This window comes from Carcharodon carcharias, chromosome 8, assembly GCF_017639515.1.
Source record: "Carcharodon carcharias isolate sCarCar2 chromosome 8, sCarCar2.pri, whole genome shotgun sequence".
In the NCBI taxonomy this organism is placed as follows: Eukaryota; Metazoa; Chordata; class Chondrichthyes; order Lamniformes; family Lamnidae; genus Carcharodon; species Carcharodon carcharias.
This window is the reverse complement of record NC_054474.1, coordinates 138,535,333-138,823,690: the sequence shown is the minus strand read 5'-3', so window position 1 is coordinate 138,823,690 and position 288,358 is coordinate 138,535,333. Positions and strand designations below refer to the sequence as shown.

Below are 288,358 nucleotides of genomic sequence, written 5' to 3'. Positions count from 1 at the left end.
AGTTATGGGCTTCACAGTGACAATTTGGGAAACTCAGATAAAAGCTCTCAGACAATAGGATTTCGCTCCTGTCAGTTGCAGAACAGTCTACATACTCTCCCAATGGCTCAGGAAATTTATTTAATGATTAGATGAACCATATCAATCAGATATGTCCGAGGGTCATTACGCACTTATTGTTCTGTTAACTGCTCTCGGCTGAGGCAGTGGTTATACTTGGCCTTAGCGAGCTTGGGCGAGGAGGGAGAGATGGATCAGAGTTCCTTTGCAACAGCCTTTGCTGGAAAAAAGAGACTGTGTGCCTGTGTAAGTGATAATTCAGTCAGGAATAGGACTGGATTTGGTTGTGGTATCTTTAAGCCTGTTATTGCTCACTATCAAGGCTCACCTAAGAGTGACTTGTAAGTGTTGAACCATACTCCAGTGAGGAACGAATAAGCTGTTTTTTTTTTTGTCTTCACCGCTGGCCAGGAATGGGGTGATACTGCAAAGAAAACATTTACTGCACCTGATTTTGCCTCAGGGTGAAGCCTTCTCTTTTGCTGAGGTCCTTGAAATGGGCAACACAGGTGCTCACTGGAAACAGACAAGTGCCTCTATAGGCGCTTGATGGAATTTTGAAATACCATGGGCGCTGGCCATACTTTGCCCATTGGTACTTGGCATTGAGTGATCTAACCAACAGTTTTTAAAGGGACCACTGAAAGTCATTTGAAACATCTCAGGCGAGTTTTTAAATAACTTTTGTCAGGCAAGGATGGCCCACCTGCTCAATCATGGGATTGCCTCCATTGTTCTTCTTTTGTTTTACTGTGACTAGCTCCAGTCCACGGTGAAGCTCCAAAATTTCCTACCCTACAGATAGGACAGCTGCCTATAAACACTTGTTTGTTGCAGACAACTTGTCAGTTAGGACCAGCTATGGAAATGGGTCAGGTCTCAGACCATTTCCATTGGGCAGGCGGTCTCCTCCTCCCGATGGATACAGTCATATGAAAATCTATACCACCGTGTTTAAGGCGAGAGAATTACCAGAGAAAATTGGCAAATAAAAAGGTGTTGGTGTGGGAAGTGTTGGGGGTGGGGTATTGAGGGTGGGAAACCAATGCACAAACCAAGCACTTACTATTAGTTAAAAAGTTTAACCTGATCTTTGATGGCTGCTCAAAATTTAGCATCTCACTATGTATTACATTATGACATTGTACTGTTACAATAGTCGTACATATACTTATCAATAATAAATAGAACCCTTAGCAAGATAACAAAAATTGATTAACATTGTCAATGGTTCTCAGGGGCTTAAAGGACTTCCAGGAATGCCAGGGACAAAAGGCATTGCAGGACCACCAGTAAGTAAGAACTTTGGTTTGTGTATATAGATCCATATTTACACTTCCACATAAGCCTAACTTATCTCCCTCATTGCTTTTTTAATCAATGTAAGCTTTGCCATAATTGTGCTTATAACACATTGTTTGCTCCAGAAAGGAGGAGGGTGGGTGGGTATGATTGAGAATGGGAGTGTTGATGATGGAATGGGGGCCCCTCTTACTATTTTTAGTGGCCACCAATGGCCACCTCTTTCAGCTCGGAGGAGGTATTTGAAATCAGTAGCATTACACGGGAACAATTGGCACATCTTTCCTTAAGTGGCACAATCAAGAGGCTTAAAGGCAATGAGTTCCAGTCTGGGCAGTCTTTTTCAGAGCCACATATTTGAATAAGTAATAGAGGCAATACTTTGAGTAAAAAATGCTCCCCTAACAATTCCCTTTTAGCATATCTTTACTGCATATGGATATAGTATAGTCTGTTCATACTAAATAGGAAATAAATGCTGCAATCAGTTGCCATGGACTAAAACCAGGACTTGCAGGACGGTGAGTAGGTGTCAAGAGAAGAGATAGATAAAGCTTTCAAGAAATAACTTCAGTCAAAACTGCAAGATCAGCAAGCGTTTTAAGAAGATTTGGAGAATGGAGGTTCCCAAAGAACCAACATATTGTCCAAGCAGAGAGAAGAAATCAATGGATTGAGTGACCTGCAGTCTTCTGAAAAGAAAAAGCAGGAAATTGATCAATGATAATCAGTACAACATTGCTAATGTAGTCTGAGGATGTGTAAACAGGGTAAGATGACATGGAAATTGCAAGCAATTAGCATTTGATACCTGACTTTGCTGTGGATCGAAGTGTGTCCTTGAAACTATGCTGTACAGTGATAAAATTTTGACTTCTACATGTAGTTAACACTTTGTGAATAGAAGTGCACTGTTGGACATGACTTATGAATGGACGTGTTAAGTTGGTAGAATGTTTATGAGGAAACTCAAGCCCAAGTTGTACAGCATGTCAAACAGTACAATTATGCAACCAATAAAATCCTTTTTGAACTGTAGTAACAATTGTAATATATCTTTGGGCAGGAAGCAAGGTCATGGGACTATCACTTGCTACAACGTTGCTCATCCTCATCATCAGCTGAACCAATGAGAAATCCTGATATTGGTTGTTAATATAGAATTAGGAGAGAGGCAGGCATTCAAATCACTCATTCTGGACTCAGGGCAAGAATCAGATGGCAGATAGGTGATTTGATGGTGTAACAAGAATCTTTCCTTTTCTTTTAGGGTCTCCCTGGTCCTCCTGGCCTACCAGGGCCTTCACTGAAGATTTCTGAAGAAGAATTCCAGGTATGTAGTGTATTAGGTCTGTACATTGCTTGCCTCGCACAACATACACATTTGCACTTGAAGGTGTTAGCTTATACTGGAGAATGGTTCCATTGGCATCAACTTTGCCTCCTCATTTTGATTTGAGAGCTGAAACAATGACCGGAATTTTCCAGCGTCCCTGCGACGGGTTCCCCCGCAGCAGGGCCGGCAAGGCGTTGAAATCTCCGTTCACATCGGCGGGAAAATTCCGGTCAATATTTCAATGGGCACTGCTATCACAGAGTCATCACTGCTGACCCAACTGTCATCCATGCGTATGCCTTTAGAATAGTAAATTGCACTGGGAGGATGATTTTTTCACACTTCCTTCAGCTGATGCACTGAGGCTAATTGTAAAATTTCTGCTGTCACTCTTACTGAGCAGCTGACTCAGTGTAAGTGGTGTTGAAGCCTTCCCAATCTGTGTGGCTCAGTTGGACACTTGGCAGTGCCTCTACCGGCTGATCCTAGTAACATGTAAATTGCCCACATCACAAATTATGCAAAACTTTTCATTTCTTTTTACTGTCCCATTTTATTCAGGATGTCCCAGCTTTTATGTAGCAGAGCTAAAAGGAAATGTGACAGCAAGTCCACAAAACCTCCAAGCTGGAGAATGCACTTGAGTTCCGAAGAAGAGTCATGTTGGGCTCGAAACGTTGACTCTGTTTCTGTCTCCACAGATGCTGCCAGAGCTGCTGAAATTTTTCAGCACTTCCTATTTTTATTCCACATCTCCAAAATCTGCAGTATTTTGCTTTTATTAAGTAGTTGAGTGACTAGTTCTGTAGAAAACTAGCACTCACCCAAGATCTCTGTTTCAACACATTGAAGGTTGAAAGGTTGTCAGCTCAGTATTGTCACTTTAGTAGTCCAGTCAAAAAATACTGAACATCAATAACTGTTATACTCAGTGCCCAAATGTACACAGTCAACTCTGTCACGAAAAGCAGGCACTGCACACTCCTGTTAAACATACAGCTGATATTTTTTTCACATTTCTATCAATAATAAGAGTTTAAATTGAACAGGAGTCTCCATAATGGATACTAAACAACACATTAATGTGAAGAAGAGGTGTTATTCTTAAATGTTGGTAAAGAAGACAGGTTAGAATTGCTTTAAAAAGATCAGAGCATGATTATTACAGGACATGCACTAAGCTGAGTAAATTATTCTCAGGATGTGGCTGACGCTGCTGTGGCTGCATTTTTTATTCCCCATTCCTAGCTGCCTCTTAAATGTGCTGATGATACATCACCATGAACTACTAGCAGATGGTATGTTACGAGTAAATACTCACATGTTGTCCAGACTGCATAGGGGTGGCAGAATCCCACGCTTGTTAAATTTACAGCACTCCCAACTGCTTGTTCTGATGTCACTGGATTCAGTTTCACAGCTTGCAATAGTGGAATTGGAACTCACTACACTATCGAACACAATCATTTGGAAGGGGAAGACTCTAAGTTTATAAACCTAATACAAATAATGTACTATGTTGAAAAAGAACGCATGAAGGCTTTTTAAAGTTATGTGCTTGGGGGTGGGGACAACAGTTGTGTGCACAGTTGAAATGAATGGCAAGTGAATTGTTATTATGCCACTCTCTGCTGGAGGCATACCTAGCACAAAGGAAGATGGTTGAGGTTGTTGGAGGTCAGTCATCTCAGCTCCAGGACATCACTGCAGGAGTTCCTCAGGGTAGTGTCCTCCGCCCAACCATCTTCAGCTGCTTCATCAATGACCATCCTTCCATCATAAGGTCAGAAGTGGGGATGTTCACTGAAGATTGCACAATGTTCAGCACCGTTCGTAACTCCTCAAATGCTGAAACAGTCCATGTCCAAATGCAGCAAGACCTGGACAACATCCAGGCTAGAGCTGACAAGTGGTAAGTAACATTCACAACACACAAGTGCCAGGTAATGACCATCTCCAAGAAGAGAGAATCTAACCATCGTCCTTGACATTCAATGTTATCACCATCGTTGAAATCCCCACTTTCAACACCCTGGGGGTTACCATTGACCAGAAACTGAACTGGACTAGCCATATAAAAAAATCTGGAATTAAGTCTAATGATGACCATGAAACCATTGTCAATTATTGTAAAAATCCCATCTGGTTCACTAATGTCCTTTAGGGAAGGAAATCTGCTGTCCTTACCTGGTCTGGTCTACATGTGACTCCAGACTCAGCAATGTGGTTGGCTCTTGAATACCCTCTAAACAAGGGCAGTTAGGGATGGGCAATAAATGCTGGCCTAGCCAGCGACATCCACATCCCAAGAATGAATAAAAAAATGCATAAATACTGTGGCAACAAGAGCAGGTCAGAAGCTAGGAATCCTGCGACAAGTAACTCACCTCCTGATTCCCCAAAGCCTGTCCACCATCTACAAGGTACAAGTCAGGAGTGTGATGAAATACGCCCTACTTGCCTGAATGAGTGCAGCACCTACAACACTCAAGAAGCTTGACACCATCCAGGACAAAGCAGCCCATTTGATTAGCACCCCATCTGCAAACTTTCACTCCCTTCACCACTGACACAAAGTGGCAGCAGTGTGTACCATCTACAAGATGCACTGCAGGAACTCACCAAGGTTCCTTAGACAGCACCTTCCAAACCCACAACCTCTACCATCTGGAAAAACAAGGGCAGCAGATACATGGGAACACCTATAAGTTCCCCTCTGTTATTAAGTTGATTTTCCAGGCAACTTTTCTTGGTGGAAACATTGAACTTTATTTACAAGGCAGCAACAGCAACTACATGTGTGTCTGTAACTCTATAACTAAAGAACTCCCTCCTAGAGGATCCCCGCGCTGCAATCTGATTGGTTTACACTGATCATGTGATTTTACAACACAGGACTATTCTTAAAGCCACAGCCCTAAAAACTGTAATTACTACACCCTCCAAGCCACTCACCATCCTGACTTGGAAATATATCGCCGTTACTTCATTGTCACTGGGTCAAAGTCCTGCAACTCCTTCCCTAACAGCACTATGGGTATACCTACACCACATGGACTGCAGCGGTTCAAGAAGGCAGCTCACCACCATCTTCTCAAGGGCAACTAGGGATGGGCAATAAATGTTGGCCTAGCCAGTGACACCCACATCCCATGAATAAATAGAAAACCTTCTCAGTGGTGTTTCCTGATCTGTTCTCCCATTATTTCCTTGAAAATTGCAAACATGATTTGTTGTAAGTCTTCCAGTCTATGGAGAAGGATCTCAGTTCACTTGGCTTTGAGTCATTCTAAACAAGTGCCCAGTTTTAAACCAGTTCCTTTGGTTTAAAAATCTCATTCCCACATGGCCATTTCAACTAGTTTAAATTTCTGTGTCCCTGACTTTTTGATACTTTCTTAGCTATATCACTAAATGTGGAGCCAGTTTACAGCAGCTCACTGTGCAGTAAAATATAACCATTAGACAAACTTACATGTGAGTGTCACTGTGTGGCTTTACCAGAAAGCACTGGCAGTGAGTGGCTCATTCATTTCCCAATGATGGTGGAATATTACAGCAGCGAGGTTTTACAGTCCCACCCAAAACAATGGACTTTTGAATGGCTTGCCACATTTTATGGGTGGAATTTTCTGTGCCCGCTGGCATCGGGAAACATGGCAGGCATGAGCAGACAATATGATGGGCAGGCCAAAAATCGGTTTCACAATGTCGTGAAACCAGTTTGCGATCGTCCGCTCTGCCCATCAATGGCAAACCGTGTTTCCCACCATCGGACGTCGGGAACCTCATTGTAATACATCTGCTCATCATTGTAAGCCCGGCTCACCGGAATTATCCCCGCAGCTGGATCATCCGACAGGCTGACGTGTTTCACAACAGCATATAAAAGGCATGCACCTGGCGAGCTGCACTTTGAGGGGAACTCTGAGGTGAGTGCACAGTATCGTTATGCAGTGCTTGCGAGGGTCGCCTGTTGGACCTCAAACTTGAGGTGCCATGCATTCAGGCAAGGGCACAGGCAAGTTGCCTTTTACTGGCTGCCTGACAGTGCGGTGCCGGGGCACGGGTTGCCCTGCAGTTGAGGTGAGTTGGGGGAGGTGGCAAGGGCTACCCTGTGGTTGAAGCAAGTTGGCATGGGGTCTGGAGTTGGGTGGGAGTACAGGACCTGCACTATGGTTGAGGTGAGTTGGTGGGGGTGGCAAGGGTTACCGTGCGGTTGAAGCAAGTCCAGTAGGGGTTAGGAGAATGCATGCGCCTGAGCTGAGGGTGCAGCATGCAATCCAGCGGGCAAAACTGCCACCAATTGGTCAGGTGGAGTTGGGTAGGGTCTGAGGCAGCCATGCAGCGCACTAAACTCTGGCCATCCAAGTGGTGGCCAGCACTCTCTGGGATGCATTAAGGGGCTTTCAGATTTAACCAAGAGAGGTTCTTAGAACACCCAAGCTAACCCACGCGTCTCTCTCTTTCATCCTGCAGGAGGAGTACATCAGTACACCATGGAGCCTGGTGATTTAGTTGTATGCCTCATGACTTACAGAGAGCAGAGACGAAGGAGAAGAGAGTGATGGAGGTGCCTGGCTGGGCAGAGGGAGGAGCAGCGCCCTCAGAAAGAAGTGGTGACTGGGGCTCCCACACATGCCACTGAAGAGCCGTTGCTGGCTGACGCCAAGCTAGACGCAGGGTCTATAGAAGCCGCCTTTCATTCCTGCAGATGACCAAGAACCGTGTCGCCAAAGACTGCGCATGTCCAGGGAACTGGTCAGTCAGATCCACCAGCTGCTGCAGGATTTGGTGCTACGGGACATGGAGGGCATCCACTGCCAGTGGTTGTGAAAGTGACTGCGGCACTCAATTATTACGCCAGAGGCTCCTTTCAGGGCTGCACAGGTTGTCATGATAATAGTTGATTCTGTTGGTTGACTCCAGTTTTAGATACTATATGGTACTCTATACTAGATAGAGGATCACCTAACCTTGGGGTTGAAGGTCAAGTAGCACATGTTGGAGCCTGTCTTGATAGAATTCAGTTACTGCAGTAATGTGTTTATAGTAGGAAAATGTGTTATCAATAAAGTTAGTTCAGCTCCAATGTCGACAGACTGTGTGCATCATTGAAACAAAAAACAAGACATGGTGTCAGAAGCAAACTAAGTGCAACAATGGAGGTTCTGAAACTATTGACAGAGCTCAGTTTGGAGGGAAATGCCACTGAAAACTGGAGGAGGTTCCGGCAGCGATTTGAGCTGTACTTCACAGCGACGGGCAGTGATAAAAAAAGACCCTCAGGTACAGTCTGCCATCTTTCTTCACATAGCAGGGGGAGCAGCCATAGAATTCTATAACACATTCACGTTTGAAAGTGATGAGAAACAAAATGACTTGAAAGAAATAATAGGAAAATTCGAAGCCTACTGCGGCCCTAAGAAAAAGATTACGTGAAAGATATTGATTTTTTTATGTGCACACAAGGCAGTGACAACATTAGTCAGTATGTAACTGAGCTGAGGAAACAAGCTAATTGTGTGAATTTGGAGAGCTTGAAGAATCACTCATCTAAGATAGAATAAATTACACAATCGCAAATAACACTCTGAGAGAACGGCTTTTGAGAGACGTTGCTCTCCTGCTGAAGAAAGCAATAAATGTCTGCAGAGCGACAGAGACGACAAAATGCCAGATTAGCAGATGGCAGAATACGATTAGCTGCACACGGTCAAGCAGTTAGATGCAATTAAACAGAAACAGCTCCGAGAAAGAAAAAGTAGACAGTCTGAATGTAGAAAGAACAAAACTGCTATTAAAACATTTAAATGCAGCCGATGCGGAGCAAAGCATTTACCACATAGTTGTCCAGCCTATGGAAAGCAGTGTAAGAACTGAGATAAACTAAATCACTTCGTTAAGATGTGTAAATTGAAGAAAGTGCGCACGATTGACACAGACACTAAAACTGAACTTTTCGTTCAGTTTTGTGCAGTAACAACAAATTCCAAAGAAGACAAATGGAAGGTTCATTTAAAAATTGCCAACATGATGGTGAATTTCAAGCTTGACACAGGCGCACAAGCAAATGTCATTCCCCATAAGCCTGTATCATAAGATAAGCAAAGAAAAACAGCTAACTAAAACAAAAGTGAAGCTGTCTACTCTTACAGGTGAAAAAATTGCTGTAGGAGGCGAGTTCACACTTAAAGTGAAATACAAAAAATAGTCTCAAGCACTTCGATGAAAACTGGTGCAAAACAATTCTTGGAATCAATGCTTGTGAAAATCTGAAGCTGATCAGGAGAATAATGACTGTCACCACTGATGACATCCTGAGTATAAAGATGTCTTCCAGGAGATTGGTTGCCTAAAAGGAGAACACACCATCAAGATCGATGAAACCGTGACACCCAAATACACCTGTCCAGGCAAATACCAGTAATGCTGAGAGACCAACTGAAAGCAGAGTTGGACAGAATGGAGAAACTTCACATCATCAAGAAAATTGAAGAACTGACAAAATTGGTTAATACAATTGTAAATGTAGAAAAATCAGATGGGAATCTGCAAGTCTGTCTGGATCCCCGAGTCCTAAACCAGGCTATACAAAGCGCATTACCAGCAGCTCACAATGGAAGAGATCACGTGTAAGCTACCAGATGCTAAATACAATTCAGTCTTGGATGCGAGTTCAGGCTTCTAGCAGGTCAAGCTGGATGAAAGCAGCTCATATCTCTCTGTACCTTCAACAGCAGCATACGGGCGAGACAGGTTTCTACGCTTACCTTTTGGTGTTAATTCAGCTCCATAGGTGTTACACAGAACAGTGAAGCAGCTGTTTGAAGGGTTAGAGGGCATGGAAAGCTATATCAACGATATACTGGTCTGGGGAGCCTCACGAGAAGAACACAACCACAGACTAAGGCAGGTGATGGCCGGAGCTACAGACAGGAACCTCAAGTCGAAGAAGGAAAAGTGCAAAATAGGCCTTCATGAAATTAAGTACTTGGGACATGTGCTAACAAGTGAGGGACTGAAGCTGGACTCGAGTAAAATCGAAGCAGTCATGAACCTGTGACCCCCAAGATGTAAGAAAGACTTGGAGAGTTTTTTTGGGAATGGTGACCTATCTTGGGAAATTCATTCTGAACATGTCAGACCTGACAGCACATCTCAGAGAACTTCTACAAAATTCTTCTACAAAGTCCACCAGGAAGCTTTGACCAGCCTGAAGAGAACACAGACCCAGGCACCAGTAATAAAGTACTACGATGTCAGTCAGCCAGTCAAGATCTCAGTGGACGCTTCAAAGACTGGCCTGGGAGCTGTCCTCTTGCAAAATGAGGTGCCAGTGGCTTACGTTTCATAGGCAATGACTGAAACACAGCAGAGGTATTTGCCCAAAGAGAAAGAAATGCTAGCAATTGTATTTGGCCTAGAACGCTTCCATCAGTTTGTCTATGCCAAAGATGTGGAGGTAGATTCTGGTCAAAAGCCTTTGGAAGCTATACTTTAAAGCCCCTGAACTGTGCACCACTAATAATCCAAAAATTACTAATGCGTCTGCAGAAGTACCAGAGGATAAAAAAAACAGAAGCACAGGTTCAGATGCTGACAAAGGACTTACCTGTGGCTGTAACCAAACTGGATGAGATCAGGGGAGCGACCAAGAATGACGCCACCCTGGGAAAACTGCAGCAGATTGTGCAAACTGGCCGGCCCACACATCGGAGTGGAGCCCCTTCTGCTGTACAAGAGCACTGGAACTTTCGTGAGGAGCTTCATGTAGCAGAAGGAAGGCTTTTCAAGGGAGGAAAGATCATAATTCCTGCAACACTGAGGAAGGAAATGCTGTGGCGTATACATAAAAGTCACCTCGGCATAGAAACATGCAGGAGAAGAGCTTGAGATGTAATGTATTGGCCTGGAATGGGAGCACAATCCAGTGAAATGGTGGATGTGTGCAGTGTGCCAAAAGCACAGTAAATCAAAACAAAAAGAACCACTTCAACCATACACTGTTCCAGAGAGGCCCTGGCAGAAAATTGGAGTAGACATTTGATAACAGTGAGTAACTCAGTAGATTGTTATTCAAAGCTTTTTGAGTCTGTGCTGCTGAGAAATAATAGTAGGACCGTCACTCTAATTAATCATTTAAAATCAATTTTTGCTCACCACTATATACCTGAAGTGCCTCAGCTCAGAAACAGTTCACAATTCTCGGATACTGAGTTTCACAAATTTATACAGGACTGGGAGTTTTGCCACATTACGTCATGTCCCAAATATCCACAATCCAACAGAATGGTGGAACGTACCATGCAGACCTTAAAACGCCTGTTGAAGAAGGCAAAGGCAGACGGAAGAAACCCCTCGCTGGTTCTGCCAGATTTCAGGAATCTCCATTAGAGGGCATTGGATCATCTCCAGCACAGCTCCTGATGGGGAGAAGACTAAGAACTAAGCTTCCACAGCCAGTAAGCTACAGCATGCAGGACCTGCTCAAACCAAGACAGCAGAAGCAGAAACAGTACTTTGATTGAGGCGCCTGACCTCTGCCTGACCTAAACATGGGAGGAACAGTGAGGATTCAGCATGAAGGGATCTGGCATCCTGCTGTTGTCACCGAAATCACAGGAGAACCAAGGTCTTACATAGTGCAGACTCCTAATGGACAACAGTACAGGAGAAAGCAGAAATTCTTATGGAAAACAAATGAAACGCAACCCTGCACTGAACCAGAAAGTGCTGCTGAAGATCAAAAACCAGAATACACCAGTGAAGTATCAGATAACCAAAGCCTGAGAGTCCTAAAAACTATCCAAGGGGTGATAGTGGCACAGAGCTGGAGAAGGCCCCTTGTCCTTCAAAATCACCTCTGTCACCATTCAGAACATCCAGTGGAAGAATTGCAAAAAAACCACAGAGGTAAAGAGATGAGTAAAAGACAAAACAGAGTGAGAAAGAATAAACCAGAGGTTTTGTGTATTTGAGTTGTAAAAAAGTTTTTTTTAAAAAAAGGGAAATGTCATGATAATAGTTGATTGTGGTAGTGGATTCCAGTATTAGATACTGTATGGTACTCTGTACTAGATAAGGGGTCACCTGACCTGGGGGTTGAAGGTCAGATAGCACATGTTGGAGCCTGTCTTGATAGAATTCAGTTACTGCAGATATGTGTTCATGTTAGGAAAATGTGTTATTAATAAAGTTAGCTCGCTACAATGTCGATGGCCTGTGTGCATCATTGAAACAGAAAACATGACACAGGTGACCTCTAGGATATAACAATCCTCCACCCACAAATGCATCCATGATATCACGGATGCCTTCTTCACGAAGGCACACATATTTGTGCATTTTGCCCACGATCAGGAAGCAAGAGCACTGGGATTTGTGCAGACCTCACGTTTTTCATAGGTGCTGGGTTCCATTGACTGCATTCATGTGGCACCCACGTCTCCATGGCAACAAACAGTCAACAATGTCAACCGCAAGGGCTTCCATTTGCTGAATGTGCTGCTGGTGTGTGACCACAACAAATGCATCCTGCAGGTCTGCGCACGGTTCCCAGGGAGTGTCCATGGCTTCTACGTTTTCAGTCGGTCTCAGATCCCTGCTGGGATGGCTCCTTAGGGTCAAGGGCTACCCGCAAAGGCCGTGGCTGATGACACCTATGCGGCAGCCTCAGACTGCAGCAGAGCGAAGGTACAAATAGGCTCATGCTGCAACTCGTACCTTGGTGGAGCAAACCATCGGGATGCTGAAAATGAGGTTCTGGTGCCTGGACTGGTCCAGTGGAGCCCTGCAATATAGTCCACAGAGGGTGTCATGCATCATCATCATCTGCTGCATCATTTACAACCTGGTGAATAAACCTGCAACGGGGAGAGGAGCTGGCTGAGGAGGAGATGGAGGAACTACATGTCTGCTCAGGTGAGGAGGACGTCAACAGGAATGAGGGTGAGGAGGCACTCAAAGTGAGGATGACAGCAATGAGGCCACCGCACTGGCCAGACAAGGCAGATGTACTCGGGAGGCCCACGCAGCTGCTAGATTCATGGAGGATGATGACGACATGCAGTGAAGAGACACCATAGATCCTCAGATTTATCTATGAATGTTTGGCTCCAGTCTGGCTTCTGACAACGCACATATCCTTAGTGCTCAAGCTCATGTCATGGGGTTGCAGTGGAGGCCCTAATAGCCACTCGATTCCAGGAAGATGATGACGACATGCAGTGAGGACACTCCAACATTCCAAAGATTTTCACATTGCCTCTGTGAAAGTCTGACTCCTGTCTGGCTGAGGGCATCTGTGATGACCCTGATGGGCATCCCCTGGCTTGCTTTTGGGGTCCTGCTGTGTGGCAGTGGCACCCTCCTTGGCCTGTGGAGCTGCAGTAGCTGGGGTCACAGGAAGAGGGGATTCAGGTGGGCCGGTCACACCCAGAGTCACCTGGGTGGATGGTCCCGTGGTGTGCACCTGCAGATCCTCCTCCCTATGAGCGCCTGAGGGCCTCTGGCTGACTCCTTGAGGAGAAGAAGAAGCTGGAATGAGATGAAGCTGCCCCGCACCCCTCTCATGTTGACACTGTTGGAGGCCAACTATGGCGTCAACGATGGAGTTCAACTGACGCAGCAGTGCAGGACTAATGTCCTGGACCAAGGTCTCCATGGCAGTTGCCATCGTGCCAGTGTTGACCTTGGTGCATTGCAATGCCATCGCTGTCACCTCAGACTGAAGGCTGACGGACTCCTCCATCATGCCTTGCAATCTGAGGAGTGCAGCAGACATCCTTTCCTGATGTTCCCAAGCTTGTTTTTGCAGCTGCAGCAACTGAGGGTATGACCAAGTCCAGAGGCTCATCATCTGACTCGGACTCAGCAGACTTCTGGCTTCCAGCAGTCCCCCAAATACCAGAGACCTGGGAGGTCCCTGCCGCCGCCTGCTGTGCAATGCAATGTGCTCACCAGATTGTGATCCCGAGGCTGCTCGAGAACTAGGTCTCACCGAGGTGTGTGTCTCTGCGTTGATGGAGGGTGTGGGTGAGCACTGTGATGGGCCTTCAATGAGGGTGCATTCAGATTCTTCTTCCGAGGTGTCTTTGGAACTTGATTTGCAGCCTTCGGTCGTGGACCCTCTCGGCTGCTTCCCAGATGTGCCTGCAAAAGCAAGGAGAGATAATTAGTGCATGGCAGTGGCCTGTGAAACAGGACACATCACTCACAGCATGGTTGTCTGATGGATGTTGCACTGCTGGATCCTCCCTTGATAGAGCAGCGCCGACCTCACCATGAGCACAGGAACGGTCCAGATCTTCGCTGGCCAGCTACATGGCTCTGTTTTCAAAGTCTGTTAGGATCTCGATTTCAGGCATTCCTCCATCAGTCTGCGACCTCTCCCTCTTTTTATGTGCTAGCTTGTCCTGCATGAATAGAGGTGGAGAGAGTATAAGCAGGATGCTTGCCAGGCCAGATGATAAGCATGTCTGGCATGTGTGAGTGATGAGTGGTCCCCTGGATGGGATGAAGACAATGAAGGTGTGTGTGTGAGAGAGTGAATGGTGATGTCCCTTGCACTGGCAGTGAGTGAGATCCCTGTGGATGTGTGATGGGTTTATGAGTGTGTGAGTTGAGAGTGATGACAAGAGTGACTTACCCTGGCGGAACGGAGGAGATCATTCATCCTCTTGCAGCACTGGATGGCTGTCCTCTTTTGCAGGGCATTGGCGCTGACCACCACTGCCACGGCCTCCCAAGCTGGATTGGTGATGCTGCTGCCCATCCTATGGCCCGACTGGGGTAGAGAACATCACAGCGAGCCTCCACAGTACCCAAAAGGCTCTCGAAGGATGCGTCACTAACCCTGGGGACGGAGGGAGCTGCAGTCTTGTCTTTTGAGGCCAGGTCACCTGTGCAACAGCCCTGGGTTAGAAGCACTGAGAGTTGTGTGCACAGCTGCACTTTAAATATAGTGCCCAGTTTGAGGAAGTGGCAAGCTGATAGAGTGGTGGTTGAATGAGACCCCACACATCATCAAAACAGTATGTTTCCCTGGAATGCATGATTACTGAGGTCAGCTTGGGACGATACAGCATAAAAAGCCGCCATTGCAGCTGGTGGGTAAAACATCCTTCTTCCCACCCGTTACCACGCTTAGTGCAAATCTGGGATAATTCTGCCCTTTGGCCCTGCTCACTCCCCCATGACAGGGCTGTAAAATTCCACCCAATGTTTCCGAGCTGTAGATTTTTAAATACTGTGCCAGTGGCTTACAAAAGTAAGAGTATAAACACCGACTGAAGAAAATTAGTATCTCATTAATAGGCTGCATTAGTGACACCACCTTAGGGAATTAGCAAAATTTATAGATGTCAATAAACACTCAACAATAAACAATAAAGAGTCAACATACTCCCTCACAGAATGACCCAACACTGGACTCCTACATTACAATTCTGTGGGAAATTAACCATACCCAATACTTAAAAATGCTTGAGAACAGTGCCGGGGTTACAGTTAATGTCTTGGAGTTACTGTTGACTGCATTTTATCAGAAAGTCCAAGCAAAGTTTTGGGTGATTGTTGTCCCCATCTCCCCTCCACTCCCAATTTTTGGTGGTCCAACTTCAAACCTTGTTAATTAACACCAAGGTGTGTCATGGCGGCCTTTGTCTTCAGCTTTGAATAAATTATACGAGAGATTTATTTCAACTTTTACACCTCCAAACTAATAGCAAAGTATGCAATAAATGTTAACACTTCTGAGGAAACACAAGCCTGCAATTTTTTGCTTTGTGATTTTTCTTTTTCCTTTATTGGCAGCTACTTTTGAACAAAGCACGGATTGCAGATTCACGGAATATCTGGAAGGCCCTAGAAACTTTAAACATGGAGATACGGTATATTGTTGCCCCACCCACTGGAACCAAGGACAACCCTGCCTCAACCTGTAAAGAACTGAAGCTGTGTCAGCCACAGCTCCATGATGGTAAGGACCCCGGCAAACCATGTTACCACAAAGCTGGTATTCTTCAGTCTATGTGTCTATCCACTTCTGGCTGAAACTGAGTCACTTGACATAGTTAGCATGTAAGATATGAAATTGACAAATCTTCAAATGCTTTAGAAATCTGGGGAAAATTCATAAACCCATAATTATTTTGTGGGAATACAAAGTCATTCACACATGAAGCTGTTGGAATCCTTCTCAGGAAACCGATAAAATAAATGGTGGTGGGTTTGGTAAGAGCCACATGCTGCATTGGTATTTATTATTTGCCGGTATTTTGTCCAACCTCCCTTAATTATAATAAGGTGGTGTGTGTGTGTGTGTGTGTGTGTGTGTGTGTGTTCCAGCAGGACACAGGCAACCATACTGACTCGATACGTCAACTGTATTCCTCTCCGCGGATGCTGTCAGACCTGCTGAGTTTTCCCAGGTCTTTTTTGTTTTTGTTCTAGATTTCCAGCATCCACAGTATTTTGCTTTTAACCACAGGAGAACATGGATTTGAAATAACACAGTTCCAACACTGAGTTTCTAAGTGTTCAGCACATTTACAGTGAATTCATTAGTCTACTATTTTGGTGGAAGGTTTGATCAATTTAAAATTAATGAAGGCTAATACAAACATGATAAGCCTTTGTGTGCTCACCCTCCCTCAGTATAATTTCAGGATCTGTATCACAGCATAGGAGCATATTTCAGCCTATCCATTATAAGATAATTCATGGAAATAAAGACTTGCACCTTTCACTGCTTCAGGACATCCTAAAACACTTTATAGCCAATGAAGAACTTTTGAAATGCAATCATTGTTGTAATGCAGGAAGGAAGGGATCAACACTGTAGCATCAACATAAAGGTGTGACTGCAAACTTTGGCACTTGTGTCGCTAAGAAAATGTTCTGGAAATTAAATGCAATTTATATCAGAAAATTAAAGTTTTTCTTTGCTGAAGAACAACTGGAAATAACTGCAACAATGAGGCTAATGTGTGGTCTCCACAGCAACTTCAGGCCAGGTTATATACAAGGACCCTACTGAACATTGTTGTCCACTATTATGCATTTGCTGCCTATATAAAGATTCACACCAACACAAGCTAACATTTTCTGTTTTTGGTACGTCAAATGGTAATTGCAAAGTAAGCTTGAAATTATTTAAATCTTAATGGATGATTATCAATGGTAGACAGCCAACATCAAAATTGTATGATTTTATTTGATTTATTTCTTCCTCACCAGGTTTCTATTATATCGATCCCAATCAGGGCTGCCCCAATGATGCACTTCTTGTTTACTGCAACTTCACAGCCGATGGAGCAACTTGTTTGCCAACTTTGGAAAATGAGGTACTACAGGCAAAGAAAGTGAATGAGAAGATCCCATCATAAATTGGGACATTATTCCATCCCAGAACTGGAACTATCATCTATCAACACACCTGCCCATTGTTGATGGCATGGTGTCGTTCGTTGATTGCGGATATCACAATTTTGTGCTAGATTTTCTTCTTCACCTGGGTAATCAGTGGAGGAAAGCTGAGTTGGGCGATTTTTCACTGAAAGTGATGTCCGGCATATAAGAACATAAGAAAATAAGTAATAGGAGCAGGAGTAGGCCATTCGGCCCCTCAAGCCTGCCCTGCCATTCAATAAGATCATGGATGATCTGCCCCAGGCCTCAACTCCTCTTTCGTGCCAGCTCCTCAGAGCCCTTAACTCCCTGCTATTTCAAAAATTTATCTCTTCTTTAAATACTTTCAGTGATCTAGCCTCTAGGGTGGAGAATTCCAGACATTTACTACCCTCTGAGAGAAGAAATTCCTTTGCATCTCAGTTTTAAATGGCTGTCCCCTTATTCTGTACTACGTCTCCTAGTTCGAGACTCCCCCACTAGTGGAAACATCTTCTCAACATCTAGCCTGTCAAGCCCCCTCAGAATCTTGTACGTTTCAATAAGATCATCCCTCATTTTTCTAAACTCAAATGAATAAAGGTCTAACCTGTTTAGCCATACTTGATAAGTCAACTCCTTCATCCCAGGAATCAGCCTAATGAATCTCTTTTGAACTGTATCCAATGCTAATATATCCTTTCTTAAATAAGGGGACCAAAACTATACACAGTATAAGCTATAGGTGTCTAAATTTGGGCAACAATATAAGACAAGTATCCAGATTACATCATACAGTGTGCTTCCAATTAGGCTTTTAACAACTGTGGGCACAAGGAACACCAGTGTTATGGGTATCCCAGACTGACATTCTACATTTTGAATAAAACATTCGAGGAGAAAGGGAAAGTAATGTACTAGGAGGAAAAAACTGGATAATGGATAAATGTTCACCAGTTGAACATGGATAGTTATGCAGTGACACTAGAGAAGCTGTGATTATTCTCCTTAGAGCAGAAAAAGTTGAGGAGAGATTTAATGGAGGAGTTCAAAATTGTGAGGCACTTTATTTTTAAACATATATAATTGGAGTAGGAGGAGGCCATAGGGCCCATCATGTATGCTCCGTTATTCAGTGATCATGGCTAAACTTTTACATCAACTCCACAGCCTGAATTTCACTCTTCCCCATTGGCAGGTTTTTAGGTGGGGGCGGGAAGTGTGAATTTGAAGGAACGGGAAACCCTCTGAGTTCCCACCCGCCCCAACCTCGCAGTGATTTTTACACTGGGGCAGGGTAGGCCTCAGATGGGACAACCTCCCTTTGCCCTAATTGAGGCCCTTAAGTGGCCAATTCCCAATCCCAATTGATGCTCATTCGAGCGTGAAATGGTTGCAGGGCACTTGGAGTCAGTGGGGATGTGTTCCTCGCCAACTCTTCGGATGGCAGGAAGGGAACCCCCACCATCTGAAAAATTCAGGCCCACTTTCTTGCCCTAATCCACCATCATCCCCCCAACCTTTACCCTTGATTCCCTTCATGTCCAATGGATTTCTGAGTAAGAGAAACTGTTTCCAATGCCAGGCAGGTCAGTGAGCAGAAGGGACCAGGAAGATACCTGGCCAAAGAATGAGAGAACTGATGAAGAGAATTAGTTTTTTACACTGTCAGTTGTGATGATCTAGAATGCACTGCTTAAAGAGATGATGAAATCAGTTTCAAGAGTAACTTTCAAAAGGGAATTAGATATGTACTTGAAAAGGGAAAAAAAAGCAAGACTGGAGAAAGAGCTGGGAAGTCAGGTTAACTGGATCAATCTTTTAAAGAGCTGACAGAGTAAAGATGGGCTACAATGCTGTAGCACTCTGATTTAAGAAGCTTATTGCAGAAAAACTGTTTTATTCATTCATTTAATTTTTTTAAGAGGAAGAACTTTATTATTGGAAATTGAACTCCTTGACTAATAGCCTTTTTCAAAATATTATCCAGGTACCTACAAAAGGCTGGTTCAAAGTCCATTCAAAGGAAAGTGCACCTCAGTGGTTCAGCTCTACAGAGGGAGGATTTTTGGTGAGATAAGTAGAATCTGGGATCTAAAATGTTATTTAAAAAAGAACCACAGTGTATCCTACGATTTAATTTCAAGCTTCATATTTTCCACACCTTGTTTTAATTTTGTATTTATAGTTTGAATATCCTGGAGTGAACATTGTGCAGCTTCGTTTTTTAAAACTTCACAGTACGTACGGCACCCAGAAAGTAACCTACAAGTGTAAGCCGGGTCTTAATTCCTTCAAGATGAATATGAGTGATCACAGAACAATTCAATTCATGGGTGACAACCAAAAGAAAATATATAATGGACACAAAGGCTTCTCAGTCAATTTTGATGGATGCTCAGTAAGTTTTCAGTAATTTATTTGATAATGTTGTAGACTTTTATGTGTCATGCACGGTATTAATATGCAAGAATATTGTATTCCGAAACAAGGTATTCGAACAATTAGGCCATAAAAAGCCCTAAATAAATGTGTGCTCTTGTTTTTCTTTTATAAATAAGATGCTGGCAAGTTGGGAACAAACTTCAGAAACTTGCGCTAAATGAGTAGAGTCTGCAGCTGCATTGTTAAAAGCAACTGTTATAGGGGGTGAAATTTTCTGTTTTTGAAACTAAGTGCTGTGGCGGGTGAGCTCCGTGGCACATTTCCCGCTGGTCGGAGTGGTGGGAAATCGTGCCCAATTTTGTACTCAGAAGTTCATTAATTATGCACAGACGAGTAGCTTTCTGAATCACATGGTGGGTCTGGAACTGATTCATCCACCGCACCATCACCTAAGGGGGTCAAAGTTCTGAACGCTATATTTAAACATCATCCACGCAGACACATTTCACTCTCTACAGCCCAGCTGCCTTTCAAGAGACCTTTAGCGATGACTGCACAACAGAAGAAGAAAGCTGTCCTGAGGTTTAGCCATGACTCCCTCAGGAGTATACCAACACCGGGATGTGCTTTACCTGAAAGATGGCTCCAGAAAGCACAGCAGCCTCACCTCTCCAGCCTGGGAGGCCATAGTAAGCCAGGTCAGTGTGGCTGCCAACCGCTCTGCAAAGCCATTCAGTGCAGGAAGAGGATAAATGAACTTATTTGCTCTGCCAGGGTAAGTCAACCTTCAGCTCACTCCAATCTCACACTCTCATCATGGCATCATGCACTGAAAGGGCTACACTCTTCAGGGATCGCACACAACATTAGCGGGGGACACATATCAGCACTGATTGTCTCACAGATACTTTCACATCACCACCATCTCATCCATCATGCTGCACAAACTCCAACCTCAGCCCTTTCTGGAGAGGGCTCACCATACCCAGGAGGCCTGCATGTTTCCCAACCTCTGCTCCATTCCTTCTCATCACATTCCTTCCTTTTGCCTTCACGCAGTCCAAGCTTACTCACATCAGAAGAGAGTGATCCCAGACGGGAGGAGGGACGGCCAACTTCACAGAGCTGTTCAAAATTTGAGGAGGATGGCATCAAGCTGGCTGGGGAGGATAGGGATCACTCCTGTGGGGAAGGTGAAATTGGCTTCTCTCAGAAACCTAGTATGGATGGAACCTCCATGAGTTCATCACCTCCTGACATTCACAGTGAGTGACATGCAATCTTATATTCTGCCTGCTCATGAATTAAATCTCTCTTCTCTCTCTTACAAGCACCAGCAGTTCCACACAGAGGGGTAGGGCCAACACAGGCCTAGCCCCCAACCCACCTCAGAAGAGGATGCTGAGGACCCATCCGAGGAAGATCCATCAGTACGTTCACCTGCACCCTCCACCAGCACAGAGACACACACCGTGGTGGCTCACAGACTCGGATTAGGCTGGGGGTCACTTTCTGAAGAACACCTCACTGACATGTCCCTGTAGCAGTCTGAGTAAGTGACAGCCCAGGTCTCTGGAGGTCAGGCAACCGCTGAGTCCAAGTCAGATGATGAGCCTCCACAAGCGGCCTTCAAGACAATGCTGGAGATGCAAAGACGGGCGGTGTAGAGAAATGCAAGAGTCACTCAGAAGAATAGAGGGAAGGATGGGGGAGTCCACCTGCATTCTGTCTTATGTCATGGCTCCAATATGTCTGCACCTCGAGGTCACCATGGGAAGGGTGACGACCACCTTGGAGTGCTTGTTCCAGCAGACATTGTCGGATTTGCGCTCAGACTTTCACTCCATGATGACAGGCTATGGTGGGATCCATCAGTGACTAGGCGAGAGGGAGGCAGGGCATCTTGTCCTCCCTCCAGATGCCCCTTCTCCTCAAGAAGTCAGAGAGGGGCCCATGGGCACCCACAGGGAGGATAGGCATCAGCCAGACACCTTGGTGGCTTCCACACGGGGCACCAAGGGTGTCCAGCCACTGATGGCCCGCTCTGCCTGTGACCCTCATCAATACAAGCTGGTTAGGCCAAGGAGGGTGCATCTGCCCCTGAGCAGGAGACCCTCATCAGGCCGGAGCCCGCCTGGCCTCAGGCCACCAGTAGTCGTCCTCCAAGGTCATCACAGACATCAGGCCCTAACAGTTAGCAGGCTGCCTCCACCTCTGCTGCGGATGTTGGAGCTGCACCCAGGCCTAGCGTTAGGTTTAGGAAAATTAAGAAATATTAACATCACTTCTGGGTCACCGGTGTTCAATCACTGTATAAATGTGGCACTTGTGTAAATATATTTAGTATCAATGAGAACAGTTTGTTCATTGGAAGGCATCATGCATGTTGATTTACGTGCCCTCCTATTGCGAGGGTGAGCCATCCTCCCACTCAGTCATTGCCTCCATTTGTGAGCCTCACATTCATCTGATGTGAAGCCCGCTCAAGATAGTTACCAGACCCTTGTGTGATGTCAGGGAGATGTGTCAAAATCTTTATTGGAAGTGTGAGCTCGATGAACTTGTAACCCTCATTGCTGGCGAGACAACATTGTGTGAGGGCTGCTCAGCAGCTGGAAGGGATAGCTGCTGCTGTGTCTCCTCAGTGGTGGTGGAAAAGCACAAGGCCTGTTGGGATGATGATATCTCCAAACATGCGCTCATCTCACTATCCGCTGTAGGTTCTCACTAAGGTGGTCACGACTGCATCAAGTTCTAGCGCTGTGTCAATTTTCACTTCCTACAGCACAAGCTTACAGTGTTCACCACTGACCTTTCCATAGATCATGGCCTGATGAATCACGAGGGTTGAATGTACAAATGCGGAACTTGCTGTCGATGAGACTGGTTGTAAATCCCTTTCAGTACAATGGCAAGGCATTAAGGGGCAGGATGAATGTGGCCTTCTCCCATTAGCTACACCTTACTCCTCCTGGAGTCCAGTGGCTATCAAAGTGTCTCGTGCACATCTTCTATGTCATGCTTCTTCAATGGTATCATCACGTGGAAGCTGACCCTCATTTCCCTCTTCAGGTTCCTGGCCTTCCTGTTCTTCATCATCCAAAGAGCTCTCAGCCTCCTCCATTTCTCCCTCTGACAAGGGATCCTCCCTTTGAAGCGCCAGCTTGTGATGGGCGCAACAGACCACGATTATGCAGGAGACCCTCTCAGGAGAGTACTGCAGAGCCCCACCTGAGCGATCCAGACATCGGAAAAGTGTCTTCAGGATGCCAATGGTCTGCTTGATTGTGGATTGTGTGGAGCTATGCACTTCGTTGTACCTCTCCTCTGAGGACAAAACATGGGTGACATGAGCCATTGTTTGAGCGGGTGCCCCTTATCCCCAAACAGCTATCCCTGTACTCGCTGAGGCCCTTCGAATATGTGAGGCACCTAGGAGTGACTCAGGATATATGAGCCATGGCAACTCCCAGCGTATGTGGCACAAACGTGTATTCGGTGCTTCTGATGATCACACACTAGTTGAACATTGACGGAGTGGAACCCTCTCCAATTAATGAAAGGGCTGATGCCATGGAGCTCTAAGTGCCACATGTGGCACTTAGTCAATTGCACCCTACACTTTTGGGAAGCCTGAGATAGCTGCAAAACCATTAAATCTAGTATCTTCATCAAGTATGAACCTCACATAATGAGCCTTGCTGTAGAGGGCATCTGTCACCTCCTTGATGCATTTATATGCGGTGGCCTGCAAGATACCACACAGGTCACCTGTGGATCCCTGGAATGAGCCACGGGCAAAGACATTGAGTGTGGTGGTAACCTTCAGGACCACAGGCAGGGGATGTCCTCCCATTCTACTGGGCAATAGATCCTCCCGTAAAATGTGGCAGGTGCAATTCGCCATATCTGTGGACAAGTGCAGATGAGCACAGCATTGTGTCTCACTCATCTGCAGATAGGAGAGCCTTCGTTGATGGACCCTTGGCTGAGCGAGTTGCCTACGTGGGAGGGGTCTAACCTCCTCATCCTCTGGCTCTTCCTGGGGCTCCCCTGGATCCTGGACCACAGGTGGGGCCTCCTCCTCTCTGTTGGGCTGGTCCTTCTTTTCCTCCTCCATGCCATGAGTACCATCAAGAAGGTAGCATTGGGCCCAGGCTCCATTCTGATTTGCTCCTTCTCTCTGTGGAATGATCAATATAACGGAATAATGAATCACGGGGAAAGATGGCTAAGCTCCCACTCGCAAACATCATGCCAGAGAGACAGAGTGTGTGGAAGACAGCTTGAATGCATCTGATGACGCAGAGAAGAGGAACATCACAAGGAGAGTTCGAAACCCGGGAAGTGAACCCTTGCGGAAGGTGTCTGAGAGAAAGCGTCGGTTTGGGGGAAGATTCCAAGGTGAGGTCTTGGAGAGCGGAGAATGGAAACCCTCGCATGAAAGATGGTCTGAGCACAACCCCAGGAATCCCTGATTCTGTTCCTGGAGCTGCATCTCCATGAGAGTCACCATGTGCTCTGCACAACGTTGTGGCTTCTGACCTGTGCTGCCACCTCCTCCCAAGCTCTTCTTGTTAGGTGCGGTGGCCTCCTCCTTCCATCTCTGCAGACAAGGTTGTCCCCCCGGCAGCCACACCCTCCAGGAGGACCGTGAGGCACTCATCCGAAAACGGGGTGAGCCGAGTGCCCACCCAACCTGCCCTTCTGCCTGAAGTCTCCAGCTGCACTTGAGGCCATAACATCGGTGTTCAGAACACTGCAAATATGTTCTTCCCTGGCAGCCTTCAAGGAACTGCCTGTGCCATTTTTACAATGGCCGCTGGTCACCATTAGACCTGGCGGCCAACAGGTGCCCACCCGCGCCCGGCCCTTTCCAATCATTCGGAAGACGCATTTCACACTAGGCAGGCCTTATTTGGCCAGCCAGCCTGAAGTCACGCTTGGGGGCCAATTGCGGGCAGCGGCCCGCTTCCTGACCGGTCGCAGGCCTGCTGATCACGCCCACCAAGGATAAAATTCAGGCCATAGATTTTAGGCTTTAAACAGATCCAGCAAATTAACACAATACCTCTGGGCAGTGGAATTCAAGTTAGCTTTCTCCAGCTTCGGTTTCTGTAGACAGCAGGCTTATGCACAAATGCTGGAGGCTTCATTAAGGCTACTTCATACACTTCTGTTAGATCTCACAGTACCTCCTCCTGACACATAGCCTCATTCTCCTTTATATATGTTTCTCCCTTTTTAATATGTAAATTCCATTGTTTCCATATGTCTTTGGAACTTTATCTTTCTCATAATATAAGTCTTTTCATGTTGCCAATATTCTCATAAACCTCTTTGAAATGCAAACCTCCCTTTATCTATCTAAAAATGCAAATTCCTGTCACACCTTACATGCTAAGACCCCAACCATGTTTATCTACTTAGCATTTTAAAGACACTTCTACACCTTACTTCTTTTGATAGCTGCAAATTGCAGTCTGCTTGGCTACTGAATGTAACTAAATCACACACACGGACAGACCCAATTACTGACCCCCATAAACCTACTTTATAATAAACCAGAAAAATATTATGAAAAATATTACATGCTCATGACACTTGGCCCCAGACCAGGGACTATGGCCAGGATTTTCCTGTTGTCAGGTGGGCTCAGTGGGAGCGAGCGGGAGCAGAACCAGACCACCGCCTGGGATCAAGTCCTGACTGTGGTTTAATTGGCCAGCCAGCGTGAATCACACACTGCAGCGCTGCCGGGGTGGAAGGCAGGAGGAGGGCTAGCAGGCACTGTAAAACATTCAGTAAAAGAAGATTTATAAACTCAAAAATTAAAAACTTAGCAATATTATAAACTTATCCCCTCATATGACTGTCACATGAGCAGGGATATGTTAGAAATTAGTTTGAAAATTTTGTTTTTTTTTTTGCTCACTGATCGAAACCTCATCCTGCCCATGGATGAGGTTTTGGAAAAACTCTAAAGGCTGCCTTGCCGATTTGCCTGCCTGGCAACCGTAAGGTTGTCCAGGCAGCGAAAAATTTCTTTTAACTATGACTTTAATGGCCTTAATCAGCCGTTTGATTGTCAGTGGGCTCGCTGCCGACTCCTGCTTGGGCCCGCCGCCCGAAATATCACGCAAGTGCGCGATGACCTCTGGACCCTCACCCAACATCATCGCGCATCATTTTACACTTGTTCAGGTCGGATGCACGCCTGCCCGACAAGCAAAATATATTATGCCCTATGACTGCCTTTATGTTTGTTGGCCCATTCCTTCCTGACTACTGATAACACAGTGTGGCTCCTCCCTCCCCCACCTTCCACGAATCTCTAAGCAACCTCTCCCTCATGTGAACTCCTTTCCCCTCCCCCACCTCCATGAGTCTTTGTTCCAGCCTTCCCCTCTTATGCCAAATTAACACCACCACCCTCGTATTCCTGAGTCTGCATGCTTCCCCTTCAATTCGTGTAGGTCTGTTCCCATTCCACCCACTACTATGTCAGCGTTCCAGTCTTTGATGTTGGGCCAGCTTCCCCACCCTCATTCTCCCCTCTGCCTGCTATCATTTCTCCGCCCCCCACCCTCCCCCGACCCCTCTGCCTGTAATTGTTCGCCCCATCCCTCATCTCCTTTCCCCACCTTTTCCCATTGTTTCCTGTGTCACCTTCCCTCATTCCCCCATCCCCCACTCTGGTCGCAGTGCTGGTCTCTGTCTGCGCCCCTGTTCTACATGAGTCCCCCTCATAACACCCGCCTGAACAACAGAGGAAGCCAATGAGGGGAGCAAGCCTACACCCCACCCCCGCCAGTGTAGTGTCTTGCTGGCCTTGCTGAGAACCTGGAGCGGTGCTGCTGTAGGTAGGCTCTGAGCGATGCACTTACCTCAAAGTAATGAGCGAAGCGAGGGCTGTCAGCTGCATGCCACTTATATCCAAACGTGTTTCAGACCGATCTATTTTCCTGCTGTCGTTGCACATAATTGGGAGTGGCTTCACGATTCCGGCAAGTAGAATTCTTATTGAATATTCATGAGATGGTAATGCATGCAAATGGGGCTGTCACCATGGATCAGCATGAAGGTGGTGAGCAGAAAATTACAAACTGGTTTCTCAAAGGCGGGCTTCCCATATTTGGCCTTACTCCAAATTTTCTGGCTCTGCCCCCGCAACAAGACCTGCCGTGGATGAGACGGGAAAATTCCACCCAGGATTTCAGTTAAGTGTTGACATAAAAGTGCAACCAAATATGATGATAACTGCTGCAAATGCAGTATAATATTTTTGATTTGTATAAATAATAAACGTAAATGCTTTGAACCTTTTCAGTACAGCGTAGGTGTTAGTACCGAGAATGTTTTTGTTACCTGAGTATATGATTGATAGAATTCCCTGTATTTCCACTCATTTGTTATATATGCTGTGTATATGTAAATAGTACATGCATCCTGACACTGCCAAATGGTGTCCCTAATGTAATAACATCAGTTACGAAGCATCAGTGATGAGCAAAGTTTTCATCTTTTTTTGTCTTGTTTCAGTTGAATGATTCCGGGCCTCATGAAATTGAGTTTGAAGTCACCACTGATGAAGTGGATCTACTACCTCTCAGAGATTTGGCAGTCTTCAATAATGGTGATGGCACTCAGGAGTTTGGCTTTTCAGTTGGTCAAGTGTGTTTTTATTAATCATGCAAACCAGCAAAACCAATGGACAATATAAATACCTGTTTTGCACCAGCCAAATAAACCAACAATTGAAGACAGGACAAACTTTTATTTTTCACATGACTTATTGCAAGACAAGTGCTTTTACAGAAGCTGCATCTTTTTTTTTTGTTTTGCAAGGCATTATTTACAGAGGCCTCCATTAACCTTTGGACTAAGGCCCTACTGAAGGGCCATATATTGTTTACACTGATGGCGCAACTTTAAAAGATTAGCTGCCAACTTCTGCAGCATTTGCCTGCCACCTTACCCATACTGGATGATACTGATGCAGGGTCAACGCTGGATTTTGCTGTATTTTCATATTCAAGGAAGTACCTAAATTTAAGCTCTCAAAACCTTATTAATGAGCACTGATTTCACAGTTTACAAAATTATTACTGTTATTATTAAGAGACTATGAGCATATCCATGGCCAATTACAAACAATGGCATTGCCAGTCAAAATTTCACTATATTATCAACACGTAGCCCAGATCTTATCCTTCAAAGTATGATACAAAACAGAGTCCTGACTGCAATAATACACGTGAACATCTTTTCCATGCTTTCTTCTGAGAGGCACAATTGATGTTTATATCCAGCAGTTGTGATACAAACCAGACATTTCACGTCAGTACTGATCAGCAGCAGAACCTCAATTACAATTGCTGTCAGTGGATTTTGACTTGAAGTCAGTAACATAGAACACTGTCACCATGAGTTAGCCAAGATTCGGCATAAATTACTGAAATTATTCTTGCATTCCTAAGAAAACTGCAGTTCCAGAATACATTTGGTTCTTTGTATTTGTTACACATTAGTAATAATTCATTTTTTTTACCAATACTACCAAAAAGACATTTTATTGAAACGATGTCTGCTATTGACTACACTATACAGCTGAAGTAAACCAGAATAATCTGCCAGCACGTAATTGTTTTGTTTGTAATCTCCAGCAGAAAATTTGACCAATCCTATTTGCCCATCTTGTGGATAACTTTGGCATGTTAAATACCGCATAATAATAATAAAGTGTCTCCTTTGTCAGTATATAAGAAAAGGAGACAACTTCAGGGACTAGCTGAATGAATCAATGCTCAAATGTGTATGTGGGAGAGAGACAATTTTGTCCACAAAGCCTTTTCTGGTTTTGCATTTCTTGCACATTTGCAACTTTGCCTTAATTAAGAAGGTTTCTATTTTAACCGCTTTTTGGCTTTGAGACCTGCAGGTTTTATACCATGGGTCAGTTCATTTTACATTAAATACTTTTAGATCTCTCTCTGTAATGCTAATTATGTACAAGGTGCAAAGGTTTAATAGAGTTAAAATAAGAAGGCATATGTCTAGAATGTTGTATTTATGTACCTTACCTGGCAGTGAGGAGGCTTTTTGTACTTTCCAGTAGTACTTTATCATAGCTCTTATTTTTGTCAATAATTTTGTGTAATATGCATCCTCACGGTTATAACATGATCCTGAATGAAAGTGATATGCTGGTCATTTTTGCTGATTAAAATTCCTAATGTTTTGTGAATAAATAAAGGTATTTTAAATTTACAAACAGTGCAATATCCTTGTATTTCACTGATGTAAGAGATCGATGTACTTCAATTTTTTTTTTTTGCAAAACTTAAATAATTTCTGATAAAGTGCTCACTTGGCTCTAATGAGCTTGATAGCCTCCTGTGCAAAAGAATAAATTTCTATGATCAGTAATGAACAATAGACAGAACAGGAAACACGCAAGTATTGATTTCAGGATCTTTGTAATTGGGTTTACTTAGTTTTATTGCAAATAATTATTTTTAGAGAGCAATTCTGGTAAATAGAAACAAATCAGCCTTAGTTCTACAGGAGGTACAGTGAATGTTTTAAAAATTCCACAGATGACAGAAAGAGCTAATATTTGCATGGTATCTTATTACATCAACGGGACATCAGAAAGCACTTTACAGTTCATGCATTTTTCTTCAACGTCAGTCACTTTTGTTATTGTTGTCCATTTGAATTTAACAAAGTCCCAAAACAGCACATGGATAATCTAACTTTATGGTGCTAGCTTAGGAGGAATATTTGCCAGGCCACTGAGAGGGTACCCTGCTCCTGTTTGAATACTGTTATGGGAGCTGAACAGGTTGATGGATCTTCAGTTTAGTATTGTATCCAAAAGGCAGCACTTCAGCAATGCAGCACACACCTTCAGGTGGAGCCTCGAAATGTCAGCCTGGACTATAAGCTCAAGTCCAGGGGTTTGAATCCATAACCATCTGACTCAAAGGCAACAGTGAGAAAGCAAGTAGGCATCCTGATTTTCCATTTCATTCCTGCAGTTTTGCCAGAGCACAGAATGGTTCTGCTTGCAGTAGTACCAAGCAGTGATTTTGCTTACCAATGTATCTTGCTCCCCTCTTCTCTTCTTCCTTTGTCTTCCCCTTCCCCCACACTTTCCTCTCCACTTCAAGTAGCAGTGTTACCTGTGCAGCTTTGCAAGGGAAGGAGGAGAGACTGAGAGTGGGAAGGCTTTACTTTTTGCAAGACGTGTTCAATTTTCAGCAGCTGGGAAAAAAAAAATTTTAAAAAAAGAACATTGAATGGCATGTAACATCTTCCAGCCTCAGGAGAAAGATTTGCTGTACTTTAAAATGGTGGCTTCTCTTGAAGATAGAGAGTGAGAATGAGTGAAAAAGGTAATGGATGTGATACAGGCAGCTGACCCTAGAGATTTGGTGATTATTATTGTAACTGGAATGAGTTTTCAGCAGTGCTTAAGAAAAACTCTGCGAAACCCTGACTGAGAACCGGTGGGCAGCATTGCTCATATCAAAAATGTTTAAAGTATGACTGCTCATACTTTATTGAGCTCAATTCTATCTATTTTTCTGTGTATACTCAATTCACGGCGCATTCAAATGCTGAGAGGAACCTTAATTTACACACAAGCAACAGACTTTGTATAGCATTTTCAAAGAGTAGTAAGTAATTTTGGCGTATTTTAGGAGCAGAATTTTTGTCTGGGTGCGGAGGCACATTTTGGTGCATGAATGGCCATACTTAGTTGTTTTTTGGAGGAAATCTGACCTTTCTCCGCATTCTCGATCCCACACCATTTTCATCTGGCCCTTTTGTGGGTTGAGAATGGCTAGTGTGCAAAATACACACTCACCCCCATTAAGGTTTGGTCCTCTATTTAAATGGGGTTTAAAAACTGGATTTCCTCCCAAATACAATTTTCATCTGATGGTGCTGGGCTTTGGAAGTGCATTAAAATCACGACAGGTTTCAGAGGTTGTGAAAAAATGGAAAGACTGCTGAGGAATCTGAAACATGCTGCAAGATAAATTTAAGGTGTTTTCACATCTTGCGTATTTGTTCACGTGCATTATAGTGCTTTTCCAATGGAGAAAGTACCATAATGCAGTGAAAAATGTTACAAAATGTCCTGTTCAGCCTGTGCCGTCATCTTTTCTACTGCGATTTAAATGGCTCTAGTTGATGAAAAAAAAATTGCTTTGACACATGAAAATCTAACCACCTGCTCCTTACATTGATTGACAGGCACCCTGCTTTGAAATTGAAATAAGCATCTTCTCTTCATTCCTTCCCAGAGCCTATTGTTTGGACAGCTGCTATCAATGCCTGGCTGAGTTTCAAGTGTTAATGTGTTTCAGCACAGTAGGTGTTCCATTCATCTGACAATGAACGGCAGTTTCAAGAATTTGTAATAACAGATTGTCCCTTTTGTAATTTCTGGTTTGTTGGCACCAGCTAATAGGGTTACAAATATTATGAGGATACTTTTCACATGGCAGAATACATTTTCTCTCAGTATCAATGATACGGAGGCCTTTATTAAATGGTGAGAGATTTTTCACTCCAAGGAATGTAAAATATTTCCCATTGATATTGCATGAAATCTATGGACTATAAATAGTGACCATAAGATGTAGGAGCAGAAACAGGCCAGGGGACTTATCGACCTTTAGCCCCAATAGTTTCCTTAGTACTTTTTCTCTAGTGATAGTTATTGTATTTAGTTCCCCCCCCCCCCACCCCCCCCACCCCCCTGAACTGCTTTTGCCCCTTGGTTATTTAGTATTTTTGGAATGCTATTAGTATCTTCTACCATGAAGACTGAAGCAAAATATTTATTCAACTCCTCTGCCATTTACTGGTTCCCCATTATTATTTCCCCAGCCATTCTCCAAAGGCCTACGTTCACTTTGGCCTCTCTTTTCCTTTTTATATATTTAAAGAAGCTGGTTGGAAGGCCCAGTCCAGACCTCACAGGTGCCTCTTCCCCAGCAGTCTTCTGAGTGTCAGGGAGCTCAGCTGAACCTGCCTGCTCCTGCTGTGGACACGTGCCTGTGCAGTGAGCACCAGATTGTGAACCTGCTCTAGATTTAGGTCCCACCGAAGCATGTGTCTCTGCGCTGGTGGAGGGTGTGAGTAAGTACTGTGACAGGTCTTCCAGGCTGCTTATTTCCAGCTCTTCAATGGAGGAGGTGTCCTCTTGGCTAGAGGTGAGGATATGGGTGGAGCTGAGGGATTGGCTGGTTGAGGGTGCCTGTCACTTGGCAGAGCTCCCTGTGAACCAAAGTAAAGATAATTAGTGCATGGCAGCACAGTCAAAAGCAGGAGAGAGAGAGCACTCACATTTGCGTTGAGAGAGGGATGATGTGGTGCATGATCCTCATGATGGTGTTTGCCACCGACCGCACCGTTGCTGCAGGCACAAGTCAGTGCAATGGCACGCTCCTCAAAGTGAGTGAGGGGTCTAATGTGGCCACTCCGCCCCTAGTCTTGGACCTCTCCCTGCTGCTATCAACCAGCTTCTCCTGCATGAAAACAGATGGAGAGAGTGTGAGCAGGACATATGCCACTGCGTGGAATGTTTGTGTGGTGAGCGGAGACATGAATGGGATGAGGATGTGGGCACCAGATGATATGAGCCTGTTGGAGATGGGAGGGTGTGTGTGAGAGTCAGTGGTGTTGTCCCTTGAGTTGTGAGATCCCTGTGGATGTATGATGGGTTTGTGAATGTGTGAGTTGAGAGTGATGAGAAGAGTTACTTACCCTGGCAGAACATGTGAGACCACTCATCCTGCTGTGGTACTGGATGGCTGTTCTCTTTTGCAGGGCATTGGCACTCACCACCGCTGCCATTGCCTCCCATGCTGGATTGGTGAACTTGTTTGTTGGTCTTCACCCAGAGCGAGTGTAGAGGACATCACAGAGGGCCTCCACTGTTTCCAAAAGGCGCTCGAGGGACACATCATTAACTGGGGAGCTGTTGTCTTCTTGCCTTTCGAAGCCATGTCTCCTTTGCGGCAGTCTTTGTCTGGAAGCACTGAGAGGTGTTTGCACAGTTACACTTTAAATATGGTGGTGAGGTGATGGCTTGGTGGGGAGGTGGGGGGGGGTGCGGTGAATGAGACCCCGCCCGCCATCAAAACTGCGTATTTCCCAGGAATGCATTATTAATGGGGCGGGATTGCAACGATACAGCATGAAAAGTCACCTTTGCAGCCAACGGGTGTAATGTCCTTCTTCTCGCCCACTACTGCCCTTAGTGGGAATCTGGGATGATTCCACCCCTCGAGCCAGATCTACCATTCAATCAGATCATGGCTGATCTGATTGCATCCTCAACGCCTACCTCCCTACCCCTGATAACCCCCTTGTTAAGAATCTATCTAGCTCTGCCTGAGCTCCACCTTTAAAATATTCAAAGACTCTGCTTCTCCTACCTTTTGAAGATGAGTTCCAAAGACTCATGGCCCTCTGGGAGTAAAAAATTCTCCTCATCTCTGTCTCAAATAGATGACCCCTTATTTTTAAACAATGACTAGATTCTCCCACAAGGGGGAACATTTTTTCCACATTCGTCCTATCAGGATCTTACATGTTTCCATCAATTCACCCCTTTTTCTTCTAAAGTCCAGTGGATAACAAGCATTGCTTGTCCAGCCATTTTTTTTCTTGCATTAAGCCTTGTTTCTTGGAATTTAACTTAACTATCCAGTCCTACTATGGGGTATGTGGAACATTCCTTGTTCCAGTCCTACTATGGGGTATGTGGAACATTCCTTGTTCCAGTCCTACTATGGGGTATGTGGAACATTCCTTGTTCCAGTCCTACGATGGGGTATGTGGAACATTCCTTGTTCCAGTCCTACTATGGGGTATGTGGAACATTCCTTGTTCCAGTCCTACTATGGGGTATGTGGAACATTCCTTGTTCCAGTCCTACTATGGGGTATGTGGAACATTCCTTGTTCCAGTCCTATTCCGGCCCCCTTCCACAACTCTTTCTCCGGTACATCGATGATTACTTCGGTGCCGCTTCATGCTCTCGTCGGGACTTGGAAAAATTTATTAATTTTGCTTCCAATCTCCACCCCTCCATCATTTTCACGTGGTCCATCTCTGACACTTCCCTTCCCTTCCTTGACCTCTCTGTCTCAATCTCTGGTGATAGACTGTCCACCAATATCCATTACAAACCCACCGACTCCCACAGCTATCTCGACTACAGCTCCTCACACCTCGCTTCCTGTAAGGACTCCATCCCATTCTCTCAGTTCCTTCGCCTCCGTCGCATCTGTTCCGATGATGCTACCTTCAAAAATAGTTCCTCTGACATGTCCTCCTTCTTCCTTAACCGAGGTTTTCCACCCACGGTCGTTGACAGGGCCCTCAACCGTGTCCGGCCCATCTCCCGCGCATCCGCCCTCACGCCTTCTCCTCCCTCCCAGAAACATGATAGGGTCCCCCTTGTCCTCACTTATCACCCCACCAGCCTCCGCATTCAAAGGATCATCCTCCGCCATTTCCGCCAACTCCAGCATGATGCCACCACCAAACACATCTTCCCTTCACCCCCCTATCGGCATTCCGTAGGGATTGCTCCCTCCGGGACACCCTGGTCCACTCCTCCATCACCCCCTGCTCCTCAACCCCCTCCAATGGCACCACCCCATGCCCACGCAAAAGATGCAATACCTGCCCCTTCACTTCCTCTCTCCTCACCGTCCAAGGACCCAAACACTCCTTTCAAGTGAAGCAGCATTTCACTTGCATTTCCCCCAACTTAGTCTACTGCATTCGTTGCTCCCAATGTGGTCTCCTCTACATTGGAGAGACCAAACGTAAACTGGGCGACCGCTTTGCAGACCACCTGCGGTCTGTCCGCAAGAATGACCCAAACCTCCCTGTCACTTGCCATTTTAACACTCCACCCTGCTCTCTTGCCCACATGTCTGTCCTCGGCTTGCTGCATTGTTCCAGTGAAGCCCAACGCAAACTGGAGGAACAGCACCTCATCTTCCGACTAGGCACTTTACAGCCATCCGGACTGAATATTGAATTCAGCAACTTTAGGTCGTGAGCTCCCTCCCCCATCCCCACCCCCTTTCTGTTTCCCCCTTCCTTTTCTTTTTTTCCAATAAATTATATAGATTTTCCTTTTCCCACCTATTTCCATTATAAAAAGAGAAAAAGAAAAAAAAAATTATTTATTTATTTTTTACATCTTTTATGCTCTCCCCACCCCCACTAGAGCTATACCTTGAGTGCCCTACCATCCATTCTTAATTAGCACATTCATTTAGATAATATCACCAACTTTAACTTTAACACCTATGTGTTCTATTGTACTATTGTCGTTGACATCTTTTGATGATCTGCTTCTATCACTGCTTGTTTGTCCCTACAACCACACCCCCACTCCACCTCTCTCTCTCTGCCCCCCACACACACACACCTTAAACCAGCTTATATTTCAACTCTTTCTTGGATTCGAACTCAAGTTCTGTCGAAGGGTCATGAGGACTCGAAACTTCAACTCTTTTCTTCTCTGCCGATGCTGCCAGACCTGCTGAGTTTTTCCAGGTAATTCTGTTTTTGTTTTTGTTATAAATAACTACATTATTTAGAGAATAATTAAAGTAAATAAAAACTTTCTGTTCCCATAAAACTGAGAAAGAACATTTAATGAGAAAATAAACTACAATAAGAAACACAACAAATGTTATAATTCAAAATTCAAAGAAAAAATTGTACGACTAAATGAGAGTTAACTGAGAAGAGAATTGAAACAGAAGCTGAGTTTAACAGGGATAAACTTTACAGCAAGTTTTGAAGATCTTGAAGAGGGCTCAGTACTTATAGTGATCAACAATGGCAGAATTATTCATTCATTCAAAAGCTCTCTGCCCAAATGTTCATCAATAAATGTGCAAGTTCAACAAGGGTATTATTTCAAGATTTAAGGCACAAATTTCAACAGAAATCTGGTACCATGTGCGCAAAGATTTTAATTAGAATTGCACAGCAGTACTATTGAAAATAATCTGTTTATAAGGCTATAAATACCTTAAGTTGTATAAGGATAACTGTTCTGTTAAATTATCCCTGCTAACTGTACTTAAATTCCCTATTTCCATCTTTTACAATTGGCAGGTAACTCTTTCGAGTACAAACACATTTCCATCTGTTCCTCTTCAGATGAAGTTACATTGTTTGCTATTGTGAGATTTGAACTCTTGATCTTGGGGTTACAAGCCCAGTACCATAACCACTTGGCTATTTAGGTAAAGGATTGATAATGATTTTCAGCAGGTTGCCAAGATGACAGCTTGTAAACTCAGTTAAACAAACAATTAGCATGCAATTCATTTTTCAGATGGAGGTATATTATAATAGGTCATATTTTCAAACCAAATTAAAATTTGATTGGGCCATGTGGGTACTGCTTTTTAAAGAGTAATATTGTCCAAAACAGGCAACGGGTATAAACTAAAATTTCACTCCAGTTCCATATAAGTGCATACACAATGTGTGATGTAACAGCATTGTAATAAATGCCTCCCAACAAAAATGTTCTCTGATCTTAATCCTGGGTTGAGAGAACTGTATCAAACAGCCTACTCAGAGGCTGAATCAGGACTAATACCTGAGTTATTATTTAAAAGACAAAGTGCGAATGAGGAAATGAAGACCACCTCAAATAACAGCAGATGAGGAGTGGGCAGAAGTTCACCAAGTGGTAGTTCCATCTGAGTACCGTGATGAAATTTTACGAGTGGTTCATGAAATTTCAATGGCAGGTCACTGAGGAAAACACAGGCTAAAATAATGAAACATTTTTATTGGCCAGGATTACATAAAGATGTAGTTAAATCCTGCCAGATAATATCATACATGTCAGGTAGTGGGGAAATCCCAATCATCAATTAAACCTGCACTTTTACTTCCAATACCAGCTTTTGAAGAACCATTTAGCAGGGTCTTAATAGATTGTGTAGGACCCTTACCAAAAACCAGAAGTGGGAATCAGTATCTTTTAACAATTATGGATGTTTCAACAAGATTTCCTGAGGCATTGTCTTTGGGGAAAATTAGGGCAGAAGTAATAAAGGAAAATTAGTTAAATTTTTTACAAAATATGGGTCACCAAAGGAAATACAATCAAATCAAGGCTCAAATTTTATGTCACAAATATTCAAAAATATAATGAATAGTTTGGGAATAAAACAATTGAAGTCTTCAGCTCATCATCTGCAGTCACAAGGAGCATTAGAAAGATGGCATCAAATTTTAAAGACCATGATTAAAGCCTATTGCCAGGAACATCCTAATGATTGGGATAAAGGAATTCCATTTTTGCTGTTTGCCATTAGGGATGCCCCAAATGAATCACAGGATTTGGTCCTTTTGAACTGATATATGGGCGTGAGGTGAGAGGAACTTTTAAATTAATTAAGGAAAAATTTATAAACCAAAGCTAAGAGAATACACTTTTGACCTCTGCATTAAATTTCTGGGAGAGATTAACCAAAGCGTGTGAGTTGGCCTGGGAGCATTTGAAAATCACACAACAAACAATGAAAGTTAGAGCAGATAAAAATGCCAAAGCTTGAAATGTTGTCGTTGGGGACAAGGTGTTAGCATTGTTACCTGTCTCTGGTGAACCATTAAAAGTGAGGTTCATTGACTTTATCAAATCAAGAAGAAACTCAATGATGTAAATTATTTAGTGAGTACTCCAGAGACGAGGAAGAGTCAGCGAGTGCGTCACATTAATACGTTAAAGCAATATTATGACAGGGAAGATAGTCAACATAGGAATGTATTTCCAGTGGTAAAGTAAGTGGGGAGTGAAATAAAAATATCAGAACACTCTGAGAATGAATCCAAAGTTGAAAATTCTAAAGTCGATCCCCCAGTAATTAGATTGGATAATAAGGAGGTGCTTAAAAAGTTAGATGTAATATTCAGCTATCTTCCAGAAAACTATCGAGGTAACTTTTTTTTATCATTCATTCACGGGATGTGGGCTTCTCAGGCTGGGCCAGCATTTATTGCCCATCCTTAGTTGCCCTTGAGAACGTGGTGAGCTGCCTTCTTGAACCACTACAGTCCATGTGGTGTAGGTACACCCACAGTGCTGTTAAGGAGGGAGTTCCAGGATTTTGACCCGGCGACAGTGAAGGAATGGCGATATATTTCCAAGTCAGGATGGTGAGTGACTTGGACAGGAACTTCCAGGTGGCGGTGTTCTTATTTATCTACGGCCCTTGTCCTTCTAGATGGTAGCGGTTGTGGGTTTGGAAGGTCCTGTCTGAGGAGCCTTGGTGAATCCTGTAGTGCATCTTGTAGATGGTACACACTGCTGCTACTGTGCATCGGTGGTGGAGGGAATGAATGGTTGTAGATGTGGTACATATCAAGTGGACTGCTTTGTCCTGGATGATGTCAAGCTTCTTGAGTGTTGTGGGAGCTACACTCATCCAGGCAAGTGGAGAGTATTTCATCACACTCCTGACCTGTGCCTTGTAGATGATGGACAGGCTTTGGGGAATCAGGAGTTGACCTACTTGTCGCAGGATTCCTAGCCTCTGACCTGCTCTTGTAGCCACGGTATCTATATGGCTAGTCCAGTTCAGTTTATGGTTAATGCTAGCCCCCAGGATGTTGATAGTGGGGGATTCAGTGATGGTATTGCCATTGAATGTCAAGGGGCAATGGTTAGATCCTCTCTTGTTGGAGGTGGTCATTTGGTTAGCACTTGTGTGGCGTGAATGTTACTTGCCACTTGTCAGCCCAAGCCTGGATATTGTCCAGGTCTTGTTGCATTTGGACTGCTTCAGTATCTGAGGAGTTGTGAATGGTGCTGAATATTGTGCAATCATCAGCGAACATCCCCACTTCTGACCTTATGATGGAAGGAAGGTCATTGATGAAGCAGCTGAAGATGGCTGGGCTGAGGACACTACCCTGAGGAACTCCTGCAGTGATGTCCTGGAGTTGAGATGACTGACCTCCAACCATGTTCCTTTGTGCTAGGTATGACTCCAACCAGTGGAGAGTTTTTCCCCGATTCCCATTGAGTCCAGATTGGCTAGGGCTCCTTGATGTCACACTCAGTCAAATGCGGCCTTGAGGTCAAAGGCAGTCACTCTCACCTCACCTCGGGAGTTCAGCTCTTTTGTCCATGTTTGAACCAAGGTCATAATGACGTCAGGAGCTGAGTGGCCCTGGCAAAACCCAAACTCGGCATCAGTGAGCAGGTTATTGCTAAACAAGTGTTGCTTGATAGCACTGTTGATGACCCCTTCCATCACCTTACTGATGATAGAGAGTAGTCTGATAGGACAGTAATTGGCTGGGTTGAGTCTGTCCTGCTTTTTATGTACAGGACATACCTGGGCAATTTTCCACACAGCCAGATAGATGCCAGTATTGTAGCTGTACTGGAACAGTTTGGCTAGGGGCGCAGCAAGTTCTGGAGCACAAGTCTTCAGTGCTATTGCCGGAATATTGTCACAGCCCAAAGCCTTTGCAGTATCCAATGCCTCCAGCCGTTTCTTGATATCACATGGAGTGAATCGAATTGACTGAAGACTGGTATCTGTGACGCTGGGGAGCTCTGGAAGAGGATGAGATGGATCATCCACTCAGCACTTCTGGCTGAAGATTGTAGCAAATGCTTCAGCCTTATCTTTTGCACTGACGTGCTGGGCTCCCCATCATTGAGGATGGGGATATTTGTGGAGCATCCTCCTCCAGTGAGTTGTTTAATTGTCCACCATCATTCACGACTGGATGTGGCAGGACTGTAGAGCTTAGATCTGATCTGTTGGTTGTGGGATTGCTTGGCTCTGCCTATCACTTGCTGCTTGTGCTGTTTGGCATGCAAGTAGTCCTTGTTATATCTTCATCAGGCTGACGCCTCATTTTTAGGTATGCCTGGTGCTGCTCCTGGAATGCCCTCCTGCACTCTTCATTGAAACAGGGTTGATCACCTGGCTTGATGGTAATGGTAGAGTGGGGGATGTAGGCCATTTCAGAGGGCATTTAAGAGTCAACTACATTGCTGTGGGTCTGGCGTTACATGTAGACCAGACCAGGTAAGGACAGCAGATTTCCTCCCCTAAAGGACATTAGTGAACCAGATGAACAGCAATCAACAACAGTTTCATGGTCATCATTAGACTTTTAATTCCATAAGACTTGCACGTGGCGAGCTGCACTTCAAGGGGATCTCAGAGCTGAGTGCACAGTAACACTGCACAGCACTTGCAAGGGTCAACTGTTGGACTTCAAGGTCAAGGCAATTTTTTGGTGGAGGGTGCAAGGACTGCCCTGCAGTTGAGGCAAGTTGTGGGGTAGGGGGCCAAGGGCTGCCGTGTGGTTGAGGCAAGTTGTGGGGTAGGGGGTCAAGGGCTGCCCTGCGGTTGATGGTAGAGCACAATCACATCCAGGATGGAGGGAAGCAGCCAAGCATCAGGGAAACCTTGTATAAAGTGATGATTCCTCCACTGAGACAGTTCAGACGCAGCCACATTGACAAGCTTGGAGTCAGGCCTCTAGCTTATCTGCCCACCCAAGCAACATAGAGGTATGAAAGTACCATCAAGTGCTCCAGAGCTTTTCACTCCTCAGGCACAGACTGCAAATTAATCAGCATTTTAGTGGACTGCAGAACAATTGGACAACTGCATGCATTGTACAATCCCCTTGCTAAAGCTCACAGCCCTTTGCAATGTTATCATCCTGGTTTGGACCAGTCACCCCCATGGTTTAAGCTAATAGTGCAGCCTTGCAGTGCGGATTAGGAGAATGCCCGCGCCTGAGCTGAGAGCACAGCATGCAGTCCAGTGGCGAAGCTGCCACCAATCAGTCAGGTGGTGTGGGGCAGAGGCAGGTGGGGTGGAGTTTTGGGCAGCCATGCAGTGCACTAAACTCTGGCCACCCAAGCATTAAAGGGCCTTCAGACTTAACCAAGAGACGGTCTTAGAACATCCAAGCTAACCCACACATCTCTCTCTTTCATTCTGCAGGAGGAATGTATCAGGAGCATGGAGCCTGGTGAACTAGCTGTGTACATCATGGCGTACAGAGAGCGGAGACGACGGAGTAGAGAGAGATGGAGGTGCCTGGCTGCACAGAGGGAGGAGCAGCACCCTCAGAAAGTAGGGGCAGCTGGGGGTCCTGTCCCGCTGCTGAAGAGCCACAGTGAGCCATCATTGGTTGGCACCTTGCTGGACCCAGAGTCTATAGATGCTGCCTTTCATTCCTGCAGATGACCAAGAACCAGTGTCACTGAAGACTGAACATGTCTAGGGAACTGGTTGGTCACATCTGCCAGTTACTGCAGGATTTGGCAACACAAGGACATGGAGGGTATCCACCGCCAGTTGTCATGAAAGTGACAATTTTTATGCTGGGGCTCCACAGGTGACCTCTGTGGGATCTCACAAGCCTCCACCCAGAAATGTATCCAAAAGGTCATGAACTTCACCTTTGCGAAGGCACACAACTTTGTGCAATTCACCTGGAACCAGGAAAACCAGGACACAAGAGCAATTGGGTTTGCCCAGATGTCAGGTTTCCCACAGGTGCAGGGCACCTACTGCACTTACTGCTCAGATCTCTGTCACAACAAGTGCTCAACTATGTCAACTGCAAGGGCTTCCATTTATTGAATGTGCTGCTGGTGTGCGGTCACCACAAACGCATCCTGCAGGTCTGTGCACGGTTTCAAGGAAATGTCCACGACTCCTACGTTCTCAGTGGGTCGCAGATCCTTGACATATTCCTGGGTCTACCGAGTCTGCAGGGATGGCTCCTTGGGGACAAGGGCTACCCGCAGAGGATGTGGCTGATGACACCCGTGTAGTAGCTTCAGACTGCAGCAGGGAGAATTTACTGTGAGGCTCATGCTGCAAATTGCACATTGTTGGAGCAAACCATCGGGATGCTGAAAAAGAGGTTTTGGTGCCTGGACCGGTCTGGTGGAGCCCTGCAATATAGTCCACAGAGGGTGTCACACATCATCGTCGTCTGCTGCACCCTTTACAACCTGGCACTACAACAGGGAAAGGAGCTGGCTGAGGAGGAGATGGAGGAGATGAGGAGGACGTGAACAGGAATGAGGGTGAGGAGGTCCTTGAAGGCGATGATATGAAGGTGATGAGGCCATTGTCCTGGCCAAATGAGGCAGATGCGCTTGGGAGGGACTCATAGCTGCTAGATTCGTGGAAGATGATGATGATGACATGCAGTGAAGAGACACCACAGAACCTCAAATTGCATCTCGGACGTTTGACTCCAGTCTGGCTGATGACAGCGCACATACACTGTGATAATGCTCCTGTCACGGAGATGCAGCAGAGGCCCTAATAGTCACTCGATTCCAGGAGGATGATGACGACATGTAGTGAGGACACTTTATAGATCTTCACATAGCCTCTGTGAATGTCTGACTCTTGTCTGGCTGAGGGCAGCTCACTTGTGCTTTGTGATCAAGGTCATATCATAGAGACGCAGCCATGAAACTTTAAAAGCACCTGATCCTTTGTCCACCTTCAGCACCTGACCCCTTCAGGAGTCCAGCATCACTGGTCACACATGCTGACAAGATTGGGGGCCAGCCCCACATTAAAGGTGCTGAGAGCACACAGAGAGAATGACGGAACCTTGTGATGCCTGCCCACGACATTCTGACAGCAATGACCAGCACCATCGAAGTGCAGATATCACTAATGTGTCCAGGGAGTGAGAGGCTGGACCATCACTTTGGTCTAAAGGCTGTATAAAGCACAGGGAAGAGGCCCTGGACTGAGACACCTGCCTTTATCTTGTGCAGAAAGGTTTCACATCTGAGTGACATGAACACTGCTCATCAGAATAAGAAACCATAGGCAGGGAGACATTCTCGGGAATTTATTTACAATAGTGAACATTATCTGCAAGTGATTAACACCCATAACCAGGCTGTGCAACTACATTTTCTTAACTTTTCTAACCCTGCTGCTATGTCTTGGTGTTCCCCGACCATCAACAGCGGAGGTGGAGGCAGCCTGCTGACTGCTACGCCATGCCTGTGATGACCTTGGCAGGCATGCTCAGGAGGGCTGATGCCTGGAGGGCCCTGGCCTGCCTTTGGGATCCTGCTGTGTGGCAGTGGCACCCTCCTCGACCTGTGGGGCTGGAGCTGCTGGAGTCACAGGAAGAAGATGGACCGAACTCTCCAGGAGTCAACTGGGCGAATGGCCCCGGGGCATGCACCTGCTGAGCTTCCTCCTGTTTGGTGCCTGAGGGCCCCTGGCCAACTCCTTGAGGAGAAAGGGTAGCTGGAGTGAGATCGAGCTGCCCCGCATCCCTCTTGTATTGACACTGTTGGAGGCCAATTTTGGTGTCAGTGATGGAGTTCATTTCGCGCAGCAGTGCAGGAGCAATTTCCTGGACCAAGGTCTCTATGGCAGCCGCCATTCTACCAGTGTTGGCCTCGATGTGTTGGCATGCTGGCAATATCGCCTCAGAGTGAAGATGGACGGACTCCTCCATTGTGCCTTGCAAACTGAGGCGTACAGCGGACATCCCTTCCTGATGTTCCTGAGCTCCCCCTTGCAGCTGCAGCAACTGAGGTATGACTGAGTCCAGAGACTCATCATCTGACTTGGACTCAGCAGATTTCTGGCCTCCGGCAGTCGTCCAAGTGCCAGAGACCTGGGAAGTCCATGCCACTGCTTGCTGTGGATCAGGCAGTGTGACGTGCTCGCCAGATTGTGATCACGAGGCTATTCTAAAGCTAGGTCTCACTGAGGTGTGTGTCTCTGCAATGGTGGAGGGTGTGGGAGAGCACTGAGATTGGTTTTCGATGAAGGTGCCTTCAATTCCTCTTCAGAGGTTTCTTCAGGGCTTAAGGCCCTGGGTCATGGACCCACTCAACAGTTTCCCAGATGAGCCTGTGAAAGCAAGGAGAGATAGTTAGTGCATGGCAGTGGCCTGTGAAAGAGGACACATCACTCAGGGCATGGTTGTCTGATGGATGTTGCACTGCTGGATCCCCACTTGGTAGAGCGGCTAGACCTCACCATCAGCACAGAACAGTGCAGATCCTCGCCAGCCAGCTGGATGACTCCATTTTCAAATTCCATGAGGATCTTGATTTCAGGTATTCCTCCACTAGCCTGTGACGTCTCCATCTTATTGTATGCTAACTTGTCCTGCATAAATAGAGATGGAGAGAGTGTAAGCAGGATGCCTAGCAGGGCAGATGATAAGTATGCCTGGCATGTGTGGGTGGTGAGTGGTCCCATTGACGGGATGAGGACAATGAAGATGTGTATGAGAGACTGAATGGTGATGTCCCTTAAACTGGCGGTGGGTGAGATCCCTGTGGATGTGTGATGAGTTTGTGAGTGTGTGAGTTGAGAGTGATGAGAATAATGACTTACCCTGGCAGAACAGAAATCATCACTCATCCTTTCTCGGCACTGGGTGGTTGTCTTCTTTTGTAGGGCATCGGTGTTGATCACCACTGCCACTGCCCCCTTTGCCCAATTGGTGCTTTTGCTGTCCATCCTATGGCCAGAGTGGGGGTAGAGGACATCACGGTGAGCCTCCACTGCATCCAAAAGGTGCTGAGGGATGTGCCATTGCATCTGGGGGCTGCAGCCTTCTTGCCTTGTAGGGCCATGTTTTCTTTGCAGCAGTTGTGAGCTGGAAGCACTGAGAGGTGTGTGCATGGATGCAATTTAAATATGGCGCCCAGCTTGAGGAAGCAGTGAGGTGATGGTGTGGCGGGCAAATGAGAGCCCGCCCGCCATCGAAACGGCGTGCTTCCCAGGAATGTATTATTAATGTAGCTAGATTGGGACGATATGGCGGGAGAAGCCGCCATTTCGGCCGGTGGGTAAAACATCGTTTTTCCCACCTGTTACTGCACTTAGTGCAAATCTGGGATGATCCCACCCTTTGAGTTTGATGTTGGGTCTACAACAGTTTGAAACCTTCATCTCTAACAACCCTGCAGAGATTATTACTTATACAGACCATAAACCTTTAACCTCATTGACAAAATTTCATACCAAGAACCTGAGACTATTTCATTGAAACTTAATGCTACAACCATTACATTTGAAAATTATTCATATAGCAGGAAGAGACAATATCCTAGCAGATGCTTTATCAAGAGTTTAAATGTGGAGGAACATGGATGTCCTAATCAGAAGGACCTTGTGTGAAATATAATTTTTATTGACAAGTGAGCTATCCTTATATATTTGATGTCAATAGATTGTTCTGTGTAATTAAGATAGAGATAGTAATAAAAGGGGATTGTTTAATCAAAAATGAAAACTCCTCTTAAAGATGCCTTTCTTCTTTTTTCTACGGGGAGGTATTATGAACAATGTATCATTTTAGGTTGAATTTATATATATATTTTTGTGTGTTAAGGAAGATAAAATGGTTTCAGTTTCACTTAGATTTTTTAATGAACCTAGGCCCCTGGGTGTCTGGATAGACTTGTGACAGATGGGTCAAGTCTTTAGGGTTTGTTTATATATATATATATATATATATATATATATATATACATATACACATTTTAATGAGGTCTTACAACCCCTGAAGTAAAAGAGATGGGTTAAAAGGGGTTAAATGTTCAATGATTTTGAAAAATAAACACAAAATAGAGGAGCTTTACTGATGCTGAGTAACAGTGATCCAAAGACAAAGACACAGAAAAGACAGGTGTTGAGAGAGGGGAGTTGAGTATGTGTGTCAGGCAGAGAAGGTTTGAAGCTCTCTGAGAATAAAAACTGCAAGGCTAATGGAACAGCAGTTAACTGAATAATCAGTTTTGGGACTCAGTAAAGTGATCAGTTTAGCAGAGGATCTACTGGAAGACTGGATTTAGGGAACTCATTTGTTTGATCTGAAGTTGAAGAAGCAATGAGTTTAGAGTGTAGTTTTTGGGTGACTCATGGAGAGATATGAGTTGGGTGAGAAGCATCAAGTGAATGCTCAGGAATTCACCCAAGGAAAACTATTTGCAACTGTGCCAGTCCCAAGTGAGAAGCTATTGTGTCGTGCTAGTCATAACTCTTCACTGGTTTATGTGTCTGTAAAGATATTGCTGGGGTAAAGTAATAGTGGGAATTTGAATTGTCTTCTTGTGCTTGAGATACTTCCAACCTTTTTGTCTGGTGAAAACTAGTTTATTTTTCTCATTTTAATAAATATTTTATTACTTGTATTAAAATCTCATTAACAGACTCCTGCGAATTTGTTTAGTAACTTTCCTCTGTGTTCTCTAAAAAAAAAGTTAGGGTCTATTAAGCCAGGTTTCACTCTGGGATCTGACTTGTCTACTATTAACAGCAGCTGGGATCGTAACACAGTGCTAGTCCAACAACAATAACTGTCAGGTTTATGTCAAACAACAGCTATTAAAATTGCTAGCACCAATTCTTTCAACTGAAGGCTGCTTTTTTCCCAAATTTGAAGGCCATGGGGATTTAAATGACTTGACAGCTTAACAGTTCCAAAGAGCTTATCCATCTTTTTACGCACATTAACATCTACTGTTGACAATCCCAAAGGTGTATCTAGAGCTCTCCAAAAGGGTACCTGATTTTAAAGAACTCCAGTAGGTTTGGATCTTTTCCTCAAATGTCTAAAGACCATAAACCTTGTTTCAGAAACTTGAGTGTCAAAAATTGCTTCTGAGTCAAGACAACTGCACTTTTAAATGTGTCGCTGCCTCCATGGACCACAGGCGTGTGAAATACCTCCTGCCCCTGACGAAAATGGTGGATCTGGGTTCAGGGGCGGGACTTCCTGAATTGGGGCTCTGGAACCAGTTTGACTAAGCCCTTCCATCCCTGTGCAAATTCGAGCCTCAATGTCCAACTTGTACAAGAGCAGTAATCAACAAAAGAATATTTATGGGGTTAGCCATGGCTCAGTTGGTAGCACTTTGCCTCTGAGTCACAAGCGTGTGGGTTCAAGTCCCACTACAGAGACTTGAGCACAAAACCTAGGCTGACATGTCAATGAAGTATTGCGGTTGTACTGCACTGGCAGAGTTGCCCTGTTTTGGATGCAATGTTAAACAATGGCCCCATCTCTCAGGTGGAAATGAAACATCAATGGCAGTATTCTAAAGAAGAGCAGGGCAGTTATCCCCAGTTTTCTGGCCAATACTTACGTCTCAAAAAACATTATTAAAAAATATTATATGGTCATTATCAGAAAGCTTTTTGCGGGACCTTGCTGTGCACAATTTGGCTACCGCATTTCCTACATTGCAACGGTGACTACTTTTCGAAAGGACTTCATTGGCTGTAAAGCACTTTGTGATGTCCCGAGGTTGTTAAAAGGGCTATATAAATGCAAGTCTTTCATTGTACAAAGCTGTAAAAATACAAGTCAAAAGAAGTCATGATCAAACAATACACTGCTCAAGACAGGCAGTACCTTAATTATTCTGTCCAGTTCTAATTAGAGTATAAGTGAGGTATTCAAATAATTTAGGATGTGCAGAAAAGAGCTACAAGGATGGTCCCCGTCTTAGAGCTTTTAGCTAATAGGAAACACTGGAGAAAATTTGGCTTTGCAGCATTGAAAGGATGTGTCTAAGGCGACGTAGAGAATTGCAACATTAGATAGTATACAAAAAGGCCAATCAAAAAGTGACCTTCATCTGTAATTATCTTGTGATCTTCTGCACATTTGTGTCTATTGTAAACTCTCATCCCTATCCCTCCACATCTGGTTCTTAAACCTGTATCTCCGCATCTTTTGTGCTGTTTCTTTTTCTCCATCTCTGTCCTTAGCCTTCCTGACTGCATCTCTTGTTTCCTCACACCTAGCCTTGAAACCTAAAATAGAAACCATTAATGAGCAGGTTGAAAATCCTGCTGAGCGATAAATGCAAAGTTGAAAATTATTGAAATTGAAATAGCTGGTATAACTGAAATAAAAAGTCAAATGTGTGAGAGTGGAAGGCCAGAGTTAGGACAGGGCAAGCCAACAAACATTTAAATTGCTGAAGAGTACAAGTGAGAGGCCAGGGCGAAATGTGACTTGGGATAGGCAGCAATTTGTGGAACAAGGGCAATATTTGAGGTATCGGTAGAGGGTAAGCTGCAAGGTCACCAAATACAAGTAGGTCAAGGTCAGCTGGGTAAGGGATATAAAAGACACAGCAGTGCCATTTACTGTTGGCAGATCTATACTGAAAAATAATTGATTTTTAAATCTAAACTCAAGGTACTTAGCCAATGTATTGCATCTCAGGTGTTCCTTCAGGCATTATTGTCATCCGGTATGACAAAATCAGGACAACTACCAACCAGAAGTTCATGCAGTCACAAGATTTTGGGCAGGATTTTCCCCATACGCTCCGGGACCATAACATCAGAATCAAGTGGTGGTCAGCTGCCCACACTGTATGGTAAACAGCCACCCAGCAGTGAGTTTCCTCCAATTGGCCAATTACTGGCTAGATGGCAGGCTTGCCATCCAATTAAGGAGGGCATCCAACACTGAAGAAGAAACAGGCTGCCGTTTGGTGAGAAAGAGAGAGAGAGAGAGAGAAGATGCCTCGAGACAGAGACACCCTCTCTCCAGCTTTTTTAACTTTTCAATAAAAGCAAGGCCATTGTTGACCTCTGATAATATACCTTAAGTGGCCATTTAATCCCCTTAATTGGCTACATGCCACTTGCGAGTGGGTAGTTGTACTGACCCCCATCACTCCTCTGGGAAAATAGCCTGGTACAGCAAGGAGCTGGAAAACAGATATGTTGGCCAACAATGCAAATTTCCATGCCCACTTGCTTTCACACTTGTCTGCCCACCCTATCAGAGCTAAACATCCTTCCCTTTAAATATGTTACTAGTTCATGTCTAATGACTTAGTTCATGAGGAGTTGAAACAGAGTGCAGGCTTAAAGCAAAGAAGCATTCAAGAGCTTGGGATAATTGGATCAGTGCACATGAGTAATTGAAAGGTAACTTTAAAGTCATGCATCTATACAGCACTTTGGCCCAGATATTTGCTGTCAAGGCTAATAGCTTGAGTTGGGAAATTCATAGGCTTGCCACACGCAGTTTGATAGAAAGGCCCTTGAATGATGGAATCTTCGCTCCCAGTGTGTTTGTGTGGGGGAGGGGGTGGTGTGGAGGATGGAGTTAGGCCCGTTGTCCCCAGAAGCAGATCAGAGATGGCCCCAGGGACAGCTGAGTGCCATGGCAGGCTGTTTAAAAGGCCTGCCTCGGTTCTCTGGGACTTTGTCCCAGTTGTTTGGTTACATTTTAGACCTTGTGGCCCTCAATCTTCGCAGCCCATCACTTTTCCCAATCCACTTCCCTTGCCACCTGTTATCTTAAAGGTTGCTAGTATAGTTTGTCTTTTGCTATTATTGCAATAGTTATCAGTGTTATTTCAATAGCTGTCATTGTTATTGTAATGTTATCACTACTAGCATTATGATTACTGCTATTATTACAACAACGTGTATTTATAATGCTCCTTCACAGGAGCATTATAAAACAAAGTGTGATACCAAGCTACATAAGGAGATATTAGATCAGATGACCAAATCTTGGTCAAAGAGGTAGATTATAAGTAGTGTCTTAAGGGAGGAAAGAAACGGTAGCGAGGCAGAGAGGTTTGGGGAGAGAATTCCAGAGATTCGGATCTTGGCAGCTGAAGATGCAGCCACCAATGGTACAGTGACTAAAATTGGAGATTCATGAGAGGCCAGAATTAGAGGAACGCAGGTATCTTGGAGGGTCGCAGGGCCAGAGGAAATTACAGAGATAGGGAGAGGTTAGGACATGGAAGGATGAGAATTTTAAAATCAAGATATTGCTTGACTAGGAGCCAATGTCGGTCAGTGATCACAGGGGCCATAGGGGAATGGGACATAGTGCGAGTTAAGATGTAGGCAGCATAGATTTTTGGATGACCTCAAGATTATGGAGGGTAGAATGTCAGAGACTGGTCAGGAGTGTGTTAGAATAGTCAAGTCTAAAGGTAACAGAGGTACAAGTGAGGGCTTGGCAGCAGATGAACTGAGATGGGAGTGAAGTTGGGCGATGTTGCAGAGGTGGAATTAGAATGTCTTAGTGATGGCATGAATATAAGGGTGGAAACTCATCTTGGGATCAAATGTGACACCAGGATTGTGAACATGTTCGACTAATCTCAGAAGCTGCTTGGGCGAGAGATAGGTTTAGTACCTAGGGAATTGAGTTTGGAGCAGGGACGAAAACAATGGCTGTAGTCTTCCCAATATTTAGTTTGGAGGACTTTTATGTTCATCTAGTCTGAGATAGCACTGGTTATTGCTGTTATTGCAATTCTTATTTTAATTATAATGCTTATTGTTACTCTAATGCTTATTGTTATAATCCTTATTGTTATTGTAATGCTTATTGTTTTTGCAATCCTTATTGTTACTGTAATGCTTATTCTTACAATTCTTATTGTTATTGCAATGATCATTGTTATTGCGATCCTTATTGTTATTACAGTGCTTATTATTATAATCCTTGTTATTACAATGCTTATCGTTATTACAATTTTTTATTATACTTGTTATTACAATCCTTATTGTTATTTTAATTCGTATTGTTATTACAAGTATTATTGAAATCCTTATTGATATTACAATGCTTATTGTTATTATGATTCCCGTTATTATAATGCTTATTGTGATTACAATGCTTGTTATTACAATTCTTATTGTTATTACAATGCTTATTGTTATTACAATGCTTATTGTTATTTCAGTGCTGATTGTCATTGCACTGCTTGTTGTTACAATGTTTTTAATACAGTCCTTGTTATTATACTTGCTGTTATTACAAATCTTATTGTTATTGTAATACGTATTGCTATTAAAAGCCTTAAGGTTATTATACTTGGTGTCATTTCAATCCTTATGTTGCTGCAATGTTTATTGTTATTACAATCCCGGCTGATATTGCAATGCTTGTTGCTGATCTGCTGCTTGTGAGAGGTCAGGCTGCTGTTCAGTGGGAGGTGTCTTGTTCTAGCGGCAGTGACGCTGTGGCGGAGTTGGGGACAGGAGCAAGTGGCTGAAGCTGGAAGGTGAGGATCTGGGGACGGGGGGGAAAGGAGGGCGGGCAGATGGTGGGAGACCAACGCTCCGGACAGGGGCAGCCCTGACCCCGGGGCTGTGGCAGTGCGACACCCCCGGAGTGGGACTCGGGACTCGGGACTCGGTCCTCGGTCGCTAGGCCGCGGCTCTGACCGGCTGCTCGAGTAGAGAGCGGCCCCGGCGTAGCGGCTGGGGTGGCGGGGTTTGCTGCCCCCCCCCCCCCCCCCCCCCATTGGGCAGGTCACTCAGACCACTCCTGACTTTAACCTAGTTTTCATTCAAACTAAATTACATAATCAATGCATTAAATTCCTGAAACACAATCCTTGCTGTGTTTAAATTGGATTTTAATGCTGCTTCTGCCTTCAAACCCAAATCTCACTCCTAATGTTGGCAGTTTCATTTCAGGGAAATGCTACTTGTAATCTAACTGGGTTTAATCTTCACCCTGCCCCATTCGATGGACCTGCCAGGAGGACATATATTAAACCTAACCATTTTAAATGTCATCCCTGAAAATGGACATTATTTCATTTGCTTGTGTTTGGGTTTTATGAGTAAGATTATCCCCAGTGCAGTGCGCAACAGAGAAAGATTGAGTTACTAAATAAAGTGTTACTTTCCTATGTTTCTCAGTTTGTTTTCCACTTTTAGTTTGCAAAGTGTATTATTTCCTCCCCCGTTTCACTTTCTTCCCCCATTCTGTCACATTACAGGCTATATCTCCATTGATGCTTATTGGAAGTGACCGATGCCCATTTTGATTCAAAAATTGTGATGTCTTTTAAAAAGATTGACAAATTTTCATGTACCATTCTTGGCTGATTTTTACTACCCTTTCCAGTGTTTTGCTCGTGTGAACATTGTGCAGGTGGCATATTCCCAGCCTTCTGACTGTGCAGCTGAACAACAGCCACAGGAAATATGGTTGCTTGTGTAGTGTAGATAAGATTAGTGAGCACGGAAGGGGGATAGCTCCTTCGTATCACTGCTTGCTGCAGATGTTACTTTCTAAATGATAAAAACAAAAAAACTGCGGATGCTGGAAATCCAAAACAAAAACAAAAACAGAATTATCTGGAAAAACTCACCAGGTCTGGCAGCATCGGCGGAGAAGAAAAGAGTTGACGTTTCGAGTCCTCATAACCCTTCGACAGAACTTGAGTTCGAGTCCAAGAAAGAGTTGAAATATTAGCTGGTTTAAGGTGTGTGTGTGGGGGGCGGAGAGAGAGAGAGAGTGGGAGGTGGAGTGAGGGTGTGGTTGTAGGGACAAACAAGCAGTGATAGAAGCAGATCATCAAAAGATGTCAACAATAATAATACAAAAGAACACATAGGTGTTAAAGTTAAAGTTGGTGATATTATCTAAACAAATGTGCTAATTAAGAATGGATGGTAGGGCACTCAAGGTATAGCTCTAGTGGGGGTGGGGAGAGCATAAAAGATGTAAATAAATAAATAAATATTTTTCTCTTTTTATAATGGAAATAGGTGGGAAAAGGAAAATCTATATAATTTATTGGAAAAAAAAGAGAAAAGGAAGGGGGAAACAGAAAGGGGGTGGGGATGGGGGAGGGAGTTCACGACCTAAAGTTGTTGAATTCAATATTCAGTCCGGATGGCTGTAAAGTGCCTAGTCGGAAGATGAGGTGTTGTTCCTCCAGTTTGCGTTGGGCTTCACTGGAACAATGCAGCAAGCCAAGGACAGACATGTGGGCAAAAGAGCAGGGTGGAGTGTTAAAATGGCAAGCGACAGGGAGGTTTGGGTCATTCTTGTGGACAGACCGCAGGTGTTCTGCAAAGCGGTCGCCCAGTTTACGTTTGGTCTCTCCAATGTAGAGGAGACCACATTGGGAGCAACGAATGCAGTAGACTAAGTTGGGGGAAATGCAAGTGAAATGCTGCTTCACTTGAAAGGAGTGTTTGGGTCCTTGGACGGTGAGGAGAGAGGAAGTGAAGGGGCAGGTATTGCATCTTTTGCATGGGCATGGGGTGGTGCCATAGGAGGGGGTTGAGGAGTAGGGGGTGATGGAGGAGTGGACCAGGGTGTCCCGGAGGGAGCGATCCCTACGGAATGCCGATAGGGGGGGTGAAGGGAAGATGTGTTTGGTGGTGGCATCATGCTGGAGTTGGCGGAAATGGCGGAGGATGATCCTTTGAATGCGGAGGCTGGTGGGGTGATAAGTGAGGACAAGGGGGACCCTATCATGTTTCTGGGAGGGAGGAGAAGGCGTGAGGGCGGATGCGCGGGAGATGGGCCGGACACGGTTGAGGGCCCTGTCAACGACCGTGGGTGGAAAACCTCGGTTAAGGAAGAAGGAGGACATGTCAGAGGAACTGTTTTTGAAGGTAGCATCATTGGAACAGATGCGATGGAGGCGAAGGAACTGAGAGAATGGGATGGAGTCCTTACAGGAAGCGGGGTGTGAGGAGCTGTAGTCGAGATAGCTGTGGGAGTCGATGGGTTTGTAATGGATATTGGTGGACAGTCTATCACCAGAGATTGAGACAGAGAGGTCAAGGAAGGGAAGGGAAGTGTCAGAGATGGACCACGTGAAAATGATGGAGGGGTGGAGATTGGAAGCAAAATTAATAAATTTTTCCAAGTCCCGACGAGAGCATGAAGCGGCACCGAAGTAATCATCGATGTACTGGAGAAAGAGTTGTGGAAGGGGGCCGGAGTAGGACTGGAACAAGGAATGTTCCACATACCCCATAAAGAGACAGGCATAGCTGGGGCCCATGCGGGTACCCATAGCCACACCTTTTATTTGGAGGAAGTGAGAGGAGTTGAAGGAGAAATTGTTCAGCGTGAGAACAAATTCAGCCAGACGGAGGAGAGTAGTGGTGGATGGGGATTGTTCGGGCCTCTGTTCGAGGAAGAAGCTAAGGGCCCTCAGACCATCCTGGTGGGGGATGGAGGTGTAGAGGGATTGGACATCCATGGTGAAGAGGAAGCGGTTGGGGCCAGGGAACTGGAAATTGTTGATGTGACGTAAGGTGTCAGAGGAATCACTGATGTAGGTTGGAAGGGACTGGACAAGGGGAGAGAGAAGGGAGTCAAGATAACGAGAAATGAGTTCTGTGGGGCAGGAGCAAGCTGAGACGATCGGTCTACCGGGGCAGTTCTGTTTGTGGATTTTGGGTAGGAGATAGAAGCGGGCCGTCCGAGGTTGGGCGACTATCAGGTTGGAAGCTGTGGGAGGGAGATCCCCAGAGGAGATGAGGTCAGTGGCAGTCCTGGAAACAATGGCTTGATGTTCAGTGGCGGGGTCATGGTCCAAGGAGAGGTAGGAGGAAGTGTCTGCAAGTTGACGCTCAGCCTCCGCGAGGTAGTTGACAGGGCCCTCAACCGTGTCCGGCCCATCTCCCGCGCATCTGCCCTCACGCCTTCTCCTCCCTCCCAGACACATGATAGGGTCCCCCTTGTCCTCACTTATCACCCCACCAGCCTCCGCATTCAAAGGATCATCCTCCGCCATTTCCGCCAACTCCAGCATGATGCCACCACCAAACACATCTTCCCTTCACCCCCCCATCGGCATTCCGTAGGGATTGCTCCCTCCGGGACACCCTGGTCCACTCCTCCATCACCCCCTACTCCTCAACCCCCTCCTATGGCACCACCCCATGCCCACGCAAAAGATGCAATACCTGCCCCTTCACTTCCTCTCCCTCACCGTCCAAGGACCCAAACACTCCTTTCAAGTGAAGCAGCATTTCACTTGCATTTCCCCCAACTTAGTCTATTGCATTCGTTGCTCCCAATGTGGTCTCCTCTACATTGGAGAGACCAAACGTAAACTGGGCGACCGCTTTGCAGAACACCTGCGGTCTGTCCGCAAGAATGACCCAAACCTCCCTGTCGCTTGCCATTTTAACACTCCACCCTGCTCTTTTGCCCACATGTCTGTCCTTGGCTTGCTGCATTGTTCCAGTGAAGCCCAACGCAAACTGGAGGAACAACACCTCATCTTCCGACTAGGCACTTTACAGCCATCCGGACTGAATATTGAATTCAACAACTTTAGGTCGTGAGCTCCCTCCCCCATCCCCACCCCTTTTCTGTTTCCCCCTTCCTTTTCTCTTTTTTTTTCCAATAAATTATATAGATTTTCCTTTTCCCACCTATTTCCATTATAAAAAGAGAATTTTTTTATTTATTTATTTATTTTATTTTATTTTTACATATTTTATGCTCTCCCCACCCCCACTAGAGCTATACCTTGAGTGCCCTACCATCCATTCTTAATTAGCACATTCGTTTAGATAATATCACCAACTTTAACTTTAACACCTATGTGTTCTTTTGTATTATTGTTGTTGACATCTTTTGATGATCTGCTTCTATCACTGCTTGTTTGTCCCTACAACCACACCCCCACTCCACCTCTCTCTCTCTCTCTCTCTCTCTCTCCGCCCCCCACACACACACCTTAAACCAGCTTATATTTCAACTCTTTCTTGGACTCGAACTCAAGTTCTGTCGAAGGGTCATGAGGACTCGAAACGTCAACTCTTTTCTTCTCCGCCAATGCTGCCAGACCTGCTGAGTTTTTCCAGGTAATTCTGACTTTCTAAATGGTCAGCCCTCCTCAGAAACAAATCGTTTGTCATTTGGACAAAATTGGTTCCTTCATGTCAAGTTCAGGAATTCACCCCACCCCACATTGGTTAGTGACTTGATACAACTAAATTCCTGAAACTCATGACTATCAATAACATAAGATTTAAGTTGCAGCTTTTTACTTTAACTTTCTATTTTTTGTTTGTTTAGGTAGGTTGTTTATAGTTCCATTGTTAATGAAAGTAAGCATTATTTACAGGGATCTGTTTTAATTTTTTTTACAAATTATATTGTTTCCGAGCTTTGATGATGCGAGCATCTGAGGAAACTTTACCTCCTGTAATGCATTTAAAGCACCCTGGTTAACTAACCATCTGTTGAAGAAACTGCCAAGAAGCTGGTATTTAACTAGGGAAATGTCTCAACAAAGATATGTATTTTAGCTTAAACTAATTTATTTAAAAGTAACCTTTCATTTTTCACCATCTTGTGTGGAATAATGGTTTCCAACAGAACAATTATAAATCAGATTTATTTGTATTTAATCATCTCCTGTTAAATTATTTAAGATAGTGTTTTGGGTTGTTTTTCAATGGTAAAGGTGTGAAAAAACAAGTTATTGCTGCATTTAATGAAAACCATATGGATTTAAATATTTTAAAATGACTTGTCTCATTGCGCATTGGGTTTAATTTAAGGTTTGGCATTGCATGAATTTTCCACTTGGGTGTTAATAATCACTAACTCGTCCCCTAGACATCACAGTACATTTGTGCTATACTGAAATGCTCAACACAATTCCAGAAAGCAGTTTTGAAAATCAGTGTGCTGCATAAGTTATACCTGGACAAAAGGCTGTGCAGAAGAGCAATAATTCTGAAAGTTGAATCTAGCTTGCATCTTGTGTATTTTTCATGGCATCTTGGCTATTTTATGATATATTTCTGTAACTTCTATCAATGTGTCTTTGGTTAGAAGTGAAAATTGTGAATGTGACTAATAACACCTGAAAATAATTTCTTCTTGCATTTGTCCTTGTGGTACAGCAAGTAGGCATTTGGTGACTAAGTGAAGAATAGGGAGGTTGTAGCTTCACGCTTCACTCTCCAATTGTATTTTTTAATAACTGCCCGTCTCGCTCCACATCTTTACCAGATAAACATTTCTGCTGATGTTTAAAATGCTCCTCTTCCTAATGTACTTTTACAAAGTTCTATTACCTTCCTTCCTCTTGTCAGATAGTGGTTGGGAAGAAAAATTTACCGCTTCATACATCAGGGTGCAGTGAAAATTGCTGCTGATGATGATTTACCGCAGTTTTATTTTACTGTGGTGAAGTTATTTGTGCATATGTAAATATGTATTATATTTTATGGAAGTATAAATTATTTCAGAATTGGTGTACAATTTCAAAATTTGGGGGTGACATCAGGATTGTGGTTAATATTGAGCAATAAATGTGAGGGATACATTTTGTTGGGAAGATTAGAGGCACATATTACTCCTTGGAAAATAAATATCTTAAGTGGGATAGAGGAGCAAAGAGATCTAGGGGTACAGACATGCACATCACTCAAAAGTATTGACACAGGTTAATAATGCCATAAAATAAGCCAAAGAAAGCAGCTGGGTTCATTTTTCAAAGGATAAAATTGAAAGTAGAAAGATTATGCTAAACTTGTATAGAACCTTGGTTTGACCACAGTTGGATGACTGCACATTCCTGGTCTCCAAATCACTAAAAAATTATAGAGGTATTGGCGAAGGTGCAAAACAATTTACTAGAAAGGTGTGAGAATTGAGAGTTTATAGCTATCAAGGAAGGTTAAATAGGCTGGGGCTCTTTTCTCTAAAAGCAAGAAAGGTGAGGAGTGACCTAATGAAGGTCGATAGCTTTATTAAAAGGATAGGGTAGACATAACGAAAATGTTTCTGTTCAGAGACTAAAATTAGAGACTGTAAATATCAAACAGTCGCTAATAAATGCAGTTGGGAATTCAGAGAAATTTCTTTACCCAAAGGATGATTTAAACGTGGAACTCGGCAATACAAAGAGCAGATGAGTTAAATAGTATAAATGCATCGAAGGGGTTGCTAGATAAACACATGAAGGAGAATGGAGTAGGAAATTGTATGATTATTTTGCCAGATGTAAAGTCTCACCAGTTGTTCTTTGTCAAAGTACTTTATGGGCAAATCTCTCAACAGGTGAGATTTTATGAAACTCATGTCTAATCAAATCTGCTTAGTGTGGATGCTGGCTTTGAGTGTTTGGCCATCATTTCTCTACAAAATGTTATTTTTTTCAAAATGACCCAGGTGTGAAGCTTTCAGCTATCTTAAGTTCGCCGCTCTTAGCTAATGAACAACTTTTAATGTTTTGGATTTATATAACTGGTGGAATGATTATTAATATGCATTGGTATGAACATTGCAAAACTTCTGGGTTGTAAACCAGAAATTCAAGTGTTAAGGTAATTTTTGTTTGTTTGTTCATGAATTGTGGACATTGCTGGCAAGGCCAGCATTTATTGCCCACCCTTAATTGCCCTTAACTGAGTGGCTTGCTAGGCCATTGCAGAGGGCAGTTGAGAGTCAGTCACATTCCGGCCAGACCAGGTAAGGACGTTAGTGATCCAGATGGGCTGTTACACAATCCAGCAGTAACATGATTCCACATTTTTTATAAATTGAATGTAAATTCCCCAGCTGCCATGGTGGCATTCAAACTCATGTCTCTCTGGGCTGTTAGTCCAGGCCTCTGGATTACTAGCCTAATATCATAACCACTGTTCTGCTGCTACCTGTGTTTGCTATGTGCTACCCGAGGTGCTTTCAATTTCAACTTCTAGAACACAGCCCAAGAGAAATGGGGGTGGTGAAGGAAGAGCATCCCTGTGAATGAGCAAAATTATGACTTGAATAGTCTTAGAAAAAATGCAAACTATAATTTTGATGGTCCAAGCCTCCCTAATTACTTTGTGCTATCCAAGGGACATCATTGGATTGTGTCCTTTTTAAAAAGAATGTAGCAAATCATGATGTTCCTTGGTTACCCTAAAGAAACCAGGCAGACAGGGACCATATATGAATCACTTTAAGATTCACATTGGCTATTGAAGAATTGTGGAAAGGTACACATCAGAGGTTGAAGCTTCTGCCCCTACTTTCCTGTAGTTGGAACTGGAGGGCATAACCTTTACATTAGTATTAGGCTGTTTTGGGATGATGTCAGGAAGCACTTCTTCACTCGATGGGGTCATTTAAATCTGGAACTCTTTTCCCTCAAAAAAGCTGTTGAGGCTAGATCAATTTTAAAACAGATTTTTTTTTAAAGGTTACGGAACCAAGATGGGTAGATAGAGTTTAAGGTACAAATCAGCCATTATCTAATTAATAAAAGAACAGGTGTGAGAGGCTGAATGGCTACCTGCTGTATTCCTCCTACTACCTTCTGCCTACTCGATTCCAACTCCAAGCACATTTATGAAGATTGCTACATCATACATTATACAAAGTTTTTTTTGTGAACAGTTGTAACCTTGAAAACTATAATCTCATTCTGTATTGAGAAAGACAAATGTGATTGTTGCCATGGAGCTCTTGTAAGTTAAAAATAAGGCAAGTATCAATGTTTTTTTCATTGAATCAATTTGCAGTGCACTGGAAAGTGTCACCCTCCCAAAAGATTTGAAGGATGTATTCACCGCAACGGAGGGACTTTATATCAGTGACGCTGGGTAGTCAGGCTGGAAGGACCTATGACAACAGTAAGACGTGGAGGAGGCAATCCTGCTGGCGGGTAAGACAAATCAGGCAGTATCCTTCCTCAATAGCCTCGGGAGACAGTGACTTTAGTCCAATATAAGGACAAAACAGCTTCATTGTTTTGTAACTAGTTTGTTTTAAGAGCCCTGTGTCTCAATGCATTATTGGTCTCTTGAATAGGGGTTTGGGGGGGCGGGGGGGATGAATTCTTGGTCTTCAGTGTTAGTTTGCATTGTCCATGCAATAGTTATCTAAATCTGGGCACTGGACAGATATTGTGACTGGATCTCACTTAGCAGTGTTACTTTGTGATTGGGAACAGGGGGAGTTTGTAGAATTAGTGTATGTCACTGACCTGAGCTTTCTTAAAACTGCCTTTGTTAATAAGAGTATATATGTTGTTGCTCTGGGAGGGAATGTTCTATTCAGGAGCTACTGCATTGCTGTTTCCTTCAAGTTGTCCCACTGACCTAGTTCAGGGTGTCCAAGCTTTTGTTTTTGTGGACTACACGTGCATGCCTTAGAGCTTGGTGACCATGTATACAGGGTAAGGACACATTCCCACTAATTGGCACCTATTGCTGATGCAAACAAACGTGGTGACCTTTTGTAGGATTCATCCACCAATGAGACAACAATGTTAAAATAACTCCTTTCCAAATCTTCACCCTCACACATTTTGAACAGGACAAACCAAATAAGAAAGGTAAATGCTGATGAGGTCGCAATATCTGGTCTTCAGGGACTAGTTGTCAGAGCTGAAATCTTTTGACAGCTCAATGTAAAGGTCTGGTACAGTGATCAGCAGGGCACTGTTTCAATCCCTGATCTATCCTGGCCACAGGAAACCTGGCCTGGGGAAAGGGAAAAAGTCGGCCAAGGTTCAGTAGTAAAAATTTGCATTCAAACACAGCATGGAGGTTAAAATCCTATTGAATTCTGAGAGTCCAAAGTTAATTGAGCTGCTTTGCAATCTCTCGCCCTCCACCCAAAACAAGTTTTCCAAACACAATAACATAGCAGTACTTCTCAGATGTTGTGTTTATGGGCTTGTGCTTTAGTCAATATTCCAATGCTAACCTTCATGTGATCTTGCTGAATAGAGGATAGTGCTTTTCCACCAGCAAGGAGAGAGAATCATGCTAACCTTGCACATCTCCTGATGGATGACTAAAGTATGCCTTTGATGGACTTTGGGTCAGTCTCAGCCTGTTTTCTTGGGCAGGGGAAGGGATGTGGTGTAAGAATACTTATCAGTGCAAAAGAAAATACATTCACCTGGAGAAAATATGCCCCTGAAACTTGGAATGAATGATGATTTTTTTAAAAAAAATGTTTACTGTTAAGAATTTGCCACCATTAGCTGTCAAGTAATTACGTTCATTTCCACCTCTATATCTCTTTAAATACAATTCACTTTTCAAATTAGAAATGGAAACAACTGTCAAGATTGCAGCGGAGCCTAATTGCATTCTTGTTTGTCTTCATGGTGGTTTGTGGTATTGCGGCATACCCTAACCTGTCTGAACGCTGGCAAGGTAGGAATCATCCCAGCTTTTTGGAATGGAGTTTTTCTTAAGCTGTCAATTGGAACACAGTTCCATAGTAATATGTTAGTTTTGTTTAAAAATGATGAGCATTTTGACAGTGGTACAGTTTGAAGTTACTTTATATCACATTTGTGATGATATATCTTTTTATGTTAGTAATATGTCTAAGGTAAATGTACTTAATAGAAGTAAAACTGAAAATTCTGTAAACACTTAGCAAGTTAGGCAGCATCCATAGAGAGAGAAACAGTTAATGTTTCTGGTTAAGATCTTTTGTGAGACCTTAAATATTGATCAGGATTTTGTGTTAAAGTGGAACAGTAACGCTAACAGTGCTTACCGTTATTACAGAGTAAATCAAACAGCAACTTCCGGAGTCTGCACATGCATGTTTAAAAATGGAAATCTAACAGTTGCAGTCCGAGTTGCCCTACCTCTCCACAAGGTATGCTGTATCAGTCCTCGCTGATGGACACAGCATTGAAGTCGATGTGATGAGGTGAAATTGGGGTACTCATCAAGTAGTTATCCGCTAAACAGGTCAGAAAAAGATGTGGTTAGTGTAGGTGAATGTTGAATCGCATGATAGTAGTAAATACAGACAACAACCCCTCTGGCCTCGAAAGTTTTATTTTACAAGTTGGCATTCTCAATCCTTCAGAACTTAATTAGTGTTGAAGATTTTATTTTTACTATTCCTGTCTGTCTTTTATATATCTCTCTTTTAATTCCATTTTTTTTGCCAATCTTTATTTTGTTTTCTGTGCATGTTTTTAAATTGAATTCAATCTAATTTATCCTTCCTCATTTTGACTCTGCATGGCTCAGTGAGGAATTTTTAGTCTAATTGGTTGAAGAGCCTTGCTGTTACTTGTCCTACTCTCAGAAGCCACATATCCCCTGAAGAGGGTGCACTGTCAGAAATGATCTCCAGATAGTGCAACTTTCCATTCGAAAGCTCGCCAAAGGTTTGTGGGCAGCTGTCAGCATGATAAATGGTGAGTCCTGCTCCTTCACTGCCCATAAACTGTGGGCCCTTCACTCTGTTTCTTGCTTCACAGATGCTGCTTGACCTGCTGAGCATTTCCAGCATATTCTGTTTTTATTTCAGATTTCCAGCATCAATGGTATTTTTCTTTTATGTTAATGTATAATCGAAGTTTTGGTCCTGTGTGACATGATGGTGCATTGCCCTGGAAAATTTTTGTATTCTGGAAATATTTGTTCTGCTTGGGTCATTCATAAATGACCTTTACTTAGTGTTATTCAATAACTATGTTACAGTGTAAAATGATTTGCTATATTGTAACCTGGAGCACTATTTCTGTGTAGCCTGCTAAATTGCTTATGCTGCATGCCAATTCTAATACCCAGCCTTCTCCTTGCCAGGTCTATCACTACCTGTAACTTTTGTGATTGTTGCATTTCTTTTCTCTCCATTGTCTGTGCTGCACCTCATGAGCTAGTTTTAATGTTTGCAACGCATACTTTTGCTGTAAGTTTAGTTTACTGCTATAGACTCCCTTGGCACCATATTTTACTTTAGCTTGGTCCTGAAAGGTTAGACAAGCTGACAAGGCAAGTGACCCAGAAGGTGGTTGTACGGTGGCTCAATAATAGCAAAAGTTAATGCAGCCTACACTTAGGGGAGGTAAAGGTGTAGTGGTATTGCCGCTGGGCTGGTAATCCAGATACCCAGGGTAATGCTCTGGGGACCTGGGTTTGAATCCCACAGTGGCCATTGGTAGAATTTGAATTCAATAAAAATCTGGAATTAAAAGTCTTACTGATGACCATGAAACCATTGTTGGTTGTTATAAAAACCCATCTAGTTCACTAATGTCCTTTTAAGGAAAGAAATCTGCTGCCCTTACATGGTCTGGCCTACAGCAATGTGGTTGGCTCATTGAACAAGAGCAATTCGGGATGGGCAATAAATGCTTGCCACATCACATGAACGAATAAAAAAAACAATTGTTTACTTGAAACCATTTGTTAAATTCGGATCGAACTTGCGCAGAAAAAGCCTTCCTTATACGTTTTGTTAAAATGTGATTTTGTGAAAATCACTAGAAAATTTTGAATTCTTTTCAGCAAAACATACAAACTTCAAATTTTGAATGATAATATATTTCCCATCCTTCCTTCTGGGAGGTTGGCTGGAGGTTTTTGTTCTTGATTTTTTTTCGCCCTTTGGCGAATCGTTCTGTTTGGCAACTCTATCTAATTTGACTGAATGGAATCATGGACAGCATCTGCATCTTTGATTTCACAAATTAAGTTATAAGCCTCATTTTCTGACCTAAAAAAATACTGATTTATAAATACAAATGTAAAAACACATTTCTTGAGAGCAAAGCCCCAGGAAGCTGCAAATATCAAACCTTAACTGTTTCCCACAGTATTCTGGAGGTAGGACTGTGTTTTATCATACTGTGTACCTCTCTGAAAGAAAGGCACTCCTGGAAGCTATTGACAGAATGAAGTAAAAAAACAACAGTATGGAAGTGTCACGGATGGTGTGCGTCAACATCGCCCACATTGTTTTAACGCATTACAAGTTGCTAATTTCATCAGGGCTATATGGAAATGCCTAAATGGTACATTGTGGGGAGATTCATTTGAAGAAGGAAAATATTAGAGATTGCGGTCTACTGATCTCCTCAGCAGCCAAGTCTGAAAAATTGGTAGAGAGCTGAGCGTAGGCCACATGCCCCAACTCCCTGTCAAGATGCATCAAGTATACAAGGCCGACCTGATCCAAACAACCCACAGCGATCATGAGGACCTGATGCATAGACCCAGCTCACACTGATACAAGTTTTGTACAGAACGAATCTTTATAATGCCAAGCAAGTGTGATATTTATAAAGCCCATGTGCAGTTTTTATAAGCTAATCTTATTTTGTTTCCTCCCTATTTTCCTCTCCTGTAGTCTCCCTGCAACGCACACCTTGCCCGGCCAAGGGGACGGGTTGGAGACCTATTCCCGTGCCTTTGATAAAGCAGTGTAGGAACATCGCCTGACAGTGAAAGGGTACCATAGAAACTTTTACCTCACAGCACTTTGTGAATGCAGGCTTTGATGGTTTCAAATGAAGTCTGATGCTTTGCCACCAACAACAGATGTTAGCAAATAAATCCCCAAGTGCTCTTAATTTTTATGTGACTTGGTGGAAATGAATGATGGATGTGAAATGGTGGGTGGGAGCTTTACACTCTGTTCATTTAGCTAAATTGCTCTCAACTGATGGTAAAGTGAAATGGAATTTCATATCTGTATCTTTGATTTCGCAAATTGAGTTATAAGCCTCATTTTCTGATCTAAAAAGTACGGATTTATAAGTACAAATGTAAAACACATTTCTTGAGAGCAAAGCCCCAAGAAGTTATCAAAGATCTAATTTGCAATCCCAAACTGATGATATGGTCAGCTTTGCAAAAGTATGGATGTAGATGCAAATTGCAGCTTTACCCTTGTAACTGGGGGATGCAGTCACTGGAGATAAAATTTGCCTAGTAGTGGATTGACTTGATTGACTTCAATGGAACAAAGAATCTGGCAGAATATATAACGGATGCTGACCCACTACCACCAGTTCTGCACCTCTGTATTTGGATATTAACCCCCTCTGCTCAGCCTCCAGCGAATGTGTGTTCAAACACAGACTATGAAAGGAGTGCTTCTGGGAAAAAGTGAGCTGCTGGGTTCAAGGAGAGTCAAAATGACCATTCTGCTCAATAGAAGTTATAGCATATGAAGGCAGACATATTATCATGCGAGCACTCCTTCACTACCTTGGCACCAGTAAGTTAGAAAATTACAGTGCAATTTGTGTACTATGCAGCCTTAAAGAAGGAAATTTTCTTTAACAACAAAGTACTCCCCCATGGGTTTAATTTTGAACATAATTGCCTCCCTTATGTCTTAGCAGCATTACAAGAATTAAGAACAGAAGTAGCTTTTCAGCCCCTCAAGCCTTCCTGCCATTCGATAAAATAATGGTTGATCTGACTGTGGCTTCAACTCCACTTTCCTGTCTGCCCCTCAGAATCCTTTACTCCCTTGTCAATCAAATAGCTATCTAACTCTGCCTTGAATATATTCAGTTAACCGGCATTGTTCCCCCCTTGCAATTTTTTGATCTCCAGGTGCCTTGTGTGTTTCCCACAATGACACCATTCACTGATCTGAACAGCAGCTGGAGAGATTCTTGGCATTTCATGTGAATAGTGAACGTTTGGGTCAGGAGCATGTTCTCTGTTCATGGCCAATTTATCATGCCTTTTAATGTTGCTTTTTATTTTTCAACTAGAATGCTGGAGAAACTTGTCAGCACTTCCTACTCCTAGGCCAAACATGGATCTGTCATACTATTATGCTACTTTAAACATCAGTCCCTTAAAACATGTATCACCCAATTGAAGATGTGTTGTACTAAGGCTTACATATGTCAGGCTGCATATTACATACTGATGAAAGCATTTTGAGTTCTGGGTTGCTGATGGTTAGAATCCTTTAACTGAAGTGCGCACTGATGTAGTTGGTTAAATATTGCTAACTTTGTGCAGAATAAAATCCTTTAATTACAATTTCAGATTTTTCAGTTTTATCCAGCATTACAAATTCTATAACAGCGCCTGTGATTGCAGAAACTTAAGCCTTGTAGCAGGATTCTAAAATCTTAGAGCAGTCACTTTATCTGCAGCATGATTGAGTACATCTATGACCTTTGCAATTATTTGTTTGTTTTATAATATCGAACTACAGCAGTCAATCTTGCCATTTTACACTAACCTGATTCCCATTGGTCTACAACTGAATAGCTCTACAAATAAAATATTTTCAGTTTGGCAGCAGATGCAGCTCATTAGATTGATGTTTATAGCATCATAACATGTAGCCGAACCCATAGCCATCTAATGGGCCAAGCTTATTTATTTTCTTTCTGTTCTATTCTCTTCCTTCCCAAAAGGAAAACAAAATAACTTTTCTTCAGCTGACCATATAAGATCATTGCATTCAGTTTTAAAACGCATCTCCAGAAGGATACATTGGCTTTGTATCAGATGTAGTACACACTTAACCGGAATTATACTGGAGCATCACGATGGAATAGATTTCATAAACTTGAGTTCTATCTCCTTCAGTTTAGAAGGTCGAATATGATCTAATTGAGGTGTTGAAAATGATGAGGGTATGGACTAGGTCCCGAGAAACTAATTCCTCTGGTTGTGGAATTAAGAACGAGGAAGCACAACCTTTAAATTAGAGGTATGCCATTCAGGAGTTAAATCATGAAATATATTTTCACACAACGTAAAACAGAAATGTGGAATTCTCTCTCCAAAAGGATGTGAGTACTTGGCCAATTGAAATTTCCAAGACTAATCAATAGATCTGTGTAAGGTAAGGGAATCGAGGGATATGGATCAAAAACGTAAATAGAGCTGAGGTACAGATCAGCCAAGGTCAAATTGAATGATAGGACAGATTTAAGGGACCAAATGGCCTCCTGTTCCTATGTTCCAAGGAAAGGTGCCACATTCAAGCTCTTTTGCTTTCTTCATGTGCTTTTAGTTAACTGCTTAAACTTTGGCGTGGTTACAAATTAGGAGCTGCACTTTGTTAAAGGAAGTGTTCTAAATTTAATCTGTTGAAATTATAAGGAGCAGTTCTTAGTGCAATGTTATTAAAGTCTCCTGTTTAATAACAAAATTATATAGTAAACCAAAGAAATTGAAGCCCTGGTGCCATCATATTGATATATGCTGCCCAGTGAATGAATATTATACTTTTGTGCATGTCATCTCCAGTTTTAATATGACAGGGTTAATGGAACTGGATTAGATTTTTTTTATTTGAAGTATTCTTTTTCTATCCCATTCAATTTAGCATTCACAGTAAATAGTTCCTTGATGTGTATAAATCAATATGGATATTGCTTCTGGGATCATACCACATGATTATCATGGAATTTAAATCAAGAAGATATGGATTAGGGATAAACATGTATTTGTATTCTATCTTGCCTGAATTTTCCCATAATGGCCAAATTTTTATGTTTTACTCACACATATCCTTAATGCACTTGGATTTCCCCAGATTATATGACTAATTGAAGTAAAGCTGAATGTCATGAAGCTATTAATGTATACGATATTTTGGAAAGTATTTTTCTTTTAAAACAGAGGTTTAGTCTGCAGGTGTGACTTTAATTAGATTAAAGTCAGCTAGTCTGGGTGCTTTGATATGTACTTGTTTGAGACGTAAACAGAGAGGGTAGAGTGCATTTGCATTTTTTGAATAGAGCATTCAAGAAATGAGGTGAAAACTTGATGCCTTTCTAGCAGCTACCAGACAATTTGTTTATATTACTAATAAAATTGGTACTATGAAAGGGGCTTCATTGTTAAAAGGTAAAGTTCAAAGAGGTTGGTGAGACAATGAGCATTTGAATTCAATCAGCTGTGGTAGGTATAATTTCAGTAGTTTTTGGGTGTGCAGAGCAGAGGCAATGTGAGATCAAAAGGCAGGTGCAAACCTCCAACTGGCTGTACAGTGAAAAGAACCTCATTTTGAATTTGTAAGCTGAAAATGCTTTGCCTGGTGTTTGGTTAAGTCTATGGGTTGCTGTTGCCTTAATGGAGATTAGTTTGGGAATTTGTTACACGTTATGATAGTAATTCATAGCCATGTATATATTTTAACCTGTGTAAATTAATAAAATGTTTCAATTAGTTTAACATAAAACCTCAAGAACTGATGGTCTGATTCCTGAATTTAGAGTTGCATCTCAAACATAACACTTAAAATCATATGTTATGACAGTTGTTTAAAGTTTCCCTCTGGGATTTTTGAATAACTGCTTTACCAAATAAATCGGTCATAACATGAATGAAATAGCTACAACATGTAGAATGGCGATTTTGCAATTAGGATATAAGTACTACATGCTAAAGTTGAATAGCACTCTTCACTTGCTAACGGCTAATTGCACCTGTGTTACTTATCCACTTCTGCATTGGAGAATGGTATGGTATTTGAAGAAGTGAGGGCGTAGGGAAGGACTTCATTTTGCTTCTGCCACTTCAATTTCACTGAGCGCCACTAGGGGTCCTGGCAGGACCAGCCTTTTTTAATAAAGGTGTATCAGTATTAAAATTAGGCTCAACCCTTTCCATGCCTTTGTAACTTATATCATGGCATTCTTTAAAAAGCATTTGCAATTTCCTTCCAATTAAAACAATATAAGGCATTTACTATTTGCCATTTTAAAGACTGACAGTGGACTTGAAAACAAATAACTGGACATGAAATATTTGTTTGTCGAAACATGGTTGCAGCTTTGGTGGGATTTTTATTGGCATGATTTCTGAAAGACTTCATTTTGAGAAATATTACTGTAGTATAACAACTTGGAAATGGTTGTTTTATGGGTAGTTTTAAATTTTGTGGTAAGGGACCATTAACTATTGCAATATTTGCTTAATGATGGCCACCCCTTGGTGCTGATAATTGTTGCAAATACTGGCTAAAATCCCAAAGCAAAGTAGTCATCTTTGAAAACCAGCTGTCACCCTCCTGTGTTTGTTGCAGTTTTCCTCTTCCCCGAGTTTCTTTCCTTCTCTGGCAGTAATTATCAAGTCATGTCAGAACTAGGTGATTTGCTGATGATTTCAGGAGCTGTTAGTTTGAATTAATTATAAAATCAACATTGCTCTGTTGACCAACTTGAGAAAGCAAGCAAGTTTCAAAAGCAATTCTTTGTGCAGAGACTAATTTTTGAGCAATATCAAGTTCATATGTTGAGAGTGAGATTATGCCTTATATTTTTCCAGGGCCACACAAACTAGATTGTACTGAAGTTTGTTAAAATGTTAAAAAGTATGTTTCTTTGTGTTTAACAGATGAAAGTTATCATGATGGAGAGTTGAAGCAAGCCAAGCCAGCAGTTGGACCAGGAGTAGCTGTGCTATTCCCCAGGGCACCGCCTTTCACACAACCACAGGTAACTGAACAATCAGTTAGAACTGACTGTAATTAAATTTGATAGTAAGTTTATTTTGGCCGCCTTGAGTATCACAGGATCATTGAATGTTGGACACAGGAAGGCTGTTAGTAAGTTTGAACAGTAAGTACCGATGGCAACAAAAATTTGACCTGGAGAAGATAGGAAACTAATCAGTTAGAGGAACCTAGATCTTCAGTTCAATCTGATGAACACAAGATGCTACTCATTAATTGGCACATGCCACACATTTGTGAAAAGGTTTATTTCAAAATATTGGCTAAGAAACAAAAACAGCATGCAGCTAGCTTTACTTGAAAGAGTTCAGTGTTTTGCTATCATTAATCTTTAACATTTAATTTTTCCTTGTATTATTTAATGTCTTTTTGGGCTGAGAATGTAGCTAGGTGGGGGACTTCAATGTTTATCACCAAGAGTAGCTTGGCAATAGTGGTGGACAAGTTAACAGCTAGCAAGAGGAAGAGGCTTTATGAACATGTCTGGCCTCAATGCTGGCAGAGCCAGCAGGTGAGTGCAAAAGACAAGCCTGAAGCATTTGCAGCCATCTTCAGCCAGAAGTGGCAAGTGGATGATCTATCTCAACCTCCCCTGAGTTCTCCACTATTACAGAAACCGGTCTTCAGCAAATTTGATTCACTTTGTGGTATCAAGAAATAGTATTCCAGGCTTCATTAATAGGGACATGGAGTATAAAAGCAGGGAGGTTTTGATGAACTTATATAAGACACTGGTTAGACCTCAGCTGGAGTGTTGTGTACAGTTCTGGGCACCCACATTATAGGAAGGATGTGAATGCAGAGGAGAGAGTGCAGATGAGGTTTCTGAGAATGGTTCCAAGGATGAGCCACTTGAGTTATGAGGAAAGATTGGAGAATTTGGGATTCTTTTCCTTGGAGAGGAGAAGGCAAAGAGGAGACTTGATAGAAGTTTTCAAAATCATGAGGGGTCTGGACAGACTGACTGTCCCCGCTCATAAACAGATTGAGAACCAGAGGGCACAATTTTAAAGTGTTTGCAAAAGAAGCAGATACAAGGTAAGAAAATACTTTTTCACACAGCGAGTAGTTAGGGTTTAGAATGTACTGCCTTTATGTGTGGTGGAGGCAGGTTCGATTGAGGCATTCAAGAGGGCATTGGATTATTATTTAAATAGAAACAATGTGCAGAATTACGGGGAAAAGGCAGGAGAATGGCACTAAGTTAAAATGCTCAGAGCAGGTGCAGACACAATGGGCTGAATGGCCTCCTGTACCGTGACAATTCTGTGATTCTGCTGATTGCTCTGGATACAGCAAAGTCTTGACTGCTCCCCAGCTGCAGTGCTAAAGACTTGTGTTCCAGAACAAACCGTACCTCTAATTAAGCTGTTCCAGTACAGCTCCAACACTGGCATCTACCCAACAAAGTGGAAAACTGTCCTAGTGTGTCTCGACTACAAAAGCTGGGACAAATCCAAACTGTCAATAGCTGCCCTGTCAGTCTACTCTCAATCACTAGCAAACTAATGGTGTTGTCAATAGTGCTGTCAGGCAAACTTACTCAGCAATAGCTAGCTCACTGAAACTCAGTTTAGGTCCTGCCAGGACCTCTCAGTCCCAGACCTCTTTATAGCCTTGGCCCAAACATGGACAAAACAGCTGAATGTCAGAGGTGTGGTCAGAGTTACTACTCTTGACATCAAGGCAGCATTTGACTCAATGTGGCATTAAAGAATCCTTGATGTTCGCTAATGATTGCACAGTGTTAAGTGACATTTGTGTTTCATCAGATACTGCATGCAGTAAGATCCGGGCGATATTCAGGCCCAAGCCTGAACATCGCCCAATACAAGTGCCAGGACATGATCATGTCCAGCAAGAGAAAATCTAACCACCTCACCTTGACAGAGGTTAACAGACATAAAACAGAGTAGGGATAAATGGATCATTCTTGGGTTGGCAGGCTGTGACTGATGGAATACCACAAGGATCAGCACTTGGGCCCCAGCTACTCACAATTTATATCAATACTTGCATGTGGGAACCAAACGTAATATTTCCAAGTTTGCTGATGTACAAAGCTTGATGGGAACGTGGGTTGCAAGAAGGCTGCAAAGAGGCTTCAAGATGATTTAGACAGGCTAAGTGAGTGGGCAAGAAAATGGCAGACAGAACTTAATGTAGAAAAATGTGAAGTTATCCACTTTGGTAGGAAAAACAGAAATGCAGAGTATTTCTTAAGTGGGGAAGGATTGGGAATTGTTGATGTCCAAAGGGACCTGGGTGTTCTTGTTCATAAGTCACTGAAAGCTAACGTGCTGGTGCAACAAGCAATTAGGAAGGCAAATAGTATGTTAGTCTTTGCAATGCAAGGGGATTTGAGTACAGGAATAAGAAAGTATTTCTGCAGTTGTATAGAGCCTAGACAAGATCACATCTGGAGTATTGTGTGCAGTTTTGGCCTCCTTACCTAAGGAAGGCCGTAGAGGGAGTGCAACAAATGTTCACCAGACTAATCCCTGGGATGGTGGGATTGTCCTATGAGGAGAGATTGAGGAGACTGGGCCTAGATTCTCTAGAGTTCAGAAGAATGAGAGGTGACCTCACTGAAGTGTACAAAATTCTTACAGGGCTCAATGGGGTAGATGCAAGAGGGATGTGTCCCCTGCTTTGGGAATCTAGAACCAGGGTGAACAGTCTCCGGATAAGAGACCGAGATGAGGAGGAATTTCTTCAGTCAGAAGATGGTGAATCTTTGGAATTCTATACCCCAAGGGCTGTGAAAGCTCAATCATTGCATATGTTCAAAGCAGAGGTCGATAGATTTCCAGATACTAATGACATCAGGGATATTGCAAAACTGTGGAAAGATGGCGTTGAGCTGGAAGATTGGCCACGATCCAGAGCAGGCTTGAAAGGCCGAATGGCCGTGTCCTGCTCCTGTGTTCATATTCAATAGCATTGCCATTGTTGATTCCCCCATTGCCAGCATCCTGGGAGTTGCCATTGACCAGAAACTTAACTGAACCAGCCACATGACTTAATATGGCTGCAAGAGCAGGTCCAAGTATTCTGTAACTAGTGTCTCACCACCTGTCTCCCCAAAGCCTGTCTAGTCTTTGCAAGGCACAAGTCACGGGCGTGATGCAACTCATCAACGCTCCTTCAACAGCACCTTCCAAACCTGTGACCTCTACCACCTAGGAGGACAAGGGCAAACAGATGCACCACCTGCGATTTCCTCTCTGAGTCTCACACCATCCTGACTTGGAATCATATCGCCGTTCCTTCACTGTCGCTGGGTTAAAAGCCTTAACAGTATTGTAGGGGTTCCTACAACGCATGGACTGCAGCGGTTCAAGAAGACAGCTCATGACCACCTTCTCAAGGACGATTAGGGATGGGCAACAAATGCTGGCCCAGCCCGTGATACCCACATCCCATGAGCAAATCTCCACTTGCTTGAATGAGTGCGGCTCCAACAACATCGGAGCTCAACACCATCCAGGACAAAGTAGTCTGCTTGATCAGCACCCCATCCACCACCTTAAACCTTCACTCCCTCCACTACTACTGCACAGTGGCAGCAGTGTGTACCATCTACAAGATGCACTGTAGCAACTTGCAAAGGCTTATTTGACAGCACCTGCCCAACCTGTGATCTCTACAACCAAAAAGAATAAGGGCAGCAGATGGGAACACTACCACCTGTAAGTTTGCCTCCAAGTCACACACCATCCTGACTTGCGAATATATCACTGTTCTTTCAATGTCTCTGGGTCAAAACCCTGAAACTCCCTGATAACAGAACTGTGCAAGTACTTTTATCACATGGGCTGCAATGGTTCAAAAGGGTGGCTCACAACCACCTTCTCAAGGATAATAAGAAATGGACAATAAATGCAAGCCTAGCCAGTCACACCCACATGCCAGAATAGAATATATAAAAACAGATATTCTTCTTAGTTATTGTTTGCTTTCAGCAACTTCCCTGTTGCTTAATATTCTGCCAAAGATTTGGGAAAACAGACATTACTTTATTATGATTATTCTAAATGAGAAATATATTTGTATGACAATTTATCTGTTGTTGGAGTGTTAAATAACTTAAAACTTTTCCTATATCTTTAGCAACATAAAATACTATTGTAATCATGAAACTAGTGTGATTTGACCAGTGAAAGGTATACTGTTTCATGGACTGAACAGGGCTGGTACGGCTGCAGAGTACTTTCCTTATTTGTTACAAATAAAATGCTATAGGTTATTTTAGCCTATGTTTAACTAACATGTATATTTTAATCCAGAAACCTAGAAGACCAAATCTGAATAAGCGAGGGCCACCATTTTTACAGAAGAGATTGTCGAAGAAAGAAAATGCAGAGGAACCTAAAATCAATAAGAAAGAAAATGAAGCTGAAGCAATACCCAATGACAAGGAAGAGGAGAAAGATAAAATGATCAGGTACTCGATGAATGATACCCTATCATCACTTGTGGTTTTATTACTATCCTCCGAGGTGCATGTTCTCCATATTCACAACTATGAGTTCGATCACGGTGAATTGGCTGGATTGCTGTATCTTGACACAAGTGCCATTCACTGAAGCGTTTTGGAAATATTATTCCTTGTTTCCTCAAAACTCGTTTTCCTTTCACGCCTTCGGCAAGCAGAAGCGATCGCTGCTATCTCTTACTATTAATAGCTTTATCTTTTTACCTTGATCTATTTTCAGGACTTTACTATCGCCTCTATCTCAAATGGAATCCTTTCAGCTCTGCTATTGCTAAAGTTGCATTCTGGGGTTTAGACTTTCCTCTTTTATGCAAAATATTTATTTTCCACTTAACAACACTCAGCTGAACATCTGAGGAAGCCCTTCTACACTTCCCTCCTGGACCCACCCCATTTAGTTTTTGAAAAATTCTTGAAGCTGTGGTGCAAAATTATATTTTATAAACTTGCCTGTGTGAGCAACTTTCTTGGATCAGATATTGATCCTGGATAATTGTTGATCACCTCTCCTCTCCCCAGCCTGTGTGTACCTGTACTTTTCCTCTCGGCAATCATTTATAATCTGTTTTCCCTTATTTTCTGTCAGTGTATTTTCTCTCTCTCTCACTCCCTATCTGCCCCCCACCCCCCCACCACCCCCTGCATTCCCTTCTCCTCTTCTCAACCACCACCCCCACCCTATGCTTGCTCTCCCTTTCCCAATGTATCTAAAGCTCCATCTTAGTCACAGGCTAAGCTGTAATTTGCAGGATATCTAGGTTTTAGACACAGATGGATATTCCTCTTGTTTACAACCATTAGTAATGCAATAGTCATTTTGTTGTCTTTACAGGTGACAAAAGAAATGACTGAACTTGGTTGTGATAAGAATTGAGTAGACCTGCTGCAAAAAGTTTATCAGGATTGTTATATCACTAGATACAGGGCCTATTTATTTCACCAGATGCATGCTTTGAATTATTATTGAATTGGGACATAGTGCCATTAATACATAATACAGGGAGATCAGTTCAGTTTTATTATTATCTTTGATTTTTACCTTGTGCAGGGGAATACTAAGTTTTCAGCACCCACGCTTGACATCTTAATTGTACAATTTGCTCATGACAAAATAAGTAACCAGCTATTGTACTTTGCTGTCAGGCAAAGGTTAGGCTGACATTGAATATCATGCTTGCTGGACCATGTGATATTTTACTGTTCACTAGTTTGATTTGCTTTGTGCCTAATAGGCCTCAGATTTTGAAAAGTCCTCCAACCACTCTGTGTTTTATATATCTATTTTTAAGATATTAAATGAAGTAACTAATTGGTGGCCTTTTCAAGGCTAACCAATGGCATTTGTAGCATGTTCAGATGTAATTTTTATTAACAGAAAATTGGCAACAACATACAGGTACAAATCAATTCAAGGTGGATGAACTTGACTCCACTGTCCTTTCCACGCTGTGAAGGTACACTCCTGGATCCCCACTGACTATACAATCTCCTCCTGAATACCTGCAATATTCCATCCTGATACCTCACACTGTGGAAATCCTCATGTTCCTGTGCCTTGTTCTACAATCCTAAGACTTTTAAAATCCAATTGTAGTTTCTCACATATTCTCTGATTTATGTTGTTCTTTTTCTTTACTTTTTTTTCAACATTGGTAGTGTCCTACAGTCTAGGTCTGACCTTTCAGTTGAAAAGAAAACGTAATGATTGGAACTATTTTGGGAATATGGTGGTTATGTAATTATGCAATTATATTTATGAAGTGCACCCACCATCATTGCATCTGTTTCTGGAAACTGAAGTATATTGTCAATTTAGGATTACAATCTGTTCTTTGTCCATATCGAATGGGGCTTTGTGATGTTTTATTTCCTTCTGAACATTCCACCTTATGTGATTTCTTTGTGGTTGAGAAAACTGTGGACTATTTTTAAAAATTGTCATCAACTTCAGTGAAAATATCTGAGTATAACTGAATTTCATACCTGAAGCAATTTTTAAAAATAAAAAGTAAATGGAAGAAAATGCAACTCTTGGTGTTTAAACAGCCTTTAATAAAAGTTTAGTTGAATTAAGGTTTCAATTAGGAGAAAATATGCTAGTTATGGACAGGTAATTCCCAATAATCTTTACTTCCTTATTTTAAATGTATATTTTAGCTTTTCTTCGTTGGCCTTCATTACTGTTGGCTCCTAATTAACTAAATTGGCTCTAAGGACATTGTGGGACATGAACATTTAGACCTTGTCATATCATTAAAGCAATCAGTTTAAACTAAAGGCATGATTTTGAGAGAGAACTTGGGAACCCTGAAGACTAAAATCAGAGGCCTACTAAGGCTTGCACTGCCAAAACACGTTAACTGGTTGACAACAGTATGCAAATTAATGAGCTATTAAATCAAAGTTCTTATCCAGATAATACAGTCTATTAATTCAGTCATTTGTTGTGCAAAACAAATTGAGGGACCCAATTTGAATTACGCAACATAAGTAGCATCGCAGAATGACAATTTAGTGACCAAAAACTTAATTATCACAATTTAAATTAAAGAATTAATGAAGAACAAGATTGTCATCTTTATAAATGGGCCTCTCTGGAAATGACTGCTGCCTTTCTCACTGCACTGAAATTTGTTCAGGATACAGTTTAGTGTTCTGCTTCATAATTTCCTAACATGTTTTTCCAGCTGTTGTATTTCCTTTGTCATCTTCCCCCAACCCCACCCACCCCCATTGGCTGTATCTTAGAATTTGTGCCCAGATCTATCTTGGCATTGCTCAGGAAAGATCAAGTATGATCCAGTTTATCTTGTCTGCTTCAGTACATTTGTATACATCCACATCGTGCTTGTGGAATCAACAGTGAAAGATTTGTGTTGGTGATCAGGCTCTCTTGTAAACTATAAAAGATGTAAAAATGGCAACCAGTTACAGAAACAAAAACTGATTTTATGAATATTTTGGCTAAGGGATCCTGAAATCATCAACTTTGAATCATAGAAACTTACAGCACTGAAGGAGGCTATTTGGCTAGTCATGTCTGTGCTGACTTTTTGAAAGATCAATTGTGCTTAGTTCAATACCCCTGCTTTTTGTCCATATCCTTACAGCTCCTGCATCCTTAAGTACCTTGTCCAACTCCTTTTTAAAATTGGTTATAGAATCAGCTTCCATAACCTTTTAATAAATTGTCCCAGATCCTGACATCTGAATGAAAACATATCTCTTCATCTCTCCACTAAATCTTTTGCCAATGATTTTTAAACCTGTGATCTCTGGTTATTTACTCACTCAGCATGGAAACAGTTCTTCTCTTTCATACTCTATCCAAAGCTTTCATCACCTTGAAAACCTTTTCCATGTCACTTCTTAACCTCCCCTGTTCCAAAGGAAAAAAATGCTATATTTTCAAACTTCTCCTCACAACTGAAGCCCCTTATCCCTGGTAACATACATATGAACATTCTAGTAAACCTCCTCTTTACCCTTTCTAAAGCTTTTACGTCTTTCCTGAACTGTGATGCCTGGAATTGTCCAATAGTCCAGCTGAGGCTTAGACAGTAATTTACACAATTTTGACATGATTGCTTGACTTTTATGTCCTATATCACTATTCATTGATGCAAGTAACCCATGTGCTATTTCATGCACCTTTATCATCTTGCCCTGCCACTTTTTAGGATTTGTGTTTATGGACACTTCTCTCTGTGCATGTACACTTTTCAAAATTATGCTATTTATGATATACTTTATTCCGATATTAGTCCTCTCAAAGTGCATCACTTCACTCTTTGCATTGGACTCCTTCTGCTATGCTTCTCTCTATTTCAAAATTATGGATCAGATTTTCATCATTGAAGTGGGAATGGAGAGTCAGAAATGTTCCTGACATTGCAATCCCACCTCCATGCTGGCAGTGCCAGCAGGCAGGATTTTCATCCGGTGGAAGCATGGGAAGTCTGAAGTCAGGGCTGCCCTATCATGTCTGCTGACTCTTTGACAAATCAATTGTGCTTGGTCCAATAGCCCTGCTTCAATACCTGGGCATAGCCCGAGGTAGTGGAGTTGGAGGTGGCCGATGCCAAGGCGACCAGGTTAAAAGGCCCAACCCTGTTCACTGAGACATAGACCCAGTTTTGCAGATCAGTGGAAATCCCCCATCACCTTCGTCCCCCCCCCCACCCCCCCACCACCCTCCATCCAATCACCCTGTATCTACTTTACATACAGACCTCAAGGCCCTATAATAACATTTGGATATCTTTGAAAGGCTCATAAATTTGTCAATATAAACTCTCACTCCACTAGACACCTGGGTAAATAAACCCTATAATGCAGAATCCATTTGTGGTTTAGAAGGAAGCCAAGCCATCAAACTGACATTCCCCAACACATCTGTGTAAATATACTCTGCAGAACAGAATCTTTTAGTGGCTTTGAAGACAGCTATCTGTCAAAGCTTTGAAACAGCCAAACAGATAGCTAAGCTGACCTTTAAGTAATTAATGAAAGCACCGACATCTGCCAAAGCTTTGAAATAGCCAAACAGATGGCTGAACTGTTTTTAAAACAATGTATGAAAGCTCAGATGCATGTCAAAGCTTTGAAACAGATGGCTGAGATATTTTTAAACAATGCATGAAAAGCTGTGGGAAAATTTTAAACAATTGGCTTTTGATCTCACATTGAGCTACTCTTTCAATGCAGTACAATTCAGAATAGTATGGATGCCCTATTCTAATGCATCCAAAGAATCATAGAGGTCTACAGCACAGAAAAAGGCCCTTGTAATTCTGTTCTTTCACTTGGCAGTTTCAGTTGACAGAAATAACAACGTGGCAAACAACACTATTTAATGGTCACTTACCTTTTCCAATCATAGCATTGTCATGACTCACTTGAGTAAACATAAATAGAACACAGGTTATGAAATTTCATGATGAACTCAAAAGGAGGCAACAGCGTTTTTACTGATCTTTTAGACTATTCTCACCTCCAACCCATGATTCACATCTCCACTCACCAGGTGTGATTTACAGAGGCTTCCAAAATGTGACTAATGAAAACTGAAGAAGTTCTGAAATGCTCACTTCTAGAAAGATGCTGACAACCTCCCACCGTTTTTTTCTCCAGCCCGACTCCACGCAGTCCCAATTTGGGACCACAAAATTCAGCCCTTTGTCTCTGCTCCTTTCTGCTATTTCCAGCTCCCTGTTCGCAATCCCCACCCCCCCCACCCCCTGCTCAATTAGTTTAAGCCCCCTCCATCAAGGCTACTTAACTTCTTAGCAGGAACATTAGCCTTTGATCTGTATATTTGCAACCCGTCCATCTTATATGGTTGCCCCTTCCCCAGAACCTGCCCAGTGCCCCAGGAATTTGAAACCTTGCCACTTGCACCATTTCTCCAATCATGCATTTGCCTGTACTGTCTTCCTGTTTCTATACTCACTAGTATATGGCATTGGGAATAACTCTGGGATAACTACCTTTGCAGTCTTGTTGTTTAATCTCTTCCCAGCACCTGAAACCGTGCCTTTTTCTACCTGAGTAATTGTTTTTAACAGGGATCACCGCTTCTTGCCATTTCACTTGCCCTTGCAGAATACTCTGCACCCGTTCAGTGATATATTGACCTCACCAGAGAGGCAGTATGCTTGTGGGTGCAGAAATGGCTATGCTCCTAACTAGCAAACTCCCTATGACTTTTCTACACTTCGTCTCCTGTATGCAGTCAAATCTCTCAGGCTACAGGTGGTTTGATTCTTGCTGCAATCTTCAAATGACTGATTGTTATTCAAAACTGAAAATTGGTTAGAGAGTGCCGCTGACTTGGGGATTCCTGCATTACCTGTGTCTTCCTCCTACTCTGTCTGATAGACACCCAGCCCCTCATCTGTTAGAAGGATGACTACTTCTTGGAACATGTGATCCCGGAAGCTCCCAGATGAATTGCAATGCTGCCAGCTGCTCGTCAAGCTTCAAAACTTGGATTATGAACTCGAGCAACTTGCAGCACTTGCTGCATATGTGGTTATCCAGGAAACGTGTAGTGTGCTGAGTTCCCATATAGAACAGGATTCAGTGGGATCTTGCTGGACTGCCATGGCAGTCAATCCATTGTTCTCTAAATCACCGAGATCCTGACCCCTAAAACATTTAACATTGAACTCAAAATCTCAGAAACTAATCTCTAATAGACTGAGATAGTCAAATGGTTAACTAAAAACACTGGGATTAGAACACTGGTATTTTAGCAATCTAAAGCCCAATGAAAATTACCATCAGATGAATAACCAACGGTGAAAAAACAATTAAGCGAAGAAACAAACAAATAACACTTAATTACTCACCAATCACTTTCTCTGCAACTGTGGCATCACTTTTGAGCTTCTTTCTCTGCTTTCCCTGTTCAACTCGCCCTCTGATTCCAACTCTGGTTCTGGCACCATTTCACCCCAACCTTGCTCTCCACTCTCACATGGAAGCAATCTATCCATAACTATCATTTCTTTGCTTGCAGTTGGCGTGGAATGAAGATTGAATCTGAACAGGTTACTCCAGCTTTACCTGACACTAAAAAAGAGGAGCCAGTGCCTAATGAAAATTCAAACATCAAAGAACCAGGTAGCATGCCCATATAAGGTATACTTGTACTGGTGGTCAAAGCTTTTCACTCTAATGTGGTTAGAGTCAACAGTTTAATGAGCAGCAGTAGACAACTGAGGAATTGAGGACAGGTAGGTCATTCTCCAGGATAGTACTGAGTTCTAAGCTTTCGGTTAGTCTTCATTGATCACCGCTACTCATATATTTTTTGCTGAGTAGATTTCAATGTCTCCTAGATAAATTTGGAATCCTAGCAAGTTGGATTGGCAAAAAATAAACTATCTCACTACTGAGACATTCACCAGCTAATGACTGGTGACAGATTCTTCATCTGAATTAATCTTCTTGGAGTCTGGCTGTTAAGGAGGTTTGAAAGCAGTATTCTGCTGTGTGGCATGCATTTGTTTATTTATATAACTGTGGCTAAGGAGAACACTTGTTTCTAGGAACAAATAAAAAAAAAACAATTTTTTCTGAGCTTATCTCTTTCCAATTCCTCTCACTCAAGATGTTCACCACCCCTCATGTATCTCTAGCACCCTAGCCCTCAACTCACTGTGGGTAATGCCACAGATCTGCTAGCGATTTCGTTGGTTAAACTAACTGATATTTTTAGTATGTTTTTGTTCTTTTGTCATCTCATTTTGTAGAAAATCAACACTTGATTTTCCCTTCTAGCTGTTGTATATCAGTACTGTGTAGACTGTGCTTGTACCATCTCTGGTAGATAGTCCTTTTTTGCTGTGTCATCTGTGTCCAGGTGACATAGCAGGCGGTAGGTAATTATTCAATTGCTCATTTGAACATTAATAACATTGTTAATTTTACAACACTAGATTTCATAAATTGCATTACTGAAAGTTAGCTACCTGAGCCATGCAGCTGCCGATTACCTGCAGTCCCACAATGTCACTGGCTACTTGGAAAAGCTAATTCCCTTGATATTCATCTGCAGAGACATTGAGCTAATTGGTTCTCTCCAAAAGCAGCACGTACTTTCAGCATTAACAAATGGCAGTCAACCATGAACTAATCAACATCCACTCTTTGGCCAAAGCTTGATTTTGTTCAAGTAATGATTGATTTTTTATGGCACTGCATGTGGAGAGTCAAGACCAGGGCACTTTTCAGGTCTAGCAACGTTATAAGGCAGGAAATTAATTCAAGCAGGTGAGGAGAGGAAGCAATGATGGGGAGGATTGGATTGAAGTTAGGGACTGAGTGAAGTTTTTGGGGGGTGGGGGTGGGTAGAGGAGGGAACCACAAAGGGCATAGAGAAAATGAATGGGTGGAAAAGGGAGATGGGCTGAGGTGATAGGAGGTTGAGGACAGGGGTGAGCATAGGCAATGTTAACTGAGTACGGGTTGATAGAGGAGTGATGGGAAAGAGTTGGAAGGTAAGAGTGGAGTGAGTGGTCAGGAGAAAGAAGCAACGCAGTAGTCCTGGTGAGAGAAGGAGGGAAGCAAAATGATGGAGTGAAAGACAGAAGGAGAGAGGGAAGATTAGAAGTAGAATGGGAAAGAAAGAGAGGTGAGATGGAGGCGGAGGAGTGTGAATGTTGCCTGTGATGGGGTGAGGAAGTCATCAGATGACATTAGCATTGAGGAGGTGGAATTTGTTTAAAGCAGAATTTTTTGACTTGGCCACTTTGCTGGTTCTGAAATGAGTTGATGAGTTCACAATACATTTTGCAGGTTGTGTTGCTGTTTGCAAATGCTTTTAAGTTTAATCATTAATTTAATTACTCTACAGGGATTAAGCATTTTCTGTTTTAAAATCTCTAACACATTTTTAATTACTCTTGCGTGTTTCCAAAGATGGGTTCCTTGTTACCTAACTTTGTCACATAATGTTATGTTTACAGCACCACCTAATTGCCCAATACCTTTGAAATGTTGCACCAGGCACCATTTTTATTGTATAATGCATGAAGCCATGCTTGGTACCACCAAAGTTGAGAAGAGCTGAGGTGAATCAGGCAATAGATGACTAGGAAAGGGACGAAGGGCACTGTAGACAGCAATTTATTTGGTAAGTTGTGTTCTATCCATTATCTCCCCTAAATCAAAAAAAAATGCTAACCCAATTTGCAGACTTCCAAGTTAACATGCCACCCTTAAAGTCTCCCATTTCAGCATTCAGTTGCTTCTTAAAAGATTTTAGGAATTTTGCTTGCAGCACTTTACCTGCATGCCTATTTCGTACATTGATCACTCTTGTGTGTAAATATGAAATGCCTGACGTCAGTCCTAAATTAAACTTTACTAGTCTGATTTTATGCCCACTTAACCAATGAATATGCTCCGTTTCCATTTTCCATTCTCTTATATAAATATGCATTAGGTGCCTCTTTTCCAGTTTGGAAAAACACAAGTACCTTCATTCTTTCATCTTTGGCACTAGGGATCAACATTTATTGCTCTTCTTTTCAATATTTTCCCTCAGTATGTTTTCCCTCTGTGATTGGAGCTGAACAGAATGCTCTTAAGTGACGTCTGATCGGAGCACTGTACAGTTTGGTAACAACTTCTGACTTGTATTCTGCTGTTTTCTCTATTTAAGGGAAGGACTTCCATTTATATAGCGTTTTTCACGACCTCAGGGCATCCCAGGTGCTTTACAGCCAATGAAGTACTTTTGAAGTGTGGTTACTATTTTAAGGTAGGGAAACACAGCAGCTTATTTAAGTACAGTAAGATCCCACAAACATCATGATGAAACTATGACAACAATCATAGTTTTAGTGGTATTGGTTGCAGGATAAATTTTAGCCAGGAGAAGGGGGAGAACTCTCCAGCTCTTTTTTGAGCCATGAGAGCTTTTGCATCCACCTGAGAGAGCAGATATTTAACTTTTGGTATCACTGCTGAAAAATGGCACCTCCAACAGTTCAGCATTCCCGTGGCACTGCACTGAAAAAAAAAGTGCTTGGATTTCTAAAGTGGGACTTGAACCCACAACTTTCTGATTCGGGCAGGAAAGCTACCCACTGAGCCAAGGCTGACTTCTTGTTTAAAGTTCTATTGGTTTTGTTTCCTGCTTGTTTGGACATGTTGAGTGTTTGGATCGACTAAAACTCCCAGGAATCTTTTGGCTTTATTCTTTGCTATTCCAATACAATTCAGGGAGTACACATAGTACTTAATTTTTCTTTCTAAGTGGCATATTTTGCCTTTGCGATAAATTCCTGCCCACTAAATATTCCAACAATTTGAGTTGCCACTTCCAATTTCACTGACACTTTTACATTAGACTACACTTCAAAAGTATTTAACTGGCTGTCAAGTGTTTTGAGATGGCCTGAGATTATGAAGAGTGCTATTTAAATGCAAGTTCCTTATTTAGTCTGGCATCATCTGCAAACTTGACCACTTGACTAGGAAAAGGGGGGAAAAAATCGAGATTCCTACTTCTAATTACTGCTTGGTTACTTCTGCTCGGAAGGGGTTGTATGTGGTCACTACAAGAAGAACGTGATTGAATTTTGTCTATATAGCCTGCTTGTCTTTAAACTTGAGGTATTCGAAAATTGCCAGCACAAGCCGAACCCATTCCTAACAAGAACCAGGAGAGGTGGGGAGCAAAAGAGACAAACTAGGCAGGGGATCAGGCAGGAGCATGAACTGCGCTATTTTGAAGCTATGCTTTTTGACGGGTAATGCTAAGTAGTTTTTTTAATCTTCAATCTGCAGATAAACTGTAGCACATCAGAAATAAATAATGACTGCAGCAGCCTTCTTAATTCAGTCCTGTTCTCTTACAGGAGCTCTGAATGAACGACAGATGGCAGTGATAGAAGCATTCCAGCACGCATGGAAGGGATACAAACAGTATGCCTGGGGTCACGACGAACTGAAGCCCATTTCTAAGACTTACAGTGAATGGTTTGGCTTAGGACTGACTCTGGTTGATGCCTTGGACACGATGTGGATCCTGGGACAGCACAAAGGTTTCTTCATTGAATTATGTAACAGAAATGTCATGGTTTTCTATAGGTGTTTAGTTGTTTATTGCAGTAAACTTTGGAAAAGTTGAGAAAATTCAAAATCTTTCACATTTATAAGCAGCGGTTCTTTATTGCATTTGTGCTTTTTACATTTAGAAAATGGGGTTGACAGGTCTGTACTGTTCTCTCATTTCAGGGAACTCTCAGAACAGTTCAGGGATGTCCTTCTTAGATTGAAGGTTAGATACAGTGCTGAGGCACAGTAAAAGGAATTTACTTTTGCACCTGGCTGTTATATACCTACACATCTTGGAACATTTGGTGATGTATCTGCTAAATGTCCCTTTTCCTCAGCACCGATGTGCCTCGTTTCATCAGGGAAATAGCCTTTTAATTGAGTACACTTGTGTTTTAGGTCAAAGAGAACACATTTGACAGTTGTTTAAAAAAAAATGTTAAATTGAACGTCCTGTACTGCAGAAAGTCACCCATGATACCAAGTCACTTTGTAACTTCTAAATTCTCTTTAAATTCTTCCTCCATAAATAAGTAAATGTGTACGTAACTATCTTATTATTTTGTAATTTTAGAATTTGAGGAAGCCAAGAAGTGGGTGGTTAATGAACTGAATCTTGCTAAAAATGTGGATGTGAATTTGTTCGAGACCACAATTCGTATTCTAGGTGGATTACTTAGTGTATACAATCTGACTGGAGACCAGGTCTTCCTCGACAAAGCAGTAAGGATTTTTCTTTTCACTGTAATTGCACTCATTTGAAGCTATTTAATGTTTGATGTTAAAGAAACTGATGATACAAAATAGTTATAGTCTGATCCAATGCAGTTCCTATCTCCTTACTTTTCTGAATAAACACAGCGGTTACCATGTTAAAGCTGCAGATTTATTACACTGCATTTTATTTTAAAGCAATTCAGCACAATGTGGTGAAAATGGCCTCAATAATCTGCCCGTCAAAGAACCTGACGTTTAGGTTAGGGTTGCCCTCCAATGTTGACCATCAGTTGGGCACGTAATTTACATGGGTTAGCAGATGCTCATGCCTGTGCCACATAAAGCAGACACCAGATTTTCTAGCTGTCTTTAAGAGAAGTTTGTGTCTGGTATATCAGCACAATTACAGTCAGTATTAATTACTGGATTGGATCCAAATCAGCTAAGTAATGTGCTTTGAAAATCATTAAAATGTCTATGATTCTTAACAGTAAGTCAATAGAGTGAAATGTTTCCACTGGCTGCTTAGTAACTTGTGTGCTACCATCTGGAACAGAAGGGTCCAGTGTTGATTTTCATTTTGTACTGAGTTAGTTAATCCTCTTGTAAGTCATTGTTGAAGTGTTGCATTTTGATTAGTTGGACAGCGTAGGATTAGTTGCCTACTAACATCTCCTGAAAAGCACATCAGGGTGAGAACTTCTGGGGGCTTGAAATACTGGGTCTATTTCTATTGGAGCAGAAAAGGCTCAATAGAGATTTAATTGAGAATTTCTCTATATAATGAAGGACTTTGATGGGCAAGGATTATTTTCTCTCATTGAGGGTCAGTAATGAGAGATCATTAGTAGAAATTCGTAACTAAGAGGATTGGGGGGTGGGGGGGGGGGGAAATCTTGAACAAAATATCTTAGCATGGAATGTTTTGCCATTGGGAAAATTGGCCAAGTAGTTGAAGCAGAAGAAAGAGCTTGGGCAGTGGAATTAGTTTAGGGAGCTCCCACAAAGAGCCAGCAGAGAGAGGATGGGCCAAAAAGCTCCTATCTAAGCTGTAGGCTTTTATGGTTCTATCAGGTGAAAGGAGTATCCAGCTTTGCTGGAATGGCTTCCACAGTGAGATTACTTCTTGACACAGTCTCCAGGTTCATGCATGAGGAATAACCACTCGGACAAGATGGCAAAAGGCTGTAAGAGACTGTGGAACAATATTCCAGCAAAAACGAATGCCTTTATGAGGGGAGGGAAAAGAAAGAAAACAGCCTGAACATATCACTCTAGCATTATCTTCAAGTTTAAATGGTCACTGATTTTCCTGTTTTGGATTCTTTTATACCTAAGAAGTGACTTGCTTTGGAACCAGTGTTTGTTTGTGTGCAATTACCATTGTCACTCTCCGCCAATATCTTTTAGTTTCAACAGTGAGATTGTATAAAATAATGTATTTTTGTGATTCCAGAAGTCAACAGAATTAATTCATAAGAGGCCCGTCTCTGTGTCTATTACAAACAACCATCTAATATGAACCCAAAGCCAGCTGGATGCCTATTTCAATTTTAGTCAACTTAGTTTTGTACTTCGTAATTAGGGTATTTGGCATAAAGTACTGTCCTATAGTTTTTATGGCAGTTACTTGCATGGGATCATTTTCACCTCAGTAAATTCACCTAAGTCACCTTGAGAGTTGGTGAAAATGCCCATCCCTGTTTTTATTGGCACAGTACAATGTTGTTGTTGAGTCTGTTCCCATAATAGTTACAAAGTCCATGAGATCTAAACATCATGGCCAGAATTTTACGTCCCGGAGGCGGGCATGTGCCCAACTGGAATGGCCGCGAAATAATGCGAAATGGCATTGGGCTGGTGACTTGACATTATTGCTCACTTGCGAAATATTTCACTGGGCGGGTGCGGGAGCCAACAATTAAGCGGGTAGTTAAGCCCATTAACGATGCAGTTAGCAGCGATTTTTCATGGCCCGTGGACAGGCTGTTCTCCCAGGCAGCATTCACATTTTTGCCCAAACCTCGAACCAGGGCGGAATGAAACCTCCACAGGGAAATACAATGAAAAGAGATATCTGGGGACTGGTTTTTTTTATAAGATATGCTTGATTGTGCTGCATGGACATATTTTGCAGCATTTTTTGCCGTTTCCTCTGTTCTGTGAAGGTCTGCAGCTCCCTGGGCAGCTCACTAGAAATGCTCACCCCCCACCCTCAGTTAAGTCGGCACCTGCCCCCACCCCAGCAGCGCTGAACGTTTCTCAGCGTGTGTCTCACAGCGTGAAATCGCGGTGGGGGACTGATCGCAGCCAGAGGCCCATTTCCCGTCTGCTTCCATGACCACCACGTGCCCGGCGAACGAAATATTCAGGCCCACAGATGGAAAAACAGAATTACCTGGAAAAACTCAGCAGGTCTGGCAGCATCGGCGGAGAAGAAAAGAGTTGACGTTTCGAGTCCTCATGACCCTTCGACAGAACTTGAGTTCGAGTCCAGGAAAGAGCTGAAATATAAGCTGGTTTAAGGTGTGTGTGTGGGGGGCGGAGAGATAGAGAGACAGAGAGGTGGAGGGGGTTGGTGTGGTTGTAGCGACAAACAAGCAGTGATAGAAGCAGATCATCAAAAGATGTCAACAACAATAGTACAATAGAACACATAGGTGTTAAAGTTAAAGTTGGTGATATTATCGTTAAAGTTAAAGTTGGTGATATTATCTAAACGAATGTGCTAATTAAGAATGGATGGTAGGGCACTCAAGGTATAGCTCTAGTGGGTTTTTTTTTTTATATTTTATATAATGGAAATAGGTGGGAAAAGGAAAATCTTTATAATTTATTGGGAAAAAAAAAGAAGGGGGTAACAGAAAGGGGGTGGGGATGGGGGAGGGGACTCACGACCTAAAGTTGTTGAATTCAATATTCAGTCCGGAAGGCTGTAAAGTCCCTAGTCAGAAGATGAGGTGTTGTTCCTCCAGTTTGCGTTGGGCTTCACTGGAACAATGCAGCAAGCCAAGGACAGACATGTGGGCAAGAGAGCAGGGTGGAGTGTTAAAATGGCAAGCGACAGGGAGGTTTGGGTCATTCTTGCGGACAGACCGCAAGAATGACCCAAACCTCCCTGTCGCTTGCCATTTTAACACTCCACCCTGCTCTCTTGCCCACATGTCTGTCCTTGGCTTGCTGCATTGTTCCAGTGAAGCCCAACGCAAACTGGAGGAACAACACCTCATCTTCCGACTAGGGACTTTACAGCCTTCCGGACTGAATATTGAATTCAACAACTTTAGGTCGTGAGTCCCCTCCTCCATCCCCACCCCCTTTCTGTTACCCCCCTTTTTTTTTCCCAATAAATTATAAAGATTTTCCTTTTCCCACCTATTTCCATTATATAAAATATAAAAAAAAAACCCACTAGAGCTATACCTTGAGTGCCCTACCATCCATTCTTAATTAGCACATTCGTTTAGATAATATCACCAACTTTAACTTTAACACCTATGTGTTCTATTGTACTATTGTTGTTGACATCTTTTGATGATCTGCTTCTATCACTGCTTGTTTGTCGCTACAACCACACCAACCCCCTCCACCTCTCTGTCTCTCTATCTCTCCGCCCCCCACACACACACCTTAAACCAGCTTATATTTCAGCTCTTTCCTGGACTCGAACTCAAGTTCTGTCGAAGGGTCATGAGGACTCGAAACGTCAACTCTTTTCTTCTCCGCCGATGCTGCCAGACCTGCTGAGTTTTTCCAGGTAATTCTGTTTTTGTTTTGGATTTCCAGCATCCGCAGTTTTTTTGTTTTTACCACAGATGGAAAGCTCTTCTACTTGAAATTGCATTCACCAGTGCTTCTGCTGCCATCTACCTGCCCAGTGATGCTGGAGCAAGTTAGCATTAAATATTTTCAGTCAGATGTGATTTCCTATGCCTGAATTTTACAGCCCTGTTGCAGTGGGGACGAGCCTGTAAAATGTGGCGAGGCATTCTAAAATCCATTGACTTCAGCAGGACTGTAAAATACTGTAGGTGTAAAATTCTGCCCCTAGTTTTTTTTATACCTGCCTTCTGATTTTCTGAGGGTTTTTCTTTAGTATTTACCTTCTTGCACACAAATGCTTGGCTGCTCACGCCCTTGTTAGATTAAGGGAGGAGCATATTTGTTTTAACCTTTAAGAAGTAAATCTTAATTTTAAAAGAAGTAAAGTGTCGTAGTTTTAATCAAGATTGGCCTTCTTGATAAAGTTCAGCCTCTAACATGGGATAAAGGAATGGAGTGTTAATGTTCAGAAATTTATCAACAGCCCTTCAATTTTTGCTTCTTCTCTAGACTGTTTAACACTATATTTTATGTATATTTCCTTAGTTTTGGTTTTGTTACTCGCTATATCTACCTATTGTGATTTTTTTTTTCACACAGGAGGTTATTCGGCCAGTTGTGCTTGTGTTGGCCCTTTGGAAGAGCTATCCAATTAGCCCTATACCTCCTGCTTTTTCTCTTTAGCCCTGCAAATTTCCCCTCTTCAATTCCCTTTCGACATTGTCCGTTTTAAAAAATAAGGAAGAGAGAAGGTATTTATACAAGAGGATAAATTTGTTTATATTAATGTCTCTTTTACTTTGTCCTTTGTCCCTTGTCCCTATCCAGAATTGGTTTCAGTTTGACCATGTCAGTAACCAATTCCTTAATGTTGGAGCTAATTAATATTCTACAACACAAAGGTAGGTTGGAAAGTATATTGTGAAGAGGACATAAGGTTGCAGATGGAGTACAATGTGGGAAAATGTGAAGTTGTTCACTTTGGCAGGAAGAATAAAAAAGCAGAGTATTACTTAAATGGAGAGCGACTGTAGAATTCTGAGGTGCAGAGGGATCTAGGTGTTCTTGTGCACAGGTCATGAGAAGTTAGTATGCAGGTACAACAAGTAATTAAGAAGGCTAATGGAATGCTATCTTTTATTACAAGAGGAATTTAACATAAAAATTAAGGATGTTATGCTTCAGTTATACATGGCATTGATGAGACCACATCTCAAATATTGTGTGCAGTTTTGGTCTCCTTATTTAAGGAAGGATGTAAATGCGTTGGAGGTGGTTCGGAGGAGATTTACTAGATTGATATCTGGAATGAGTGGATTGTCTTGTGAGGAAAGGCTAGACAGACTGGGCTTGTTTCCACCGGAATTTAGAAGAGTGAGGGGTGACTTGATTGAAGTACATAAGATCCTGAATGGTCTTGACAAGGTGGACACAAAAATGATGTTTCCTTTTGTTGGTGAGTCCAGAACTAGAGGGCACTATTTTAAAATTAGGGGGCACCCTTCTAGGACAGAGGTGAGGAGAAATCTTTTCTGAGGGTTGTGGGACACTGGGACACTCTACTTTAGAAGGCAGTGGCGGCGGAGTCATTGAATATTTTTAAGGCAGACTAGATAAATTCTTCTCATGCAAGGGAATCAAAGGTTATTGGGGGTAGATGGAAATGTGGAATTTGAAACACAAACACGATCAGCCACGATCTTATTGAGTGGCAGAGCAGGCTCGAGGGACCGATGGGCCTACTTCTGCTCCTATTTGGTATGTTCGTCTAAAATCCAAGATTTGTTCGATCCTTTATAAGTTCCACACAACTCTACTGGTGAGCAAAACCATGAAAATAATGTGGGGAAGTTGTTTTTTAATCAATCAAATGTTTTGATTTCCTGTAACACTAGAGTGAGCTGGGGAATCGTCTTATGCCAGCTTTCAACACTCCGTCCAAAATTCCATATTCTGATGTAAATGTTGGTCGTGGAACTGCCCATCCTCCACGTTGGACCTCCGACAGCACAGTTGCAGAAGTGACCAGCATTCAGCTGGAATTTCGAGAGCTCAGCCGCCTGACTAAAGAAGAGAAGTACCAGGTAAGGTAGATTGTGAATCTCTGCTGGTTTATCATGCCTTGAATTTAATCTTTATGATTTAACACTAATTGTGGTTTTGTGATTTATCAACTGAGAAGATCTACAATGTGGCATTAGGCTGACCTATTTCATGATATTTGATCTCTAATTCTCTGTCAATGCTGAGACTTCTAGTGGGGTTTATATTTTCTGAACAGTATTCAGTATACTTAATAGCAACCTTACTGCAAATAGCTAATAAAGGAGTACAAAAGCTATCATATAACTATCATGCAGGTCTTCATAATTTCCCTGTTTCATATCTATGTTTTTAATTCTAAGCTACATTTATTGTTCTTTTGAATTCTAATTGTTTATATCAATGTCAAGAAAGTTTAGTTTTCTCTATACTTAACATTCTAGACTGTTCGAACACACATCACCGTAAATTTCACATGTACCCACGGAAAAAGTGGGTTAGGTAATCTTACTTTTTAGATGAAAGTAGGCTATTTTCAGAGAATTTTAAATTGTACTCTAGCTCTGGTTCACTGCTGTAAATCAAGATCTTTAGGAGCAAAAAGGCACTTACTGAGCAGCTGGTCTCTTAGCTGTACCAGTCCATTGTTTGTTTATTCAGTGTGTGCATAGTTACAGAGCCAAACAATAGCCTTGTCAGATGGAGCTCTTTAATCCTGGCTTCAAGGTTAATCAACGGACACTCCTCGACAATTGAGACAATACATCACAGCTGCAGTCTGGCTGGTCTTGGAGACCCAACTGATGTTGGGTGGCTGCATAGAGGCCTTGGTCAGTCTGGGAATGGTTTAAAAGGGCCCTCTGTTGCCATGGGAGATCAAAGCTATGTGGACAAGCAGTGGGGTCTAAACGATGCCAGATTTACGCTGCTGTAAATCAACACCCATAGTAACATAAAGAAACTACTGAGCAGTTGACCTTTGCTGTATCAGTCCATTACCATTACCTTTGACCCTTTACACATGCCTGAAGTGAATCACGATTGGTTCAAACTTCATGTTAATTAAAGCCAGTAAATGACAGTCAATATCTACACTTAAAAATGACCAAGTTGAAGAAGGGAGAAAGGGACCAGGTGCTTGCAAGATGGATTGAATACATACGAGACATATTTGAGGGCAATAGACAAGAAGAAAAGCCAAGGATTAAGAAAAACATCGATAGTCCAAAAATCATGAAAGATGAAGTAAGAGCAGCAATAAATAAAATGAAAAACAATGAAGCCAAAGGCACAGATGAAATAGTCGCTGAACAAATTAAAAGATTAGAAGACTTTGGAATAGACAAAGATGAGCCATCTCATTTTTAATGAAATTTATGACATGGGAGAAATCCCAGAAGGCTTAATCGATATGTGTTGCGCTCCCTAAAAAGCCAGGAGCAATTAAACGTGAACTCCATCGCACCATCAGTCAGATGAGTCACGTTACTAAGATCTTTGAGTACTGGTGAATAGGGCCAGGAGCAAGAGAAAGCAAGAAATTTCAGCCTTTCAGTGTGGTTTTGTAGAAGATAGAAGAGCAAGAAATGTTATCTTTATGGTGCGCATGCTATCAGAAAGAGCCACAGAGATGAAAAAAAGATGTATTTGTGTGTTTTATTAATTATAGTAAGACATTTGATAACATGAAACATGAAGAACTGATGAGCATGTTAGAGTCTCTTGATCTTAATGGCAAAGATGCTGGAGTGATAAAAAAAATCTTTATTGGGAACAAACTGCAGCTGTAAAAGTTGAGAACAATCTGAGTGATTTTGTGAAGATTAAAAGAGGGTGTCAGACAGGGATGTGTTTTCTCCCTAGATTTATTAAATTTGTATCGTGAAAGTATTCTTAGAGAGATTGAAGACCTTCCTCCTGGATTATTAGTTGGAGGCTACAACTTTCTCATATCTCGTTCTTACTGTTGATTCTGAAGAGGGAATGCAAAAGATTTTGGATAAAGCAGTGAGTGAAAGTGAAAAGAAGGGGCTGAGCGTAAATTGTAAGAAAACAAAATCTCTGGTAATGTCCAAAAGAAAATCATAGCAGAATGTAAGATCACAGTGAAGAATGAAAAGCTCAAACAGGTAGACAAATTTAGTTACCCATGAAGTATGTCAACATCAGACAGAAAGTGTGACCAAGAAATAAGACGAAGAATTGGAATGGCCAAAGATGCATTTGAAAAAATGAAAAAGATTATGAATCAACTCAAAATTAGCCATGAAAACAAAGCTGAGATTCCTGGAATGCTGCCTCACCAATTTTGACATATGGAAGCAATCAGTGAAGCAGTGCAGAGAAGAATTGAGGTGAATAATGAAGATATCTTGGAGACGTCACAGTACCAATGGAGAGGTGCTAGTAAAATATGAGACCAAAAGAATTCTGCTGACCAAGATCAGGAAGAGACAGTTGGAATTTCTTGGGCATGAACTAAATCATGACTTAGAAAGTCTAATGCTGATGGGAAAGATTGATGGTAAAAGAGATTGAGGTAGACAAAGAACGATCTTTATAAAGAGCCTCGCAAATGAATGTACCGCTAACGAAGCTGAGCCACACCTCTAGAGCAAGATTAACGTGGAGCTGCATGGTCACCAATGCCCTCTTAGGATATGGTACCTGGGGAGAGACAGCAAGAGGAGAAAACTGCAGTCAACAAGGACCAAAACTCCAAAAGCAGTTTTGCAGAATTTCCAGTTACACCCCCTACACCCACATTTCAACAGTTGTAATGGCTTGTAATGTAGTGACATTTTTTTTTGCCCTGAATATTTGTCGTTTCAATCATATTTGATATCTGTTAGCCTAGATTTGTTTACGGTTATGATCTGTCAGCTTTTTAAGATGAGCTATATGCAATTTTGAATGCAGAATATTTAAATATTGGGAAGACTGAAACCATTGCTCTTGGTCCCTATCATAAATATGGTTACATACTGCTGATGTTCAGTAGGTCTCATGAAGAGATTCTGCATCTTTTATGCATGAACATTTAACATGAACATGCTTGCTTCTGCACAGGTCTCGATCCAGTTCAGAACTGACCCTAGTCTTGGGTCTGCTTCTCTTTACATCACACTGTGGGTGGTACTGTTTCCCAGTTCCACGTTAACCCTTGTTGTGCTAGGTACCCTTGTACTACAGCTACCAATTCTATTCCTCCCCGGCAACTGTTTTAAGATGGAACCTGACTATTCTCAGCCGTAGGTCCATAATTGACCCTAAGGCGAGCTTCTGAACTGTGTCAACACTAAGGCCGCCTATTTCCACCTCATTAACACCTCCCGACTTCTACCTTGTCTCAGCTCATCTGCTGCTGAAAGTCTTTGCTCCCTCTGAACTTGGCTATTCCAACGCATTCCTGGTTGGTCTCCCAGATCTACCCCATGTAAACTTGAGATTATCAAAAAAATCTGCTGCTCGGGTTTGAACTCGTACAAAATCCTGTTCGTTTATCAGCCCTGTGTTCGCTGACCTACGTTGGCTCCCGATCAAGCAACGCCTTGATTTTAAAACTTTTCTCCTCGTTTTCAAATCCCTCCATAGCCTTGTTTCTCCCTAACACTATAATTTCCTCCAGCCCCACAGTCCTCCGAGATATCTGTGCACTTCTAATTCTGGCCCCTGGAGCAGCCCCGATTTTAATTGCTCCACCATTGGTGCCTGCACCTTCAGTTGCCTAGGCCCTAAGCTGTGGACTTGTTTCCTGTGTGAACCGCACTGTTCTCCTTAAAACCTGCATGTTTGACTAAGCTTAATCTTTTAAAATGTATTCATTCATGGGGTGTGGGCTTTGCTGGCTGGGTCAGCATTTATTATTTATCCCTAATTGCCCTTGAGAAGGTGGTGGTGAGCTGCCTTCCTGAGTCCATGTGATATAGGTACACCCATAGTGCTGTTAAGTAAGGAGTTCCAGGATTTTGACCAGTGGCAGTGAGGGAAGAGTGATATATTTCCAAGTCAGGATGGTGACTGGATTGGAGGGGAATTTCCGGGTGGTGGTGTTCCCATCTTTTTGTTGCACTTGTCCATCTACATGGTAATGCTCATGGGTTTGGAAGGTGCTGTCTAAGGAGCCTTGATGAATTCCTGGACTGCATCTTGTAGACAGTACACACTGCTGCCACTGTGCATCGGTGGTGGAGGGAGTGAATGTTTGTGGATGTGGTGCCAATCAAGCGGGCTGCTTGGTCCTGGATGGTGTTGAGCTTCTTGAGTGTTGTTGGAGCTACACTCATTCAGGCAAGTGGCGAGTATTCCATCATATTCCTGATTTGTGCTTTATAGATAGTGGACAGGCTTTGGAGAGTCAGGAGGTGAGTTACTCATCACAGGATTCCTAGCCTCTGACCTGCTCTTGTAGCCACAGAATTTATATGGCTAGTCCAGTTCAATTTCTGGTCAATGGTAAGCCCCAGGATGTTGATAGTGGGGGATTCAGTGATGGTAATGCCATTGAATGTCACGGAACGATGGTTATATTCTCTCTTGTTGGGGATGGTCATTGCCGGACACTTATATGGTGCGAATGCTATTTGCCACTTGTCAGCCCAAGCCTGGATATTGTCCAGGTCTTGCTGCATGTCGACATGGATTGCTTCATTATCTGAGGAGTCGCGAATGGTGCTGAACACTGTGCAATCGTCAGCGAACATCCCCACTTCTGACCTTATGATCGAAAGAAGGTCATCGAAGCAGCTGAAGATGGCTGGGCCGAGGACACTACCCTGAGGAGCTCCTGCAGTGATATCCCGGAGCTGAGATGGCTGACCTCCAACAACCACAATCATTTTCCTTTGTGCTAGGTGTGACTCCAACCAGTGGAGAGTTTTCCCCCTGATTCCTATTGACTCCAATTTTGCCAGGGCTCCTTGATGCCACACTCAGTCAAATGCTGCCTTGATGTCCAGGGCAGTCACTCTCACCTCACCTCGGGAGTTCAGCTCTTTTGTCCATGTTTGAACCAAGGCTGTAATCAGGTCAGGAGCTGAGTGATCTTGGTGGAACCCAAACTGAGTGTCAGTGCACAGGTTATTGGTAAAGCAAGTGCTGTTTGATAGCACTGTTGATGATCCCTTGCATTACTTTACTGATGATTGAGATTAGACTGATGGGGCAGTAATTGGCTACATTGGTTTTGCCCTGCTTTTTGTGTATAGGTCATACCTGGACAATTTTCCACATAGCCAGATAGATGCCAGTGTTGTAGCTGTACCGGAACGGCTTGCCTAGGGACGCGGCAAATTCTGGAGCACAAGTCTTCAGTGCTGTTGCTGGCATATTGTCAGGACCCATAGCCTTTGCAGTTTCCAATGCCTTCAGCTGCTTCTTGATATCATGTGGAGTAAATTGCATTGGCTGGAGACTGACATCTGTGATGCTGGGGATCTCAGGAGGAGGCCGAGATGGATCATCCACTCGGCACTTCTGGCTGAAGATTGTAGCAAATGCTTCAGTCTTATCTTTTGCACTGATGTTCTGGGCTCCCTCATCACTGAGGATGGGGATACTTGTGGAGCCTCCTCCTCCAGTGAGTTGTTTAATTGTCCACGACCATTCATGACTAGGTATGGCAGGACTGCAGAGCTTAGATCTGATCTGTTGGTTGTGGGATCTCTTTGCTCTGTCTATCACTTGCTGCTTATGCTGCTTGACACAAAAGTAGTCCTGTGTTATAGCTTCACCAGGTTGCCACCTCATTTTTAGGTATGCCTGGTGCTGCTCATGGCATGCCATCCTACACTGTCCATTGAACCAGGGTTGATCGCCTGGCATGATGGTAATGGTAGAGTGGGGTATGTAACAGGCCATGAGGTTACAGATGGTGTTCGAGTACAATTCTGCTGCTGCTGATGGCCCACCGTGCCTCATGGGTACCCTGTCTTGTGTTGCTAGATCTGTTCGAAATCTATCCCATTTAGCATGGTGGTAGTGCCACACAACACTATGGAGGTTATCCTCAATGTGAAGCTGGGACTTCGCCTCCACAACGACTGTGCGGTGGTCACTCCTACCAATGCCCTAGTTATGTGGTTAGAGGTACCATATTTTTTTTTATATTGTTCCTATGAAGCACCTTGGGACCTTTTATTACCTTAAAGGCGCTGTATAAATATAAATGGTTGGTGTTGTAGAGGGAGTACCAAATTATTTTCTTGCTCTTGTTGTTGGATAAGGAAAGTTTAGTATTTAAAACAAAAATGGTGATTCAAATTTTCAAGTCACTGGCCTAGATAGAAGCATGGACCTGAATCAACAATCAATTGTTTTTTTTTACCTCGGCCATTATTATCTTTTGCTTTATTTTAACTTTTGCTGTTTGACTTTTTATCTGTTATATTTTATTCAAGCCTTTGACTCCACATTTGCTCTTCACCACATTATGGTTGCAGGGCAGGCTCTGTGATTGGACAGTGTGTGTTCAGCTCCTCCTTCTTTCCTCCTCCATAAGTATTTGAGTATCAAGCGGATCTCTTGATATTCTGATTCTTTAAAGAATCAGAACTTGTAGGGACAAAGTGAGTCCCCGTCAGATGGGATTTTCAAGATCTTTCGGATGATGCATTAAACCCCCAAGGTCTCGTCTGCCCTCTTGGGTGAATGTAAAAGATCCCACAGCACTATTTCAAAGAAGAACAGGAGGATTATCTCTAGTATTCTGGAAGCCAATATTTATCCATCAATCAACATCACAAAAACAGATTATCTGGCCATTATCACGTTGCTGTTTGTGGGAGTTCACTGAGCCCAAATTGACTGTCATGGTTCCTACATTACAACAGTGACTATGCTTCGAAAGTACTTCACTGACTAAAGCACTCTAAGACGTCCTGTGGTTGGGAAAGAGATTATATAAATGCAAGCCTTTGTGTTAATTTTCAAATAAATAATCTGATTTTTCTTTCCTCCAAAACAGGTAGCAGTAAATGAAGTAATGAAACACATTCACAAACTTGGAGGGAAAAAGGATGGATTAGTTCCAATGTTCATAAACACCAACACTGGACAATTTAGCCACCTTGGTGTCTATACACTCGGTGCCAGGGCTGACAGCTACTATGAGTATCTGCTTAAACAGTGGATCCAGGGAGGAAGGAAAGAAGCAGAGTAAGTGATACATAATTCAAATTAATGCAACCAGAGTGGCTTCTACCATTCATTTTTCAATTTCTTTATTTTATTTTATCTGTCTATTGAAATAAATGAATTTTTTAAAAAAATCTGTAAAATGTGACAACTTAATTTTTGTGTACCAGTTGAGCTAGTAGCTGGTGCTAAGCAGAAGTAGTGTGACGTCGCTCCTAATCATGCTGTCATCTATCCCGCAAGAATTTGACCTAGCTAGCTTCAGTCATGTTATGCTTCACAGCTTGCACTGATAAAAAGCTGAAATGTCTTCACAAGAATACAAGTAGTGCAGTGTAACTGGTTTATAACAGAGTTTCTGATTTCCTTGCTAATTTTGTGCAATGTGAGAAATACTACTAAACTTTGTTTTAAGTAGCTAATTAACTTTGTGATTATTTTGTAAAAATTATCACTAAAAGCAAAATTGTAACATTTCATAGTTAATGATAAGTTCTCACTGCATTCCCAGTTCATCCTAGGTGCTTTTATTATTTTGAATTGTGTGACCATGCTGAGCAGACACCGGACATCTTAGTCAGCAATCCTATCTAACCACATATTGTACTAGGAAGATGATTTATGGTGAAGCAATAATCCAATTATTATGCTAAATATTATATCAATATCTCTCACTGTTAGGGTGTCATTTAACCCATTTTCCTATTAATATCTAGGATAGCACATGTTGAAGGCTTATGCTGATTTGCATTTTTGCGTTTAATTGTCAGTTTGTTAAATGATTACATGGATGCCATCGAAGGTGTCAAGAAGAACTTGATTCAGAAGTCAGAACCAAGGAAACTGACCTTTGTGGGTGAATTGTCTCATAATCAGTTCAGTCCAAAGATGGTAAGTAGCCATTACTAGTTGAACCAATGAATACATTGTTAATGAAACTGGCTTGTTCTTTGCCACTTACTGTGCTGTAAAGCTTTTCTGATGGTAAATGTCACCTGAAGGACTGAATTAATAATTTCATCCAGATCAACATGTGCTACTTTTGGATAATTTTTATAGCTGGGATTTTCACCATATATTTAAGAACCAATCCAGTGCTGAGAGAGAATATCAACAACAGTTTATTCCAAGAATAGGTAGCCACAGTTAAACTGCCTTGAACAGGGCCACGAAACATACGAGCCAGATTGATATGGAATAACCATCTATTTGAGTAGAGTACTTAGTACTGCCATTTGTTTCAAAACATGTCTGTCTTTCAGTTGGATTTTTTGCATCTCACTTGACTCAATAATAAGAAAGAATCTATTTGCCTTCAAAGGTTGTGCTTCTTTGCTTTGTTTTCAGGAAACCTATGTGTTAAAATGCTAATTTCAAAAAGCATTCTGTGCACTTTGGATTTGGGTCACCCTGGTGACAGAATAAAAGTCTTTATATGTAGTCTTATTCCTGCAAGCTATTTGATCTTGGCTTGAGTAACTTGTTTTCTGCTAAGGTATTTAGAAAGTTTTGGTTGCACTGTTTGTTGAGCTGGGATGACCGAGCAAAGCTTGGCTACCACAATCAAAAAATGTTTTTCTTTATTCAGTAAGGAAAGATGTTCTTGTATAATTAATATTGCAGCAAGCTCTGATTAATTGTTGTTCATGGACTTTTTCTGCATATAACTGTTATCTGCTACTATGACAAATCTTGAGCTTTGTAAATAGAGGTATTGAATTCAAAAGTGGGGAAGCTATGCTAAATCTTTATAAAACTCTAGTTAGGCACAACTAGAGTATTACATTCAGTCCTGGTCACCACACTTTAGGAAGGATGAGGGGGTCCTTGAGAGGGTGCAAAGGAGATTTACCAGAATGGCTCTAAAAATGGGGGATTTTTGCTACAAGGTTAAGTTGGAGAAGTTAGGGCTGTTCTCCATGTAACTAAGGAGACTGAGGGGAGATTTGATAGGGTTGTAAAAGATCATGGAAGGTTTAGGTAAGGTACTCAAAGGAAAAGTGTTCCCTTTAGCAAATGGCATAAGGATGAGGGGACTTGGATTTAAAGTTTTGAGCAAGAGCTGTGGGGGGATGTGAGGAAGAACTTTTCCACTTGTTGGTAATGACCTGGAACTCACTGCTCTTGAGGAAGAGGACATGAAGAATGATTTCAAAAGGAAATTGAATGGAAGGAAATAAATTTGCAAGACTACAGGGGTAGAGTGGGGGAGGGGGTGGGGGAGGGAATGGGACTGACTCAAATGCCTGAGAGCTGGCATGGATTTGATATGCCAAATGGCCTCCTCCTGTTCTATGATGACTCTGCGACTCTACGACTCTATTATAGATATATGCAGAACAGAATATCCACAGGTTTCTGATGTTCACTCAGTTGATGTATTTACGAAGCAGAATGTGATAATCTGTGCTCAGATTATTTATCTTAGGGGTTTTAATGGGGCTGGTTTATGGATGTGCCAGTTATTACTTGATTAATATTTTTTTAAAAATAAATAAGCTGAAGGTCACCTGTTCTTTACTGCAGGTTCTGTCCTAAGCTGATGTACTGCAATGAGAAGTTAGATTTCATAACTTTGCAGAGACTGTCAACTTTAGTGTTTATGCATTTTTAAAAAATATATAATCTTCATTATCTAAATTAATTACTAGATGAGATAATGGGATAAGTGACTCGTGTGATCAGAGCACCAAGATGGTTTGCGCTGAAAGAAAGTTGCCTCGAAACGCACTTTAACCCTGCTACAGATTCGGAACTAAAATGTTTCCGTTAGTGTAAAGTGGATTATTATTTCAAGTCAAACCTGGCCCTCCTGGTTTTCCATTAAAAGAAAAACTTTAGAGTCATGTATGCACCCAGAAGAGCTTAGTGTATTGCCAGTATAGATTTTGTTGATCCGAGTTATTTCTTCCTTGTTTTTAAAGGATCATTTGGTGTGTTTCCTCCCTGGGACCCTAGCTTTAGGAGCTCACCATGGGCTTAATGCAGATCACATGGAACTGGCAAAGGAGCTGATGGAAACCTGCTATCAAATGTACGCACAAATAGAAACTGGACTAAGCCCAGAGATTGTACACTTCAATCTGAGTCCACACAATAGTAAGGATGTAGAAGTTAAGGTAGGTGCAATGGGATAAAAGCAAAATACTACAGATGCTGGAAATCTGAAATAAAAACAGAAAATGCTGGAAGTTGGTCTTTTTTTTAAACTTTGTTAGTATTGCAGGGCGCTTGATGGCAAGGCAAATCATAGCGAGAGGATTCGAGTACAAGAGCAGGGATGTCTTGCTGCAATTATACAGGGCCTTGGTGAGACCACACCTGGAATATTGTGTACAGTTTTGGTCTCCTTATCTAAGGATGGATGTCCTTGTTATAGAGGGAGTGCAGCGAAGGCTTACCAGACTGATTCCTGGGATGGTCGTTCTAACATATGAGGAGAGATTGAGTCGGTTAGGATTATATTCGTTGGAGTTCAGAAGAATGAGGGGGGATCTCGTAGAAACCTTTAAAATTCTGACAGGACTAGACAGGGTGGATGCAGCGAGGATGTTCGAGTCCAGAACCAGGGATCACAGTCTGAGGATACGGGGTAGACCATTTAGGACTGAGATGAGGAGAAATTTCTTCACCGAGAGTGGTGAGCCTGTGGAATTCACTACCACAGAAAGTAGTTGAGGCCAAAACATTGTATGTTTTCAAGAAGGAGTTCGATATAACTCTTGGGGCGAAAGGGATCAAAGGATATGGGGAGAAAGTGGGAGCAGGCTGTTGAGTTGGATGATCAGCCATGATCATGACGAATGGCGGAGCAGGCTCAAAGGGCTGAATGGCCTACTCCTGCTCCTATTTCCTATGTTTCTAAACCTTCCAGAAATGTACATTTTTATAAAAGATGTTCTTGCACTGTACTCGTTCCCATTTGAATCAGTAGTGGGTTCAAATGTCGCATCAAACAAGTGTTTGTCTAAAATCTTAAAGTTGCATGCTAAAACCAGAACTATACGTAAATCTCAATCAGCTCAATACACAATGGAGAAATAATGAAGTGACAGTGCATTCAACATTGCAGTGCTGTAGTTGTTGAACATTGTTTTCTTAACTGGTGAATCTTCCCACTTAGGTTGACAAATAGAATGAATTTTAATTCAGTGTTAAGTTTTATTTAATGTTGAGGCCGTTAACCGTTGTGCATAATATAGGCTGCAGTTTTGGAATGCTGAAGTCCTGTTTTCGGAACTACAGAATTACAGGCCCCCATGCAAGAATGATATACCAAAATGAATATCATGGTGTTATAAACAATCAGTTAATGAAGCTGAAACTGTAGCATACAATTTGATTAGAACAAGCATGCCAGTTCAGTGTAAACATTAATTGTTGCTAGTTCAGTGAAGTCCTTACTTTCCATATGTGTGTATCTAAAGATGTATGTAATTTTAATGGCTTTTCAAAGTGTTGTTTCAGGTAATTCTCAATCTTTTTGACAGCCTGCAGACAGACACAACCTTCTCAGGCCTGAGACAGTAGAAAGCCTTTTCTACATGTATAGATTCACACGTGATAAAAAATACCAGGACTGGGGCTGGAAAATTCTCCAAAACTTTAACAAGTTTACCAGAGTGAGTAAAATGTGCTGATTTTTGGTTCTTCAGCTGTCGAATTGCTTATAGGATACCAAATAATTTGGGGTGACACAATGAATCTGTCAACAATTCTTTTTTTAAGAGTTCAAATAATGAGCTTAACAGTTCCAGCACTATCTTGTTTTCTGGTCCAGCTATGCTGTTGCATATAAATAACAAATAGATAAATTAAATTGCGTTAAAATGATGAATATTACTTCTAAAACTCATCATTTTAATGTCAAAAGTCATTAAGAAGTTTCTAAATACCCGTTACTTTTGGGATGAGAAAGTTGTGAAGGAGACAAGAGATGAGATGAGAAGGCAAAGAGATGCAAGTCTGTGGAAACCTCTACAGTGTTATAAGGCTGATTTAGTCTTATGGCTTTCCAATGAGACGTGAAACCAAAGCACCCTCTATCCTCTCAGGTGGACATAAAGATCCATAGCACTTTTTAAAGAGCAGCAGGGGAGTTCAGACCAATATTTATTCCTGAACTGATCACTAAAAGAGATTATCTGGTGTTATTTCATTATTATTACAGCAGTGGCTGCACTTCATTTTGGGATGTCTTGAAATCATAAAAGATGCTATATATAAGACTTATTAATTTATTGTAGAGCTTTTTACAGCCACCTTCAATTTGGTTGCTTGTAACTTTACACAGGTAGATACTGGAGGATACACTTCTATCAATAATGTGAGGAGTTCTGAGAACCCTGAACCCAGGGATAAAATGGAGAGCTTCTTCCTTGGAGAGACACTGAAGTATTTCTTCCTTCTATTTTCTGATGATTTCAACTTAATCAGCTTGGACAAATATATTTTTAATACTGAAGCACATGTTCTTCCAATATGGACAACCTGATGAATGTTGGAATGATTTGAATGTTGTCCTAATACATGGCACATCTTGGTTGTGAGATCTATGATATCAGCTGGAGATGACCACAATGTGGAGGAGGTTTTGTTCTACTTTGTATCGATCACTGTGAAAGTCCGTACAAACACAGATGTGTAAAAAAAAATGTGAACATAACAAAAACGATAAACCAGGGAACAAATATTTACGTGAACTGTTGCACTCAAAATGGCCTGTTTCTACATTACAAAACTCGCTTACCACACGTTGCCTCCTGTCCATTCATTGATTCCTTCCTGCTTGCCCAATTCAGTCCAACAGATGAGTATGTATGGGTTTGTATACTACAAAGGTCTTTGCAAAGGAAAATGGCATTTGTGTATTTAATGTCTTCTACAAAATTAATGGGTCTTAAGATTTGATGTCAGTCGAGATTTAACATCCATTTTTTTTATATTAAAAGATTTATTAAGTGGTCTGAATACAAATAGGAGAACAATTTTTGTAGACAGACTAGTTTGACAAGGGTGGAATTCTCAATTGCCATGGTCAGTGATATATTTAATATTCTCCTTGGGTAAAATACAGACCAATCAAATTGGATTCACACATGACCATTATAGTCTAAAATACTGGTAAGTTTATGTAAATATATTAATAACAATTTTAAGTAACTATATTTGCAATGGATAGGAGTGTGAAATATGACAAAAGATAAAATGCGGGTCCCACCTTTATTTATGTAGGCTGGTTTACTTATGAAGGGTAGTTAGTCTAATCCATTGGACTAAGTTTATTCTGTTACCACAGCTGTTTGTTTAGAATTTATTTTATTTCCCATCATATCCTCTAACCCAATAGCACTCTTTTCAGGGTTGTTTTTCTGTAAATAAAATACTTATTGTGCTTTTCTCTGCCATGCTTCAGGTGTGGAGCTACAGCTTTATTTGAAATATGTGAATGGAAATGTATTGCCAAATGATATTCAAAGTGTTTTGCCATAGGAGCTGTTGTCTAAAAGGGTTTATTTTTTCAGTGGTAGATGATTCTTTTTCTCTACATCATATAAATGAAAGATTCAGGCAGCTTTTACAGAAAGTTGGTCTTTGCTGATAGAGGAAGGATTCAAATAGGATGCAATATGAGAATATTTTAGTCTATTGTAAACACAGTTATAACTTAGGAAATGAGCCATAATATTTCAGTTGTGCAATTTGTCTGAGGATCAGTAACCTAATTCAATCTTTGAAGTTGTTGTAAAACTTGATGGCCTTTTAGATCACAAGCATTTTGTGTGTAAGATTTTGTGCAACCAGTAGCAAATGATGATCTGATCCAGTTTCTTAATGCATGGATGATTGTGTCCAGAAATCCTTTACTTTTTAATGATTTGATTCACAATGCACTTAAAGAAACTGGGCAGTAATTACAGATTAGTTTAGAAGATCACTGGTAGTGCTATGTGCCAGTAAATAATTTAAATGGCTACAACTTGAGACCCATCCAGTTAAGGAATAACAAAAGTGTGCTTTTGAAATGCAGATACATTGAATTCTTCAGTGAACTAAGGAGGATATCGGGGCATTTTGCTGAATGCTGTCCTGCTCCCCTGAAATAGGGGATGCAGATCTATTATGTACTTCCTTGTGAACTCCATGTTAAATGCTGAAATACGTATCAACAAAAACCATGGTGGAAAGGTTAAGTATATGAAGTAGCCCAATTTAGATTCCTTGCATCAGCACTTACAACACAGGAAACCATTTAAAACATGTGCCTGCACTTGCTCCCTAGTAGAGCTATCCAATTAACGTCCATCCCTTTCTGTAAAACTATTTTCTTTAAATAGTTCCAGAATGGTTTTTAATTATATGGCTTTTTAATATAGATACTTATCTATCATTCCTTTCAGTGAATGTACTGTTATAAAATGTTGGACAGAGTTTTTAGATGTAATTTTGATCAGTTAGCAGACCTTTGCTTATTTTTTTCCTTTCTCAAAAACATTGTAAATAAAATTGTTATGTAAATTGTTTATTTCATTTAAAACATGACAACTGTATAAAAATTTTTTCAGTATCAGTGCAAATACAAAATTATTTGTCTCTCCAACATTAGTTTGTTTCAAACGTTAACACAGCCAACAAAAAACATCCTTTGCTTGTACACATCTTTGATTCAACATTATCAGATGTTACATCTGATTAGTGTTAAACAAAACGAAGCTGATGATTTTTCACCCAGTCTCTGATGATGCTTGATTCCATTTTACGAACTATAGTAACTGATGGTGGATCAGCAGCATTTGAAGCTCTGAAAGAGGAAAAATTGAAAAAAGCCTAATGTTGGCAATGTGCCTAAACAACAAATGCTAGCAGCTTTAAAAAAAATGTTCAAGCTCTAGGAGCTGTAAACAAGTTGCTCCATGTTATATAATTAACATGGAACAACTAACTGCAGCAACTCCTATCACTCACCTCAGATCTAGATGATGTGCAGCTCCCTCTATAATGAAAGAAATCACTGAAGGATTCACAGTTTTGAGGATCTGTTTCACACAGGGAAAAATAATTACTGGTTTTGCACCATACTCATCTCTATTTTAGTCATCAGCACTGTAGATACTTACACCACCATTTGCCCAGGGATCCAAGTCACCATTGGAAAATATTATATTGCTTGCAGCTTTGTAATCTACAATATCGACAACATCATGGTTAGATTAAAACTCATTACACCCAAAGTAACAGTAAAGAAAAATAAAATGTGCTATTACCATCTCCCCAGTATTGGATTTTTAGCCATTCTGGACTTGGGTATACACCCCATTTACTGTGACAATAACTCTTCCTCATTGCTTCAGTAAACGGAATGGCAGGGAACATATCTGTGTCATTGTTGCTTTCATATAGCAGATTGATCTCTGTACAAGCCTATACAAAATGTCAAATAGGATAAGAAAAAGTTGTTAGACTTTAACTGCTTAAACCCTTTTCTCCATCTTAAAATGTAGGATGATAAAATAGAGAATAGGCAAGGATTATTGGCAGGATGAAATGAGTAGGTTACGGTTGACATGTTAATGAGCTGAAAATTCTAAAGCAGGAAAGGTATTGTCTTCACGTATTAAAGGCCGCATTTATTTATACTGCAACACCAGAGGAGCACATCCTGTTCACACACAGATAGTCACTCACAGTGAATCAGTCTGTGACTCTTATCACTTGCAATCAGACAGATATCCTAAATTAAGTTGAGTTACAAACTGAAACCTGGTACTAGACAGTAAATTAAAACAATGTTAGGATTTACTACTCCACAAACTGTTTAGTTCATTTGTTGGTCATTATTATATCAGAGTATTGCTTTTTTTTAATAGGACTTTTTGCACATGCCATCAAAAGGACTCAGAAGCATCATAATATATAGGCATGCTCCATATTCCATATTAACGTTCAATATTTTCTACAAATTAATGTATTCTTCACGATATAAATAAACATTAAATAAAGTCATTGCCCAATGTGACTCTGGGGTTAAGAGCCCCATTAACTACCAACTGGGAATTGCCTTCACAAAGCCTAATACTTATACCATCAATGAATGCAATGCAAAAGCAACAAGTTTATGATGAATAATAAAGCAGGAATCTGAGTGTGGGGGCAGGGGAGAGGTGGTGTTTGTTTCCTTTTTCTATCTTTCTCACCTTGTAGGAATTGGTTTTTGCTCTACATGGAAACTCATTGGTGAGTTAAGGTCTAAAGTCAATTCTATTTTCAAGGTTTAAAGTAGGATACAACTGGTGGCAAAGTTAATAAAATATATAAAAAAGCAGCATAAATAAGTGAATAATTAATTATTTAAAACACATTAAGGATGGCAGGAGAAGTGATGTGTCAAGGCTGCAGCTCGTGGGAACTCCTGGATAACGTGGTCATCCAGGACACAAACATCTGCAGTAAGTGTTTGCACTCGAGGAACTTTGGCTCAGAGTTATTGAGCTGGAGATCTAGCTGTAGACTCTGTGACACATCAGGGAGGGGGAAAGTTACCTGGATGCTTTGTACCAGGAGGCAGTCATGCCACTTAGGTTTTCTGATTTGATCAGTGGTCAGGGACAGGAGGGTATGACTGTGAGTGAGGCAGGTAAGGGGCCCCAGATGGCAGGAGTGCGAGCCTCTGCAATTGTTCAACAGGTTGGAGGTGTTCTCAGTTTGTTTCGACGAAAGCGGGGCACGCTGGATGAGCAAAGTGACCATGGCACTGTGGTATAGGGAGCCATTCAAGTGAATGGGGGAGCAATAAGAAATGTAGTGGTAGTAGGGGTCCATATAGAGATAGGGATTGACATACTGCAGCAATGAGTGAAAGTCCAGAAGGCTGTGTTGCCTGCCTTAGTACAAGGGTTTGGGACATCTGCTTTGGGCTGGAGGGAACTTGCAGTGGGAAGGAGAGGATCTGGTTTTTGTGGTCCATGTAGGTATCAATGACATAGAACTAGGATGTGGTTGTGTATAAAGAGAATGAGGAACTAGGTATAAAATTGAATAGCAGAACCTCAAAGGTTATAATATAAACTCTAGATTATTATTGATAGCGCACATTGAAGTGAATAAATATGATCTGATAGCCATTACAGAGATGTGGCTGCTAGATGACAAGGATTCGGTCCTGAATATTGAGGGGTGTATGACCTCCAAGAGGAGGAGGACGTTAGGTGAAGGGGTAGCACTGTTAACCAAAGATGACATTGGTGCAATAGTTAGAGATGACATTGGTTCAGGAGATCAGGATGAATTGGTTTGTATGGAGATGAGAAATAATAGGGGAAGGAAGTCACTAGTATGATTGGTCTACAGGCCCCCCCAAACAGTAACAAAAAGGTAGGACAAAGTATACAAGAAGAAATATTGGGTGCTCGTGATAAATGGTCAGTGATAATCATGGGTGACTTTAATCTACATATAAACTGGAAAAATCAGATTTGCAGCAGTAGCCTGAATGAGGAGTTCATAGAATGCATTCAAGATAGTTTTTCAGAGCGGCACGTTCTGGAACCAACCAAAGAGCAGGTTATTTTAGACTTGGTATTGTGCAAATTGACAGGATTAATTAAGGACCTCAGGGTAAAGGCATCCAAGGTAGCAGCGACCACAATATGAATTTTATATCAGTATGAAAGGGAGAATAGTGGGTCAAAGGCTAATAGCTTTAACTTAAATAAGGACAACTATGTAGGCATGAAAGTTGAGCTAGCTTCTTGTTAGGTAAGGGAATTTGCAGCCATGTACGCACCTCTGATGCTCCTGCCACCAAATAGAGGGGCATCAGGATCAGTCATGCATGCAACTGCAGCCGCACTGTGGACTAAGTGCACATGCTTAAGCCTGAGCAACCAAGTCTATGATGCTTTGAGACATTTGAGAGCAGCAGCTCTGATAGGAAACTGCTTACTTTTCTTAGAACTGCTGAACTGTGAGAACTCTTTTGAGAAGTAAATTGTTCCCATATAGAGCTAGACAGTCAAAATCAAGACTAAGACAAAGGCGGCTTATTAAAAGATCTTCAAAATAGGCTTTATCTGAAAAGGCAAATGTGTGCATGCGTACCTCAATGTCCCTGAGACTTGATAAGCGCTACTAGCTAACAACTAAGAACTTCAGACAGCTGCCAACTTAGTCGAACTGAAACAAGTGCTGCCGAAGATCATCAGAATGTGAGGATCCACTCCCAAATTAGCACACTTCTATCACCTGAACACCTTCTCTGTAATCATCCGGTTAAAGAGAAAAACCCTAATTTTTCTAGTCTCTGAAGTCCATCATCTCTGGTACCATTCTGGTAAACTTTCTCTGCAACCCACTCTAAGGACTTGACAACCTTCCCATTGTTTTGTGTCTAGAATATTCTAACTGGGACCTAACAAGTGTTTTAAAGGTTTTGCATAATGTCCTTGCTTTTTTTTGTTTACTCAAAGCCAAGGATCCCATGCACCTTTTAAAACAGTTTTCTCAACTTGTCCAGGCACCTTCAAAGACTTGTGTATGTACACCTCATATCTCCGTTTCTGCATCCTCTTTAAAATTGCAACATTTTTATATTGCCTCTTTTTCAGTTCAAAGTGAATAAAGAAAAGGGCTCAAAGAAAGGTTAATACACATTTTTGTGCAGCAGGAGTGAACCTCCTAGTTCCATAAGAATTATCATGGCCGCTGCTGCCTCGGGCTCTTGCCATTGCAATCACCTGAATCAGAAACTCTGCCAGCTGGCCAACGTCCGAGCTACAAAATATTGCACTAGCCCAAAGACAGTAAGTTGCACAGGGACACCTATTTGGGCTATACAGTAGGGTTGGGTAGGTAGCCCAGTGCACTGCCCCAGACAGCCACCGAGTTAAAATCTACCCTCAAATTCACCCATTGTGACAACATCATGAAAAATTCCAACTGTTCAATCTCCACTTCTACATGACTAATATTTCACACTGTACATTGCACAATATGCTACATTAAATTGGGAAGAGCTCTCAAAAATTGTTTTAAGAAAAATTGCACAGTAAGTTTCATAAATACATAAACAATGCTGGTACCTGAAAATCCCATGCTTGACTTGCAGCACCCAAACCACATCCTGTCGGATCGGAACAATGTATATACTCAGTATAGATATCAAAGCATTTTTTGTTCCCGGTTGAATTATAAAACATACCTGTTAAATAATCAAACATTGAAAAAGTGTATAATTGGTAACATTTGCTTCACTTAATAACTTCTTCAACTGACCATTTTATTTGTAATTGACAGCTCTGTCAATTTGCAAATCACCAGCATCTCAAATGCCAGTGACAGTTAACCACACAACTGGGTTTCATTCAGTCTTACAGCCATTTACAAACAACGTTGATTATACTGTACAACAAACTTGAGAAGCTTCAATCATTAGTCGAACTAAGTAAATCTTCCTTTTCTAACTAATCTATCAGAAGTTTGCCTTGGTGATAAAAATATAAGCTTAAGTACAGTGTTCTATGATGCAATTAAGATATGAACCTCCTGAAAACCAATAAGCTCCCAGAATTTCACATAACAGTAAAAATCATGGAGTCTTATATAATTTGACAGATTTGATCACCACAAATACAGCATATTTATATTAACAATGAACAATGCATGTTATATCAACTTTATTCTATACGGTAGGAACTTCATTATTGCAAATACATTGTATTGCTAAAATGCTGATTCCTTACACATGTTAAAGTTTCAGATATCCAAGTTCTGAGCTGTACAATTCTCAACATAAAGATTACACAATTCATAGCAAAGCTGGCAGTTATTTGAAAAGGCCAAGTCTCAAACCAGCAGGTAGGAAGGGGGTGGAACTAGGAAAAACTTTAAAAACAGCATTAAGTCTATTACTGAACTTCATTTTCACTTTAGAACATAATGTTTTTGAAGGCACTGGAATAGCTCAAGTAGCCTAGTTTTGATATTTTATTGTGAATCCTGTACCAATATAAAATAAAAAAATGCCAAAAATTGGACAAACGGAAACAAAAACTGATTGTTTCCGATGAAAGATCACAGACCAGAAATGTTAGCTCTGTTCCTCTATGCACAGATGTTGCCAGAATTGCTGGGTATTTCCAGCATTTCATTTTTTATGAATGATTTTTAGGGTTCCTCTTACATTAATAGTCTGCTCAAAAAACCCAGAAGTTTGCAAATTATCAAAATAGATATGTAAATCCAAATATATACCTGGGCAAAAGGTTGAGAGAAATCTAAAGAGATCTGTAAACCAGAATAATTTTGCATTCAGCCAGAGATTAAATTAAACCATTTAGGTTTACTGCAGCCCCTTTCTGGCAGCACTTCAAATAATAAACACTGCTCTTTAACAAGTAGCAAGGATTCTTTTCACATGATTCAAACTCCTTTTATTTGTAAAAACATTAAACAGGTATTTTTGACATCCATAAACAAACTTATGGAATGCTGAAAACAAATTGCGTTGGTCATATGATGTACACCTGAACTCTTGATAGCATTTCATTTGTAGAGTTAAAACATTTGGACATGTCCAGGCAAGTCCAGCTAACATTTTTATAACTGTCTGAGATAAAGCACTATTGGAACCAAGCAGCAAGTTAGAAAACATTCCACTCTGGTCACTATACCAAAAAGGTCAGTATGAAGAAGTAAGCAGTGAGCCCATGTTGTCATAGATAACCTAAGGGAATTTAGTGTTGTAATGCCGGACCACTGGCTATTAACAACCAACTGGGAACAAAGCAACTCAGTTCTTGTATAATGGTGCACTTTCAACACCTTTACTAGCTGAACATCTCCATAACTACAGATTAATGAAGCAGAAAGGAAACACAATGTAAGCAACAAAGAAAAGCTTCTAAGGATTACAGAACTTCAAGAGCCAGCAGCAGGATTGTTGTGAGTTAAGCACCATAGTTAAATTGCAGTTTAACATATACTTTAACAAAATGATTCAACATATCAAAATGTAAAAGTAAACTGAAAATAATTGAACATTTACTTTTGAAAGACTTCAGGGCTACTTAACATTTACTGAACGTTGTTTGTAACTGGCACCCTCATGGTCAATAATCAAACAATCTTTGCAAAAGTATGCAGTCTGACGAGATCTTCACTATTATGACTAAAGTTAGTGAGCACTACAGACATTTTGTTTTTAAGACATTGGAACTTATAAAGGATCAGTACACTACAGCATGATATACGGTGTTTGCTTTCTACCAAGTTGGAGCTTGTAACAAAAGAAACAATTGGAAGCAAACTTACAAACCAGAACTCTACAGAAGGAATCTGTATTTACCTTAGAAACATGGCGGCCAGTTTCCACAACAGTGTGGAGCACCAACCACTTGTTTCAGACACCTATCCTTGTCGGTTACTTGAGGAGCTCCTCAATTTACGGTTAAGGAACATTCTGTGCGACATTATGTTGGAGGCTGAAGGAGTCACCTTTCCTGCACACAAAGTCATTCTAGCCTCTGTGAGTAGTTATTGCAAATTATTATTAGAGAGCCAACATACTAAAGTTATCAAGTTGAATGTCACTGCAAGAGGACTCAAGCATGTGTTGGATTTTATTTATTCCAACAGACTAAAGCTAACTTTAGAAACCATTGAAGATGTATTAAAAGCTGCAGAGAGTTTATTGGTTCAGGATGCAATCAAACTATGCTTTAGATTCCTTGAAGACCATCTCAACCAGAGAAACTGCTTGGATATCTTTAAAATAACTCAAAAATTTGGACCCGAGGAGTTAAAACAAAAAGCATTTTTGTATTTGGATCAGCACTACAAATATATACTAGACAATCCTTGTCATCTGGTGGAACTGGACAAAGCAACTCTGTGTAAAATTCTACAGAACAATGATATACAAAAGTACAGTGAACTGGAACTATTTAAATATGCAACAAAGTGGTTATATCACGATAAGAACAGGCTGAAAGATGCAGCTTATGTCCTGAAAAGGATTCGATTCAGCCTCATTTCAGCTACAGATTTACAGAAATATGTTCAAGAAATCTCAATTATGAAAACTGATTCCCAATGTTATAAGTACCTCCAGGAAGCACTTAGTTATCATTCTCGGTTATATGCTCAGCCCATAATGCCGTCCGAGCATACGCAGATTCGGTCAAACTCTGAAAATATGTTGATCCTTGGAGGCCGCACAACAAATAACAATGTTTGCAGTGATATTTGGGTTGCTGATGAGACTGGCAGCTGTTGGAGAAAACTGGGAGAAATGCCTGTTCCTTTATACAATCATGGGGTAGTGGTTGTGAATAATTTTGTATTTGTTATAGGTGGACAAAACAGATTCGATGCCACTGGAAACCACCCATCAAATGAGGTATATTCTTCAACTTGCATTAATAGTGAATTTTTAAAAATCATCACCAGAAATTTGCAAGGGTTACATCTGAAAGTCTGTCTGCACTTTGGTTTTATGCTCTGGATGTTTAACCACCTGGTGTGGAGGCGGTGGCACTAGAAGCCAAGTGAAAGGACTTCCTTTTGAGTCTGCTTCTGGATCTTGCGGTGACCACCCACATATCCAAGGTGGACACAGCTCATTGGAATGGTCAATCTGGCTGCCTACCTCTGTTGCCTGCACCCAGGTGGCCTTGAAGAAGAAGCAGTATCCACTGGCAGACCTGAGGTTTTCCATGACCAGTGAGCTGTCAGGGACTAGAGGGTATAATGGATAATAGTTATAACATTTAATTTGATACATTTACCTTTTTTGTGATTTGGGATTTTATTAGTTGTGCCCTTCTTAAAAGGGGGTATCTTTGGTAAAGTATGATGCTAGGATAACTGAATGTCTCATTATGAGCTGATTACAAGAGGCATGCTTTCAGGACGCTTTTCACAAGGCTTAAGACAAAGATCAAGGTACATGCAGTCAAGGGCTAGGTGGCAGAACGGATTGAAAGATGGCTGCAAAACAGTTTGATTTCAGGGAAGATCTCAGACTGGTGTCCTGGAGTCAGTGCCCACTGGTGCGTCTTGTGTTGTACATTCAATGTAACTTACACTGATTTGTTTCACTTCAGTTGCAACTAATTTTGAGTGAAAACAATTAATAATTAATTATTGACTGAGATTTCAACACTTGCAATGCTTGCCACAACTATTTTGATACATATGGATACTAAAGACATTTAAGTGTCACCTTTCTGTAACCATATTTGATTGTTATCCTCCTGCCAAAAACAAACAGAAAATATGAGTACGTCATTCAGCCCTTGTAGCCTGCTCCGCCATTCAATATCATAACTGAGCCTCTATCAGAACTCTGTCGAAGGGTCATGAGGACTCGAAACGTCAACTCTTTTCTTCTCCGCCAATGCTGCCAGACCTGCTGAGTTTTTCCAGGTAATTCTGTTTTTGTTTTGTACCTCTGCACACCTCACTCTGACACAATGGCCCAAAACTTACATTCCCCCAGGGGTGGTATCCAGGAGGTACCCAAGAAGGTGTGCTTGGGGACCCCCCCCCAGATATTCTCATGCGTGGACTGTGCAGGAATTGCCCGGGAAATTCAGCATTCCACGGGCAATTAACCTGCACTGGGAATCATTTGAAACTCCAATTTAAATCAGAGACTTTGGATAGTTCTGAGTCTCTTAGCAGAACAGTTACCCCAGAAAAGTTATAAGGATTAAAATCACTTCTAACTGCTGGGTAACTATAATAGTGACGCCCCTAATCCTTCACTGGACCCTACTATCCTTCCAACCCAACTAATCACCTAAGCACCCCCCTTCCCCACCTCTCCTCAATCCATCCTACCCACTTACCTTATACACTTACATTCTCCCTGGCTTCTCAATTTGACTGGAACCTTTAAACTTACCCAGTGCCATAAAATTGGGACGGCTTCATATCCCCCAATTCTCTTGCACTGCACAGAGGAGTCCCAGGAGCCAGTATGCTGCACATTTCTTAGTAGGCCTGAGCTGGAAGGTTGGGCGAGAAGTGTGCAGCTCCCACCTAAGGTAAGTAAAAAGCAGCAGAGTGGCAATCTGACTGTGATTGCCACTCCTCAGAAGTTCTGGCCCCATATGAATCTAAGCTGTTATCTGGTTTAGCCTTGCTTATGAAGTCACTTACTGGAGCTCAGATTTGCTGATCTCCATTTGCTTCTGTATCCAAAACGTAGTATGACCAAATGTCATTGCCAGGACACACAAACTGCAGAGTTCTTTGTTTTGCCTCTATTATAACAAATATTTTTAAATTGATGCTACAAGAAACATTTAAGAACTTGGCGTCATTAGCTGCACTTTTTTAAAGAAAAAAACCATTCAATTTATAGCCATGGTCTACTGCAAGTTAAACTACAAAGACAGCTATCTGGGCAAAGCTGGGCATTTCTCAAAAATTAATTTTTAAAAATCCTTTTATTCCCCCAACTTACTTCACCCTAGTCCCACAACCCACAATTTTCTCCCCTCCCTCCCCTTAGTGCGATGATGCTTACAGGTGCTAGATATCCTCAGCTACCTCACCCGTACCTTCTTGCTTCCTCTGTGTGACGGACTTCCACACTGACAGCAGACCTGAAGCATAATGGGTATCTCAGTTCAGTAGGATCTTAAAGCACATTTGACATCCACATATGTGCATTTTCCAGTAGGAGTCATGAGGTTGCAATCAAAGACAATTGATTCACTTTGGCACTCCCTTAAATACCACCCTAACACTCAGCACAGACTGAGTAAACCCGAGTTTACTCTACGCTGAGCCAATAACTAGACCTTCCTGTGGTAAAACAAAACGTTGCCGCATGTGCAATATAGCCGAGCTGCTTACTTATAAAAATTCTGGCCAACAAATCTAGCCACCACAAATTGTAGAACATCAACTTGAGGAACCAGCTTCCCTACAGAATTTTGGAAGGTATTATCAAGAGTTCATTGCCAATGTTTGACATTGCTTTGTCCAAGTACTGATTTGGCAGTAAAATGCTACGGAAAGACATTGCAGTCCAAAGACAGAAATATTTCTACACCGGTAAAACCAAGAAGGAAAATAAAATCTGTGCAGTATTGAATTTATGTAGAATAGACAACTGTGTAGTATCAAATCAGTTTATTAATTTGAAGATGCTCCAAATTTCAGTGTTTCACTAGAAATTATTTTCAAGTTCACACTTATGTGTTGCTATGATATAATAGCAGGGAATGTATAAATATAAACTAGTTACACATGCATGCACCCAGGTACTTATTACCTCCGCCACTGAAAGTAGGAGGAGGTAATGTTTTCATCAGTTTGTTAGTATGTGTGTCCACAATACATCTTGAAAACTAATAAACCGATTTCAACAAAACGTGGTAGGTACCGTTATGATCCCTATGGGGAAACCGTAAACCAAAATAACCAAATTTACTAAATGATCCTCAAAGGAAGGAATTACGAACAAGATTTCACTTTTTGTAACTTTTTACTTTAACATGACTCAGAATGTAAATTAAACAAGGATTAAGATGTTTCAAATAAAAATAGTCAAAGCTATTTTTTAAACTTTAAATAGTTGACACAACAAAAATATGTCCTACACAATCATAAGCACTCCCCTTCAGCATGTATGTCATTACGCATTGACAGTGTTCCACAACAAATCCTCTCCCTCTCAGACCACAAAAGTCCTGATGGTGTAAATTTCTAGAGTTCCTTTTCAACCAACCAATAGCACCCTGGTTCATGGTTTGGCCACTTCCGGGAAAACACCTCAGAGCCATTCACACAGCTTTCAAGGTTTTAGACCTTTTTAGTCAACTCAGACAGTCCCTCCAAGAGCTCGTCTCCTTTTCTGCCAAACAGCACAACTGACCTCTTCCGGTCTTCTCCACAGAAGAATTTTGTGTTCCTGTTTCTGTCTGGGTCTGCTTTCACTTTATGTCTGCATTGTGCAATGATTACCTTCATCCTCAAGTTCCTCTGCTTTGTAGCATTTTGTGTCTATAACTCTCCTTTGTGTCTACCAGCTACATGGCTTCTTTCTTAACTTCCTTCTTGTTGTTACTGCCAGGTCACATGGACCAGTATTTCCTATTATCCAAGAACATTGCAATTGATTTCTTTACAATTGATGCAAACTCTTAAAAGCCCTTTTCAAACATTCTTAAAAAAGCATGAGGAAATGGAATCACCCTGACACTTCCCTAAAGATAGATCTGCAGGACAATGTTAATGAACAGATTGCCCTCTCTCAAGTTTACGAAATGATGCACAACCAAAGAGTAGTGTTAGAGGCAGGGTGTAATGGAGGAAAATAAGAAGGATGAAATCTCCCCAGATTGTTAGCAGGTTTACAGTTAGAAGCAGTGTAATACAGATCAAAGGCTCAGTCTTGATTCCTGGTCACTACTGAATCAGTTAATCTCAGCCCTTCAATGACTAACAATTGAACAGAACAACCCTGGTGAAAATCCACAATGGGTTTGTCATCTTGATTATCAGATACACTCCTGATGCAAAATGCGTGTGTGTGGATACATGATGAAATTAGGATGTGACACAGCTGTGATGCCCATTTGCATTTTTGGAAAAGAGAAAGCAAGAAAATTGGTAAACGTAAAACAAATAACATACAACCCAGGTCAAAGGGGGTTAACAAGAAAACTGTGTAAACGAAACAAAAAACGTCAAAAGCTTACTAGTAAATTGCAGACTGCTTTGATAGTGTTAATATTTATTGAAGTGATGTGGTATTAATAAGCTAATTTTCTGAATATCAGTTACTCTTCCATGGTCAGGTTCACTGTCAGCGTATACTTCAGAAAAATCAAAAAGTTCAGCTATTACAATGATCACACTTAGTTTATTTTCTTTCCCCAGGTTTATCGGTTTGATCCAAGAAATAGCTCATGGCTTCAGGTTGCTGGCATGCTGGAAAGGCGCACGCGATTTTATGTGGATGTAGTTTTAGAAAACATTATTTCTGTGGCAGGAGGGACACTTTTAGGGAACCTCACAAATACAGTGGAAGAATACAAGTCTGCAGAGAACAAGTGGCAGTTTGTAGCACCTTTCCCAGTAGTTGTAGCGGACCACGCTGGGGCTGTACATAAAGGCATTCTGTATATTTCAGGTAAGGACAGAGGAAATGAAAAAAGCGATTGTACGTAATATTTGGAAGAGTGGTATTTTGAGAACTTTCATCTTAAAATGTTGAGTTCTTATGCTGACTTTTGCCAGAAGTAATACTTCATTGCACCCCCATACCCTACTATTAAATATGCTGCATTAAAAGAAACATTGTGAGGGAGGATATTTAGTGATACTATTGATAGGAACATTTTTGTACATATTCTAGTATAACAGTAACACATCCATATGCATTGCGTAGGTTGCCTGCCAATACATGTCTGAGGTACGCTTGAGAAGGGAAGAGGAAAGAGAAGGGGGAAACAAAGGACATAATCTGCAGCAAGTTAAACTTCTAACAGCAGTGTTGCTTGGAATAGTATTTAACTAGCCAATAAATGCAATTGAGTGCACCAGCTTAAAAAAATGTCATTTCTATGAAAAGCTGAATACAAACATCAGTTATTAGAGTGATATGACCAAGCGCAAGTCTTCCAACTGCAAAAACAGAAATTTCAGTTTAGTTAATCAACCCTCAATGATTAACATTTAACAAACTGGTCACTACAGTTATGCACTGACTATGTAGAGGTACTTATATAACACACAGTAAAAAGGTTTTATATTGTTACTTACATTGGTTCCTGGTCCAGCAATACCTCAAATTGAAAACTTCCATCCTTGCATTCAAATCCCTTGCCTCTCCCCATTTCTGTAACTTCTTCTCTCCATAAAGCATTTCAAGAACTCTGATTTTAGCCTTGTACATACAAGGTTTCCTTTGCAGCACCATTGATGCTCTAACTTTAGCCGCCTAGGAAATAAACTCTGCAGTTCTCTCCCTAAAACCCTCTCTCCTCTAAGATGCATCTTAAAACCTCTCTGACCAACATTTTGGTCACCTCATCTTAATAGCTCATATGGTTCGGTGTCAAATTTTGTCTGATTATGCTCCTGTGAAGCACCATGAAATACTTTTACAAAATTAAAAAGGTACTAAATAAATAAAAAGTAGTATATTATTTGTTAATGTCTTGTGGTGTTCCACATGGTTAGCTGGAGAATACGGTCTTACCTGCTGCTATTTCTTTTTGTATCCACTCCTGCTTATGTCTCTTTCAGTGCTTTGCTCAGTCCCCATCTGCATCTCCTGCAAGCTGGAATTGATGGATGGTATGGTGTTGTATGGCAAGAAATGAGCCTCCATTGCCTGAAGGTTACACTTGATTGGAGATTGTGGGAAAATGCGACCCTCATCAGTTCATTTCCCACCCTCTGGTACAAGAAAATGGGAGCTTGATGCAAGCTTCAATAGCAGTATCTTAGCTATCTCCTGGGCACCTTATCCCCTCTAGATCTGAACAATTGCTTCAGTAACTTCAGACCGTAACGAGATCCAATTTTCACTTTTTTTTCCTGTAACCAACCCCCAGGTTTTCCATATTTCTGTTTCCTCAGGCCTCCCATGTTGTAACTTAATTTACACATTCTGTCTCTTTAGTGCCTTGGCTGTTTCTGCCTATTACTGGACTAAGGTACAGCAATCTGTTCCAACATTCAGCTCAGAATTCTGGGTTTGTCATCTATTTTTAAATTCCATCTGCCCAACCTACCCCCACCACTTTTTTCTGACTGTTTTAAGAGCTTCTCCCAGCTTTGAGTTTCTTTAAGTTTAGAAGGGCCCGCAACATTAAGATCTGTACTGTTTAAATGCTGTATCATTCCAGCATTGTGTTACAGATGATCAGCATCTGTAGTATTTTGCCTTTTGTTATCATGTCTCTGTCGCTTGACTATCATATAGAACAAAAAGCCTAATATAAATTTTACTTAAGTAATCCTTCATGTTTTTGGAAAACAAGATGACAAATTTCATAAAGAAATACTGATCAGAAATCACTAGGGGTTATATTAAAAAGTCCATCAGTAAAGCTAAATAAACAGTAATGATGTGTCCAGGGAAGTTAAATACACTAAACCTGATCAGACTACAAAAATCAAATTTAGCTCACAATCACAGCTCTGGGCAACAATATCAAGTTCAAGATCAGGTTTTTGGAAGAGATCAGAAGAACTCTGGTGAAAGTCATCAATTTATTTTTCCACAACCCTTTTCATTTTGGGACCTACTCCTTGACTTTTTCTAGTGCTGCTTTTCAGTTCATTGTTAAGATAGTCAGCCCTAGTGAATCAGTTTTCACATATATGCATGGGTACTTGGCATCTGCTTGCTACTGGCCATCAAGAGAACCCACAAATGAGAAAATGCTGCATTAGACTCTGCATTACTCCCAGTAAGGTTTTCATCCAGGACAAAGCAAGCTGCTTGATCAGCACCCCACCACCTTAAGCATTCACTCCCTCCACCGCCGATGCACAATGGCAGCCGTGTGCACCATATACAAGTTGCACTGCAGCGACTCATCGTGCTTTCTTTGACAGCACTTTCTAGAACACTGACTTCTTACTACCTAGAAGGACAAGGCAGCAGATGCATGAAAACATCACCAATTGCAAGTTCACCTCCAAGTGATACAGCACCCTGACCTGGTACTACATTGCTGTTCTTTCAGTCGATGGACCAAAATCCTGGAGCTCCTTCTGTAACAGCACTGTGGGTGTACCTGCACTAGATGTACTGCAGTGGTTCTAGAAAGCTGCTCACTACCACTTTCCCAAGGGCAATTAGGGATGGCAATAAATGCTTGCCTTGCTAGCAATGCTTACATCCCATAACAGAATAAAAAAAGTGAATTAATCCTCTTCTGTGCTGGAACATTCTATTCTAATCTGAACAATACACTAGATGACGTTCAGGCAACAGTGTATTCTGCAAGAACTATATGTAATTGTTTATTTCAAAACAAAGTATGTGAATTTTAACAGCATATATATTTAGCTATATTATCACTACTGTCAGGTGGATTCTCAGCTGGAAAAGCTGGAAAAGATCTGTACAGCTACCTCCCAAGGTTGCAACGATGGATCATTAACCAGTCCATGACATTTGCCCGTTGTGACCATGGCATGACTACTATTGGAGACAAAATATTCTGTGTAGGAGGAAGGACTTTAAACTCAGTAAGAAAAATTTTAAAACTTCATGTTGTTAACTTTAAATTTGAATATTTTTTTATAAACAGTCAATAGTGCGGTTACAGCTTTAATTACAATTCCTGTAGCAATACCAAGAAACCTTTCTAAGAGCATTTACCAATATATTAGGCAGTACCAAATTGTGAAAAGAAATTGACTGTGAAAAGAAATTGACAAGCAATTGGGCTCTGCCCATGGCTTACACAGTGAAACTGACTAAAACTGATGAAAATAGCAAATGCATAATCAAAAACTTTCGGGGAGACTTTTCTCCCCGTCCCGGGGGGGGGGGGGGGTGTTGGGTAGGACTGCGACCGATCACCACGTGCAATTGGCTGTGCACTGCCATTTTGTGTGGGCAGGCCAATTAAGGCCCGCCCAGCATGACACGCATCTGGAAGCGCTGTGTGCAGGGAGTGTAGGCTGAGGCGGAGCCTACTGCCTCAGGGAGATTACTTTTGATTTGTAAACGTTTTAATAAAGGAAAAAGACATTTAAAGACATGTCCCCTCATGTGACACACATGAGCTGGGACGAGTCTATGAATCTTATTGAAAATTTCTATTAATGTTTTAAAACCGTCGTGAACCCTCGTCCCGCCCATGGATGAGGTTTCGTGATAAATGCGAAAGCTGCCTGGGCTCTTCGCCTGCCCGCCAAACTTAAGGTTGGGCCAGCACCTCAGTTAATTATTTCAATTGGAAGTTAAATGGCCTTAATAGGCCTTTGACAGTTTGGCAGGCGTGCAGCCGACTCTAGTGCACGCCCGCCAAACTAAATATCTGAATGACGTGTGGTGACGTCGGGACTCACGTCATTTTATGCGTTGGCAAGCAGGGCCAGCCCCCGCTCACCGACCCGAAGATTTTGCCCTTGGGATTCAATCAGATCCTGCAGGCCTGCTTATATTAAATATTAACTATTTATAATAATAAGATGGAAGCACACTTCACAAACTATACTGCTGGATGGATTATGGACTGTTATTGGTGCCATCATAATGTCACTGTCACCAGATCTCATTTATATCATGTTCAAAAATACAAAATTATACAAGATGGTGTCATTATAGTGGTATTCATCCAGAGATTATTAAACTGCAGCTTCTCTTTATTTTAGTAAAAAGGATGGGCAATATTATACAAAAGCACCATGACAGAAAAAGCCAACCATTATACTTTGTTTTCAAATAAGTCAACTTATACAAAAAGCATGAGCTTTTCAGCTTACGACCACAGCATTATTTGAAGCTAACACCTAAACTACTGACTAACACCTAAACAATTATTGACGACTTGGAAGTCAGTACATTGAAGTGCAAGCTAATTATAATTAAAAGCCTTGCATCTTTAGCTGCGCACCATACCTGAGGTATGGCACCTCAAAGGCACTGGCCTCAAGTCATCAAAGCAGCTATAAAGGAAAAAAGGCTGTTAGCCCAAATAATCACATTTCGTTAAACTAACAATTCTAATATGCAAGTGACATTTAAATCATTTTTACATATTACTTGTCAGTCTTTGCCCATATAGCTTAACTGTAGGTGCCACCTTTCCCCAATTGCACTCAATCCCAAACCTTCAATACCAAAGTTAATAACTTTTTTTTAACATTTTGGGTACAAATTCTCAAAAATTGTTTTAGCATGTAGCTTTACACTGCATAAGAGGGGATTACTAAAAACACACTGCTTTAATTGAACCATAACACTGCCACATAGGTCAGCATAAAATAATAATAATGCAGTTATAGCAATTAAGTTACCCAACTGGCAGATAGCCAGGTGTGTCCAAGTATTCAAATACTGCGAATCATCATTTCCTACAATGTTAGTTCTTTGTGTCAGCTCAGCCAGCTTGGGAGATTATGTGCAGAAATGGGGACAGAGTACATTGCAATAATGGATAAACAGAAAACTACAAACATTACTAAGTTGGTAACAAATTCTAGAGATAGGAACAGAAACAAAAATAATTTAGCTATATTATCTACAGAAAAATTAAAATTCATAAGTAAATTTTAAATCAAAAAAATTCTCTTTCACACAGATAGAATCAAACTCAGGTACCAAGAAAACACGCAGAACAACTATTTTATGTACTAATGCAGCCCAGCCCAAGAATATACCTCGGTGATCTATTTGTTCAATCTAGGAACTTCTAAAGAACATTGACAAACTGCTATTTCCTGATCCAAATTCCACAGAAATAGGTGTCTCAATCTATGCGCTACTTAATACTGTGAGGGGGAGATGACATGTTAATTATAATGAAACAAATGTTGTAATGTTAACTTTTGCAATTTAACTGAAATTTATTAATTTCTTCCAGTCAGATGAGTGGTTTCACGTAAATGAGACAGAGTATTACATCCCTGCAGCTGACCAGTGGACTACACTTAAGGTATCGCCTTTCGACTGCTGTCAATTTAGCACCACTGTGCACAATTCCAAACTGTACATCACTGGTGGGGGGTCCCTCCGCCAAATGACCAAAAAGGATAGTGTTTTTATCTATGATCCAGAAGCCAGACGGTGGGGAAGAGCAGGTGCCTTACCTCTGCCTCTGATGGATCATGCTGCCTGCATGATTAAACTTTCTGGAGAGATTTTACGCAAATTAAAAAGTGAGGAGTGCACACATCCACTTCTTGGAACAAAAAAAAGTTCAACCCTCAATCTATTTGTCACCGATTAATATATACACAATACAAAAGTCAAAAATTAAACTATGCATACTAAGGATTGCAAAGCCATGTAAAAAAGCTGGTAGCTTGCCTTTTGCCTACAAACGTTTGTGCTCATGTAGAGCTGATTATATGTACAAGTTACGTTCTCAGCATGAATTTCCTGAAAATCATGCTATAAATCAAGATATTTTCCTTGTTAAAAAAATCTCTGAAATTAACTGCAGTGTGAGATTTGACTAATAACACATGACTGCTATTGTCTGTGAAGCCGCTGGTTTTACAGCATAAGGCAAGGTAAAATACATGTATACACAGTTACAAAAAGCAAGAGTACAGTATGTATGCAGTCCTGAGTAATCTGGAATTCTATAACCATTACATTTGGCAATGGATCACAAGACATTACAAAACCAATATTTGTTGGTCATGTCTCCCCTAAACAATGAATGGCAAATTACAATGAATAAAATAATTTACAAAATCTGACATCTGCAACATCTTTTACACTAGATCAGCACATTATTAAACAGATATAGAAAATGTGAACTCTGTTTAAACTCCACAGAATAAAGGCTTATTTTTCACTGTTTTAATGCCTCTGATAGTATGTATACTGTTTGCTAAGTACCTTGCTGAGTTCATCCCAAGAAATAAAAGATTTTCATTTTCATCAATTCCAACAGGGGAAGAATCAGTAATGAAATTGAGTGTTTTATCATTTTGGTCTCACCAATGTTGAGCGTCAATGATAGAACTTCATTTTCCCAATTAAAACTCTTTAAAGAATCACAGAATCTTATAGCATTCAGATCATTGCGCCTGAGCTAGCTGTTTGAAAAAGCTGTCCAATTTGGACCCACAATTCACCTTATCCCTTAAATGCTGCAAATTGGTCTTCTCAAGTACACGCCCAAATGTCTTTTAAAGTTCCTATGGATCAGATTCCACTACCCTTTCAGATAGTGTGTTCCACATGAAAAGATTTCTCCTAATTTTCCATCTAGTTCTTCTGTCAATTATTTTAAATCCATGATCTCTGGTGACTTACCCACTTACCAGGAGTGTGCCCGACTGGCTCTATCAAAACTTCTCAATTTTGCATACCTCTAATAGATCTCCACCTAAATTTCTCTGCTCTCAGGAGAACAATCCAAGCTTCTCCAATCTCTCCACATAACTGAGGTATCTCAGTCCAGGTGTCAGCCTGGTAAATGTCTTCGGTACCCTCTCCAAGACCTTGCCATCCTTCCTAAAATTGTGATGCCCAGAATTGTACACAATATTCCAACCGACCCAACCTGAGATTTGTAAAGATTCATCAGGATTTCCTTGTTTCTGTATTTAATGCCCTGTTTACAAAGCCAAATATCCCATACACTTTAACCACCATCTCAACTTGCCCTGCCACCTTTAAAGGTTTGTAAATATGCAGTCCTAAGTCATTCTACTCTGTACCCCTTCCAAAAGCTACCATTTAGATTATACTCCATCTCCATACTTTTTTTGTCAAGTGCATCACTTCACACATCCGTATTAATTTGCATCTGTTGGGTATGTGTTCTTTTCACAAGTCTGTCTATAGTCTCCTGAAGTCTGCTATGATCCTGCTTGCTAGTTATGTTGCCAAATTTTGTATCATACACAAATTTCAAAATTTCACACTCCATACCCAATCTCGGTCAAATATGAAAAAAAATGTTCCTAATACTAACCACTGCATGGCCCTACTGCATACTTCTCTCTGAAGAATGCTCAAAGGAACACTGCAATCTGATGACTTATTGCAATGAGTTTGATTTATAAACAATTACTTCTTTTAAAAGAGTTGTATATAATTGTTCTTTATTGTTTTACTTTTAATAATAAAATAAGTTCTGAGTACCACAGCTAAGTGATATTTTTTATAAAGGAAACACCAAATCTTTGAAGTCTGCATTTGACATTTATGCCATTCTGAAATGACAGTGCAGATCGCACTACACACGCATCAATAATCAACTTTTTGCAATTGTTTTAATTGTTTCATCCAAAGCTCACACAATATAACTGGCAATGCAGATGATGTGAAACATACAGTTTTGGCAAGGATGATATCCAGATATAGAAATGCTGTGCAATGGGTAGAAGCAAAAACAGTGCCTTAAAAACTCCAAAACTTAATCTACAAGAATCTCTTTAATGGCTGAGTTTATTCTTATCAAAACTAAATACAGAGTGGTGCTATAGAGTAAAGACTTGCTTCGATAACTCAATATGCTCAGTTCCAATGTCAGTCCTGTTAAGAGGAAGGACGTAGATTTTTTTTAAATGGGTACACACATTTATATGAAATGGAACCAGTGATCAAGGACATGAAACAAGAGAGACCTGTGACAATATATGTGGCATAGGAGAAATAAAGAAGCACCCCAAAACATACAATATCTCATCCAACTCCTCATTTAAGTAATTTAGTTATTACTGCAAATCAGTAATACTTCAAAGCCAGTGACAAAGAACAGTGAATACATGACCTATACCAATGTAGCGGACCTTTTCCCTAGAAGTAAGAAAGATTACTCATGGTAATTTAGATATTTCACATCTTCCTCCAGGGGAAATTGTCTTTGAAAAGATAACTCAAGGCGACTGGTGTTATACCACTGATTTTATGCACTAGCTCTATCATAATGAATGCTTATAATTGAGTTACTGGAGATACATATCCAAACTTCTCCCACTTTATAAAGAAATTGAGACCTGAACAGAGAAAAATTTAAATAACACACTTACCCAAAATATCTAGCAAGCCTTCAATATGATCACTTTTCTTCAGAATGTAACGACAGGCAACCTTGGGAAATTAGCATTAACATGAACATGTGTATTAGTGTATATATAAAATATGACTTCATTTTAAAATTGATAAATCTGAATTTTTTTCACAATTCATTCAATTAATGTAGCTAATTTTTTAAAAATGTTATATGAATAAATAGATTACTTACATCCACTGGCTTCGCAGGGAAATGTAATCCTACTTCGGTCTTGTATGGGTAGTTGAACATTGCTAAGTAAGTAAATGCATTTCGTGCCCATCCATAGAGATGATCAACTTCTTTCTTAGATTTCACCGACTTGCACAGAGACAGCTTACTGGTGATCTTACTCCATGCTGTAAAACACAGGTTTATAGGCATGGAAACCAAAGTCTGTGTTTGATTTCCTTATATTTCATTCTACTACGGAAATGAAATGACGAGCAAGACCTAGAGGCTTGATCCATTCAGGAAATTTAAGTATCAGACAAGGTGGGAAGTAAGTGCTATACAATGAACTATTCATATATATCAATGTAGAAAAAATAGATACACATAGTAGGGCCATTAAATTTACTGCACAGTAAATTTATGGCATGGAAAAAAAAATTGTTGACAGGTTTGCAAATTTAGATGCACCCCTGACCCAGGCCAATTTTCTAGTGTAGGTCAATTTGCATAACCTTGGTAGGTTCCCCTATTTCCACTAAAAATACCTGGCTGCTGCAAGATTTAGAGGGCAGTACTGCTGGCAAACCCCAACCTGATGTAAACTTTATTATTTTAAAAGTTTGAATTTGCTGCTAAAGCAGTTGATCACTCAGAGTGTTTTTGGATTTAAAATAATGAACTTTTGCTTCCACCTCTATAGCAACATTGGGCACCAGGGACAAATGTGTCTCCACTTGAGATATTTTTCTTCTTTGTATGTGTTTATAATGTGCTCACTAGTTCCTGCATATAATGATTGCACACTTCCTCTAATATTCAGTAATAAGAAGCCTGAAATTATGTACACGTCTTGTGATCCAGAAGAATATGAAATTCTTCTGAGCATGACAGATACCCCATACCTTGTTGCTGTGCCAAAGATTCAAGCTCCTGAAACCCTTTCCGGATTGTCAAAACACAGTCAGGTGAGTTACGCTCAAAATCCTAATCAAAGAATGAAAAACTATTATATAATACATGCCAGTGAGTAACAGCAAATTCAAAATTTAGTCACAAGTAAAAAGTTGCACTTGTATAGCACCTTTCACATCCCAAAACACCTCACAGCCAATGACCTAATTCTTAAGCATAGTCATGGTTATTTTGTAAGCTAACACAAGAAGGTTCCAAGAACAGCATTTGTCCAGTTAATCTGTCCAAGGGCAATGGTGAGGGATGAATGTTAGCCAAGACCAAATGAACACCCCATTCTTCTACAAACAGTGCCATGGAATCCCTGAGGGGGTAAAGGGGACATTTGTATAATGACTCATCTGAGAGAGTAAGCCTGGGTTAGATTTGAAGTTCTGGGGTGTTGCTCAAACTTGTAGCTTTCTAACTCAGATGCGAGTGCTTTACGAATGAGTCAAATGGACATTGGAAAAAATGCATAATTCATTGACACATTATTAGAACCTTCGTAGTACTAAAGATTCTGGAAAAAAGATACGATTATAATCAATGTGCTTCTTTTAGATTATAGTACAAAGCACATAGAATCAATCTAAAAACCCTAAGAAAATACTGGAGAAGTCCCTTAGGATCATCTAATGATATTAACAACTCAATTTTTATATTCTGGTGGACTTTAATTAGAAGGCTTGTTTGAGATCTAATCAAATGCTAGCTTTACAGTTCACAAATTGCCAATATCAAGGCTGATAGACTGGAAGGAGCCTCTACCATCACTATCAATAGCTCCACATGTAAAAAAGTGTATGTTACCACAGCAACTCTGGCTGGATGGCTAGAGTGGATAAGATTGGAGTCAACAGTAGGGTTCGCTCCTGTTCCTGCTGGGCTGGATCTGGGCCTACCGCCTTGCCCTACCCGTGGAGGAGATCATGGCACCGTGGGTCAGGCCTACCTTTGGGCAGAGAACTGAAGAAGACGATGATGATTGGAAAGTTGAAATTGTACATTATTTAAATCCACAGATGTCTTATATTAAGTTTATCCTCCAATTCACTAAAGACTAAAATGTGATACGTTGTAAAGTTAGTGGATTGTGGAGACAAAACAGATGAAAGTTCAAAATTAATGAAATGAAAATGTTAAGCACTGAAAGAACTCTATTTACTTTCTCTATCCTTTGGATCTGTCTGGCATTTGTACTATTTGCCGGGCTGTGCAATTTATCACCACAAGCTTTTTTTGAGCCAAGAACTATTCAGAATTAATTTCTTCTCAAATTTGAAGAAAATCCCCAAAAATTCCTATTGCTTTATCAAAAAATCAGGTCTAGACATGGTTGCCCATTACATCAGGACATACGTTAGGGAGTCTTAATAGCACTTTCAGCAATGTTAAAATAGATACATTACACATAATGATAACAGAATGTTCACAGCACCTACTTCAAAAAACTATATTCCTTGGGCAGACTTCAAGACTTTTTATAATTTATTGAATTACAAATTTTACAGCATAGAAACAGGACATAAGAAAACAGAAGCAAGAGAAGGCCATCTGACCCACTGAGTCTGCTCTGCCATTCAATATGATCATGGTTGATTTTCTACCTCAAAATCACCTTCTTGCACCATCCCCATATCCCTTTTATTATCATAGTATCCAAAAATATATCCATCTGTGTCTTGAATATGTTCAACATCCTTCTGGGTCACAGAATTCTAAGATCCACAAGAAATTTCTCCTCTCAGTCCTAAATGGCTGACCGCTTATTCCGAGACTGTAACTTAATCATGTCTTCTTAGTCTCTTGCTTATTTTCTTGAGGTTTAATGACATGTAGAACAAAGACTTTTACTGATTTACTCCCAATTAATTGTCTTGGGGGTTGTATTTTTCCCCTTGATTGTCCCATGATAGAAAAAAAACAATAAAATCCCACGATTTTAAATTAGCAGTAAAAATGGACTTGTAAAAGTCCTTAAAGGTGATGAACATTGAACAAGGATAACAAAACAAAAACAAAATTACCTGGAAAAACTCAGCAGGTCTGGCAGCATCGACGGAGAAGAAAAGAGTTGACGTTTCGAGTCCTCGGGACCCTTCGACAGAACTTGAGTTTGAGTCCAAGAAAGAGTTGAAATATAAGCTGGTTTAAGGTGTGTGTGTGTGTGTGTGTGTGTGTGTGTGTGTGTGTGTGTGTGTGTGTGTGTGTGTGTGTGTGGGGGGGGGGGGGGGGGGAGAAGTGGAGGGGGTTGGTGTGGTTGTAGGGACAAACAAGCAGTGATAGAAGCAGATCATCAAAAGATGTCACCAACAATAGAACAAAAGAACACATAGGTGTAGATATGGCTGTGAAAGCGGGTTTTAGTAAACACCTTGTCAAACACCAGGAGGGAAATGGAAAGTAATGAAGGTGAGCAAGGCAAAAGAGAGATACGGAAATCTTGTCGCAGAGAAGAACAGAACTTCTTCAAGGAGGTAGGCATTTCTTGAAGAGCAGTGGCAGTCAATTAAACACAGATAAAAACAAAAAAACTGCGGATGCTGGAAATCCAAAACAAAAACAGAATTACCTGGAAAAACTCAAGGATAGTCTGATGTAAACCTGCTTCTTGCCATTATGTGGCATGTTTAATTCCAAACTGAAATAGAATATCCAGCAGAGGGCTCTGCTTTTTTTTATTTGTTTATGAATGGGTGTCACTGGCCAGGCCAGCATTTATTACCCATCCCTAGTTGCCCTAGTTCAGAGGGCATGTAAGAGTCAACCATATTGCTATGGGTCTGGAGTCACATGTAGGCCAGACCAGGTAAGGGTGGCAGATTTCCTTCCCTAAAGGGCATTAGTGAACCAGATGGATTTTTACAACAATCAGCAATGGTTTCATGGTCATTATTAGACTTTTAATTTTTAATGAGTTCAAATTCTACCATCTACCATAGCAGGATTCGAACCCAGGACCCCAGAGCAAAACCCTGGGTCTCTGGATTACTAGTCTAGCGATAATACCACTACACCATTGCTACCAATTTATGAAGCATAAAAAAGTGACAACAAAAATTAGATGGATGGTTTAAATGCAGGAATGAAACAATCCTCAGAGTTGTTGTGACTTAATGGAGTTTTCAGAATGGCCAGGTTTCTGAAGAAACTAGGAAATCATGAAAAACGACTTCGATGTTTGCTCCATGATGGAGCGAAAATAACTGAATGCATATAGGCATAGGCACACACTCATACTCACTTTAGTTACATCATGAAAGAACTGCCGACTATCTCCAAGATTAGCTGTGGAGACCACAGGTGCACTTGAAGCTAGAGCACCATCTACAACATTCGGATACTTTATTCTCATGTAGGCACTTAACATTCCTCCATAACTGGAAAAGAGAATTAGAACAAAAAATATCAGAACTGCATTTTTTAGAATGTTGCTGACTTTTTCATTTAATCAAGGTGGAAAATATCAATGTTGCAGAGCAAAATATGTCAATCTTTTGCACTTGGTGGAAACAACAGATAAAACTCCTAAACCAGATTTACCACAGGCCAGATGCTTAATTTCCAACCTCAAAAAAAACCCTTCTGCACAAGTGTGATTTTTCATATTTCTCAACTGCAATCCTTGTTACTTTTCTGGATGAGATTGATGCTAAAGACTCACTCCTTCAGTCACGGATATTGGAAGCTTTATTACAGGAATTGCAGTTAAGATGGTTGTATGTTTGCTGTTGAGAAGGTCCTATCTGTAAAATTCCAGGTGCAAACTGCATGTTTGGAGGTAGCCCAATTGAGTGAATGCAGAATCACAGGTCTGCTGTAACTAGTATCTATTAAGTAAAGCGTTTTCTGGCCAGAGAATCCTATGAAGGTAAAAACAAAAAATTGCGGATGCTGGAAATCCAAAACAAAAACAGAATTACCTGGAAAAACTCAGCAGGTCTGACAGCATCGGTGGAGAAGAAAAGAGTTGATGTTTCGAGTCCTCATGACCCTTCAACAGAACTAGGTGAATCCAAGGAAAGGGGTGAAATATAAGCTGGTTTAAGGTGTCATCATAATCCTATGAAGGCATGTTTCAAGATGAGGCTTCACCACCCAGAAAATACCATCCGTTTATTGCAATCCTTTATATACTGACTTACTTTCCAAATTATCTGACATTACAACTGAAAATTAGCTGCATGGGCCACAAAATGTCCTAAGATCTTATCTATGTTTAAAATCAACATGTAGGGCATGCATTGTAAACATTACTCCTTTTCTCTTCCAAGAGGGTCAGAGCAAGTGCCACCATGAGCCCAGGAACCTTATAACAGATTGTATCAGCTATCACAAATACTAACACCCCAGGGACTGGCATGACTGATTTGCAAGAGGGAACAAGTGAAAGGAGAGGAAAAGATGTGGCCAAATCATTACACGTGTACTCTATAAGGCAGGGATTGGTATCTTACTGCACCTGCTCACAGGCAGCTCATGCAGGAGCAAAAGCCATTTACCATATTTTTTGAATCCACCATGAGCAGCCTGCAAACACTGGAAGATTGTGTCCAGCTATGCATTTCTCACATGAAATGTAGACCTACAAGAGGGATACGTGGAAAGAGCATTAAGTGCAAGTGACTTCACAGGAATCTGCAAGAACAGGCTAAACTATGAAAATAGCAGCTTTTTTCTGGAATACTGAGAGTTTTCTGTATTTACTTATTCATGGCACATGGGTATCACTGGCAAGGTCAGCACCACCTTCTTGAAAAGCTGCAGTGTTTTGAAGGCACTCACATAGGACTATTAGGAAGGGAGTTCTAGGATCTCATCCAGTAACAATGAAAGAGCAGTGATATATTTCCAGGTCAGGATGGTTTGTGACTTGGATGCAAATTTGGAGATGGTGGTGTTCCCATCCACCTGATGTGCCTTGCCCTTCTAGGTGGTAGGCTTGGCAGGTGCTGTTAAAGAAGCCTTGGTGAGTTACTGCAATTCATCTTGTAATCGGTACACACTGCTGCCACTGTGTGCCAGCAGTAGAGGGAGTGAACAGAGGTAGTGGATAGGTGCTGATCAAGCAGTTTGCTTTGTCCTAGACGTCTTTGAGCTTCAAGTGTTGTTGGAGCTACATTCATCCCAAACAAGTGGAGAGTATTCCATCAGACTCCTGAGTTGAGCCTTTGGAAGGGCTGCCTCTGACCTGCTGTTATAGCCACAGTACTATTGTGGCTGACTAAGTTCCTGTTCAATGGCAAGCCACGATGCTGATAGCAGGGGATTTGACATGGGTAATGTCATTGAATGTCAAAAGGTGGTGGTCAGCCCCACCTTTGTTGGAGGTAGTCACTACTTAGTACTTGTGCGACATGAATGTTACTTGTCACTTATTAGCCCAAACCTGAATGCAATTACAGGCAGCTTCATTATCTGAGGAGTTGTGAATGGAACCGAATAATCAATGAACATCCCCACTTCTGACCTTGTGATGGAGGGAAGGTCATTAATGAAGCTGAAGATGGTCAGGCCTAGGATACTACCCTGAGGACATCCTGGGGCTGAGATGATTGGCCTGCAACACCCACAACCATCTTCCTCTGTACTAGGTATGACTCCAGCCAGTGGAGAGTTTACCCCCGAATCGCACTAACTTCAATTTTAACTAGGGCTCCTTAATACCACGAGCAGTCAAATACTATGTTGATATCAAGGGAAGCCACTTAATTTATTTCTATAACTCAGTTCTTTAGTCCAGGTTTGGACCGAGATTGCAATGAGGCCTGGAGCTGAGTGGTCCCGGCAGAACTCAAACTGAGCAACAGAAAACTGTTACTGATGAGCAAGTGCTGCTTGACAGCATTGTCATTGACCCCTTTCATCACTTTGCTGATGATTCAAAGTGGGCTGAAGGAGTGGTATTTGGCCAGCTTGGATTTGTTCTGCTTTTTATGGCAGACCTGGGCAATTTTCCACTTTTTCAGGTAGATGCCAGTTTTGTAGCTGTACTGGAACAGCTTGGCTGGAGGCACAGTTAGTTCTGAAGCACAAATCTTCAGCAACACAGTGGGGATGCTGTCGGGATCTACAGTTTTTACTGTATCCAGAATGCGCAGCCACTTCTTCATTTTGACTGCATCGAATTGGGTGAAGACTGGCATCTATGGTGGGAAAAGGCCAAACTGGATCATCCACTCAGTACTTCTGGCTGAAGATAGTTGCAAATGGCAGCTTTCTCTTTTGCAGTCACATGCTGGATCTGTCAACCTTGGGTGTGGGGGCCATTCATGAAGTTTCCTCTAGTTAGTTGTTTAATTGTCCACTACCATTAAAGACTGGATATATTAGGGCCGTACAGCTTTAATCTGACCAACTGGTTGTGGGAAACACGTAGCGCTGTTTAAAGCGTGCTGCTTCCACTGCTGTAGCTTCACCTGGCACCTCATTTTTAAGTACACTTGGCGCTACTTCTGGCATGCTCTTCCAAACTTCTTAATGAACCAGGGTTGGTCACCTGGCTTGATGGTAAGGGTAAAGTGAGGGATATCCAGGTCATGAATTTAAAGAGTATGGTGAATACTTGCTGCTGATAATCCACAGTGCTGCATGGCTGTCCAGTTTTGAGCTGTTTGATCTGTTCTGAATCTATGCTATTTAACAGAGTGGTAAAGCCACACACATGATGGAAGCTGCCCTCAGTGTGTCCACCACAAACGTGTGGTGGTCACTCCTACCAACATTGTCATAGTTAGATACACCTGGAACAGATTGACGAGGATGTGGTCAAGTAGATTCTCCCCTTAGCTGGTTATCTCTCCACCTGCCACATGCCCAGTCTAGCAGCTAGGACCTTTAGGATTCAGCCAGCTTGGTCACTACTGGTGGTGCTACTGAGTCACTCTTGGTGATGGACATTGAAGTGCCCAGCTAGAGTATATTCTGTACCCTTGTCACATGTACATTGACACCACCCTCATCATCTCCTCCCTCAACCCCTCCTACTTGTCCAACTTCCAGTAAATGTGTAGAAATTTCCTCTAGCTAAATATTGGAAAAAACAAAGCCATAGTCTTCAATCACTGTACAAACTCCATTCCCTAGCCACTGTCCTTCTTCCTGGCAACTCTTTAGGACTAAATCAGATTGTTTCCAACCATTGTGCCATACTTGACCCCTAGTTGAGCTTCGGACCACATATACACACCATCACCAAAGCCACCGACTTTTATCACAACATGTTCTGACTCTGCCCTGCCTCAGCTCACATGATGCTGAAACCCTCATCTATGCCTTTGTTACTCATAGACTTGACTATTCAAAGATACTCTTTGCCAACTTCCCACATTCTATCCTTCATAAACCAGGTCATCCAAAACTCTGCTCCCCGTGTGCTAACTCACACCAAGTCCTGTTCACATATCACCCCTCTGCTTATTGACCAAAACTGACTTCCGGTTAAGCAACAGTGATTTTAAAATTCTCAATCTCGTCTTCAGATCCCTCCATGGTCTACCCACCTTCATAACACTCCAACCTGTCTACACTCCTCTAACTCTTGCGCCCTGAACATCCCAACTTTACTAGCTCCATTGTTGGAGGCCATGTCTTCAAAGTCCTTCAGTAAAATTTTCTGCCTCGCTATTTTTTTTTTCCTTTAAGGTGCTCCATAATACCTGGCTCTTTAATCAAGCTTTTGGTCCTCTGCCCCAAATCTCTGTGTGGCTTGTCAAATTTTATTTGATAATACTCCTTGGAAATTTTTCTATGCTAAAAGGTGCTGTACAAATACAAGTAGTTGTTGTTATTCAGAGGGGTATAGATGGTAATCAGCAAAAGGTTTCCTTGCCCATGTCTGATGCCATTAGACTTCATGAGTCAATGTTGAGGCTCCCAGGACCACATCCTTCCAACTGTATACCACTGCCTCTAGTGGGTCAATCCAGCCGGTGGGACAGAACATATCTAGGGATAGTGATGGAAGAGTCTGGAATGTTAGCTGAAAAGTATTATTCTGCACGTATGATGATGTCAGGCTATTGCTCGGCTAGACTGTGGGACAGATCTCCCAAATTTGATAACAGATGTTAGTGACAAGGATCTTGCAAAGTTGACTGGGTGGAATTTACCTTTGCCATGTCCAAATGAAGCACCTAGGTCAATGTTGGGTAGTCTGTCCAGTTTATTTTTAATATAGTTTTTGCAGCAGTTTGATTAAAATGAGGCACCTGTAAACCCATTTCAGAAAGCAGTTAAGAGTCAACCACATTGCTGTGGGTCTGGATTCACAGACAGGCTGGCGGGTTTCCTTCCCTAAAGGGCACTGATGAACCAAATGGGTTTTTAGTGGAAAATCAATATTTTCACAGTCACCATTACAGACACTGACTTATTTCAGATTTGTTTAATTAACGAATTTAACTTTTCCAAAAGCTGTGGTGGAATTTGAACACAAACCTCTGGATTATTAGGCCAGTAACATAACTTGTATGCTACTGTACCAAGATAGTTAACACTTTAGGCACCCAGTTACTGGATTTGAAACACTGGGTGAATATTTGGAAAGAGTCATGACAGCAGGCTTTACCTGCAGCCAGGACACCGCACGGGCTGTTCTTACACTGATTGCTGGGCAATGACATGGTAGATGCATCTGACAAGCAGCTTTCCTCTTAAGTGTCTGTACTTCCTGTCACTCCACTAAGACCCTTAGGCAGACACGAGGGTTCAGCTTGATTAGAGGGAATGCACGGTACATTCATGGGAAACAATATGACAGACAGAGCTGATCAGTGGCATGTTTCGTCAGTTATTGGATGGAATTTTACTGTTCTGTAATCTCTCTACCTGTGCACCAAGGCCCTCCCATGTCACACACTCCTTTTCTTCCTGTGCCCCATGTGACTGCTCATTGTCCTGCTGTATGCCCACTCAAAAATTGTGCAGCAGATAACAGCAATTCCTTTGCAGAATTTGGCTGGAACTTGGAGGAACACACAGCCTCAGCAGTCCAAAACGGTTGATTCAATGTGCTACACAGGAATATTGCAACTGTAGGTTAATAATTCACATGGCTGCCTTAGATTCAATATGTTTTGAAAAAGTAAAGATGAGTGTGTACAATGCATAAGGGAGCCATAAGTTCCATCAGTGTCAAAAAAGCAATATAGTATTACAAACCAGTGGCTAGTTTTGAAACAGAACATTGTCAGTTGCACTGTAGACATCCTACAATACATGAGAGATCCTCAGATATTGCTATACGTTTTGCACTCCAAGTTTTATCAGCATTCAAGTTCTGCAGGTCTTTTATGGCATATCAAAATACAAGTAGTGCTTTTGGATAATGCACCAGTTTATCTATGTAGATGAACGAATGATGGATCATATTAAAATTAGTCAAAAGTAGAACAGCACATTTATAGATACTTTAGAAGTGAGGCTACAATAATCCAAAGAAAAACTGAACTTCTTGATTATTCTAAGAGCAGCGAAACTTTAATTTCAATTAAATATATTCTCGTTATATATATTTACCTGCCACCAAATGCAATTACTGCACAATTTTTAGCATCAAGATCAACTTTCAGTTTTGTAATAAGAACCACGTAATCCGCCACGGCTTGTTCCACTGTCAAAAATTCAATATTTGACTTTTCATATGATTTCTTCCCAAAAGGGAGGGATTTGCCATAGTATCGCTGCAGAATGAAGATAGAAAATGTTAGTGAAATTCTTTTTGAAATACAAGCAATGAACTGCAAATGTTTAATTAAAACAAAACTATAAATTACAAGGTACTAATTTAGAAAACTACCAAGGAGTCTCGGGCTTCAAAATAAATAATCAGCTATTAATTAAACAAAATGCAACCCTTAACACCAGTATTTATTACACAAACATATAATGACTATGTGCTAAGTTATTGGTGCATGAAGATCAGCATTAATTGAGAGATGTTACTGCAATTAACAATGTGTAGTTTAGCCTATCATACATGTTCATATATAAGGCAACCCATTGTGTCAGTCTAGAATTAGAATTTCTTTCCCCCTCCAAAAGCAACAATCAATATATATGACCAAGTACCTGTAAACATTAATATGCAAGCAATACAGGTTAAATGTTGAAAACTTAAATGTCAACTGCTGAAGTTGTCACTGAAATAACTATTATTTTTCCATGCAAATGTTATCATCATTGCTGTTTATTTCAGTATCGTCTTAGTACAGCGAGTCCTCCCTTTAAATTATGGTTATGTTCCTGAAAATTGAGATTTTTAAGTGAAAAAACTGAAGTGAATGATAGGTTCTCACAGGAATCAATGTTAAAGCCAGAGTTAAGCTCCTTCAGACATTTGTCGCCCAGAAAAGCAATGTACAAGTTGAAATACTGTACCAAACATGTGTACTGTGTATTCCTAGCTGAAATAACTTGAAATAAGATACATCACTAAATACAGAATACAGTAATGTAAAATGTTTAGAATTACAGTACACTCATCTACAGTACTGCAGTGCTTTTAGTTTGACTTGGTTCCATCTAGTGGCAGACGTTGGTTGGTGCAAGTAACAGCTGAAGTCCAAGGACTAAATGCATTGACCAACTTCTGCACTAGATGGAGCCCACAAACTCAGTGCAAAATCAGCAGCTGAGCCAAGAGTGCACTGGAGCTAAGCCAGGAATGCAGTCTGGAGCAAAGCCAGCAGCAGCAGCAGCCAAGAACGGAGCAGCAAGAACAGACTTGAGGATTAAGCCAAGAACAGCAACAAAGAGGCAGGGCCGGCAGTGGGAGAAGGAGGACTGACAGTGAGAGCTGAAGTGCTACAGGAAAGGTCAGTGAGCAGGCAGGCCAGAGAAGAGGAAGTTTGTGGCAAATGACATTAAAATGAAACAAGCAACATTAAATTGATATATTGACACTACTTTGTTAATGACATTAAAGTAAAACAACATTAATTGAGTCAATGTTAAGTGGGGACTTAAATTATATATCATCCTATCGCAAGCACATTTTAAGAATGAACAGTGTCATATCAGCAAAAAAAACAAGCCCCACTTTTCGTTCTTGCACAGACCAAGATGGCTGTCCAGCTTCAGTATGTTGACACTCTTAGTTTGGGTACAAATACATCCATTTTACATTTTTGGATTTTGTTTAAATATTTCTTGTATGTCAAGCATCAAACAACATTCCCTTAAGCACCTTCTAATACCCTACAAAGTGAAGTGTGACCTTACATTAGGGGAGGTGGTGCTATAGTGGTATTGTCGCTGCACTAGTATTCCAGAAACCAGGGTAATCCTCTGGGTTTGAATCCCACCACAGCAAATGGCGAAATTTTAATTCAATAAAAATCTGGAATTAAAAGTCTGGTGATGACCACAAAACCATTGCCGATTATTTTAAAAACTCATCTGGTTCACTAATATCCTTTAGGAAAGGAAATCTGTTGTCCTTACCTGGTCTGGCCTATATGTGACTCTAGGCCCCCAGCAGTGTGGTTGACTCTTAAATGCCCTTTGAACAAGGGCAACTAGGGATGGGCAATAAATGCTGGCCAACAGCAACGTCCACATCTCATGAACGAATAAAAAAATACAGCCCAAGATCTTGGTACATTTACAGAAAGCTCTGCTGTATTTATCTTAAGAATATAAGAAATAGGAATAGGAGGTAGCCATTTGCCCCCTTCGAGCTTGCTTCAACATTCAATAAGATTATGGCTTAAGATTGTGCCTCAACTCCACTTTCTTGCCTGTCCCCCATAACCCTTCATTTTTTGTAGATCAAAAATCTGGTCCAACTCAGGCTTGAATATACTCAATGACCCAGCTTCTACTGATCTCGGGGGCAGAGAATGCCACAGATGAAGGACCCAGAGGACATCCTCATCATCTCTTTAAATGGGAGACCCCTTATTCTGAAACTATGCCCCTGAGTTCTATATTCTCCCATGAGAGAGAACATCCTCTCAAGTACCTTTTCTGTCAAGCTCCCTAAGAATCTTATTTGTTTCAGTAAGATCACCTCTCATTCTTCTGAACTCCAATGAGTATAGGCCCAACCGGCTCAACTTCTCCTCATAAGCCAACTCCTTCATTCCAGGAATCAACCTAGAAACTTTCTCTGAACTGTTTCCAATCCAAGCACATCTCTCCTTAAATAAAGAGACTAAAACTGCACAGTTATCTAAATGTGGTCTCACCAATGCCCTGTACAGTTGTAGCAAGACTTCCCTGCTTTTATAAAAGCAAAATACTGCAAATGCTGGAAATCTGAAATAAAAACAGCAAGTGCTGGAAATACTCAGCAGATCTGGCAGCATCTGTGAAAATAGAAACAGAATTAATGTTGAGATCAATATGACCCTTCTTCCAAAGGCCTGCTGAGTTTTTCAACATTTTGTTTTTATTCCCTACTTTTATACTCCATTCCCCTTGCAAGAAAGGCCAACATTCCATTTGCCTTCCTTATTACTTGCTATATCTGCACGCCAACATTTTGTGATTCACGTACAAGGACACCTAGATCTTTTACCCCTCATGACCTCCTAGAAAAAGCTAACATTTATTCTCCAGACCATGGTTTAACCTCTAAACCATAGAACAGTTTTCTCAACAGATAAGCATTATCCATAGACAATATTGCAGTTTACTGAATTCATCTGCAGTTCAATTCCAAAAAATCGCAATCCTTCACTAAATATCTTTCATATCCAACCAGTATTTGAGTTTTTAATAATAAATTTGTGGAGTTCTGATGGACCCACAAAATTCACATAACATGTCATTATTTTAGTGGCTACTGAAGATCTTAAGCACTGGGAGCAAACTCCTGAGATACACACCATGACCTTTTGAAATTTGGATCTGGAAAAACACCCATGAGATATCATACTTATGGGAGATGGGAAGGAAACAGCCTTTCAAAGCTATCTGCAGTATGACAATCCAATGATGTGTCCGTGTTAATAAATCAATAGTCACACAAAACTCAGGAAATATTTCCAAATCAACCTAGCCCTCCTGTCGCCCAGCTTTGATCTGCTAGTACACAGCAGATCTTGGATTAAATCTGGGACCTTCCTGTTCATACAGTCAAACTGCACATTGAACCATTGGAGGAAGCCATCAAACCTATTTTTACAAATGGGCCCATAACTTCTGAGCTCCAGGACAACATATCAGGGGTTACCCCAAAGATGTGCTGGGGAACCACCACCACCCCCCCACCCCCCCGCGCAGAAGTTCCCAAGTAAGAATTGCATGGCAATTGCCTGGGAAGTTCAAACTTCCAATGGACAATTGCCCTGCACTGGGAAACATTCGAAATGCGATTTAAAGCACAAACTTAAGAAGGTTCCAATTGTCATCCAGCAATAGTTATCCAGAACAAGGTATAAGAATTAAAATCACTTGGAGCTCCTGGGTAACTACTGTACTGACCTCCAGCAAGCCCCTATGGGACACCTGACTGCCCCACTACACCACCCACCCGCCCACAATAAACCCTGACTACCCTTCCCCCTGCTATCCATACCCCACCCTCACGTCAAGATGGTCCTAATCCTCCCTATCCCGCATGGGACACCCCAGCTGATCCCCCAACCCCAGACCCCCCAACCTCACCCCACCCTCGCACCCCCCCAACTCCTGAACCACACCCACCAAACATATCGAACCATCCACCAACACCCCCCAATAGGCCCCATCCAACCAGCCTGGACCATCTGGCCCCCGCCACCAACCACACGAACCACCTGGCCGTCCCTGGACAACCCAATCCTCCTCCTCCTCCACCACCACCACCTCTCCCCAGACCACATGACCCCCACACCACCCAACAATCACACTGGACCACCCAAACCCCACCCCGAAACCCCAACCACAACAGGCCACCCGACCCCCTCCACTGCTCCCCCCAACCACCCGTCCCCCTCTCCTTCCCCTCCAATTACCTTGGACAACTCTGCCCCCTCCCCTCACCAAAACCACTCCCGACCACCCATCCCCTTCCCCACCCCCCAACTCCCTCCAACCACCCCAGACCACCTGAACCCCTGCCCCCACCCGACCCCCTCCAATATCTCTCTTCCACCCCCCCCCCCACCCAACCATCATAGACCAGCTGACACCCACTCCTCCAACCACCCTGGACCATTCTCCCCGCTAGCCACCCGAGACCACCTCCCCCAGACCACTAGTGCCCTAAAAAAGTTACCCTCAACTGTAGGCCACGGGAATCCACTGCGCTGCAGCGATCTCGCCCAGCCTGAGTCAAAAGGCCGGGCAAGATAGCAGCGGCTGGATTTCAAGTTAAGTAATTATGAGCGGAGTGGCAATCCAACTCAATTTCCATTACACCAAAGTTACAGCCCATGATCTGCAAACGCTTAATCCAGAAACTAGATGCAAGAGAAAACAATTTTCACACAGTAATCACCATTTAATAAATTAGCAAAATCTTTACCATGGAAGAGAAAACTGCAAATTTTAAAAGATTCCATGCAGGAGTCTGGGGAACATAGCCTCGCAAAATTCACTGATTTCCTTTTCTGATTAACTTTGTTATTTTGTCAAAGATGACTAGCTTGATTGAACTGCAGTAACTGGAGACTATAAGGTTTCTTCTGCAAATCATGCTGCAGCTGAAGAAAGACAACATACTAGGAGCATAGCTTCAAAATTCACTCCAATACATAATTCTAGATAAATGCTATACAACACAGTGGCCTGGAAGAAACTGTATAATAAATATACTGAAATATTTTCAAAGTAGAAGCAGCCTTGCTTTTTTGTATTTACTGTTCAACAGTTCACTTAGATTAATTATTACAGGATTAACTCCTGTCATTTAGTGTAAGCTTGCCTGGTCAATAGCCAGCTTTTAGACTTAATACAATAATTTTTGTTAGTCTCGCCCGGTAAAAAACATTAAAAACAATCTGAGGTTAATTTCGAATCAGTAGCTAAAATTTATTAATGAAGACGACTAGGATGAAACTTACATGCTCAGCAAAGATGACCATGGCCTGTTGCTCTGACGCTAATTCAATGATGAACCTGGAGCTATTGGCAAAGTCCCATATATCACCTTCATTTCCAGTATACAGGAATATTGGTCCAAAGCTCTTGGCCCAGAATTGATCTGCAATATTAAAAAATATTGGTATGCAATTTTTTACATAATATTATGGACAGCATATAATTAAAAAAGGGAGATGCTGAATAGCCCAGTAAAGCTCTTGTGAAATAAAATGCTTAGGCATTCAATGAGGCAGCTTCTGCTTCAATAAGAAATGGAAGAAGTTGAAATAAATATTTTTCACTACAAAATATCAGTTTCAACTTCACTGTGGCTTAACATCCTCCCATCATACCCTGGTTGTACTGTGTACTATCTACAGGAGACACTGTGGCAACACCTCAAAGCTTCTTCAACACAATCTCCCAATTCAAACCTTTACAGAGGAACACCAACTCCAAGTTCCCTTCCAACTCTCACACCAACTTTCCTTGGACATATATTGCTTACTTCATGGTCACTGGGCCAAAATCCCACAATTCCCTTCCTGATAGCTGTACCCTCATCAGACTGTAGCAATTCAAGGTGGAGAAAGTGGCTCCCCATCATTTTTGAAGACAACTAGGGATGGGCAATAACCGTCTGTCTTGCTACTGATGCCCATATCCCAAGGATGAGTATTTTTAAAAGTATACTGTTTGATTAAATGTTTCACAATCTGTTCATAAATGCGGTGCACTTATACAATTGTGAAATTCTAAATGGTTTGTTTCTGAGTACAAAAGTATAAACTGAATAGATTATGGCCAGTAATAGTTTAAAATGAGCTATCATGTACAAACTAATCTACTGTTCAAAGAAAAAGATTGGTATACCTTTCAGCACATTAAAAAGATCGATTTACATTAACTTGCTCCAAGATATAATTGTTTGAGAAAGGTCTAACTCTTCTGTATTGCAATGTCAAAGTTTTGATTGAAAAACAAAATAAAATACTTCACTACTGCAGCATGTATGAATGAAATCATTGTACCTATTTATCAAAACAAAATAAACAGATTTCAAGTGCCTTTTGAAGTTGAAAGTAAACTATTGCCAAAGTATAGTTCCTAATTTTGACTTACCAGAGGAACTGCAGTAATGAATATACTTGCTAAAAATTTAGCGACCTGATCTTTGGGGTGTCTTTCGCTGAAGAATTACCTGGGTTCCACAGCTTGTCAGTTCAATGATAATACTGTGAACCCCAGGCTTGTCCATTCAGGCAGAGATCATTACCTGCACAGCCCCAGTCGACCCCAATCCACACCCCACCACTCCCCAACTTTGAATGAATAAACCAAACCGTCTCTCACAAAAACTCCCCTATAGTCCCTGATTGTTGAGTTTCAAGCACTGCTCATATAAATTCTTCCTTGGTACCAGCTGCTCCATTCTATGGTCGCAAGATGGATTTTAATCTTTTGTAAATTTGCTTCTAAGGAAAATTGCTTTTAAAAAAAAAAGCAACATAAATCATAGGAAAATAATCAAAATATTTTCACCACTAACATCCCAGGAAAGAATATTTTAAATACAGTACAGATTCTTCATACTATGGAACCAGATTTGGCATACCCGTAGAATCTCAAATCCTCATTGCAAGCAATAGAGCAAAACAGCACAATTTGGAAAAAAAGTTACTTTCACTGCTGTTTTTGGGTATTATTATGCTCCAATTAGGGACTAGGAACTTTTTGTTTGCTGTAGACAAAAAGTTTGAAATCTTAGTTATCCACTAGGAGAATAAAGCCATAACATTCCATGGTTTTACACAAAATAAACTTTACTATACAAAGTCAGAAAAGTAAAACAATCTAAAATAGCTATCTTATACTCTTAACATTCAGAATTGACACGAGATAAGAACTAACAGGAAAACTAGTCAAATACACCATACTGCACATTAAATGTCAGATACGACTAAATCAGATCCCGTGAATTCTGAGCAACCCACCCAAATGTCAGTGGCCACAGATTCATAATATCTCCTAAAATTCTCTCAGTCACGAGGGATTTCAGGTCTTGGCTTTCAAAGACCTAGTCTCCAAATTCCCTCAAAAGCAACTCTGACTCGGACTGGCTCAATGACTACTCACCTGTTGATGGTTCAATCTCTTCTCCTGAGACTCCGTCCAATGAGATTCACAAAGCTTCACTCTCATTTCTAATTATCAGCACATTTCCAACTCTTTTGCAGGCCACTAGCTTCATTAAGCTGGCACTGCCCCGGGTTTCTCTGAACTCCAGTCTACTGGCTGCACCGAGCAATAAATGAATCCCACGGCTTCTTCTGAGCTCTAACCCTCTCCAGCACGGAACCAGGTACCTCTCATCACCTTCCCATTCCCACAGGATTTCTCCTGAGCCTTAACTGCATCGAACAGCTGACATGGCTTCTCTGTGAGCTGCAAACAAAGTCTAGACTACAACTAACAGCTGCACCAATGATTCCCAGGACTTCCTTGAGCCCTAACTGCCTGGAGCCTGCTAACAGCAGCACCCTTTCAGTATCCAACCTCTTCCCCTGCTGCAGAATACTCAATCTCCCAGCAAGCACACAGATAAAATGAAACCAGAGAATTTTAAGCTCCACCCTTCTCCATGATGACATAGCCTGCTCTGGTCTATCCTCAAATTGGCCTCCAAGCCAATTATCTCTCCTTTGCAATTTCTCCAACTAAGTAAGCCCACCTGTTGTTTTTATGCCTCTTCCCTTTCTAGCTGTTAACCCCTTAAGTCAACGTGGCCCCAACCTTTTAAGTGTAATAGATCCCAAGCCGCTTTAGTTGCATTTATTCCATCTTCTATATTTAAAATTTAATCTTCCCAGAACAAAAAATCACCTCCAAAATATTAACATGTAACATTAAGGAGATATTTGTCGCAACATCCAGACAATATGGTTAATATGCTAAACTGAAGGGGCTTTTTTCTCCTCCAGAGTCTCAGCAGAAAATAATTTGTTAACGTTGCACCTGTTATGTTGGTAACCTCGTAATCCCTGTCTGTGCATCATATGGAGGATAAAAGAGAAATCAAAAAAGGTAATGTGGCTTTTCAAAACAGAATATTGTTTAGATCATCAGGCAAATAATAGGACATTATAGGGGGAAGAAGCTACTACATGGGCTGTAGGACAGAATGCAGGGAAGATAGTTTGTTTAAGCCAGCCAAGATAACAAACTGGGCGGCAGTGGAGTAACTTCATTATTTTTATGGAGAAATTCTACTACCCAATTTCTAAGCTGCTCATCCACTACTGCTATGCTCTCAGTACATTGGCTCCTGATCTACCCTGTTCAACTTCTTCCATAATCTCATCTTTCCCCATCTCTAACCTCTTTCAGCCCTATCACCCTACAAAAATTCTGCATTCCACCAACACTGACAACCTGTGCAATTTGCTTTGCCCCACCACTGATGATTCACAGTGATCAATGCCAGAAGCTTGAACTCCCCACCTCAACTTCTTCGCCTCTTTTGTTAAGATACTCTTTGAAACCTCTTAAGATTTTAATCACTGGTCCTGATATCTCCTTTGACTTTTGTGTGGTTACATTTCCGTGATGCATCTCGGGGCATTGCTTACATTAAAAGCACATTACTGTTGTTGAAAAAAAAACCTATCAATTCATAACTATTGTTCTGTATATTCACCTTACTGTGGGTTAAAGCATCTCAATTACTTTTTTTGAACTAAGCTTTTCCTCATCTAATCTCTTACTTTATTTGCCTTCAGAGAGATTGAATATATATACCTGCATTTGACACAGATACCTGGTTCAAATCAGAAAGGGAGATCCACCAATTTTTTTTTTAAACTCTTTCATGGATGTGAGTATTGCTGGCAAGGCCAGCATTTGTCGCACATCCTCTGTTGCACTTAAGGTGGTGGTGGTGAGTCGCCTTCTTAAACTGGTGCAGTCCATCTAACATAGGTACAACCACAGTGCTTTTAGGGAATTCCAAGAAGTTGACCCAACGACAGTGAAGGAATGGTGATACATTTCCGAGTCAGGATGGTGTGTGGCTTATGCTTAACTTGCAGATGGTGGTGTTCCCATGCATCTGCTGCCCTTATCCTTATTGGTGTTCGAGGTCATGGATTTAGAAGGTACTGTCAAAGAAGTCATAGCGATTTGCTGCAGCGCATCTTGTATATGGTACACACTGCTGCCACTGTGCAATGATGAAGGGAGTGAAATTTTAAGTTGGTGAATAGGAAGCTGATCAAGTGGCCTGCTTTGAGCTAGATGTTGTCAAGTTTTACAAGGGTTGTTGGCGCTACACAGATCAGGCAGGTGGAGAGTATTCCAACACACTCCAAACTTGAGCCTCGTGGACAGGCTTTGGGAAGACAGGAGATGAATTACTTGCCACATATGTCCTAGCTTGTGAACTACTGTGGTAGCCACAGTATTTATATGGCCAATCCAGTTAAATTCTGTTCAATTGTAACCCCCAGGCTGTTGATGGTGGTCGATTCAGCAATATTAATGCCACCATATGCAATGGGGAGATGGTTAAATTCTCTCTTGTGGAAATGGTCATCGCCTGGCACTTGTGTGCATGAACATTACTTGTCATTCATCAGCCCAAGCCTGAATTTTGTCCAGGTCTCGCTGCATATGCTCAGACTGCTTCAGTATCTTGACAAAAAGCCATTTGGATTGAGACCTCTGGATCCAACAAGATTTACACTAGACCTGAAATTCATAACAACTGGTGATACTGAGCTAAGACAATTCAAAATGTTTAAAGTTTTTAAAAAGTGACCAGAAATACAAGATGATCAACAAGGCAGAAATGCAAGTGATTTGTTCGAATTTTTCACCTGGGTGTGGAGGCGTGTTTCGAAGCTTGAATGGCCACACTTAAGCTTTCCTTGGGAGGAAATCTGATTTTCTTCCATATTCCCAACCCCGCACCATTTTCCTCTGGCCACCTTGCGAGTCGGAAAAACATAGCCCCCACCAAAGTCGGGTTCCCCTAAACATAGGACAAAAACTGGATCGCTTCCTGCACACCATTTTTGATGGTGAAGCGGGATTTTGGAAGCCCGTGAAAAGCATGCCAGGTTTGATGTTTATGAAAGAAAAAGGAAGCCTGCTGAGGAGTCTGGAACATTCTGAAATGTAAGTGTAAAGTATTTTCAAATGTCATTATCAGCTGCTGTATTGTAACGTAGATGTGTTTTTAATATTATGATTAATCATAGGGAAATGTCCTCTAAAAGTAAGTTGACCAGCCTTGTGTATTTGCTCACTGCATTAGTGCTTTTCCAATGGAGAAAGTATCACAATGCAGTGAAAAGTGTTACAATATGTCAGTGTCAGTCTGTGCTCATCTTTTCTACGGGGATTTAAATGGCTCTGGCTGATTAAGAGAAACTGGTTTTGACACATGAAAATCTAGCCTCCTGCTCCCTTACATTGATTGATTGGCAGGCATTCTGCTTTGAAATTAAAACGAGCTGTTCTTTCCTTCCCAGAGAGTAGTTTATTGTTTGGACAGCTGTGGCTATTATCAATGCTTGACTGAGTTTCAAGTACTAATGGTGTTTCGTACATTGGCAAATGTTCCATTCATCTGAGAACGCATGACAGTTTCAAGAAGGTGTAATAACAGAGTGTCCCTTTGATCTAGTTTCTGTTTTTTTGACACAGTATACAAGGTTTTTTTTCCACATGGGGGGGGTAGGGGGCCTTTAAATATTGGTAGAAGCTGGGACATTGTGTTAGAGAACTGAAGTGGGTCTTCTAACTGGTCCACTTCCGAACCCACACTCATTACATATTCCAGCATGGCTCACAAACTTCGCTGTGAACCTGGCCCCGATGCAAAAAGATTAAAAATGGCGTGTGAAGTCATGGATGGATCGGGTGTGCACTTTGCAAGCTGTGAAAGTGTGTAAGTCAAGTTTTACTGAGCTCAGAGGAAAATTCAGCACAATAAAAGGAGTGACAGCTTCAGTTGAGAGGCAGTAAAGAACTCAATATTACGCACAGGAAAGAGTGCCTGTTGTACTAGCTGAGCAATGATTTCAAGCCACAGATGCAATACTTCGAGCCCAACTACTGTTATTATAAATTATAAATTTTCAATGAGCAGTGGAAATATGGTTTAAAAGGTCTAAGCACAATAAAGCACACCAGTTTGAGAGTCTAAGCAGCATTGAAACTGACCTCAATCCAGGAATATTTGTATTGCTATTGATTTTAATGGTGAACATAAATAGGATAATTAATATCACTATTTTCAGCACAAATGTCCCAGGAAAATATGGCATGGAGTCAGTGAGTCACTTACTCCATAATTCCTTCTTTCATTTGATTGTGTCCTTATCCATAGAAGCACCATTATGGGGCGAGTACCCAGGAAAATCTGGTCCATGCATAATAACAATTTCATTATGGTCTTTTATAATGTTCAGCACTCATGGCCTGATAACTTAAATCAGCTTTTAAAGGAAACTGACATTAAGTTCCTGGACTGCCGAACATTTGACAAGCAACTTGATCAGAGATAAAGAGATATGATAGCCACACAATGAGCCAGATCATACAATTCTTGTTTAGGAATATGCCAACTCCTAAACTAAAAGTCAATTGTTACAAATAGTGGATGAATGTTTGATTCCCTTAGTCCTAACTGCTATTCTCAGCTAGTCTGTTGTGGGGGAGGTAACTAAACAAATATCTAACATATCACCACAGCGAGTGGCATTAAATTATTAACAGGGGTCACCTAAAGATCATCCTATAATCCTCCTCTGACTAATACAAAAGCGGAGGTCTACAAGTAGGTCAACTGTGCCCAACTCCAAGATGCATAGCAGGACCAGAGAGATGAAAAAAATCAGTGATATACTTTCATTAAACTCCATGCGCTTATACAGGGTTGTGCACTGATAGCCAGACCTCTTATTACAGATAAAGAGTCTGAAATATTACCCACCTACAGGGTTTTCAGGTGTAGAAAACTTGTCGAGGATTTCCTGTTCTTATTTTTCATTCCTTAGATTCAACAGATTTGAGAGATACAGGTTTTCAGCAGCATAAGAGGAAGATCGTTTTTTTCCCTCAAGGAAAACTGGCTCATTCTCAACAAGTACCAGCTAATGAACAAGGATGACCAAACATCACCCTCTATTTCCATTCTGATGAAGGGTCTACACGTAACAAGCTAATGTACTGTCAACTGGAGCTATCACTAATCTCAGCTATCATCTGAAGCTACCCGACCTCCTCCTAAAAAAATACTGCCAGTTGAATTTGTAGGGTTACCTGAAAGGTCAACTGGAACAATATTCAGAGACTTATTTGCTTTCTCAAGGGCAATAACCACATCTTTCTTTGACCTGGAACTGCACATACTAACCATCAAATGTACTCTCACAATCTCCTAATCTGACTTAATTTCTGTGCAGATTGGAGTCCAGAAATTAGTTCCAGTTTCCCCATTTCACTTTTCTGTAGTCAGATTGTTACCCTGAGTCGAAATCAGTCCATCAGGTGAAAATTACTAACCTGCAGCGCCGAAGAGTACATAAATTTACAGTTTCAGGGATATAAATGTGTAATGGCCGTTGACCAGCAGAAAGATCCTACAGCAGGTGTTTGGAATCCTTTCTGGTTGTGACACTGCCTCCTTTTAAGCTTAATTGAAATACAGCTCCACAATGATCAGTGTGAAAAAGGAAGATAATTCATTAAATTCTCCAGGCCCACAGTACAGCTATTTCTGCTCAAAAAAAAAAGAACACTTTGGGACACTGTCAGGCAACTTTGAAATTGATATCAATGCAATTGTTTTTTGCATTTGTGGAAAGGCCTTCATATTGGCTATAGGATCAACAGAAAAAACTATGGACAGGATTTTAATTCACTCAAAACCCAATCACTTAAATACAGTTACAATTGAAACATCGGGCTCGATTTTATCTTTGGCAAGGCTAAAGGACTGAAAATGCGAATCAGCTACTACTGTTTGAGTGAGATCAGTGACCAAGTGGCAATATCAGCAACAAAAGTATCACATATTGCTCATCCAACAAACTAAAAGGGTTTCTGGCAAGTGGTTAACTTTTCAATATCTTCCTGGTCTTTTTTTTATTGCCCCCTCCCCAAAAAGTGCTGCCTCTTTGTCCCTCATGCTCCAATATAGTCATGCATGTCATCACTTCCTTAATAGCTGTTGAAAGTTCTGCTTTGATATAACTTACTAGGAACTAGAATAGTTCCTGCATGAGTTTCAATGTGCTTCAAGGCTGAATCCAAACTTGTTTGACTTGTTCAATGGAATTACTACATTACATAGGCAAATAATTTCCAACTAGAAACTGCTGGTGGATTTCAGATCTATACAATATAAATTGTACATGTCAGACGTGGCAGTGGTTATTTGGCAGAAAGCATGAATTTTGAATTATTCCATTGCTTCAGCCATCAATTCATGGGCTCTCAATCCCAATGTATGATTTGACTTGCAGTGGTGAAACTAAAGCATTGCTATTGAGAAAATATTCAACTGAATCATTTTAGCCATCATCTACACTCTTACATTTCTATCTCCCACAACATAAAGGCAAAATATTCAGAGTGGTATAAATGACAAGCTGAAGTGCAATATCTTTGAATACTCTAGCTGCTCCCATTCTTTTCACACTAGTTTCGAATAGTATCAGCTTACGGAGCAAGTGGCCGCATCATCCCTGGTGTGTCTTCACACAGTTGATTTATCCAAATTTTCCATGGAAGGTTGGAACCTGGAACTTCACTCAGGTCAGTTACCAGGTTGTGGTTGATGGTGTTTACAGTCAACTAGGGGGTGTGCCAGAGAGGTGGGGTTTTTTGTAGGGAGAGAGGTGTGTTCCAGTAGGGACCACAGGATTTCAGACGAAATCCTACTTCAGTACGAGTACTCCATTAGCTGTCAGCTGGTGGTGTTCTTTAAAGAGAATGCTTTCCCTGCAACTATCAGGAGGTTCAATATGTATTAGCACAGGAAGCCACTCAAGCTATGTTGGTCTCAACATCCTATTATCTTGGGGCTACCTGTGCCCATGGGCATGAAGCCTGAAAGACAAGAGTGGTTGCTTGTTATGACCATTATCACCAGCCTGATAAAACACACGTGTGGGCTGAACCAACATGTAGTGTGTTCCCTGGACTACATTGCCAACATTCCAGAGAAGCTGAAACTGAGGGAGGGGATTTGGAAACTTTTGGAAGGGCGGTCTCCAATAAGGGTGAGACTGGTGAAGTCAGATAGCCAGGCTGTGACTTTTCAAGATAAGCAACAATTTTTTTCTTTAAATCGTGACTGGTAAAATTAAGTTTAACCTACAAGAAGGATGAATCATACATAACCTTATTTTGATATTACAACAAATTCACAACAACCGAATAAGTTTTGCTGTCAGAACAGTGTTCTGTTCATTCATATATGTAACGTAAATGAATTTGATTGTTTTATAATTGATCTCGTCTCACTGATCTCAGTTCATTTTCCAAATAAATAGGAAAAATGCTTGAGAAATTGAAGTATCTAGTATGAACAAACAGAAGTCTTATTATTATGTACCCAAGGCACACAATCATCTAATTAAATATCAAGCAATAAAAGTACTGACAAGATCACAATGGATGCAGGAATAAAAACAAAGTGCTGGAAAACTCAGCAGATTTGGCAGCCTCAGGAAAGAGAAAGAATTAACGTTTCGAGTCCAATATGACTCTTCTTTGCAACAGTGCACGCAGGGTCCACTTACTGAAACAATTGGCGAAGTCGAATCAGAGAAAATATCTAGTACAGGTCTAAAGTTTGTAACAGAAGTCAATCCAGGTTTCCATAGTATGAATAAAAGCAAAATACTGTGGATGCTGGAAATCTGAAATAAAAACAAAATGGTGGAAAATCTCAGCAGGTCTGACAGCAACTTTGAAGCGAGAAACAGTTAATGTTGAATCCAATATGACTCTTCTTCAGAATTGGAGAGGGGTAGGAATGTGATGGGTTTATGCTGTTGAAAAAGGAAGGGGGGCAGATGGAGCAAACCAGAAGGTCAGGGATAGGTTGGCGGGCAGGAGAGATTAAATGACAAAGATGCTATTGAACAAAAGACAAAGGGAGTAGTAATAATAGTATTAAAGTAGTAATAAAGATCAGCACTGCTTGAAAGCAAAAAGTTGTGGTCTAGAGTGGGTGTTAATAGCAGAATAAAAGTCAGCACTGCCTGAAAGCAAAATAACAATGTGTTAATGGCAGAAAAAAGTTCAACAATTTCAGACCACAAACTCTATCCTCTGTTATGAATTCCCCCCCTGCCACCGCCCCCCAGGTGCCAGTTCTGTATCTTGTTCTCATGTTTTGCTTTCAGACAGTGAACCTTATTCTGCTACTGACATCAAGACAGCATCTGACTGTGTGTCCTGAAGGAGTCCTAGCAAAACTGGAGCCGATAGGAATCTGGGGGAAAAACACTCTGCTGATTAGAGTCACACCTAACACAAAGGGAGATGTTTGTGGGTGTGGGAGGTCAATCATCTCAGTTCCAGGATATCACTGCAGGAGTTCCTCAGAGTAGTGTCTTCGGCCCAATCATTTTCAGCTGCTTCATCAATGACCTTCCTTCCATCATAAGGTCAGATGATTGCACAATGTTCAGCACCATTCATGACACCTCAGACACTGAAGTAGTCCATGTCCAAATGCAGCAAGACCTGGGCAGAATCCTGACTTGAACTAACAAGCGACAAGTAACATTTGTGACACACAAGTGCCAGACAATGACCAACTGTGGAGTTGTATAGAACCTTGGTGAGGCCACAGCTGGAGTACTGTGTGCAGTTCTGGTCGCCACATTATTGGAAGGATGTGATTGCACTGGATGGGGTGCAGAGGAGATTCACAGGATGTTGCTTGGGATGAAACATTTACGTTATTAAGAGAGGTTGGAGAGGCTTGGGTTGTTTTCATTGGAGCAGAGAAGACTGAGGGGGCGACCTGATCGGGGTGTACAAAATTATGAGGGGCACGGACATGGTGGATAGGGAGCGGTTGTTCCCCTTAGTTGAAGAGTCAGTCACAAGGGGTCATAAGTTCAAGGTGAGGGGCAGGAGGTTTAGTGGGGGATGTGAGGAAAAACTTTTTTACCCAGAGGGTGGTGATGGTCTGGAATGCGTTGCCTGGGAGGGTGGTGGAGGCAGGTTGCCTCATATCCTTTAAAAAGTACTTGAATGAGCACTTGGCACATCATAACATTCAAGGCTACGGGCCAAGTGCTGGTAAATGGGTTTAGGTAGGTAGGTCAGGTGTTTCTCACGTGTCGGTGCAGACTCGATGGGCCAAAGGGCCTCTTCTGCACTGTGATTCTGATTTTGTGAACTCCAACAAGAGAGAATCTAACCATCGCCATTGATATTCAATGGAATTATCATCACAGAATCCCAAACCAGCAACATCCTAGAGGTTACCATTGACCAGAAACTGAACTGTGTTAAATGTTGGAATTCCATACCAAATATAAGCGATTTGAGGCCCAGAGGAAAAGTAACTTTTAAGAATAGTTTAGATAGGTGAGGGAGATGAATCTACAGGGGCCGAGGGGATGGGGCATTGGCCTACCAGATGGGATTGTATCTGGTAGGGCTGAACAGCCTGTTTCTGTTTCATAATTTCTGAGACACACCATTGTGGGCATATAAGGACTCCAGTGCTTCAATAAGAATGCCCACCACTACTTTCCAAAGGCAACTAGGAACAGAGAATAAAAGCAGCCTTCTCAGGATTAAACATAGGACATAAGCAAATTAATAAAAAATTATCTTAGATTCAAATACCTAGAATTATCGCACGCCACAATGTCAAAATAAAAAGCTAACATCCATGCACTTCACACTGCTAATGAAGACTGACCTGGCAATATTTTGATGAAGTATTCCATTCTATTTTTATCAGGGTATGATTCCAACTTGCACCTTATCCTTCTAGCTATTTTCCTTTAGAGAGCCCAAGATGGTGTCAATTGGCTACTCAGCCAGAGGAAACATCACAGCAAAGCAGATTCTATTTACACTCTGTATACACACATACTAGGTAAGTGAGCAGATAGTGAGAAGAGCAAGAATTTTGCCTGAATGTATATCCCCCTTGATAATGGTTGATAATGGAGTGCTAATACCAATTCCAGTCTCCATTTTAACAAGGCAAGTGTAGGTGGTGCAAAAAGGATTGACAAAGGATGATACCAAAACTGAGAATAATCAGAATAATCAACATACCGAACAGTTAGGCTCCTTATCTGCAGAAAAGAGGCCAAGAGGTGATCTTTAAAATTAGAAAAGGGCACAATATGTTAGATGTAGAGATGCATGTGCTTGCGGGAGAATCCAATACTAGAGGCAATAAACATGATAATCACCAAACAAATCCAGTAAGGAATTCAAGAGAAACTTAATTACGCAAGGAGTGGTTAGAATGTGGAACTTGATACCAAACAAAAATTGCTGGAAAAACTCAGGTCTGACAGCATTTGTGGAGAGAGAGACATAGTTAACGTTTCGAGCTCTGATGACTTTTCTTCAGAACTCTTGATACCAAGCAACGTCGCTTGGGCACGTAGAATGGATGTGTTTAAGGGGAAGCTAGGTAAAAACTTGAGGGAGAAATAACTAGAAGGGTATGTTGAGCAAATAAGATGAAGGAACATGGAGTCTGTGTGGAGGATAAAGTTGTCAGACCAAGTGCCCTTTTTCTACACTGTAATGATTAGGTAATGTAATTGTGGCATTCTTCCTTTCTCCCACTCAAATACCTTATATGAGATCAACTAATTCAGCACCAAGCAAACTTAGCATGGTCTGTATAGTACATCACCACACTGGCTGATGCATTTACCCAGTAAAATCATTCAGAAAGCCACATAGTGCAATGGTGTAGCAATGTCAATGCCAGAATGAAAGCTTCAAAGGAAAGCCCCTCCCTTACCAGTTAGAAGGTATCTTTGACGATAGAGCTTTTGATGGGAGTTGAAACTGAAGTGGTCTACAAGCTGATCAAAATAGAGCTCCTTGAAATGTGGCTCTGGAACTGTTACTCTAGTCACAATGTCTGTGAAACTTATTCCTTTGTCACTGATGCTAATGATTGTATCATCAACTTCAGATTCATTATCGACATCAGTATTGGTGTCTTTGGTGCTGGTGACCATTTCGTTGGTGTTAATGCTTGGGGTGCTGGACACAGTGTCTATATCTGTGATACTGATGTCTGGAGCTCTGGTGACAGGGTCCGCATCCATTAAAATGATGCCTGGGGTGCTGGTGCCGATTTCTGTGATGCCGATGTGTCGTGTAGTTGCGCCAGTGACAATATCCTGGGCACTGATGTCTGGGGCTTTGGTGACAATATCCGAATCCTTCATACTGAAGCTGGTTACCATATCTTGGATGCTTGTGGTTTTCATGATGTTGCCTGTATCCATGATGCTGGTACCTGTGGCATTGCTGTTGGTGACTATACCCTGGAGGCTGGGGCCTGGGGCTTTGGTGATGGTGTCTGTTTTGATGCTGTTGCCTGAGGCACTAGTAACATTGTCTGTACTTTTGACACTAGTGCCTGGGACACTGGTGCCTGCACCCTTGGTGCTGGTGTCAATAATTTGAATAGCCACTGGAAGCTCACGCTCCTGCTGAAGGGCGGTCGAGTTGCGATCAACTTCCTTGATCACAAGGAACACTTGCGGGGCATTCGACACATTGCCACTGGAGGCTTTGGCGACAGGAGGCAACAAGGAGTGAGGTTTGGTGTCATTCCCGAACACGGGTTTGGATTTCGACTTTTTGACCGGCGGGGCGAATTTCTGCTTTCGGGAAGGGGTCTGGGGCTTGGGTTTCTCCGGCTCCCCTTCCTCCGTGTGCTGCTTCTGCCTTTTCTTCTTGGGACCGCCCTGCTCCTGAAGATGCTGCCGCTCCGGCTCGGGCTGGCTCTCCAGCATCAGCAGCACCGAGGTCGAGGCTTCGCTCGCCTGGGCAGCCGGCGGCGCGGTGCTGGGGGACAGCTCCTCGATGGTCAGCTGGGTGGACGCGGTGGCCGTGCTGCTCTCATTCTCGGAGCTGGACTCGGGCACCTTCATCACGATGGTCTCCTCCATCAGGGTGGGCAGCTGCGTGGTCGCCGGCTCCGGGGTGCCGGGCGTCGCCGTGCCCGAAGATATCTTGATGAGGTAGGGGTGCCAGGCCGGCTCTGTGGAGCCCTGCGGGGAGCCGGTGACGTTCTCCAGCGTCTCCTCCATGTCGATCTCGATTCTGAGCGGCGGCGCCGAGCTGGTGGTGAGGCCGGTCGTCGTCGTCGTCATCGTCGTCCGGCCACTTTTCTCCTCCTTCTCCTCGTCATCCAGCTCGACGAGCAGCGACCGCGTGCTGTTGTCCTCTTCGGTGGCCTGCGCGGCTGACAGCGCCTCCTCGCCAGCCGGGCTGGTCACCGCCCCGGGCGGCACGACCCGCTGACTGGACGGCGCGGTGAGCCATAACACCAAGAGCAAACTGAACGGCCCGCTCCACTTCATGGCCGCAGGCGCCATGTCCAAGCGGTCGCGCGTGACATCCCACCGCCACGTGACCAACCGTCAGCCCATTGTTGACACGCCTTTGGAACGCGCGTGCGCACCACCACCGCCGTCGTCGCGGCTCGGCTCCTGCCGGCACAGTCGCGGGCGCCGGCTGCTGGGGCTGCGCAGGAGGCTAAGCCCGAACCGGCACAACGACGGCCGGCGGCTGCTGCGCCAGAGGCTCAGCTCGAGCCGGCACAGTGACGGGCTCCGGTTGCTGCAGCTGCGCATTGGAAGCGCCTGTGTGAGGAGCAACAGGCCTAATCTTATCTTCATCTCTTCCGATAGTCAGAGACCGGACACCCCGAAAGATTCCCGCGGGACCTCTTGGAAGTCTCGAAATAAGCACATCCCCGGTATTCACGCGGCAGGTTTAACTCGGCCCAGATTGCTCTTTGGCCAGAACCACAGCGACATGGGCATTTTGGCCTTAATTACCCTGGTTTTGACACGGATTTACTTCGAGTTTTTCCTCAGCAGCCAAAAAGCCGGAGTAACTCTAAGTAAATCAGCTGCAGTGTCAAAGCACTCGAGAACCCGCCGCAATGTTCACCCTATTCCGCAATCCCGACAATGTTCACCCTATTCCGCAATCCCGACAATGTTCACCCTATACAAAAACAGAATTACCTGGAAAAACTCAGCAGGTCTGGCAGCATCGGCGGAGAAGAAAAGAGTTGACGTTTCGAGTCAACTAGTTCTGTCGAAGGGTCATGAGGACTCGAAACGTCAACTCTTTTCTTCTCCGCCGATGCTGCCAGACCTGCTGAGTTTTTCCAGGTAATTCTGTTTTTGTTTTGGATTTCCAGCATCCGCAGTTTTTTTGTTTTTATCTCAATGTTCACCCTATTCCGCAATCCCGACAGCGCTCACCCCTCCCCGCCCCCCGACAGCGCTCACCCCTCCCCCCGACAGCGCTCACCCCTCCCCGCCCCCCCGACAGCGCTCACCCCTCCCCGCCCCCCGACAGCGCTCACCCCTCCCCCCGACAGCGCTCACCCCTCCCCGCCCCCCCGACAGCGCTCACCCTCCCCCCCCCGACAGGGCTCACCCACCCAGCGCTCACCACCCCCCCCACACACCCCGACAGTGTTCATCCTTTCTCCCCCACCCCCGACAGCGCTCACCCCTTCCACCCCCCCGACAGCGCTCACCCCTTCTCCCCCCCCGACAGCGCTCACCCCTTCTCCCCCCCGACAGCGCTCACCCCTTCTCCCCTCCGACAGCGCTTACCCCTTCCCCCCACCCCGACAGCGCTCACCCCTTCTCCCCCCCCGACAGCGCTCACTCCTTCTCCACCCCCGACAGCGCTCACTCCTTCTCCACCCCCGTCAGCACTCACCCCTTCTCCCCTCCGACAGCGCTTACCCCTTCTCCCCACCCGACAGCGCTCACCCCTTCTCCCCCCCGACAGCGCTCACCCCTTCCCCCCACCCCGACAGCGCTCACCCCTTCTCCACCCCCCCGACAGCGCTCACCCCTTCTCCACCCCCCCCGACAGCGCTCACCCCTTCTCCATCCCCCCCGACAGCGCTCACCCCTTCTCCACCCCCCCGACAGCGCTCACCCCTTCTCCACCCCCCCGACAGCGCTCACCCCTTCTCCACCCCCCCGACAGCGCTCACCCCTTCTCCACCCCCCCGACAGCGCTCACCCCTTCTCCACCCCCCCGACAGCGTTCACCCCTTCTCCACCCCCCCGACAGCGCTCACCCCTTCTCCACCCCCCCGACAGCGCTCACCCCTTCTCCACCCCCCCGACAGCGCTCACCCCTTCTCCACCCCCCCCGACAGCGCTCACCCCTTCTCCACCCCCCCCGACAGCGCTCACCCCTTCTCCACCCCCCCGACAGCGCTCACCCCTTCTCCACCCCCCCGACAGCGCTCACCCCTTCTCCACCCCCCCGACAGCGCTCACCCCTTCTCCACCCCCCCGACAGCGCTCACCCCTTCTCCACCCCCCCGACAGCGCTCACCCCTTCTCCACCCCCCCGACAGCGCTCACCCCTTCTCCACCCCCCCGACAGCGCTCACCCCTTCTCCACCCCCCCGACAGCGCTCACCCCTTCTCCACCCCCCCGACAGCGCTCACCCCTTCTCCACCCCCCCGACAGCGCTCACCCCTTCTCCACCCCCCCGACAGCGCTCACCCCTTCTCCACCCCCCCGACAGCGCTCACCCCTTCTCCACCCCCCCGACAGCGCTCACCCCTTCTCCCCCCCCGACAGCGCTCACCCCTTCTCCCCCCCCGACAGCGCTCACCCCTTCTCCCCCCCCGACAGCGCTCACCCCTTCCCCCCCCCGACAGCGCTCACCCCTTCCCCCCCACCAACAGCGCTCACCCCTTTCCCTCCCCTCTGACAGTGCTCACCGCCCACCCCACATTCCTTCAACAATGCTCACCACCCCCCGACAGTGCTCACCCCCACACCCTCCCGGCTTTGATCTGCCCCCATAACCATGCTCAACGCCACTACCCCCCCCCCCCCCCAACCACCATCACCACCAAAATATACCCCAGATTCTGTGCTCCTTTGATCATTGCTTCTGCATTGAAGAGGACTGGTGATGAACAACACCGCTACAATGTTCCAGTGAAGCTCATCGCAAACTGGAGGAACAACACCCCATCTTCCGACAAGGCACTTTACAGCCTTAACATTGAGTTCAACAACTTCAGATCATGAACTCTCTCCTCCATCCCCACTCCTTTTCAGATCCCCTTTTAAAAATAATTTATAATTTTAAAAAATATATTTTTCTGTTCCCATCTATTTCTATTATTTTTAATTTTATTTCCATCCATTATTTTATCTCCACCTTTTAGCCCATTTCGATCCCTTCCCCCACCCCACCCCCACTAGGGCCATCTGTCACTTGCTCGTCCTGCTTTCTACCCTTAATGTACCCTTAGCACATTCCATAGCTAATATCACCACCGTCAACACTCCTTTGTCCTATTGTCTATGACATCTTTGGCAATCTCTTCTTTGCCTCCACCTATCACTGGCCCTCTATCCAGCTCTATCTGTCCCACCCCCCTCAACCAGCTTATATTTCACTAATTTCTATTTTTCTTTAGTACTGATGAAGAGTCATCCGGACTCGAAGCGTTAACTGTATCCTCTCCGCAGATGCTGTCGGACCTGCTGAGTTTTTCCAGCTATTTTTGTTCTTGTTTTTTTGTTTCAGATTTCCAGCATCCACAGTATTTTGCTTTTACCGTTGTCAAACTCCCCTTCCAATTACGCTCCGCTTTGTTTACTCTCACTGTTGCTGCAGGTTCCGTGTACTGATTTTTATGAGTCATCCATCTCTGGTCTACCCCAGTGTCTTTCAGCATTGTCAAAAGCTTAATCCAGTCAACCTGATTGAATGCCTTTTCAAAATGTACAAAATAAAAATATTATTCCTGTCCAATCTCTGAACTGTGTTCACTCAATAATTTCATAATGCTGATTGCTTCTCGATAAGACCATAAGACATAGGAGCAGAAATTAGGCCGTTCGGCACATCAAGTCTGCTCCGCCATTCAATCATGGCTGCTAAGTTTCTCAACCCCATTCTCTTGCTCTTCCTGGGATTCAAACTGATTATCTCCAATGCAGTTCTGTGCCCTCCCACCTTTGTTACAGCTCTCAACACAACCTTCAACGCATGGGCAATCAGAATAATTGTTCGAAAGTCAGAACATCAGCATGCCTTGCCTTCTTTCTTGGGTTGAGCATCATTGTCTGCATGAGGTCCTTTGGCCATTCTCCTGATAAGTAAATATCTTTGCACAACTTAGTTAACATTGATGTTGTTAGTTCCCATGTTGTTAGTCAATTCTGTAGGTATTTCATCTATTCCAGCTGCTTTTCCAGCTTTTACCTCATTTATTGCTGATCTTATCTCCCTCTCTAATATTCCTGGTCTAATGAAATCGATGTCAACGTTACTCTCTTCTAGCTCAATTATTTCAGGTTTTTCATTTTTTTGCAAATGGTTCTTCAGTATGCTTCTTCCATCTTTTATCTGGGTTTCTTAACACATTCCTTACTCCATATTATCGTTTTCAGTCCTTTATGCTGAGTGCCACTTATCTCCTTTGCTTTTGCATAAGGTCCGCCCTTCCTTGTCAATCCAATTCTTCGAGTATATCACACTGCTCTTTTAACAATTGTTTTTGTGCCTTTTCCATTTTTCTTAACTTACCGCCTTCACTATTGATATTCTTTCATTGTCTCCTTTCTTCTACTTTTGAAACATGGCAGTCATAACCCACGGTTTCTTGATCGTTTTTCCTCTTAAAAGTCCAAGGCTGTTTGCCATTCCTTCTTGACAGATTCTTTAGTCTGTGTCCATTACATACGAGCATGTGAATTAGGAGCGCGAGTAGGCCACTTGGCCCCTTGACCCTGCTGCACTGCCATTCAATAAAATCAAGGCAGATCTGATTGTAACCTCAACTTCACATTCCTGATGACACAAAGATAGGTAGGAAAGTAAGTTGTGAAAAGGGCATAAAGTGGCTACAAAGGGATAACCTGTCACCCCCTTGCTTATCAAGAATCGATTTAGCTCTACCTCAAAAATATTCAAAGAGTCTGCTTCCACTGCTTTTTGAGGAAGAGAGTTCCAAAGGCTCACGACCCTCAGAGTAAAAAAACTCTCCTCATCTCGATCTTAAATGGGCAATCCCTTATTTTTAAACAGTGACCCCTGGTTCTAGATGCTTTCCACATCCACCCTGTGAAGACCCCTCAGGATCTTATATGTTTCAATCAAGTCATCTTTTACTCTTCTAAACTCCAGCGGATACAAGTCTAGACTATCCAACCTTTCCTCAAGACAACCCTCCCATTCCAGGAATTAGTCTAGTAAACCTTCTCTGAACTGCTTCCAATGCATTTGCATCCTTCCTTAAACAAGGAGACCAGTACTGTGCACAATATTCCAGATGTGATTTCACCAATGCCTGGTATAACTGAAGCTTAACCTCTCTATTCTTGTATTCAATTCCCCTTGCAATAAACAATAACATTCTATTAGCTTTCCTAATTACTTGCTGTACCTGCATTCTAACTTTTTGTGATTCGTGCACTAGGAAACCCAGATCCCTCTGCACCTCAGAGCTCTGCAATCTCTCATCATTAAGATAATATACTTTTTTTTATTCTTCTTGCCAAAATGGACAATTTCACATTTTCCCACATTATACTCCATTTGCCAAATCTTAGCCCACTCACTTAACCTATCTCTATCCCTTTGTAGCCACTTTATGCCCTTTTCACAACTTACTTTCCTACCTATCTTTGTGTCATCAGCAAATTTACCAAACATTCCTTTGGTCCCTTCATCCATGTCACTTATATAAATTGTAAACATTTGAGACCGCTGCACTGACCCCTATGGCACACCACTCGTTACATCTTTCCCAGCAGAAGATGACTCATTTATGCCTACTCTGTTTCCTGTTAGTTTGCCAATCTTCTAAGCATGTCAATATGTTACCCCCTACACCATGACTTTTTATTTTCCTCAATAACCTTTGATATGACGCCTTTATCAAATGCCTTCTGGAAATCTAAGTACAGCACATCCACCTTTATTGACGGCACATGTTACTTATTATTCATGTTGGTGGTATCCTTGTCTTTTCTATCTAGTGGTTTGTTTACTTCATTTACAAATTCTTCATTTACTCGTTTCGATCTCTCTAGGTTCCACTATTTTCTGCATTTTCCACCTTGGATCTTCTTCAGCCGGAGTACCGTTCCATTTTCACAAGTTTATGATCTGAGTCTGTGTCAGCTCCCAGCTGAGCCTTCGAGTTCTTAACATTATTCCAGTATCTTTGTCTTACCATTATATAATCTAGTTGAAATCTTCCTGTATCGCCAAACATTTCCCAAATATATTGTCCACTTTTATGATGCCAATATCGTTTATTTGTTATCATGAGTCCTGCTCTTCTACGAACATCTACTGGTTTCTGGCCTTGCGCATTCCTTTTTCCAAGACCATATGGTCCTACTTCTTTGTCACCTCTTCCTTCTCCAACTATGCTATTCCATCTCCCATAACAATTACATAGCTCTCCCCACTCTCCTGTTCGATTAGTCTTTCAATTCTATTATGCATTTGTTACGACACAGTGGATGATAAATGCTAAGCTGCTCAAATCCCAGAGGGAAACTTGACACAGCTGCCACAACTGTTTTGCAATTTGTATTTTTATTTTGAGATGCGTGCCTTGAATTCAGCAGTAATAAGTCCACCGAGTCTTAGAGATTTTTCACAAAACTAAATTAAATATTTATTGATAAAAGAAAAGATGTTAAGCACATACATAGGTCTACAAATTACTTCTATGATAACTCCTAGCTCCCCTAATTAGTCTGACTCCCAGTTACACCTCTCTTAAGGCAACAGTAAAACAAAATTAGATTTTAACAGACCCAGGCAAAGCACTCAATACCCTGGGCAGTGACATTCAAAGTGAGTTTTCTTAGCTTTAGTTCCTGGAGACAGCAGATTGGTACATAGAGGCTGGAAGCTTTTCACAGTTAAATCTTAGAATTCCTTCCTCCTTACACAAAACTTCATCTCCTTTGTACATGTTTCTCCCTTTTACGTGTTTTTGCAATTTTACTTTTTCCATAATATAAATCTTTCATAGTACTTATTATCAGTAACTTTTGGGTAAAATATACACTCTGTTTGGCTTAGCGTCTTTTGGCTAGGTGTAACAGCTTACCATCTTTTTGAAATTCACGACACTGGTTTATCTAAAAATGCAAATATTCTTCACACCTCACATACTAAAACTTCAAGCGTGTTTACGTATTTAGCATTTCAAATGTAGCTCCCCTTTGATCACTCAAAAGCTCCAGGCTAGCTGTCTCTATTCAATTAAATCCCCTAATTCAATTAAATCCCCCATACACACTGAGAAACTAACCTACCTCTAAAATAAATCACACTAATATTATGAAAATTATTATAGATTCATGACAACATTTCATCAACCTCTTCAGCTGGGTGTTTGCTTGTGGGCGTGCATACTTGAATGATAATATCCACTGGTTTCCTCTTTAGTTTCACTAACATCAGTTTATCTGAATCGGATTTCACCTCACTCTCACATTTTGCAGCTTCTCTGCCTAGCATTATTGCTACTCCCTGTTCAGACATGTGAGTTCTATTACCGGTATCACTGTAGCCTAGTACCATCTGTCCAATGGTTGAGTTGTTGACGACTAAACCAACAACACAGTGGAAGGCAATAGCAAACCACCACTGAAAATAGCCAATAAAACAGCTCAAGATGGCATCAGCACAAATAAACGCCAATGGCGTAGATGAGAACCGCTGTCAAAGGACAGATGAGGTCACACTTGGCAAGTGAGGAACTGAGGCCTCCCAAGTCACCATCCAGAGAAATCCTCATATAAAAAATGCCTTACCAGGGATAAAAGAGAAGCCATCAAGGCATTAGCGTATCTATGTGCCAATGCTTCATTGACTTGGATGCCATCAGGAGTAGAAACAGGGTTGTGTAAGGTGATTGACAGCAGAGGAGCAGAACTTTTCTAATGTGTCATGCAGATAAGTCAATAAACTTGAAGAGGTTTCTTTGGAAATTAGGTATATATAAGGTGGTGTTTTTTACATTAAAGTCCTCAGCTTTCACCCCAAGGTCTTATCCTTGGTTTAATCTTTCTTCTTTATAGTTCATGTAGTAGCTTTTGTAATAAAAGAAGTGCAGAAGTTTTTATTTTGAATATATAGAAAAGGTGTCTTGTCAAAATCAGAAAGTCCATCTCTGATGTTAAAATTGCATGGTTATTCCAGCTAAATATGGGCTGATATAAAGGTGCCACTTAGATTTCCAAGTTCCTTGAAATCAATAGAGGTGTTATTTAAGTCAGCCAGCCCAGAAACAACTGCTAAAGCAGAAGTTAAGTTTACACAGGAGCAGGGAACCCAAGAGAAACTGATAGCATTTCTATGAAGTGAGGCTTATTACTGTGATATCTCAGAAGGTTAATGTCATTGTTCCAGAGGAAGGCAAAGGAACCAGTTCATCACCAGCTTCCAAGGCCAACACCATACAATTTCTGGTAACATTGCTAAATATAAGCAAATGGTCTTCAAAATATCATTAGAATGACTATATAATGATGCTAACTTACCTAAGGAGTTTAATCTTAAATTGGTCTAAAAAATTAAATCAATTTCAAACATTTATCTCAACTGTAATTTTCTAACCAGCAAGCAGTTGATTATTGTGATATAGAATTATAGAAAGTTTATGGTACAGAAAGAGGCCACTTGGCCCATCATGACTGTGCCAAATGAAAATCGAGCCACCCAACCTAATCCCACTTTCCAGCATTTAATCCGTAGTCCTGCAGGTTATGGCACTTGAGATGCATATCTAGACACCTTTTGAATGAGTTCAGAGTTTCTGCCTCAATCACCCTTTCAGGCAGAGAGTTCCAGATCCCTACTACCCTCTGGGTGAAAAGATTTTTCATCACCCCTCTAATATTTCCACGTATCTCTTTGAATCTATGCCCCCTTGTCACTGGCCTCTCTGCTAAAGTAAATGGGCCCTTCTCATCCACTCTATCCAGGCCTCTCTCAATTTTGTACATCTCAATCAAATCTTCCCTCAGCTTCCTCTGTTCCAAGGAGAACAACCCCAGCCTATCCAATTTTTTACTCATATCTAGATTTTTCAGGTCCTGGTAATATACTCGTTGATCTCCTCTGTACCCTCTCTAGTGCAATTATATCCTTTTTGTAATGAGGTGACCAGAACTGTACACAGCACTCAAGCTGTGGCCTAACTAATGATTTGTACAGTTCCAGCATAACCTCCCTGCTCTTATATTCTATACCTCAGCTAATAAAGGAAAGGGGTTCCGCAGGGCTTAATAACCACCTTATCGACCTGTCCTGCTACCTTCAGGGATCTGTGGACATTCACTCCAAGATCCCTCACTTCCTCTACACCTCTCAATATTCTTCCATTCTTTGTGTATTCCATTGTTTTATTTGACCTCCCCAGGTGCATCACCTCACACTTCTCCTGGTTGAATTCCATTTGCCACTTTTATACGCATCTGACCAGACCATTGATATCTTTCTGCAGTCTACAGCTATCCTCCTCACTATCAACCATACCGGCAATTTTTATGTCATCTGCAAACTTCTTTATCATGCCCCCTACATTTATGCCAAATCATTAACATATACCACAAAAAGCAAGGGACCTAACACTGAATTCTGCAGAACCCCACTGGAAACAGCCTTCCAGTTGCAAAAACACTTGTCAACAATTACCCTTTGTTTCCTGTTGCTGAGCCAGTTTTGTCTCCATTTTTTGCTACGTTCCCCTGGATCCTATTGGCTTTTTATTTTTTAACAAGTCTGCCATGTTGGACCTTGTCAAAAGCCTTGCTAAAATCCATATAGACCACACCAACTGCAATACCCTCATCAATCCTCCTTCCTCAAAAAAATTCATTCGAGCTAATCAGACACAATATTCCCTTAACAAATACATGCTGATTATCCTTGTTCTGATGAAGAGTCATATGGACTCAACGTTAACTGTGTTCCTCTCCGCAGATGCTGTCAGACCTGAGTTTTTCCAGCTATTTTTGTTTTTGTTTCAGATTTCTAGCATCTGCAGTATTTTGTTTTTGTTCTTGATTAATCTGTACCTTTCTAAGTGACAGTTTATCTTGTCTTTCAGAATTGATTCCAATAATCTTTCCAATACCGAACTTAGACTGACTGGCCTGTAATTATTTGGTCCATCCCTTGCTCCCTTCTAAAACAAAGTTACAACATTAGCAGTCCTTCAATCCTCAGGCACCGCACCTATATCCAGAGAGAATTGGAAAATGATGGTCAGACCTTCCACTGTTTCCTCCCTAGCTTCTTTTAACAGCCTGTGGAATGTCTGATCCAGCTCTGGTGATTTAACCACTTTCAAGGATGGTAATTCCATTAATACATCCTCTCTCCCTGTGTTTATCACATCTAATACGTCATACTCCTCCTTAACTGTAATATCTGCATCATTTTCCTCTTTTGTAAAGACAGACACAAAGTATTAATTAAGAACCAAACCAACATCCTGTGCCTCTATGTCAAGCTTACCTTTTTGCTCATTTATGGGCCCTACTCTTTCCTTAGCTATCCGCTCACTCTTAATGAATTGATAAAACATCTTTGGGTTCACCTTGATTTCGCTTGTCAATATTTTTTCATGCCCTCTCTTTGCTTTCCTAATTTCCTTTTTGATTTCGCTCCTCCACTTTCTATACTCCTCTCAGCTTTCTGTAGTATTGAGTTCTCAGTGTCGGACATAAGCTTTCCTTTTCTGACTTCTCTTACCCTGTAAGCTCCTTGTCATCCAGGCGGCTCCAATTTTAGCCATCCCACCCTTTTTCTTTCCTATTTACTCTGAACCCCCTGAATCACCCCTTTGAATGCCTTCCACTGCTCTGACACCAATTTACCTTCAAGGAGCTGTTTCCAGTCCACTTTACTAAATCACTCCTCAAGCTTGGTAAAATTGGCCTTGCCCCAATTTAGAACTCTAACTCCTGTATATTTTTCCATAATCATGTTAAAACTAACTGAATTATGATCACTACCACCAAAATGGTCTCCTACTGTCACTCCTTCCACCTGCCCAGCTTCATTTACAAAAATTTAGTCCAGAATTGCACCCTCTGTTGTTGGACTTGCTGCATACTGGCCAAAGAAGTTCTCTTGGATGCACCCTAAGAATTCTGCTCCCTCAATTCCTTTCACACTAAGACTATCCCAGTTAATATTGGGAAGGTTAAAATCCCCTACTATTACTGCCCTATTGTTTTTGCACTTCTTAGATATTTGCCTACGTATTTGCTCTTCTATTTCCCTCTGACTGTTTGGGGATCTATAGTATACTCCCAGTAGTGTGACTGCCCCTTTTCTTAGCTCAATCCATATGGCTTCATTTGATGATCCTTCTAATATATCATCCCCAATCACAGCCACGATTGTTTCTTTGACCAAAATTGCCACACCCCCCAACAACCTTTTTTATCCCCCTATCTATCTTATCTGAAGACCCTGTAACCAGGAACGTTGAGCTTCCATTCCTGTCTCTCTTTTAGCCATGTTTTTGTAATAGCTATGATATCATACTGCCATGTTTCTATCTGTGCCATCAGCTCGTCTGCTTTATTTGCGATACACCTTGCATTGAAGTATACACTCTAGAGCACTGCCAAACTCTTTTTAAAATTTCCTAACCTTTGTTTCCTTCACCTTCCAGACTCATTCATTAGTTTTCTGCCTTCCATTTTCATTTCTGATTTTGTCCTGATGCATTCTACCCTTGGGTCCCCAAACTAGTTTAAACCCCGCCAACCCAACAGCACTAGCCAAACATCCCACAAGGAACTCAGTTCCGGCTCTGTCCAGATTCCGTCTTGCCCAGAGCCAGTCCTACTGTCCCAAGAATCTAAAGCCCTCCCTCCTGCACAGCTTTCCAGCCATGCATTCATCTATCTTATCCTATTCCTATACTCACTTGCATGTGACACTGGGAGTAATCCAGAGATCACTACTTTTGAGGTCCTGCTTGCTAAATTTCTATCTAGCTCACTAAATTCTGACTGTAGGACCACATCCCTCTTTCTACCTATGTCATTGGTTCTGATGTAGACCATGACTGCTGGCTGTTCACCCTCCCCCCTCAGGGTGTTCTGCAGCTGCCCAGTGGCATCCTTGACCCTGGTACCAGGGAGGCAACACACCATCCTGAAATCACGTTTGTGGCCACAGAAACACCTATCTGCTTCCCAAACTATGGAATCGCCTATCACAATGGCTCTTCCAGTCTTCCTTGCACCCTCCTGTGCAGCTGAGCCACCCTTGGTGCCATGGATTTGGATGTGGCTGCACTCCCCAGCTGAACCATCACTCTCATCAGTATTCAAAACTGAATACTGGTTGGAGAGTGGGATGCACTCGGGGGACTCTTGTATTACCTGCCTGGTCTTTTTTGACTGCCTAGTGGTCACCTATTCCTTCTCTCCCTGCACACTCTTAATCTGTGGAGTGACCGCATTTATAAATGTGCTATCCACATAGTTCTGAGCCTCACAGATGCACCTCAGTGATGCCAGCTGCTGCTCAAAATCCAAAACCCAGAGCTCAAGCTGCTGCAACTGACGACACTTCCTGCACAAATGGTTATCCAGGACATGAGAAGCACCCTGGACATCCAGTACCCAAACTGTCCTTGTAAACTTTATTCTATATTTTGTTAATTGATCCTATCTACCAATTATCTGTAATTCTGAGGCTAATAAATAAGTGATGGTTCATGACTTTGTTGTCGACTTCTTTGATAATTGCTAAAAAAGGGTTAATTCATTCAGTCTCTTCTGTCCCACCAAGGAAATGGGTAAACATTAAGTTGCACATGTCTCTATTACTGAGCAGAACATAAGTAGTAGGGGCAGCAGTAGGCCATTCAGTGCTTTGATCTTGCTCTGCCATCCAGTAAGATCCTACCCGACCTTCTAATTCAGTTGCACTTTGCCATTCTATCCCCAAATTGTTTTATTCCCACAATATCCAAAAATCTGTTGATTTCAATGGTTGAGTATCCATAGTTCCCGTGGTACAGAATTCCAAAGGTTTTCACCCCTTTGAGTGAAGAAATTTCTCCTATCTCAGCCCTAAAAGGCTGAATTCTTATTCTGAGATTGTTCCAGAGCCACACTGGGAGCAGACAAGCACGACAACAATAGAAACAAACAAATTGCCACACCATATCTGTGCCATGGTTTTCTTAAAGGCCTATTCATTCTAAATGCAGATAGATAATCCACACTAATTCACAGCAAATTTGCTAAATGGTTGAATTCTTTTCCAATTTGGATGATTTAAATTCAAAAAATATTTTAACACTTTTCCCCAGGAACTATTTGATGACAGGAAAAGTTTGTACTAGATTTTCAGTCCATAGTTTAATTGTAGCACAAATTCAGCTTCAAGAATGTAACAAATAAAATTTGTTGTTTTACGATGCTGTGTCTAAATATATTTCTTCTGTGATGGCAATTTCAGGAAACAGAGCATTTATTATATAGTCTGCACTGTGTACTATGCTCACAGCTGCCTAATATACTTTCAAACCTATCATGCAGCTGATGACTTACACATCATACGAACCTTTTACAGTAACTCAGATGTTTCAGGGCTCTGTGCCATTGAATATTATGCCTCTGTACAATATAATCAATAATTTTCTCCACTTATCATCCAATCTTATCCATTATCTTGTTGATCAATGCATTCATCAAGATGTACATACTCACTATTCACAGGCTCCAACCCACTTATACTGGAATTGATTAATCAACGTATCATGATCTCCTCCATGGCTCCTCTGTTGGCTGCCTATTAGCCCTACTGTTTTCTTTTCCTTTCCCTTCACTTGAAGCCTTTGTCCCTTCCCCAATACTTCCAGGTCTCTCTCCCTCCCATCCTAATTTCACATGAGCACCTTGCTTCTCTCCATGCTTCATCTGATAGTGCTCTTCTGCTGACTCTTTCTCCTACTGCTATCCGAGCAAGCATGTCTTCTCGATGCAGTTGCATATTTATTCTGCTCCATCTTAAACATCTAGCTGTTATGCCCCTAACTGCCTCATAGCCCATTCCAAGCAAAAAATCCATTTGAATCACCTCCAAGGAGGTCACCTCTCTAATCTCTTCCCCATTACCCTTTTTTCCCCAATGTCTGGTGGTCATCTAGTATTGTTCTTCTAATATTGCCTACAAAAAACTTTTCTTTGTGAATGAAAGTCTTGGCACTTACAACCTGATTGTGGGTAATTATTTTGATGTCTGTTGCCTCACAGGAACCTGGGTCATAGATGCTAAGCCTAAACTACCCCAGATCTAAACCACCCCTTCCCTCATCCAGGAGGCTGCACTAATTCTGTGTCTCACATTGTTGTGTACATTCAACATCTCTCCCCACTCTTTAGGCACCTTTTCCTTGTACAAGCACATTACTTTCATCCATCTCTCCTGCCTTGTAAGATTTTCATTATCTACCACAATGGCAAGCCACACAATTCCCTTGGCTAAATCTCATTCTTTCCTCTTTCAGCAGTTGAGCAATTCATCTTCCTACCTTGATATACCTTGTTCACACTCCTTTAATTTCTCTGTGCTCCATCAACATAAATTCTCCACTCTTCACATAAACTCCCCTATTCATATCTTTTCCAGTCCATCAAGATTTCATGTGGCCTCATTAGCTCTGCGATCTTGATTACTGACAAGAAAGAAATAATTTGCATTTATATAAAATGCAAATTCACCAAGAATTACTTTTGCTGCCACTGTTGTTATGCAAATGCAGCAGTCAACTTGCATGGCAAGAACACAACATCAGCAAGTAAAGTAATCTTTTGGGAGTTTTCAGTTATCTACAATCACTCCCATATCTCCCTCAATATTCACTTCTCCAACATGACTAACTTCACCATCCCACTTTTCCCCCATGACTAGCTATTGTCTGAATCCCAATTCCCCTTGTGTGGCCCCTTACCATCACAACACCATCCCCACTGTTGATTTGATCAACAGCTGTCTTGGTTCTGCCTTCACCATGCAGGCCAAGATGGAGTGACATGGCTGATCCATGTATTTGTGAACCACTGTAACTCTGAAGCATTGGAAGTCAGATTACGACTATTGTGATGGCCCATGTGCTTGTGGGGAAAAAAACTAGTTTATGTTGGGGTGGTGATTCCTTTAAGAACTAGGTTTCTCTGGAAGATGACTTCTTCACCACCAGCGTTACACGTGCCATCAGTTTCCAAGAGGTAATCATGCAGAGAGAGAGATAACTTGCTTTTTGTGATGTTGGAAGCACAACAGACAATTTGTACACAGCAACCTCCCACAAACAGCAATGAGATAATGACCAGAAAATCTGTTTTTGTGATGTTGATTGAGGGATAAATATTGGCCAGGAAAGTGGGATAATAATTCCCGCTCTTCAAATTAGTCAGCTGTGAGATCTTTTACATCCACTGGAGTCTTCATTTTAACAGGATTGTGAATCTTTAAAGGATCAGTTTAAAGGATTGTGAATCTTTGGTATTCTCTACCCCAGAGAATAGTGGATGCTCCATCGGTGAATACATTTAAGGCCGAGATTGACAGATTTTTGGTTTCTTGGGGAAATAAGGGATATGGGGAGTGGGTGGGAAGATGGAGTTGAAGCGCAAAATCAGCCATCATTCTATTGAATAACAGCAGCCTCAATGGGCTGTGTGGTCTGCTCTTGCTCCTGTTTCTTACGTTCTGATGTGCCAGAGGACTGGAGAATTGCAAACATTATACCCTTGTTCAAAAAAGGGTGTAAAGATAAGCCCAGCAACTGTAGGCCAGTCGGGTTAACTTTGGTGATGGGGAAAGTTCTAGAAACAATAATTCAAGACAAAATTATTTTAAGAAGTAGATATAGTTTAAGTAAGTTATATTTGTACTTGTGGATGTTAGGAACAAGCTATAGCTTTAAGTTTAAGTTTTAGCTTTAGGTTTAAGTAAGTTATATGTTTTACTTGTGGCCTTAAAGGTTAAAATCTGGGTCTAGTTTCACCTTAAAGAATGTTGCCTGCAAGTTTGTGGGTTTGCTGGTATACCTGCATTTTTAATAAGATTTTATGATGCTTGAAGTGGTTTAGGGAAGTTAAAACAAAGTAGAATAATTGGGCCATTGCCTAGCAACATGAGCAGACAGATGCAGAGAAACAGAAAGCAGTTTAAGTTCAGTTGGTGATTATGCTCTAAGGTGAAGAAAACAGTTTAAGTCCTTTCTAGATGGGCATACTAGCAGAGTGCTGAGGAAATAAGTCTAAGAATCCTAGATGAGTTGCTGTAAAGTTAAAGTAACAGTAAATGTTGAGTGAGTCCTGGATCTCAAAGGAGATACTAAGTTGTCAGCAGTTGACTGGGAGAGTGAACTGCAGGGGGCAGCTCCTAAAGGAAAAAGAGAAAGATCCCAACAAGATCTTTAAGTTAAGTCAAAGGACAAGGACAGGAATCTGGAACAAGATCCTGTTCAGTGGAAGTGAAAGCAAGGAGCAGAGGGAAAAGCTCTGAGTTAAAGAGAGAAAGCTGCAAGAAGCAGACTCGAGGCAAAGTGGGCTTGCAAGAAGCCAGAGATCTGAGGAAACAGCCAAAGATTGGTGACTCCTTACTGTGGGCATGTGAAAGAGTGGTGAGTGGTGTTCTGTTGGCACATCTGAGTATCTGAGAGAAAGTATGTGGAAGCTTGAATTCACATGGTGATCCAGGGGAGAGAAACAACACAAGGAGAGTTGAAACCTTGGAGGTGGACCCTTGCAGAAGGCGTTTGAGAGACAACGTTGTTTGAGAGAAGATTCCTAGTGAATTTTCGAGCGTGGAGATTGGAAATCCTCATGTGAAAGACAGAGTTCAGACAGACCGGTTGGCTCATGGTGTGACAAGCGTCCAGGGGGAGTTGATGGGAGATCCACGGCATCAATTTGGGATGGCATCTAAACACTTCATTTCAGAGTGTGGTGTGTCTGACCACAGGTTTACATGGTCTGTGTACTTGTAACATTAGAGTATAAGATAGTTTTTGTAACTTGTGTTATCCTTATTAATCTGTATATATCTGTAAAGGTTTAGTTGTAGGTGAAGGACTATTGTAACATAGTTCATCTTTTCTTGTTTAATAGATGTTTTATTCTTTTGTTAAAAGTTCATCAGCTGACTCCTGTGACTCAGTTCAGTAGCCACTCTCCACATTTCTAAGCAACAAATAAAAGTTAGGATCTATCAAGCTGGATTCCACCCTGGGATCCAGCTTGTCCAGTAGTACATAGCTGGGATCATAACAATTAATAGTCACGTGGACAAATGTGTGTTAATTAAGGAAAGCCAGCATAGATTTCTTAAGGGAAAACTTGGTGGAGTTTTTTTGAAGAGCTAACAGAGAGGGTTCGTGAGGGCAATGCTGTTGATGTGGTGTACATGGACTTTCAAAAGGCATTTGATACAGTGCCACACAACAGACTTGTGAGCAAAGTTATAGCTCATGGAATAAAAGGAACAGTGGCAACATGGATACAAAATTAGATGAGTGGCAGTAGACAGAGGAGTAGTGGTTAAGGGATGTATTTTAGGCTGGAAGAAGGTTTGTAGTTGAGTTCCCCAGAGGTCAGTGTTGGGACCCTTGCTTTTCCTGACATATATTAATGACCTTGGTGTACAGGGCACAATTTTAAAATTTGCAGATGATATGAAACGTGGAAACATTGTGAACCACGAGGAGGATAGTTTAGAACTTCAAAAGGATGTGGACAAGTTGATGAAATGAGCAGACAGGTGGCAGATGAAGTTCAATGCAGAGAAATGTGAAGTGATTCATTTTGGTAGGAAGAACTTGGAGAGACAACATAAAATAAAGGATACAACTTTAAAAAAGGTGCAGGAACAGAGGGATCTAGGTGTTTATGTGCAAAATTCATTGAAGGTGGCAGGGTAGATTGAGAGGGCAGTTAGCAAAGCATACACTATCTTAGGTTTTATAAGAGGGGCATAGAGTACAAAAACAAAGAAGTTATGTTGAACTTGTATAAGATGCTAGATTTACCTCAGCTGGAGTATTGCATCCACTTTTGGCCACCAATCTTTATAAAGAATGTGAAGGCATTAGAGAGGATGCAGAAAAAATCATGAGAATGGTTCTAGGGGTGAGGAACTTCAGTTATGAAGATAAATTGGAAAGCTGGGCCTGTTTTCCTTGGAGAGAAGGTTGAGAGGAGATTTGACAGAGGTATTCAAAATCATGTGGGGTCTGGACAGAGTAGATAGTGAGAAACAGTTCCACTCATGAAAGGATCAAGAATGAGAGGGCACACATCTAAAGTAATTGGCAAAAAAAGCAAAAGTGGATGGAGAAAAACTTCTACATGCAGCGAGTGGTTAAGATCTGGAATGCACTGCCTGAGAGTGTGGTGGAGGCAGGTTCAACTGAAGCATTCAAAAGGAAATTAGACTGTTAACCGAAAAGGAAGAATGTGCGCAGCTACAGGAGAAGGTGGGAGAATAGCACTAAGTAAATTGTTCATTTGGAGAGCCAGTGCAGACAAGATGGGCCAAATGGCCTCCTTCTGCACTGTAAATCCGGTGCAGAGAGTCAGTCTTGATATTTGAGCTCAAGCCTTAGAAGGGGACTGGAACCTTGTAACTTAGAGGGAAGTGTGCTGCCAACTGAGCCACAGCCAGAGGAGGACTACAGAGTTTACAGAGGGTTGTGGAGAAAGAGAGGGAGCAAGCAGGGGTTATGAGGTGTTGCTGGACTGAGAGCCAATGTAGATCACTGATTCCAAGAGTGATGGATGAAGGTGACAACGCAGCTGCCAGTTAGGATAGAGAAAGGAAGAATTTTAGCCTGAGCTCAAGTTTATAGAAGGTAGAAGACAAAAGCTTGGACTCTCTTGTCCTTATAGACTTTTGCATTTTCAGTGTGGTCTCGCCTCTGTTACTTTTTATTTGTAGATTTTTTGAGACGAATACCAATAAGTGAACAACACAGGTGTGTTTTGGTTTGAGGGCGTTGCTTGATCTGTCTGTGAATGGCTCTGGCAAGTACAGCCCTGTCGCTATGTGTGTGACATGCGCTGAATACATGCGCTGATCCTGTGATCTGACCCTGTTCTTGTGAACGGCCAGAGCTCAGCCCGAGTTTCTAGGACAACCTCGGAGAGCAGCCGGGGAAATGCGGTGCTTGCATCACAATTAGCAGAGGCTGGGCAACCAGGGCAAGTTGGCGCCTGGGAATAACCGTGCGAACATCCTCGTAAATGGGATCGAATCACCTGCCGCAATGCACCCAGTCCGAGAGACCTTTGGAAAGTGGAACTGAATCGGGAGGCGATCGGGAGGAGTTTTCCATCGCGGATATTTGAAGCCGAGACTGAACTCAACTTGAAGCGAGGTGGTAGGGGCTAGAGTCACTTCCCAGCCGCTCGCCACTGTGACTGAGCCTTTCGTGTCTTACAACTTACCACCGAGGGTAGGTTGTGAATTCAGCTTTCCACTTGGGTACATTGCTCTCAAACTTGCTTTACAAGTCCTGTTTTCTTATTTGCAGGGTTTACTCCATAGCCTCAAGTCTGAGAAGGATTTCTATTTTAAACTGGGGTGGGGGATGGGAGAGGGATAAAGTTTTCATATCATTAGAACTATTATGTAGTTTTACAGTAATAGTTATAGCGAAGTTTCTCTCGACAATATTGATCAGGAATGGCCATTTTATCTCGGTGCCATGTTAACTATCGGAGCGCAGAAACAGGTCACGAAACTCATTGGAGCCAGGTCGTCAGCTAAAGTTAAAGGCGCCATATAAATGCAAGTTTGTTGTTGTGTAAAGTGCAGGAGCAAATAGGTATTTGTGTAGCCTTTGTGTAGTCTGCTCGCTCAATAAATGAGCATGAAGGCTGTGGATTGATTAGAAACACAACAGCAAATTCTTTATCTACAAATTTATGGCGAACATTTTGCCTCGATCTTTAGTGATTTTATCATTTCAACACCTTAAGAAAAATAGTCTCAGGGCATTAACATTGCCAGAGAGTGACAGCAGCATGAAGGTGCCAGTTGTAAATGTATGGGTGGCCTCTTTTTAATATTTCATTTCACAGCAGTAGCCTTTGCCATCATGCAGTAAGTAGATTTGTGTCCGAGTATGATATTGTAGAGTTGCCACCTTTTGTTCCGGTCTACAACGGGGTTTTGGCAAATCATATTTCAAATCTGTGACAGGATGTTGGAGGATCAAGAGATTCATTATCTCGCCTGCTTCCACTCATCTGCTGCTGAAACCCTCACGTCTGCCTTTTGTTAGTTCCAGACTTGCCAGCATCCGCAGTTTTTTTGTTTTTATTGCCTATTCCAGTGCCCTCCTGGTTAGATTCATAACTCCCACCCTGCTCAAACTTAAGATCACCAAAGCTCTGCCACCATAGCATAGCCTAGGCCACATCAGGTCCCATTCAGCCATCATCCCTGTGCTAGCTGACATGTATTTGGCTCCTGAATGAGCAAAGCTTTGATTTTAAAATCCTCCTCCTTGTTTTCAAATCCAATCACGGCATCACCCCTCCTTATCTTTGTAATCTCCAGTCCTACAACCCTCTGAAACATCTGGGCCCTCCAATTCTGGTCTCTTTTCTGGCTGCCAGTTTTAATCACACCACCATCGGTGGCCAGGCCTCAGCTTCTGAGGACCTAAGTTCTGGAATTCCCTCCCTAAAGCTCCCCACCATTCTCAGCAGGTCTGGCAGCATTGGCGGAGAAGAAAAGAGTTGACGTTTCAAGTCCTCATGACCCTTCGACAGAGTTCTGTCGAAGCATCATGAGGACTCGAAACGTCAACTCTTTTCTTCTCCGCCGATGCTGCCAGACCTGCTGAGTTTTTCCAGGTAATTCTGTTTTTGTTTTGGATTTCCAGCATCCGCAGTTTTTTTGTTTTTATCTCCCCACCATTCTACCTGTTTTCCCCTTGTAAAGCACACCTTTTAAACACACCCCTTTGACCAAGCTTTTGGTCATCTTCCCTAATAACATTTTATGTGGCTGGTGTCAAATTTTGTTGCACAATGCTCTTGTGAAGTGCCTCAGGATGTTTTATTATGTTAAAAGTGCTATATAAATGCAAGATGTTGTTGCTGCTAGTTTGATATCAAGGCAACATAGGAGACGTTATGACTCCACAGCTACAAAGAAACAGCATTTCTAAAACGGCACTTCCAAACACCCGTAAAACTGGATTGATGGCAACTCTGATTTTTTTTTTAAATATGCAAATGTACACAGAAAATAAACCAACACTCATTCCAAATTCCTGATGGGCATGTTTCAGATGCCACTTGGGTATGCTGCACACCAAACTATACATTAGTGTAACAATGTATTCCCAACACAATTTACAAAGAACTTCTGCTACTGCAGTGTCATTTCTATTCCCCATGTACTGTTCTAGGGAGATATTGTTGTAGTTCTAATTAGCATAGAATTCAAGACACTTTTGTGTTCTCAGCTTTTCACTATGAACTGAATGAATATGTTTCAGCCTTGGTTTCATTTTGGATCTTTATTAGCTGTCAGAGTGGAAACCAGAACCCTGTAAATCCAGAGGATGATTCAAAAGCACATCACAGAGATGAAATCATATTCACTCAATTCGTCAGATATCCTGTACTGATATCAATGACAGATGTAGGGATTAGCAAAATAATGGCAAGCTTACATTGTGCAGAGCTGCATTACCTCCTAGTACTGTGGAATCTGTCCTGTTCAAATTGTTGGCTGAATTTCAGAGCACCAGTGGCAATGCAAAATTCATTGTATAACTTGATTGAAAGTTGCAGCACTTGTGTCCTTAATGTTGTTGTCGCAGATCTTCCTTGCTGTCAAGAGATAAATCTTGATATGCCAATAACATGAAGACCACACTGCTGTCCTATCTGGGCAGAGTGAGTGCTCAGCCCACCCATGGCCAGAGAGTGCGACTTGCAGAGTCCAGGAGCAATAACAGCATTTGTTTAGGCAGGCAGCCATGACGTTGTGCCTTGAGTGTTTACAACTGCCTCTTGGTGTGGTAATCAGTGTCACAGTAGCACTAATACCACAACATTTATATTACAATACGGCTGCAAAGCAACCTAGTGACAATACTGTGATATAATATAGCATAATATTAACACTTATAAAATCAATATCGTTATGATCACATCATTAGCCATTAGAGCTGGTAGGGAGACGGACATTACTTCTTATGAAAAATCTATGGAATATTGACACTGTATCTTCACAAAATGGACTCCAAGGGAGTCAGCTGACTTATTTTGTGGTTTCTATACAGAGACAGACATGTCTGAATATACCCCTGGGAAGTTACTTAAAATGCGTAACAAAAACAAAAATACCTGGAAAAACTCAGCAGGTCTGACAGCAGCTGCGGAGAGGAACACAGTTAACGTTTCGAGTCCGTATGACTCTTCAACAGAACTAAGGAAAAGTAGAAAAGAGGTGAAATATAAGCTGGCTGGGGGGGGCGGGGTTGCGGTGGTGAGACGAGTAGAGCTGGATAGAGGGCCAGTGATAGGTGGAGATAACCAAAAGATGTCATAGACAAAAGGACAAAGGTGTTGAAGCTGGTGATATTATCTAAGGAATGTGATAATAAAGGTTCAGATAGCCCTAGTGGGGGCTACTTAAAATGCAAATAGTTTTCCCCAGGTGCTGATTAACCATTTCAATGAGATTTAAAATGACAATGGCTGCTAGACCTGCCAGCCCCATGAAGATGGAATTACAAATAAAGTCATTCAGGAGGATAACCATAGCTGAAATGTTGATGGGATAACCAACATTCTCCCATGTGTGTCAATGACATCAGTTTCAATGCATTATGTGCACAATAGAATACACAAATACTGTCATCACTTGATTGAAACTGGCTGGAGAGAGAGCCAATACGCAAGGGCAGCCCAGCAGGTCAGTCTGGGATATGAAGGCTAGAGGGAAGCCATCTCTTGCCCAGCACAAGGGAGAACCTTGCCTCAAATATCACCTTAGGCAGAGAAGAGGGGCTTATTCCTTTTACCTGCCAGAGTATAGTTCTTCACTATAGGGGCTTGACCAACTTCAACTGAAAAGCCAGGCGCTTGCTGTTGTTTGGGGTGAACCAGTGCGAATTCATCATCAGAAACATGACCATCATTTTTCTTCAGTGCACCAAGAGAGACTCTTTCAGGCCTGCAATACTTCAACTACTATCTTGAGGACTGATTTTAAGTGACCCTTTTTAATCCTTTAAGTAATTTAAGTGCATGTTATATCTTTATAAATCATCTGTTCTTGTGTGTGTCTCTAGTATATGTGAGGAGTGAGTGTTGTAGCAATTAATTTTGATCATTGTGAGAAATAAACATTTATTCTTTCTTTTGAATTACACTTACAAGAAAACCTGTTTTGCATCTGTTCTTTAAAGTCACATCATTCAGGGGGTTAAAGCACTCCTGTAAAATACATATTGTTGCAGTCAACTGAGAGGTGAGGAAAAGGGAAAATTATCCCCTATATCTCTCCCCATCCACAACAGTATTGTCAACCCACACCTAAGTTATCTGGCCTTTATTATTTCTGATACAACAATCAATTGTGCCATTTGCATATTTTAGAAATTGTATTGCCAGTAAGTTCAACATGCAGCTAATTATTTACTTTCTCCGCAAAAAATATATCTACAAATGAAAGTTCTTTAAATGTCAGAGGTTGTAAACAGATTTTTTTTTAAATGAAAATGCTTATGAAACTGCATATATGTACTTATTTCAGGTAATATTTGGTGACTGTGTATGCAACAATGAACTGAAATATTGACACTACTATGTCTGAAATAAAGCTGTAGGTGGAGCTGAAATTACTTTCTAATGGATACATATTGCAATCATCACTTATTTAGTCTCGCCAATTTAGAATTTGACAGATAGGATAGTGCATGGAGAATTGAAGGTGAATTGAGTGAGAAAAAAGTTTTTGAAATAACTTTACATGAAGGGTGTGACAAGAAACATTTTTAGCATCTTCTATGTAACATAAGCAATGAAACCTCAAAACATTGGACACTGGGTGGAAACAATATTGGCTTTTCTGAATCGCCTCATACAAGATTATTGAAGAACGAGCATCACAAATACAAAGCATTTCCTTCTTGTTAAAGTATCTGGAGAAAGATGTTGGTGATTGGGGAAAAGCGTTCTTAGAATTCTCTACTGTTGACATTGCCTAACTCCATTACAAAGACAACACTGTGTGCTGGGTAACAGGCCCTGTATTCAGCAAAACCAAACAAAAGAGATGTGAAAGCAGTAGGGTGCAAAGAAACTGCTGCAGATGAGCTCACTGATGATATTCATGGACGGTTTCAGGACAGAAATCTTGAGCTGATATAGAGCTGTGTGTTGTAGCAGGTTTTTTAAGCATGGGGCAGAAAGTTAATTACAGACTGGGCAAGAGAATAGCATGTTAATTAACTTTGTATTCCCATGCCATCATAACACATGGATCATTCACTTTAATCTTTAATACATGCTCAGGATAAGATAATGCAAGGAGTTTTAATGTCAGGTGACTTGTGCTAGAGGAAACAAAGCACACTAGTCATTGTCAGTGTGGTATTTCATTTGGAGTTTTCAGTAATACCTTAGAGATTACATTAGCTGGTGCAGTGGTGGAAATTAAACAGGTCAACCTCACATGTTTTTTTAAGTACTAAATTAGGTGGCCAGCTGAGCAGAGATTGCTTTTCTATGGCTTAATCAGTGAACAGCTTGTGGGATATGACTGACCCATGGAAACTAGAGATCAGGTTAAAACTCTGATTTGCATTGAGTTAGCTGATCTCTAAGAAGGTAGTGCAAGGACTTTAATTGGACCTAGCATCTCAGGCGACAGAGGGGAGAAAAAATAAAAGCCAGGGTTCACATCTTTATCGGAGAGTGTGTGTGTGTGTGAGATGCTAATAATGGAAAATGAACCCCCCCCCCCCCCCCCCCCCCCCCCCCCACCACCACCTTCACTGTTGTATGTTCAGCAAAAGTCACAACCTTTAAGAGTGATGGGAGAAAATTGGGAGTGGATATTATGATATTTCCTGCAGGTGGAATATTCTAGCTCATTCTGGGTGTGATGATGTTTCCAGAACTGTATTACTTTGCAGTGAATGTGGAGCTCTTTAGCAGAACTTGTGGTCAACGGTTCATGCTGTTACTGTTTCAGACTTCAGGGGGCATTTTTTTCACCTATTCCAACTATTTCTAAATATTGAAGAGCTGGTGCTAATCCTGCTGAAATGACAAATACTAATAGAACTCAAAAATTTCTGAGTCGGTCTATTAGCACAATTGTTTACAAATCCAGGTGCAAATTTTGGGAGTTGTGGGGGCATTGGGTGGCTGCTGAAGAAAATTATGTGTACGTGAAATTTAAAAGAATGAGACTGTTAAAAGGAATCATCACAATTGGGTGACAATTACAAAAAGGATCAAAATGCATCTTATCAAATGGTAACTTTTGTCAAGGTTGCAGGGACAGAGGATTAAAGGGTAAGACACAAGGTGAAAGGGAAATAAACCTCATGAGCTAGCAATGAACATGTAGGCCAGCAATGGAGCAGCCCAGAAACTGACCTATTTTTTAACTGTTAAAGTGAAGGTGGTGTTGTTTACTATGATTTATGAATAGGATTGCCCTAAGTCACATCCTATAGCATCATAATGATAAACCAGCTGTGCAGTTTTCTTTAAAGGAGGTGAATGCAGACCTGAGTAATAGCTGACTGGTACTGTCACTGGTCATTGCAGCTCTATGCTGCACTTTAGCAGCAGAAATCCTTAAGACGCTCCCTAATATCCACATCTTTGCCCATAGTTTTTGGTTACCCTTCTAATATCTTTGACTCCACATCCACGTATTTCCAACTGATGCATTGTAGATGCACTGCGGGAATTTACCAAAGCTCCTTCGACAGCACCTTCCAAACCCACGACCACTACCATCTAGAAGGACAAGGGCAGCTGATAGATGGGAATACCACCATCAGGAAGTTCCCCTCCAAGTCACTCATCATTCTGACTTGGAAAGATATCACCGTTCCTTCACTGTCATTGGGTCAAAATCCTGGAACTTCTTTCCTAACAGCACTGTGGGTGTACCTATACGACATGGACTGCAGCGGTTCAAGAAGGCAGCTCTTCACAACCTTCTCAAGGGCAAGTAGGGATGGACAATAAATGCTGGCCCAGCCAATGAAGCCCGCATCACACAAATGAATAAAAATAAAAATTACACAGTCATGATGTGATGTATTACATTAAATGTGCTGTGCATAAATGCAAACTATAATTGACGGTACACTGCTCAATGAGCAAGAACCTAGACACCCATTTATGTGAACTGTAATTACATCACTTCCATGTCGTTACCACATGATTTGCAAGCTCTTGCCAGTTTCAGGTAGGAAATTCCCAATGTTATCCACCAGAAATTCACATTATGTACAAAAGGAATGCAAACTGTAAATCTGCCTCCGCCCATTTTATCAAGCCATTATTCGTCACAAGCTGACCAGTGAGCAAATAATAACAACAGGAGAATCAGCCTCCATGTCTGAGTATTACAGAAAAAAGTTTTGAAAAGAAAATTATTTTCGTCAGATTGACTGAGTAGAAGGAGCTCAATCTCAAATAAAAGACTGGATTTTGCTGGAAAAATAATTGCATGTCAACAGCACATGATGCAAATTTCCAGAACTGGCTGGTTGATTGACACTGCTCCTTGTTTGCTTAAGGACACAATCGAATCTTACCCTTAGCCTACCTGTGATTTTTAGGAATTTTCTGGACTTGCACAATCATTGTCTGTTAAACATTCTGCAGAAAATGAAGTCTGGTGTTGAAAAGTGCAAGCACTTTTCTATGAGTATGATAATTGTTAATGCAATACCATCAACCAAGTGCAATGCCATCAACCATTCTGGCCCAATCTCCTTTGTGCATGTAATAAATTGTTGTTAAATATTTATAATTTTTAAATTTTAGCAGTCTTGTTTTTCTTTTAACTTTTGGATCTTTTCTCTGTTGTTCTTAATCCAATTGCTCTTTCTGTCGCGTTATTTCTCCTTGTGCACCTTATTTGACTCTAATTTATCTCCTTCTCTGTTGTTTCTGTTCCTTTCTCAACCCTTTAATCACATTGGTTAAAAAGGTACACTATTCCACGTTCATTAAGGTCCCAGATACCCCATTGCCCTCGTTCACATTCCAGAAAGCTACAGTGCAAAAACATGCTAACTGAAAGGTACAGAAAACAGTGAGGAGAATCATCCCAGATTTGCACTAAGTGTGATAGGAGGTGAGAAAAGGCAGCAATGGTGGCTTTTCATGCTGTATCGTCCCATTCCCGTCTCATTCGTTATGTATTCTCGGTAAACATGCTGGGTCACTAGTGGGGCAGCCTCTGATTCACCCACTCTGCATCACCTCAGGCCTTCAGAAAAGCAGATGTCATATTTAAAGGCTGCCCCTGCAAAGAGTTAGCACTCTTCAAGGGATAGGAAGCGGCTGGGAACTGATGGGTTGCCAAAGGGAGGAAACATGCTGCCCCCAGACTTAGTGACACCTCTGTCGAGCACCTACTGGATGCAGTGGAGGCCCGCCATGAGTCCTCTGGCCCCTGCTCTGGGAGAAGACCAGCAAGCAAGGTCATCAATCCTGCATGGGAACTGATGGCAGCAAAAGAGGACAGCCTCCTAGTGCCGAAAGGATGAATGATCTTCTCTGTTCCACCAGAGTAAGTCACTCTTTTCATCACACTCAACTCCCACACTCACAATCCCATCACACATCCACAGGGATCTCATTCACTGCCAGTTCAAGGGACATCACCATTCACTCTCTCACACACACCTGCATTTACCCTGCACATTGTGTCCTTATCCCATCCATGCCACCACTCACCACCCACACATGCCAGGCATCCTTGCTATCTGGCCTGGCAGGCGTCCTGCTTACACTCTCTTCATCTGTATTCATGCAGGACAAGTTGGCACACTACAAAAGGAAGAGGTTGCAGACTGGTGGAGCAATGCCTGAAATCAAGGTCCTCACGAACTTTGAAAATAGAGTCATGTAGCTGGTTGGCGACGATCTGGACTGATGGTGTAGTCAGTGGTGGTCAACCAAGTGAGGATCCAGCAGTGCAACATCCACCAGACAGTCGTGCTGTGAGACACTTCCCCTATTCCAGAGCCCATGATAGGAGCCCTTATCATGGAGGGTATGTGCACTGCCATCAGCCAGACAGGAGTCAAATGTTCACAGATGCAATATGATGATCTATGGTGTCTCACTGCATGTTGTCATCATACTCCATGAATCTAGCAGCTGTGTGGGCCTCCCGAGCGCACCTGCTTCGTCTGGCTAGTGCAATGGCCGTCCTCACCTTCGATGACATCCCCACCCTCATCCCTGTCAATGTCCTCCTCATCGGAGGAGACGTGCAGCTCCTCCATCTCCTCCTCAGCCAACTCCTCTCCCTGTTGCCGCACCAGGTTGTGAAGGGTGCAGCAGGCAACAACAATCTGTGACAAGCTCTGTGGACTGCATTGCAGGTCTCCACCAGACAGGTTCTAGTGCCTGGACCAATTTTCAGCATCCTGATGGTTTGCTCCACCAAAAGTGCAAGCAGCAGCGTGAGCCTTGTTATACCTTCTCTCTGCTTCACTCTGAGGCTACCATACGGGTGTCATCAGCCATGTCGTCTACGGATAGCCCTTGTCCCCGAGGAGCCAACCCTGCAGCCTCTCTAGATCTGGAAGATGTCAGGGACCTGAGGCCTACTAAGAATGTAGGAATCGTGGACACTCCCTGGAAACCGTGCGCAAACCTGCAGGATGCATTTGTGGTGATCGCACACCAGCTGAACATTCAGCAAGTGGAAGCCCTTGTGATTGTCCTAGTTGACCATGGGTTGCCATGGAGATCTAAACACCATGTGAGTGCAGTTGATGGCACCCTGCACCTGTGGGAAACCTGAAAATTGTGCTAATCCCAGTGCTCTTGCTTTCTAGCTTTCCTAATCCTGGGCAAAATGCACAAAGTTCCATGCTTTCGCGAATATGGCATTTGTGATCTCTTGGATGCATTTGTGTATGAAGGCTTGTGTGATCCCACAGAGCTCGCCTGTGGAGTCCTGAAAGGACCCACTGGTGTAGAAATTGACCGCCGTTTTCACTTTCACAGCCACTGGCAGTGGATGCTCTCCATGTCCCTGTGGCACCAAATCCTGCAGTAGCTGGAAATGTGACTAGTTCTCTAGACATACGCAGGCTTTGGCGACACTGGTTCTCCGTAAACTGCTGGAATGCCAGGCGCTGTCTATAGACCCTAGGCCTAGCTAGGTGCCGATCAGTGATGGCTCATTGTGGCTCTTCAGTGGCATGCACAGGAGCCCCAGCTGCCCCTTCTTCCAGAGGGTGCTGCTTCTCCCTCTGCCCAGCCAAGTGCCTCCATGGCTCACTTCTCCTTCATCTCCTCTTCCTGTAAACCATGAGGCATACAGCTGGGTCACCAGGCTCCATGCTCCTGATATACTTCTCCTGGATGAAAGAGAGAGGCGCGTGGGTTAGCTTGGGTGTACTAAGAACCTCTTCTGGCTAAGTCTGAAGGCCCCTTAACACATCCCAGTGAGTGCTGGCCACCACTTGGATGACCAAAGTTTATTGTGCTGCATGGCTGCCCGAAACCCCACCATCTCCGCCCCACTCAACCTGACCGATTGGCAGCAGCCTTGCCCATTGGACTACGTGCTGCGCTCTCAGCTCAGGCACAGGCATTCTCCTAATCCACACTGCAAGGCTGCACTGTTAGCTTGAACCATGGGGGGGACTAGTCCAAACCTAAATGATGACATTTCAAGGGGCTGTGAGCACCTCCACCAGTGACTGCTCCATGGCCAGCTTTCATAAGGAGATTGTACAACATGCCCAGTCACCCAACTGATCTGCAGTCCATTAAAATGCTCATTAGTTTGCAGTCTGTGCCCTAGGGGTGAAAAGTTCAGGAACATTTGGTGACACTTTCATGCCTCTACATTGCTTGAATGAGCAGAGAAGCTAGAGACCCAACTCCAAGCATGTCAATGTGGCTGCGCCTGAACTGTCTTGGCTGCAGAGGAACGGTCACTTTATACAAAGTTTCCCTAATGCGCAGCTGCTTCCGTCTCCGCCCCGCATGTGCTTGTGCAGTACCATCAGACCATGCTGTCTTGTCCCCTCAATTTGCATCGGGCCATGCTACCTTGCCCCCCTCCCCCACCCACCCCCAACTCACCCCCACCACAGTGCAGCCCTTGCCCCCGCACCTCACTGTCAGCCAGCTGGGAAAAAGTGACTTGCCTGTGCCCTCGCCTAAATGCCTTGAAGTCAAACAGGCGACCCTCACAAGAGCTGCACAACATTACTGTGCACTCACCTCCGAGTTCCCCTCGAATTTCAGCTCGTCAGTTGAACTGGTTTTTGGCCTTCTCGCCATATTGTTCACTCACGCCCACGATGATGCCCGACGCCAGTGGGGATGGAAAGTTCCGGCCAGTGCGCTTAATAGCGCAAGCTGCCAGTTGCTCTGCTCAAGCAAGATCTGGCCCAATTCAGGATTTGAACATGATATACTGGCAACAATTTTTAAAAATAGTCAGGGGGTAAAATTTTTTTCTGTTTTTTTTTAAAACCATATAGATGCAAGTGTAACATGTCATATTATTATTGGAATGTGTGCCCTGTGAGGCAAAGTGGAAAGTGCAATGGCATCAGAAATTGAGAAAGAATTTCTGTCATGGAATGGTGCTCGACCTTTCTATGCTATAATTCAAATGGAGTTACGTTTTTCTGTAAAACAATTGCACAGCAGTCTGCCTTTCAGCTCCACATTCTTAGGAATTGCCATTGTACTCTCAAAGGGTGATTAACTGAAGCACGATGCCCAGAGTGAATCGCTATATATACACCATAACACCTCTACTGGGAGCTATAAGAAGCAACTACTTTTGGACGGCAGCTCTAACTGTATAGGTGCAATTTTTAGAGTTTGTTGTCACTAGCCAGGCGTCTCAACCGCATCAGGTTTTGTTTAATCTTTGCACTGATTACAATTACCTCGATGCTTGGCAGGCAAAGGCACGTTCTGGTTCAAAGGAGTAGGAATTGTGTTTGGTTCTGATCTGAGGGAAAAAAAACTATCCAAGGTAAAAATATCCAAAGAAGTAAAATTGCTATTCTCGGAATGGGTCCAGATTGTCCCACTTTCAGGTATTAATAGCATAAAAACAGTGTTTGATTGTTTTGGTATTTCAACTCAGGTAGCTAGGTGGTAAAGGATAGAACTGGAGCCTCATCATTATACATGTGCAAATTTGATTTAGAGACACACATTACATGACATTCACCTCCAAATCAATGACCACACATTCAGATTGCTCCTGTATCTATAAGCAAAGATGAATCCCCAATTAATGCCCACTACCTGAATACAATTTTAACCCCCAATTGGTTTACAGTTAACAAATAGCTGAACATTGATTGGATTTCACATGCAAGGACATTAGCTTTATTAAACCTGAAAGCAGAAAACATTCTAATGTGGCGGAATATTTCAATTTCCCGTGCACAATTAACACCTTGAAGACTGAGTGGTAGAATGTGACAGAGGGAGGTCAAAACTTGCTAAATTGATTTGCAACACATGGAGACTGTGTTTACAGGTTGGAGTATCTGCAAATCAGATTTTGTTATTCCGTTTACATTGGTTGTGCAGGGTAGCAGACTGAGCTTAGCTGAGTCAATCAATCAGTGATAATGATTTTTTTAAAACGTTGTTGTTCAACATCACTTAAAGAACATGGAGCTCTAAGAAAATGCTTTCAGGCCAGCAAACAATTGAAACGATGGCTCAGTTGGCACTAAATTATACTCTATTAAATGGCTGTTATTACAGAATAAACAAAATTAATAAGGAGGCTATTTTAGTGGTCACTGTCTTTGCTCTGTACTGTTTTGCAGTCAGCACTTTGCAGTGTGAATATGAGAACTGCACCAATTATTTGCGGGGATGATTATTATAATCACATTCACATCCTGCAGCAAAAATGGCTATCAACTAAAAATAGTAATCTGGCAATGTAAAGAAACTGATAGCTTATTTGTGCTTAGAGTGGGAAAAACTGGTCCATAATTTACATGAAAGCCCACCCGACCGACTCAGCTGACAAATGTACTGCCGAGTTTGGAACTGAGCAACAGAGTTAGATTTTTTTTGCCAGTGCTTGGCATGCAGCAGGCAATATATGTAGAAATTGTACGTGCAGTGCCTGCGATTTCCAACCCTTTTATTTAATTGTCCGTTCTGTGAGGGCCCGCCATGAGACAAGGGTTTGGAAATTTTTGCCCGAGTTTAATCCCTACACTGTGCTGAGTTACCTGTTGGCTGAACTGGTACTGGGAATTCTATTCTGGCCTTAGTGTCTATAAGCTAGTGTAGGGCAATGGTTGGCCATGGTTTATGCTCTTGTTCATTGTCCAGTGACTCCTGCTAGAAAGGGCATATTGTCTTTGGATAAAGAAGGATCAAATTTGACAGTGATGCCCCTTTCCCCCACGCAGCCCAACCTTCAATCATCCTATCTCACTCACTGTCTAGATTCATGCATAAAGGATGGGTAGAGGGTGACCAGTAGCTGAGAATCCATACCTCAAAGTGCCTACAGAAAAGGAGGGAAAATGGGAAGAGGGAAAAAAACAGCAATGTCCTAAATTACTTTCTGTGCTGCAGTAGAGATTATAAATTGTACCTGTTCTTAAATCACATCGATCACTTTTTCCTGCTTCCATTTTTATCTATCTCATTGTAGCCAGTGAACCATCTGCTCCTACTCCTGACTACTACTTCTGGTGTCCCCTAAAGATTCATCCTTGTTCTCCTAAATCTCATCCACATGATGTCCCTTGCCACATCATCCGAAGCAGCATCAGTTTCCACATGTACACTGATGATGCCAGCTCTGTCTCATCACCACCTCTCTCGACCCCTCCACTTTCAATTGTCTGACATCTAGCACTGGATGAGCAGAAATTTCCTCCATTTAAATATTGGAAACACTGAAGTCATTGTCTTCCGTTTGTGCTTCAAACTCTGTTTCCTAGACACCAGCTCCATCCCTCTCTCTGGAAACTGTCTGATTCTGAATGAGACTGTTCACAACCTCAGTGTCATATCTGACACCAACATAAGCTTCCACCCACACACCATGCCATCACTATGATCACCTATTTGCAACTCTGTAACATTGCCCAACTCAGCCCCTGCCTCAGCTTATCTGATGCCGAAACCCTCATCCATGCCTTTGTTACATTTATACTTGACTATTCCAAAGCACGCCTGGCTACCCTCCTAAATTCGACCTTCCATAAACCTGAGGTCATTCAAAACTTTGCTGCCTGCTCCTTTATTTGCAATGAACTCTTCACCCGTCATCCTTGTGCTTACTGGCCATCTTTGACTAATGGTTAAGCCATGTCTCAATTTAAAACTTTTTATCCTTGCTTTCAAATCCCTCCGTGACCTCACACCCATGCCCCCTCTCTCTGCCCTCCCCTTTCCCCCAGTCTCTAAAATCACCTCCAGCTCCGTGACTCTCCAGGATATCTGCCCTTCTTTGATTCTGGCCTCTTGAGCATCCTCGATTTTATTTCAAAACAAAAACAGAATTACCTGGAAAAACTCAGCAGGTCTGGGAGCATTGGCGGAGAAGAAAAGAGTTGACGTTTCGACAGAACTTGAGTTTGAGTCCAAGAAAGAGTTGAAATATAAGCTGGTTTAAGGTGTGTGTGCGGGGGGGCGGAGAGATAGAGAGACAGAGAGGTGGAGGAGGGGGGGTGTGGTTGTAGGGACAAACAAGCAGTGATAGAAGCAAATCATCAAAAGATGTCAGCGACAATAGTACAATAGAACACATAGGTGTTAAAGTTAAAAGTTGGTGATATTATCTAAACGAATGTGCTAATTAAGAATGGATGGTAGGGCACTCAAGGTATAGCTCTAGTGGGCTTTTTATTTTTTTTTATTTTATTTGCTCTACCATTGCTCTGGAATTCCTCCAACACTCTGCCTCTCTTTCATCCTTTGAGATGCTCCTTAGATCCTGTCCCTTTGACCAAGGTTTGGGCCATGTGTCTTAATATCTTCACATATGGCTTGGTGCCAAGTTTTGCTTTCTATCTCTTCAGTGAAGTTCCTTGGAACATATTATTACATAAAAGGCATCATATAAATACATGTCATTATATTTTCAAGGTTACTGTGCTGAATTTAAAATATTGCCTCCACACAATGCAGTTCATAAATTACTCCTTGATATTTAAGAGGTATAAAAGATGGGAAAATGTACTTTTTACAAAAGACTGTAGGTAGATTACCATGGAGACAATACTAAAACATGATCTTCTTTTGATAAAATGGAATGATTATTAGCAAAACCAGCCAGTTTGACAGCTGCTTGTCCAAGAACAATTAATTCCGGTAATGTTATTTTTCCATAAGCCATTTTCCATTCAAAATAAAGAACCGGAATCTCCAAGTGATTAAATGCCAAAACTGTGCTAGAAAAGATGAAGAAGAAATACATTTAAAACATACTTCAGAGTTTTTTATTCATTCATGGGATGTGGGCATTGTTGTCTCGGCCAGCATTTATTGCCCATCCCTAATTGCCCTTGTTCAGAGGGCATTTTTTTTAAGAGTCAAACACATTGCTGTGGGTCTGGAGTCACATGTAGGCGAGACCAGGGAAAGACTGCAGATTTTCTTTTCTAAAGGACATTAGTGAACCACATCGGTTCTTACAACAGTTGGTTCATGATCATCAGTAGACTTTAAATTCTAGGCTTTTATTGAATTCAAATTTCACCACCTGCCATGACGGGATTCAAACCCATGTCCCCAGAGCATTACACTGGGTCTCTGGAACACCAGTCCAGTGACAGTACCACTGTGCCCCTGGAAGGGTAGTGAGATTCCAAATGAAGGGAGAAGTAAGCTGATGTGCTTGTTGGAGAAAACTTGAAAAATATTCTGAAGGTAAGTGACAACAAGATTTATTTTGTTATCTGAGCAAATAAAACACAACTTCACACAAAAATGATAAAAACAAAATACTGTGGATGCTGGAAATCTGAAACAAAAACAAAAATTGCTGGAAAAACACAGCAGGTCTGACAACATCTGTGGAGAGAAAGACAGTTAACGTTTTGAGTCCGTATGACTCTTCAAAACTAAAGAGAAGTAAAAATGTGGAGAAATATATACTGTTTAAGGGGGTGTGGGACAGGTGAAGCTGGATGGAAGGCCAGTGATAGGTGGAGGCAAAGAAGAGATTGCAAAAGACGTCATAAACAAAAGGTCGAAGGGGTGTTGATGGTGGTGATACTGGCTATAGGATGTGCTAACGGTGACATTAAGAGTAGAAAGCAGGATGAGCAAGGGGCAGATGGCCCTAGTGGGGGTGGGGTGGGGGGAGGGAAAGGCTTGGGAAAAAAGGTCGAAATAGGCTAATAGGTGGGGATAAAACAATAAATTTTTAAAATAATAATAAAAATTGCTGGGAAAAATATATAAAAATTCAAAAATAAATATTTGAAAAAAGGGGATCAAAGAGGGGTAAGTTCATGGTCTGAAGTTGTTGAACTCAATGTTAAGTCCAGAAGGCTGCAAAGTGCCTAGTTGAAAGATGAGGTGCTGTTCCTGCAGTTTGCATTGAGCTTCACTGGAACATTGCAGCAGGCCAAGAACGGACATGTGGGCACGAGAGCAGGGTGGTGTGTTGAAATGGCAAGCAACAGGAAGGTCTGGGTCATGCTTGCGGACAGACCGAAGGTGTTCCGCAAAGTGGTCACCCAGTCCGCATTTGATCTCTCCAATGTAGAGGAGACTGCATTGGGAGCAGCGAATGCAGTAGACCAAATTAAGGGAAATCTAAGTGAAATGCTGCTTCACTTGAAAGGAGTGTTTGGGCCCTTGGACGGTGAGGAGGTGGGAAGTAAAGGGGCAGGTGTTGCACCTTCTGGGATTGCATGAGAAGGTGCCATGGGAGGGGGTTGAAGTGTTGGAGATGTTGGGGGTGATGGAGGAGTGGACCAGAGTATACCGGAGGGAATGGTCCCTATGGAATGCCGACAGTGGAGGTGAAGGGAAGATGTGTTTGGTGGTGGCATCATGCTGGAGTTGACAGAAATGGTGGAGGATGATCCTTTGAATGTGGAGGCTGGTGGGGTGAGAAATGAGGACAAGGGGGGCTCTCTCATGTTTCTGGGAGGGAGGGGAAGGTGTGAGGGCAGAGGCGTGGTAGATGGGTTGGACATGGTTGAGGGCCCTGTCACTCACAGAGGGGTGGGGGGAGGGGGGAACCTCAGTTAAGGAAAGAGAAAGACATGTCTGCAGCGCCGTTTTGGAAAGTGGCATCATTGGAACAGATGCGATGGAGGCGAATGAACTGAGAGAATGGGATGGAGTCCTTATAGGAAGCAGGGTGAGAGGAGCTGTAGTTGAGGTAGCTGTGGGAGTCTGAGGGCTTGTAATGAATATTGGTGGACAGTCTATCACCAGAAGTAGAGACAGAGAGGTCAAGGAAGGGAAGGGAAGTGTCGGATATGGATCATGTGAAAGTGATAGAGGGGTGGAAATTGGCAGCAAAATTGATAATTTTTTCCAGATCTAGACGAGAGCACGAAGCGACATTGAAACAGTCATTGATGTACCGAAAAAAGAGTTGTGGGAGGGGGCCTGAGTAGGACTGGAACCAGGAATGTTCCACATACCCCATAAAGAGACAGGCATAACTGGGGCCCATGTGGGTCCATAGCCACGCCTTTTATTTGGAGGAAGTGAGACAAGTTTAAGGAGAAATTGTTCAGCGTGAGAACAAGTTCAGTCAGGCGGAGGAGAGTGGTGGTGGATGGGGATTGTTTGGGCCTCTGTTCTGTTGGAGATTAATCACACCAAGGCATCATTTTGTTGTAGAAACCCCATTTATTACTTGTGCACAAGGGAGAACAATACAGCAAGAGTTATTGTACCGTCTCAAAGCAGAATACACAAACACTTGCTTAAAAGCATTTTACAACAAGCAATAAATTTTGCACATCTCAATCCGCTTATTTGCAAACGTTAACTGACCAATCCATGTTTTAGTTAATTTCCATTCCCACCGCAACAGGGGTGGTGCCCAGGCATTTGGTTATCACAACTTTGATTACATTCGGCCTGCGAAAGAACAACATGGAATGTCTCAGGGCTCATCCTACAACAGTGGTCAGACAAGATGGTATTGTTCTTCAAGGTTGCAGTATTTTTCTCTTAGGCCTAGGCATTTAATTCAATTTTTCCATTAACCCTTTTAGTACTAAGTGGGTTCCCTATTTGTCTAGGCCACCACTGTTCAAGGAAGAAGCAGAGAGCCCTCAGACCATCCTGGTGGGGGACGGAGGTGTAGAGGGATTGGACATCCATGGTGAAGAGGAGGCGATTAGGGCCAGAAAACTGGAAATTGTTCATATGACAGAGGTCATCAGGGGAATCCAGGGAACTGAAAATTGCAACACCTGCCCCTTTACCTCCTCCCTCCTCATCGTCCAAGGGCCCAAACACACCTTTCAGGTGAAGCTTTGCTTCACTTGCACCTCCTTCACTTTGGTCTACTGCATTCGCTGCTCCCAATGTGGTCTCCTCTACACTGGGGAGACCAAACGCAGACTGGGTGACCGCTTTGTGGAAAGTCTCCGGTCTGTCCACAAGCATGACCCAGACCTTCCTGCGATTTCAACACACCGTCCTGCTCTCATGCCCACATGTCCGTCTTTGGCCTGCTGCAATGTTCCAGTGAAGCCCAAAGCAAACTGGGGAACAGCACCTCATCCTCTGATAAGGCACTTTACAGTCTTCCGGACTTAACATTGAGCTCAACAACTTCAGACAATGAACTCTTTCCTCTATCCTCACCGCTTTTTTAATCCCTCTTTTTTCTCCATTCATTTTTATTTTTTATCCACTTTTATTTTTATTCATTTATCGCTGGTTTTATCGCCTTTTTTATCTTCCCTTCTATCCCATTTTCTATCCTTTTTTCCCCACCACTGCACCCTCCCCCCACCCCATCCCCAAAATGGCCATCTGTTACTTGTTCCATGTTATCACACAATGCTATCCTTGTTCTGCTATTATCACATTCAGCTTTCTTACCTTTACGCCACTGTCAGTACCTTTTTTAGCCCTCACCACTACCATTAACACTCTCTTTGTCCTTTAGTTCATGACATTTTTGTCACTCTCTCCTTTGTCTCCACCTATCACTAGCCTTCTATCAATCTTCACCTGCTCCACCCCTCTTAAACAGTATAAATTTCATCACATTTCCACTTCTCTTCAGCTCTGCATTTATGCAAAAGACTTAATGTCAGAATACAGAGTATCTGGCCAAACATATTTGGGCATAGCTCTGCATTTAATTCATTTCCTGATTGTGTTACTTCATTAGTACTGCTTCTCAGTACCAATTTTCAGGTGAAAGAAAAAGTCAATGCCACAATGGGACAAACAATCCAAAAATAAACAGGTGAATTTACAGGGTAACTAAGTATTAAAGGCTAAGATAAAAGCAAAATACTGCGGATGCTGGAAATCTGAAACAAAAACAGAAAGTGCCAGAAAAATTCAGCAGGTCAAGCAGCATCTTTAGAGAGAGAAACAGTTAATGCTTCGAGTCCATTTAATCCTTCTTCAGAGCTGAACAGAAGTGGAAATGTGATAAAATGTATATTGTTTAAGGGGAGTGCATTTCTTGTCTAAATTTCTATTATGATTTTTGACCTTTATGTCAACTTTTAATTTGCCAGTGTAAACATTTATAATGGAAATTTCCAATGTAAACATTTATCTGTCACAATGTAGGGTGGAATTCACCCATGCCCCCTGCGGTGGTGTTAATGGCAGGCTGCGGCAGGTCGAAAAAAGTGGTTTCATGCTAGCGTAAAATGACAGCTGCGTCTTCTGCTCCTGCCTGCCATGGCAGCATGAAACCGATTTGCATCCCACTAGTGGAATGCAGATGAAGAACCGACTGGAGTCGCCCTCCCACGTCTGATTGTCCCTGACGTCAGTGGGAAATCACGCTAGTCCAAAACACATCTGGAATAACGTGGCATGTAAAAGTCAGGACTTACTTAAGAAGGCAGCTCGTGGAGATGAGGACAAGATGGAGGCCTCCAGTGACCGGACCCTGGAACACCATGTGCTGTACTGGGTGGCTGGAGCATCAACCATGTGGATCTTCTCTGCGCAGCAGCAGCAGGAGGTGATTGTTCTCGGTGTAGCAACTTCTCCCAGGGATCGGGCCTTCAACCAGCAACTTGTTGCAGCGGTCGGGCCTTCGAGCTGCAGGAATCCTGCAGAGGGCACTGTTGGGTGGCAAGGGCCTGTGCGATGGCAGGGGATGGCAAAAGGTGGGAAAAGAGAAATGAAGAATTGAAGTGAGGGTTCAGGCCTGGGGGGGAAGTTGGGGGTACTGGGGGAATAGAGACAATCAGAGGGTGTTTTTCAGTGGGTCAGCTGGTACAGAGCGGGAGGGTGGGAAGGGCCATGTTGACTTTTGGGTGAGGAGAGGTGCTTGTGCAGGTCTGAGTGGCATGTGGTGGGCACGCTGTAGAGGTCTGAAGGGGCATGGGGGGATGTAGAGGTGGGAAGATGTTTTCAGGATGAGTTAATGGTGGATTCCAGGGAGGCAAACAGAGGGCAACTGTGGTTGGAGGGGATGCTGAGGGTTAAAGGGGGCACTGGGAGCCAGTAGGGTGGGAGGATGAGGGTGCGATGATGTTGTGCGAAGGGGTGCCGAGGGTTGTTGGTGGAGGTGTGGAAAGTGACTCGGATTTAGGGCATCAGAAGGATGAGGGCAGGCAAGTCTATAGTTATGGAGGTGTGATTCTCGGACAGGAAGGGGACTTTACTTTAACCTGGATGTTACTGAAGGTGATGGGGGAGGGTTGAAAGGTGACGGAGGGGAGGTCGAGCGTAATTCCTGGTGCGACAATGATTATGGGGGAAAGGGTGTGGGTGACTGGGGGGAGGGGAAAAACGGTGCTAGAGCACAGATAGAATGTCACTACCACCATGACTGGGCTAGTCACAACTATGCGGAAACTCGTGATGGCGATCTCGAGATGCTGCATGGGAGTTGGGTCATTGGGGATGGGTAAAGATGCAGGTCAGCTCGACTGGACAACTGAAGGGGAATCCCAGCATGTAGTTTTCACAATGCTAGGGCCTAGGGACAGATGAGAGTGTGAAGGGCAAAGCCTCAATGTGCGTGGGAGTCTTCTTCCACATGGCTCGCAAGAGCCCTGGCAAATACCTTTGCCTCCCTGCAGATGCCTCATTCCAGGGGATGAGGTGTCCTAAGGAAGATGAAGAGGGTTGGGGAGAGTGTAAAGGCTTAAGGACCATCACAAATATGCCACATTAGACATGATTAAAGTGCAAGTGGATATATTTACAAAAGTTCGATATCTGTGACATTCATGCAACCACTTGTGAATTTAGTATTTCTCAATTTTTCTCTCCCTGCCACTTCTTCTAAGTGCTCCACTGACATCCGGAGCCTGCAGACCACTTTGCTGTGTTGTCTTGGATGAACTTGGCATCTGTCTTCTGAAGACCTGAGGCCTGGATGGCCCCTTTACTCTGCCTTTCCTGCTGTGGGGCAGCTACTCCCTCTGCGTTCACAGAGGACGAGATTGAAGGGGTCACAGGCAAAAGGGATTCGGAAGGGCTGGATAACCTCAGAGTCCTGAGTGAAGGTTCCAGGGGTGTCCAACAGCCGCTCCTCCTCCCTTTGGGTGCTTGAAAGCCCCTGCCTGACTCCTTGCACGGGAAGCAGCACCTGGAGGGAGGTTGAGGTGCCCTGTCCCCTTCTCATGGAGCCACTGCAGAAGCTCACCCATGCCTATCACGGTGGAATGTAGGTCTACCCATCTCTGGCAGAATCTGCTGGATTAAGATCTCCAAGGATTCCTCCACCCTCCCCATGGAGACCTTGCTGTGTGCACAGATTGGCACTGCTTCATCAACAAGTAGGTGGACGGCCTCCTCTGCCTTGCGTGCCACTTTGTTGAGGGCCTCCAACGCCTCTGCCTGATGTTCCCCCGCCTCTTGCTGACTCTCCACCATTAATTTGAAGGCCAATTCCAAAGGCCTGTCATTGGACACAGACCTCACAGATGCCTCTTCCCAGCACTCCAAGTGCTGGTGATCTCGGCTGATTCTGCTTCCTCCTCCTGCGGACCCTGTCCATGTGGTGACCACCAGAGTGTGCAACCCTCTCTTCAGAATTAAGTGACTTCTTTCAAGTGTGGCAGACCCCAACCCCACACCCCCCCCAATCTTCTCTCTCTCTCGGCGATTATGGCTTAACTTCTATGCAAAGAAAATAAAGAAGGTGGGGTTGAAAGGAATTGTATTTAGCATCCGATTGTATAAAGCAATTTCATGTATCTTTCTCATTTAAGACAGATATGAGGAAAAAATGTTTCTGAGGGTCATGAGTCTGTGGAACTCTCTTCCTCAAAAGGCAGGGGAAGCAGGGTCTTTGAGTATTTTTAAGGCAAAGCTAGATAGAGTCTTGATTAACAAGAGGGTGAAAGGTTATCGGGGTAGGTAGAAGATTACAGTCAGATCAGCCATGATCATGTTGAACAGCGGATCAGGCTTGAAGGGCCGACTGGCCTATGTCTTAGAAGTACCCACTAGATTGTGTGGGATGTGACTGATGCAGTTCTGGGCCAGTACCCTTCAGAGCAGTGAGTCCATGCAGATGTAAGGATAAGGCTCAGAGAGGCATGTAATTTGCAAAGCTTTCTGGTGCCCGGAACAGCTGAGCCCCTTCCCCCACCCCCCTTACAGAGAGCATTGTGAGCTCCCTGTGTGGAAGGGTGAGGGAGCCACAGTGGCCTCTCCACTTGCAGAGCGGATGGATTGCAGTGGGGCTATGAGGCACGTCTTTAGTGTATTGCCACTGAGGCCCATGTCCCCTGTACATTTCATTGAGATTAGTGTGAGCGGCTGAGGGTTCAATTACTCTGGCGGTGTGGATTATTTATTCATTCATGGGACGTGGGGGTCGTTGGCTAGGCCAACATTTATTGCCCATCCCAGAGGTCATTCACCATATTGCGGCACTGGAGGACACTCCTCTGCTGGAGGCCCTGGGTACTGACTACTTTGGAGACAGGCTCCCATGCAGGGTTGGTGTCCCTGATCTGTGGTCTCCTCCCATCAGCTGGAAACAGGACGTCCCTCCTGACCTCCACCGCTCAGGGAGGCATTGCTGAACTTTGGCGCTGGAGGTCCCTATCACCTTCTTGCCATCTCAATTGGCATGGTGAATAAGTTGCTGCCTGGGTGCCTTTTAAATTTGATGCCAGGAAATGAAGGCGGAGAGCATGCCACCTAGCCTGCCCCCAGCACGTGATACATCGGAAAACCCCCAACTGCATAATTATTGAAGCTGGGATCACACATTGTGGTGTAAATTCCCGCTGGTCTCTGTGGCGGGAAACATCCCCCATCCCCACCACGGGACATGGTTCTGGATGGAAGGATTCTGCCCATAGTTGCGGAGCTCCTACCACTTGTAATGCTAATGTGCCTCACTGTTTACATCTGTCAATTCCTCACAATTTGACCTCCACCAATGTTGTTTATTAGCCTGATTTTTTTTTTGTTTTGTTTTGTTTTATTTGCTGTTTTGTTTGCAGTCATAAGGATTACGAACCATTCTCTCACCCCTTATTGATTCCCACCATTAGACGAGATGCAGCTTACGTTAACTTTATGAAGGTTTTTCCTCCCCTTCCTCTTAAGAACTGAGCATAGGCTGTGGCAACACTGGGTTCATTGAGCAGCTACATTATTAAAGTTGTGCTGTTTCTGTAGATTTTTGAAAAAATATGTTTCTTTGAATGATATCCTTTGAATGAACTTTTAAGACTTCAGTTACTAACATTAACACTGTTTCCACTTACTTTGTTCAGTATTCAAATTGATGCAGGTAAACACTTATCAAGTTAAGAACAGTAAGGGTTATGGAGTCAAGGCGGAAGAATGAAGTTAACATACAGATCAGCCATGTTCTAATTGACTGGTAGACCAGGCTCGAGGGGCTGAGTGACCTATTCTTGTTTCTATGTTTAACATTGATATATTTGTGGAAAGGCACAAGCTTAGTGTCGTAGATGTTTAAATGAAGAAGGCTACGGGAGATAAATTATGATGGTGATAGAATTAAAAGAAGGAAATAGTGCACCTGTAATAAATTCGTTTCCATTTGTGTAAAAGGAGTTTACACTGAGTAGAACATTTTTGATTTTATTTTGAAAAGGAACACACATATACAAATGAATCAGCATGAAATTGATTAAATTAGTTCTTGAAAATAAAGAGCAGAATTATAACCAAGCTGCTGAGATATAGCTGTTTCCTCTCTCTTGTTGAGATAAAAAATGTTGCTGATATTAGGAAGTGACCTAGACTTGTAACTAACTAAATGCATGTAACCGTTAAGGGTTGAAATGACACATTTTTCAGAAATGATCAATAAAAAGAGACAAAAACAAAAAAACCGATGCTGGAAATCCAAAACAAACAAAAAAAAACCTGGAAAAACTCAACAGGTCTGGCAGCATCGGCAGAGAAAAGTACAGTGGTTGTTTCAAGTCCTCATGACCCTTCAACAGAACTAAGTAAAAATAGGAGAGGGGTGAAATATAAGCTGGTTTAAGGAAGGGTGGGGGTGGAGAGAGAAGGGGGGTGGTTGTTGGGACAAGCAAGCAGTGATAGAAGGAGATAACCAAAAGATGTCACAGACAAAAGAACAAAGAGGTGTTGAAGGTGGTGATATTATCTAAAAGAATGTGCTAATTAAGAATGGATAGCAGGACAAGCAAGGTAGCTCTAGTGGGGGGGTGGGGTGAAATAAGACTAAAAGGGCATAAAAGGTATAGATAAATGATCGGTGGAATACATTAAAAATAATGGAAATAGGTGGGAAAAGAAAAATCTATATAAATTATTCGAAAAAAACGAGGAGAGGGGAGAAACGGAAAGGGAGTGGGGATGGAGAAGGGAGTTTAAGATCTAAGATTGTTGAACTCAATATTCAGTCCAGAAGGCTGTAAAGTGCCTAGTCGGAAGATGAGGTGCTGTTCCTCCAGTTTGCGTTGAGCTTCACTGGAACAATGCAGCAAGCCAAGCACAGACATGTGGGCAAGAGAGCAGGGTGGAGTGTTAAAATGGCAAGCGACAGGGAGGTCTGGGTGATGCTTGTGGACAGACCGAAGACCGTCGCATCTGTTCTGATGATGCTACCTTCAAAAACAGTTCCTCTGACATGTCCTCCTTCTTCCTTAACCGAGGTTTTCCACCCACGGTAGTTGACAGGGCCCTCAACCGTGTCCAGCCCATCTCCTGTGCATCCGCCCTCACACCTTCTCCTCCCTCCCAGAAACATGTTAGGGTCCCCCTTGTCCTCACTTATCACGCCACCAGCCTCCGCATCAGAGGATCATCCTCCGCCATTTCCGCCAACTCCAGCATGATGCCACCACCAAACACATCTTCCCTTCACCCCAGCGCCCCCCCCCCCCCCGGCGGCATTCCGTAGGGATCGTTCCCTCTGTGACACCCTGGTCCACTCCTCCATCACCCCCTACTCCTCAACCCCCTCCTATGGCACCACCCCATGCGAACGCAAGATATGCAACACCTGCCCCTTCACTTCCTCTCTCCTCACCGTGCAAGGGCCCAAACACTCCTTTCAAGTGAAGCAGCATTTCACTTGCATTTCCTTCAGCTTAGTCTACTGCATTCGTTGCTCCCAATGCGGTTTCCTCTACATTGGAGAGACCAAACGCAGACTGGGTGACGGCTTTGCAGAACACCTTCGGTCTGTCCGCAAGCATTACCCAGACCTCCCTGTCGCTTGCCATTTTAACACTCCACCCTGCTCTCTTGCCCACATGTCTGTCCTTGGCTTGCTGCATTGTTCCAGTGAAGCTCAACGCAAACTGGAGGAACAGCACCTCATCTTCCGACTAGGCACTTTACAGCCTTCCGGACTGAATATTGAGTTCAACAATTTTAGTTCTTAAACTCCCTCCTCCATCCCCACCGTCTTGCCGTTTCTCCCCTCTCCTCCTTGTTTTTTCGAATAATTTATATAGATTTTTCTTTTCCCACCTATTTCCATTATTTTTAATGTATTCCACCGATCATTTATCGATACCTTTTATGCTCTTTTAGTCTTATTTCACCCCACCCCCATCAGAGCTACCTTGCTTGTCCTGCTATCCATTCTTAATTAGCACATTCTTTTAGATAATATCACCACCTTCAACACCTCTTTGTTCTTTTGTCTGTGACACCTTTTGGTTATCTCCTTCTATCACTGCTTGCTTGTCCCAACAACCACCACCCCTTCTCTCTCCACCACCCCCCTCCTTAAACCAGCTTATATTTCACCCCTCTCCTATTTTTACTTAGTTCTGTTGAAGGGTCATGAGGACTCGAAACGTCAACTGTACTGTTCTCCGCTGATGCTGCCAGACCTGTTGAGTTTTTCCAGGTATTTTTTATTTTTTGAATAAAAAGAGACATACTGTCGAAGTAGGACAAAATTCAGAAGGATACCAATTGTAAAGGGAACAACAATTTGTACTGTATGAGAACAGAGTGCTGATTGGTTGGCACGTAGACTCTGATTGGTCAAGGCATTGCTGTGGAGAATGCACCAAGGAGCAGTTAACTGCTGAACTTTTGTTTAAATTGAAAGCAGGCAGGTCAACTCTGGTCAAGGCATTGCCATGGGGAAAGAACAAGAGAATGGCTGTCCCCCAAGCTTTTGTTTAGTTGAAATCGGCACAATTCTTGGACATGTTCCTCTGACTGTAAAGGACAGGGCCCTGCGTGTGAATGTATGTAGCTTCTAGAATGCATAAGTGACCCACACTGAGAGTCTGATAGTCTTAAATTGGTTGTCGGTGTATTTCTTAGCACAATCAGGATTGTTTAGCAAATGTTGTCCAATTCAGAATCACATCTAATGTTGGACATTATATGAGCATAGTATACGAGTGGTATTCTCCACTAACAGAATGCTGCTGTTAGGCCAAAAATATGTTATGTCCATCACACAAATGAGTAAAGTGGTATATGAATTTTTGTGCTAGTGTGAAGCCAGGTACGTAGGCCATATGTCTCAAAGACTGGCGGATCGTATCAAATAGCACGTTCCTTTGCTTGTTCACAACAGGCAAAGTACTGACTGTCCCCAGCCAGCCCATGCTTGCAAAACTCAAAACATAATGCTCCCTGATACATTCTCCATGGCAACGCCTCCGCCGATCAGAGTTCACTTGCCAACCAATCAACATTATTTTCTCATGCAGGTTAAATTGTTGTTCCTTTTATAATTGGTGTTCTTGTGAATTCTGTGCTGATAAGGGCAAGACAAAAACCTTCGACAGCATGTCCCTTTTTCCAGCAGTACTCAAGTTCTGTACTACTGAACAACTATTTATCAATAAAAATAACGAGGAGTACGGGCTGCAACATTAGGGTTTCTAACCAGGAGACCCATGTTCAAATCTTGATATCAATGGGTATTTACACTTGTGATTCTCCAAAGAGCAAGCTTGACAATTTGAGCCAAATTGTCCTGGAAAGGAAAAACTTGCTAAGAGGAAAATAAGTTCCTACAGTAGTGTTGTTTCTGAAGATGTCTGTGGACTACTAGAACCTTCCAACAATGGAGAACATTCAAATTAGGGAAGAAAATTTTAAAAATATATATATTTTTCTGATTGAGTTTTCACTATATGAAATACAGCACAACTCTCAAAAAGAGCAGACTGGGCTCTAAGTTTATGTTGTTAGTGAGCATGGAAGATTTTTTTAATTCATTCATGGAATGCAGGTGTCGTTGGCTAGGCCAGCATTTATTGCCCATCCCTAATTGCTCTTGTTCAGGGGGCATTTTAAGAGTCAACCACATTGATGTAGGTCTGGAGTCACATCTAGGCCAGACCAGGTAAGGACAGTGGATTTCCTTCCCTAAATGATATGACAATGGGATCACAGTCATCACCAGATCTTTTAATTCCAGATTTTTATTCAATTCAAATTTTAACATCTGCTATGGTGGGATTTAAACCCAGGTCCCCAGAGCATTACCCTGAGTCACTGGAGTACTAGCCCAGTGACAATACCACTATGCCACCAGCTCCCCAGCAAGATAATAGGAGCCCAAATGCTACAATTGTTCAATTAACTGGAGCTTTTTATCACAGTCAGTGACACATGACAATGGAAGGAACAAGCATGAGACAACATAGTTCTGCATGGGAAAAGATATAATAGCTCAGTAAAAGGATGAGTTCAGCAGCCAGATCTGTAGAATATTGATTAGTTTCAGCCATCACCATTATCTTAGATGCAGTGATTGCGAACACCAAGCATTGATTGAGGCAAATTAGCAGGAAAAATAACTTGTATGTTTCAAATTAGAAATGTAAAATGACAAATTTTTCAAATGCTTAAGACTTAATCAAAATCTAAGGAACAAATGGGAATACGTAGTGCATCCATTTATTAGAATACAGTCACATGTGTGAATACTCACAAACCAGTTCAAAAAACAAACTTTTATCAGACAAACCTATAACCAGATTTTAAGACATTTTGGCATTTTGTGGGGAGCTTTAAGCCCCCATGGAGGAAAGCAGAGTTCTCGGAAGGTTGTAGGGCCGGAAGGGTTACAGAGATTTGGGGGGGTGTGTGAGGCCATAAAGGGATTTGCACATGAGGATTATAAGTTTTTAAAATTGAGGCATTGGTGGACCCAGAGCCAAGGTAAGCCAATGAGCGAAAGGTCCACACAAGCACCTCAGAGTCACTGGTACTCTAAATTTTCCATCTTTTTGCAGGATCGGGGGGCTATTTTGCCTTTATCTCTTCAGAATTTACCCCTCGTCAGGTGGGTGCGCACCTGACTCAAAAAAGAGTAAAATATTGCACGATGACGTCAGGTGAGCGTCCCAATGTCATTGCACACTCTCGCGATACTTAGCTTGGTGGGCATGTGCGGGTACCATTAATAAAGAGGCCACTTAAGGCCCTTCACAATGTAATTGTCTGTGATGTTTCATTGCCCGTGCAATTTTCTGCCCATCGCAAGGGAGAGCGGGCAGGCAGCCAGCAGACATTTCCTCAAACTTCATCCAAGGGCAGGATAAAAAGGGTCAGCAGCATCGCTGGTGTGAGTAGTGAGCAGTTTTGGAGGTAGTTTGCAGCTGGTTGCTTATTGGTATTTGGCAACTTCATCTCTGTTCAGGGCTTCATTCTTTAGCATTTCCAGACCTCATTTCAGGACTCATTGCTGTCTGCCAGACCCCTGGAGGATTCAGACTGTGTGGACCCTTCCACATATCAGACAGCCTTCCGTTACCTTGGTAATGGGATTGTGGTCCCCTCTGGAGGCATCTCCTCTGAGGAGGAAGAGAGGGGCAGAAGAGAGAGGAGGCCAGGTTCCCCTCTGCAGCTTCCAGGAGAGCGACCTGTGGGAGGAGAGGTGCAGGCACAAGGGGCACAGGGCCAGCAGCAAGTCCAAAATGGAAGGGGCCGCAGAAGACACCACTCTCCCACTGCCAGGGTTTACAGGCAGTGATGCAGCTACCTCAATATGTCCGAGGTGCAATGCCGAAGGAGGTTCCCCCTCTCAAGGGAGACCGTCACCTCCATTTGCCAGATGATTGAGCCTGAGATCAGCTGCGACTGTGTGGGTGGACACCCCATGCCAGTGGCTCTGAAGGTCAAAGTGATCCTCAACTTCTGTGCTTCCGGCTCTTTCCAGGGCTCAGTGGGGGATCTGTGTGGAGTCTCCCAATCAGCTGTCTGTAGTTGCATCAAGCTGGTGACAGATGCTCGCTCTGTTCAGGCAGGTATTGCCTTTCCTTCATTTCCATATGGACAAGGCCAGCCAGGTTAAGCGAACCAGAGGCTTTGCAGCGATTCCTGGATTCCCCCAGGTCCAGGCTGTAAATGACTGCACACATGTGGCCAATGAGGCACCAGCCAGTCAATTGGATGCCTTCGTCAACAGGAAGGGATTTCACTCCATGAACGTGCAAGTAGTGTGTGACCACAGGATACACATTCTGCAAATGTGTACAAGGTACCCTGGCAGCTCCCATGACATGTACATCCTGAGACACTCCCAGGTGTCGAGGCTCTTCAGTGCTCCAGCCCGACTGGATGGATGGCTGCTGGGCGACAAGAGCTATCCGTTGAAGAGGTGGCTCATGACACCTCCCCGCCACCCAAGAACAGAGGCGGAGGAGCGTTACAACATGAGTCATGGCTCCACAAGGCTGGTGGTAGAAAGGAACATAGGTCTTCTCAAGATGCGCTTCCAATGCCTGGACTGTTCAGTAGGAGCACTATAACACCCCCCCAGAGCGGGTGTCACTGATCATGGTTGCATGCTGCATGCTCCCCAATCAGGCAAGAGGGCACTCATTGGAGGAAGAGGATCTTGACACAGCTGCACAGGCCACAGATGATGAGTCCAGTGGTGAGTCTGAAGATGAGCACGATGAGGAAAATGCTGAGGGCATGGAGGCTGACCTCTGTAACCTTCATGGAGGCATGGATGCTGTGATCCAACGCCCCTTCAGCTAGGCTACCAAAAATCAGCTTCAATTGTATGCCAGGGCTACCTTCTCCATCCCGGATATCTGAAAGGACCCTTTCATTTGAACATAAAGAACACTCAACACGTGTGCTATAAAGTTCAGAGTCACATAGGTCCAGCATTTCAAACTGGTGGACCCTGCACCAATAAAATAAAAAGGTGAAGCATACTCAGATCATGATGACACAATTGGATTTATATCATTTTGACAAGTACAGACTAATTACATCAACCTCTCTGCTCTTAAGTCCCAGCCCAGTATACATTAACTAAACATAAATGAACAAAAAAACACCCATGACCTGTTCCTCTTGTGCTCACGGTGCCTTTAACTTAACATTTGCGAGTACTACGTCTGGTGCTTCCCCCATCACTGGCACCGGCATTGGAGACAGCCTGCTGATCATGCTGTCTTGTTGGCCTTTGTGACCTTGGCTGTTGTCCTTTGTCCAGTAGAGCCCATGCTAGTCCTGCCTGGGAGGGAGTGGCCAGTGCCATGGCTGGCATCTCCCCAGTCGCTGCAGCCTCATCAGATGCCATGGTCACTGGCTGACGGGCGGAGGAGCTGCTGCCATCATCCAGAGCACTCTGAGAGAAGCCCATAGAGACGTCAGGCAGCTTGTGCGCCAATGTAAGGTCACTGTGGACCTCCCTGCTCACCATTGATGGAGGAGTACCTAGCTGGGATACTGGGTGCCTCATCCACCTCCCACACTGACACTGACTACCTGAGGTCAGTCCCTATGTGAGGGCTTGCAGGTCTGAGCACAACTCCAGGAACCCCTGACTCAGTCCCTGGAGCTGCCTCTCCATAAGAGTTACCAGTCTCTCAATGGAGGAGGCAGTGCACTTGCCCATGACTGTCAACACAGTGCTCATGCTCCACATGGATTCCTCCATCATGGAGACCATGGCATGCATACCTCATGGATCTCTGCCAAATGTTCCCGCACATCTTGCTGGACATCCACCATCTGCCACTTAATGGATGACTCCAAAGGCTGATCGTCAGCTTTTGACTGAGCATTGTCCTGGTGCCCAGCACTCCTCTGACTGCCAGCATGCTGGCACTCTCCTCTTCTGCCTGCATCTCAAACGAGTGTGAAGTGCCCTCACCAATGTACACCAAGACACTAGCTGCTGAACTAATGCTTACGAAGATGCTTGTATCTGCGCCGGCGCCTGTTTCAGAGAGCGGGTGTGATGCAGATGACAGTGATGCCCGATGGCCCTCTTGAATCAGGGGTGATCCTTCGGGGTCTATGGAAGGGACGCCTGCTGGCGAACCTTAAAGGGAGAAGGAAGAGATGTCATTAAAGTCATACACTGTCACTGCGCATGCCAGGCACCCTGGTGAGACAATGGAGATCTGCATTACGGTGCCATTGTCTTCCAATGATCAATGGGGACTCAAGATTCGAGGCTCACATTATTGTGGAGACTGCACTAGAATGATTGCACAATCTGAGAGCCTCACCTCTGTGCACTGCGCTCTTACACTCGTCTGGCACTCCCGCCTCTCCACGCCCAGTTGTAGGGGGAGTGTGCTGGCTTTCCAGGTCAAGGGTATCCTACTAGGACCTGGTGAGCAGCAGCAGGTTGGAAAGGCCTCCGGCTGTATGTGCTCTCTCAGCTTGCTTATGGCTCGTCTTCTCCTGAAAGGACAGAGGAGCATTGATTAGTCCACTGTCTACCTGCAGCGCCATTGCAGCCAGGCCAAATGCAGCTGAGGAGTACGTCCCAGGGCACATCCGAATCAAGGTCTTCGAGCCGTAAGGCACTCAATCCAAGCAGTCAGGGCTCACCCCCTTGGCCAGCTCCGGCATCATTGACAGTTGGCACTCAGACTTTAGCACTGTTGAGGTCCATGGAGGGATGACCACATTAAGAATACTTCTGCACACTGACCCATGTCAACACGGTACTCTTCCTGACTGCAGCAGGTCATTAAACTGCTTCCAGCACCGTACCCATGTGCGCCGCAACACATCATGGCCACCTCCTCCCATGCCCTCTTGGTGAGGTGTGCTGGCCTCCTCCTCCTCCCATCTCTGGGGACAAGGGTGTCCCTCCTGGCAGTCACCTCCTCCAGCAGGACGGCGAGGCACTCGTCACAAAAGCAGGGGGGCAGAGTGCCCACCCGACCTGCCCACCTGCCTGGTGTTTGCTGCCACACTCAAAAGCATCATCCGAAGAGCAGCAAGACGTCCTTCCCTGGCAGCCTTTCTGGGCCTGCCTGGGCCTTCTTTATACCGGCCACTGGGTCGCCATTGGACCCAGCGGTCAACAGGCCCCTGCTCGGGCCTTCCCAGCCAGTGACGAGCCACACTTCACACTGGACGGGCCTTGCTTGGTCCGCCAGCATGAAATTGCGGTCGGGGCCTGATCGCGGGTGGTGGTCACTTTCACAGCCGCTCCCGGGCTTGCCCGCCACGCCTGTCTGACGAGAGCAAAATTCAGCTCAAGGAGTAGTTTTATTTAGCTTAAGGGAGTAAAAACCAAACAAAAAGTGACAAATAATTTCCACAGGACTGTATGGTGAAGTGGAAGTTAATTTCCACTTGTGAGGTTTTATTCAAGTGCTACAAAAATAGAATGCTGAACAGATGCTTATGTCATGGTGTACACTTTTGAATTGTCAATGATGTGAATAAAAATGGTATGCCACACAAACATCCATTTAATAAGATGGGTTGTGGATAGGTGAATGAGCACTAAGCCATTATAAATCTTCCTAATGTTGTTAGTTTAAGAGGGTACAGTGCATTTAGTTTTCCATTACTGGAGATTAGAATGCAAGGAGCTATTCAATGCCTGATAGGAATTTCATACCCTTCCATTCTTTATAACTGTTGTTCCATATCTAATCGCATTTTGCTCATCAGAATTTTGATCATTTTCTTGCCACCTAACTTCATGCTTTCCTCTTCCAAATGTTTCTTTTTGAATCCCTAGAATCTGGTTTTGGCCCCGCCCATCACATTAATCTAGGTTACTAAGAAGATCCTTTATGATTACAACCAAGGTGCGTTATCCCTTGACCTGTTTGTGGTTGATCATTTCATCCTCTTCTACCGTTGTTCTGCTGTGGTTCAGCTTTAGGAGACCACCCACACTTGGTTCCATACTTGTCTGTGCCAACACGTCTCCAGAAATGGTATCTCCAGTCACCCCTGCACTGTCATCTTCACAGTACCCCAAAAAATTCCATTCTTGTTCCCCTCCTTTTTCTCATTTACGGAAAACCATCAGTTTTCATACAGGGCAGGACTTTCGGGTTGTCGGGGTGGGGTGGGGTGGGGGGTTGGGTGGGGGGGGGGGCGTTGGGGGGTGGGGTGCGCGGTGGGCTGGCCCGGGAACAGCCAGGAAACGGACTGTGCCCGTGATCGGCCCCCAACCACGATTTCACGCCGGCTGGCCAATTAACAGCCAGCCAGCCAGTGTGAAGCAGGCACTGAGAAGCTCAGCACGGCCGGGGCAGGGGTGGGAGGAGTTCAAGCGATAAAGTCTGCGCGTGTGCTGGGGAGCACCCACTGAAAGCTCCCAAGGCAGGGAGCTGAACAATTTTAACACCAAATATAAATATTTTTTAAATCTGGAAAAATGTCCCAACATGGGACTCACTCACAATAACGTTAACAGAATAAAAATTCTGCCCAAAATTGTATTTTTTTTTAATTTAATTGCGGAAACCTCATCCCACCCGTGCTTAAAAAATCAAAAGGCTGCCTGGCTGATTCACCTGCCCGCCAACCGTACGTTTGGACGGGCAGTGAAAAATAGGTTTAAATTAATTGATTAAGGGCCCCTAATAGGCCTCTTAATTGTCAGCGGGCGCACTATCGATTCTCGCATGCACCCATCGACCGAAATATCGCGCGAATGCGCAATGGTGTTGGGACGCTCACCCACTGTCAGTGCGCATTATTTTACGCCCAATCAGGTCAGGCACACACTCGCCCACAGGATGTAAAATGCTGCCCATGTATTCTGATGACACCCAAGCTTCTCTCAACCTCCTTCAATTCCGCAGCCACAAAGGATGGAACAGTGGAAGTAATAACAGACTGTTTTAAGTGGTTGAGGGACATAGAAAAGGGGGATATAGATCAATATTTAAATGTAAAAGATTTTCAACAGAGCAGAAGAGACTTTTTTTTCACGTTCACAGGTTGTGGAATGTACTACCAAAGTTAAAGATCGAAGCGTAGACTATATCAATATTTAAGAATAAGCTAGAAAGGGAGCTGAAGGAAATGGGAAGAGAGATAAAGGAATGGAGAAGGCATTTGTAATTAGGCTTACAGCTCACGTGCAGGATAAACACCAACACAGACAGGCTGAACCAATGCCTGGTCATGTTGTCATTTCTGTGTAATTCTGAGACGTTTGTTGTCAGTTCTTTGGACTTCTGTTTTTGGGATTGACAAAAATTTGAGCCTTGTGCCCCACTCTATGCATGGAGCTTACCTCCTATAAATAATGTGCTGCTGACGTTGGGAGCACTGTTCCATCAGCACAATATAAGTACACGAGTCTCTGATCACGTTATCATTAAGACAGTTACACTTTGTACTGATGTAAAGTGGTTTCAGCACGGTTTTGATGCAAATCCTGGTAGAGAAAAATGACAAATATTTTTTATAACTATGGCCTTAGGCTTTCTTCTTGAATACCACTGTACAGTATTATACAAAGGGGTGCACAGATTTGTTTTTAATGTCCTGACGTTAACATGTAGTTTCTTTTTCTCTTTCTGCAACACTTACCCAATCAAGGGGATAAACTGCCTGTTCCTAGTACCCTCAGTCTTTTCTTTTCAATTAATCTTCCCTTGTACATCATTCCCTTAAGTTTTCGGGTCAGTTGTGTGACCCTTCTCTGTCTCTCCTCGGTAAGAAAAAAAAATTGCACATAGTGTTGAAGATGTTGGGCAGAATTTTCCACGCAGGCTACTGTACCCCGCTGTCAGGCTGAGATGTGGGTCAGAAAACAGCAGCATGTGGGAAACAGTCACTCAATGTGATATTCCCTGGAGTGACAAATTAATGGCCAGAGGGCAAGCTTGTTTTCCAATTATGGATAGTGGGTGGGCTCTCAAAGCTGGAGGGCCAATCAGAGGTCTTCCAGCTTGAAAGCTGCAGCAGGAGCAGGATACAGTGGAAGGTAAGTGAGTGAGACAGGGCTTCAACTTGAAGGCCTGCATTCTCCAACCTTTTTTTTTCATTCAAGCAACTGTTGGTTGGGGAGTGGTGGTGTACAATCCCTTCTAGGGCATCTGCAGCTGCTCCTGCACCCCGGCAGACGGGGAGGGCTTCCATCCTGCCTGGGGTGCTGAGCTCTGGTCTGCTGCCAGGGGACTGCATTTAGGGAGTTAAACTTGCTCCCTGTTCTGCTGCTGTGGAAGCCTGGAGCTGACTGGTAAATCCAGTTGACCTTTGTTAACAAGCCTTAATTGATCATTAACTACTTTAAACGGCTAGCTGTGGACCTGCCCTCCCCATCCAGCCTACGGAAAATGGCCTGGGGACAGGATGGGGTCGTGAATTGACATACAGCCTGACAGTGCAATTTTTAGCATCTGCCTGCCTCTGTTCCTGGACCAGGGAGGCCTAAAAATCAAGCACGTGGAAAAACCACAGCTAAAGACAGTTTTAAAATGAGCTCTGTGAATTTATATGTTCACCCCTCACTCAGCATCACAACTTTCTACTTGTTTTTTTGCAACAGCCTGGGAACATGGTGTTGAAGGCTCTAGTGATTTATCCTGTGGTAATCTAAGATACAATACACCTTTAAGAGAATGTGAGCAGATTGACCAGTGATTGCATTACCCAATTGCTGTGTAGCGTGGGCTATAATGTTAATCAGTAATTTAGAATAGGGTCTGGTTGGAGAAGCACACATTGCATTAGTGCTCTGTTACTTGCGTTAATAAACAGCATGTGCTTCATCTTACATTGGTCTCTGCGTCTGCAGTAACTTGTTTACCAACTCACACATCAGTAGGTAGGTGTACAACCGTGTTCACTGAGCAAAGTGACCCGATAAAAGGAACATAACAACTGTCAATGAGGCAAAACATGACCAGTCAATGACACCAAAGAAAACTGTGAAAATTAAACAGAATTACATCAGCCTACCTTGCAAGGCAATTGTAAGTACCCTTCATCATTGTCATCGAAGTTTTCTCTCTATGGTATGCCATAGTTTAGTGGTATCGAACCATTTGATCAGACCACCAATGACTGGTCACATTATATTGAACGCCTCGTGTTTTTCTTTTCGGCCACGACATGTCGGGGGAGGAGAAGAGGCGAGTGACCCTCTTATCGATGCGTGGCAGTAAAATATACGGCCTAATTCATAGTCTTAACGGCACCCAATGCCCCAGATTCCAAGAGCTTTGATGAGTTGGTAAATCATGTGAAAAGCCCCTTTCAGCCAAAACCTTCAATAACAACGCAGCGTTTTAAATTTAATTTGCGATGTCGCGCCCCTGAAGAGAGAGTTGTTTGCTATGTAGCAGCCTTAAAGTAACTGACAGAGCACTGAGAGTTCTGGCCATCCATTAATGACATGTTGAGAGATTGATTAGTATGTGGGATTAATGAAGATGCCATTCAAAAAAGGTTGTTTTCAGAAACAAATTTAGACTTAACAAGGTGCTGGAGTTGGCGGTTGCAATGTAGAGCACAGTCAGGGGTTCAGAAGCAATCAAGGGGGTAAAAAATGGCGCCATCCTTCTCATCGGGAGAGAAGAACTGGTTAGAAATGGTGCAGAAGCGCAGGGCTCTGCAGAAAGGTGGGAAACAACCACCGTTAACAGACCAGCAAAAAGCAATAGTTTAACAGAGAAAACCCACAATAATAAAAGCAGAAATGGAACCAGACAGCATGCATGTGAATGTCAATTTAAAAGAATCGAGTGTTTTTACTGCCATTGTAATGGGCACATTATGTGATGTAGTAAAGACAGATTAAGACAAAACTTTAAACAAAAAGGCAAACATCGTGAAATCCACATAATAGAGGAACTAGAAGAAATAAAGTCAGATATTTACTCACTACACAACTTAAAAATGGGTAAAATAGAGCCAATCTATGTGGCATTGAAAGTCAAGAGAAACCCATCTGAATGGAGATGGATACAGGGGCATGCATGACATTTATAGGGGAACATACATTAAAATATTTGAATGGAGGAGACCACTCATTAAATCTGGAAAATTCAGATGCTAAATTAAATATGTGTACTGGTGAAGACATACGAGTAAGAGGTATATGCAAGGTTCCAAAACAGTATGGAAATAAGTCTGTTAATTTACCCCTGATAATGGTAGCAGGGGAGGGTCCAAGTCTTCTTGATTGGAACTGGCTTAAGGAAATAAAGTTGGAGTGGACCGAGATTTTTCAACTCAGAATGAAAGATCTGCAAATATTATTACAGAAATATGCCTCTGTTTTCAGGGAAGAGCTTGGGAAGATTCAAGGTCTGTGAACTAAAATTCATGTGGATTCCGGGGCAACCCCCAGATTTTTGAAGGCAAGGCCAGTCTCCTAGGTATTACGAGAAAAAGTTGATCTCGAATTAGACAGGCTGGAAAAGTTGGGGGAGTCTTACAAACTGTACGATTTTCCGAATGGACAGCACCCATAGTTCCAGGACTAAAGCCTGACCAGAGTGTGCAAATATGCGGTGACTTAAGTGGCCGGCCTTGATAGGTGCCCTATACCAAAAACTGATGAATTGTACTCAAGGTTGGCAGGGGGAACTGCGTATACGAAGCTCGACGTGAGTCACGCTTACCAGCGAGTCGAGCTAGAAAAGGCCTCTCGGGATTTTGTGACCATCAACACATTTGGGGGTTAAACCAATATACCAGGTTACCCTTTGGAGTCTCATCGGCTTGTGCCCTTTTCCAACGGACAATGGAGAATTTACTTCAAGGTTTGCCTGACATTGTGGTTTATCTCGATGATGTCCTAGTAACAGGACTAATTGATGAAGAACATCTGGGTAACATGCAAGAGGTATTGAAGCATTTCTCAGAAGCTGAAGTACATTTTTCTCTTTTCAAATGTATCTTCCGAGCAAAAGAAGTAACTTACCTGGGTCATGGGGTCAACTCGCAAGGCCTTCACCCAGTCGAAGAGAAGGTCGGAGCTATTCGGGAGGCGCCAGCACCGAGAAACGCCATAGAGCTCAAGTCCTTCTTGGGAATGATTAACTATTATGACTGTTTTCTCTCAAATTTGTCAACTGTACTGGCTCCATTATACAGTTTACTAAAGAAAAACCACAGGTGGACTTGGCAAGCTCCACAACAACAGGCTTTTACAACAGTAAAGCAGTTGCTATGTTTATTGGCCCTGTTGGTACATTTCAACCCAAAGAGAGAATTAATTTTGACCTGTGATGCATCCCTTACGGAGTAGGGCAGTACTCTCCCACTTGATGGCAGATGGCTCTAAACAGCCCATTGGTTACGTTTTAAGAACGCTGTATTGCAGAACGAAGATACTCTCAAATAGAGAAAGAAGGCTTATCCATTGTATTTGGCATTAAGAAGGTCCGCCAGTACATCCATGGTCGCCACTTTACCATTGTATTCGACCACAAGTCACTACTCGGCTTGTTTGGGGAAGATAAGACAGCACCCTCAATTTGCACACATCCAAAGGTGGGCACAGATCCTAGCCACTTATGAATATACTTTTATCCATCGGATGGGAAGCCAGGTAGCAAATGCCGATGCACTGAGCCAATTACCTCTAAGAGACAACAATGTGAACATCCCAATTCCTCAAGAACTTGTCTTGTTATTAAACTTTCTGGATTCATCACCAGTACGCGCCAAACAAGTAAAAGTATGGACAGACCGTGAGCCAGTTTTGTCTCACGTAAGGGAACAAGTCTTACAGGGATGGTCTAATGAGCCAAAGTCTGTAGGATCCATTGAGCCTGAGAGAGTCAAAGAAACACACTTACAGGTTCCCACTGGGGAGCCTAGTGGACAGATGACTCCTGAGAGGGAGGCCTCGGATAAACCATCCAAAGTCGTAGAACTACGACATTCGACATATTTGAAGAAGCCTCCAGAGAGACTGAATTTGTAAACAGTTTATTCATGTAAATAATTGACATATTGTAAAGATTATAAACTGTACTTTTGAGTAAAGGGGGAGGGCTATGATAATCTGAGGTTCAATACACTTTTAGGAGAATGTGAGCAGATTGACCACTGATGGTATTACCCAATTGCTGTGTAGCATGGGCTACAATGTTAATGAGTAGTTTAGAATAGGGTCTGGATGGAGAAGCACACATTGTGTTAGTACCCTGTTACTTGTATTACTAAACAGCATGTGCTTCATCTTACATTGGTCTCTGTGTCTGCAGTACCTTGGTTACCAACTCATATACCAGTAGATAGGTGTGCAAAGCAATCTGATAGAAGGAACTTAACATATCCAATTTGTTTTTATTCTTTCATGGAAAATGCGTGTTGCTGGCCAGGGTAGCATTTGTTGCCCAAAACTAATTGCCCTTGAGAAGGTGATGGTGAGTCATTTTAAAGTGTTGTAGTCCATGTGGTGTAGGTACACCCACAGTGCTTTCTGAGGGAGAGTTCCAATATTTTGATCCAATGACAGATAACAAATGGTGATATAGTTCCAAGTCAGAATGGTGGTGAGTGGCTTGGAGGTGCACTTGCAGGTAGTGATGTTCCCATGCATTTGCTGCCCTTGTTCTTTGAGGTGTTAAAGGTTGTGGGTTTGGAAGGTGCTGTTAAAGGAGCCTTGGTGAGTTTCTATAATTTCAACACCTCGAGTGCATTCTGATTCAGCCCATAATCTATATTAACCTTTTTTCTGCCAAATGTCATAGCCCTAAATGTTCTCTGAGTGAATTGTATTGCATCTGCAATTTCTGTGTTCACTGATTAGCTGTGAATTAGTATACATTGATATTCATTACTTGTTGCTGCTCCAAATGTAATATCATTTGCAAATTTGGACACATGGCACGTAATTCTGTCCTCCAAATAATTTATAAAATGATAAACAACAGCCGTCCCAAAACTGAACCTTGTGGTAATCCTCTGGTAACTGGCTATCAACCAGATGTGTACCCACCCAGTGCTTCTCTGTTGTTTAGTGACCAGCCATTTGCAAATCTATTTTAATACATTCCCATTCATCCTATGGACTTGGACCCTTTGTATTTGCCTATTATGTGGGACAGTGTGAAATGCCTTCCTGAAATCTAGGTAGGTAATAATTACTGTCTCTGCCCTATCTACTGGATGTGTTATCTCATCAAAAAATACAATAAATTATGATCTCCTGCTGCTAACAATATCCTGATTATCTCATGTTAGCCCATGCTTCTCAAAATGTTCCCTTATATTGTCCCTCATGATACTTTTAAACACTTTCCCAACAGTGGAAGCAAGGCTTCTAACTCTATAGTTCTGTCGAAGGGTCATGAGGACTCGAAACGTCAACTCTTTTCTTCTCCGCCGATGCTGCCAGACCTGCTGAGTTTTTCCAGGTAATTCTGTTTTTGTTTTGGATTTCCAGCATCCGCAGTTTTTTTGTTTTTATCTATAATTTAAAGCTTCATCCCTATCCTCTTTTCTGAAGATGGCCGAGCATTTAGGCATGGGGCAGTAATAAATTCATGAACTAATTCAGGCTACATGGAGAGATAAGAATTATATGCAGTAGCAGCCACTCAGTAATGCCTGTTGCCAAGAGAACCATCTGCGCCCCAGCTGTTTAATATTAGTGAGAGACATTGCAAAATGTAGGTGGATTAGCATCAAAGTTATTATCGTTAGGACGGATTGACCTATTCCTGCGCTTTTATTAAGGCTTTGAGTCAGTTTACATATGTTTTCATGAATAGATATTGACCTGTTCACCCTTATAATGCAATTGTGTTATCCTGCAGTATTTAGGTTTCCAATGTGTTAAAAAAGACAAGCTACTCATAAAACTAGTTTTCAGCAAATGAAACAATAGGTGAAAAGGATAAAGATGGATATAGATATATAATGGATTACTGTTAAACATTAAAAGAGGAAACTGGTAGAAGAGAGAATAGCATGAAATATGACAATCCAAGAATATAGTTTGCATTTTACATGAAATTGTGTTTTAGGGATTTGAGAAGTTTATAATAAATATTACTGTCCTGCAAACTCCACTGGAGTCTTAATGACCTGTAATATAACTGAGCATGAATTGAAAGCAAACAAAACTAGCTGTCCCAGGGGAGAGGAGTTTCCTTGGGTGGAATTTTCCCATCGTGACCATGGCAGGTTTCGTGCCGGGCGGGAGTGGAGGATCCAGCGGCAGGCAAACAGTCAGAAATCCGCTGGTGTAAAAACAGCTTGCAGTTCTACTGATGGAGGGGTTATGGTGTGTCAGTTATCCCGCTGACTAATGGCGTGAACGCCATTTGCATTCGGTAACATGTCATGAATGCTCATTAAAACAGCTGCTCGTCGGAATCTTGTCCCGCCTTCCAAACTTACTTCGGCCTCAAGCCCATTTGAAAAGGGGTGGCGTGCACAAGTCAGAGCAGTTCGCTGGTAACTTGGAGGTGAGTGGAACATACATAGCCTACCTGCCATACCGCTGCACTGGTCTTATAGTGATGAACTCCACACTGGTGGGCTGCTGGGGCTATGGGATTGGTCTGCTCCTGCTCTTTGCCTACGTTGTCCCAAGGAATACCACTGTGCTTTGGTACTCATGCAGGCCTCCACTTTCAGAAACTAGCACTTCAACCAGGGGTGGGCTATGAGGTGAGGGTGGGGCTGATGAGCATGAGGTGGACAATGAGGAAGGAAGGCTGCGGAACCGTAGTGAGGAGGAAGAACAAACACTGGGGGAGCAATGGGGTGGGAAGGCTGTGGAATGGCAGTGAGGTGGAAGGGTGAACATGAGGGGGCCTTTCTGGGGTTGCTCTTTAACATCTTGTTGCCACAGGAGTGAGCAGAAGTCTGCTTAGAAAGAAAGGAGGAAAACTGCTGAAATCCAATGGCTTCATTAGCACTGTTAAAGGGCGACTCAGAACTCAGTGGCTTCACATCACAATTGCTGCATCTCAAGAGTAACACATAGAATTGTAGAATTTGGGACTGCAGCTAATAGTGAAGGAGGCACAGTTGTATCATATATGGCATTCACACTCCAAACGAGCCAAAGGGCAATGACTCATTGACCATGTTGTGTTGGTTGGAGGGCAATCATCTCAGCTCCAGGACATCACTGCTGGGAGTTCCTCAGGGTAGTGTCCTAGGCCCAACCACCTTAAGCTGCTTCATCAATGACTTTCCTTCTACCATAAGATCAAAAGTAGGGCTGTCAGGAAGATATAATAATTTTCATAATGTTATTTGGAATTTATTATAAGGTAGAATAATAGTGTTGTCTGTGTCTACGTATGTGTGTATGCCTGTGCGTATAGGACTTAATTGAATTCGAGACAGCTGGTCTGAAGGCTTGATATAAGAAGATAAGCTAGGTTTGAAATGCTAAATAGGTAAACATGGGTGAAGTTTTAGAATGTGAGGTATAAAGGGAACATTTGCATTTTTAAATAAACCAGAGTAGCTTGAATTCAAAGAGGGGGTGAAATGTTTCACCTAGTCAGGAGAAGTTAAGAACCAAGTGTGTTTATTTTTCCCAATTATTACTGGTAAAATGGTACTGTGATAGATTTTTTATAATTAGAGAGGTAAAATCCAAAGACATATCAAAACAGTGGGAATTTGCATTCAAATGGGAAGATATGTATAAAGGAGAGAGGGTTGTGTGTAGGAAAGAAGGATTTCTAGGATCTAATAAGTGTGAAAAGCTTCCAGCCTCTAAGCCTCAAATTGCTGTCCACACGAACTGAAGTGAAGAAAACTCACTTTGAATTCATGTTACTTTGCCTAGGCCTTTTAAAATCTATGTGTTTTACTGTTGCCTTAACAGAGGTGTAACTGGGAGTTAGATTAATTAGGGGATTTAGAAGTTATTATAGCGATAATCTGTAGACATATGTATGGGCTTACAGTCTTCTTTTATTAATAAATGTTTATTTTGATTTGTAAAAAATCTCTAAGCTCTGGTGTCCGCCTTTTTACTGAATTCATATCCCACATCTTGAAATAAATAAAAATTGCAAATAGTTGTGGCAGCTGCTTCAAGTTTCCCTCTTGGATTTGAGCAGCTTGGCATTTACCATCTACCTGCCATTACATGGGATGTTCACTGATGATTGCACAAAGTTCAGCATCATTCATGACTCCTCAGATATTGAAGCAGTTCACATCCAAATGCAACAATACCTGGATAATATCCAGGCTTGGGCTGACAAGTAGCAAGTAACATTTATACCACACAAGTGCCAGGCAATGACCACCCCCAACAGAAGAGAATTTAACCATCCTCCCCTTGACATTCAGTGGCTGAATTGATGAATCCCTCACTATCCTGGGGGTTACCATTGATCAGAAACAGAACTGGACTAGCCATATAAATACTGTGGCTACAAGAGCAGGCCAGAGGCTGGGAATCCTGTGGCGAGAAATTCACCTCCTGACTCCCCAAAGCCTGTCTGCCATCTACAAGGCACAAGTCCAGCGACGCCCACATCCCATAGATGAATAAAAAAAACTGGTCATTAATACGCCACAACAGAGATTGGAGCACAGAGCTAGGTTGGATCACTCATCTCAATTAAACGTTAGCATCCCACACAGGGCTCAAGATGTAACATACCTGCGATGCCTCTTGGTCACCTCGCTGTGTGTGCTAGTGTCTCAGGAACAAGGTGGCATCAGCCACCATGCAAGTAGGGCAAGAAAAACTACGGACCCTTACAATTTCCATACGCTTCATCTTCTGAGCTTCACTTTCTTGCCCCTTGAATCATTAAAGTCTTCAATGTTTCCTTTCAGAGAGAAGGCAAAAGTACATATAGATCCAGGGCTCAATGGTGTCTTTGTCAGGGTCCTAATGCAATGGAGGAGGCGAAGGACGGAGAGGTGACTCCATGTGCAGCTCTAGCAGGAGGGACATGGTGAGGCAGAATAAGAGCATGAACAGGAGTGTCAGGAGGAGAGACCAAGGCAAAGGGGGTGAATCGCCAGACCGAGGATATATCCTAGAAGATTCTCCTATTTACAAATGAATGATGGGCAATGCTGCACATGTCTGCGCTTATCCCAAACTCTGGTACATCCCATATGCCACATTTTTCATGATGACCTGATGCCACGTGGAGTTGGGGGGTATCCCCTGCCAGTGGCTTTGAAGGTGACCACAGCGCTAAATTTCTTTGCCTCTGGTTCCTTCCAAGGTTCAACAGGGGATCTATGCGACATATCTCAGTCTGCACATCGATGCATGAAGGAGGTCACAAATGCCCTTTACAGGAAGGCCCATCATTATGTCAGGTTTGCTCTGGATGAAGATAGCCAGGCTGTGAGATTCATCAGCTTCGCTGCCATCTTGGGTGCCCCAAGAGTGCAGGGTGCAATATAATATATATAACAATACATGTACTGGCTCCATGGCAGTAGCCACCTAATTTTTATAAACCGCAAGGGCTATCATTCCATCAATGTACAACTGGTGTGTGATCACTGGACGCAAATACTGCACGTTTGTGCACGCTGCACTGGGAGTTGCCATAACTCCTACATCCAAAGTCAGTCACCAGTGCCTGGGATTTTCAAGGGTCCATGATGTTTTCAGGGATGGCTGCTTGGGGATAAGGGGTACCCACTGAAACACTGGCTGATGACATCAGTGCGTTGCCCTCAGAGTCATTCCGAGGAGAGGTACAACGCTGCTCGCAACTCCATGTGGCCCCTTAGAGAGCAGACCATAGAGCTTCTGAAGACCTGCTTTAGATGCTTGGACCACTCAGGAGGCTTACTACAATAGACTCCCGACATGATTTCCCGCATCATTGCAGAGTGTTGCGCCCTTCACAACCTGGCTATGAAAAGAGGTGACTCCCTGCCAAAAGATGACCTGGAGGAGGATGAAGATCCTGAGGCCCAAGAACCTCAGGAGGCTGCTGTGGGTCAGCATGAGCGCAATCACGCCATGGAGGAAGAAAGACTTGGGACGTGTGCCTGTGATACGCTAATTGCTGACAGGTTCCAGGAAGAGTAAAGTTAAGTGAGGGCATATGGCCACATTTCTCCTAGCCCTCAAGGCCATTTAACCTCATCTCCAGGGATGTCCAACCACTCACAATGAGAACGAGTCCCGCATTCACACTAATGCATTCTGGTCTAATGAATCACCAGGCCATGATCTTTGCTTTGGTCCGCGGTGCCCTGTGAGTGAGCTCACTCTGGGAACAGAGAGCCCACTGAGAGGAACAAGATCGATGCAAGAGAAGACTTGAAGCATTCGCTGCCATCTAATGATGCAAACACTGCTGTGGTTGAGATGTGGACATGCCTAGGGATCTCCTCCTCCCGTGCATGTCTTTTCTTCTGCCACTATCACTGAGGAGACACAAATGCTGCTAGAATATCAGTGCTGATGAGCTGCCCTCACTCAATGGTGTTCCTTGAGGAAGAAGGGTTAGAAACGGTTACATCACACATCACAGCAATGTGAATCTCACAGTGGGACACTGTCACTGAGTGGGAGCAAGGCTAAACCTTGAAATAAGAGGATTCCAAAGTGCAAAATCACAACACCTTCAGTTTTTAAAAATTCACTTATGGGATGTGGGCTTCGTTGGCTGAGCCAGCATTCATTGCCCATCCCTACTTGCCCTTGAGAAGGTGTTGGTGAGCTGCCTCCTTGAACTGCTGCAGTCCATGTGGTGTAGGTACGCCCACAGTGCTGTTAGGGAGTTCCAGGATTTTGACCCAACGATAGTGAAGGAACGACGATATATTTCCAAGTCAGGATAGTGAGTGACTTGGAGGGGAACTTCTACGTATGCTGTTCCCATCTATCTGCTGCCCTTGTCCTTCTAGATAGCAGTAGTCATGAGTTTGGAAGCAGCTGTTGAAGAAGCATTGGTGGATTTCTGCAGTGCATCTTTTAGATGGTACACACTGCTGCTACTGTGCGTTGGTGGTGGAGAGATGTGGATGTGGTGCCAATCAAGCGGGCTGCTTTGTTCTGGATGGTCTCAAGCTTCTTGAGTGTTGTGGGACCTGCACTCATCCAGGCAAGTGGGGAGTATTCCATCACACTCCAGATTTGTGCCTTGTAAATGGGAAACAGCCTTTGGGAAGTCAGGAAGTGAGTTACTCATTGCATGATTCCTAGCCTCTGACCTGCTTTTGTAGCCACAGTATTTATATGGCTAGTCCAGTTCAATTTCAGGTCAATGGTAACCCCCAGGATGTTGCTAGTGGGGGATTCAGTGATGGTAATGCCATTGAACATCAAGGGGCGATAGTTGGATTCTTTCTTGTTGGAGATGGTCGTTGCCTGGCACTAGTGTGGCATGAATGTTACTTGCTACTTATCAGCCCAAGCCTGGATATTGTCCAGGTCTTGCTGCATTTGGACATGCACTGCTTCAGTATCTGAGGAGTCGCGAATAGGTGCTGAACATTGTGCAATCATCAGCGAACAAACCCACTGCTGACCTTATGATGGAAGGAAGGTCATTGATCAAGCAGCTGAAGATGGTGGGGTCTAGGACACTACTCTGAGGAACTCCAGCATTGAGGTCCTGGAGCTGAGATGACTGACCTTCAACAACCACAACCATCTTCCTTTGTGCGAGGTATGACTCTAGTCAGCGGAGAGTTTACCCCCTAATTCCCATTGACTGGAGTTTTGCTAGGGCTCCTTAATGCTGCACCCAGTCAAATGTTGCCTTGATGTCAAGGGCAGTCACTCTCACCTCACCTTGGGAGTTCAGCCCTTTTGTCCATGTTTGAACCAAGGCTGTAATGAGGTCAGGAGCTGAGCGGCCCAGGTGGAACCCAAACTGGGCGTCAGTGAGCAGATTATTGCTAAGCAAGTGCTGCTTGATAGCACTGTTGATGACCCCTTTCATTACTTTGCTGATGATTGAGAGTAGACTGATGGGGTGGTAATTGGCCAGGTTGGATTTGTCCTGCTTTTTGTGTACAGGACATACCTGGGCAATTTTGCACATAGCTGGGTAGATGCCAGTGTTGTAGCTGTAGTGGAACAGCTTGGCTAGAGGTGCGGCAAGTTCTGGAGCACAAGTCTTCAGTACTATTGCTGAAATGTTGTCAGGGCCCTTAGCCTTTGCACTATCCAGTGCCTTCAGTCGTTTCTTGATATCGCGTTGGGTGAATCAAATTAGCTGAAGATTGGTATCTGTGATGCTGGGGACCTCCGGAGGAGGCTGAGATGGATCATCCACTCCATGCTTCTGGCTGATTGTTGCGAATACTTCACTGATGTGCTGGGCTCTTCCATCATTGAGAATGGGGATATTTGTGGAGCCTCCCCCTCCAGTGAGTTGTTTAATTGTCCACCACCATTCATGACTGGATATGACAGGACTGCAGAGCTTAGACCTGATCCATTGGTTGTGGGATTGTATAGCCCGGTCTCACTTGCTGCTTATGCTGTTTGGCATGCAAGTATTCCTGTGTTATAGCTTCACCAGATTGACACCTCATTTTTAGGTATGCCTGGTGCTGCTCCTGGCATGCCCTCCTGCACTCTTCATTGACCCAGGGTTGATCCCCTGGTTTGATAGTAATGGTAGAGTGGGGGATGTGCTGGGCCAGGAGGTTACAGATTGTGCTCGAGTACAATTCTTGCTGCTGTTGATGGCCCACAGCGCCTCATGGATGCCCAGTCTTAAGTTGCTAAATCTGTTTGAAATCTATCCCATTTAGCACGGTGGTAGTGCCTCACAAAATGATGGAAGGTATCCTCAATGTGAAGATGGGGCTTCGTCTCCAGAACGACTGTACGGTGGTCACTCCTACCGATACTGACATGGACAGATGCGTCTGCGGCAGGCAGGTTCGTGAGGATAAGGTCAAATATGTTTTTCCCTTTTGTTGGTTCCCTCATCACCTGCCGCAGACCCAGTCTAGCAGCTTTGTCATTTAGGAGTCAGTCAGCTCGGTCAGTAGTGGTGCTACCGAGCCAATCTTAGTGATAGACATTGAAGTTCCCCACCCAGAGTACATTCTTCACCCTTGCCACCCTCAGTGCTTCCTCCAAGTGGTGTTCAACGTGGAGCAGCACTGATTCATCAGCTGAGGGAGGGTGGTACGTGGTAATCAGCAGGAGGTTTCCTTGCTTGTGTTTGACCTGATGTCATGAGACTTCATGGGGTCCAGGGTCGATATTGAGGACTCCCAGGGCAACTCCCTCCCGACTGTATACCACTGTGCCGCCACCTCTGCTGGGCCTGTCCTGTCGATGGTGATGGTAGTGTCTGGGACGTTATCTGTAAGATATGGTTCCGTGAGGATGACTATGTTGCTTGACTAGTCTATGAGACTGCTCTCCCAATTTCGGCACTAACCCCCAGATCTTGGTAAGGAGGACTTTGCAGGGTCGGTAGGGCAGAGGTTGCCATTGTCGTTTCTGGTGCCTAGGTCAATGTTGGGTGGTCTGTCTCATTTCATTCCTGTTTTGAGACTTTGTAGCGGTTTGTTACATCTGAGTGGCTAGGCCATTTCAGAGGGTATTTAAGAGCCAACTGATGGTGGATGGACGAATCAGTTCCCAAGCCACTAGGTGATTTGGCCTGATACTTGTCTGTGCATAATTAATTACCCTCCAAGCGCGGAATCAGGCACAAGTTCCAGCCATTCTGGCCAGTAGGGTGAGCGCTGCCAAAACTACCCACCACCGCATTTAGTCTCATAATTGGAAAATTCTGCCCCTTGAGTCAGTTGGCAGCCATAAGGGGTAAGTAAGTTAGAGGAAAGACATATTCTAAAGGGCACCAGACAAATTGTAATGCTTTCCCCCTTGTTTCTATACTTATTGCTGGCACTCCCTAGCACTTTTGTATTAGAAAACAAAGGTTTTTCACTTCCGGTATAAAGCCAGCAATTGTTGAAGTGCATCATTTGCACTTTTTAAGGAAGACTGAAATTCATTATCATCTGTGCAGTATGCTTTACGCCATTTATCTGTAATTGGAGAAGGAATATAGACAGCTAGCAACATACAATGATATCAGATGTACATTTTTTTATGGTTCTGCCTTTACAAATTGCTGTCTGTATGTGACAAGTTTCATCATAAAATGGAAGGAAAGAACGGTACATTCTGATACAATGCGAGTATCAGGCATTCTGGCTACGTGACCAGTCCAACTCACTTGTGACTGTCTCAATATGGTGTGGATGCTGGTCAGGCCAGCTTGGGTGAGCACCTCAGTGTCCGGTGTTTTGCCCTGCCACCTGATCTTCAGAAGCTCCCGAAGACAGCTCAAGTCAAAGTAGTTGAACTTCTTGGCATGCCACTGTAAGTGTACGTGCAATCTGGGGGGCAGTTTACATCACCAAATGCAATTAAAATCATTACTGGCAAAAACTGTGCTGCAAACAAGCAAACCCTTTGAACTGATGCATTTACTTTTAATATTTTCACAATTATGAGCAAAAACATAAAACTGATATTTGATTTTATCAGTATTGTTCATCCTTTAAGGCAGAGATGACCATATCCACCATCTGGGTTCCAGTGGGTATGCAGGCGATAGCTCAGGCTGATCTGCATCCAGAGGCTCTGCTGCAAATAAGACAGGGTACCGTAGATGATTGAGTTTTGGACAAATTATTTGCTCAGGATTTCCTTTCCCTGCATTTTCTCTCTGCCTCTGAAATGTGCTTGTTTTTGAAGGAGGCAGGAACCTTTTAAATTTGGTTGCACCTGGTGCAACCATCCTGGGGGAGCTTCTCCCAGGACTCAGGATCATTAGCAAAACCCCTAAGCAAAGCCTTCAGAGTGTCCTTGTATTGCTTCCTTTAACAGCCATGAGAATGCACCCCTCTCAATTGGAGGCTCATTTTGGTAAGCGAGTATCAGGGATTCTGGCTACGTGACCAGTCCAACTCACTTGTGACTGTCTCAATATGGTGTGGATGCTGGTCAGGCCAGCTTGGGTGAGCACCTCAGTGTCCGGTGTTTTGCCCTGCCACCTGATCTTCAGAAGCTCCCGAAGGCAGCTCAAATCAAAGTAGTTGAACTTCTTGGCATGCCACTGTAAGTGTATGTGCAATCTGGGGGGCAGTTTGCATCACCAAATGCAATTAAAATTGCAGCTTTTCTTTCTTCATCTTTTTGCATTTGCTGTTGCCCTTTCCCCCTCCACTGTCTCCACACTATGTATATTGTTAGTCTGTACATAGAAGGATGAGTAAAATAGCTGGTATGGAATATTAATATCTAATATATTTATCTCTTTCTTTACTCATTCACAGGATGTGGGCATTACTGGCGAGGCCAGCATTTATTGCCCAATCCCCATGTTTCACTACCACCATCTAGGATACAAATGAGTGGCTTGCTTGGCCATTTCAGAGGGTAACTAAGAGACAACCATTTTGACCAGACTGGTAAGGTTGGCAGATTTCCTTTCCCTAAAGGACTTTTGTGAACCAGATGGATTTTTACAATAGTCCAGTGGTTTCATAGTGGCCATTACTGATACAAACTTTTTAATTCCAGGTTTTATTTAATTAAACTGGCTGTCATGGTGGGATTTGAATGCCTATGTCCAGGTCACTAACTAAGCCCTTTGGATTACTAGTCCAGAAACATAACCACTGCACCACCATACCCTGGTTATCTTTGTGTTATAGTTTACAGAATTATGTTGTTGGTGGTAAAGCACTTTTCGACTTCCTGGTTGCATAAAAGGCATTATATAAATGCAAGCCCTTCTTTAGTTATTGACCACATTAGTTATTGACCATGCCACAAGAAAGTGGGAGGAAGTACAACATGCAAATGTCACAGCAGCAGAAATATAAAGAGCAATTTTGCTTCACTGTATTTTTACATTTGTTTTATTCATTCATTCAAAGGATGTGGACAGCACTGGCAAGGCTGCATTTATTGACTGGACAATAAATCCTATCCTTAATTACCCTTGCAACGAACCACCTTCTTGAATACAACTGAGTAACTTACTAGACCATTGTGGCTGGTAGTTAAGAATCAACCATATTGCTGTAGGCCTAGATTCGCATATATAGGCCAGACTGGGTAAGAGCAGCATATCACCTTTCCTAAAGGACATTAGTGAACCAGATAGGTTTTTATGACAATCTAGTCGTTCCATGGTCACTATTACTGATACTAGCTTTTTATTGCAGATATTAAGTGACTTTTTTGGGGGGGTGGTGAGGACAAAATCCACATTGCAAGCACTCATTTCTTATTTATTCTAAATTTAGTGCAGTAAAATCCTGCCATTCGCGGGGATGAGTTGCTGTGAATTCTCGCAAAGGGCGAAATTATGAACAGCGAACATGCTTTATTATGGGAGTGAATTAGATAGGTTCCAGCCATCCCAAAATTTGACTTTTTTGAAGGCACAGAGGTAATAAAAACTGCGGGTGAAATTTTATGGCCCCGTCCAAGGGGCTAGGGCTGTGAAATGCAGCAAGGCATTTAAAAGTCCGTTAATTTTACAATCCCACCAGTGAAAAATTCCACATTACGTTTTTGAGTAAATTCAAGACAATTTTACTGGGGAAATTGTTTAACAAAGCCAGAAAACAAGAATAATGCGAAATGTATCCTACTTACAGTAGAAATTACAGTACAGTACTTGAGATTGGAGGGGGCTGGAGTAGGTGAAGTGTCTGATGTAGACGTTCATGTGGATAAGCCTTTTGCTTTTCAATTTTGTAAGGTTCTCGGTAAGGGGCAATAGCTGTGTCAATCACTCTACAAAAGACGAGGCTTCTTTCCATGCTTGTTCCATGGTCTGTCCCCTGCTTTTTCAAATCTTCAGTTTATCTTATGAGACCTGCCATCATCTAGGTTGTGAACTGCACCTTTTTAGTCTCTTCTTCCCACTCCTACTCCTGTTTAGACTCAATTAATCTCATCAGTTCAACCAATTCTTCCATAGAGAGTTCCTCTTGATGAGATTGAAGCAACTCACTTGTTTTGCCAACTCAACAATCCTGGCCACTTCAGTATCCACACTATGGAACCCTGTGAAATCATTCACAGCCTCAGGTTAAACTTTTTCCGGCTGGCATTCATGGTTGAAGCTCTTACCTCATCCCATGAGTCCTTAATTATGCCCACTGCAATGAGGATGTTGAATTCTTTCCAGAAAGCATGAACTGTGCTTGAAGGGTCTGCTACCATAAGATTAAGAATGTGGCTGAAATCTGTATAGGCGTAGTAAGCCTTGAAGAATGCAATGACCCCCTGGTCCATTGACCGGATAAGCAAGGACATATTTCAGGGTAAAAGCAAAATGTCAACATCTGGATGGCTATCTGCAAGAGAGACTGGATGTCCAGGTGCATTATTGAGGATAAGAAGGAATTTGAAAGACAGGTTCTTTTCCCTCAGATAAGTCCTGACTTCTGGAAGAAAGCAATTCTCAAACCTGTCTACAAATGCTACTGATGTAACTTAGATATCACTGTTAGCCTTCGAAAGACTGGCAGATGAGATTTATTTTTCCCTTTAAAAGCTCGAGGGTTTTCAGACCTACAAAGCAGCATTGGTTTTCAATTAAAATCAGCCACGTTGGCACATAGCAGAAGGGTCAACATGTCCTTTGCAGCTTTAGAACCAGGAGCTGTCCCTTCTTCTTTGGATATGTAAGACCTATTTGGCACTTTCTTCCAAAACGGGCCAGTTTCATCTGTGTTCAAGACCTGCTCTGCCTGGTAGCTTCTCTCCTCAATGTATTCCTGCAGCACCTAGGGAAACTCTCCTGCAGCTGCATGGACAGCTGATGCAGCCTCCCTCACCAACTTCACATTATGCAGCCTGAAGCGATCAAATCATCCTGTACTGGCTGAGAATCCTTTGGAAGACAGAGGAGAGGCACCTTGTGTGTCACCTTCATCGTTGTTATTATCACCAGTGATACCAACACCACCCTCTTTTCTACTTTTTATGTGCGGGTACAACTTAAGCACCTTATTTCTAATGATTGGACCATTACCTGGAGTCCTCCTTTAATGATGGTGCTGCATCCACATGTTTAGTAACTTCTCCATTTCATCTAGGTGTGGATCACTCCTACTAAAAAGTTAACCTGGCAGTATGACTACCAGAAACATTAACACTGGCCCTTACTTTTTCTTCAGACTGCCTCATGTACCTGATTGTATTTTCATTGACAGTGTATTCCCTGGCCAACATGGTAGCACTTGCAGTCTATCTAAGATTGTGACTTTGTGTGCAAGTGTCATCACTTTGCTGGGACACTTTCTGCGTGGCTCTGACTCACTCATTTTTAGTAAAGTGCAGTACTATACCTGTACTGTAAAATACTGGTCAGGAGTTACTGTATCCTGTAAATCACAGCAACCCACATACAGTTACAGACGACGCACGTACAATGAGCATTTCCTACTGAGGGAAATACACTACGGAAACCTAGGATTTTCTATCTTTTGAGTGCTGGTTTTTCTTTATTTCAGGATCAGTATATGTTCAGATACAAACTTTTAATGTTTAAATCATGGATAGGTAAAGATTTGGGGCTGGAATGGACGATTGTGTGCACAAGGGATTTTGCGCGGGCAAGCAAATTCGCAAAAAAAGTCGTCGCAAACGGCAGGACTTTACTGTATTTCCTCAAAAATTCATTAAACTACTTTATATAATTGTAAACACACCCCACAGACAATTCCTGCATTTCCAGCCATGTCCTGAATTTTTGCAATGAGCAGAACTGTATTGTAAATCTCCATTGTAGTGTTAGTTGCATCAAATATTGAGTTACTAAACGTGAAGGTTTGCAGAAACACTAAGGCAGAACTGTTATGTCCTGTGATGAGAGGCTAACGTAGCACATAAACCACAGGATGTATTTTAGATGCACGTTACTATTTCACTGAATAACTCAAATGTATGTCAACCTGTAATTATAAAAAAGATAAGATGGTGTTCATTATAGATTTCATATTTATGTAATATGTCAAGAAATCCTACTGTAGGGTTAAACAAAACCCTCACCCGACATCTAATCTTGGAATTAAATGTTGCTCACATCTTCCGGTCATTAGGCAATGAGTAATATTTCAAAAATGTTAATTGTTAAAGCCTGCTCAGGCTTAGCTACTAACTGCTGCGGTTTCTTAATGTGACTGTCGATGTTTTGGAAAATTAGTGGATTTTAACGAATTATGACATTGGAATAATTTACTGCTTTGAAAATGACAATTAAATACATGTTTATTAAAAATCAGATTGCTTAAGTGGGAAACAATCACAATTGCTTGCAGTCAATGTGAAAGGACACAATACATCAAAATGTGGGCACCTCACCATAGTTTATTTTACTTAGGCATAAGGATGAAATTCAATGGGCGGGATTTTCTAGCCCCACCCACTGCTGGGATCGCCTGGCCCTGCCGAAAGTCAGTGGACTTTTGGCTGGGCCGTAACATCATCACGGCGGGTCCAGCCATGGTGAGGCCAGAAAATCTCGGCCACTATCTAGATTGTAAAATTTAGATCCTCGTTTTCAAATCTCTCCACATGCCGCTCCTATGTCTGTAACCTCCTTCAGCCCTGCTTCCCTCCAAAAGTTCTGCGTTCCTCTTACTCTGGCTTCTTGTGCATCCCCCACTGCCTTCTCCCCACTATTGGTGGCTGTATCTTCAGCCGTTTTGGTCCTGAACTCTGGAATTTCCAACCCAAACTTCTTCACCTTACCACCTCTCTCTCCTCCTTTCAGACACTCTGCATCGAACCAACATCTTTGATCAAGCATTCGGTCACCTGTCCTCATGTTTATTTCCAAGGCTTGGTGTCAATTTATGTCTGATGTCATTTCTGTGAAGCAATTTGGAACATTTACCAAGTTATAGGCATTAAATAAACAAAAGCTGTTGTTGTAGTTGATTTGAATTCGGCTCAGACCTGGTTTAATTCATTATAATCCTGTAGGTCCTGTTATAAGTAAACAAAATTGGTTCGCAATGCTACTAACAGTCTGGTCCAGTTACTTGAGTTGCATTTGATCTGAGAGATGCAAGATTTCCTGAAGGAAAAAGGCTATAGTGTATGTTTAGATTATAAGAGGGAATACTAGGAGCTAGTTCACGGCTCTCCCATCCACACGCATATACAAAGGATATCTTATTTCTCCATATTACCGTATTTGAATATACTTTTATACTTTGACTCAGTTTGTTGCCATTAGTTTTGCTCATTGATTGCTGAGGCTCCAACATGCCTTGAATTTCCAGCATCGTGCCAAATGTTCCCTTACTGTTTCCTAATTTATCTGGAAAATACTGATGAGAAAATAAAACAGAATAACCTGATAAAGGAATGGGAGTTAACATTCTGGGTGAAATCCTTTCTCACACACTGAAATATCTATTTTTTTCCGATGCTGATCAGCTTGCTGCGCACTTCCGGCATTTCTTATATATATTTCAAATTCCCAGCATTCAGGGTTTTTCCTCTTTATTTTTGGTTCAAAACTCATAGTGGATATGTATCAGTCGAAGCATAGGTACACTACAAAGCATCATAACCCCTGTCTTTTCTCTTTATGAATGCTGACTAATATGCCTAGTTACCCTGCGGAGGTGATAATGGCCCTGCTTTTCTGAGAAGCAATTGCTTTTTTTTTTTGAAAATTTCGCAGGTCACTTCTGAAGGCATTAAAAGTCAATCAGTTTGTGGGACTAGAGTCATGAGTAGGCTAGCGCAGGTAGGATAGAAATCTTCCGTCCATGAACAACACAAAACCTTTGAGTTTTTATAATAGTTCCAGAGTTTTCATTGCCACTTTGTTTTCTTAGGCCAGGCAATAAATGATTTGATTTATTAAATTTAGCTTCTACGGTGGGATTTTCACCCAATAACCTCTGATTATCAGTTCTATGCCACAACCACTGTAACACCGTAGATGTACATTAAAAAAATACTGAAGGTGTAATCATAGCTGCTGCTGGCTGAAGCTTGCAATCTTTGTCTTCTTGGGCATGAACATTAAGTGTGGGATAGGTCTAAGGATAGTCAGTCAGAACCGTTTAATCCTCTTACTCGCGACATACAATAATTCCCTGTTTAAGTCTTTCTGCTTCAATGTTGCACAATTTATAAGGGTCGGTGTTTGCATTTAGCATCAGGAGTTTTGTTTTAATGTTGTTTCATGCCGGGTCTGATGTAGGGTCGTGTGACCTAATTGGGGTCATTTTGGAGCAGCCTCTATGCTCCTTATGTACACCCGCCCTCTTTCCAACCCTCCCACTTGCTGCCCCATTGCTGACCAATACTTCCCTCACTGACCCTTCCGCTCACCAACCCTCCAGCGTGCCAACCCTCCTGCTTTCTAACTCTACACTTGCCGACCCTCCCACTCGCCGACCCACCCGCTTGCTAGCCCTCCTCGCTGACCCTCCCGATCACCGACTCTCCTGCATGCTGACCCTCCCACTCACCAGCCCTCCTTCTCACTGACCCTCCCGCTTGCCAACCCTCCTGCTTTCTAACTCCACGCTTGCCGACCCTCCTGCTCACTGACCTTCCTGCTAGCCGAACCTCCAGTTCGCCGACCCTCCCACTCGCCGACCCTGCTGCTTGCTGACCCCCCCCACTCACTGGCATTCCCACTCGCTGACCATCCAGCTAGCCAACCCCTCCCACTCACCAATCCTCTCACTTGCCAACACTCCTGCTCCCTGACCCTCCTGCTCGCTGACTGACCCACTTGCCGACTGACACCCTCCTGCTCACCAATACTCCCACTCACCGATACTCCCACTCACCGATACTCCCACTCACTGATAGCCCCCACTTACCAACACCCCAGCTCACTGACTCTCCATATCGCTGACCGTCCCACTCACCAGCTCTCCAGCAAGCAGCTTACCTCCATAAACCTGCAATGTGAAGCTGACCCCTCTCCAAAGCTGCTCTCCCTGCCTCTTGCCTCTCATCTCCTGGGCTCTTGCTCACATCAAGGATTTGGAGAGGGAAGCAGCGAGTGGGAGAGGTGGGGAGCAGGAGGTTTGACAAGAGACCATAAGACCATAAGAAATAGGAGCAGAAATTAGGCCATTCGGCCCATCGAGTCTGCTCCGGCATTCAATCATGGCTGATAAGTTTCTCAACCCCATTCTCCCGCCTTCTCCCCGTAACCTTTGATCCCCTTACCAATCAAGAGCCAATCTATCTCGGTCTTAAATATACTCAATGACCTGGCCTCCACAGCCTTCTGTGGCAATGAATTCCATAGATTCACCACTCTCTGGCTAAAGAAGTTTCTCCTCATCTCTGTTCTAAAAGGTCTTCCCTTTACTCTGAGGCTGTGCCCTCGGGTCCTAGTCTCTCCTACTAATGGAAACATCTTCCCCACATCCACTCTATCCAGGCCTTTCACTATTCTGTAAGTTTCAATCAGATCCTCCCTCATCCTTCTAAACTCCATCGAGTATAGACCCAGAGTCCTCAAATGTTCCTCATATGTTAAGCCTTTCATTCCTGGGATCAATCTTGTGAACCTCCTCTGGCCCCTCTCCAGGGCCAGCACATCCTTCCTGAGATACGGGGCCCAAAATTGCTCACAATATTCTAAATGTGGTTTGGCCAGAGCCTTATAAAGCCTCAGCAGCACATCCCTGCTTTTATATTCTAGTCCTCTCGAAATAAATGCCAACATTGCATTTGCCTTCCTAACTACTGACTCAACCTGCAATTTAACCCTAAGAGAATCCTGGACTAGGACTCCCAAGTCCCTTTGCATTCCAGACTTCTGAATTCTCTCCCCATTTAGAAAATAGTCTGGGCCTCTATTCTTCCTACCAGAGTGCATGATCTCACACTTCCCCATGTTGTATTCCATTTGCCACTTCTTTGCTCGTTCTCCTAACCTGTCCAAATCCTTCTGTAGCCTCCCTGCCTCCTCAATACTACCTGTCCCTCCACCTATCTTTGTATCATCTGCAAACTTAGCCAGGATGCCCTCAGTTCCTTCATCTAGATCATTAATGTATAAAGTGAAAAGTTGTGGTCCCAACACTGACCCCTGCAGAACTCCACTAGTCACCGGCCGCCATCCTGGGAAGGACCCCCTTATCCCCACTCTCTGCCTCCTGCCAGACGGCCAATCTTCTATCCATGCTAGTACCTTGCTTCTAACACCATGAGCTCTTATCTAACTGAGCAGCTTCCTGTGCGGCACCTTGTCAAAGGCCTTCTGGAAGTCCAAGTAGATAACATCCATTGGCTCTCCATTGTCTAACCTACTCATTACCTCCTCAAAGAATTCTAGCAGATTTGTCAGGCATGACCTCCCTTGATGAAACCATGCTGACTTTGCCCGATTTTACCATGCGCTTCCAAGTATTCTGAAATCTCATCCTTAATAATGGACTCTAAAATCTTACCAACGACCGAGGTCAGGCTAATCGGCCTGTAATTTCCCATCTTTTGCCTCACTCCCTTCCTAAACAGGGGGGTTACATTAGTGATTTTCCAGTCCTCTGGGACCCTCCCTGACTCCAGTGATTCCTGAAAGATCACCACTAACGCCTCCACTATCTCTTCAGCTATCTCCTTCAGAACTCTGGGGTGTAATCCATCTGGTCCAGATGATTTATCCACCTTCAGACCTTTCAGTTTTCCTAGCACCTTCTCCTTGGTAATGGCCACCATACTCACCTCTGCTCCCTGACTCTCTTGAACTTTGGAGATGTCACTTGTGTCTGTAAGAGTGACGCAAAGTACCTATTCAGTTCCTCCGCTATTTCTTTGTTCCCCACTACTACTTCTACAGCGTCATTTTCCAGCGGCCCAATGTCCACTTTTGCCTCTCTCTTACCCTTTATATATCTAAAAACACTTGCAATCTTCTTTTATATTACTGGCTAGTTTACCCTCATATTTAATCTTCTCCCTCCTTATTTCTTTTTTAGTTGTCCTCTGTTGGTCTTTGTAGGCTTCCAATCCCATGGTTTCCCACTGCTCTTCACTGCATTGTATGCTTTCTCTTTAGCTTTTATGCTGTCCCTGACTTCCCTTGTCAGTCATGGTTGCCTCGTCCTCCCTTTAGTATGCTTCTTCTTCCTAGGGATGAATTTTTGCTGTGTCTCCCAAATTACTCCCAGAAACTCCTGCCATTGCTGTCCCACTGTCTTTCCTGCTAGGCTCATCTCCCAGTTCAATTCAGGCCAGCTCCTCCCTCATGCCTCTGTAGTTGCCTTCATTCATCTGTAATACTGTTACATCTGATTCCAGCTTTTTCCTCTCAAATTATGGTCACTTCCTCCTAAGGCTTCCTTCACCTTAAGCTCCCTTATCAAATCTGCCTCATTACACATCATTAAATCTAGAATTGCCTGTTCCCTAGTGGGCTCCACCCCATCTGCTCCAAAAAGCCATCTTGTAGACATTCCACAAATTCCTTTCCTTGGGATCCACTACCAACCTGATTTTCCCAGTCTACCTGCATATTGAAATCCCCCATGATCACTGTAACCTTGCCTTTCTTACACACCTTTTCTATCTCCTGGTGTATCTTGTGCCCCACATCCTGACTATTGTTCGGAGGCCTGTTCAAAACTCCCATTATGGTTTTTTTACCTTTGCGGTTCCTCAACTCTACCCACACAGATTCTACATCATTTGACTCTACATCATTTCTTGCTATCGATTTAATTTCATTTCTTACTAACAAAGCAACCCCACCCCCTCTGCCAACCTGCCTATCTTTTCGATAGGATGTAGATCCTTGGATATTTAGCTCCCAGTCCTGATCCCCTTGCAACCATGTCTCTGTAATGCCCACCACATCATACCTGCCAATTTCAATCTGCGCCACAAGCTCATTTACTTTATTTCGTACACTGCGTGCATTCAGATACAACACCTTCAGTCCTGTATTTCCCGTCCCCTTTCTCATTGTCATCCCTTTATCTAATGTGCTTGAAGTTAGTTTCCTAGCCCTTTCCAAACACTCTGTCCTATTTTGTGTTCTGGAGACTTTAATAGCCTCTCCTGGGCTCTCCTTTCTTTTCAGTTTTTTCATAATTTTCCATGAAGTTGAATCCATCCCCCCACACGCTAACCTGTTGCTTTGTTTCCCATTAGTCATACTTCTTGGAGTTTTACCCTTCCCTCCCCCCCCGCTTTCTAGTTTAAAGTCCTGTTGACCAACCTATTTACCCTTTTCGCTAGAACATTGGTCCCAGATCGGTTCAGGTGGAGACCGTCCCAACGGTACAGATCCCTCCTGTTCCAATTCTGATGCCAGTGCCCCACGAAATGGAACCCCTCTTTCCTGCACCACTCCTTTAGCCACGTGTTTACTTCCCTTATTCTTGCGTCCCTATGCAAATTTGCACGTGGCTTGGGTAGTAATCCGGAGATTATAACCCTTGAGGACCTGTTCTTTAATTTAGTTCCTAGTTCTTGATAATCCCCAAGCAGGTCCTCTTTCCTAGTCTTACCTATGTTATTTGTCCCGAAGTGGACCACAACAACTGGATCCTCCCCCTCCCTCTCTAATATCCTTTCAAGCCGGTCAGAGAGAGATGATTGGCAGTGAGAGGTAGGATCGGGGAGCAGGATGTGTGATAACTGGGAGGTTCAGCGAGTTATCAGCGAGTGGGAGGGCCAGTGGGTGGCAGAGGCAGCGAGCTGGAATGTCGGTGAGACAGAGAGCCAGTGCGTGAGAGAGGCAGCACGCCAGAGGGTTGGGAAGCAAGGCAGGCAGCAAGTCGGAGTGTCAATGAGTGGGAGAAATAGCGAGTGTGAGGGGCAGCGAATGGGAGAGGCAGCAAGCCAGGGGTTCGTGAAGCAGGGGAGGTGGCAAGCCGGACTGTCAGCAAGTGCGGGAGGGGCAGCGAGTGGGAGGGGCAGTGAAAGGAATGGGCAGTGAGCAGGAGAGGCTATGTGCGGGAGAGGAAGCGTGTGTGAGGGGCACTGAGCGAGAGGAGTATTAGCATGAAGGACAGTGAGTGAGGTCAGTGAGAGGGATTGCTGATAGGTGAGTGCGATTCAACATGGGATAGCACATATGTGCAGAAAGTGTCAAAAGTTACACTTGTCCTTGGTTTCAAGACTTCTTGCATGGTGCACTTGAAATAAGTGAAATTGTCTAGCATACAACATATAAAATAGCTAAAACTGTGTCTCTATGTCAGCTACGTCTTCTCTTCCCAGCTCTTGAATTTTCAAAGATTAGCCACACCTGTCAAATGGTACAGAGCAATGAGATTCTAATCTGCATCATTTACTGAGCATATTTACTCATCCAGTTACATTTGAGTTTGTTCACACCAGCTGCCTAGGTTACAGCTTCAATCTTTCAGTTTTGAAGAGATCACAATTTGCGATGCAAGGAACAAGAGCTATTTGTGGAGTTTTAGCACGGTAACTTGCCTGGCTTCATGCATGAGTCAGTGTGGTGTGATAGTTGTACCCATCTCAAAGGTCATTAGCAGGGTGAAACCTAATGCTTTTGCTTTCTGGTGGTTCTCGCTTGCTCAGATGCTTGTTGTGGCTTGACTGAGTCCTTCCTGTCAGAAACAGGCAGTCGCTCTAATTGTTTGCAATGCTGTGCAAAGTTAATAGATTCAAACGTGCATGGCGGAGGTCCTCTTTGTCAGACCCTTAAAGGTATTGCCTGGCTGTTATATTCTTTGCTTCAGTTTGTGCTCAGTCAACATCTGTTGAGATCTCTTGCTTTGCTTGATAATCATCTGTGGCTATCCGTGTAGCTAAGATAGAGCAGGGAAACTTCCAGTTGTAAAACCCCATCTGGTTCACTGATGTCCTTTAGGGAGGGAGACCCAATCTGGCCTACATGTGACTCCAGACTGTCCTGAAAGCAACCTACGTTAGGCACTTAGGGATGGGCAACAAATGTTGGCCTTGCCAATGACACTTGCATCCAAGTTTAGGAATTTGTATGCAGTTTAGAATGAGCTTAGTTTAGAATAGTGACAAGTTCTCTTTCTTGGTTGGCATTAATCTATCCTATTTTCCCTCTTTTAAGTAGTTTATTTGTCTCCTGCTTTCAAGCACCTTGATCATTTTTCTGTTTACACATTTATTGTGATTATCAGGAATGAGTTAAGCTGCTCATTTTTCATGTCCAGTCCGTTATTATTAAAGGGGATGTTTACATACACCCCGGCATGTATGTAGCTCCAGTATGCTCAGATGATCAGTTTTGAAAGTTTGCAAAGTTTGCCTGTTTTTGGAGATGTCTGATCTCTGGGGTGAAAAAGTAATAGACACGGAATGATTGCTCTTTTTTTAAATAACTCGTATGGTTTAAAATTCTGAATAGGAGAAATTTCATTAACAAAGTTGAGAAAACCCCCGTAGGAATTACAAGGTTATTGCCATCCTGATAAACTGACTTGTGTGGTATGTCAAGGAAGTTTATGAAATGTGCATTTATGTAATTGTGATGCTAATTAGGCTTAGTGCTGTTAAAATTTCTAAGTGATTAAGAGCTGCATTGCAATAGTTTGTGTGAAATAACACTATTGTTGGACTGCATCCTCTTGTGTGATACTGGTATCTGGTTTTGAGCACCATTAACTGAAAGCACCTACAAGCTGCCAGGTTCTCACTTCACCCAGATGGGGGAAAAGCTGAATACTGAACAATGTGAACTGCCAGACCATTGTTCAAATAATGGTAACATTTTTAAAGTTAACGAAGAGCTTATGGCCCTGTTGACTGTTTACCAATATTAGATATGCAAAAGGAAACCTATTGTAATATGAAACTGTATTGAGATGGCCTTATGCTCAGGTGATCTCAGAATTCTGGTCATTTTTTCTTCAGTTACGCTACCATTTGATATTAATGTGCTACGAGCCCTATAGAAACTAATAACTTTTAGGAAAAGATTTGAATTCCCAGTGACTGACTCAAAGGATTACACAAGATTTCACGTTTTAAGATCTTTACTGCAACAAATAAACTAAAGTCATCATCCACTAAACATTACCTAGCAGGCAACAAATATGCTAAATTATAGAAATGGTATCCTCCCTAAACTTCCTAATGCAACCAAAAAACCCATGCCAGGTTTACTGCAAATTTGTAGACTTTAGAGGAATCAGTTTAAAGCTACTTCTGGCTTAAAACAGGCTGACTTCTCCCTGCTTCACCGAGTGATAATATCCACTGTCCTCAAAAGTCATTTCATTCAGTCTTTTGAGAACTCCCAAATCGATTTTCAGCAGCAAGGCCATTCAGGTGACTCCTTCACCCGGCCACGCAATGCAAATCTTCCAATGCCCTTAAATTTCCACAGGCTTTGTCTCTTCAACCAGAGAATGTACTCCCACCAGCATCCGCGCTGGTAGCTAACAGAGAGTAGCCTTTTCTCCTGCTGTTTCCCTGTCTCTCTCCTTATTATCTTGAATTAAAAGAGACAGTTTAAAAAATAACTGTCTTGGAATGTCCAGCGGTCATAACAAATGTCAAAACTACTTCACAGTGTTGAAGTTACACTGGAGAACTGCACTCCTGAAACCTACATATATTATATAACCTTTCTCAGCAGCCAACAAATCTTGTTTGATAGCTTTTTGGACTTCTTCTCCTGGTTGCTTCAGAAAATGTGCTTAGGCTAACAAATATTAGGAACTGTAACAGTGGCTCTTTCTCATTACTGTTTGTGGTTTCTTGCTGTGTGAAATGGCTGCCACATTTGCATACACTGCAGTCACGGCAGATAATGGTAAGCCCATGTAAAATCTTAACAGGACCTCAGTGTGAATACCGTGTGCATTCTTAAACACCACACTTCTGGAAGGATTTTGTTGCCTCACAGAGGGTACAGCACACACCCACAAGGATACAGCCTTGTATGAGGTAATACAAATATGAAAACAGACTTGAAAAATAGGGTCTTTTTTCATTACAGCAACACCTGTTATACTGTCCATAATATGTGTTTAAAATTATAGAGGGACTTGGCAGGGTAGATAGCAGCAGAGTGGACCCTGTAGTTGTGGGGTCAAGAATGGAATACAAAAGAAGCAAGATTAAATGTGAGAGAATTAGAATATAGGGCAGAGAATATTTTATTGACAGACCGGATTTTTCAGAGAATGGGGTTTCCCACCACGTCACCTGAAGAGTCAGCAGGGAACGTATTCCCATCGATACTGGCTGCCCTGCAGCCAAATTTGCCTGGAGACCGGATATCCACCCCTCACTCGGGAGGAAGTTCTGCCTCTGAGAGCCGTTGGCCAATCAGACTGGCCAGTAGCTCGGTAGCCCCAGCAACACCAGTAGCATATTGGCCAGGACTGGTCCCCAGATTAAAAGTGCCGGAGTCCAGGACCATGTAAGTGCCAGTGGTCTCATGGCAGGGAATGGAGGTGAGGCCCAAGGGAGGGGTGAGGAGAGGAGGTGGAGGTCTTGGTGCGGGAGGGGAAGAGGGAATGGAGAAGGGGGAGACCTTGTGGGAGGGGTGCCGGATGTGGAAAGGAGGCCTTTGAACGCCCCTCCCCCACCCCAATCCTTTTTGCCCAAGCCTGAGCATGGTGACTTTCCAGGCCTCCCCCTTGCTCCTGATCTCCTCCCACCAGCCAGAAAATTAAGGCTAGGCAGGAAATGGCCTCTAAGTGGTCATCAATTGCCCATGTAAGGACCTCAACTGGAGCAAGGGTACATCTGCTGGCCTATGCCGCACCCATCCCACTGTATAATTGCGGAGAGATCAGGAAGGGAGGGAGAGCAGTGGGAACGCCATCCAGGGAATTTTACAGGCCCCATCCCTGCCAATAGGAGAATGTAAAATTCAGCCCTATAATGCTGAGGAACTCATTTTACAGGCAGAAACTATGTTAACCATCAAGGTTACATTGGGTAGCGGGATGAAAGAAGTGTTGAAGTGTTGTTGAAACAGAGCAGGTAAATGTGAGTGGGTGTTTGAGTTGGTGTTTTGCTTGCATGGAAGGTAACATCGACATGGACTGGTTGAGCAAAAGGAGCTGTTTGTGTGTTGCAACTTTTATTTGCATTTGTGTGTGTGTGAAAAATATTGGCTCACCAATCCTGTGTTTCTATTGGATAGCTGTACTCAATGGAAGCAGGAGTCCGAGAACCATTGCTGCATTGCTGTGTGGACCTATCTCTGATCCATGCTGTTTTTAAGTGCAACCACCTGCTTAGATGGTTAGATTGATCATTTTACCCTTGCTTGAGAAGCTTCCTGAAATATTTATGAGTGACAGGCTTAGATGCTGCATTTATTAATGCAACTTATTTTGGATAAGATTTATTTTATTAAGAGCATTTGGTCACACACCTCGGTATAAACACAATAGCTTCTGTAAATCGGGTCGCAAATGTACCAGAGCAAAAAAAAAACTTCAGAAAAGTAATCATCTGACATTGCGCCTCCAGCAAAGGAAACCACATAAACTCAGACCAGGTTTAAGTGACGATTGTGTGATAGGGACCTCCAAACTCGGAATGAACGCAGGAGCAAGTTTTGCTTGGAATTCAACAAGGGAAGGTGAAGACAATTACACCGAACTACAGTGCTGATTTGAATGTCTTGGAACTTTGTTGGCTGAACTTTCCCAGCCCTATGATGTGCAGGCTTGGAGGCACAGGGGCCAGGAACAGAGGGGGAGCTCCTACCTCTGGGCAACTTTCCCAAGGGCGGGCTGGTAAGCAAATCAGCTGCCTGCTCCACGGATGCAGGGGAACGATTTTGTGGCCTGTCCAGCATTCCAGCAGTGGAGCAGTACCCCTCCCCCCACCACATATGGAGGCCTCCAGCTCAGTGGGGGGCCCTCCCCGCTGCAAGCTAAGGGTCCAGTGGACCAAGAGGCCCCCATGTCACAAAGAGGTGGCTGCATTCCTGAAAAGCCACAATCACGACTGATCCAGTGAAGGAGATTCACCCCCAGCGCAATTCACCTATCAGTCTAGATGCCAATTATTTGATGCTTGTGTTCAGGCCAGTAAAAGTGCCTCTATCTTGAGGCATCCTCGCGATTTCTGACCTGCCTCAGCAGTGTCCACATCTCCCAATGGGGTTGAAAGGTTTGAGAGTTGACAGCCTTCTGAATGGGCCAGCAACATCAGGTGTAAGGACAGTGAACATGGAGCTGGCCAATTAGGAGGCAGCCTTCCGGAAGATTTTGATGTTGGTCTTGCTTCCAGCAAGTGCAGGCTTGGGAACCTCGTTTGATTCTGACTTTGGGTTCCAAAGCCCACTGGAAATGCTGCCCTTTATCTCCTTCTCAATATCCTTGTCTTATCAATGGTTATGATGCAGTAATTCAGAATGGCAGCCTGTGGTGTGATCCCGTGAAAACTCAGTTGATATATGTCATCATTAAAGTGGATAGGATTGAGTCCTAATCTCAAGAGAAGGATATATAAGTGGGCAACATCACCGTGAAATAAAGTGTCTCTCTGTTACTTGTTTATAGTATCAGGTTGTTGCAGAGAAGGGAAATGTGTGTGTGTATTTTGTTAGGGGTCTAAAACGTTGTGCATCAGTTGTATGTCAGTGGTGGCATTCTTGCCTCTGAGTTAGACGTTTGTGTGCTCAAGTCCTGCTCGAGACCCAAGCAGATTATCAATGATGAAAATAAGGTGCGGTATTGCAGATGAGGTGTTAAACTGAAGCTTCCTCTGCCATCTCAGGTGGACATAAAAGATCCCAAGGAACTATTCGAAGAAGAGAAGGGGAGTTCTCCTAGTATACTAGGCAACATTTATCCCTCAACCAATAGCTGGTCATTTATTTCAATGCTGTTTATGGGAATTTGCTGTGTGCAAGTTGATAGCTGCATTCTCTACATTACAACAGTGGCTATACTTCAAAAATATTTCATTGGTTTTAAAAGTGCTTTTGGGATTTCTGAGGTCATGAATGGTACTAACTCGATGCAAATCTTTATTTACTTTTTAAGATAATTAACTTCAATACTTTACTGTATACATTAGATTGTTATAGTGTTTTTCTGATTTTCCCATTCTAGGCATTGCCATCATGTGTGAAACGGAAATAATATCAAATGAACCCACAAGCCCATCATCATACTTTGGCGAATCCTCTGATTCATACTATCGTGTGGACCGCTGGCAAAAGCTCCGAACAGCTGTCAGGAAGCTAGAATTCTGGGAAAACTTCAATGCTGAACTGGCAGGATGTGGGTTTTTTTCTAAAGTATATAAGGTAAGAGAACCATTACTCACCATTTTAACAGTGCCTTTCATTGTTACGCAAATAATGTTGGGTTTACTTATGCCAATAATGAGGTGCCTTCTTCACTTTGAAAGTTCAACTAAAGACTAGGTTGAAATTCCTTTCACGTGGACACAGAAGAGTAATAACCGATCCGTCAATCAATCATTATTTGATTAGTTCTGTTCTGAAGAAGAGTGTTATTCCACTTGAAACATTAACTTTGTTTCTCGCTCCACAGATGCTGCCAGGCATCCTGAGTATTTCCAGCACTTCCTGCTTTCATTTTATTATTAATTGCTTAGCTCTGTTTACAAGTAAGAAATGGATTGCAGTTTTTATTCTGAACAACTTATCTATTTACTTTGAAATAGTACCAGCTCATGTACAGAAATTCACAAGTCATGCTCTGGCGAATGAATAAGTAAAAAGGAAATTAAACAGTTTAATATTTATCACTGGACTAAACCTCTTAAATATCTTGTTAGGGGCAGGTCAATTGAAGGACAAGCACATCACATACAAACTGTGTATGCCTGATTTACACATTGGCATTTTTCAAAGGTGGTGTCCTATGTGACCGAGTGTACCAGGCATAAAGAAAAGGATTTCCACCCTGTTTGTGTACTCTTGTTCACGTTAGAAATAGAGTCTAAGATGTTTCCACCTTAAACTGGAGATATTTCATGAGAATCTTAAAATGAGACTGTGATGATTTAATTTTATTTTTTGATGTTGCACCTCACAGAATGTCGAGTACAAATTTTGCCCCTGTATAAATGGATGTCAGAATCACTCAATGATCAGCTGCGAATGGAAGTTCATTTAAAGGGCATGGTGAGAAGAGTTAATAAGCAGTTGTAAGGTCATCTCTGCATCAGTGGGCCTGGGCCAATGAAGCAGAAATTGCAAATCTGAACCAACTGCTGCAAGGACATCTGCAGCCAGCATGCAGTTTACAGCTGGCACAACCAGTAAGAGATAAATGGAGGGTCAAACCTACAAATCCTTCTGGACATGCTGTGTTGCTGATTCTCGTCCACTTGAAGTGCCATTTAATATGGGTTGGGTTGCTCTATCAATTGCCTGCAACATCATGACTGCATGTTGGGCTTTTTTTCTTTACATTTTTGCTTGTTATTTCTTAATTGCCTGCCTCTTCAGCCTTTACAAAGTTTACTCATGGGTTGAGACATCTATTGAGCCTTTTAGAACTTTTGTGACCCTATTCTTAATGCTTTCCCTTCATTGCTCCTGTTATATTTTTGGGACTGCTTTCTTATCCTAGATGCTTCAGCTCTGTATTTTAGATTAGTCCTATTATATGTTAGCTACCTGCAAGTATCTTCAGTGGGTCTTATATCTAGGTAACATTCTGAAAGCAAGTCCAGAATGAAAAACAGAAGGCCTTTGTTTAAATTAGCTACTGGATCTATTCTGTGCCTCCAAGGCAACTGGCTTCCATCTTCAGAAAGCAGTGGAAACCTCAAACATAAATATATTGGGCAATTCATGTACAAGTGAATATACTATATATAATTATATAAATAAATGAACCAATCAACTCCTTGAACAACAACAATCAGTGAACTTGACCTAAGTGTTAACCTTTTATTTTGTGGTTAACCTTTATGCAGTATTCCTATAGCCTTCCCAACTGTGGAGTAACCTGCCTCAACCTATCTCACTGATGGCTACAATTATAGAATTACAGAATGACTACAGCACAGAAGGCCATTCAGCCTGTCACGTTATAGTGCCAACTCTCTGCAAGAGCAGCTCAGCTAGTCTCAATCCCCTACCTTTTCTACATAGCCCTACAAATCTTTCCTCTTCTGATAATTATCCCATTTTGCTTTTGAAAGCCATGTTTGAATTTGCACTTTCAAGCTGTGCATTCCAGATGCTGTGTAAAAATGTTTATCCTCATGTGATCTCTGCTTCTTTTGCCAATCACTTTAAATTAATGTCCCCTGGTTCTTGACCCTCTGCCTACTGGGAACAATTTCTCTCTATCTACTCTATACAGACCCCTCAAGATTTTGAACACCCCTATCAAATCTCCTCTCAACTGTCTTTTCTCTAAGGAGAACAATCCCAGCTAAGCCAATCTATCCACCTAACTGAAGTTTCTCATTCCTGGAACCATTCTCGTACAGCAAGTCTTCGCTGCACGCTCTCCAATGCCTGCAGATCCTTCCTAAGCTATGGTTCCCAGAATTGGGCACAATACTCCAATTGAGGCTGAACCAGTGTTTTATAACTTTCTTATTTTTGTATTTTAAGCCTCTGTTCATAAAGCCAAGGATCCCATATGCCTTAATAACCATTTTTGCAACTTGCTGTTCAATGATTTATGCACATATACCCCCAGGTCCTGGAGAGGGAGCACATGGTGTTTACTGGTGTGCTTGATGCCTTCCTTGACTGGCGGGCACCACAGGGGCTGGAGTACATTGTCAGCCCTGGGAGCAACATTTTAATTTAATTAGTTAACTTTCCTTTTGAAGTTTTATTTTTGTTACAGTGCCCCATTAGGGGCCGTCACCTCTTTTATTAATTTATTTAATTGAATAACATACTTTCAAAGGAGCATATACCCCCGGCCTCTCCATTCCTGTACCCCCTTTAGAACTGTATCCTTTATTTTATATTGCCTCTCCTCATCCTTCCTGCCAAAATGTATCACTTCACACTTCTTTACATTAAACTTCATCTGCCACATGCCCACCCATTCCACCAGCCTACCTATGACCTGTTGAATTCAAGTCGATCAATCAGTGTCCTCCTTATAGTTCACAACACTTCCAAGTTGTGAGATCTGCAAATTTTGCAATTGTGTGCCCTGCACACCCAAGTCTAAGTGATTGAAATAGATCAAGAAAAGCAGCGCTCCTAATACTGATCCTCAATATCTAATTGACTTAATGATTTGAACATTGGACCTATATATGTAGCCCTCAAACATTTGCTGAGCTTGCTAGATTTAAGTAATTGTCAACTTGATTACAAAAAGAAGCTGCTTGTTTAATAGGTGGTTGTCATTTTACCAAATCAGGCAGCAGAAGACATTCTGTGAATCATGACTGTTTTATATTGTTTCATAGTTCGCCATTGTGAGATTTGAACTCTTGATTTTGGGGTTACAAACCCAGTACCATAACCACTTGGCTATATGACTGTTTTATAGTTGGACTATAGTTTAGTACAAATACCAGTTTCCAGTCTTCACTTCGGGACCCTTTCCCCTTTACAGAGGACAAACCCAGCTCTTAAGTACAGGCTTCAATGAGCATTACCTGCTCTCGATTCACTCTGAAGCTTGGCCTGGTTTACTCTTAAAGGGGCCTGCATTTCTAACTTTGTCACTGCCGGTCATATACATACCTGAATGCAGCATATTGTCTTCCCTTAAGCTTTTTGAGGCTATGAAGTCTATTGAACAAATCAAAATAATGCTTGCATCAAGATAGATTGAGTGCAAGATTCTAATTGAAGCTGTTTTTTTCTAAACGCCTAAAGGCTTAAATAACCATGTTACAAATGCAAAGTTTATAAAATAGTTATGTTTTGGGACTTTTGCTTTAATTTAGGGGAAATTGGTGGAATGAAGGGGGTCATGTGACCTGCTTAGGTGGCTTGGTTTTTAAAGAGGGGCCTGGGCTGATTTACTGGGAAGAAGGTACAAGATATTCATACCTGTAGACAATGCAAGAGCATCTGTGGGTAGATTGTTGGACTCCAGGTTTCAGAAGATGCTGTTAGAATATCAGGTTCAATAAATAGTTATACTTTAAGTTGCCTATTTAATTCTAAGATAGAATGGAGTTGGGGGTCTAGAGGATAGCTAATTAGCATTTCTACCTGGATACAAGGCTCCATATGATTCATGCTGTCATGAAGATGTGTTTTGAGGGGGGAATAGTCTAGAGCAAATCATTGTGGTATCGGATTAGAGTTTCCTGAGATGTTACTGAAGCTCACAGACCCAAGTCAGTGTACAGGAATCTGAGAGAGAAAGTGAGGAGAGAGAGAGAGAGGGAGGTGGAGGCAGCCAGTCCTACACCTGAAGCAGTGAAAATGGTGTCTTTATTCTTAACTGCAGAGGAAGTATAAACTTTGCTCACACCTTTTGCTTGAAGGTACTCAAGTTCAGATTGAAGATACCAAGTTTGTGAGGATTTAATCGAGGTTGGAAGATTTGTCCAGCTTTGACTAGAGGGGGGAATCTCCAGGGTGATCCTCACTGTGAATGTTTTGGGGTTATAAGTTACCCAGTTAGGAAAGGAAAAAGGAAGTACACCAATGGGAATGGAGAATAGCTTTGGACTTGTTCTAGGAGAATGAAGTGTCTACTTAAGGGACAGGGTAAAGTATAACTGTGGTGGGGGATTTTTGGTCATTTTATAAGTTAAAGAGGGGAAGCCTTTCTGTGGTCTAGAGTTTAAAATGCCCACAAATATAGTGTTTAGCCGAGGTATTTAGCTTTTTTGTTACAGTAAAAGTCTTAAAACTTGAAATCATGTCACGTGATCCTTACAGTCAGTCACTAGAAATTCAAATATCTTTTTTTGATAAGTTTTTGGTTCCTATGGGGATCATAACAATCATTAAGGATGGAATGCAGAGGAAAATGAGGCAGTGAGAGCTGCACAGTTCTCAAGGACCCTCCCCAAGTTTCCATTCATTTAAAAAATTTATTTATCTTATTTAATTTTTCACAATTTTGAACACCATTATCAGTTCTACTCTTAATCCTTGGCCTAGTGAAAACAGCTTTGGTTTCGCAGTAGCCTCTTATCAAAACTAAAGCCCCTCATCCTTAGAATTGTATTTTATTCACAGGATTTATACAAATCCTGTTCCATAACTTCTCACAATGGCTGTTAATCACCAATATTGTCAAAAGCTTTCTGATAGTTCAAGTGTGTTCTGTCACCTATAATGTCCTTATGCACCAGATCAGTAACTTGTATTTCGGAGGAATATTTTACTCCTTAGTATAAAGAAATAATTGGCATGAAATGTGTAGCTTTTTAAGGATAAAAGAGGATTGCTATTTAATTGCTTAGGAAATATAATAAAGTATTTACAAAGATTAAACAATACCAGTCAGCCCAACACATCCAAAGCAAATCAATGTTTAATGAAGGTATACCAAAAGGAGCATGTTAATATTGGTATAATATTTCAAAGAGCACACTTTTAAATATTAAAACCTTTAAATAATAAAGTTGTGTTGTCTGTGCTGAACTGATGTGCTGTTAAACTACATTGTGAAGGAGCAATTGGCCAAGCATTGTCAATTTTCTTGGAGAATGGTGAAATTATTTCACGGCTTTATGTAATCATGGCCATTTAGTTCAGCACTAAGATATTTATTTCAAAATTCTAGCTATTTGTGAAGAGATATTTCTATTGAAGTGTTGACTAAATGCCCATTAGTTTGCTACTGGAACAGAGAGGTCATAAAATCAAGAGTTAAACAGTTTTGAAGAGCAACAACACAGCTGAATTAAACTAAATTTATACAGAGGTTTATTTGGCTTGGGCACACATGAGAAATTATGAATTGATATGCAATGAAGCATTATTCCTACTTGCATCACAATTCCATTATTATTGCTGGAAGTCATACAGCTTGTAGTTATGGTGCTTGTTTGGCACTCAAATATTCATAAATCTGGATTAGCAGTGATGAGGTGGTGGTAAAGGGATTTACAGATCACAAAAGTGCCTGGATTGTAGAAATTCTTAAAAGCAAGATTGACTGCAACAAGTATTCAGATGTGATTATTTTAATTTTACTTTTCCAGACTAGACATTGTAAATGTAATATTTAATACATTCTGTTTAAAACAGCTTAAATATGACTGAATAGCCAAGCTGTTCATTACACTTCAGTTTGTTGCTCATACCTGTTTAATCCTGTTAGTCACCTTGCTGACCAAAACATGGAGTGGAGCTATTGCAAACAATGGAATGGATTAGATCACTACATTACAACACAAGCAATAGATCAATGAGTTTAAGCTCAGTGGTGATTTTTCATGCCATTTTCCCCATTGAACTAAAACTGTTGACTGTCGCCATGTTTATGACCCCTCATGGAATGGGTACTAGGGAACAATGTTATAGATTGTTCTAATAGTTCCCATTTAGTTCAATCTCTACCTCTCCCCAGCAGAGAAAATTTACTACTTCAAATAGAGCCATACTTAAATATTGCATCCCTGTAGGGAGGCAAATATTATAGATTGCAATGGAAGCCTGGACTGAAATGCACTGCATAAATCTATGTAATTTTGCATGCTGAAAAATGGAACTTTTATAGTTAAAAAAACAAAACATATTTTGCTAACCACTGTTGCTGGATCAAAATCCTGAACTCCCTCCCTAACAGCACTGTGGGCATACTTACACTACAGGGACTGCAGCGGTTCAAGAGGGCAGCTCACCACCACCTTCACAAGGGCAATTAGGGATGGGCAATAAATGCTGGCCTTGCCAGCAACACCCGCATCCCATAAATTAATTTAAAAGAATAGAAAATCGCATGCTCATTGACTGAAAATAGTTTTCTTACTCATATCAGAAAAGAACACAATTATACAGTAAATAAAGGTGATTTCTCAGTGCTCCTGGCTATCCATAGATTGTAATGACAATAATTGTTCAGTGATTAAAGGAAAGAATAGTTCATACCTTGACAACTTGATGAAACTACTTATCTTTGTTGTAATGTTTCTACCTTTGTGTTAATGGATTGATACACAACACACCATTAGATACAATTTCCTCTTGAAACACTAAAAATACTCTGTAGAGAAACTTGTTTTCAATTACAGATTGTAAAATCAGAGCCAGAAGAGTTTAAAACAGTGGATAGTTGGTCTTCAGCTTTGCTCAAAAATACTTAAGTCTGGAATTTAAATGTGGTTATGCATCTCTAATCTGACAGTATTAGAACTTTACTGCTCCAGCCTTTTTTTTGTTCATTCATGGGAAGTGGGTATCATTGCCCATCCCAAATTGCTTTTGTGATGGTGGGCCATCTTCTTGAACTGTAAAACAGCAAAATTCTTGCTCTAAAGGGCATTAGAGAACCAGAAGGGTTTTTATGACAGTTTGATTGTTTTGTGGCCACCATTACTGATACTAGTTTTTTTTATTTCAAATTTTATTTAATTAACAGAATTTAAATTCTATAGCTGCTGTGGTGGGATTTGAATTCATGCCACCTGATCATTTACCTGGGCCTCTAGATTATTAATCCAGTAACATGACTACTAAACAACCATACCTGGACTCCTGCATATCTATCATACAAAAGAATGCTTAGGCTGTCTCTCTTACAACCTTATTAATTTGTAAGACCCTCAGTTTAATTCTTAGCCCCAAGGGACAGGCACTTTGAGCATGTTTCCTGGACACCTCTGCTGTTGTTGTTACAGAGTTAACATTTGAAAATTTTAGAAGATAAAAGCAGTCTACTGGCTATGCAGATTATTAATGGTACCAGTGTTGGCAGCAGTTTTAGGAACACTGATGCAACAGTTAATGCCTCAGAAACTTGGTGTTTGAGCAGCAGGGAATGAAATGTGTGAGAAATGCTTCAGGGCTTAAGAATGCTTTTCTGAGGATAACTGTCTGCTACCAGGGAAACACTACAAAGCAGCCATTGCAGCTTTCAGTTTAAGATCTGTAAAGAGCGAGCAGGATACAACATTTGATAAAGAGTTAAAGAGCATGGTAATCTTATAAATGTTTTGTTTATTTCAACAACACCAAAACTGTTGTTCCAATAGATTCCAAAATGTGGATATAGGCCTAGAGGGAGTGGTGCCTGTCATGTTGTTATAATGATATAAAGGCACCATTGTTCAAAAGGGATTAGGCAAACATGTTGTGGGTTTATTTATTTAGACTAGGCACATAAGAACAACTGTACATAGGTGGAAACGTTGAAGATATCAGCAGCAGAGCTGTGTGTGTATGCTCTGCTCAGAGCAAAAGTGAAACTAAGACTGGATCACATGACACACTTTCCTTCTAGTGATGTCATCCTGTTATCCCTTAAAGGCATATTACAACATTTCCCCTTTCTTTTAAATATACTTTCCCCCCTTCCAAAGAAATATTTATAATACATGTTCATGTTTAGTTACTATTGCATAAGTATATAGAACTGAAGAATCTATAAGTCTCTAAATCATAGAGATAATCTCCTGATAGGTCCAGATCTTGTAATGGTAACCTCGTCTGGAGGTTTCTTTGATTGCCCACAGTGACCTGTGGGATTATCATTGTTAGAAGTTGTTCCTGGTTGCATTTGGGATCTTGTCCTTGATGCGATAGGACCACAGTGTGGTCGAGGAGCTGGAATGGATCTGATTTGTCCTCAGTTATGTGTCACCATTGCACCTTTATGTGTAATGACTTCATAGGACCTTGGTTCCAAACAATCCTTGTCACTTAGGCTGGTTACCCCATACCTTCTGGATCCTGGATGCGAACTCCTTGTCCCAACTGTAAACTTGGCAATCCTGAACTTGCATTTTTATCATGCACATTTGCCATCTTGTCTTGCAGTTTTAAGAGTTGCTCTCTAGTTCCTGAGAGAGTAGAATGGGTAAGAGTAGATAAATTGGTATGTAGTGGTCTGCCGGACGTGAGCTCTGCCAGTGATGGAATAGTTACTTTTTAAAAATCATTTATGGGATGTGAACATTGCTGGCTAGGCCAGCATTTATTGCCCATCCCTAATTGCGCTTGAGAAGGTGGTGATGAGCTGCCTTCTTGAACTGCTGCAGTCTATGTGGTGTAGGTACACTCACAATGCTGTTAGGGATGGAGTTCCGGGATTTTGACCCAGCAACAGCGAAGGAACGGTAATATATTTCCAAGTCTGGATGGTGAGTGGCTTGGAGGGGAACTTCCAGGTGGTGGTGTCTGCTGCCCTTGTCCTTCTAGATGGCAGTGGTCGTGGGTTTGGAAGGTGCTGCCTAAGGAGCCTTGATGAGTTTGTGCAGTGCATTCTGTAGATGGTGTTCACTGCTGCTACTGTTCACCAGTGGCGGAGGGAGTGAATGTTTGTGGAAGGAATGCCAATCAAGTGGGCTGCTTTGTCCTAGATGGTGTAAAACTTCTTGAGTTTTGTTGGAGCTGCACTCATCCAGGCACCAGTGAGGTGTCACACTTAAAGGTGTCATTCTCAGATGTAACATTGTAATGTGTAGATCTTGCTTGATCTGTCTACATTTGAGAATTTGGGATTTCATTGTGCGAATCATTTGTTCAGCTAAGCTGTTAGACCAAGGGCAATGAGGAGATAAAGTAGTGTGATTGATAGTCCACTTTTGACACATACTCTGAAACGGCTTACCAATAAACTGCGGACCTTTTACATAATGATCTCTCTAGGCACACTGAATAAACTGAAAATCGCACTGAGTGTGCACAACAGTTGTGCTTGACATATTGTGCAATTGTTGAATAATACTTTAATATTTGATAAAGTAGTCAACGATAATGATGAAGTCAGTGTCATGGACATGAAAGAGGTCGGATGTGATTTTGGACCAAGGATGGGTAGGAACTTCATGTTCAATGGTGCTTTGTGCTGACTTGGCATATGCTCTTGACTTGCCTCACACTTCTTGATGATGGCTTCAATGTCAATGTTCATTCCTGGCCAGTAGACTGTCTCTCTTGTGAGTCTTCATGTCTGATCTATGCCCATGTATCAGTGATGAAGTTTTGAAGAATATCAGGCAAAGATTCCGGTATGACAACCTGCTTTCCTTTATAAGTGACTCCCTAGGAGATATCTGGCTTGTTCCCATAAGGCTAAATTGATCTCACGTGTTCCTGGACATGCTGAATTGAATCAGGCCATCCTTCAATGATGGTTTTCCACAGTCTCGGTAGTATGGAACTTTTCGCTTTTTCTTCTTGTAGCTGCGGTAATTTGCCTGATCAGTTGGTGGACTCGCATTCTCCTAAAAGTGTAATGTTGCAACTCCCTTGAAACTGACAATTTTGTCAAAATAATCAGGATGTTACGATGTTAGGTCATGAATTGAGGTGATAGGAGGGGTTTCTGAGATTGATCTGCCATACGAGGTCTGACCCATTCCATGGATTGTCATTAGTGTGAGGTCACAGCCTGCCGGTAAACCAGCAAATACTGGGCCTTTAGTTTCCATGATGTAGAACATCTATGACACCCAGGAGGATTGATTGTACTTACACTTCAGGACTATGGATCCTGCACATAGAATTAGTGAACCATTGCACACCCCAATGGTAGGTTTCACCATGGCCTTCCATGTGTGGATACATATCTTTTAGAATATGCAGAGGTAGTATGTTGGCACTTGCTCCTGTTTGGATCAGTGCACAGCTCCTTGTAGCCGCGTCAGCCTTTGCTCTAGTGCAGTGCCACTACCATTGGCCCTTTCTGCCATGTGCCTTGCACAATTGCTGGAAAACTGGGCATTTCCTTGGTGCATGCAGAAGGCCGCACCTTCCACATGTCTTGCTACATTTAGGTTCTTTTGTGAGCGTGTCAACATTCAGGTGGTACATAGGACCTGTAAGCTTCATTGACCTGCAAGGATTGCTTCAAACTTGCATCCATCCTTGAGTATCTCTTCGATGCTACACGTTTTTGGTTTGTCCAGCAGATCTTTCTGGAATGCTTCGATAGGGGTGGATACGATCACCAACTCAACAATTCTGTCTGCTACCTCTGCATTTGAAAAGTTACAGAACGTACCCTTTTCTCTGTATCTGCTGACAAAGTGGTCTATGGATTCTGTAGGCTGTTGTCAAAATGACATGAACAGCAGTCGATGAGTACAGAAGCTTAACTTGATTCTGAACCGGTCTTCCAATGTATCTTTTGGGGATCCATTAGCTCTTCTACTGTTAATCCTGATGTGTTCAGCCTGTCTCGACCTTCATTCCCAATTGCTGGGTGAATTTTTATGATACGCTTTTCTGGTTCAGACACACCTGAATCAAGAAACCATAGCTCTGTACGCTGTTTAAACATTTTGAATTCTGATAGTGGGTCGGCTTCATCCCAATTCAAACTGGGGAATTTTGTGGATATTCTGACAATATCTCTTTGACCTTCCTTCTCCTATAGGGATAAGTGTTACTGTAGCGCTTTTACATGCTTTTCAAAGTTTTGCCTGTTATAATCGCAACCTTCACTGGCCCACTTTTAATGTTTTTTTGTTTGACTCTCCCATACTCACTATTGATCCGTCCCACACCCTGGTCACTTGCCTGCTCTGATTGAGCTAACCTGCTGCTGGTCCTCTTAACACACTGTCCCACTCACTGAACTGACAGGCGGTGCACTGCAAATGCACCACAAGGGGTGTATCTGCTTACCAGCTCTTTGTTTTGTTAAAAGCTTTTCTGTGCGGTCACCAAACTGTGGCCTGAATTTCCAGCTCGGCGGGAAGGCGCAATTGGTAGGCCCGGGATCGGCTGGGAAACAGACTGCTGCTCACGATCGGTCCCCGACCATGATTTCACACTGGCTGGCCTATTAATGGTCAGCCAGTGTAAAGCGCGCACTGAAAAGTTAAGCAATGCCAGGGTGGGGGCGGGAGGAGGGTGGGAGATGATGTCTGTGTGGGCAATTGCTGAGAGAAAGCTCCTTGAAGGCGGAGAGCTGCCTCAGGGAGCTGCAGATCCAAAAATGTTCCAATGAGGTTTTAATAACCAGAAAAAAATGTCCAAGCATCATGATCAGGCACCTGGAAATATAGATGATAAAAATGCTGCCCACAGATTTTTCTTTTTATTCTATTTCATAACGGAAACTGCCCTCGGCTGAAGTTTCATGAGAAATGTAAATGCCGGCTGGCTGATTCACCTGTCCGCCAACCATTAGGTTGGCGGGTGACAAAAAATAGCAGACAACTGTACCGTTAATGGGCTTAATTGCCCCCTTAAATGTTGGTGGGCGTGCTTCTGACTTTTGTGCACCTGCCAACCAAAATATTGTGCGAGTGTGCGATGATGTCAGGATGCTCGCCCAACGTCAACTCGTGCAATTTCACACCAAATCGGGGTCAGGTGCGCGCTGTCTGATCAACGTGAAATTCAGCCCTGTGATTTCAACACTCTCTGATGCTGCAATGCTGTACGGTCTGACTAGAACATTGAGGGTCGTCCCATGCCATGTAGCATGATCTAAGGCTGTTCACCATGTTGTATCTGTACTTAATTTTGCTGCCATGTTGTTTGACCACTGCTGAGCACAATGTTGTGTTGTTGTCATGATATAAAGGTGCTAATCACTCATAATGGATGGGTAAACACATTGTGGCTTCATTAATTTAAACTAGGCACATACATAGGTAGAAATCTTGAAGACATCAGCATTGGCTGAGGGATAGGAAACAGAGAGTAATGGATATTTTTTGGGCTGGAATAAAGTTTGTAGTGGAGTTCCACAGGGGTCAGTATTGGGGCCCTTGCTCTTCCTGATATATATAAATGATCTAGATCTTGGCGTTCAGGGGACAGTTTCAAAGTTTGCAGATGACACAAAACTTGGGAGAATTGTAAACTGTGAGGAGGACAGTGTAGAACTTCAAGAGGGCATTGACACATTGGTGGAGAGGGCAGATGAAGTTCAATGTGGAGAAGTGTGAGGTAACACACTTTGGTACGAAGAACATGGAGAGACAGTATAAAATAAAGGATACTATTCTAAAGGGCATGCAGGAGCAGAGAGACCTGGGTGTATATGTACATAAGTCATTAAAAAAGGCAGGACAGGTAGAGAGAGCTGTTTCTAAAGCATACAGTATTCTTGGCTTCTCCAACAGGGGCATACAGTACAAGAGCAGGGAGGTTAGACTTTAGCTAGAGTATTGTGTACAGTACTCGAGTATTGTGTACAGTACTGGTCGCCGCACAGGAAGGATGTGAACACATTGGAGAGAGTGCAGAAGAGGTTTATGAGAATGGTTCCAGGATGAGACACTTCAGTTATGAGGAAAGATTGGAGAAGTTGAGACTGTTTTCCTCAGAGAGGAAAAGGCTGAGAGGAGACTGGATAGAAATTTTCAAAATAATGCGGACCTGGACAGAGTAGATAAGGAGAAACTGTTCCTGCTAGCAAACAGATCGAAAACCAGAGGACACAGTCTTAAAGTGTTTTGTAAATGAAGCAAATGCAAGGTGAGAGAAAACTTTTTCACACAGCGAGTAGTAGGGGTTTGGAATGCACTGCCTGGAAGTGTGGTGGAGGCAGGGTCAATTGAGGCATTCAAGAGGGAATTGGATGATTATCTAAATAGAAACATTGTGCAGGGTGATGGGGAAAAGGCAGGAGATTGGCAGTAAGTTAAATTGCTCAGAGAGCCGGTGCAGACATGATGGGCTGAATGGCCTTCTTCTACATCGTAACAATTCTGTGTATGCTGTGCTCAGAAGCAAAAGTGAAACTGAGACTGGACCACGTGCACATTTCCCTCCTGGTGGTGTCATGCTTCTATCTCTTAAAGGCATATTACAACAGTGCCAAAATTCATGGATGAAAATGAAATGTGAGGTACAGTTAATTATTTTTAGAAAACTGTAGGACGCCTCAAAGATAAATTTAGAAGAAAGGGGATTGGGCTCAAATGTGGCAGATTTAAATCATTATCAGCAAATGTACGGTAACATTGTTAAAAAAAAAGCAATATGTATCCTCTGAATGGAAGTAGGAATTGAATTCAGTATTCTAACTAAGTTCAAACTATGCTTCTATTCTCCAATCTGATTGGTTATGCAGATACACAGTTACTCGTCCTGATCACACAGATCCCAGATACCCTGTAGAGTGCATTGCTCTGTTTTGGATTTCTAATTACCATAAGTTCCATTGCAAAAGTTTATCACAAGTGGGATGATTGGCTGGCATTGTTCATTAGCTACTGAGAGCAAAATGTAGGCCATTGAATTTCTAACCCTGGGTGGAGGCAACAAAGTATGCTGGGGAAAATGCAGTATTGTCACCTAACGCTACTTTCTTTTTGGTGCTTCTGTTGTTGTACTTTCTTTTTTTCTCTCTCAACAGGTGACTCACAATACAACTCATAAAGTTATGGTGGTAAAAATTTACAAGCAGGATGTTGACCAGGATGCCATTGTACGGGAGATTAGCCTTCTCCAGAAACTCTCTCATCCTAACATAGTCAGGTAAAAGTCAGGGATTTTAATTCCTGATTAATTGTTCCAAAAGTTCTTTATTGAGAGTGCATTAAATAACGGTAATTATAAAATTGAATGACATCGCTTTGCCCCAATAGTAGCTATGCAAAAAGCCAGAAAATCATTCATGTTTTTGCTTGTTCTTAGAATGTGTGTGACATTGGCAATTGGCCTTTTAGTGGCCCTAGCAATTTTTTTTTATAACCTAGTAACTTGCTGGACAACTTAGAAGAAGGTAGTAAGGGTCCATAGCAGGGTGTGAGCCTGGGGTCACCTGAAGCCTGCACTGGGTATGGATTAGCAGATTCCCTTCCATAAAAGGACATTATTGAACCAGTTAAATTTTTGACAAAAAAACACAGCTTTAAGGCCACACATTACCAGCTATATTGAATTTAATTTTAAAATTTACCAGTGCTGCAAAAGTACTACGACACTACCATACCCCGAAAATCTTTGTGTATGTCTATCTATACATATCTATATATCCTGTATATAGTATATGGATATCACATCTCAGACTCCACAAAATATCAAAGGTATGAAGGAAGAGAAGGCTAGTTATTTTCTATTGATGTTGCTGATCTTCATAGCCTTGTCTGCTCTATGGGCAGGGATCAAGGATTTATGATAAGCTGCTAGTTCACATTAAATTCCTTCAGCTCTTGCCCTGTAATCGGCCTACACAGAGTGCAGGTTTGCCCTGGTCTTACCAAATCCATTGGATTCTCCTATTCATTTAAGTGGAAGTAATGTCAGACAGGTTTGTTACTGGCATGTGAACTACCTTGCTGGACGTGCCTCTCTGTGGCTTCCAGACGATGCTGAACACCTAGATGGTGCAGATCAAAATCTGCCTTGCTATTGTTGGAATTCCTCATCCCCCATCATTTGATCCCATAGAAATAGGCTTATTACTCTCAGAAATCATCAGCTCATCTTACATCTATTCTCTCCAAGATTTGTATAGCCAACAATGGTAGAAATTAGTTTGGGTTCGATTAGCTTGAGCAGGCTTGCAAACCATCTTTCAAATGATCCAACTGATACTAAACGTTTCAGCCTGACTCATGCCCTCCAGCCCATATGGCTGATTAAGTCAGGCTTCAGCAATGACCTTCAGTTTGATGAAAATGAAAGCATAGTCCCATTGAAAAGAAGGTTCATTTTTCTTTGAAATGCTAACAGGCTACAACATGGTTAAAAAGCTGAATGCGAGTTTAAAAAATTTAAGAAGCTAACGTTTGTCACTTTGACACTGACAGACTCCAATCTCAAAGGAAAAGCCCATTTTTCTTGTGAAACTATCAAGCTGATAAGTGCATTGTAAAATTAATGGGTTATAAAGCTTCTGATGGTCTGGCATATCGTTTAATAGATATTGAAAGTCCAAATGATAACAACATGGGCCTTGTAGCAATGAAATAACAGTTCAGCTCAGTCTGATTATTCCATTTTTCCTACTTCAATAAAATGGCTTAAAAGTGAGGGTATAGTGGTCAATTCACTAAATCTACTCTTCTAACAGGGATCTACAATAAAAGAGAAATGGATCAGGCTATTGACTTCTGTGTCAATTCTTTGACCTGTGATTTCTTAGTATGTAGCTCCCTGCTGGGAGTGCAGGATCGATGAATTAATCAAGTAGTCTTACTAACGGATTTAGTTTCAGACATTTAGGATTTGGAATTACAAGAAATAGGTAGTAACTTACAAGTGGTTAGCTTTTTTAAATCTAAATATCTAAACAAATCTGACACATTCTGATAGATTGAACATTGCACTTCCAAAATCTTAATTCTTTTATGGCAGTACAATGAATAATGAAAGCTCAATAACTTGACCAGAAAAAAACCCACTGACCCCTTCTTTCATTCCATTACCTGAGAATACATCATCAAGGCAGCAGCAAATAGAATGAAGGGCACCAGGATTAGTGTGTGATTGAATAGTGTGAAGGAACTCATGTTGGACTGAAAGTTGAGGATTGGAGCCTACTATCAGCTTTACCCTTTACTCCTGATAACAGATCAACTACCCAGTGTAGAACATCATTACTAATCACAATTCATTTATTTGAGGTATCTTATTCAAATTCATAAATTTGAAATTTTGGTTTCATAATTTGCGTGTTATTCCTATGTATCTAATCTTTTGTTCCACTGATGGCAGAAACCAACAGCTTGTTCCAACATTTGTTTTGTTTTGACATCTGAAACAAAATATTGCGAAAGTGCGTGTTGATGTCAACGCGCTTTACTTAATGCTCGGGTCAGGCGCGTGCCCCCCCGCCAAGCTAAAAATTCTGCCCACTATTTCTCAACTCCTGGCTAGGTGAAAAATTTCACCCACTCTTTTGAATTCAAGCTACTCTGGTTTATTAAAAATTGCAAGTGTTCCCTTTAGACCGTCACATTCTAAAACTGCACCCATGTTTACCTATTTAACATTTCAAACCTAGCTTCTCTTCTTACATCAAAGCTTTCAGACCAGCTGTCTCTAATTCAATTAAGTCTCACACACACAGACAGGCACACATGCCGTAGACACAGACCCCACTATTACTCTACTTTATAATATATTCCAAATAATATTATGAAAATTATTATATTTTCCTGACGGACTTCACAGTTGAGTCAGGTCTTGATCCTCTTCTAATGTCCAGGTGAGCAATCTCCAACAGGGCCCATAGGCTGTCTTTCTTCTCCATAGTCCATGGCACTAAAGCAATTATAGTGCCCCTACCACAGCCTACCTGAGATCAGTAAACTCCACACAGATCTTTGGGATTTTCCAGTCCAAAGGGCTCAATAGCCAATTACCAACTTGGGCCACCAGTTAGATCCAATACACAAAGTTAGGATTTGGGTGAAAAGTGCTGACATGCTAAACAGGGAAAGACGGACAAAAAGGATGTATCCAGTTCCAAAACCATAATTCCCATAATTGCATCTAACAAACCATTAAATAGAAGATAATCTGTATGGTGTTGCCCAGGAGTAAAGTCTATCAGATGAAAATTTGCCAATCTAAATTTGTCTCACTCAAGTGTTGGGAAAATAATACTGTTCTGTTTTAATAATGTCACTACATATGGAACAAATTGATTAACTCTTCGGTACACAGATGCAAGAATTTAAGCAAATATATGGTGATGCAATAATAAGACCATATATTTTAATGAAAGCCTTTCTGGAATTATTGTGTATTATTAGTAAACATTTTCAGTATGTTGTGTTTCTCAGTAATGAGGGGAATAGTGAGGAGTTTCATTATTTACTCTGGATTCATACTGTGAGAAGTACAGTGAGAAATACAGCAGCCAAACTGTATTACTGCAGAACCCTTTTGACAATTTACCTTATCCTAATCTAAGTACAGACAGCTTTGCTAGCACATGCATAGTATGCAACTCAATGGTATCTTAAAATTATGAAAAAATTTTAATAATTAGCAAAGAGAAAAGGAATATTAAATGATAATATGCAGGCAGAACTGAGCATTGCAGCAAGAAATTATTCAGAATCCCGACTGGCTGGGAAAATGGAAAAAAGAGTCTAAGCTTAACTCAATGGTCGTTATTTGACTGTGCCACTGTGTTAAATGTGTGGTAGAAAATCAGCTGCTTGTTTTACATTTCTCCAGATTTTTATTTCCCCTACCCTCAAAGTGTGCTTTCTTTGCCTCTGCATTGCCATCAAATTATAAACCCCCTGCTCAAGAATTGATTTTATTAGGACTTTATTAGTATTTTTGCACTGCACATAAGACATTTCTGTCAGACTGTACTAGATTCAGATTTTATGCTTCATTGCAAGCATAGCTACCATTTAGAAATGCAGTAAATGATCTTCCTTGTGGTTACTCGTGGGTAGTCTACATCTGGAGATTGGTTGTGCTGTTTAAATGCAAAGAGACATCTGCGTTTAACTTGCTATCCCTGTAAGGCCAAGTGTTCAAGTACTTCTTGTGGCAAACTGATTGAAGATCCATCCTGATAGCAATTAGATACTCATTGTTAAGCAAATCTCTAGTAGGTCGATAATTGCCCTTAGGGAGATGCCAGATTACCAAGGTAGAAAAAAACAGCAGGCAATGGTTGGCATTCTTTCTCTATACTTTTAAGTTAATTGTTTTCTTATCTGTAATAAAATGTGACACTATGCATGATGTCTGATGTGATAGATACCAACCGGTTCCAAGGACTTTCTTTTTATATTAAGGTATAATTTGTATAATTTGAACATGTACCATATTCATTAAATGTTTGGAATTTATATGTTGTTACTTTTTTTTGGTTCTCAAATCATGGGCATCACTGGCAAGGCCAGCATTCCTGCTGCCCTTGTCCTTCAATATGATGGTGGTTGCAGGTTTTTGGACATTCTGACAAACATATCACAAGTACAAAAGCAGATGGAACTTACAACCTAGAAATAGGAACCCGCAAAATATGGAACATCAAAAGTTTATTAGCCCACCAAATCTGCTCCTCCTTAAGAGTGCACTCAAATTTACACTATACTGGACTCTATCAATTTAAATTTTTGACAGAAGCAACAGTCCTAAAACAAACCTCTAGGAGGATCTATTTCTAGAGCTGCCTCCAGAAGTCATTGATGAAACTCCAAACTGTTAATGCAACCTTATAATCTGCATTAACAACTCTGATGTATTACATTCCAAAGCTGTAATGTCCACAGTCCCAACAGCATAAGAACGATGATAACTGAAAGCTTTTATGGTTGTTCTTATCTCTTTCACTATTAATGTAAAACATCTTTAAACCTAAAGAGCTTTATGACTGGCAAAGCAAGACTTGTTACAATTGCACATTTGGAAAGTGTTGAACTGTACCATTTGGAAACAGATGAGATTGCTATGCACAGAAAGGAAAATGAAGTTTTAGAAAGAAAGGGCAAGAGAAAGAAAGCCTTGTGATGATAACTATCAATACAAGAAGCTGTTACAAAGCAGAAAGATAAAGAACCATTTTTCTGATTTTGCACTGTATAATGCCTACAATTTGCATTCCTTGGACTAGAGACCAGTAGAAGTGTTTTTTTTTTAGAAAATACTGATGGTGAAACTAGTAAAAACAATGTAAAGGAGAAATAGAGGCAGAAGAAAAATTAAAAATACTAAGATATGAGGGCAGAGTTAAACATACATTATGGCCTTATGACCAGCATTATGACTCAGATGCCTGTTATGGTAACTGTATCACCTGACTTTTATTTTAAAATCAATGGAAAGCAGAATCATCTAGTTTCCCTAATAGGCAGCCTGCTCCAAATCATCAGGATGGTCATCACACACCACCTCTGGTTATCAAAGCCAGGGAGTTCCTTGGAGCTGCTCCCGTTCTATCAGCACTAATTTGCTGGGACTGCAGCTAAAACTCCATTTACACAGCATTTCCTGTGAAGTAATTGTCAGCGGAGTGGGGAAGCAGCTCCAAGGAATTTTCCGGCCCAAACGCCATCCTGCTCGCTTAACAGAAACATGTTAGTTACCCAGGAAACTAGGTGGAAAGATATCATTCACTATCTCAAGGTCAAAAATTGTAATCTCGGCTCCAACCGCCAAACCAACACTGGAAGAATTTGCTGCGTCACATACGTTAATGCAACTTGTGACCTGCTGTACAAAAAAATTTTATATTGACTTTTTTCAGATACCTGGGGGTGTGTGTTAAAGAAGATAAACTGTACCCTATGCTTGAGGTAAATACCATTACATATAAACATCATTTTATTTCACAAATACAATGTAAATAAGAGATGAACAAATTGGTGGAGTTGTGTTCTCAAATGTTTTCATGTGCGCTGCTTCACAGTATATTAATGGTGGATGCCTGGAAGAACTTCTAGCCAATAAAGAGTTTAACCTGACTTGGAAGGAAAAAGTGGATCTTGCATCAGACATTACACGAGGAATGGTATATCTACACTCAAAGAATATCTATCACAGGGACTTAAACTCCAAGGTAAAAGATTGTGCCTTCATGTACTTAAATATTCAGCACGTCTTCAAATTAACTCACAAAAATTATGTTCCTAAAAACCTCAAAACTTCTCTTTATTTTTTTGTTTTTTCCTTCTTGCATCTGAAGGTCATTGATTACTAGAACAATAATTTATGTTTATTTCCCAGTCCCTAAATCAGAGTTGCTTTTAAGTGAGCAATTAGGTAGAGCTGTGTATTAAATTACTAGTGTTTCACCCCCGAGACTTGGGTTTGAATCTAGGCCACATTAATGAAATACTTCTCTCTTTCTGGATTCATTAGACTGTTTTGGCAGTCTCACGTGAATTTCTAGTTAGCTGAATGGGGTAAATCTGCATATGCTGCTTCTCTGCAAATGACCCTTAAATGGACAATCTTGTCAAACTAGCCAAAAAGAAAGTTTAAAAAATAGAAACCTCACATGTTAGGTCAGCATGGGTCAGAGGTTTTAGGAAAAGCAAAAAAAAAGGAATAAAAGGCATTACCGCATTTCTGAATATCACAACCTTGAAATGACTATAGCTTTTCAGAAAAAAAAACCTTTGCATTGTTGTGAATAAAGGATTGACTGATCAGATAGTGAAAATGAATAAACAGCATGACAGACAATTAGAGGTAACAAAGCCAGTAGGGTCAAGTAGCCCGTTTCTGCGCTGCAAATACTATAAAGAATCTGAAATTGATCTAGTGCCTTGCTTTCCTCCTTTAACTGTAGAATAGGTTTAAAAATGTTGAAATAGGTGCAACTTGTGAATGGAAAATATAGGATGATCAACAGCCCAATTATCCAAAGAAATATCAAGGTTGCTGCCTAAATACAACTAATCTTCAACAATTCCGAGATACCAAAGTAGAATGTAATATTTATAAGCTTTTCTGTGAAATATTTATGTGTTCTATTCAATTTTCAGATAGCTGTAAATGAATAATATCCTTTATTGAGTCCAATAAAGATCATTTCCTCTTTATCATCTGGTGAAAACATGTTGTGTATGAGGCAGATAATAAGGATTTTCTTTCCTGTTCACAGGAACCGGGTTGCTTTTATTCACCCTCTCTTTCAATGTATTTTTTGAAAGCTATTATTTAACTGGAATTGCATTGTTAAGTTTGCCAGCTCCTGATATCACACAAAACATCAACTGCTGTTCATGTGGTGTTACAGGATATTGTTGAATCATTCTTGAAGGATACAAAGATATTCTCCCATAATGTACAGCATGTTCACCCTTAAACATGAAACACCGCTGATCCAGATCGGAAAAAGGAAGCGTCACATAGAATATTCCATTTCATCTTGTTAACAAAGGTTACAGGAAGTAGAAAAGGAAAGGTGATTGCACTTACACATTAGGGGATTCACAGTATTTAAAGTTGTGCACTTTGTAATCTCTATGTCCAGAAAGTAGGAGAGATAAGACTCAATCAATTACTTCTAGTTGCATTTATGTAGCACTTTTCATGCCCTATGGGCTTCCAAAGTGCTTTACAGCCAATGAAGTATTTTTGAGGTTGCAGTTGCTATTTTAATGTCGTTGGCATAGGGCCAATTTGTGCACAGCAAAACCCCACATGCGTCAATGTGATATTGGCCAGATAACCTATTTCAATAATATTGGTTGAGGAATAAATATTGACCAGGATACCAGGGAGACTTCCATTGCTCTTTTCCAAAACAATACCATGGGATCTTATACATCCATCTAAGAGGGCATAAGAACATAAAAAATAGAAACAGGATTAGACCATTCGGCCCCTTGAGCCTGCTCCGCCGTTCAATAAGATCATAGCTGATCTGCTTGTGTTTCAATTTCCACATTCCCATCCAACCCATAACCTTTGATTCTCTTGCCTAACAAGAATCTGTCTACCTCTCCCTTAAAAACATTCAATGATCCCGCCTCCTCCATATTCTGAGGCAGAGAATTCCAAAGTCTCGCAACCCTCTGAGAGAAGAAATTTCTCCTCATCTCTGTCCTAAAAGGGCGTCCCCTAATTTTAAAACAGTGCCCCCTAGTTCTGGACTTACCCACAAGAGGGAACATCCTTTCGACGTCTACCTTGTCAAGGCCTTTCAGGATCTTGTATACGTCAATCAAATCATCCCTCACTCCAGTGGAAACAAGCCCAGTCTGTCGAACCTTTCCTCATAAGACAACCCACTCATTCCAGGTATCAATCTAGTAAACCTCCTTTGAACCGCCTCCAATGCATTTACCCCCTTCCTTAAAAAAGGAAACCAAAACTACACACAGTATTTGAAGTGCAGTCTCTTCAATGCCCTGTATAACTAAAGCATAACATCCTTACATTTATGTTCAATCCCTTTCGTAATAAAGGATTGTATTCCATTAGCCTTCTTAATTACTTGCTGTACCTGCATACTAACTTTTTATGACTCTTGTACTAGAACACCTAGATCCCTCTACACCTCAGAATTATGCAGCCGTTCTCCATTTAAGTAATACTATGCTTCTTTTGGAAGATTGGGCCTTATTTTAGTGTCTCCTCTGACAGTGCAGTACTCCCTCAGTACAGTACTCCAATGAAATGCCAGATTAGGTAATGTGCTCAAGTTTCTGGAGTGGGACATGAATCCAGAAGCTTGCTGTTCAGAGTCTGTCACATCTAACTGCATACTGGAATTTCTGACCATGGGGTTATACACACCTCTGTTGTAATATATCATCCTGGTGGGTCCTTGCTTGAAGCATGACATCAAGAAGTGATGGTTGCAGAAAGTGACACCACAAATCCAGGCCAGAATGTGGACTATTACATAATTGCCCCATCAATGATGCCTGTAAGTGATTGGGATTGATTTTATGTCTGTAATTTGTATGTACTTATTCTCCACTCAGTATCTTTTGCTGGAGATGTAAACATGTTTGACAACCCCATGCCCACTGTAGTGTCACTGTCAAAGGTCTACTTCTAAGAGTTGATGAGTTGATCAGGTTTTGCTAGTTTTCCAGTTTGTGACTATTTACGCGCACCATTTATTGACATTTCATTATACAACAAAAATCAGTAAATAATGTAAACCAAAAGCAAAATTGTTCAATTCATTTACATTGAAAATAAAAAAAAGGAAAGTAAATAAATGCATGTCGATTTAAGTGCTCTCAAGCAATGATTCCCTGGTCCCAATTTTTGGCTAGTAAAGTTCTACATATTTCCCCCCATTATTTCTGTACATTTTCCAATTTTTCAGATAAAGCCAATCTAATTTGGTAGAAAATTATTGAACTGAAATAATTGCAAAAAGTAAAGCAACTTATGATACTTGGGATATACACAAAGTGCTGTATTTGCCATTGTACTCTTCTGTAATGCTTTGACTGATGTGGTGAATAGGGCATTTTTGAGTCTGAGAGTACATTACATCTTGTGGCAGTTTGTTGTCTACAAATAACACAACTTTGGGTTTTGCTAAGCTGAAAAATACCTGAAGAAAAAATTACTCCCTTTTATTGCTTGCAGCACTGGGAGATAGAAGCTGAGTCATACTACATTGAAACAAACAGCTTGTGTTTCACTTTATATCACATTATTACACACTAATGAGAATGACACCAATCCTTTAACTTTAATAAAATATCCTTTAATTCTTCTATATGGGTGTCATTTTCCAAGTACTTGCCAATGACAAGGAACCTTCCTAACACCAGTGCATAATGGCCACAGTTTTCCTGTATGTGGTACTGGACAAGATTCCTTGCTGTCATTATATACCTGGAAAATTACCCCTATGAGCACTAAATATCCTCTACGATTGTTCCCACCAGTACTGGCCAGTGCTGATCCCACCAAAATTTAGAGTCAGCAGAAGGTGTCCTCTTTTACATGGGGCTGGCGGGCACAAATGCCACCATTCAGCTGGGAAATTAGGCACCAGCCTGCCATATTGGAGGGAGGATGCCAACCCCCTCCCAAAGACTCCATTGGTCCTTGCCTTGGTCCATGAAGGGGACCCTTTCCAATTTTGATCTAAAAAAATTGGGAGAGGGATGACCTTTATCTCAGTTGGCAAACCCGAGCCAGGGAGGTGGGAAGTCCAAGTCGAGGAGTCCCTGCTTGGGCTTTTGCCTCAGGGCTACCCAGTAATGTCATTGGTTTTGTAAAGGGGCTGGGTGACCCTCATGATGCTGACTAGGAAATCGCAGAATGGACTTAGACTTGGGGCAGGATTTTGCACTTGGTGGGGGTGCTTGGTGGGGGCGGGGGCGGTCAGGAAGCCGACCGCCCTCCCGCAATCAGCTCCGCACCACGATTTCAAGGCCCACCCTGCGTGGATCACAAGCGTCGGTGCTGAGCGCTGCCTTCAAAAATGAAGAGAATAAAAATTTAATGAAACATGTGAGACTTTGCATATATACTTTTATATCTGAATGTAAATAGAAGGACTTAGAAAACCAGCATGATTAAAATAGGGTTATTATTTATTTACATCTCTGATTTCATGGTAATCACATGCCCAATGTGAATTTCAACAAAATTTCAGTTTGCATCAATGGGATAAAGAACAGTCGTCCCAACAGTGCTAATCAGTAATTATTTCCTTATATAGGATTTATATTATCATGGGAGAGGGTCAATAAAAGTAACATTTTTATTAATAAGTCTGAAAGTTGTTGGTGGCAGAAAAGTTTCCCCAATTCCCTAATAGTTTGTTGCATGTGAACAATTGCTAGAACAACACAACTCATATCCGTTGACATTGATGCGTTGAGCAATGCTATGGTGAATTGCCACATGGAATTGTTGCTTTCAGCTGATCCAAATGATACAGCATGGAATTAAATTGCTGGCAGAATAGTAAAGCTTTCCCATGGAGATTAGGGAAGGGAGAAAGGAGCCATTAGGGATGGAAGATCTCATGTAAATACATTACACATGAAAATAGGTTAACTTGCACTATCTAGGTCACAGTATGTCTTGTACAGAAGTTACTGTTCAAATAATCCTGGTGATGCAAATTGTTGCCTGCATACTATTAATGTTTTGTTTCTTTTTTTAAAATCATTTTTTTACAGATTACGAATGTTTATTTGAAGGCTTGAACTAGAAGCTGCCATTTTGGCATGTGTATTTTTCAGCATACATCACATATACAGTATTACATTTAAACTATAATTATCACGTTTGCTTTCTTGTAATTTTATATAAAAACTAATTTTGTACAAATTGTACTGTAATTGTACTTTGTATACAAGTCCTGGAGGTAATAAAAATGCCACCTCTGATTAATAACAAAATCACTTGCACCAACAATAGTTGATCCAGCAGTTTAACCCAAAGGTCAGCACAAACAGTTACGACAGTTCAACCATGATATAGCAAAGGTATCTTTGTTTTCAGTTTATTCTGCAGTGAGGTGTGGAATCATGCTATTGGCACAGAGTATGTACATCTAGCCAAATATTGAAATCTTTTGCTGTGGACCCAACATGTGGCATGCCTGAAGTCAAATGGCTTTATACAAACTCAGTACAAACATTGCATTGTTCCAAAGTGTGCAATCCTGGGCTTTGTTCAAGAAGCTTTCAACATTATTTTCTTCAGCATTGTAGTTGAATACTTTTGTTTTGTTAGAGTTAGATTTTCCTGAATGTGTATGGCCTGTATGGCTCAAGAGACCCTTTGCTGATTTATGGATTTACGGAATTTATGGAATCCATGGATTTACTTCATTTTAGTATTCAACCTTAGTTCCAACTTTACTATAAAATGATTGAATTGTGTATGTTTCATCTGTATACATCTACATAAGGTTATCTATTTCAAATTTCAAAAAAGTGCTTTTTAAAAATTATTTTAGAGCAATTCATAATAATTCCCATATACCAACATTACCTAACTTCATGCTCTTATTAATTTGCATGTATTTTATTTTATGTCAGAATTGCTTGATCAGGGTAACATCACGGGGGAGAGAGGCATTAGTTACAGACTTTGGGCTGGCACGAGAAGTAGTTGAGCTGCCTACGAAGGATCTCGAACGGAAGCTGTCCTTGGTCGGATCAGCTTTCTGGATGGCACCCGAAATGTTGCGTGGTGAACCTTATGACAGAAAGGTAAAGTGTGACCAATCTTTCCACGGTTCTAAATTTGGACACTCATCTTTTTCGCACTGTAACAAGATATAAACTTAATTAAATGCGTAGCTTTAAAAATATGCAAAATAAAATCTTAAAAGGGGTAGAAGTACAAACATAACACAATATCATACTCCCTCTTTGGGCTTTGGACGAGATCCAGTTTAAGTTTTCTTAGAGCTTTGCCTCTCACATGGAATATTATTCTCTACTTTCCTTTCATGTCTTTACTTGTTTGGTTTAACCAGTGGTTTAGCTTTAAGCATTTCGGGACTCAATGGTTTGGAGATTAAGCTTTGGCCAGTCTTAGGCAGAGACTTGCTACAGCACTAACTGTGAGGCCTGGAATTAGGCATCAGACCACATTAACATCTGTTGTACAAGCTGCCAATGCCTGTCACAGTACCACAGGGAGCTTGTGCATTGAAGATGATGAATATTGGGCTGCTTACTTCACAGGCTTTATCTCAATAGTCAGTCCCAGGAGGTGGATGATTGTGTCGGGGTTGATTGTGATGTCCATGGAGTCAGGCAGAGCACTCCTGGAGTGAAAAGGAGTATTTTTCATGTTGAATAAAAGGACAAAGCAGTCCACCTGATTATGAACCCATCCACCACCTTAGTAAAAAATTCCTCCACAACAACATACCACAGCTGCAGCGTGTACTAACTACAGGATGCACTGCAGCAACTTGACAAGGCTTCCTCAGTAGCACCTCCCAAACCTGCAACCTCCAACACCTGGAAGACCACTTTCAAGTCACATACCATCCTGACTTGGACATATGTTGCTATCGCTGGTCAATTCCCCAGCCATTTGGGAGTACCTTCACCACATGGACTGCAGTGGTTCAAGAGGAACTCACTGCCACGTTTTCAAGGGCAAGTGGGGATGAGCAATAAATGCCAGCCTTCTCAGGAATGCCCAAGGAATGCTTAAAAAAAATTGCTTTGGGGTCCGATTAATGTCATAAGATGCCAATTTTCATTGGTTAATGATGCAGCTTCTTTTAACTTTTGAGCCTCTAAAGGGCCTACTGAATATATTATAAACCAATAAAAAATATGTAAATCATTAATGAGTAATTCCTTATTCAATAAGTGTCTGGGTCTACATTCAAGAAGGATGGAACGTTATGGGCCACTCCTTTCATAGGAGTTTCCCTTTATTGTGGCCAATTTTTGTGACTAATCTTTTCTATTGTATAGAATCTCATTATACATTTAATACAAATCATACTTCATTGTGTCCATGAAGGATTTAATTAGGAAGATTTTATCAATGCTGCCATGGCTTTTTTCCCCCATTGGGAGTTTTAATTTAATCTGAGCACTACTCTTAATGCACTGCTTAATATATTCTCGCATATTCCTGTCTGCACTAGTTGAACACAGCTGTTAATTTTATTCGAAACAGGTTGGTCGTTCTGCCAAAGTAGCAGAAAGCAAGGTTTTCATCAGGAATACATTAACCATTGGGCTAAGATTCACACAGCGAGGGAAATTTTAAACTATTAACTGCCTAGTTCACGAGGAAGCCAGCAAATTTCCACCCTCTTTCAGGCCTCGTTGAAACAGGCTTGGAATCACATTTAGCTGTTCAGAATACTAATCTTCATGTAGTTCCTTCAGCAGCAATCCTTATGGCATTTTTATATGAGGAGGTCATCCACTTTGCATCAGTGAAAGATAGATCAGCATATTTTCTTAATGGTGAGACTAGAAGCTGTGGGAGAGCAGCAGGTCTTAGGTGTCCATGTGCACAAATCATTAAAAGCTAGTGGACAGTTACAAAACGTCATCAAAAAGATGAATCAAATACTGGTCTTTATCAACAAAGGGTTTGGAGAATGAAGGAAGTGAAGTCAGATCCTATCTGGAGAACTGCATTAGTATTGGATACTGAACCTCAGCATAGATTTATTGGCCTTGGAAGGGATGCAGTGCCAAGTCACCAGAATTAGACCAGGACTTAAAGGGCTAAATTATGATGACAAATTGTATAAACTTGGTTCGTATTCCCTTAAGTTTAGGAGGTTGAGAGGTGATCCACTCCAGGCATTCAAAATGATAAAAGGATCTGATACAGTAGCTATGAGGAAACTATTTTGTCCAATGGGAGATACCCAAAACACAAGAGTGGAATCTTAAAAATAGAGCCCTTTCATACAAAGGAGTGTAAATCTGGAATTTTCTTTCCCAAAAAGCTACGAGTGCTGAGTCTATTGAAATCTTCAACAGTGAGATGGGCAGGTTTTTGTTAAAGATATTAAGGGATATTGAGAGAAAGCAAATGTTGAGGTGCAGATGAGTCATGATTTAATTTAATGTATTGGCAGAGCAAGGTAGGGGGGCTGAATGGCCTAATCATGTTCCTATGTTCCCTTATAGATTTAGTGCAATTCTGAATCATACTGATTTCATGTGTCAGATATAATTTGCTTCTGTTGAACTCACAACTGAAATTTATCTCACCCACTGAGAATCACAAAGAGGTTAATAATTACTTAAAACTTTGGAAGACAGCAACCTAATCCAAAATGCAGAGCCAAGAGGGTCCAAGAAGCTGCAGGGATGGCTCCTCAGGGACAACGGCTACCCGCAGAGGACGTGGCTGGTGACACCCATTAGGCAGCCTCAGACTGCAGCAGAGTGACGGTATGATAAGGCTCATGCTGCAATTTGGTGGAGCAAACCATCGGGTTGCTGAAAATGAGGTTCTGGTGCCTGGACCCGTCTGATGGAGCCCTGCAATGTAGTCCACAGAGGGTGTCACACATCGTCATCATCTGCTGCACCCTTTACAACCTGGTGCTGACAAGGGTAGTGGAGTTGGCTGCGGAGGAGATGGAGGAGCTGGATGTCCTCAATGAGGAGGATACCGACTGGGATGAGGGTAAGGAAGTCCTCGAAGGTGAAGATGACAGGGATGAGGCTCTCGCACTGGCCAGTTGAGGCAGGCACACTCGGGAGGCCCTCATAGCTGCTGGATTTGTGGAGGATGTTGACATGCAGTGAGGAGACCCCATAGATCCTCCCATTGTATCTATGAATGTTTGGCTCCAGTCTGACTTATGGCAATGCCCATTCCCTCTGTAATTATGCTCCTGTCATGGAGACTTAGTGGAGGCCCTAATAATTGCTCAATTGCAGGAGGACGATGATGACAACATGCAGTGAGGACACGCCATAGATCTTCACATAGCCTCTGAGAATGTCTGACTCCTGTCTGGCTGAGGGCAGCTTACCTGCGCTCTGTGATCAGGGTCATGTGGAGATGCAGCCATGAAGCTTTAAAAGCACCTGATCTTTTGTTTGCCTTCAACACCTGACCCCTTCAGGAGCACAGCTTCACTGATCACAGAGGCTGAAGAGATGGGGGCCAGTCCCACCTTAAAGGTGCTGAGAGCACACAGAGACAATGACGGAACTCTGTGACACCTGCCCACTACATTCTGGCAGCAATGACCAGCGCCATTAAGGTACAGGCATCACTAATGTGTCCAGTGAGTGTAAGACTGGATCATCAGTTTGGTTTGAAGGCTGCACAAAGCACAAGGAAGAGGCCCTAGACTGAGACACCTGCCTTTATCTTGTGCAGAAAGGTTTCACGTCTGAGCGACAAGAACACTGCTCATCAGAACAAGGAGCTATAGGCAGGGAGACATTCTTGGGAGTTTATTGACAACAGTGAACAGTATGCCCAAGTGATTAATATCCATGCCCAGGCTGTGCAAGGGCTTGGCTTAAATAGCCAAGTGGTTATGGTACTGGGTTTGTAACACCAAGATCAAGAGTTCAAATCTCACAATAGCAAACTATGAAACAATGTAATTTCATCTGAATAGGAACAGATGGAAACGTGTTTGCACTCGAAAGAGTTACATCTTCTTAACGCCTACGGCCATACTAGTCTGAAAACGCCCGATCTCGTCTGATCTCGGAAGCTCAGCAGACTCAGGCCTGGTTAGTACTTGGATGGGAGACCGCCTGGGAATACCAGGTGCAGTAGGCTTAGGCTTGGCCTAAAAAGCCAAGTGGTTATGGTACTGGGTTTGTAACCCCAAGATCAAGAGTTCAAATCTCACAATGGCAAACTATGAAACAATGTAACTTCATCTGAAAACAGATGGAAACGTATTTGTACTCGAAAGAGTTACATCTTCTTAATGGCTTGGCCTAAATAGCCAAGTGGTTATGGTACTGGGCTTGTAACCCCAAGATCAAGAGTTCAAATCTCACAATGGCAAACTATGAAACAATGTAACTTCATCTGAAAACAGATGGAAACGTGTTTGTACTCGAAACAGTTACATCTTCTTAACCTTCCTAATCCTGCCACTATGTCTTGGTGCTCCCCAGGCATCCACAGTGGAAGTGGAGGCAGCCTGTTGACTGTTGTGCCCAGTCTGTGATGACCTTGTTGGGTGTCATCTGGTCGACTGAGACCTGCAGGGCCCTGGCCTGCTTTTGGGGTCTTGTTGTGTGGCAGTGGCACTCTCCTCGGCCTGTGGAGCTGGAATTGCTGAGGTCATAGGAAGAGGGGATTCGGATAGGCCGGACACTCCCGGAGTCACCTGGGTGGATGGCCCCTGGGGCATACATCTGCTGACCCTGCTCCCTATAGGTGCCCAAGGGCCCCTGCTGACTCCTTGAGGAGCAGGGGTAGGTGGAGGGAGATCGAGCTGCCCGGCACCCCTCTTGCGTACACATTGTCGGAGGCAAACTATGGCATCAACAATGGAGTTGAGCCTGTGCAGCAGTGCAGGAGCGAAGTCCTGGACCAAGGTCTCCATGGCGGCCGCATTCCTGCCAGTGTTGTCCTTAGTGTGTTGGCATGCCAGTGCTGTCACCTCAGCCTGAAGGCAGACAGACTCCTCCATTGTGCCTTGCAATCTGAGGAGTGCAGCGGACATCCCTTCCTGATGTTCCCGAGCTTGCCTTTGCAGCTGCAGCAACTGTGACTTGACCAAGTCCAGAGGCTCATCATCTGACTTGGACTCAGCAGACTTCTGGCCTCCAGCGGTCCTCCGAGTGCCGGAGACCAGGGAAATCCCTGCCTCCTCCTGCTGTGGATCAGACAGTGTGATGTGCTCACCAGATTGCGATCCTAAGGCTGCTCTAAAGCTAGATCCCACTTAATTGTGTGTCTCTGTTTTGGTGGAGGGTATGGGTGAGCGCTGTGATGAGACTTCAAGGAGGGTGCCTCCAGATTCCTCTTCAAAGGTTTCTTTGGGGCTTGATTGGAGGGCCTGGGACTCCTTCAGCTGTTTCTTGGACGTGCCTGCGAAAGCAAGGGGAGATAATTAATGCATGGCAGTGGCCTGTGAGACAGGACACATCAGCCACAGCATGGTTGTCTGATGGATGTTGCACTGCTGGATCCTGACTTGGTAAGGCAGCACAAACCGCACCATCAGCACAGGAAGGGTCCAGATCATCACTGGCCAGCTGGATGGCTCTATTTTAAAAGTCCTTGAGGACCTTGATCTCAGGCATTCCTCCACCAGTCTGCGACCTCTCCCTCTTGTGTGTCAGCTTGCTGCACTGTTAATCCCCCATGTGCTTGTTATCCTTCCACCCCCCCACCCCCAGTTGAAATGCTGGTCTCTGAATGTTCAGTCTTGTCTGAGTTCCGCTGCACAGTTATGTCCTTTAGGACAATAGTGGCAGCTGCCTGGAGCAGATCAACCCTACACTGCCTTCCTCCCGGTTGCAGTACTGGTCCCTCTCTGAATGTTGAGCCCTACCTGAGTACCCCTACACAGTGTCCTTGTGACTATGGAGGCAGCCACTGAGAGCAGACCAACCCTACCCCCCCAGCAGTGTGGCATTCCACTGGCATTGCAACGAGATTGGCACAGCGCTGTGGCTATGGATGTTGCGCTCGCCTTGAATTCGCAAGCGAAGTGAGGTGCAACCAGTGCACGCCACTCTCTTTCAAACGAGATTCAGACTAACGTCATTTCTCGCTGGCGTGATGCAAGATTGGAAAGTGGCATCGGATTCTGGTGAGAAGTTAATTTAATAAGCATTCATGAGATGGCAATGAATGCAAATTGCGTTCACGCCACTACTCAGCGGGATACCCAACCCACCATTGACCTGCCATCGGGAGAATAGCAAACTATTTTTACACCAGTGGCTTTATGATTTTTTGGATGCTGCTAGATTCCCCGCTCCTGCCCGCCACAAAATCTGTTGGGGCAGGACAAGAAAATTCCATTCGTAGAGTAGATGTGCACTATTAATGCAAGCTAAACTGAATTCACATTGCTTTTAGAAACAGCTACTCTGCATTTTCCATTTATATTACATTCTAGTTATATAACTATTACCTTGAATACTAAAATGCACCATCTAGAATAACATGATTGGAGCTCTGAGGATGTTCCATTTTAGCACTAACCACTGGGAAGGGGAATATTCTTGTTCAGAGAGACTGATGAAACAGTTGCCGGTACTAATGCAAAACCTGTGAATTATGTTTTACTTTTACCAAGGTTTCTTTGTCCTATAAATCCAGAGTTTTAAGTGATCTATTATGTGAAAGTGCATTGTCGACTGTTATAAATGCTATGGGCCTGATTTATCCATGAATGTTAATGTTTTTAAAGTTATATTAATGTCTGGCATCAAATCTGGTATTGGACTGACAGTTGTTCTTAACTGTTACATATCTTTCAGGTTGATGTTTTCTCCTTTGGTATAGTATTGTGTGAAATCCTTGGCAGAGTCACCGCTGATCCTGAATTTCTACCCAGAACGCAGGTACCTATAACTGACTGGTGAGCAGTCTGCATTTGACCCTTAGAATAGCGGGACAATGGTAATTTTAAGCACAAGGTGAAGCCATTTTCAGTGGGATGGGACCAACTCCAAAAATGTGATCGTAAATTTGAGTTTTGCGTCGTTGAAACTGTAGAATGGTTGAACTTTATTGCTTAACACAATGAAAACCTGATACAATCATCTCATTGAGGTGGGTGAGTTGTAGAGGTCAGCAGCAAAATATTTAATTTTGTTTAATTTCTATATTGAACTAACTAGCTGGGAATGAAATTGGATGCTTATATATCAATGAAAACCAGTATATGGTTCACCAGTATCCTTCCTGGCTCACGGTCACAGAACAACAATTACACAACTATCAGCCGGCAGGATTAATTAAACAATAAGAGAGAAAAGATAAATGGTGATTCTAAACATAAAACTGAATATTTTGCACTTGATGTCAAACTATGATTTGACAGCAAAGTTCATATTAAGATTATATCTGACATGGATGTGGAAGAATGAACAATCATACATTTGTAATAAGTTCGAAAACAAATCAGTATCAACCAAGCAACATCCTCTGTAGTGAACATCCAGGAGAAAATTTACCAGTGTTCTTCTGTTTGGTTATGCATTTTTCAACAAGCTTAACAAGCAGTAATATGGTACAAAACAAAAACAGAATTACCTGGAAAAATTCAGCAGGTCTGGCAGCATCGGCGGAGAAGAAAAGAGTTGATGTTTCGAGTCCTCATGACCCTTCGACAGAACTTGAGTGAGTCCAAGAAAGAGGTGAAATATAAGCTGGTTTACGGTGTGTGGGGGGCGGGGGGGCGGGGGGTGGGGAGGGGGGAGGGGGGGTGGTGGGGTGGTGGTGGGGGAGGTGGAGAGAGAGACAAAGGGAACTTATAACCACACCAACCCCCTCCACTTCTCTCTCTCTCTCTCTCTCCACCCCCCCACCCACACACCTTAAACCAGCTTATATTTCACCTCTTTCTGTCAAAGGGTCATGAGGACTCGAAACGTCAATTCTTTTCTTCTCCGCTGATGCTGCCAGACCTGCTGAGTTTTTCCAGGTAATTCTGTTTTTGTTTTGGATTTCCAGCATCCGCAGTTTTTTTGTTTTTATATCAGTAATATGGTACCTTTACATTACTGCAGACCCATCAATATATAAAAACAAGTGTTTATTTTCTGCTGGTCTCATGCAAAAGGCAACAACAGGTGCTCACAAAGGCTGAACCTAACCTGCAGCAACCCTGTGTTACCAGAATAAATTGTGACATAATGAATGTAGATGCTCAGATAGATGGCAAGAAACAGTTTTTTGTGAACTGGTTAAAGGGGGTGGGGGTGTTGAATAATCTTTTGTTGGGAATGTCCAGATTTTTACTGTTGTGAATGTAAAGAAAGAAGGAAAGAAGAAATGAAAGAAAACAGACTTGCATTTATATACATCTTTTAGGGCTTCAGGACTTCCCAAAGTGCTTTACAGTGGTTAAAGTACTTTTGAGATGTAGTCACTTTTGTAACGTGAAGAAACTATCAGCATTCACTGTCATTATTTTGTGAAACTGTCAGAAACTTCTCGCACCCACATATGCACAATTGGGCAAGGAAATCCAGAAGCTGCTCACATTGATTCACAACTCCTCTTTAGGGTGCACTGTTGAAGTCTTTACAGATGGTAATGTTAGAAATAATTTGATTTGACAGGAACTTCCACTTTTTATGCTGTTGGCCTCAGAACAAAAACTCTTAGAAAGCTTGCACTGTGTTGAATTAGGTGTAACTGGGGCCGTAATTTTCTGTGCCCGGTGGCATCAGGTGTGTTCAGTGGTGTGAGTGGACTGTATGGCGAGAAGACCAAAAATTAGTTTCACTACATTGTGAAACCAGTTTGCGACCGACCGCTCAACTGGGCCGCATTTCCCGCCATTGGACATCAGGAACCTCATTGTAATACATCAGCACGTCTTAATAAGGCCAGCCCGCCAGACTCATCTCTCCCCACCCACCCACCCGCTGGATCGTTCACCCATGTCAGCGGGAAAACTCGCCAGTGCAGAACACGTCTTGACAACGTGTTCATGCAGAAAAGTTGGGTCTTACCGCCAGGGCCTTGCTCACATTGCGGACACCCGAGGCGCAAAAGGTACTGGAGCCCGATAACAGGATCTTGGAGGAACGCTCATGACATGCTGGGAAGATTCTCATGGACATGGTTCTGCTATGAAGCAGCTCACGCAAGTTTGAAAGTCACCATTAATACTCACGATGGATAATGGTCGAGGGGATGAGAGAGGAAGGTTTAGGATCAACTGGGAGAAGAAGTGTCCAGGGGTGGTGAGGTTGGGGTGGTGGTGGGAGGGGGGTGGGGGGGGAACGGGGTGAGATGGGAGGAGTGGAATGAAGGTGTCGGGGTGGGTGGTGAGGTTAGGAGGGGGGATTCAAGTGTCGTGGGGGGGTGAGGTTGGGAGGGGTGGAAGTGTTGGGGGGTGTGAGGGGAGGAAGGTGTGTCGAGAGGGGAGAGAGTAAGGATGGAGGAAGAAGTAAGGGTGTCTGAGGGAGTCAGCAAGGGGGAAGGAGTAAAGCTGGAGGAAGAAGTGAGGATGTCTGAGGGAGTTAGGAAGGGGGAGGGGGTTGCCTGGAGGGTGCGGAATAGGGGGGGAGGAGGGGAGGACTTAGGGGGGGTTAGCGGTTCTGGCGGGGGGCAGGGGGGAAGGTGTTCCAGTGAGAAGGGGTTCCAGGGGGGAAGGGGTCCAGACAGGGGGAGGGGTCAAGAGGGGGGTAATCTCCAGGTGAACGTGCAAGTCTGATGGGTCTATGACTGCCTGCTGGGGAGCGAACTGAGGGTGGCCGTGATATGAGGGAACGGTGAGAATGACTGTGGGCACATTGAGTCAGTAGGTGGGTGGGTGAGGGTTTGACGGTAGCTGTAGAAGGGACAGTGAGGGTGGTTGGTTGAGATCCGGAGGCAGACACAGTCCCTGGGGTTGGGAAGGAGGAGTTCAAGGAGATGAATGTGGATGGGGGTGGGATTTACAGGAAGGAAGGGAATTAGCACATTCACCTGGACATCCTCAAAGGAAAAGGATTGCGGCTGGTAGGTCATGGAGGTGGATGGTGATGCCTGGAAATGGGAATGGGTGACTGGGGGAGGGGAGGAGAAAAGACGGGGAAGCACACAAAAAACTGAATCCAGCCTATGCTGTCCAAATTGAAAGTGAAACCAGAGTCGTGGTGGGCGAGATCAGGTGCTGCATGGGAGTGTGATCATTGGGTCGGCAGAGATGCAGATCAGCTGCAGGAGAACTGAAAGCGAACCCCAGCAGGCAGCATTTAAAATGCTCAGAACACTAAGGTGAGTATGATACATGAAGGATCTGCATGCATGGGAGAGTGCTTGCATGAGGCTCTGAAAGACCCTGCCACACAGACACACACAGCTCCCTCCAGAATCATTCTTTGGCCAGCTGCTCCCTCTGCGGTGACAGAGGGCGAGGTTGAGGGGCTCACAGGCAAAGGGGACTCGGAGGGAGAGGACAATCTCTGAGATTCCTGAGTGGATGACCCAGGGGTTTCCAGCTGCTGCTCCTCCCCGCTTTGGGTGCCCGGGAGTCCCAGCCTGACTTCTTGAGGGGAAGGAGCACCTGGAAGAATGTCGAAGTGTCCCGTTTCTCTCTCGTGTTGCCACTGCAGGAACTCACCTGTGGCTCCCATGATGGAGTCCGGGTCTGCACATATCTCCATGTTCTGCTGGACCAGGGTCATCTTGGCATCTGCTATCTCCCCATGAGACCTCCATACGGGCACATGTGGGCACAACTTCATCAGAGAGCAGGTGGATGCACACCTCTGACTCGCATGCCACTCTGCTGAGGGCTTTCAACAGCTCCGCGTTATGTTCCCTTGCCTTCTGCTGACTCTCCAGGATGAGTCGGAAGGCCAAGTCCAGAGGCTCATCATCTGACTCTCACTTCACAGATGCCTCTTCCCCAGCAGTCCTCTGAGTGCCAGGGAGCTCATTCGAACGTGCTTCTTCCTGCTGCAGACATATGTCTGTGTGGTGACCACCAGATTGTGAACCCGAGCCTGATCTAGGTCCCACTGAGGTGTATGTCTTGCGCTGGTGGAGGGCGTGGGTAAGTGCTGTGATGGGTCTTCCAGGCTGCTTATTTCCAGCTCTTCAATGGAGGAGGTGTTGTCTTGGCTGGAGGTGAGGGTGTCAATGGAGCTGAGGGACTGGCTGGCTGAGGGTGTCGGTCGTTTGGCAGAGCTCCGTGTAAACCAAAGTTAGAGATAAGTTGTACATGGCAGTAGAGTCAAAAACAGGAGAGAGAGCACTCAGAATTGCGTAGAGGGATGATGTGGTGCAGGATCCTCATGAGGATGTTCACTGCTGACCTCACCCTCACCACAGGCACGGTCCATGTCCTCACCAGTCAGTGCGATGGCACAAGCCCCAGAGTGAGGGGCCTAATGTGGGCCACTCCATCCCCTGTCTGGACCTCTCCCTGCTGCTGTGAGCCAGCTTCTCCTGCATGGAACCAGATGGAGAGAGTGTGAGCAGGATGCATGGCACTTCATGGAATGTTTTGTGTGATGAGTGGAGCCATGCTCAGGGTGAGGATACGAGAGTTTGAGCCTGTTGGAGATGTGAGGGTGTGCGTGAGAGTTAGTGATGTTGTCCCTTGCGGTGTGAGATTGCTCTGGATGTGTGATGGGTTTGTAAGTGGGAGAGTTGAGTGCGATGAGAGGAGTGAATTACCTTGGCGGAACAGATGAGACCATTCATCCTGTAATGACACTGGGTGACTGTCCTCTTTTGCAGGGCATTGGCACTGACCACTGCTGCCACTGCCCCCCAAGCCAGATTAGTGAGGCTGCTGTCCGTCCTGCTGCTAGAGCGAGGGTAGAGGATGTGACAGTGAGCCTTGACTGCATCCTAAAGGCGCTTGAGGGCCCTGGGGGCTGCAGTCTTTTTGCCTTTCAGGGCAATGACTTCTTTGCAGCCGTCGTGAGCTGTAAGCACTGAGGTGTTTGCGTGCGACTGGACTTTAAATATGATGCCCGGCATGATGAAACAGCAAGGTGATGGCGTGGCGGGCGAATGAGAGCCCGCCCACCATGGAAACGGCATGTTTCCCGGGAATGCATAATTAATGTGGCAGGTTTGGGATGATAGGGTGTGAAAAGCCGCCATTGTGGCCGGCAGTTAAAACATCGTTTTACCCACCCGCTACCACACTTGGTGCAAATCTGGGACAATTCCACCCTGGGTTCTAAATGTCCTGTTAAGTCATGATTGCTGCTGAACAAAGTCTCTGCCCCTGACAAACTGATTTTATATTTATGGAATATCAAATGTCTCCATTATGATAACAAAAAAGTACATTTTAAAAACGTTTTTTACGTTTATCATGATATTTTGGCTTCTACCTTAGGTGTATGGCCCAATCTTTATTTCACTCCCGGTAAAGTGATTCAAAGTGAAGAATAATCAGTGCATTTTCTTTCCTGGTTTGCTGCCTGAAAATTCTTCCATGTTTCAGTGGTTGCTTGGCTTACTTGATGCCATCATTGTTGTTGGCCATCAGAGGCCCCTATGATTGATACTGGAATAAAATTAACATCAGGAAAAGAAAAATCCACGCCCCAGCGCTCACTGGATCTTTGTGAGCAGCTTTTTAGTGGTCAGTGCCGAGTACTATCATTTCGCCACTGACCACAAAATCCAGCCCATAGTATATATATTAGAGAAAGTTTACTGAAATTAATTTTTATAAAAACTGATGAACCTATATAATAACCAACTTAGCATCTACTTGTCAAGATGTTGGCTGATACCAATGATGCAATTTAAAGCTATTGCCTAGGAAAATAAAATACTAATACCATGTGTTTATAAGTGGTTTAATTTAGTAGGTAGCAAAGCTGTACATAATTCTTAAATAGTTTTTCTTCAAACATTTTCTAGGATTATGGACTCAATGCTGAAGCATTCAAGGAAATGGTGAATGGCTGCCCAAAACAAGTCTTGGAATTAACTGTTAACTGCTGTAAGGTAAGGAGTATTTATGACTTGCCACCATTCTTTCGACAGGGTTAACTAACTGCTCCGGTGTTAGTTGTATTATACAGACATGACCATGGTAGGAAACATATCTGGGCAAAATTAGTAAGCTGTTTGTAGAATAATGGGTTAATGGATAAGTTAATGATGTAATGAAGAGATTAATGATGTAATGGTGACATCAGAGGTCAGATGACCAAGAGAGCTAGGCACAGAATAGCCTGTGTCCTGAATACCAGTGCTTACCCTGAGGTCTTTATAAATAGTTCTTAATAAATTATTTGAAGTTAAACTATACCAACTATCTCAAGTCTGTCATAGTAGAAGCAAAGCCTCATCAAGGTATGGTAAGACAAGAAGACGTGGGGGAGAATTTTCTCCCTGTTGGGTGGCTACCTCAGCGCTACCTGTGCGGGTGGGGGGAGGAGGTAGAGTTGGGGCCTGCGGTCTTTGGCGCAAAATCTCCCTGAGGCACAGAGCTGCCTCAGGGAGATTAATTTCATAATGAAACATTGAAATAAAGAAAAAATAAAATTATCCAGACACATTCCCTCATGTGACAGTGTTTTCTGATAATTATTTAAATTTGATAGTGAATTTTGATAATTTTTATTTCATTAATAAATCCTTCATGAAACCCTCTTCGCCTGCCCGCCAACCTTAAAGTTGGACGGGCAGCCCTGACAATTACTTTAATTAGTTTATTAATGGCCTTAACAGGCCTTTGGCAGTTTGGCGGGCGTGCAGCCGACTCTAGTGCGCACCCGCCGAACTAAAGATCAGAAAGACGCACAGTGACGTCGGGATGCACGCCCAATGTCACCGTGCCTCATTTTACGCGTTGGCATGCGGGGCCCACCCCCACACGCCAAACAAAAGATTCTGCCCATTGTAACAGTAAAACCTCACTAAAGGCCGGCAACAACCTGAAACACTGTTCTTTCTCAATTAAGTGTGCTTCCAGGGAGGAATTAAGTTTTGAAGCACAAAATAATATTCGTGGCAGGTTAGCTAATATTGGCGAGAGAAAGGTAACTGAATGTTACAGGTGAGACATTCTGGCAGAACTGGCACAATAAGTGGGGCAGGCCCTTTAAAGTTTTCTTCCTTTACTACAGCAGTTCATGAGTCACCAAGGCAAAAGTGTTAACAATGTTAATGCTTTTGTCGAAACGTCAGGCGAAGGAAACTCCCAATATTGACTCCTAACCTTTGAATGAAACTCTCACTGTCCTGGCCGTTCTAACATGGCAGCAAATGATAGAATGTATTGGTGGTCTTGTATTGGCCAAGCGCAGTTCCTTTGCTTATTTCCTCATACCTCGCGGCCTTGTGCTTTTCTCTTTAGTTGCTTGTAGGAGCCTCGCATTTTCAATTTCAAGTTGTCTAACATCATCATTCTCTTTCTCCCTCTTGGTCTAATCCAATCCCTCTAATCTTCCTTCACTCTCCTCTTTTAGCAAGTTCTTAGAATGTGGCCATTCCAACTTTATTACCTTTTCTTGAGGATATTCAAGAACAATCATTCCTTCTTCACCCATCCTGAGAACTTCCTCATTGCTGTTGCTGTTGAGCTGACCTGCTCCATCCTTTTTCACAACTTTCTAATCTTTAGATGTCCGCTTTACTCAAGGTTCATGCTTCAGCCCCATAAAAGACATTCCAAATCACAGTATTGATAATTCTTTTCTTAAGCTTGCTACTCATTCATATGCTACACAATTCTATAGGCAGAATTTTACGCTGATCAGGCAGGCGTGTGCCTGACCCGATCAAACGTGAAATTGCGCAAGATGATGTCGGGCAAGAATCCTGACCTCATCCCATGCTCACTTTTGTGCGCGCTGAAAATTAAGAGGACAATTAAACCCATTAGAGGAACAGTTGACTCCAATTTTTCATGGTCTGTTCAACCTTAAGGTTGGCGGACAGGCTACTCGGGCAGTCGGCCTTTACATTTTTCGGGAAACCTCATCCAAGGGCGGGATGAGGCTTCCGTTGTGAAATAAAATAAAAATAAACATCTGTGGGCAGCATTTTTATCATCTATATTTCCAGGTGCCTGATTCTGATGCTTGGATATTTTTTTTTCTCAGCTTTTTGAAACTTTATTGGATGGTTTTCAGGCCTGCAGTTAGCTCCCTGAGGGAGCTCTCTGCCTTCAGGGAGCTTTCTCTCAGCACTTGCCCTTGCCCGCATTGACATCATCGCCCGTCCTCTTCCCAGCCCCACCCCAGCTGCGCTGAGCTTTTCAGTGCGCGTTTCACGCTGGCTGGCCATTAATTGGCCAGCCGGCGTGAAATCACAGTCGCGGGCCGATCGCAGTCTGCGGTCCATTTCCCGACCAATTGCGCCTGGCTGCTGAGCTAAAAATTCAGGCCTGGAGAACGCATTGTTTGCTATTGCTATTCCAACTGTAATTTCTTTGTGGCAGCAACCATTGTCTGACAACATGTTTCCCAGGTACTTAATTGGAAGCCAAAGTAAGTTATTACATCGGCTGTGATCAATTTGGTTTTAGGAAATGTTGTGAACTAGAAAGGCTAAAGAAGTGATGAGTGTGAAAGAAACATCGAATACCAGCAAGAAGTTTACAGCTTCTTTGTGGATTATGAAAAAAAAACTTTTGACTGGGTGAAGTGGCAAAAGCTGTTGAAAGTCCTGGAGCTGATCAAAGTTGACTGGAGAGATAAAATAATGATTGTAGTTCTACACATGGGACTGACTGCTACAATCAGGACAGTATTTAGTGAAACTGTACCAGGGGTGCAGGGTGAGAAAACGTTGTCCGCTGTCACCATTGCTGTTCAACATTTATTCGGAAGCCATGATAAGGGAAAGCACTAGGTGAATTCCAGTAAGGTGTCAAAGTAGGGCGTCAGTTGGTGTAGGCAGTGAGATTTACAGATGACCAGGCCCTCATGGCTAGCACAGCAGAAGATTGACAGATACTAATGGATTGAATGAACTAAGTAGTGAAAGCTTATGGCATGAAAATTAATGTATAAAAGACAAATTATGAAGATTGGAAGTATTACTAGTGGAAAAGCAGAGGTCAAAATAAATGGTTGACAGCTGGAACAGGTATCACAAATGACATAATAGCTGGTTAACAAATGGAACAAGACCACACGGCTTGTTTTTGATAAATGAAAGATTATTTAATGCCTTAGAACTGGGTGTCCCTTCGATATTCCCAATTGTACAATTTTTATTTATCCATTATATGTGGAGTTCAGACTTCTCTAACAACATCCCAGAGTAAGATATCTTATGTTTGATACATCAAAGCCTCACTACTATGGGGAAAAAAGTAATTCAAAATTATAGGAATTTTTTTTAAAAATGCAAAATTTTTATGCAAGGAAGCCATAATTTGATATTTTTTATTCCTGTCTGTACAGTCTCTCTTTAGCTGTACACCATGTTCGTACTTTTTCTTTAAAATAATAAATCATTTCAGATGTCTCTAAACAGGAACCAGAACTCAAACATGCCCTCTGCTTTTGCCCCCACAGGTCGATGCCTTTAAGAGGCCATCCTTCTCTGAGTTACTGGACCAACTTGAGGAGGTAGCTGAAAGCTTGGAGCCAAATAAGGACAATCAGATCGCTGTGTGAATCTGTCAGTGTTTGACTCTGCCACAAGGCCTTACGTGGGTGACAGCAATTACTGTTATCATCATATAGTGTATTGGAAAAAAAAAAGAAGAAAAATGGATCTCTGACCCGTGGGAATTGAGTGTGTGTTGGAAATAGCTGATTCACTCAAGATAGTGAAAGGACACACAATCGCCTAACTACATCAATTTGTTAATCACGGGGAGTGGTGCAATTTGGACTTTGAGTTTAAAGTTAAATGGGCAGTATTGATTTAACCACAATACATCTCTCTTGATCTTTTTTTCCATTAATGGAAATTAAATTTGGGAACAATGAATAATGGGGAGCTGATTTGATATCACCTTGTTTCTCACCATTACCCAAAGTCCAAATTATCCCACCTTCATTAAACGGAATTCAAGGTATTAATATGTGGCATTTTATGGAAAACTGCCATTACAAATCTGTGTCCTGGGTTACCAGGCAGATAAGTGTTTTCATTTAATCCATCATACTTGATGGACTGTAATGTACGTACTGAAAACTACACTCACAGGAGATGCAACTTCTGTGAAGCTAAAGCTATCGATACAACAAGGGCAGAATTTTCTGCTCATCGGGCGGGCGCACACCCGACCCAAACGAACGTAAAATGACACGCAATGACTTCGGGCAAGCGTCCCGACATCGTCGCGCACTCGCACCATATTCCGGTCAGCAGGTGCGCCTGGGAGTCAGCAGCACACCCACTGACAATTAACCGGCCTATTAAGGCCATTGAAAAGCAAATTGAATTAAATTTTTCGCTGCCCATCCAGCCTTCCATGGGCAGGATGAAGTTTCAATCCGTCATTTAAAAAAAAAGCAAAAAATTTTCAAACTAATTTCTAACATGACCCTGCTCATGTGATAGAGTCACATGAGGGGAATTCCTTTTTTATTTTTCAAAATCTTCATCTCCCTGAGGCAGCTCTGTGCCCACCAGCGTGAAATCGCGGTTGCGGCCCATTCGTGGGCAACGGTCGGCTTCCAGACCCCTCCCCCTCGCCCCTGCCAAGCCCGCCCGACCAGGGCAAAATCCTGGCCCAAGAGTCAGTAGACTGACTAACTCTTTCATTGGTGTATTTTCTCTGCAGTGTCTTTCAGTATGCGTTTTAATCACATCGTGCTGAACAAATTTTGTGCAAGTTGCTAATACTGAATAATTTAAAGCAAGCGTCAAAGAAAGAAGCAAGATTGCCACCTTAAATTTGTATGAGCAGTATTTCTTGAATTTTTATTTTCGTTCAAAGAAAAATGACCCCCATGGGTTAGCTGTAATGTTAGTGAACTGATCTTGGTTCACCCATCAAACACCAAGGTCAGTTTTGGTCCATGGAAGTGCCTCACCCACAGGCAATTATTGTGCAAGAGAAAGATACAGCAGGTATGGGTCTGAATTCTAAACAGGTATATCTGTCAATTGACAGGAAATTCAGACCAAGGCTTAATAAAGCCAATACTGGTGGTGTCTCTCCAGAATAGACAAATCCTTGTGGATTCAACTTTGGAACCTAATGATTAGTTTATCTTTCAGTGATATCATGCCTGCCTTAACAAACAATGCCTCATAATTACTGTATTGTGTGCCCTGAAGAAGACAGCAGTGTGTTCCCACTAGACTTCAAAAGCGAACAGAAGCAGACAACATTCCTGAGCCAAGAATTACAATATCTTTCAAAAAGACAGGTTCATTGCAATTAAATCTATCCTAAATCTAATGAAAGAATTGTTCCCTGGTGTATCAAACTGGCATCCTCCTTTATTAGGTGGCGTTCCAATGTGAATTTTAGCAATTAATTATCCTCTGATACATATGT

The 288,358-nt window shown here is 42.6% G+C and overlaps 3 protein-coding genes and 1 non-coding gene across 7 annotated transcripts; 3 read left to right on the top strand and 1 right to left on the bottom strand.

Annotated features, from left to right (window-relative positions):
- The first annotated feature begins 50,507 nt into the window (after window positions 1-50,507).
- On the top strand, window positions 50,508-104,883 carry man1b1b (mannosidase, alpha, class 1B, member 1b). The gene is made up of 14 exons (XM_041193160.1): window positions 50,508-50,606; window positions 58,843-58,985; window positions 60,381-60,489; window positions 68,413-68,513; window positions 72,820-72,977; window positions 79,552-79,655; window positions 83,402-83,587; window positions 84,175-84,323; window positions 90,035-90,223; window positions 97,147-97,337; window positions 98,087-98,207; window positions 100,241-100,435; window positions 101,807-101,938; window positions 102,610-104,883. Exons 2-14 carry the CDS (start codon window positions 58,881-58,883, stop codon window positions 102,808-102,810), a joined length of 1,941 nt encoding a protein of 646 aa, XP_041049094.1. The 5' UTR covers window positions 50,508-50,606; window positions 58,843-58,880; the 3' UTR covers window positions 102,811-104,883.
- Window positions 104,823-156,851, bottom strand: dpp7 (dipeptidyl-peptidase 7). 2 transcript variants are annotated; one of them, XM_041193158.1, is made up of 12 exons: window positions 155,208-156,851; window positions 142,159-142,298; window positions 136,685-136,848; window positions 130,410-130,545; window positions 127,114-127,195; window positions 126,230-126,396; window positions 126,015-126,075; window positions 109,394-109,512; window positions 105,581-105,737; window positions 105,434-105,498; window positions 105,282-105,352; window positions 104,823-105,117 (listed from the first exon to the last, which is right to left on the bottom strand). In XM_041193158.1, exons 1-12 carry the CDS (start codon window positions 156,799-156,801, stop codon window positions 105,015-105,017), a joined length of 2,859 nt encoding a protein of 952 aa, XP_041049092.1. In that variant the 5' UTR covers window positions 156,802-156,851; the 3' UTR covers window positions 104,823-105,014. The 2 variants fall into 2 exon arrangements, with proteins under 2 accessions (XP_041049092.1, XP_041049093.1); XM_041193159.1 differs by having other exon boundaries at window positions 105,282-105,309.
- An 18,768-nt stretch (window positions 156,852-175,619) lies between these two features.
- LOC121281228 (dual specificity testis-specific protein kinase 2-like) lies at window positions 175,620-287,332 on the top strand. 3 transcript variants are annotated; one of them, XM_041194030.1, is made up of 9 exons: window positions 175,620-175,890; window positions 243,500-243,696; window positions 257,801-257,922; window positions 263,612-263,660; window positions 263,774-263,923; window positions 269,847-270,020; window positions 276,729-276,812; window positions 282,802-282,888; window positions 286,416-287,332. In XM_041194030.1, exons 2-9 carry the CDS (start codon window positions 243,511-243,513, stop codon window positions 286,515-286,517), a joined length of 954 nt encoding a protein of 317 aa, XP_041049964.1. In that variant the 5' UTR covers window positions 175,620-175,890; window positions 243,500-243,510; the 3' UTR covers window positions 286,518-287,332. The 3 variants fall into 3 exon arrangements, with proteins under 3 accessions (XP_041049964.1, XP_041049963.1, XP_041049965.1); XM_041194029.1 differs by having other exon boundaries at window positions 175,620-175,965; XM_041194031.1 differs by lacking the exon at window positions 175,620-175,890 and adding an exon at window positions 238,067-238,142.
- Window positions 273,938-274,056, top strand: LOC121281681. Its single transcript, XR_005943914.1, has one exon. It is a non-coding gene; the product is annotated as a 5S ribosomal RNA (ribosomal RNA).
- Window positions 287,333-288,358: the final 1,026 nt, after the last annotated feature.

Bases quoted from the DNA above. Each gene is read 5' to 3' on its own strand.
- man1b1b (XM_041193160.1), top strand. From the start codon at position 58,881: ATGTATTCACCGCAACGGAGGGACTTTATATCAGTGACGCTGGGTAGT. The intron at 72,978-79,551 runs GTACTCGATGAA...CTTTGCTTGCAG, and splicing joins GAGAAAGATAAAATGATCAG to TTGGCGTGGAATGAAGATTG. The intron at 101,939-102,609 runs GTGAGTAAAATG...AACTTTACACAG, and splicing joins ACTTTAACAAGTTTACCAGA to GTAGATACTGGAGGATACAC.
- dpp7 (XM_041193158.1), bottom strand. From the start codon at position 156,801: ATGGCGCCTGCGGCCATGAAGTGGAGCGGGCCGTTCAGTTTGCTCTTG. The intron at 130,546-136,684 runs GTAAATATATAT...TCTCTTTTCCAG, and splicing joins GTAATTGCATTTGGTGGCAG to TTATGGAGGAATGTTAAGTG. The intron at 105,738-109,393 runs GTACCAGCATTG...CATTTTGTATAG, and splicing joins GTCAAGCATGGGATTTTCAG to GCTTGTACAGAGATCAATCT.
- LOC121281228 (XM_041194030.1), top strand. From the start codon at position 243,511: ATGTGTGAAACGGAAATAATATCAAATGAACCCACAAGCCCATCATCA. The intron at 243,697-257,800 runs GTAAGAGAACCA...CTCTCTCAACAG, and splicing joins TTTTTTCTAAAGTATATAAG to GTGACTCACAATACAACTCA. The intron at 263,661-263,773 runs GTAAATACCATT...GCTGCTTCACAG, and splicing joins AACTGTACCCTATGCTTGAG to TATATTAATGGTGGATGCCT.